Source organism: Phascolarctos cinereus, unplaced genomic scaffold (genome assembly GCF_003287225.1).
Source record: "Phascolarctos cinereus isolate Bilbo 61053 unplaced genomic scaffold, phaCin_HiC Scaffold_726;HRSCAF=1367, whole genome shotgun sequence".
In the NCBI taxonomy this organism is placed as follows: domain Eukaryota; kingdom Metazoa; phylum Chordata; class Mammalia; order Diprotodontia; family Phascolarctidae; genus Phascolarctos; species Phascolarctos cinereus.
This window is the reverse complement of record NW_027556098.1, coordinates 283,720,657-283,967,194: the sequence shown is the minus strand read 5'-3', so window position 1 is coordinate 283,967,194 and position 246,538 is coordinate 283,720,657. Positions and strand designations below refer to the sequence as shown.

Genomic DNA, 246,538 nt, shown 5'->3' with positions numbered 1-246,538 from the left:
CTCTCTCACTCCGTCCTCTCCTCGCTCCATGAGAAGGCAAGCAGTTTGATATATAAATATATATATATATATATTATACATGTGCCGTCATGCAAAACATATTTCTGTATTAGCCGTGTTGCAAAAGAAAACACAGACCACCACCCCCAAAAAAAGAGAAAAAGAAAATTTAAAAAAAATATGCTTTGATCTGCATTCAGACTCCGTCAGTTCTTCCTCTGGAGGTGGATGGCATTCTTCATTATAAGTCCTTTTGAATTGCCTTAGATCCTTGTATTTCTGAGACTAGCTAAGTCATTCACAATTTTATCATCCTGCAGTATTGTTGTTATTGTTTACAATGTTCTAATTCTTTGCCACCATAAAGAGAACTGCCATAAATATTTTTGTACACATACATGATTTTCCTTTTTTTTTTAAATGGCATTGGAATACAAACCTGTTAGTGGTATTGCTGGAGCAAAGGGTATGTACAGTTTGATTACCCTTTGGGCACGGTTGGAAATTGCTCTCCAGAATGGGTAAGTGGGTTGTGAATTCTTCCATATCCCCTCCAACATTTGTCATTTTCCTTTTTTTGTCATATTAGTCAATCTGATAGGTATGAAGTGGAATCTCATAGTTGTTTTAATTTGCATTTCTCTAAGCAATAGTAATATAGAACATTTTTTCATATGATATAGTCATATCTTAATGGGATAGCTTTGATTTCTTTTTCTGAAAACTGCTTGTTCATATCCTTTGACCATTTATCAATTGGGGAATAAATCCTCTTTTAATAAATTTGACTCAGCTCTCTGCATGTTTCAGAAATGAGGCCTTTGTCAGAGAAACTTGCTGTAAACACTTTTTTCTCAGTTTCAGCTATCCTTCTAATCTTGGTTGCCTTGATTTTGTTTGTGCAAAGCCTTTTTTGTTGTCATGTTATAAAAATTATCCATTTTACTTCCTTCAATAATGTCTGTCTCTTGTTTGGTCATAAATTCTTCCTTTATCCATAGATCTAACAGTTAAGATATTCCATGCTCCTCTAATTTGCTTATGATATCATTCTTTATGTCTGCATTATGTATCCATTTGGACTTTTTCTTGGCAAATGGTGTGAGATGTTGGTCTATACCTAGTTTCTGCCAAACTGCTTTCCAGTTTCCCTCACGGTTTTTGTCAAATAGTGAGTTCTTATCCCACAAGCTTAGATCTTTGCATTTATCAAACACTAAATTACAATGATCGTTTACTACTGTATACCTAATGAATTCCATTGATCTACCACTCTATTTCTTAGCCAGTAATAGACTGTTTAGATGATTGCCACTTTATAATACAGTTCAAGATATGGTACTGCTAGGCCACTTTCCATTGATTCCCTTGATATTCTTGCTTTTGTTCTTCCAGATGAATTTTGTAACTATTTTTTCTAGTACGACAGAATAATTTTTGGTAGTTTGATTGGCATGGCATTGAATAAGTAAATTAATTTAAGTAGAATTATGATTTTTATTATATCAGTTTGACCTACCCATAAGCAATTAATATTTTTCCAATTGTTTAGACCTGAATTTATATATATGAAAAGTATTTTCTAATTGTGCTCATATAGTGCCTGGGTTTGTCTTGGTGAATAGACTTCCAAGTATCTTATATTGTCTACAGTTATTTTAAATGGAATTTCTCATTCTATCTCTTGTTGCTGAAATTTGTTGGTGATATATAGAAACGCTGATGATGTGTGTGGGTTTATTTTATATCTTTCAACTTTGCTGAAGTTGTTAATTATTTTAACCAAATTTTTAGTTGATTCTCTAGAATTCTCCAAGTATATCATCATATCATTTGCAAAGGGTAATAATAGTTTTGTTCCCTCTAATTCCTTCAATTTTTTTTCTTCTTTTATTGCTATAGCTAGCATTTCTAGTAAAATGGACATCCTTGCTTCACCTCTGATCTTATAAGAGAGGCTTCCAACTTATCCTCGTTACAAATAATGCTTGCTGATGGTTTTATATAGATACTACTTATCATTTAATAGAAAACCCCATTTATTCTTATGTTTTCTAGTGTTTTTCATAGTAATGAGTGTTGCATTTTGTCAAAAGTTTTTTCTGCATCTTCAGAGATAAATATGATTTTTGTTGATTTTGTTGTTGATATAGTCAATTATGCTGACAGTTTTCCTGAGATTAAACCAGCCTTGCATTCCTGGTATAAATTCCACATAGCCTTTTTTTGTTTTTATGTTTTTTGTTTTTTGCTAGGCAGTGAGGTTAAATGACTTGCCCAGGGTCACACAGCTAGTAAGTGTCAAGTGTCTGAGGCCAGATTTGAACAAAGGTCCTCCTGACTCCAAGGCCAGTGCTCTATCCGCTGTGCCACCTAGCTGCCCCCAAAACCAATGTGACTACACAGGGAGCTCAGTTTTTGTTTTTGGTTTTTTTTGGTGAGGTAATCAGGAGTTAAGTGACTTGTCCAGGGTCACACAGCTAGTAAGTATCAAGTGTCTGAAGCTGGATTTGAACTCAGTTCTTCTTGACTCCAGAGCTGGTGCTCTATCCACTGCACCATCTAGCTGCCACCTGTGGTCTTTTATCTTTGTGATATACTGGTATAATCTCCTTGCTAGTGTTTTATTTAAATATTTTTGCATCATTATTTATTAGGAAAATTGGTCTATAGTTTTCTTTCTCTGTTTTTGCTCATTCTAGTTTAGGTATAAGCACCATAGTTGTGTCATAAAAAGGAATTTGGTGGTAGAACTCCTTTGCCTATTTTTCCAAATAGTTTATGTAGTATTGAAATTAATTGTTCTTTGAATGCTTGCTAGAATTCACTTGTGAATCCATCTGGTCCTAGGGATTTTTTCTTAGGGAGTTCATTTATGTCTTTTTCAATTTTTTTTTCTAAGATAGGGTTATCTAAGCACATTTTATTTCCTCTTCTGTTAATCTGGGCAATTTATATTTTTATAAATATTCTTCCATTTCATTTATATTGTTATATTTATTGGCATATAATTGGGCAAAATAGTTCCTAGTAATTGCCTTAATTTCCTCTTTGTTGGTGGTGAATTCACCCTTTTCATTTTTGATACTGGTAATTTGGTTTTCCTCTTTCTTTCTTTTAATCAAATTAATGAATGGTTTATCTGTTTTATTGTTGTTGTGGTTTTTTTTTTTCATAAAACCAGCTCATAGTTTTATTTATTAGTACAATGGTTTTCTTGCTTTCAGTTGTAATAATCTCTCCTTTGATTTTCAGGATTTCCAATTTGGTACTTAATTGAGGATTTTTATTTTGTTATTTTTCTAGTTGTTTTTGTTGCTGTTGTTGCAGCATGCCCAATTTGTTGATCTGCTCTTTCTCTCTTTTGTTATTTATTAAATATTTAGAGTTATAAATTTTCTTCTAATTACTGCTTTGGCCATGTCCCATAAATTTTGGTATGTTGTCTCATTGTTGTTATTCTCTTTAATGAAATTACTGTTTCTGTGATTTGGTTTTTTTTGACCCACTCATTCTTTCACATTAGATTATTTAGTTTTCAATTGACTTTTAATCTGTGATTTCACAGCCATTTATAGATTACATTCTTGTAATTTTTATTGTATTATGATCTGACAGTGATGCATTTAATATTTCTGCTTTTCTGCATTTGGCTGTGAGGTTTTTATGCACTAATTTCCATGGTCAATTTTTCTGAAGGTGCCATGTACTTCTGAAAAAAAAAGGTATATTGCTTTCTATTCTTATCCAATTTTTTCCAGACATCTATCATATCTAACTTTTCCGAAATTCTTTTTATCTCCTTAACTTCTTTTTTGTTAATTTTATGGTTAGATTTATCTAGTTCTGAGAGAGAAAATTGAGGTATCCCCCCTCCCTCTGTGTAGTTTTACTCTCTATTTCTTCCTATAATTTTGCCTTTAAGAATTTGGATGCTGTACCATTTGGTGCATATGTGTTTAGTTATGATTTATTGTCCTTTTAACAAACTGCAGTTACCCTGCTTATCTCTTCTAATTAGATATATTTTTGGTTTTGCTTTGTCTGAGATCATGATTGCTACTCCAGCTTTTTTTACTCCAGCTGAAGCATAATAGATTCTGCTCTAGCCCCTTACCTTTACTCTGTGTGTGTCTCTCCGCTGCAAGTGTGTTTCTTATAAACAACATATTGTAGGATTCTGGTTTTTAATCCTCTCTGCCATCTGTTTCCATTTTATGGGTGAGTTCTTCACATTCACATTCACAGTTGTGATTACTGTGCATGTCCTTCCATCCTATTTTTTTCCCTTGTTTATCCTTCTTTCTCTCTCCTTTCACTCTGTCCATCCTCAAAAGTGTTTTCCTTTTCACCACCATCTCCCCCAATCCATCTTCCCCTCTATTAGCTCCCCTCTCCTTTTATCCCCCTCCTTTCCTACTTCCCTATAGAGTAAGATAGATTTCTGTATCCAACAGAGTGTGTATGTTATTCCCTCTCTGAGACAATTTCGATGAGAATAAGATCCAGGTGTTATGTACCATCTGCCCTCTTCCCCTCCACTTTAAAAGCTCTTCCTTTTACACCTCTTTTACGTGAAATAATTTTCTTCATTCCACCTCTCCCTTCCTCCTTCTTCCAGTTCATCTGTCTTTCTCACCCCTTAATTTTATTTTTATTTCATCCCCTCATAGTTATCTCACACCTTTTTGTGTGTATACTCCTCCTAACTGTCCTAATAATCATAAAGCTCTTAGAAGTTACAAGTATTATCTTCCCATGTAGGAATGTAAACAGTTTAATCTTATCGAGTCCATTATAATTTCTCTTCCATGTTTAACCTTTTTATGCTTCTCTTTAGTCTTGTATTTGAAAGTCAGATTTTCCATTCAGCTCTGGTCTTTTCATCAAGAGTACTTAAAAGTCCTCTATTTCTTTAAATATTCATTCCCCCTGCCCCGAAATATTATCCTAAGTTTCATGGGTAGGTAAGTCTTGGTTATAATCTTAGCTTCTTTGCCCTCTGGAATGTCATATTCCAAGCCCTCCAGTCCTTTAGTGTGTAGAAGCTGCTAAATCTTGTGTAATCCTGACTATGGCTCCATGATATTTGAATTGTTTCTTTCTGGCTGCTTGCATATTTTCTCCTTGACCTGGGAGCTCTAGGATTTGCTATAATATTCCTAGAAGTTTTCAGTTTGGGATCACTTTCAAGAGGTGATCGGTAGATTCTTTCAATTTCTATTTTACCCCTTTGGTTCTAGGATATCAGGGCAGTTTTCCTTAATGGTTTCTTAAAATATGACATCTAGGCTCTTTTTTTGATCATAGTTTTCAGGTAGTCCCATAATTCTTAAGTTATGCCTCCTCAATCTTTTTTCCAGGTCAGTTGTTTTTCCAATGAGATATTACCCATTTTCTTCCATTTTTTCATTCTCTGGGGTTTGTTTTACTGTTTCATGAGGTCTCGTGGAGTCATTAGCTTCCAGTCATCCAATTCTAATTTTTAGGGAACTGTCTCCTTTTCCATTTGGCCAATTCTTTTTGAGGCATTCTTCTCCTCAGTGCATTTTTGTGCCTCCTTTACCAAGTTGTTGACTCTCTTTTCTTTATTTTCTTATATCACTCTCATTTCTTTTGCCAGTTTTTCCTCTAGCTGTCTTGTTTGTTTTTTTAAATCCTTTTTGAGCTCTTCCAGGAATTTCTTTTTTGGGCCTGAGACCAATTCACTTTTTTTTTTTTGGCTAGACAATAGGGTTAAGTGACTTGCCCAGGGTCACATAGCTAGTAAGTATCAAATGTTTGAGGCCAGATTTGGACTCAGGTTCTCCTGACTCCAGGGCCGGTGCTCTATCCACTATGCCACCTAGCTGCCCCAAATTCACATTTTAATTTGAAGCTTCAGATGTGGTTGTTTTGACATTGTTGTCTTCTTCTGAGTTTGCCTTGATCTTCCCTGCTGCCACAGTAATTTTCCATGGTCTGGCTCTTTTTTTGTTGTTGCTTACTCATTTTTCCAGCCTATTTCTTGACTTTTAACTTCATGTTAAAGTTGGGCTCTGCTCCCAGGATGGAGGGAGCACTCTCCCAAGTTTCGGGTTTTTTCTGATGTCATTTTCAAAATTAATTCTGGGGTTTGTAAATTTTCAGTTCTTCCAAGGTGGTATGATCTGAGAGGTGTGGGTCCTACTCTCCTAGCCTGTTTTCTGGTCTGTGAGTTACTACACAGGCTTTTTTGCACCCTGGAACTGTGACCAAGGTCCCTGCTCCCTTACAACAGTGCTCCTTCTCACCCTAGGTCTTTGATCCAGAACTACGTATGGGCAGTGCAACAGAGTGCTCTCCCCAGTGCCAGTAGTGGATCCCCTGTAATCTTTTGACTGTTGTCTGACCCCTCTACTGTCCAGAGCTCTGGAAGCTGCCACTGCCGATTCAGCAGCCCCCAAGGCCTGCTGCTGGCTTGCTGGGGTACAGCGTGTGCCAGAGCTCCACTCTCAGCCCAGTGAGAAAGACCTTTCCTGACAACCTTCTAAGTTATCTTGAGCTAGAAAATTGTTTCACCCTGTATGTCTTTTGGTTCTGATGCTCCAGAATTCATTTTGATGCATTATTTTACAGTTGTTTGGAGGGTAATTTGGGAGAGCTCAGGTGAGTCCCTATCTTTACTCCACCATCTTGGCTCTGTCTTCCATTCTTTCTTTAAGTAGGAATTACAGGCCCCATGAATTGTTTTAAGAAGATAGTTTTCACATATGTAATGAAATTTTTCTGAATGTATAGTTGTGATAAAGGCAAGTTTACTGAAGGTTGGGACAGCAATAGAAGAAGAGAAGGTAAATCATGCTGTGTGTGTTATTCCGTCACCCGTTCACTCCCAACAACTTATATAAATGAATTTATTTTTTAGAAGTAAAAGGAACCTTAGGGAGTGTTAACCTGAAAGTTTGGTTAAAGAAGGCAAACAAGTTAGGTGATACATGATTATATAGTTTATTCCCTTTTAGCTAGCGAATCATGTTAACATGGGAGCCAGATGTGAAATGAGAGAACTTTTATACACTTTGGAGTGATCAGACTCAGGATGTCTGTGTTACAAAAAAAAATATAGTCTCCATATGGTTGTTTAACATAAGAATGCCAAAGTGTCAATAGAAACTCAAGATAAGAAAAATCGCATTATTCAAGAGAGTATCTGGTCCCAGACATTCTGGGCCCAGTGATAACGAACAGCAGGAATGCTGGTCAGTTCCATCTGATCCTGGAATTTGCTGACACAGGAAGGGGTGTTTTTAGTCCACTCAGAGAGAAAAAGGTTAATTCAGGTTTTTGGCCCTTATTGGAGCTCAGTTGATCTTAAATGATTATCAGGAGTCATCTAATACAACTTCCTGATTTAGCAGATGAGGAAGTTGAAATAAAACTCAGATGCCTTGAAAGACCTGAAATTTCATCTGTGAGCATCCTTTCTCTACCCATGTGGGTATCTTTTCACCCCTGTGTAATCCTAAAATGATTTTTGTGCATATTTCCCCAGAAATTCTCTTAAGGGTCTACCTGTAGCATTCAGAGATTCCCCTTACCTGTGGGTCCCCAGAAAGCTACTATAATTTGAGTAAGGAATGAACATATTTACAAAACATGAAAGACCAGTGAATACATATGGGGGCACACCTGTAGAGAAAGTGTATGCCCAGGAAACATATGTGAACAGTACACATGCCAGTAACATGTATGGCCAGGACATGCACATAGAGAGCAGACCTGTAGGGATGCACATGACCAGTGCACATGCATAGCCAAGCCCCTCACACCTCTAACCCTGTGAAGCTGTTGATGTTCTGTGTTGTCCTCACATCGTCCTCTGCTGCTCACTCATGGGTGTTACATACTGTTGTGGCTTCTGTGTTGTTCTCTGCTACCATTTGCTGGTTTCCAGCTGTTCAAAGCTGTCTTTAGACATTTGCTGGAGTGTGACTGGCAGTAAGCTTCTGCTTGGCAAAAAACAAAAACACAAAAACAAACCACCCTCAAACTCCCTTAATGTGCAGTCTAGGGGCTATAAACCACCCAACCAGAAAAAACCAGTAGAATTCCCAGACTATGATTAAATCTGTTCTTTTGATTGCTTTTTTCTTGCTGTCAATTCAAAGTCCCTGACCTCGGTTAACTATCTAATTTAGTGTTATAAAATTCCATTAACTCCTGTCAAATTCCTGATTATCTACATTCCTCAAATCCATTTTGATGATGCCACACAACAAAACCTTAAAGAGTTGTATTCCCAGAGAACTTGAGCAAGTCACTTAACCCTGTTTATCTCAGTTCCTTATGTATAAAATGAGCTAGAGAAGGAAATTGCAAATCACTGCAGTATTTTTTTAATTTATTTTTTCTTTTTATTATTATTCTATTTATTATTAATTCTATTATTATTCCTTGTATTTATTATTTTATATTTCTATTTATTGTTTATTTTATTATTATATTATTATTTATGTTTATTATCCATCTGTTTATTATATTTCATTCCTAATACTCAATTGGTCCTTCTGCAGGGGTTTTTCCCAGTCAATCATAGCTCAGTTATGTCATTTAAGCCACTTCTTGAATTTCAGTTGTTGTTAGTAACATGACATAACCTACTTATAGCCACGTTATATCTTTCCATTGTCTTTTGTGTTATTTTTAGTTTCGATTTATTGTTTCATTAATGTCTTTAAATCCCCAGGACGTGATAGAGTATCTAGAACATAGGTGCTCCTTGATTGACTGATTGATTGAATGAATGAATGAATTCTTCTGAGATCCTTGTGTTCCAGGATTCTCAATTAATTACCAGAATAATCACCAGAATATTTGGACTAAAGAGATGGACTTCTGCAGTGGCAAACAGTTCTGGATTCATGAAAGTGTATGTTCTTTCCCAAATGCAGTAGATGTGAAATCTGTTGGAGATGATGAAACCAAGTGATCTTAAAAGGGAAAAAGAAGGGGTAGGAAGTACCTAAGAAGGGCAGCAATCATCCTGCCAAGCACTTCACGGATTGGCAAGTCTGTGTACATGGTTTAGCAACAGGGAACTGGGCCTCTTCCCTCTTGTAATAGTTCTGGGCTGTTGTTCCATCTAGAGAAAAAGATCATCTGCCCTCCTGTAATTGAAGTCTATCTCTCAAAGTATAAACTCCTATTAGAATATGGGATTCAGAGTCATAAGACCGGAGTTCAAGTTCTGGATTGAGAGCCACAAGCAGTTGGATGTCACACTAGTCACTTAGTAACCCTCAGGGCCTAAATTTCCTCGTCTATAAAATGGAAATAGGAATACTTGTACTACTTGCTGCACAGGATTATAAGAAGATAATTAAGTCATAGATTTATCATGGGGTCTAGCAGAGTTAGTAGTTGGTAAATGCTTTTTCATTCATCCATTTAGAAATGGAAGGCACTCAAGGTTATCAAGTTATGTGTATGTAGAACATAGATTATAATTATAGATCACAGATCTTGAGCTGGAAAGCACCTCATCTAGCCCAACACCCTCATTTTACATATGAAGAAACTAAGACTCATAAAAGTTAAATGATTTACCGGGAGACCCAAGGCTAAGGAGTATGAGAGGTGAGATTTGAAACCAAATCTTCCTGCCTTCAGGTCCACCACTCTACCTCTATGCAAAGTACAACCTCCTCCTTCTACAGATAAAGAAATGGAGGCATGGAAAGTTTAATTGACCTGCCAAAGGTCAATAGTAAAATCCTCTATGGTGGTTCAGGGCTACATTACAGGTCCCTAGGAAATTCAACCACTCTGGTATTTTCTTCAGTAGCCATTAATAAATGCATTTCATTCCAAATGAGCTGTACAGAACTGTGATAAGCTTATGCCAGAATGAGGAGCAAAGGGGAGATAAAATTTGGTCAAGGAACCTCATTTTTTCCTCATATCAAGCTTATATTTTACCCAGGAATGTAAGGGGTTTGCTTATATCTCCAGCCCATCCAATTTACCTTCTTCAGGTTTTAAGTTCCTTTCAACTTGACCTTCTGTTGGTACATTGTCATTCCAATGTGACAATAAAGGTTTAAAAACATGCTTAAGTGTCTCTCTGCAGTCAGGTTTCATTGCCAATCTGTCCAGCACTGTTGTGGAAAATGCATCCCATAAGGCAAAAATAGAAATAATGACTATTTGCAGTCACAACTTTTCCTTCTCCTCTCTGTGGTACATGATGATGATAGGGACATGCATGCAAATCAGCAGAGCCTGGGATGGGAGCAGACAAAGCAGACAGCTGCCTGGTACTCAGAATGCAGTAGAGCTCAATGAAGAATAGATTTTAATATAATTTTTAATAAATACACATATTTTTAGTGCCAGAAAATTCCATTCTCTAGAGTCTGTCGGGGCTTATTTGTTAGAAAAATCACAAAGTCTCAGTGGGAAGGGACTTCTGCAAGCATCCTATCCCTACCTAAATCAAATGAAATAATACTGTTAGAAGTGTTTAGCACTGTTCCTGGTACGTAGTAGCTGATATATAAATGCTTATTTGCTTTTTCTTCCCTTTCCCATCTGCAAAATTAACGAGTTGAACTAGATGAGTGCTAAGGTCTCTTCTACCTCTGAATATATAATCCTGAAAAAAAAAATTCAATTTAGAATTATTTTGTGATAAATTTCACTTTTCATACTGTCATAAAGTATTCTCTGCATTGGGAAAGCTGCTGATAAAAGTCTTTAATTATTAAACTCTGCTGCTCTTTGCTACTACTGACTCCGGAATGCTTGCAAGATGGACAAAATCCACAGGTTTTAAGAATGCATAGTGTTTTAAAACAGAGTTCAGCTCCTAAGGACCCAGTCCAAAATAAGAGGGTTTTTTTTTTTATCATTATTATCTTAGAATGTTTCCTTAAGGCAAATGACCTTGAGGTGATGTAATGTGAATGGAGGATGTCTGGCAAATGAAATCATCTTCTACAGTCGTCCTAATGAAGCCCAGGCTTTGTACAGGAATCACAGAATTTTAAGTTGTAATTGACCTTGGAAGCTCTACTTGAAAAAGAATCCCTACTATTATATACCCAGCAAGTGGTCGTCTAGCCTCTGAAGAGGTGAACCCACTACTTCCAAGACAGCCCTTTCCATTTATAAACTGGTCTAATTATTAGAAAGTTTTTCTGGATATTAAGTCTAAGTTCGCCTCTTTGTAGCTTCCACTATCGTTCTTGGTTCTACGTTCTGGGAGCAAACAAAAATGAATCTAATCCACTCCTTTATAGGAGGGCCCTTCAGATATTTGGAAACAAGAATCATGCCTCCTCTCCTCAACACACATTCCTCCCATCTTCTCTAATTATTCTCTTATTGTTCTCATTTCCAGGCTCTTAACAAGGGCTTCCCAGAGTCAATAACAGAGAGCCTGTAGTTAAATTTTCAGTGTGAATATTCTCACTTAGAATCAATATTAGGGCTTTTTATTGATTGCCTGGACTTAAGAAAGTAAAGGTGAAAAATGCTAAAACCCTAGTAATGCAGATTAGACTTTAAAGTGTGTCTGGTCCACCTCCTTCCCCCTCCCCTGTTGCTTGTAAACATTTACCTGCCCTGCCGGTCACCCATTCTTCACAGAGTTGCCAAACTCACCTTCTTAAGGCACAAATCTAACTATGTAACTCCCTTGCTCAAAAACTTTCTGTGGTATAATGAATGAAGTGCAAAATCCTTAACCTGGAATTTAAATAAAGACTTCCCCAATGTGCCATTCCAGGCTTATTCCATACCACTTCCCTTCTGAAAAATGAACTCTAAATTCCAGGCTAATTGAACTCCAAGTTCATATCCCACCCCCAAGTATCTGCATAAGCTGTCCTTCCTGCCTGAAATACACTCTGTGTTCACCTCTGGTTTTCAGAAGCCTGGTCTTAAGCTCTTGAGTTCAAGTGCTGCCTCCTCCTTGAAGCCTTCCCTGATCTCCTTGCCCTGCCCCAATCCCAATCATCAGTGCTCTCTTCCTCTTGAATCTTCCTTTTATGAAACTTATTTGTTTGTGTATACTTGTATTCCACTCTCCCCCTTCAAGATAGAATGTACACTCCTTGAGGGTAGGAACTGTCTCCCATTTTTATCCATCTCCAGAGTTTAGCGTAGGACCTTTACACATAGTAGTTTCTTAAATATTTGTTAAACTGAATTAAATCCGGGTCGCCCCACCCCAGATGCAGGCACTTTCCACAGAAACAAGATCGTTAGCCCTGTGGTTGAGAGCTTCACACTTGACCTGTTCCCCAGAGGTTTTTAATCCTTTTTTTTAGAACCACAGTGCTTCCTCCTAGGTGCTACATAATGAAGACCCACATGTACAGACACGTCCCTATTAGGTAGCGTGTTTTGTGTGGCATCTCTGGTACTGGCTGCTACAAAATTAATTCCCTAGATACGTGTGAGAATGGATGAAGCATCTGTGAACTCTGTGATTCAGTCACATTCATGTCTTCAGGGCTTCCATCAGTGCGGACTTGCTGCCTTGAGTTTGACCGTCTTCATTGCAAACTGTAAATGAGTGAAATCTTAGAAAAGGGAGAGGGAAATTGCAAACTGTCCATCATCATGTTCAGAGAAAACTAAAGTTGACCTTTGGTGACATTTCTGGCTCACATGCTCAATGTAGAAATGTGCAATTACCTAAGTAGAGTGTCAAATTGTGAAAGCTTCAGGATCATCTCAGATATAGGAAGTTAATTCCTTTGGGTTGTTGTTTTTTTTAGCAAGACTTTCTAATATGTGAAACTTTTCTCATAGAAAATGTTAGCACTGAAAAGAACCTTAAAGATGTTCTCAATAAATTCCCCCCTTAAGGAGGAGGAAGCTGAGCGCTAGAGGGGTTTAGTGACCTGTTCAAGATCACACAGCTAAATTCTGGCAGATCTAGAACCAGACCTTACGGCTTCTGATGCCCAGGTCATTGGTCTTTCCACCAGTTGCTAAGGTTCATGGGAGCCAATACGGAAGAGCATAAAGACACTGGCTTACCAAACCACTGGGCCTGAGTAAATGGCCTGCAACTAGTTCTATGACCTTAGGTCAGTTACTTTTTAACTGAGATTAAGCTGATTAATTTTGTTATTTGTTGAGAACTCAGTTTTCTCATCTGTAAAAATGAGGGGGTTAGATTAAAAGATACGGCAGCTAGATGGTGCAATGGAGAGAATGTGGGCCTGGCGTCAGGAAGATTCATCTTCCTGAGTTCAAATATGGCCCCAGATGCTTAGCTGTGTGATCCTGGACAAGTCACTTACCCTTGTTTGCCTCAGTTTCCTCATCTGTAAAATGAGTTGGAGAAAGAAATGGCAAACTACTCCAGTATCCTTGCCAAGAAAACCCCAAATGTGATCACAAAGAGTTGAACATGACTAAAACAACTAAATAACAACAAAGATTAGAAGATTTCTGACATTCCTTCTAGCTCTGACACTTGTGAAGGAATGATGAGGAGCAGAGCTGAGCTGTGGAATTCTTAGACCCACTCACCCTACCCCACTCCCTGTTTGCTGAAAAACTGAGGGATACATTGTAATCTGCAGTTAGATGTTGAGTAGAAGGGGTACTTGAATGGGAAATTGGGAAATTGGGAAAAGGGTTATTGTGAAGATCAAATGAAATATTTGTAAAGTGCTTACTTAGCACACAATGCCTGGCACATAGTAGGCACAATATAAAAGCTAGTTTTGTTATTATGAGTGATATGAAATATTAGGAGTGTGGGGAAACTATCAAATGGTTTTTAAATTGAAAACCTCTGTGGTAATAATACTAACCGGAATTTGTGTAGTGTTTTACAGCACTCAAGGTAATTTACAGGCATTATCTCATTTGATCCTTACACTAACCATAATCCCTATTTGACAAATGAGAAAAATCTGAGAGGTATTTGCCTGGGATCGTATACCTAGGACGGTCTGAGGTGGGATTTGAACCAGGGTTTTTCTGACACTGAAGTCTAACACTGCACCCACTCTACCGTGCCTGGGTTCTTGGATATTCTTCCTCTAACTGGCTCTGTGGCCTAGAGCCATGACACCATTTGAGAATTTTATATTAAGGGAACTAGTCAGGAAGACCTGGGTTCAAATTTGGCCTCAGATACTAGCTATGTGACCCTGGGCAAGTCACTTAACCCTATTTGCCTTAGTTTCTTCTCTGTGAAATGAGCTGGAGAAGGAAATGGCAAACTACTCCAGTATCTTTGCCAAGAAAACCCCAATGGGGTCACAAAGAATCAAACATGACTGAAAAAACTCAAAAACAACCACCAAGCTCTAGCAATGGTTACAGGGCATACAAAAAGATTTCACTAGAGAGGTGATATTTACCTGAGCCCTGAACATCCTGAAATAGGAAAATGTTTCAGTATAATTGCTGGTCCTGACTTAGGTAAGACCTTTAACTTTCAAAGTCTGTTCTATGTACAAAGTCTTGGATTTAGCACTGGAGAGACATGAGGATGAGTAGGACACACCCTTCCCTACCTTCAGGCAATGTATGATTTAGTAGAAGATGGGTAAAATATATAAATACATAGGATAAGTACCATAAATGAGGAGCAAAGAATATACAAAAGTGATTTAGAGGTATTAATTCATTTGTATGAGAACCTTGCCTCATATTTTACAGAAAACAGTTGAAGCTGTTCACCATGAACTGCCTCTTCTCCCTTCTTCTTATCTCCTATCACTCAGATGCCTTCTGCCACTCTCTCCTACTTCACCTCCGGCTTACTTGATGAAGTGGTTTTATTCCTTACCAAGGCTAACCCCTCTACTTGTTTAAACAATCCCATTCCATCCTTTCTTCTCCAACAGATTGCCCCCTCTATTATCTCTACTTTTTCACTTATTTTCAATCTTTTCCTCTCTATTGGTTCATTCCCTACTGCCTACAAACATGCCCACATCTCCTCCATCCTCAAAAAAACCCCCAAACCCTCATCTGTTCCTTCCATCCCTGCTATCTAATATCTTGTGTCTCTTCTGCCCTTTGTATCCTCAAAAAGATCATCCTCAATAGATGCCTCCACTTTCTTTCCTCCCTCTCTCTCTTTTTTTTTTTTGGTGAGGTAATCAGGGTTAAGTGACTTGCAGAGGGTCACACAACTAGTAAGTGTCAGGTTTCTGAGGCTGGGTTTGAACTCATGTCCTCCTGACTCCAATGCCAGAGCTCTATCCACTGCGCCCCTAGCTGCCCCTTTTCAGTCTCTTCTTAATCCCTTATAGTCTGGTTTCCCACCTTATCATTCCACTGAAATTTCTCTCTCCAAAGTTACTAATGACCTCTTAGTTGTCAAATCCAGTGACCTTTTGTCCTCATTCTCCTTGACCGCTCTGCAGCCTTCCTGGAGTCAGGAAGACCTGGGTTCAGATTTGGCCTCAGACACTTACTAGTTGATCATTCTCTCTTCTTTGATGCTGTCTTCTTTCTGTGTTTTCAGGACACCACTCTCTCCTCATTTTCCTCCTACTTCTCTGACTGCTCCTTCCTTCTCTATTTCTTCTGCTGGATCCTCTTCCAGAGCATATCTTCTAACCATAGGTGTCCCTCAGAGTTCTCTCCTAGGCCATCTTCTCTTTTCCTGTCGTACCAAGAAATCAGTGAGCGAGACCCAGACGTAATTTAAAATGTGGATTTATTACCGCACGGCTGCAAGGGGTATGCACATCCAAATCAAGCAGCCACGATCAGGGGTCAAACTAGGGTTTATATGGAAAAGAGCATGGGAAAGAAATGCCAGGAACACTGATGAGGTAATCCAAAGGTGCAGGTATCTTTTGGGGCTATGGATGGGAAAGTACAGGGAGTATACCGGACAGGGAGGAGGATGGATCTTTGGAGTCTGGCAGGAGGAAGAGTCCTTGGGCTGGCCAAGGACACCCCTCTCCCTCTGTCTTGATGAAAGAATGCTCTGCAACAAGGGAAAGCTTTCTCACAACACAGGAACTTACTAAGGAATTGGGAAGCTTCCAGAGACATGATCTGAGGGCTGGGGCCTCAGCAGCCCAGCTCTGTGTAGCTGTACCAGGGAGAGAGATAAGGGTCATGCTGAGGCCCATGCATGAATAACTGCTAGGCACAGTGTCCTTGGGCTGGGGAGTGGTTGTCAGAGACAGTGTCTCTGAGACTAGGGAGAAATTGGGGTGCGAGTACAAGCACAAGCACCCGAGCACCCCATCATTATAGATCAGGGATCACACAAACCAGACCAGGTGTCCTGGTCTCTAGTATAAACATAATTATCTAAAGCAATTATGTTGCAAGTTTTCTTATCCATTTGCATTGGAGGTACAGGCTATGCTGAGCTATGCAAGAATACATTTCACTATTGTTTAGATTTAGGAGGAAGGAGGTCTGGGGCAAGATTAAGCAGTAATTTCTGCTTTCCATGGCTTAAAGGGCCCTACTACCTAAATGGCAAAATATTGTTCTGCATTACATTCCCCACTTCTTTTGTGTACCACGTCAAACCCTTGACGTGGCGGGGGCTGCGTCATCATAGGGTGCAAAGGAGGCGGACGCCAGGGGCTGATAGTGGGGATCTCTGACTAACAGTAACTTAAATGAATTAATACAGGATCTAACAAAGTTAGGGAGTCAATTAACTAGACAAGGGCCAAGAATTAGGGCTATAGTAAGGAGGAGGAGAGGCCTGGCCAAGGCAGAAATAAGAGTGGTTAACCACAGGGAAGTCCAAAACAGGCTGTGGTACCAACTTTCGTTCCTTTCTCGTTCCCTCTGCCTGTCTGCAATATTTTCCGTACTAGGGAAAGGCTCTCCTGAACTACACCTGAGTTATTGGCATAGAAACAGCAGGCCTCCCCCAGGGCAGCACAAAGGCCGCCTTGCCTCAGAAACAATAAGTCCAGACACCCCACCCCCCGTTCTGCAGAACCATCTCTGCCAAGGAGTTGACCTGTCTCTCCAGTCGGGATACAGAGTGCTCCAGATGACTGAGGTCTATGTCAACCTGAGCATTAAGTTCCTGGTAACTGGCCTCTCCTTGGACTAGGGCAGCGGTACCTACAGCAGTTGATCCCACTAACCCCAACCCCACGAGGATAGGGATGAGGAGGGGAATGGCTCGCTTGCTTCGGTAGGACACACTGCCCTCATGAGTGAAGTATTCCCAACCCTCCCGGCCCTGGAGAAGGGAGACCCAGGGAATAATGGAGACTAATATACGTGGAGGCTCAGATTCTTTTAGGAACACCGCAGCAGAGACACACTGTGTGATCCCATCCAGACAGGCCCACCAAGTGCCGGATGGCGCTGAATAAAAAGAGGAGGATTGTGGAACAACCACAGTACTATTACAGACAGGAGAGCAAGGAGAAGTTTTCAGGGATGTGGTGGATGAGGTAAGACAGGTACCTTTTCCTTGGACATCCCCGAGGGTCAACTTAGGTTGTTCCCACTGACAATTCTCCAAGTCTGGGCTATGGCAAACAGAACCATTAACTGCCACTCCCACATAGTGTGGGGGTTGTGCATCCATACACAGCCAGCAGCTAGGTCCTAGGTCAGGCTGGGTGGAGTTGACAATGATATGGATGGCTTTGGAGCATTCTCATAATCGAGGGGTGAGGGGGATCAGCCTGAGGGGTCCTACTAGGAGCCAGAGGATTGGGAAGAATCTTAGGTGGCTGAGGGGTGCTGAGCTGGTCGGAGGGGATCGTAGTGGGGGTTGGAGGATTGGGAAGAATTTTAGGTGGGCGGGCCAGTCCTCCTAGGGGACCGATGGGCAAAGGACACCTCTTGGGGACCTGTTTATACACAGTGAGGAGCACTCCTTCTTATCCCCCCTTACAGTCATACAAACCCCAGGTCTGGGGTGTGAGACACTGGAGGGACTGTTGATTAGGGATAACAAGAGTCACAGGAGTAGAGTTTGCCATGAGGGTAAAAGATACTGTCGGGTCAAAGTACTCAGGAGGCTGACATACCTTTAACCCCGGGCAGAGAAAGGGTTTGGAAAGGATGCCGGAGCATGGTGATTTTGGAACACTGAAGAGGGCACCAGGGCCATGGGGTCCAGGCAGGCAGTCAGACAGAGTGAGGGTGTATTCGGGGTTAGCCCCCCTGGATTTGAGGACCCACTTAGGTTTTGGCAAAGGAGCATGGGGATTAGGATGTCCAATGCAAGGGATTAAAAAAACAAAGGAAAAGGTTAGGAAGGGGATGTTCAGGAGTGATGCAACTTGAGGGGATCTGGACCAGGTATCGTTTCCCATTTCTCAGGACTGGTAGATGAAGCGGCTGCCTTTACTCATGAATGATGAAGCCAGACAGGAATAGAGTCCACCTTTATGGCTATTGGAGTGATCAGGATCATGGTGTAGGGACCTTTCCACTTAGGTTCCAGGCCAGAGGCAGTGTACTTCTTGACCAAGACTGGGTCTTCTGGGCTGAAAGCAGGTACAGGCTGAGAGGTAGAGACTGGTAGGCATCCCAGACAGATTTTGGGAGAGTGCTCTGTGTTTTCTTTCTGGAGTCCCTGCAGGAACTTGGTTAAGGAAGAATTAGTGCCATGTGCCCTGAGTTCCTACTCCCCCTTTTAGTTTTTGGCAAAGGAATCATCCAAGGAAGAGGACCACCTTAAGAGCCGGACCCATACTGCCAACCCCCCACTAAATAGTAAACAAGAGCAAACAACAATATGCATACCTTACATTAATCCACAGGCCCCAATACATACATAGATATATGAAAGAATCTATTTTAACACAGTGCATATAGGATCTTAAATGTTTCAGTCATGCCATGTTTCTCTGATGACATGGACAAGATAAACCACAAGCCATTTTCCTTTTAACATTATTAATTGTAACAAAACTTTAAACAAGTATGATATTACCCAAATAACAAAATAACATTCTCACAAACCCCTGACCTAATTGTAAAGAACCTTAACTCATATGGGAACACACACAGGAACACAAGTCCCAGTTCTATAGTACCCTAAGATGTTACATAACCTCACATTGCCTAAGGAACATTTCCAAAATGAGCCCTAAAAAGCTTGCATGCATTTCCACTCTTGTTCATAAAACCTCACTAAATTGGTGCAAAAGTTCTTAAATAACACAAATTCCAGAGTAGTATTAAGGAAACTGAATTCCTAAGTATTACAGAATCCCTCATAAGTCTTTAGTTAAAGGCACATAGAGATGGTTTAGTTTTCCCAGTCACACAGGACTACTTTCAAACACTACAACAAAGGTTTCTCATAAGTCGCAAAAGTGCTTAATTGCATTAAGTCAGTTACAGATTAAATTAATCAGAGAGCTCACAATACACTAGTGTGGAAAAGAGAGGTTTACATGTAATCAAGATAACAAAGAAAACCTTAGACATGAACCATACAAATCAATACAATCAGTATTACCTATATTAACTAACATTAAGTTCCTTGCTCATGTACAATCGGTTTAATTCATAGGCAGTTCAAAAAGGGAGCTCTGCTTCTCTGGCTTAGTGTAAAAATCCAAAACTGTGATCTTCCTACCTAAACATGCTTAAAGCTTGGATTGCCATGATAGATATATCTTGGAAGCCAATCATATCAGTCTAATCCTGCTGCTTTTCTCAAAATTTGCTATCCTATTTAATTAGACATCTATCACATTACACCTTTGTCTTATTATTGTGTGTAAACATTTCCTCCTTGGGAGGATGTTATCCCTATATTATTATTATTTGGCCATGAATGTACTTGCATCCTATTATGGTAATGCAGAGATGTTCCAGAGGGACAGGGTCATATACCATATCAGAGGGAAAGAACTTCATTAGCTCTATTTGATTCCAGGCATGAGTCATATCTGATAGGCAATCATGCCGTCACTGGATGTTAAAAGCAGGGCTTGGGATAAATCAGGTGGGGATTTTCCTGTTCAGAAAGGAAATAGCACAATTGGGAAATAGAGTCAGGAAGATCCTATCTAGGCTGTGTCCAAGGTCGTCCTCAAAAGTCTTCCCAGGCACAGACTTCCACCCTTATCAGTTATCAGCCTGCAGCACATGCCATTCTACTACTGGCTGCATGACAACTCAGACAATTATCCTGGTAATCAAAGCTCAAAACAATAGTAAATCTCTGTCCCACACAATCACATACCCTAGATAATAAAAATTTAATCTCAAATTGGTAACAGTAAGAGACTGACCATAGACAAATACTACTGCTCTCATAATCCCTTTAAACAATGGGAACATCTTGAGGTGAGTCTCCAGAAGTTTGTATAAATTTCTGTACATGTTCTAATTCCAGATTAAAAATAATATTAGATTTCCCATTAATTTAACACAAAAGAGCCCTTACTACTCTTCACTAACATAACTATGCTGGAATCCTATTCCTTAAACAAAACAAAGAGGTTACTAACTTCAACCTCACAAGTTGATGGATTTACGTCCTTGTTCACAAGCTCGTTTATTCTTCTCTAATTATACTTTCAGAAATTGAATCTTTTACATATGATAAATTCAAACACTGATTGTATACTTAGGCTATGGGATAACTACAAATTCAGATCAAAACAGCAAGATCTCACATACTTATATTGTGCTGATATTTTTTACTGACCACTTGCTCTGGTCAGAGAAATCTACTATAAAAGGAAAAAGGCAGGGACATGTGACATCCAAATATGCCAGGATAGAAAATCCTTAGCTCTGTTTGAATTCAGGTAACAGTTACAGTTCTCCAACCATGCAATATCAATTCCACATCATAGCCAGACTCAGGAATAGTCAGGTGGGAAACATTCCTTCTCAAAGGAACACAATGGGGAAACTGAGTCAGGAGGATCCCATCCTAGATTGAGGCTAAGCTTGTCCTCACAGCTTTTTCCCAGATGCAGACCTCTACCCATTAGTAGCTTGTGGCATTTCTCTCAGATACCCTATTCAAACTCAAAACAAAATTAGTTATAGTCCCAAGAGCCTTTTACCTCAAACAGCAAGTTTCACTAACCATAGCTTAAAGCCAGATACAATTAATATATTCCCATGGAGTTGCAATAAGCAATAAAGATTTACCAGGACTCACATACATAAGAGATTGCATTTAACATCTTTCCTTCTCAAATTTAAACTTGTCCTGGTGTAAAAGCCAATCATTAGAAATCATTTCTATCTACCGTACATAAACTTGTAACTTCTCAGCAAGCCAAGTTCATTGTTAGAAATTCCAAACTAGTTTTTTTTTTCTCAGAGCAGATGACCTTGCTCAGATTTTTTTTTTTCAGGGATGGGGGCAAGTTTACAAAGGGGAATTGCCTTATACCCCAGGAAAGGGCTAATCCTGGTACCCTTGCCTGCCGACTTCTTTATCCCAAGGAGGACTGTTTTGAATGGGCAGAACCAATCTGGATAAGGCTTTTACCCAATTCCCTCCTTTTCCCACAGCAATCAATTAACAATTCTAGGTTGTAACATTAAAACAGTAACTTCAGATAACTTAGTTAACAATCTTATAACTTTCAGAAGTGATAGTCAAATTGTTTTAACTATAAGCCCTTCTTTAAAAACAGATTAAAATTTATCCTGATGTTAAGAATAATCACTAAACTTTTATGAAGAACATTTGTTAGAAATGTTTAAAGTGATAGATATCTTTCCTTTCTACCTTAAAGTAAAAATAAACCTTTAAAAATGGAATTCATTAAAACTAACTTGGTGTAAAATGTCCTCAAGTAACATAAATAACTTCCCAAAGTAACAGAATTCCTAGACATCACAAAGTTCCTTAGTCAAAAATGGGAGGAAAAAATTCAGTTTTTATAATACGTGAAGAACATTACCACAATAACAAATATTATCAAACCTTTAAAAATTTACTCAGTTTTTATCTCAAGGATTCTCATTTACTCAGGAATTTCACAACACAGGAAACGTTTACACAGATTTGATAAGAATTATAGGTGAAACTTCCTCTTAAAAGCAAATAAAACTTGGAAGTTTATTCTAACCCATTCATTCTCCCCTATTCATTTATTTAGTTTTGGAGGGGTAGACAAAAATATATTCCCAAATGCAATACCCTTGTTAAGCTTAGAAATGTACTGGACCAGTATTCTGATTGCGTTTTCTTTCCCATAATGACCAATCTTTAAAAGAACCCACCTGGGGATCTAGCCTGAAAGGTGGGTGGACATAATTCCTTCCATCTCTCTTCAAACTGCCCTTACTATGCACTCAAAACAATCCACTCGTCTGAGTTTCCTTCAATGTACTTAAGTGCAAAACAGTGTAACAAGTTCTGAAATTGAAAACATCACATTTTTACCAATCTGGATGAGCTGGGGCTGGTGGGGAAACATCAACTAAACCCAGCAAGCCACAGCCCTCAGCACATATACAGTTGTCTATGTTCTCGTACACAAGACCTTTTCTCTTTGTCTCCATGCTCAAACGTGGCCAGCGTTAGAATGCAGAGAGAGAGAAACTATTACTCATGCAAAAGTCCCAAAACCTTCTCACTTCCAAAACCTCCAGCCTCCCCATTCAGCCATTAAAGTGATTTTCCTAAAGTACAGATCTGATAGTGTTAGCCCTCTATCCAGCAGACTCTAGTGACTCCCTATTGCCTCCAGGATCAAATGCAGAATTCTGTGTTTGGACTTCAAAGTTGTTCTTTATAACCTAACCCCCTCCAGTCTTCTTATGTGTTACTCCCCACCATATACTCTGCGATCTAGTGACACTGACTTTCTGATTGTTCTATGAACAAGACACTCCGTCTCTCAGGTGTGAGTATTTTCTCTAGCTGTCCTCCATGCCTGGAATGTTCTCCCTCCTTTGCTCTACCTACTGACCTCCCTGGCTTCCTTTAAGTCCCAACCAAAATCCTACTTGCTGCTTAGAGTCTTCTTAATCCCTTCTAATCCTTTTCTAACCCTCTTTATTCTTTCTAACAGTACCTCCCCTCTGTTAATTAGTTCCTAGTTGTTCTGTATATAGCTTGCTTTGTATATGAGAGTAGGGATTTTGCCTTTTGCCTATTTTTGTTTGCCCAGCTATTAGCACAGTGTCTGACACAAGTAGGCACTTAAATGTTTATTGACTGTTTGATTGATTGACATATGCAAAGATAAATACGTCATTTTCTTGTGTTCAAGATTTTAGAAGCACAAAGGTCAGATTCTCTTTGGTACAGTAACAGAAAAGTCATGCTTAAGATTTCAGCTTAATTTATAAATTACATCTAATTCTAGCAGAAATATATATTAACAATTATAGAAGCTATCACCTACTCATAACTCAATTAATAAACCTGTAACAGAATTTTAGAGATCTATGTGAAGCTCAGAGATGTGCCTGTGGCCTTACAACGAGATGTTACAATGGATAGTGTTGGAGTTGGAACCTGAATTCTAATACTGCACTACATGCATCACCCTGGGCAACTCATATATACCCTCTTTCAATCTCAATCACTTTATCTGTAAAAGATAATAACAGCATGTACCTCATGAGATTGTTGGAAAAATAAAATGAGATAATTGATGTGAACCACTTTCTAAATCTTAAAGCATTGTGTAAATGCTAGTTATTATTATTATTATTATTTTATTACTGTTAATTAGTTTCAAAGGCAGGTATTGAACCTACTTCTTCCTGCCTCAGTATCCAACACTGTCCATTTCAATCAGTCAGTCAATAAGCATTTCACTGAAGGAATTGAGGAGATTGGGACAGGAAGGGGTTAATTATAGGAATTGAGTGAATCACAGGGACTCCATCTTGTGACTCAGTTCTGGAGCTAGCTTAATTCTCTTTCTATTCAATTATGGGTCTAGTCCAACTTCTGTCTTGGAAGAAAACTTTATTCAGTTGTGAGAATTGGAAGAAAACCTTATTGCCTTGTTTGAACTTAGCCATGCTTAGTCTAGGAAGCTACACCATCTCTACCTGCTGCTTAGACACCCTTAACCAAGAACCTGGGTTATACCAAACAGAAATCCAGTCAGATCCAAAGATTGATGCAAGTTTTCTCACAGTTGTACATTTCAAGTAACCCATGTGGCTTATTGTTTCCATGTTCTTTGATTGTTTACAGACACTTCGTGGGGAGTGAGATACTTTTTTTTCTGAATTCAGGGTATAGTACCTGTTTGCTCTCCCCATCCCAACTTGGAAAGTCCCTAAGCTTTCCTTCAGTTAGAAATCACATTGTCAAATATTTTGTTGTTTCCTTTTAACTTATTGGCCTTATTTGATTGTTTTTAATGTGTAAAAACCTGTCTTCCCCTGGATTTGGGGTCCAGGCCTAACCTGAGGACTGGACTAGTTTGCTGGGCAATTGCCGTGCATTGCTTAATATATCAATATGCTCAGAAGCTCAAATCTTTGTTTCCTCAGTCATTTCATCTTTCACCTGCTGTATCACCACAATGCATCATGCACACTTTTTAATTCTTGGAAATCCTAAAGATTTCTAAGGCGAATTGGGTTGGGGAGAGGAGATGAAGAAATGTGTGTGATATTTTGGTGCCCCAGTATAGTATTTCAACTATGAAATGAAGATCATAAGACCTGCCTATCTATTCACTGGGTTATTGGGGGGCCCAAATAAAATAAGAAAAATGCAGAGTTCTTGGACAACACGAAGGTAAGTTCCTTTTATTAAGAGTCAGCAGAAGGGACAGTCTATCTGACCGTCCACCATGCCTGCCTGGAATGTTCTCCCTCTTCCACTCTGACCACTGACTTCCCTGGCTTCCTTTAAGTCTCACATACAGGAAGCTTTCCCCAACCCTTCTTAATTTTAGTGCCTTCCTTCTTTAATTGTTTCCTAGTTATCCTTTACATAGCTTGCTTTCTATACATTTGTTTGCATATTATCCCCCTCATTAGATTGTAAGCTCCTTGAGGGTTTATTGTTCAGTCGTTTCAGTCATGTCTGACTCTTTATGACCCCATTTGGGGTTTTTTGGGGCAAGTACTGGAGTGGTTTGCCATTTTCTTCTCCAGCTCACTTTACAGATGAGGAAACTGAGGCAAACAGGATTAAGTGTTGCCCACAACCAGATAGTACATCGAACGGAAAGACATGAAATAAGACATGAAGAAGTGGACCAGGCGGAACAGAAAAACTGACTCAGTTTATTTTTCTGAGGGTACAGGATATATAGAGAAAATCCATCCTAACTTCAAAGAGTCCTCCCGGTGAGACACTCCTGAAACATCTGCTAAGGATGTGATAACATACATTTCCTCCTTATCAGAGTTCCTTAGATAGAGTTTTAAATTCCAAGGCTTTTTCCTGGCACCTGTATAGAGGAGTGAATATGTAAATCTAAGGTTCAAAGAGTGAAAAGGAATGTCTCAGGAACCTCCTAACAGGGAGAGATTGGAGAGCAGTGCTTCTTAATTTTTAAGCCCTTTGGGTGAAAGCCTGGGCAAAGGTCAAACTCTGTCCTGGATCTTAAACCCATTATCAGACTCTTAAGATGGCCCTCTACAATTAAGTAAGTGATTTGCTCAGGATCACATAGCTAGTAAGGGCCTAAGGCCAGATTTGAACTCAGGTCTTCCTGCTAACATCTTGAGGATAGAGATTGTCTTTTGCCTCTTTTTGAATCCCCAGTGCTTAGCCTGGCACATAGTCAGTACTTAATAAATGTTTATTGATTGCTTCTTGAATAATTTAATAATAATTAATTGAATAACGCTATATAGTGATATACAGCCCTTCACAGTTTTCAAATCTCTTCCACTATCTCATTTCATCTTCCCACAAACCATGGGAAATAAGCAGGCCAGATATTCTTTTCCACATTTTATAGAAGAGGAAATTGAAGTTCAGGCACTTAACTACTCTCTCATCTTAGCAGCTGTTATAGCAATTTGAAGATCTCCAAAAAGAAAAACTAACAGTGGTTAGGGATATGAGTTTTGGGGTTGTAAAGGGGAACTCATCTTTGCCCCCAACCCATATGCAGGAACACTTCCCCAGTCCTCCCTTTAGGCTGCCATGTAGACATGACTTTTGCCTTAGTCAACCCCCTCATTGGGCCTCTGGAGGATCGAGGGTCGGAGTGCAGAATGGAGCTCTTTAACCTGTCCCTCTATAATTTGGGTAATAGGAAGACAACTACAGGAAAGTGGTCTGAAGCCTTGGCCTCAGACAGCTTTTCTAGAGATATCAAAGTATACTAGAATTATAAAAGAAAAGCCAGTAGGCTCTGTAGGCTATTGTGACAGTATTTGCTGCAAAGGCCTTTTGAATTTCCTTATAGGTTTTTAGTTATGTGTGGAATAATGAGAGCTGTCAAAAGTCTGACCTCTCAACCAACTGGAACAATTCAGAATCTGTGGATATAAAGGGACTTTGAGAAATCACAGGATCTCAAGAATTGTGAGATGCAAAGAAATCATCTTGTCCAGTGCATCCCTAAGGACAGGCTCACTACTAATATACACTGGTGAGGGAGTTGTGAATTAGTCCAACCATTCTGGAGAGCAATTGGAACTGTACTTCCCAAAAAATCATGTAACTATGTAAACCCTTTAACCTGTCTCGACCTGAAAGTTGGTTAAAAAGACAAGCTAGGTGATAAGTAAATTCACATTGTTTATTCCCTTAAGTTAGTGACATGTTATGTACATGGAGTCAGAGCTTGAACTCTGACTGACTCAAGCAATTTTTGGAGGACATTTAAGCCCCGACTCAGGATGTCTGTGTTACTCAGTTTTGTTGTGGTCTCCATATGTTTAACCAGAGCCTGAGAAAGGAAATTTAAATAAGATGGGCAAATGTCAGATCCAGGATATCCGTGTTTCCTTTACCACCATCAAGGTAGTGTCTGGGTTAAATGCACCTTTAGTGGTCATAAATATAAGAATGCTCTTGGTCAGTTTCAGCTGTTGACACAGGAAAGGGCATTCTTAGCTCACTCAGGAAGAATAGATTAATTCAGGTTTTTGACCTTATTGGGGTTCAGTTGATCTTAAATGATTATCACCTGGTAAAACCACTACTGAGCATATAGTAGATAAAGGTCAAAAACAGAGGGAAAGGACTAGCTAGTATGTACAAAAATATTTATAGCAGCACTTTGTGTATTGTAGCAAGCCATAGAAATAAGATAGGTTACCATCAAGTAGGGAATGGATGAATAAATTAAGGTATATGAATGTAATGGAATATTATTGTGCTATAAGAAATAAATACTGAGAGCAGAACCAGGAGAACGTTGTACACAGTAACAGTCACGTTGTGTGATGACTAATGTTGATAGACTTAGCTCTTTTCAGCACTGCAAGGATCTAAGACATCTCCAAAGGTCTCATGATGGTAAATGCTATCCACATCCAAAGAAAGAACTATGGAGTTGGAATGCAGATCGAAGCACACTAATTGCTCTTTTTTTCTTCTGTTTTGTTTTGTTTCTTCTTTCTTGTGGTTCCTCCTACTGGTTCTAATTCTTCCTTGCAACATGACTAATATGAAAATATGTTTAATAGGAATGTATATGCAGAACCTATATCAGATTGCACTCCATCTTGGGGAGGGAGGCAGGAAGGGTGGGGAGAAAATTTAAAACTCAAAAGCTTGTGGAAGTGAATGTTGAAAACTAAAAATAAATAAATTAAAAAAAAAAAGAAATACTGAGAGGCAGCATGGTATGGGATATAGAGAGCCAGCTTTCAAACCAGGAAGACCTAGGTTCAAGTCCTGTCTCAGGGCTCTAGGCAACTCTTTGACACTAATAGTTGGGGGGCAGCTAGGTGGCGCAGTAGATAGAGCAGTTGACCAAACAGTTGACATTTACTAGCTGTGTGACCCTGGGCAAATCACTTAACCTCAGTTGCCTGAAAATTTAAAAAAAAAAAGAGACTAATAGTTGCAGAGGAGGTGCTGTTCTGCATAAGTGGGGGTAAGCTCTTCAATGAGATTATCTTGTACCAATAAAATCACAGGTACAGTACCTATTCTTATAACTTTTTTAAAAATGCTAAATATGAGAGATTTAGAAAACCTAAGATTTGTATGAACTGATTCAAAGTGAACAGAAGAACAATTTATACTATGACCAAAATAATGTAAAACAAATTAACTCCAAAAGACTTTAGAGTTCTGATCAATTCAGTGACCAATCATGACCTCAGAAAATAGATGATGAAGAATGCTTTCCACCTCTTGGCACAGAGGGAATGAACTAGATGAGGGGGCAGGGAACCTTTCACCTCGAGGCTAGGTCCTCAAGTGAGGTGCTTTGATTGAATCCAGAATTCACAGAACAAATCCCCTTAATAAAAGGATTTGTTCCATAAAACTTGGACTCAATCAAAAGGCCATACCCAAGGATATAAAAGGCTGCATATGGCCTCAAGGAAACTGAGATATAAGGATTTGTTCTGTGAAATTTGGATTCAGTCAAAGGGCCGCACTTGAGGACCTAGAGGGCCACATGTGGCTCTGAGACCACAGGTTCCACCCTCCTATAGATGATAGACTAGAAGTTTTCATAGATAGGTCTGTTTACTACACTTTGAATCAGTTCCTATAAATTTTTCCCCATTTCTCTGTATTTACAATATTCTTTATGATATTTATCATTTAGTACCATTCTATTACATTCATATGCCACAATTTGTTTAGCCATTTCCACAACTGAAGGGCATCAATGGGTTTCCAGTTCTTTCAAGATTGTTACAAAATCCCATTTTAAATAATGATACTGGGCAGCTAGGTGGTGCAATGGATAGAGTATTGGGCCTAGAGTCAGGAAGGCTTTTCTTCATGAGTTCAAATCCAGCCTCAGACACTTACTAGTTGTGTGACCCTGGACAGGTCACTAAACCCTGTTTACCTTAGTTTCCTCTTCTGTAAAATGAGCTTGAGAAGGAAATGGCAAATCACTCCAGTGTCTTTGCTAAGAAAACCCCAAATGGGGTTATGAAGAGTCAAACATGACTAAATAACTCACCAGTAACAACTGGAAATTGGTCTACTATGTGCAAGGTATTCCATTTATGTGTGACCTCAGGGTGATTACATTCTTAGCCAACTTTTAGCTAAGAAGGGCATCAGAGATGAGAATCCCTAGGTAAAAACAGGTATAGAAAGAAACATACATTTATAGACATAATCAATGTATTGATTTATTTTATTTGACTATTCTTAGTGATTGTAAGGGGGAGTTTCCATTGGAGGGAAGAGGGAGCTGGCTGGTATTATGGGCCAGTCTTGATTTTGGCTAGTAGTTCAGGTTCAAGATTGAAGCCAGCCAATCAATCAACAAGCCTTTATTAACTGTTCACTATGTGACAGATGCCATGCTAAATGCTGAAGATACAAAGAAAAATAAAAAACAATCCCTCCCCTTGAGGAGTTTACATTCTAATGGGGGAGATGACATATGTAAATCAGTCCATACAATATAAATACAGAGTAGGTGGAAGGTGACCTTAAAGGAGATGGCAGTAGCAATTGAGGAGATAAAGAAGGGCCTCCTGGAGGAGGTAGTAATTGATCTGAATCTGAAATGAGAGCTAGGGATTCTGATAATTAGAGGTTGGGACTGAGAACGTTCCAGGTATGAGAAACAGCTAGCACAAGAACACAGAGAGAGGCAGGAGGCAAGTAGGCTGGTATTGCTGGACAGTAGAGGGGATAGAATGGAAGAGAGCTAGAAAAATTAGAAGGGAACAGGTTGTGAAGGGCTTTAAATGCCAGTAAAGGACCTTTCTGTTTGATTCTGGAGATAATAGTTTACTGACTAGGGCAGGTGACGTGGTAAGACCTAAGCTTTAGGAAAATCACTTTGGTAGCCATATGGAGGGTAGATTAGAGTAGGGAGAGACTTAAGACAAGGAGACCAGTTAGAAGGCCGTTGTAATAGTCTAGGTAAGAGGTGGTAAAGGCCTGATTTAGGGTGACTGCATACGTGGAAAGAAGGAGACATATGTGAGAGATGCAATAGAGAAATAAATTATAAGATTTGACAACTGATTAGATATGGAGAGAGACAGAGAGAGAAAGAGAAAGATGACATTGAAGTTGTGAACCTGGGTCACAAAGGATGATGGTACCCAGAGTAGTTATAGAGAAGTTGAGAAGAGGGGAGGGTTTGGGGTAAAAGATAATGAATTCTGTTTTAGACATGTTGATGTTAAGATGTGTGTGGGACATCCAGTTCAAGATACACTTGGATATAGATTGGTATCATCTGCATAGACATGATAATTGAACCCTCGGGAGCTGATGAGATAATTAAGTTCTAGAGAAGAAAGAGAAAAAAGAAGATGGCATAAAGACCCAGCAAAAGAGACTGAGGAGTGAACAGACTGGATGTAAGCCAGAGAGAGAACAGTATCACAAAAAGCCAGAGAGGAGAAGGTACCCAGGAAGAAAAGGCAATGGAAAGTGAAAAAGCCCTTAGCTTTAGAAATTGAGATCATTGGTAACTTTGGAAAGAGCAGTTTCAGTTGACTAATGAGGTCAGAAACCAGATTGCAGAGAGTTAGGAATAGTGTAAAAGAGAAGAAAGTGGAGGCACAAATTGTATATGGCTGTTTCAAGAAGTTTGGAGAGGAGAGGTGGAAAGGTATGGGACAATAGCTGCATGTTTTTTGTTTTTTAAGAATGATAGAGGCATGAGTATGTTTGTTGGCAGCACAGAAGGACCCAGTAGATAAAAGAGATTGAAAATTAGAGAAAGAGTGGAGAATGGTAGTAGGAACAGTCTGTTAAAAAAGACAGAGGGATATGGAACCAGTTATATAGAAAGGGGTTGAGAAGGGTTCCTTCATAATTAGAGACAGAAGTGAAGGAGTAGATGGTGGAAGATAATGTCTGAGGGATGTGAGATGAGGAGAAGATCTCTCAGAGAATGGCCTCAATGTTTTCAGTAAAGTATAAGGAAGGCAAGGTCCTCAGCAGAATAGGTGGCAATAGGGAGGGGCATGAGGAGTTTGAGATTAGAAAGGTTTGAAACAGCTGTTTTGGTGAGTGACATAGGGATTGCAATTAGGGAGGGACAGCAGTATTGCCTTGCTGCAGTGAAGACCCGGGTTAGATTAGCTTTGGATTACCTGTTTAGCATGACTCTGAGATTTCATCTAGTTCCATTCAGTAGTATGTGAATAAGAGGGAAGGAGAAAGATGGTGGAAGTAATATAGGCTTAGGGTGGGGCAAGGCATGAATACCAGTAAGACAGAGAGGCAAAGGATTTAGAAGTAGAGGATAGTATGGAGATGTACTGGTTCCCTAAGGGGTTAGAACTGGGCAGAAAACACAGAACACAGTTGATAACCTAAGGAATACTATCTAGGTCATGGTGAGGAGATCATGGTGAAGTCATGGTGATGAGTAGGTTTTGGAGACACAGAAAGAGAAAAGATTATGATCAGGTAAAGAAAATGCAGTGTTCTTGAACATGTGTAACTCTTGTGCATGATAGCAAAATCTAGGGTATGATCATCTCTGTGTTTTACAGAAATAGAATGTAGGAGCAGGTCGTGGGAGTTAAGCAGAGGAACTCTTAAACTGAGGTCTCCTAGAATGAGAGAAGGAATGAAGGTGAAGAGAAAGACTATAATCCAGGTACTGAACTCCTCAAGAAAGGAGAAGGAAGACCTTACAGATCAGCAGACAGTAGCTACTAGAATCTGGATTGGGTGATAAATTTGGTTAGAACGAACCCCAGAGAATGAAAGGTTGCTGAGTTATGGTGATAGAGGGAAATTCTGGAAATGGCACTAGGACATAAAGAGTATTCTGACTTTACCATCACAACCAGTGACAGCACAGGTAAGAAAGGGAGATATGAGTGAAAGTGCAATTAGTATTAGAAAAGATAGGCAAACTTTTGGTGGAGCTGTGAACTGATGCAGCCATTCTGGAGAGCAATTTGAAACTATGCCCAAAGGACTATAAAACTGTGCATATTCTTTGATCCCGCAATACCACTACTAGGTCTATATCTCAAAGACATCCAAAAAAAGGGAAAAGGAACTATTTGTACAAAAATATTTATAGCAGCTAACTTTGTGGTAGCTAAAAATTGGAAATCAATGCTGTCCACATCCAGAAAAAGAACTATGGAGTCTGAATGCAGATTGAAGCATATTATTTGCTCTCTCTCTTTTTTTTTCTTTTTTTGTTTGTTTCTTTTTTCTCGTGGTTTTTCCCATTGGTTCTAATTCTTCTTTGAAATATGACTAATGTGCAAATAGGTTTAACATGAATGTATAAGTAGAGCTTATATCAAATTGCTCACCATCTTGGGGTGAGGGGAGAGGAGAGATGGGAAGGAAATTTGGAACTAAAAATCTTATGGAAGTGAATGTTGAAAACTAAATATAAATAAATAAATTTTTTAAAAAGAATTGGAAATAAAATAAATGCCCACCAGTCAGGGAATGGCTGAACAAGCTGTGGTGTATGATTGTAGAATATTATTGCAGTATAAGAAATGACAAGCAGACTGATTTTCAGAAAAACCTGGGAACTTACGCGAACTGATGCAAAGTGAAGTGAACAGAACCAAGAGAACATTGTACACAGTAACAGCAACATTGTGCTATGAAGAATTGTGAGTGACTTAGCTATTCTTAGCAATTTGATGATCCAAGACAAGCCCAAAGGACTACTAATGACGCATACTATCCACCTCCAGAGAAAAAAACTGATACTGTTTAAATATAGACTGAAGCATGCTATTCTTCGCTTTCTTTCATTCTTTTTTCTTTTGAGTCTTCTTGTAGAAATGACTAATATGGAAATAAGTTATATGATTATATATGTATAACCTATATCTGATTGCTTACCATCTCAGGGAGGACTCAGGAGAGTCTTTTCTTTTAATGTCTTTGGGATATGCTGGATAAAGGGTATGAACAGTTTTATAGCCCTTTGGGCATAGTTCCAGATTGCTCTCCAGAATGGTTGGACCAGTTCACAGCTCCACCAACAGTGTGGCTATCTTATCTGATATTAATTACACTTTCACCCATATCTCCCTTTCCTACCTGTGCCATCAGTTGTTGTTGTAGAGAAGTCAAAATATTCTTTGTATCCCATTGCCATTTTCAAAATTTCCCTCTGTCACCATAACTCTATTTCCAGCTCTCATTCTTTGGGGTTTGTTCTAACCAAATTTATCACCCTAATCAAAACTTTAAAAAAAAGTCAAAAATTGTTTTAATGTGGAGGAGATGAAAAGAAAGAAAAGTGAGTCAGTGAAACATTTTTTGAAAAAGATACAAGAAGTTCAGAAGGGAACACACAGGACAATTAGGTTACTATCTTGTTAAATCCGATATATGTTAAAAAAAAAAAACAACAACTCAAGTCAATTCATTTAAGTCAAGCATTTATTAAGCATTTGCTGTGTGTCAGGCACTGCGCTAAATGCTGGTAATAAAAATACAAGCAGAATGAAAGAGAGTCCGTGTCCTCAAGGAGCTTATATCTAATGGGAAAAGATATCACATAAAAAACAAGTAGAAGAAGGAAGGGATAACTTATCAGGAGCATAGTAGGGGCAGCTAGGTGGCACAGTGGATACAGCACTGGTTTTGGAGTCAGGAGGACCTCAGTTCAAATCTGGCTTCAGGGGCAGCTAGGTGGCACAGTGGATACAGCACTGGTTTTGGAGTCAGGAGGACCTCAGTTCAAATCTGGCTTCAGACACTTGACACTTGCTAACTGTGTGACCCTGGGCAAGTCACTTAACCCCATTGCATGGGGTTAGCATGGTAGAGAAAGCAAGGAGTGCAGACTGGAGAGGAATGAATACATGGTTGACCTGGGAGTTGTCCATAAGGAATCAGCCAATTAGAGGAAGAGGCTGAAGGGTAGAAGATACTTCTAGTGTAAAAAGTCCAAGGGGTAAGAAATGAATTTTTAGAGTGGAGAAGTTTCAGGGTAAAGAAAGTCTGGAGAGTCAGGAGGACAACCTGGAGTGGAATAACATACAGAAGCTTACAGTCTTGTACACAGTCCTCTTTTCTGTTCTTCTTTGTTTATTGAAATGGTCATGTTCTTTGATTTTTGTTAAGATCACAATGAGAAGATTTTCTCACTTATAAAAAGTGAGGAGGTTAGATTAGAAGATGGGGCAGCTAGGTGGCACAGTGGATAGAGAGCTGGGCCTGGAGTCAGGAAGGCTTATCTTCATGAGTTCAAATCTGGCCTCAGTTACTGACTAGCTATGTGACTCTGGGCAAGTCACTTAACCTTGTTTGCCTTAGTTCCTCATCTGTAAAATGAGCTGGGGGAAGAAATGGCAAAGCACTCCAGTATTTTTGCCAAGAAAACCCCAGATGGGGTTATGGAGAGTCAGACACAACTGAAAACAACTCAACAACAATGTCATAATAGAAGAAAAATTTTGAAAAATAGATCCTTCTGCACAACATAACCTGACAAATGGTCACCTCACCTTTGCTTAAAGCCCTGCAGTGAACCAGAGCCCACCACCTCTTAAGATAGACTATTCCATTTTGGATAGCTCTAATTGTTTGGTAGTTTCTTCTTATATCAAATCTAAATTTACTTTTCACAGTTTTCATCCATTTATCCTATCTCTGCCCTCTGGAGCAAAATGATCTAGTCAGTCTCTTATTCTGAATAAACAATAGCTAAAGTCTTCCAGAAGTGAGGAGAACCAGGAGAACATTGTACACAGTAACAGCCATGTTCTAAGATGAGTAACATTGATAGACTTAACCCTTCTCAGCAGTACAAGGATCTAAGACATCTCCAAAGGCCTCATGATGGAAAATGCTATCCACATCAAAACAAAGAACTGTGGAGTTTGAATGCAGATTGAAGCGTGCTATTTGCTTTTTTTTTTCTTCTGTTGTGTTTTGTTTGCTCTTTCTGGTGGTTCCTCCTATTAGTTCTAATTCTTACTTTCAGCATTACTAATGTGGAAATATGTTTAATAGGAATGTATATGTATAACCTATGTCATATTGCTTGCTGTCTTGGGGAGGGAGGTGGAAGGGAGGGAGAGAAAAATTTAAAACTCAGAAACTTATGGAAGTGATTGTTGATAAATCAGAATAAATTAATAAAAAAAAAAGTCTTCCAGAGAATGAAATTCTGTAGGCTCTTCCCTTTACATTCTGGCACAACATCTTGCATATAGTAGAGTTTAACAAATGTTTGCATAGCTTGAATTGGATTGAACTCATATTTAACTCTCTTTTACTTCCCTCTTTCACCCTTTTTGCACCCTTTTCATTCCCCCACCCCAGTCATTTCCAAACCATGCTCCTTGTTGTCTGGCCTTCTCTCACCAGAGGTAAGACTTCAACCCCAAGAAGGTTGGGTTCTGATAGGCGAGCTTTCACCTTATCGAGCTAAGGTCCCAGTTTATTACCAATTTTTCATTCATTCCCAAATTGTACTTTCATCCTTCCTCCCTTGCACTTTTGCATCTTTAGCTCCTCTTTGTGTGCTATCTTCCCAGGGATGCACTGGAGTCAGCTCAAACAGAATCTTAATAAACCAGTTGATACATTTTCGTGTGAGCATTTATATCTCATAAATTGGCAAACATTATAAATCAGGGTTTAACTTACTGTTGATTGCCTAGACTTAAGAAAGTGGTGGAGAAAATGGGTAGTTATGCAGATTAAAATTATAAGTCTGTCCTGCATACAGTTGTTGGGTTTGGTTTAGCTTATTTTTCTGGAGAGTTGATTGTTACTAGCACACCCCTAAATCTTCCTCTTTTATAATATAAGGTCTTTGAGGGCAGCAGCTGTCTTACTTGTTATTTGTTCTTTTATCTCCTGACTTAGTATAATCCCTGGCTGGACCAGGTATTATTGTCATAAGACTTAGCTACTGTGAGCAATACAATGCTCCACAACAATTCCAGAGGACTCATGATGAAAGATACCATGCAGCAGGAGAACTGAATGAAGCACATTTTTTTTCACTTTCTTTATTTTTCTTGCTTTTTTTCTTTTTGGCAATATGGCTAATATGGAAATGTGTTTTGCATGACTTCACATGTATAATGGATATCATATTGTTTGCCTTCTCAGTGGATGGGGGACGGGCTAGAGGATGGGAGGGAATTTGGAACTCAGTACAAAAAAAGTATAAAAAAGGAAAAAAACAAAATGTCTTTCATAATAATAGCTGACAGAGGTATATCACCACTTAGCTTTTCAAATACTTTAAAATGCATTATCTTATTTGATCCTCACAAGAAGTAAAAAGCATGAAGAAGTAAAAAGTATTATATGGGGAGAGAGAAGGTCATCGAAGTTTTGATTACTGGTGGTAGGAAGCAGAGCAAAGGTCATCAGCCTTTTTAAAATTTTCTGCACTCCAGCCTGTCAGCTGTGGTTTGCACGAGATCTGGAGTGGCAAGATCAGGGTGAGGGAGAGATAGAAAGATTCATCTCATCACAGCTTCATCCAGCTCCTTTGCAGGTTTGCTGAGAGCCCCTTCTGAGAATGGTTTGCATAGACCAAAAGGATGGAAAGAAATAAAAGGAAGTTTCTAACCATAAACAAGTAAAAGAATTAGACTAAGCAAGCACAAAAGAAGAAAGGAAATAAATATTTATTAATCACCTACTATATTCCAGGCATTATAACAAAGCACTTTAAAGTGTGATCTCATTGGTCCTCATAACAACCCTGTGAGGTAGGTGCTATTATTATCCCCATTTTACAAATTAGGAAACTGAGTCAGACAGGTCAAGTGACTTGCCCAGGATCACCCAGCTAATAAGTATATGAGGCTATATTTGAACTCAGGTTTCCCTGACTCCGGGTTCAGCACTATACACTATGCCACCTGTCTGCCTCTGTTGTTGTTTGTTCTTCATTCTCAAAGAGGACCGTGACATTAGGAAGTGATGCCATGACATGCAAATGAAGTGGATTTAAATGAGGGAGGGCTGTGCAAAGTCAACAGCCTCACTTTCTCCTCTGGAGCTATCTGGATCTGGTGGCAAGATATAGATTAGGACAACTGGAGATGGCCCAGCATGCAGTGGGAGACCTTGGCCTTTTTAAGCTAAGGTCTTTAACAGGTCTCTGACGAAGGCCACACCCATTCAGTTATTAAGGCTAGGTAAGATAAGAGGCAGAGAATGGCCTCTAAGGAGAGGGGAAAGAGTCTGTTCAAAAAAAAAAAGATCCTCAGAAATGTCTATGGGCTTTTCCAACTATCTGGTTGGTATGACTGCAATACAGAAGAACTCTAAAGGTGGTCACTTGGGACTATCAAGCTAAAAATCCTGAATCCTTGTTATGGTAGAAGAGGGAGCATAATAGTTCAAGACCAGCAGATGGTAGCAGAAAGTAGTAACAGTAAGATGCCCAGTAGAAAACAACAGAATCAATAGCATAGCCTCCCAGTACAAGGAGCAGCAGAGTAGTACCCCAGCTCACCAAAGAAAGCAGCTCTCTGCAATGTCAGAGGCATAAGTAACCTTAGGAAAAAAATATGTGCCCAGGCCACCTGTGTTCCCTAAATGTGTGTCCTGAAATATGCATATTCCCTGGTCACAGGTGTTTTTCATACATGTTCCTTCCCCTTACCTGGGTTATCACTGCTGCACAGTAATCTATTAATGACTTTCTAATTGACTGCCTATCACATTTCTTTTAGTAGTGTTCCAAATCCTCTCCTTTTTTTAACCCATCAACTTAATTCCCATCTCCTCATTTTCTCAGCAGATAACCTCACCTCCTACTTTACTGAGAAGATGGAGGCCATCCCAAGCCCCTTTATTTCTCATCAAATACTCACCTTAAAACCTCTCTTTGCTCCAGTTTTAGAAGATGAAACTATCCTTTTCACTGCCAAAGCTGACCTCTCCATGTATAGCGCTTTCCCCATCCATTCTTGTCTTCTTCTTGACCTGTCTACACTGTATCTTTCCTTTTCTAGTTAGTGATTCAACCTCTATCTGGTGGCTCTTTCTCCCCTGGCTATGAATGTGTTTAAGTTTCCCCTATTCTTAGAAAAATATTCCCTGATTCTATAAATTCCTCAAATTATAGGCTTTATATGTCTTCGTCAGTTCACTGCCAAACTCCTGGGAAAAAATTATCTCCACTCACCTCCTTTCCTGGAATGCTGGGCCTCCTTATCTCTGTTTCTTAGAATACATACCTTTCTTTAAGACTGAGGTCAGTAGATATCCCATCCGTGAAGCCTTCCCTAATCTCCACCAGCGGCAAGTGTCTTTTCCCTCCTGGAATTTTCTTAGATTGCTTTTCTTGGATTTCAACTTTGCCCTCATCATTACTTAATATGTTATATACATATATATGTATGTGCATCTATATCTATATCTATACACATATATGTATATACACACACACATACATATATGTATGCATATGTGTGTGGTATTGTCCTGAGTAGAATGTAATCTTCCTGAGGGCATGCACAATGGCACATATGTAATATGCTAATCCATGTAAAATGCCTTATAACAATATTAAAAGAACTAGCTCAAAGTAGGTACCTATCAACTGGAAAATGACCAAATGAACTGTGGTATATGAAGTGATAGAATATTATTGTGCTAAAAGAAGTGATAAACATAACAAATGTAGGGAAATATGGAAAGACTTAAAGGGACTGATGTTAAATACAGTAACCAGGATAAGGAAAATAATATACACAGTAACTTAACAATATAAATGGAAAGAATAGTAAAATTGTTAAAAACAGGATGCTGAGAAATTATGACCACTCGACCTCAAAAAAGAGATATAAGAGTATACAACATCCTGCTTTGAAAAGGTGGGGGACCATGGGTATAGAACACTGCATCTAATCATAATGGCTAACATTTATAGATAGTTTTTAAGGTTTGAAAAAAACACTTTACATGTGTTATCTTTTTGATCTCCATATCAATTCTGTAAAGTAGTGCTATCAATATCACCATTTTACAAATAAGGAAATTGGAATTTAAAGGTTAAATGACAAAGTGCTTCAGTGGATAGAGCTCTGGGCCTGAAAGCAGGAAGACCTGAGTTAAAATGCAGACACTCACCCCCCTCCTAGCTGTGTGAAGCTAGGTAAGACAATAGACCTCTGTCCCAGATTTCTTATCTGTAAAATGGAGAGAGCATAATAGCATCTGACTCACGGAGGTTTTTAGGAGTATCAAATGAGACAATATTTGTAAAGCAGTTAATACAGTTCCTGGCACATCATAGCTAATATATGTTAGCTATAGTAATATTGTACTTTGTTGATATGCTGGTTAAATTTTCTCTAAGTTGTTTTTTTTTCCTTTCTTTTTCTGCTTCTTTATAAAGGGTGTTTCTACAAGAGAAGAGAAAGTATGTTGGGAAATGTAGATTAAAATAAATTAAAGAGAATTTTTGGTAGAGCACTAACTATATATATATATTTTTTAAAATTGTTAAATCTCTTAGTATAACCTTTCACAATGCATGAAGAGCAATAATAAATGGCCCTTGAGGCCTAAGCCTTTCCCTGTAGGACTCATATTCTAATATTATCATCATTTTTGACAAATGGCTCAATGAGTAAATTTTTTTTAAAAATGGAAGTAAAATAGTCAAATGTTTTAGAGTATCTGTGATTCACTAGTGTGGTTACTCCTCACACCAGTGCAAATGTAAACATCTCTATGGTTTAGTCTGTAGTTACCCCCCTTTCCCCAACCAGGTAACACAAATCCCCTTCAGCCCCGGAGATGACAGCCGTGGAGAGATGATGGCAAAACTTGGCTTTAAAGATGACAACAGCCGGGGGCAAGAACACCAAGAGTAACTAGACCCCAAATTTCTGAACTCAACTGTGGAAGACAGTAGCAAAAAAATCTTAGCCAGGAAATGGCAGCCTTATATAGGGGAGCCCAACTGGTCAGATGGTAAGAGTTCCCTCATTCTAGACTTCTGAAGGAATGATAAGAATTTCTGGCCCAAAAATGGAATGTGTGGTAGCTGAGGTGGAAATGGAAGGAACAACAATATGGAAGAACAAAACCTGGATTTTGCTTTCTTTGCCATAGTGAATTATTTGGATAATGAGAGTTTAGAATGGAATTGACTCTTTAGCAATATCAAGGGATGACCTAACCACCTGAAGTAGTACTATAAGGCTAAGAAAGTCCATAAGGTGGAAAATAAAACCAGATAGAAGGAGAATTGTATCATTTCTTTATGCACAAATTCGAATCCTTTCTGGTTTTCATTTTCTTTTTAAAAAATGAATTTTTATTGATTTATTTGCATCACCTACATTTCTCATTGTATGCCTTCTCAACTTCCTTCCCTTCCAGATATTTACGTCTTAAAACAAAGAGTAAAAGAGGGGAGAAATGTAGCAAAACTAACTGCTGTATTAAAAAAAATATATATTGATGTTACATGCAGTGTTCCACATCCATAGTTCCCTGCAAAGAAGCTGAGGGAGTTATCTAATCATCATCTCTTCTTTCGCGGCCAAGTTTGGTCATTAGAATTTCATTGCGTACTTCTGGTTGGGTGGTGCATGCGCCCATGAGGTGAAGTGGTCTGAGCGAGGTGGCGGCGGCCCCGGTAACGGACGTGACTCCTTCTACGGCCTCGCTCGCCCCTGCCGGCGTGATCTGATCAAGTCATGGACCTGCGACAGTTTCTGATGTGCCTTTCTCTATGTACAGCCTGTGCCTTGAGCAAGCCCACAGAGAAGAAGGAAAGAGTACACCATGAGCCTCAGCTCAGTGATAAACCTCATGATGATGCCCAGAATTTTGACTATGACCGTGATGCATTCTTGGGGGCAGAAGAGGCAAAGACCTTTGATCAGCTGACACCAGAGGAGAGCAAGGAGCGACTTGGAAAGATTGTAAGTAAAATAGATGGCGACAAGGACGGGTTTGTCACTGTGGATGAGCTCAAAGACTGGATTAAATTTGCACAAAAGCGCTGGATTTATGAGGATGTAGAGCAACAGTGGAAGGGGCATGACCTCAATGAGGAATATAAAAATGCCACCTACGGCTACATATTAGATGATCCAGACCCTGATGATGGGTTTAACTGTAAACAGATGATGATGACAGATGAGCGGAGGTTCGAAATGGCTGACAAGGATGGAGATCTCATTGCCACAAAGGAAGAGTTCACAGCTTTTCTTCACCCTGAAGAATATGACTACATGAAAGATATAGTTGTTCAGGAAACAATGGAGGACATAGGTAAAAATACTGATGGTTTTATTGATCTGGAAGAATACATTGGTGACATGTATAGCCATGATGGAAATGCTGATGAGCCAGAGTGGGTGAAGACTGAGCGTGAGCAATTTGTGGAATTCCGAGATAAAAACCGTGATGGGAAGATGGATAAAGAGGAAACCAAAGACTGGATCCTGCCATCTGACTATGATCATGCAGAAGCTGAGGCCAGGCATCTGGTTGATGAATCAGACCAGAACAAGGGTGGCAGACTTTCTAAGGAGGAGAACATTGACAAGTACGATTTGTTTCTGGGCAGCCAGGCCACAGATTTCGGCGACGCCTTAGTACAACATGATGAATTCTGAATTGTTGACAGACAAAACCCATTTTTCTTCAAAAGTAATTTATTTTTTACAGCTTCTGGTTTCACACAAAAATCGTTTTCGCTACTGAGACCGTTATTACAAACTTTAAAGCAGTGAAAAAACACAACAGCAAAACATATCCCATCCCCTTTCCTCTTCCCAAAGGGACTGGAGGGACATTCTCTGCTTCTGTTGAGAAACTGAAATTATGACACTTGTGTTTTTTTAGATTTACACTTTGTTTTATATATAACAAGTTGTTTATTTTTTATTTGTTTTCTGGTTGGGAGTATGAAATGAAGGATGCCCATCCTCACCTCACGATCATGTTAGTTTATCACTATCCCCAACCCTTTCTATATTTTTTTTGTACTTTTTGCTTAGCTAACTAATTTTGTAAAGCCTAAGATTAACAAGGAGAAGTCCAGGGGAGGGAAAAAGAAAAAAGTACCCAGTATTTCATATCAAAGAGACAGCATCGTGGCATTGTCTGCTAAAATATGACATTTCCAACTGTTGGTTGTGACCAGTTAACTCTCCAGCACCTGACCCTCCTCCTCATGTCCCCGGCAAGGAAGGATTCTTACTTGTAAATCTGGGCCAGGCTTGCCCTGATGCAGTTTTTCTGCTGCGAGAGCTGCATTTACTCATTCTGACAGGCACAGCTGGTTGAAAAGGGTTAGGACCAGTGACTTGAAAATCAGTCATGTTGTGGGTGTGATCTGTCCTTTCACAAAGCTATCACTAGGGACAACTGGAGAACTGAAGGAAAAGTAAACGAGTTTCTTCACTCTCAGGTCTGTGTGGATTTACTCGTTGAAATACCCAGGGCAGGCTTGTATGACAGTTGTTGAAATCATCTTTACTGTCTGCTGAGTTGCCAGCCAGACAGCAGAGGCGGATGGGTGACAGACCGACCCCCTGCCTTATGCTCTCCAGGCCAACCTGGTAGCACTGGGCAGTGACTCCTGCTTCAAAAAGTTATAGTTTACTGCTTTTCAGTCATGTCATTGAAGTGCCATTACCTGCCAAGAGAAATGATCAGTGAAGGCATTTCTTTTATGGAACCTCAAGGTAAAATGTGCTCAAATGGAATGTGGTTTGGAGCAGAGAAACTCCGGTAGATCCCATCATATGAAAGCTGCTGCGCTTGGAAATGCCCTAGGTGGGATAGGGTATTCTTATTTCCCTCTTACAGTATTAGTAAAAATCTCAGTTGCAGTGTTCTTTATATCCTCGTGGGCTGGTTTCCTAAAAAACCACATGCTACCCAATATACCAGGGATCCTCTTACCTCAAAATGCAAACCACTTATTCCCACTTTCTCTTGGATGAAAATTGCCCAGGCCTCGGTTGGTGTCAGCTAGGAAAACTCCATGGCTCAAGTCTAGAGGAGATGGAAATACCACCAATAGATAGATGGCTTTCCTGGCAGGGGTCCTATGGTTTGAGTGCCATTGCCCACACCCACCCCCCAAAATAAAACTTTACATGGCTAAGCAGGCTGTCAACCCTTCTTAGAGGAGAAGGGGAATTTGGAAAAGGCTTTATATTTTCCAGTTAAGTATGGTCAAAGAAATGGCTCTTTTTCAGCTCCCGCAGACTCCCTTCCTCCCTGCTTCACACACTAACTATATCTTTTGAGGGACCTTAATTGTAGGTAGACCTCTTATGAAAACACATTTTGTGTTCCAAGTAAGCAGTTTTGGGGTCACTAAGACATATGTGTATATATATATATCCTTTATTACTTCATATATTTCTTTATAGAGAATACCCTTTGATATAACTTGATAGCATCAGGTGGAACTGGTTGAATACTCTAAACAAGGTCAGGACTTTGATCTTCTAAGGACCATGTTGTGAAAGACTGGTTAGTGTGGGTGACTCTTAATCCATTAGGTGCAGCACCTGATTTGAGGTCCTATGCCCTACTGGATCCCCGGTTTCAGTGCCAAATGGCTGAAGATGCCTAGTGGTCCATACCCTAGCCTCAGCTTACTTAATGCAATTCAGTCATGGGTTGTGTGGGGAGGGTTCACACAACAGTGCACAGAGCCCAGCTCTAGTTTTTGAATCACCCACCCAAAGAGTGAATCTTAGCATATTACAGCAGCAGCAATTTCTGCATGCTGGGTGCTCAGCAGCGTGCGTTTTACTGAAATCCCTCATGAAGTCCCTGGGTTCTTTTTGGTTTCAAGAAAGCATGAAGCTGATGAGCAAACAGGCCTCGCACCTCCCCAGTGCATGGCCTGTGAATGCTGGTTCTCTTCTTGATTTGGGTGTTTCGTTTTTTATGGAGTGTGAACCAAGTTTTATATTCTGTAATGCAAACAGGTTCCTGTCTGTTTCTCAATAAAACTGTTTACATTCATTGTATAAAAAAAATTTCATTGCATTCAATTTTGATTATTCTGTTGTTTTTTCTATTTACTTTGTTCTAATTGTTTGTGTATATATGTATATATATATAACTGATTTTGCCTTGCTCTGTATTATTTTATATGTCTTATGATGCTTCTCTGCATTCATCATATTCATTGTTTCTTGGCATTGTAATATTTCATTATATTCAGGTGTCACAACTTATTTAGCCATTCTTTGATCTATGAGTATCTGTTTTGTGTCTGGTTCTTTGCTATTATAAAAATGACTACTGTATGGAGTCTTTTTTTTTTTTTGGTCATTGACCTTGGGGCATAAACATAGGTATTCTCTATCTTGTGCCTATGGGCCAACTGAGCCAATTGTTTTTCTTTTTTAATTAATTAATTAATTTTTACTTTTCAATATTCACTTTTATAAGATTTTGAGTTTCAAATTTCCCTCCTTCTCTACTCCCTTCCCAAGATGGTATGCAATCCAATATAGGCTGTACATGGTATAATCATATTAAACATATTTCCATATTAAGTCATGTTATAAAAGAAGAATCCAAATGAAGGGAAAAACAAGAAAGGAAAAAAAAGAGGAAATAGTATGCTTCAATCTTTATTCAGACTCTGTAGTTCTTTCTCTGGATTTGCATAGCAAATTTGAAGCACTGCTGCTCTTCTGGTTAATTGTGTGGTACAATAACTGTGCCAAGTGACATGTAACAACCCAGAATTCCTGTACCCAAAAGGTTATATTGGGTCCTTCAATAATTATATTTATTATTATTGTTGTTGTTGCTCACATTAATAAAGTGTTTATGGTTTACAAAGTGCTTTCAAAATGATTAATGGTTATATTGTAGTATAATGGAAAAAGTGAGAGGATTTGGGCTGAAATTCCACCTCTACTGTTTGCCACTTGGAGACCTTAGGCAAGTCATTTCACCTCTCTCAATCTCAGATTCCTCATCTGTAAAATGACAGGATTAGACTAAATGTACCCTAATATCCTTTTGAGCTCTAACTCTATGATCTGTGGTGGGGCTGTGGGGGAATAAAAGGCAAAAGCCTGGAGATACTTTGCAAATTAAGAATCAAAGGTCCAAGTTGCATGTATTACAGTAAATTAGTTAGCTTAACATCAGTCAGTGGATAAAAATTTATTAAGCACCTATTATAGTCAGGCACTGTCTATATATATGTATGTATGTATGTATGTGTGTGTGTGTGAGTAGTAATAAATAGGAAATAATTAAGAGGAGAAAGGAACTAGAATTAAAAGGAGTTGGGAAAAGCTTCTTGTAGAAGATGGGATTGTAATTGGGGAAGCCAGGAGGGGCAGATGAAGAGGGAACATTCCAGGCATGGAGGACAGCCAAAAAAAAAAGTCCGAAGTGGAGAGATGGAGTGTCTTGTTCATGAAACAGCAGGAAACCAGTGTCACTGGATCAAAGAGTACATTGCAGGGAGTAAACTATAAGAGACTTTGAGCACCAAACAAAGCATTTTTTATTTGTTCCTGAAGGTGATAGGGAGCCACTGAAATTTATTGAATGGGGGGTGACATTATACCAAAAGGGAGGAAAAAAGAAACCCAAAACCTCTTAGTAAACAAACAGCTTTATTTCACACACCCAGCCCAAAAAGTGGCCTCAGTGTCTCGACTCAACACACTGATGTTTGTACAAACTCTGGGTTAATGCCAGCTTCAGTTGGTGGTGCCTTGGTCATTCTGGGCTCCTGGTCAGAAGTATGAAGGAACTATTTCTGGAACAATAAACAAGAGGTAGATGCAGTATGAGGATTTCAGATCTTTAAAAAAAAAAAAAAAGGAGAGAGTCAGGAGGAGATTTGACTTATTTGTGTAAATGGTAACAACAGAATCTTCATTTCTTCTCTCTGCAAGCTCTAAAAGGTCTGAATGCAGGGAACTTGAATGGGTCGTAGTTAAATAAATTAAATCTTACCTCCAGCAGAGTTTCTCAAAGAGCACTGTCTTTAAATGTGAACTCAGAGGTTGGGAAGGTGGGACTGGTTCTGTATTTCTTGGAAACAGTATTCAATATTCATTATCAGAAATCTTGGAGATATAACCTTGCTATCCAGTACTCCATGTTAAAGAAAAAAGGAAAGTATGCAAGCAGAGTTAGGAGAGAAAAGGATATTCTAATGGTTGGTTTCTCATACAACTTTAAAGAGCCTCTTTTAAATATGAGCATACTTAAGAACACTTTACTTTATGGTTAATGGATATGGGGCAGAGGTAGGCGATTAACTCATATCTCTTGCTCCCCTTCCTGTGGAAGTAGAATTGTAGTATAATGTGGATGAAGTGGCTTATAGGCACAAAATTTCAGTTGGCTCAAAGAAGTCCTCAGCTTTGAAGCCAAAAAGAAGAGAAAAATCCAAAGGTTTGGGTCACATCTTTATGTTTACATGAAATTCCGGCCAGTTAAGGAACTCTTTGTCCTCTCCTGTTTTAAGCCCTTGATTCATCAGCTTTTCCAGTTGAGCAGGCAAATTAGGATGATCACCCAGTACAAGCTTCTCAGTCACATGTGGCCTAAAGTTGTCCCCTTCCAAACTCCTTCTCTCGAGTAGAACCAGGCAAAGAATATATGGGCATGCTCCACGTGAGTTCACTAGAAGCTAGTCTACCCATGTTACAATACTAATGGTACAGCTACAGTGAGGAACTACAAAAAGTTTTGATATTATCACACTAAAAAAAAAAGTAGAAATCATTGGACTAGACAATTTTTAAGGGCCCTTCCAGTTCTAAATTATATGCATTGATTAGAGTAGAACATGAGACCAGATAGGATGGGGGCTGGTTGGTTCTAGCACTCATATCTACCTGTACCTTGGAATCCAACTCCTCAGTCCAGCTTCCAGATAGGTCAGCTCTGAGCTTTCACAAGAATCCACCTGATAAGAACCCATTAACTTGCTTCAGGTGATATTGTAAAAGACTGCCCTGTAAAAAGATAGTAACAGTCCTTTGCACACTTACCTTTTAAAGTGAAGTAGATGACCAAAAAATGCCCTTGTCCAGTGTCAGCTTACTGCCGGAAGTGGGTGGCAGTTTGACAGTGCAGTGGAATAGCAAGTCAGTCTGACCCTTCAGGAAATGAGCAGGAACGGGAGCCAGAGAAATGAGGTGATTGCCTCCATCGCCATTAACCATAAAGTGGCCTCCAATATGTTCACATTTAAATGAGCCTCTTTAAATTTGTGTGAGAAACCAACCCAGCAAAATATCCTTTTCTCTCTCAGCTGTCCCGTATTTTCCACTCATAAAGCCACCACCCTAGTTTAGGAGTTCATTACCTCATGCCTAGACTATTGTAGTAGTCTTAGGAGTTTTTTTAATTTATTTTTTTTTCAGTCAACAAAAATCTGCCTTCTTTTTCTCCCTTCATCATTTTTTACAGCATAATAGTATTCTGTCACATGTGTGTACTGTAAAGTGTTCAGCCAGAAATTCCCAAGTGGAGGGGCACCCACTAAGTTTCTGGTTCTTTGTCATTGCAAAAAGAAGTATAGATATTTTTGTACATTCTTATTTAGTTGGGTTTTTTTTTTTGTTTTGCTCAGGACTGATTTTTCTATTACTCCACCCTCTTGATAATTGTCCCTTCTCTCTTCTTTCCTTTCCCTTCTATTTCCCTATCGAATAAAATGTATTTCTGTACCCACCTTTATGTGTGTGTATTCTTCCTTCCTTTGACAAGTTCAGAAGAGTGGGTGTTTCAAGCATCTAACACTCCTCCTACCCCTTTCCTCCCTGTTTGTATAGATGTCTACTTGCATATGCTAATTAAACCAATTAAACTCCTTTCATGACCCCTGATCTGAGGGGATACATTTTAGAAAGTAAGCACTTTATCCTTGTTTAATCTCTTATGATTGTTTATTCATGTTTACTTTTTTACATCTTTCTTGATTTATGTGTTTGCACATCAAAGTTTCTACACTATTCTGACCTTTTCATCAGAAGTGTTTGGAAGTCTGCTATTTCATGAAATGTCTATTTTTTCCCCCTGGAGGATTATCCTGAATTTTGCTAGGTAAGTTGTTCTTGATCGTAAACCTATATTCTTTGCCTTCTGGAATAGCTCTTCAATCCTTTATAGTTTTGTTGTTTGCTGTTCAGTTGTTTGAGTCATGTACAACTCTTCATGATGCCATTTGGGGTTTTCTTGGCAAAGATGCTGAAGTAGTTTGTCATTTCCTTCTCCAGCTCATTTTACAAATGAGGTAAATAGGGTTAAGTGACTTGCCCAGGGTCCCACTGCTAATGTCTGAGGACAGATTTTAACTCAGGAAAAGAAGTATTCCTGACTCCTTTACAATGGTAACTCTCAAATCATGCATAATCCTGACTATAGCTCTTTGGGACTTAAATTCTTTCTGGCTGCTCATATTTGATCTGGAAGCAATTGGTTTTGGCTATAATGTTCCTGAAATTTTTGTTTCATGATTTCTTTCAGGTGGTAACTGATGGATTCTTTCTATTTCCATTTTGTCCTCTGGTTCTAAAAGATCTAGGCAATTTTTAAAAAAAATTTTCTGAAATGCAATGTCTAAGCTCTTTTTTTTTGGTCATGACTTTCAGGTAGTTTAATAATTCTTCATTTGTTTTCTCAGTCTATTTTTCAGGTCAGTCTTCTTTGCTGTGTGATACCTTATGTTATCTTTTTTTTTTTTTCAGTGTCTTTTTTTTTTAATATTTCCTGCTATTTCATAGGATCATTGGCTTCTGTTTGGTCCATTTTAGTTTTTAGGGAGTTTGTTGCTTGGCCAAGGTTTTGTACCTCTTGTGCCAAGCTGTTAATTCCCTTTCTAATTTTTTCTTCCATAGATCTCATTTCTTTTACAATTTTTTCCTCAAGTACTCTCGTTTCACTCAAACATTTTAAAGTCTTTTTATTTTTAAACTCTTGCTTCCTTTCTTCTATGAATTCTAGTTTATTTTGAGCCCAAGCTGTGTTTTGCTTTGAGGTTTTGCTTATAGATGTTTTGGCGTCATTCTCTTCTGGATTTATATTTTGAATGTCCCTGTCACCATAATAGCTTTCTACGGAGGAATTTTGTTTGTTGTTTGCTCATTCTTCCAGCTTACTTCCTTACTTAGGACTCTGTGTTAGGGTCAAGCTCCATGTGCTTCTGAAGGGAATGTTTGGACTGGCCTTTTGTTGCTTTTTAGGGGTACCAAGTGCTGTCCAGGCTTTCAGGGCCAGCTCAGACTTGAGATCTGCAAGTTTTCAGCACTCCCAAAGTGGTCTGATCCAGGGCAAAAACTGCTTGCTGTTCCCATGGCATAAGGTCTGCAAGTTCCTGACCTGTGTTTGGGTCTGAGCAGTAGGTCTGTGGACTTGCCCAGTTGGCATTTGGATAGGCTGCTGTCAGACTCAGTCACTGTCAGCCAGCGGGAAAGCTCTGCTAGTTCAAAGCCATAGAGCTGCAGGCTTCCCTTTCTCTGGTCTGGGGTTCCTGCTCTGACTATTTCATTGCAGGCTTCAGACTAGGGTAGAAGCTGGAACTAAGACTCTATTTTGCTCCCAGGATCAGTACCATATAACTGCTGTTTGTTTTTAAACTTGTTCATTGCAAAGAACACATCACTGCTAGGTGCCAGTGTACTTCCTCAGTCTGGATCTGTGATCTGGAACTGGGTAGAGAGTTCCAGTGCACTGTCAGCTGCTGCCTGCCCCTGCACTGTGAACAAATTTAGACCCCTCTATGCTGGGTCTAGGAGGTCTTCTTACCTGGGGGCATAGCCTCTCCCTGCACTGGAATGCTTTGTCCTGTGCACTCCTGGCCAGACCTCATTCCAACTGCCCACAGATCTCTGCTGGCTTCCTTGTGCTGACCTGAGCCACTCACTGTGATTTTTTTAAAATTAGATTTGCAGTTAAGATTCAGTCTAGTTTGTTTTCTAGATCTTGTTAAAGTTGTTGGGGTTTTTTGGAGGGGAGGGAGGTGGGTTGGAGTCAGGAAGAAAGCTCGCCCTGCATCTTCCTGCTACTTCAACATCTTGGTACTGCCTTCATAAATAACTGAATTGTTCTCCCCCCTTTCTCTTCCTTCTCCAATATATCCCCTGCACAGCTATGACACTGATGTTTCTGACAGCTGGGGGGCACATAGGTATATATGTACTCCAGTGCTCCCTGAACCTGGACTCAGGAAGACCTGAATTCATATTTGGCCTCAGACATTTACTGTGCTGTTGTTGCTGTCTTTTTCAGTCATGTCTGACTCTTCATAACCCCATGTGGGGCTTTCTTGGCAAAGATGGAGCAATTTGCCATTTCCTTCTCCAGGTCATTTTACCGATGAGGCAACTCAGGCAAACGGTTAACTTGCCCAGGGTCACAAGGCTAGAAAGTGTCTGAGGCCAGATTCAAATTCAGGAAGAGGAGTCTTTCTGACTTCAGGCCTACTACTCTATCCACTGCTCCACTTAGTTGTGTGAAGCTGAGCAAATCACTTAACCTCTGTCAGACTCAGTTTCCTCATCTGTAAAATGGAAGTAATAAAAGCTCCTATCCTCGTGAGTTGTGAGAATAAAATGAGGTAATACTTATAAAGCACTTTGCAAAAGTTAAAATGTTCTATAAATGTTAGCTGTTATCATTAACCCTGACCATGTTCTTTACCTGCCCAAGAAGCTTCTTAGTCCCTTAATCCCTCTAAGATAAAATATAAACTGTCTTGTTTGGCGTTTCACTGACTTCACACTATTTCCCCTCCTGCACTCCTTGTCCTAGCTACAAACTCTGCTATTTGTTCCTTGATTGCAGTATTCTAATCTCTTACCACCGTGCCTTTGCACAGGCTGTCTCCTTCCTGTGCCTGGAATGCTCTACTTCCTTACCTACTTCTTTTTTTTTAATTATTTCCTTTTATTTCTTTTTTACTTTTAGGCAGTTGGGGTTAAGTGACTTGCCCAGGGTCACACTAGCTAGTAAGTGTCAGGTGTTTGGTCTGAGGCCAGATTTGAACTCAGGTCCTCCGGACTCCAGGGCTGGTGCTCTATCCACTGCACCACCGAGCTGCCCCCCCTTCTTTAGCTCCCTTTGAAGCACTGCTCAAATGCCTCCTAGTATACAGTGACTTAGGGACAGCTGATTGATGCAGTGGATATAGTGTCAGTCCCGTAGTCTGGAAAGACACCTTTTCCTGAGTTCAAATCTGGCCTCAGACACTTAATAGCTGTATGACCCTGGGCAAGTCACTTAACCCTGTTTGTCTCAATTCCTCATCTGTATAATGAACTGAAGAAGGAAATAGCAAGTCACTCTACTATCTTTGTCAAGAAAACTCCAAATGGGGTCACGAAGAGTCAGACACAGCTGAACAAGATAGAAGAACTTTCCTGACCCTCCTGTCACTTGAAGTGTTCTCTTCCCCTCTCAGAAACTATTGTATTTACTTTGTATTTATTTATGTGTGTACATTTCATTTCCTTCCAGAAGAACAAAAGCTCCTTAAGGTCAAGAATTACATCATTTTTCATATTTTCATCCTCAGCAACTAACACAGTGCCTGACACATAGTAGACACTGTATAAGTGCTGGTTGAATTGAACTGAATTAGTATCCACTGAATTATAAATTATATGACAAAAAGCTACTATGAATTTTGTGGTCTTCAAATAAATTTGTGTTATGCTAGTCATGACAAAACTCTCATACAGTTGAAAAACAGTAACACGTATATGTGTGACACCTTTACTCAGTCTAAAGAAGGTATGTTTATTTATTGTAGAAGCTGAAGTAACCCCTGGAGTCCCCAGAACTACCTCAAGTTCCGGCTAGTCTGTGATTTCTTATCTCCAAAACAGAGCTCAGGAACCACAATCAATGTGTATACTTAATAATTATATATTTTCTTTAGTTAGACAAAGGACACCATTCAAAGCACAGGTAATAAGAAAGGTAGAAACGAAACACTACTTCCACAAGTACAAATCAATTAAACAATAAACATTAAGTGCCTACTATGTGCCAGTTGAAACTGAGCCTTCGAGAGTAATTTTGATGCCATTTGGAGGTACTCTGAAGGTGAATAGCATTATTTTAAACTTGTCTCAGTGTTTTCTAATCCCTATCTTGAGGTCCTAATATCTGAACCCTGGAGAATATAGGAGGAAGAGTATCCTCTGAAATTACCATTGCTTTTTAGGTCAGACCTTGGATAATGCCTTAAAATTTTTTCCCCCAGTTCTTATTTCTTCATTGTCTTATGCTATACTTCTTATTTTTAAAACAGGGACTTCCATCTATATACAGTGTCAAGCTACAAGTACCTTACTCAATGTTTTTAAAAGTTAGTAAGTATTGTCCAGTACAGGAGTCAGGACTGCTTCTCTTTTCAGTATACTTTTAACACACCATGGCAAATCACTTAGTCTTTGTGCCTCATTTCCCCATCTTTAAAATAAGAATGTTTCCTGCTTCCTGCCTCACAGGAAAATTGTAAGGGTTTGCACATGAAATGGATTTAAGTGAGGCAGAGCTGGAAATGACTTCATGCCCATAACACTTTAAGTTCTTGGTGAAAAGTAATGTTTGTTTGTTTGTTTATAAAATAGCTATTAGTAATTGTAGGGGGCATCTAGGGGCACAGTGGATAAGAGTATCTGGCCTGAAGTCAGGAAGATTCATCCTCTTAAGTTCAAATCAGGCTTCAGACACTTACTAGCTGTGTGACCCAGAGCAAGTCACTTAACTCTGTTTGCTGCAGTTTCCTCATGTAAAGTGAGTTGGAGAAGGAAATGGCAAACCACTATAGTATCTTTGCCAAGAAAACACCAAATAAGGTCACAAAGAGTCAGACACAACTGAAAAAGACTGGACAACAACAACAATAATGTGTGCCACGGGGCAGCGAGGTGGCGCAGTGGATAGAGCACTGGCCCTGAAGTCAGGAGGACCTGAGTTCAAATCCGGCCTCAGACCAAATACTTGACACTTACTAGCTGTGTGACCCCGGGCAAGTCACTTAATCCCAAGTGTCAAAAAAACAAAAACATGTGCCAGGTACGATATACCCCTTCAGTAAGGAGATCAGCTGTGTATGAGGGGCACATGCATAAAGAACACAGGGCATTTTTGTGGAGGGTTAACTCATGTCTCCAACACTGTATGATCACCGATGCTTTCTGGCAATCTTGTCATATTGTTCTGCTGGTCCCCTGGCATGATGACTGTCAGTGACCCCTAGGTATGCAGCCTTAGCTTGTTGCTCTTCTGCTGATCTTCAGTGGTCCTATGGTAGACACTGGGCAGGTAGTATTTGTTGGGTGTTGATCTTTGTTACAGGTTTCTGGACTTCATCTCTTTGGCACCATGTGTCAATTATTTCAACTGGATTTTGTTAGTTTATAGTGTCACTGATAAGGGCAGGGTGATAATTTTAGTCAAAAGCATCACATCTATCCAAAAAAACTTACCAGAATGCACCGAGACTAAGATTAAGGCTTTCTTCCTCCCACATACCTATATCTGAGAAGGACTGCAGCCCTCTGTTTCAGATCATTATCTCACTTTGAGTTAGACATTCTTAAGATTCCCTATGGTTTAGCCTACAAATGAATTTGAGCCAGAACAAAAGCAGAAGAAAGTCACTTTACTTTCTCTGCCTTGCCCACATACCTGTTTTTATTAGTCAGCAGCAAAAGACTATTTCTTTGGAGCGTGATTTTGGCTAAACCTCACTCTCTTCCTACATTTCTATGAGTTATGCTGCCTATTTTATTGGAACAAATAAAGATCAGATTAACTATTGATATTCATATAGGCCTATTGTTGTAACACCAGTCTTATTCACAAGATGGGAACCATTAATCTAGTCCAACTCCATTTTAAAGGTTAAAAAAAAAGTGAGGCTCTGACATGTTAAGTAATTTTCCCAAGGCCACATGTATAACCTTGTAAGTAAATAGTAATAGTAAGAAGAAACCTTATTCATGAAGTCCTCCCTTTGTCTCTCCACCAAGGGATGACTGGGTTAGGTTCTGGGGGATCCTAATCATTTAAAAAAGGGTCTGACTCCTCAAACTCTTTGGCTCATTATATCACCAGCCTGATATCCTATGAAACATTTTTTTGTACTTTAGGTTTATCTTATGTCTAGGGTATTCCCAAAGAAGTGAGCAAAAAGTATTCAGTGTAAAATATGAATCAGGTATGGGACAGCTATTTATTTCCCCCAGTAAAAGAAATGTTTTATATACATAAGACCCAAAAGCAAACTTTGATAGAAATATTTCAAATAGGATACAGTAATTTATAACTACTGGGAGTATTCATGGATGTTTTTCAAGTTCAGAATAAAAAAAAAAGCAAATGATTGAACAAATTCATATAAAAATTGAATGACTAATAGTACCCCCCTGTCTTCTAGATATAAGGTTTAGAGGAGGTTAAATAACCCTCAAAATAGTATTTTTAAAAGAAGGTACCTCTTTATCCATATCAGTGGAGCTTCAGTCAGTATGAGAAAGAATTTTGTGTGTATGTGTGTGTGTGTTGAAGGGGTACTGTATAGGAAAAGAGGGAGAGCCCAGGTATGAATCCTTCTGCTTATAGGAATCTCAGTGTTTTAAGATGGTACTTAAAAATGTTTCCTGCCCTATTTATTCCCCCTTTTTTCTTGCCTTATCCAACCCTTGACAGATCTGACAATCTCAGCTCTTCTCCATCTCCAGGCCCAGTTTTCTCCCCATTCCTTTATGCTCCAGAAATCTGTGCTCTCCCAGTCTTGTGCAGGGTAAAACTTTTGGGATTCAAACCTAGGAAAGCCATCTTAGATGAGACTCATCAATATAGAGGCTCATGGAAATGAAATGAGACCAGAACATTCAGGTTTTTGGACTCTCTGGGACACCCAGAAACCTGCATTACAATTACAGGCACAGAGGAGAATAGAAGGGAAGAAAATTTTAGAGAATGAAACAGTGAGTTGGGGGAACACTGAGTTTTGTTGCCTCCCTGGGTAATGCTGAAATAACTAAGCAAATGGAATGTTCTGGTTCAATTTGACAATGTTTTATAGACCCAGCTTTGGACGTAGAAAGAATCAATGATCAGTGAACCAGCATCAAATTAAATTCTGTCCTTTCCATATCAGGAAAAGAAGAGGATGATCAAACCTGTTTTGAGCCTAGCATTTGGAAGAGAAAAAGGAGGAGACCTAGAAAAAGGAAGGAAAAGGAGGGGCAGGGGCACAGGATAAGTTGAATATGAAGGGATGATATCTAAAAAATAAAATCAAGTGGTGAGAAAGGATTGTACTGGGAGAAGGAGATAGGGAGAGGTAGAATGGGGTATAATTACCTCACATAAAAGAGGCAAGAAAAAGCTCTTACAGTGAAGGAGAAAAGGGGGAAGGTAAGAGGGAATGAGTGAATCTTACTCTCATCAGATGTGGCTTAAGGAAGGAATAATATACACACTCAACTGGGTATGGAAATCTATCTTACCCTACAGGAAAATAGGGGGGGAAGGAATAAGAAAGTGGGGAATGATAGAAGGGAGGGCAGATTGAAGGAGGGGGTAATCAGAAGCAAATATTTTTGAAGAGGGACAGGGTCAAAGGAGAGAACAGAATAAATGGGGTTCAGGATAGGATAGAGGGCAATATAGTCTTTCACAGCATGATAATTATGGAAGTGTTTTACATGACTACACATGTATAACCTATATGGAATTGCTTGCCTTCTCAATGAGGGTGGGTGGGGAGGGAGGAAGGAAGAGAATTTGGAACTCAAAGTTTTAAAAACAAATGTTAAAATTGGTTTTTACATGCAACTGGGAAGTAAGATATATAGGCAATGGGGTATAGAAATCTGTCCTACCCTACAGGAAAATAGAAAGGAAAGGGGATAAGGGGGGGGGCAGTGATAGAAGGGAAGGCAGATTGGGGAGAGAGGGTATTCAAAATGCACAAAGTCTTGGGATGGGAGGGGATGTTGTGGTCTGAGAGGTTGAGACCCCTCAAAGACTGGAGCACAGAATGGGGTCGTTTGGAATGAATTCACAGACTCAAGCATTCTTTAAGTCAAGGTGGCAAAGATTTATTGTTATACTTTTCAGCAGGCAAGGACTCTTTTTTTTATTATTATTTTTATTATTTTTTATTTTTAGGCAATTGGGGTTAAGTGACTTGTCCAGGGTCACACAGCTAGTAAGTGTCAAGTGTTTGGTCTGAGGCCAGATTTGAACTCAGGTCCTCCCGACTTCAGGGCTGGTTCCACCTAGCTGCCCCTGGGCAAGGATTCTTAAAGAGCCTGTGAGAGACCGGTGATGGAGCCAGGGTTTATATGGAAAAGGGCATGGGAAAGGAATGCCAGGGATACTGATTAGGTAATCTAAAGGTCCAGGTGGCTTTGGGAGCTATGGATGGTAAAGAACAGGGAGTATACTAGACAGAGAGGGAGATGACAGAGGTATGGATCTTGGGAGTCTGGCAGGAGGAAGAGTCCCTGGGCCAGCCAAGGACAAAACGCCTTGGGCTGGCCAAGGTACCCCTCTCTCTCTGTCTTGATGAGAGAATGCTCTGCAACAAGGGAAAACTTTCTCACAAGACACGAACTTACTAAGGAATTGGTAGGCTTCCAGAGACATGATCTGAGGGCTAGGGCCTGAGCAGCCTAACACTCTCTCCATCCAGCTTTGTGTAGCTGCACCAGGGAGGTAGATAAGGGTCTTGCTAGGGCCCACACATGAATAATTGCTAGGCACAGTGTCCTTGGACTGGGGAGTGATTATCAGAGACAGTGTTTCTAAGACTAGGGAGAAATTGGGGTCCAAGCACAAGCACCCAAGCACCCCATCAGGGAGAAATGAGAAGAGTTTGGAACTCAAAATCTTGTGAAAGTAAATGTTGAAAACTAAAAATAAATTAATTAGTAATTAAAAAAAAAGAAATGGAGGTAGTGGGGAGAAGAGGGAAGAATTAAGTCAATTGCATTTGAGAGAACAACTCAAAGCCAAAGACAGGAATTTAATGCTTATTTTTGGCATACAGGGCTCCTTAGAAATATTTCTCTTCAGTTTAATAAGTTGTTGTATTATACAAGGTAATTAATGTAAATGATAAATGAAAAAAATTCGTCTTATATAGTATGAAGAGTAAAGCAAATGATATAGACTTGTTATCAAGCTTTTATTATTAAAGTAGCATTGAAAAATCACTATAATAATTGCATAGTTTAGTAATTGCTATAATCATTGCATAGTGATGTGTATGCTGTAGTTAATTCTTTTTGTCAAATAAACCAAAATTTTTTTAAGAAAACTAATTCTAAAACAAGGGCGCCTTGGGGTTGATTCATGTGCAATACAAATGCTCTTGATGGGGGTTGGGAGAATAGTGTGTACACCTGTTCTGATTCTCTACATTTCCATGAACAGGGAAGTATATTAATTTTACGTGCCAATAATAAAATCTTATCCAAAAAAGGGGGATTTGTTGGACTGCTTCCCACATTTCTCTCTGAAGAGCTCTTCATTCTACTGATTCTATCTGGGATAAAGAATGGGAGAAAGACTTGTATAAAGACATGGAACTAGGAGGTAGATTGTCATATGTGAGGAACACCAAGATCAGATTTCCTGAATTACAGAGTATATAGAGAGTGTTGTGCACAACTAATTCAGCTCACCACTAGAGCAAGGATCCTATACTAATTTGAAGGGATAAGACCAGCTTAACCTTCTGTCTCCAATGCGCATTGATGAGGCAGGAGACAAGATGGAAGCAACTCAGTTTTATTTTTACAAAGCATCCCCTTAAGTAGTAAAGTAACAGGAACTTCTTATCCAGTTACAATGATGTAGAGCTCATCCTGTGCTAAGGACAGTGTATGCACTTACTGTGCACTTATCTGTCTCCAATCCCAGAATAGGCTGCTAATGACCATACAATAACTAGGGGAGTTAAAGATTGTTAAAGATCCATAGAATGGAGCACCGGAACCAGGCGACCTTTGCTCATAGATCAGTCACCCAAGAGGGGCCTCCGCCCATCAGTGAGACCTCATGAACAGCCTGTGGCCCTCTACATCCTTACAGATCCCCAACAGAGAGGAGTCAAATACGAGCAGTAGAAAGAGCACTGGGTCTGGAATCAGGAATACCTGAGTTCAAATACCACCGTAGACATTTACTAACTGTGTGACCCTGGACAAATCACTTAATCCTTTTTGCCTCAGTTCCTCATCTGTAAAAATGAGCTGGAGAAGGAAATCACAAACCACTCCAGTATCTTTGCCAAGAAAATACTAAATGAGGTTACAAAGAGTCAGGTATGACTGAAACAGCTGAACAACAACAACAACAACAACAAAGTATAAGAAAACTTGTGAAGTTATAAACAAATAAAACCCTTAGCTGGAAGAGGGGAGAGGAAGTATCTAATATCATTTCAAAGTTATAAACACTGTACATTGGATGTTACAGATACAAATAGTGAAGTCAGAAAGAGAAAGGTTAGTGGAAAAGATAATGGGCTTAGTTTTGGACATGTAGCTTTTGAAATAGACATCTACGGGGAGATAGACTGTAGTCAGTGGGAGACATGGCCCTGGATCTCAGAAGAGAGTTCAAGGCTAAGGATAATAGATATCAATCAACAAGCACCTGTTCTGTGCCAAGCACTGTGCTAAGCGCTGAGGTTACAAAGAACAGCAAAAAATACTGTCCCTGCTCTCGAGGAGCTGACAGTCTAATGGGAGAGATGACATGCAAACAACCATGTACGAGCAAGACATATACAGGACAAATTGGAGATAATCAACACAGGGAAGGCAGTGCATTAAGGGAAATTAGGGAAAGCTTCTTGTAGAACATGGGATTCTAGGCAGGATTTGAAGGAAGCAAGGGATGCTGGGAGGCAGAGATGAGGAAGGAAAGCATTCCAGACATGGGGGACAGCCGGCATAAACGCCCCACATTGAGAGATGGAGTATTGTGTACAGGGAATAGCAAGGAGGCAAGTATCACTAGATTGTAGAGAACATGGATGTGTTTAAGGTGTAAGAAGACTGGAAAAGTGGAAGGAATAATAAGGCTGTTAAGGGCTTTAAATGTCAGAGGATTTTATACTCGATCCTGGAGGTTATAGGGAACCATTTGGAGTTTATTGAATAGAAGGATGACATGGTCAGACCTGTGAATTAGAAAAATCAGTTTGACAGCGGAGTAGAAGATAGACTGGCATGAGGAGAGATTTGAGGCAGTGAAATCAACCTGTTTTATTAATCCTGGCATAAAGCAATGAGGGTCTTTCACCAACCGGTGTCAGAGGAGAAATCTCTTATACCAAGGATGTTATGAAAGACAGGATTGGATAACTGATTGGATATTGTGGGATTAGATACAGTGAGGAGTTAAAGATGATTCCTAGATTGTGAGTCTGAGTAATGAGGACAGTGGTACTTTCAACAGTAGTAGGGAAGATAGGAAGAGGGTAAGGTTTTGGGGCAAAGATAATAATTTAGTTGTGGACATGTTATATTTAAGATATTTATGGGCCATCCAGTTCGCAATGTTCATTTGGCAGCTGGAAAAGTGAGACTGGAGGTCAGGAGAGTGATTAAGAACTAGATAAATAGATCTGAGAATCATTTGTATAGAGAATTGGATTTATGGAATCTTATGAAATCAAATTAAATAGCACAGAAGCAGAAGAGACAGAGCTCTGAGAGACACCTAGGCACCATTAGCAGGCATGATCTAAATGCAGATAAAGTAAAGAAGGCTGATAAGGAGTAGTTAGACAGGTAGGACTAAAGAACCAGTTGAAGGCAAATGTAGAGAAAAAAAGAATATCAAAGGGAAAAGGGGAATCAATAGTTTCAAAAGCTAAAGAGAGATCAAGAAGAATGAGAATGAGGACTGAGAAAAGGCCACCCAAATTTAGTGATTAAGAATCCATTGGTAACTTTGGGGAAAACAGTTTCAGTTGAATTATTTTTGAGGCTGGAAGTCAAATTGTAGAGAATTAAGAAGAGAATGAGAGAAAAGGGAGTGGAAGCACCCATTGTAGATGGCCTTCTCAAGGAGTTTAGCCATAAAATGGAAGAGATATGTGGGACAATAGCTAGCAGGGAATAAATTGGTCAAGTGAGGGTTTTTTGAGGAAAGAAGAGACATGGGCATGTTGGTAGGCAGGGAAACAGCCAGCAGACAATGAGAAATTAAAGATCAATAAGCGTGTGAACATATAGAAGGGGCAGTCTGCTAGAGAAGACAGGATGGTCTGGGATCACTTGTAAATATAGAGGAGTTTGCCTTGGCAAGAAGAAAAGCCATCTCTTTATGTGAGATGGAGTGAAGGAGGAGATAATTGCAGAAAACATCTGAGAAATATGAGATGAGTAGAAGGAGTGTCATATTCATGGAGCTGGTAGTTGGAGCCCTGGGAATGAATAACATTGCTAAGAGAGATGTTACAGAGAAAAGAGGACCAACAACAGATCCTGAGAAGTATCTACTTTAACAATTGGGAAAGAGGCTGAAAAATAAAAGCAGTTGAGTTAGAAGGAAAACTAGTAAAATCTCTGAAGCCAAAGGGGATTCGAATATCTGATGGGAGAGAGCAATAATGTCAAAAGTTGTAAAAAGGTCAAGGAAAATGAGGACAGAAAAAAAATATATTGCATTTAGCAGTTAGGAAGGTATTGGTGATATTGGAGAGAACAGTTTCAGTGGAATAGTGGAAGTAGAATTCAGATTGCAAGGCAGTGAGAGAGTAGAGACACTGGGTATAGACACCTTTTTAAAGCAGTTTGACAGAGGACAAAAGGAAGATGAAATGGTAGCTGGATTCTTCCCTTTCTTCTCCTTCCTTTTCCTCTGGTCATATTCTTCCACCCCTGAACCTCCTGCCAGAGGTTGGGGTTTCCCTCTGAGGCTCATTCATATTGTTCCTTTCTGTTCTCTACTTGAAACATTTCATTTCTTACAGGGAACATTCATTCTTTGTTGTTGTTGTTGTTCGTGCCTTGTTCTTGAAGAGGACCAATGACATCAGGAGGGTGATGTCTTGACTTGAGGGAACTGGATTTAAGTGAGGCAGGGCTGTGCAGAGTTGTCAGGGACTAGGTTTTGTTTTGTTTTGTTTGTCTGTTTTTCTCTGTTAAACTATAGAAGAAAAGAGGCAATTCTTCAGTCCTTTGACTTCTCCATTAGTAGGGAAAATGAGTCACATTTTGTGCAGAACCTAGTAGTTAACTGGCACTGGAAGAAACACAAAGTGTAATCTCCACTGATCACTAGAATATTCCCTATATTTTTCATATTTGCGTAACTGAGATTCCAGTTCTGTGACATTCTTACTGCTAATTGAAGGCCTACTTGTGTGGCAGACTTCTATGTCTTAGTCTCCTTAACTTTTTCTAGGACTTTGCCACATATAAATGTAAAAGAAAACAAGTTATATTTTGCCATTTTTTTGTGATTGCCATTTATGTGTCCAACAGCCTAATAAGATTTTTGAAGATACTGTGTATGCATATCCATGGATACATGGATACTTACTAATAGGGATAGGGATAGGAATTGGACCTGAGTTTCTTTTGATCTAATGAAATGCCAAATGAAGAAATTCCCTCTAAAACTACAGGTGGAGACCTATTAATATTTATGACACAACTTAAATAGATTTAAAATATGGTATAAAATCTCAGAATTTTTATTGGAGTTTTATGACAGAGGAACAAAAGGAATTAATGATTCAAGTTTTCTCCAGGCTTCAGAATGTCAGACTTACACAAGATAAGGAAAAGAAAACGTTAAAGGTTATTAATTAGTAGGAACTTGTTGATTATTAATCATTCACATCTGAGCAAAATAGGGTCATCTAATGGAGGAAAACAAACTTGGTGAAAGAGGGATGGAGTGGGCTTAAGAGCCTAGACCCCAGGGCTAACAGAACCTGGGGCTCATCCTTATAGCTGTATGGCAGCTTGCTAACATAAGCCCCCACAAGTAATTGAGAGTTGGATAGTAAAGCCAACGACTGCCAGCAAATCATTTAATCAACATATATTTATTAAATGTCTGCAATGTGCCAGGCACTATTCTAGCTTCTGGGGACATGAGACAAATATTGAAGACTCCCTGTTCTTAAGGAGCTTATATTCTATAGGGGAGACAACATATATAAATACATATGTGTATTAATTAGAAGGTAAATTTTTGGGGGGGACACTAAGAGTTGGGGGATCAGGAAAAGCTTCATGTAGTAGGGAGCTCTTGAGTTGAGTCTTAAAGAAATTAAAGAGTCTAAAGTAAGGACAGAGGAGAGAGTAAATTCCACTCTTGGGAAAAACCAGGGCAAAGGCATAAAAGGAGAAGCAATACTATGTATGAGGGATAGTAGGAAGGCCAGTATGGCTGAATTATAGAGGCTTTGAAGGAGGCTAATGTGTGATAAGTCTGGAAGGACTTGTAGCCTGGGGTGAAGTTGTAAAGAGTTGTAATTACCAAAGAGGAATTTATATTTTATCCATTTCCCAACCCCTCTTAATTCTAGTGCCTTCTCTTTGTTAATTTGTTATTCAGTCATTTTTCAGCCACTTCCGACTTTTTGTAACCTTACTTGGAGTTTTCTTAGTCGAGATACAGGAGTGACTTGCCATTTCCTTCTCATTTTACAGAGGAGGAAACTGAGGCAAACAAGACTAAGTGACTTGCCCAGGGTCACACAGCTAGTAAGTGTCTAAAGCTGGATTTGAACTCAGGAAAAATCTTCCCGACTCCAGGTCCAGCACTCTATCCCTTGTGCCACGTAACTGCTCTATTAATTATTTCCTAAAAATTTATCCTGTATGTAGCTTGTTTGTACATATTTGTTTATTGTCTCCCCCATTAGACTGTGGGTGCCTTGAGGGCAGGAACTGTCTTTTATCTCCTTTTGTGCTTAGCATAATGCCTGGCTCTTACTAGGCAGTTAATAAATGTATAGTTACTGACTTTTAGCTCTACAACTATGATTCGATTTGATTCTGTTCTGTTTTGTTTTATTCTATTGTCCCAGTAGCTGATTTATGGTTCAATAAGTCAGGAATCAATCACCGATCCAGAGGGGCTCCTGCCTGGTAGAAGCCTTGGGGGTCCAACTTTTTCTATCTTTGGCCTGAGTTGTAACTTCCAAGACTGGTCCTCAGTTTATGTTGGAGATAACAGGAATCTGTTCCAGCTCATTTGTACAAAAATTGTGTGAACAAATCAGGGCATGAGCAAGCTTTCTCAGGTCACAGAAGAAACCAGCCTGGGATACATCTTGGCCCTAGGCTCTGTTAATTAGTGTTTGTTTAATAAAAGGTACCACGCTTTCCCTGATATAACCATAAGGGACAATACCAAACTTGGCAGGCTTTTAATAACACCTGCAGATAAGATTATGGCATGTTTTTGTTACTTTAATTGGCAGCAATGTATATACTAATTGCAAACTAGACTCCTTTCTAGAGAAGGTAAAAAGGGCGGATTTTACCAAGAAAAAAGATTGCCAAAACAGTTGCCAAAGTAGAAATGACAGGAAACATGGGAGACAATACCATGCCATCTCTGAATTCATGCTAGATAAGGAGGGGAATACTGAACATCATCCGATGTTACCCTAAATTTTGGAATATTGGATTTCAAAGACATCAAATAATCCAGAGAAAAAACAGATAATATCCCAAGGGAATGGAAGAGTGTCAGCAATGATATCCTGACTACACAGTCAAAATGACTGGTGAGGAAGAAGAGGATGAACCATCTAAAGAGACTGGTATGATTGTAAGAGAAATTCATGGAAACACTCAGATTTGAAAAGGAAATATATACATACATACATAAACATATGTATGTATGTATATATATATATATATATGTATGTATGTATGTATATAAAAATCAAGGACAGGTAACTGGGAATCAATGAATTGATTAACAAGCTCTTTTTTTAAGTGATTACTGTGTGCCAGGCATCGTGTTAGGTCCTGAACATAAAAATGAAACAGTTCCTGCCCTCAAGGAGCTTACATGCCACAGAATAAACAATGTATATATAAAAACATATGCAAAATAGATACAAAATAAATACAAGGTAATTTATATTTTTGAGGGGAGGAAATATCAACTGTGGGCATAAGGAACGTTTCATGTAAAAGGTGGTGTTTGAACTGAGTTTTTAAGGAAACTAGGTAATTAATGTGCAGAGGTAAGAAGGAAGTGTATTCTAGGCATGGGAGAGGGACTGTGCAAAGACTCGAAAATGAATGATGGAACATCTTGTTCAAGGACAACTAGCAAGAGGCTAAACTGGCGGGACTATAGAAATGGGATGGGGAAATAATGTATGGTAAGGGAACAAATACAAAAAGTGGCACAGTCCATCATGAATAGTCAGGAACATAAAGTCCAGTATGAGTTGAAGCTTGCAAGAATTATTCAGATTCTCGTGTTGATCAGTAGTCAATCAGTCAGTAACCAATCAATAAACATTTATTAAGTGCCTACTGTGTACCAAGCACAGAAGGAGGCAAAGACAATCCCAGTCCTCAAGGAGTTTACAATCTAAGGGGGGAGACAACATGTAATAAATGTATACAAAACAAGCTATCTACATGATAAATAGCAAAGAATTAAGAGAAGGAAGGCACTAAAATTAAGAGGGATTGGGAAAGGCTGGAGAATCTGCCCCACGAGTAGCCCCAGGGCTGTTAGGTGGCACAGTGGATAGAATGCCTGGCCCTGGAGCAGGAGGGCCTGAGTTCAAATCCAGCTTCAGACTCTTATTAGGCATGTGACCCTAGGCAAGTCACTTTACCTCATTTGCTTCAGTTTCCCCATCTATAAAATTAGCTAGAGAAGGAAGTGGCAAACCACTCCAGTATCTTAGCCAAGAAAACCCCAAATGGGGTTATGAAAAGTCAGACATACCTAATTGAATAAACAAGTGAATAGCTCTTGCACTTCTGGCCTAGGAGAGATAGGGAGACCAGTATTTAAAGAAAAAAACAAATTAATGCTCTCACTAAGGATTAAATGTGCTACCCATGTCCTGAATGAGAGATGAGGGACTCTGAGTACAGAGTATGTATGTACATATGTATGTATACACACATATATGCACACACATACATACCCACACATACATACAACATGGCAAGGCTAGAATTTGTTTTGCCTGACTATGCATATTTATTACAAGGGTTTTCTTTACTTTCTTTTTCAGTGGGAGGAGGGGAGTCATGAGAGAGGGAGAGAAAATAGACTTTTAATGGAAAAAATTTAATGGAAAAAAATTAAATTATATTCAAGGAATTAATGATCAACAAAAGTGAAATGTGCTGCCCTAATGGGTAATGATATCATTGGAAATCTTCTAGGAGAGGCTGTATGAAACCTGGTCAGGAATGCTGTGAATGAAGGGGGTTTCATGCTTGAAGCAGGGACTACATGACATCTAAGGTCCCTTCTAGCCCGAAGGTTCTATGACTCACTGAAATTACAGTCAAAACTACTGTAGTTTTCAGCGAGTTTTAAAAAAATTGTGCTTAATCTCTTACAACTTTCTTTCTTTCCTTCTCCTCTTTTCTTTAAAGCTGAAATTTATTGGTGTTATCTGGCTATTTGAAAACAACAGCCACCACCAGATTTTCTAAAAACAGAAGTCAAGTACCCCAAAGGGCAAGGAGAAAAAAAATTAGCAGTGAGTCTTTGTTGTTTTTACTCTCAGATGAAAAAGCAGCATACATGAGTATTAGATGGTCCTAATGAATCAAGGAAGTTTCTCATTTCAGCTGAAATGCTAGTTCTTGCTTTGTCAGAGTCCTGATTTTCACAGGAATTCTGTGAATTCACAAATTTGTTCACTTTTGTCTTGGACATTTCAAACTTCAAATTGGAATAATGAAGCTTTCAAAAAAACAGTCTAGAACAGATTCATAAATCGTACCCCTTAAAATATATTCCCTCATTCTGTCACTTTCATGTCTCCTTTATTCTTCCTTTTTTTTTCTTCCTTCTATTTGTTCCTCATATTTCCTTTTTCTACTCTCCTTTTCTTCTGGCCTCTCGTCTCTTTTTCTCTTCAGGACACCCATCCCTTTCACCCAACATTTTCCCCTTCTCTTCATTCCTCCTTTACTACTTTTTTTCTTGTTTCTCATTCCTTATTGAGTATCTCATGTGCCTCCCTCACAGTTTTCTCCTCTATAAAATATTCTTAAAGGTTAGTAGGTGAATGAGGCAGGGTAGGGAGAGAACTTTTCAGACTCCCTGTTCTTCCCTTAAGGTTCGGTGCCAGATGGCAGCAGTATTCGTGCTCAAATGAAATGTCCTGTTCTCTCTCCCTTTCACAAATAATAAAAGGTAAAGATATATATATATATATCAATATATATCTATAGATATCTATAGATATCTATAGATATATATATCAGCCAAGTACTTAAGGAAATAGAAAAACAGGCTTCCAAAGATATAGCACCACTCTTTCTGCCTTGTGAGAGAAACTACTGGGTTTTATTCAATTCAGTAAGCATTTATCATGAATCAAAAAGGGTGTGCAGTGCAGGAGCCAGCTCCCGTTTATTGTTAAACTTTCCATGTGAGCATTTGTATTCAGGGAATCACCAAATGGTTCTAATCGAATCAGGGCTTTATTTGTTGTTTTGATTATTTAGACTTTAGAGAGTGATGGAGAAAATGTTAATAATGCAGGTTAAATTTAGAAATGTATCCTGGGTACCTTTTTTTGGGGGGGGAGGGGGAGCTAGTTGTTAAAATATTTACCAGTATACTGCTGGACCTACATACAGAGCACTGTGCTAGATTCAGGGTTACAAGGGCAAAAATGAAAACCTACTCTTAAAGAGTTTACAATCTTATTAAGCGATGTAAACAGTTAAGCACAGCATAATATGAAAACCAGACAAACATCAACAGCTAAGGGCTCTGGAAGGCCTTTTGGAAGGGAGCACTTAAGCCCTGAAGCCAGAGATAGTAACTTAGGGTCTGCAAACTTATCTTTTTTATATTTTAATAAATGTATTTCAGTATAATCGGTTTCCTTTGTAATGTTATGTGTTTTAAGTATTTAGAAGCTTTATTCTGATCAGGGGAACAAAGACTTCAATAGACATAGGGGCAGCTGTCTGGTACAATGAATGGAGCCCTGGACTTGGGAGTCAGGAGGACTGAAGTCTAAATCTGGCCTCAGACACTTACTGGCTACATGACCCTGGGCAAATCACTTAACTTGTGTCTGCTTCAGTTTACTCGTCTTTAAAATGGGATTAAAAACTAGCACCTGCTTCCTAGGATTGTTGTGAGGATAAAAATGAGATATGACATATAGTAGGTGCTTAATAAATGCTTATTAACAGACTGCTAAAGGAGGCCATGACACAAACAAAAGGTTAAGAATCTCTACTTTAAAGGATGGCAAGAACTCCAAGAGAAGGTTTAAGAAAGAGCAAATCCAGGCAAAGGAGACAGCAAAAGGCCCAGAGACAGAAGATAGAATTCTGATTTCTTAGCTCTGGAAACAGCAAATACATCCATGAGTTTGGCTGGGACAGTACATGAAGGAGAGTAACTATGAATTATGGCAATTATTAGCTAGCATTTACTAAAGCACCTGCCAACAGCCAGAAACTGTACTAAGTATGGAGATACAATGGAGAAAATCTTAGTTCTGTCAAGCAGTTCTATCACTACCAAAGTGCTATAAGGAAAATTTGACAGGTTAAAAGAATCAAGAGTGAATGAAACAACCTCTAAGTCAGAGAGCTTATTTTGGGGTAGGAATGATGGAAGTCAGAATACAGTATAAATACAAAGAGGCTCATTTTACTTTCATCATTTTATTGTCATAATTAATCTGAATAAAAGCAATCAAGTCCACAGTTTGATATGAGTCTTGGTATAAAATTCCCTGAGACAATCCAAGAATTGCATGTACTTTATTTACCCTACTCATTACCAAGGAAACATGTCATTTTCTTGATCATTTAAAAAGATGTCAAATACTTTTTAAAAAAATTAAATCATATTTACCCAGGGCCTGATTTCTAAAACTGATTTGGTGTCACTGCTGTTACATAATAACTGGTACCTCATCCACAGGCAAGAAGGAACTGAGGGAATTCACTTGGGGATCTGGAGAAAGAACATTTGCATTCAAAGATAGGAGAATTCTAGACCAAGTAAGTAAGGATCCAGGAAGTGGATTCTGGAAAGCTGAAATACATACAGCTTAGCTTAGTCTAACTGAGCCATATTATCTAGCTTAAGTTGCTAAACATCACAGGCCTGCCTCTGGGACAAGATTTGGTGGAGGGTGGCTGGGGTAGCAGAGGAGGGCAGTCACATAGAAGATGACTACGACAGAGCCTTGTGACTATGCCTACTAGGCTGGGAAGAACCATACTGACCTATTCCCATTAGCTTTCCCATTATCCTCCCACCATCCTTTTAAAATACTGAAAGAAAGTAGATGTATTATTTTGGAGCATGGAGGGAAAGAAAAGTGCTGTATTCTCTCTGTGAAATAGGATTTGAAGAATCCAGTAAAAAAAAAAGGGGGGGGATATTGGGTAGTGAGTTCCTATAAATGAAGTAGCAGCTAGGCTAACAGATGCCTAGACATAGGAATTAAGTAAGGCCCTAACAACTCACTACTAGACAATGCCCTGGGAGAAAAAAAGATTAAAATACAATACAATCAGCTTGATTTTGCCACCGTTTTCCTGCTATAAGCCTCAATCCAGGTGTAAGTAGTACTTATTGTCACCAAGTAAGAATACATATTTTAAATATATTCCCAAAATTATATTTGTAAGAGTTATATTGAGCAAAAGATTGCATAGGCCATTTCTAACTATGAAAACAAGAGACTTTCATCACATAATACTAGATTTATAAATGATGTTTCAACTTTGCCCACTTCAACGTGGCATATGAAAGTGAAATGATAAAATGGTCAGCTATGATTTAATCTATTTGTACTTAGAGGAAAAGAAAATAAGAATTCCAAGCCCATTTTGTTTTTCAAGTATTTTAAACATGTAAGAAAACTATTACAAAGAAAACCACTAAGGCCTTTATATTCTTTAATAATAGTGTCAGTTATTACTGTCTTGTGTAAATGAGTGATCAATTCCACATAAATGAAAGGGTGGCCGCAGTGTAACAGCAGAGAAGTCACCGAGACTTTGTAGTTTAAACTCACAGAAGCTTTGTCAAAAATGTTTCAACACAAGGGTTTGGCTTTGGGACATTCTAGGTCCCCTCATCAGAAAAAGAGCCTAGGGGCAGCTAGGTGGTGCAGTGGACAGAGCTCTGGCCTTGGAGTCAGGAGGACCTGAGTTCAAATTCAGCCTCAGACACTTAACACTAGTTGTGTGACCCTGGGCAAGTCACTTAACCCCACTGCCTTACCAAAATGCCAAAAAAGAAAAAGAAAAAGAGCCTAGACACTTTTAAAACTGCCTTTTATTCATTCAGATGACTGTTTAATCTGTAAGAGAACTTGGTTTTCCTGTTCGGTGTAGACTACATTACCAAAGTCCCATAAACAATCACTTTTAAGAATAAACTTTCCTTCCTTTAAAACCCATGTTTTAAAATACTTTAGAGAACATTTTATCCCCAGATCGTATTTTTTCAAAATTAATATCCTTATTTGGTTAAAAAAAAAAAAGAGGGTGCTAGTAGTGGAAACAAGGCACTTAAAAATGAAGTCAACTAACAAATCTGTAACAAATTCAAATAGAGCCAAATCTTCCTGTCTTATGATTTAGCTAGGGACTATTGTACTTGTGTAGTCTATGAAGTACTCAGAATAATGAACTGTGGTATATACATTTCAAAAACTGGATTTTGCTATATGATGGCATTAGTATGGAGTAGAATTTGAGGTAAATTCAATTAATCTTGGACCCCCCAAGCCATTAGTGAAAGAAACAAAAAGACAGTTACAGAAGGAAGACTGGAAATCAGTTGTTTTGTATCTACTGATAAATAGCAAGACTTCGAAATCTGCTTTGGCTGATGTGCACTAATTTTAGTTGAAGTGCACTGCTTTCTTTAAGGTTTACATAAAGTATAAGTTCCAAGAGGGCAGGAGTCCTTATACATCTTTATATTTCTCTCACCCATAACTTTCCTACATAGAGTATGAATGAATGTTAGTTCTTTTAGAAATTCTTAAACTGAATATAGGTGTTTAATAATAAAGTGAGTTCCTATGACAAAGGCTCAAAGAGTAGTATTATTAGTAGGTCAGGGTACATTTTTAAAACAGAAAATAAATGCAAACCCACTTACTAACTAGAAGACACAAGATCTTGTTCCAGTAAAGGGTTTAGCAGCAAAACTGGAGTAGTAAATGACTGTAGGCACCAAGTAATCCTGGGTAAATTAACTTTTTCCAAACAAACACATGGGAGAACTACACACTTGGGTAATTTACAAATAACATACAAAAATAAAAAAAAAATTTTAATTTAACAAACAATAAAATCTTTTCCCCCTTTTCTACATAATTTCTTAATTCCCCACAATCAAATGGGATCATATGTAAAGCACTTTGCAAATGCTAAAGTGCTATATAAATGCTAGTATGATGAAGCTTTGTGGGTGAAGCAATCTTTAAGAAAGACATAGCAAGCCCCACAGGAAGAATGAAATTCTAAAATTTAAATATACTAAAACACGAAATAAATATTTATGGAGAGACTGCCAACAAGGTTTTCTTCTCTTTCCTTCTGATGAATATTTCTGCATAAGAACTTTTGTAAACGGTTACTTGGGGGAAGAGGGAAACAGGCTTGTTTCACTACTTTTCCTCAAGTCTGCTTTCAGAAAATTAAATATACAGGAAAAAAATTCTGTATTCACAAGATATCTCAGGTCATTTTTCGCATTGTAAAGGGATATTCACCACAGAGTTCTTTTAGTGCACACTTATGAATTAGTTCACACATAACTTTTACTATATTTTTTCCCTACTCTCCTCCCTCTCTTCTAGTTTCCCTCTATTTAGAGGACAGGACACAATAGCTGATGGCTAAATCACTAATAGCTTCTTCAGGAAGGTCATCTTGACTTTCAGGAAGCATGACTCAGAATTGGAAGGAACCTCAGGAGTTCAAACCATGCCTGAACCCAAATCCTCTTTGCAATGGAACCATTCAACCTTGGTTTGAAGACCTCCTGGAAGGGAGAACTCACCAGTCCATCAGAGGTGGCCTGTTTCCACTGTTATACAGCTCTAATTTTCACTGTTAGGCATTTTCCCATAGATCAAGTTTAAGTTTGTCTTGGTAACTTCTACCCACAGCTCCTTGCTCTATCCTGTGGGGTCACTAAGAACAAGTTTAATCCCTCTACCAGATAAACTCTTCAAATACTTAAATTAACTGTCAAGTTCCTCTTAAGACATCTCCCGTCCATAATAAACATTCTCAGTTTCTTCAACAATACTCATAGGACATGAAATGAAGGAGCTTCACTATTCAGCTAGAAGCTTTAAGGCACCTAATGAAGATGTGGCTTTCCATTGTAATAAGGCACTTTGTGACCACTTTTAACTTGCCCCAAGTTAAAAGAGGAGCTGCTGAGGGGTCAGTGAGCTAGCTGCATTGCTTAACCTATACAGATCACATACAGTCAATTTGGGCTACTGGCAAGACACAAGTTTCTCCTTACCCTTACACGTTTTAAAAGAGCTCAACCGCTCCACTCTAAAACACCAGTGTGGAAGCTGGGCAGCAAGTACCTGATCTGAGAACTTCAGAGTCTTCCTGTTATAAACAGTACCGTTTGCAGAAGATTGTTAACCCATGTAATACCCTCTGCAGAATACCCCGGACCCTGGCCTAGTGAAGTCTCATCTCCGAAACCAGGCAGCTAAGTTGTTAATTTTCTTATGTTGGTCTCCAGCAATCTGTAAAGCCTGGCAGGCCCGACACCAGGGCTCGTCCCAGAAGGACAAGACGTGCACAGCATAACGCCGGCGCCAGTCAAAATAGCGCTTGTACTGGTTCTGGTTTCGATCCAGGAAGCGAAGGTAAGAGGCCAGAGCAGCAACATTAGGAAAGTCGTCCACGTGGATGAAGGCATTTCGAGGCACAAAGCGCTCATAGTTGGCCCGGCTGGGCCCCAGCACCACTGGCACCGCCCCAGCCAGAAAGGCATTTCGCCACAGTTTCTCCGTGATGTAGTCCAGGTGCTGGGAGTTCTCGAAAGCCAGGTAAAATTTGTAGCGGCCCACCGTGTGCAGAAGCCCAGAGTCCGGCACTGGCTGTCCAGGACCACCTTTGCCATACACGTCCACCTTCAGGTATTGGCGCAGCTTGTGGTAGTATCTGACCCGAGCCTGGCTCTCACTCCAGTGGCTGACCACCCAGGCCACCAACCGCTGTTTTTGGGCCAGCGATGGGTACAGCCCAGAAGGCTGGTCCTGCGGGCTGCTCCTAGGGTATAGATACCCGTAGGGCACAAAGATATCTGAGTCGGCCCGGTAGGACAGCGTCCAGTTGAAGAGGCTGCTGTCGAAACTCCCTAGTCTTATGGAGTTTGAAGGGGACTCGAAGTTCATCCACACCCAGCGCTGTCCAGGGGGCCTGGTCAGGTGGCCGTATACTGCTTGAGGTGCTGTTGTGTTCAGCTTCAACTTGTCTCCACGCTCAATCCGTGGCGGGGGCCAGTCCTGGGACCGCACAAGGTCCCAGTGGTGGAAGAGAACTGCCTGGGCTTCCCAATAGCGTATCCTGTCAGTTACCAGGCGGCAGCCGCTCAGGTTAAATAGGAGCTGGCAGTTTGGGCCTGGACTGTGGGATCTGTACTTTGAGAAGAAAGGCTTCCACCACATCAGGACGGTGACCTGGTGTGGCGGGGCTGGTGGCCGCAGGTATGCCCAGGGCAGCGGAGGCAGCTGGATCAAGGAGAAGTAGACGGCCAGCGCCGAGAACGTCAGGAACCAGGCTATGATCAGAAGCCAGGCTCTCCTCGACAGCCCCACGCCCCCGCGCCAGCCCTGCGGCGGGCCTTTCCACGGCACACACATGGGCGGAGGAGGCTGAGCTCGGGCTGCTGCAGCTGCTGCGCGCCCCAGGTCCAAAGACTGAGAGGATGCGTAGCGGCTTTCATACTGCTGCAGCTCTGCCCGCCGCCGGGCTCTCCGTGGCAACTCACCCTCGAGGGCTTGACTGGCCTGTGGTGGGAGGGGACAATGTTCGGATTCCAGGCACCACACCCCCGGCTCTCCACCTCCAGGGCCTCTAGCTAGGGAGAGGTGAGCTTCCCTCCCAACGCTGGCTCCGCCCCGAAGCTTCCCTGAGGGACTCCGAGCTCTCCACATGCTGCCCGCCCAACCTCAGGAGAGTTCCCCCTTTCGTGTTCCTCCTCGGCCTTCCCCAGCCCCCTTTCCTTACGTCTCGGACACGTTCCTTCCTCTCCCCCTCCCCCTACCCTTTCTCCAGCCACTATGTAGAGTATGGCTTCTCTTCCACCTCCAGCTCTTCCCAGCTGGACTTTCCGTCTTTTCTTCCGGGAGCTCCTCCCCTATAGCCCTTGATTCCCTCCTGATGTTGCCCAGCTGCTATCTCGCCTTGGTCGGTCCCGCATCTCTAGAGGGTAGGGGAGGATCGCTCCAGATTTGGTCCTGGGTAAAGCCTGGAGAGATAGGAAATCCAAAAAGCCTTAGACGTGAGAAAATGCTAGCCTAGGGCTGCCAGGGGGAAGGAGGGACTGTGTCCTCAAAGTCAAGGAACTTTTACACTTCCTTCCGTTTAGCTCCTGTCAGAGTCGACACTATAGGGAAAAAAAAAAGGACCACAAGGGGAAGATCTGTGTGCCGAAAGGACATGGGGTGTGTGTGGGTGTGTGTGGGAGGTTCTCCTTGTCCACGTAGCACCAAGAGACGCGCTAAAGGAAGTCGGTAGAGCTGCTGCCTAGAATTATAGCTATGAATGGGGCTGCTTTCTAACTAGGCCACTTTGCAGAATCCCTACAGACCCAAGCAACTGTGAAGAGGACAGAGAGAACAGACTTGTAGAACTGCCAAGAGAAAAATAAGAACATCAGATACTCATTTTAGGAGTTTGGGTTGGGTTTTTTCCCCCATTTTTTATTTAAAGTTTTTGAGTTCCAAATTCTACCCCTCCTTCTCTCCTCTCCCCGAGACTGTAAGCATTCAGATATAGGTGTACATGTGCAATTATGTAAAAGTGATGTCATTTTGTACAAGAAGATTTGGATAAAAGAAAAAGAATGAAAAAGTCGGTATTCAATCATCAGTTCTTTCTCTGGAGGCAGATAGTATACTTCATTATTAGTCCTTCGGGATTGATTGTTTTGGATCCTTGTATTGCTGAGAATAGTTATCGTTCATAGTTCTTCATCAAACAATATTACTGTGTACAACGTTCTGGTTCTGTTCACTATGCATCATTTCATGTAAGTTTTTCCAGGTTTTTCTGAAATCTTGCTTGTCATTTCTTACAGCACAATAATATTCCATCACAATCATGTAACACAGCTTATTCAGCCTTTCCCCATTTGATGGACATCCCTTTGATTTCCAATTGTTAGCAACCACAAAAAGAGCTGCTATAAACATTTTTGCACCAGTAGGTCCTTTTCCCTTTTTTTAAATGTCTTTGGGATATAGACCTAGCAGTGTTATTGCTGAATCAAAGGATATTAACAGTTTTATAGCCCTTTGGGCATAGTTCCAAATTGCTCTCCAGAATGATTGGATCTCCAACACAGCTCCACCAACAGTTTGGCTGCCCTTTCTAATACTAATTGCACTTTGACTCACATCTCCTTTGTCACTGGTGCTCTCACTGGTTGTGGTAGGGAAGTCAGAACCTTTTGTCCAGGCGTGGGAAATTTAGAAAAGGTCCCAGACACTATTGGTGGTTCCTCTTTCCCAAGGCACCTTACTGGAGAGGCAGCTGGGCCTTGTCCCTGGTTGTTTCCTCTTTCTATTGTAGTTTCAAAGTCCTGTAGTGCTCCCTGGAGCATTTCCAATCCAGGTGAGCCTGCTCCCTGTCCCCCTGGTACAGACATGGCTTTGGGTTCTTACCCAAAGTCAGTCTGATAGTGAATGGCAGAGCTAGGATTCTGGAACCCAAATCCTCTGATTTCCAAACCAGTACTTTCTCCAAAGATGTTTGGTTCAATTCTTTATTTTCATTTCTGTTGTTTAACTTATAATCATTGCAGAACAATTAGAAACAAACAATTGAATCAGACTAAGTATGGTTATTGGTGTAGATGTTATTTATAGCACTTAATCTGTAGAACCCCAGTAATATTACAGAATATATGGAAGAAAAAGTTAGAACACAATCTAATTAGACTTGTCTAATTCTTTTCTGGCTTCTCTTTTGCACTAATTTAAAGAATTCTAGCTTTTTTTTGTCTCCTTTGCTATTTCTTTTTACTCCTAGCCTCTCAGGGTGACTGTTCCTCCTTGTCTGGTGCAAAGGATCACTCAGAATATGAGGGTTCAAACAAGCAGTGCATTTAATAAGAATATATTTAAATGTACCTATAAAAGCAGTTCCCTCCGAAGTTAAGAAGTGAAAAAGGACAGGAAGTTCCCAGAGATCCCCAACATTGTCTTAAAAACTTTATAGTCTTGCCCAAAAGGTTTACAGCTGAGTTCCAAGGTCAATCTACCTGAGAGCCAAGTTAACCCCACCTGCCTACCTAGTGTGTGCACCACTGCTTCTTTGCTCACAATAACCCCAGCTGTAGTTGGGGAGTGGGGAGGAGAGAGAAAAGAGATTAGAGTTGGCTAACTCATACCTCTCCACTTCCATTAGTATCCTAGTCTGCAACATCAATCACCCTCTGCCCAAAATGTGATATCCACCCCAGCTGTGGACCCAGTTCTCTTTTTCTCTAGACTTTTTCCCTCCGTTGGTAATCTCATCCATTTTGATGTCTGCAGTTATCACTGCTATGCTGTTAACTCCCAAATTTCTATGTTCAGCCCCAATCTCTCGACTGAATTCTAGTCCTATGTTTCCAATTGCCAGCTTTACATATCTACCTAGCTTTTGGACTGATGCTTTAAAGTCATCTTTGCACATTTTTCTCCACCCTCCAGCCCCCCAAATCATTCTTCTTCCTTACTTCCCTATTTATGTTACCTGGACTCAAAATCTCAGGATCACCTCTTAATCTTCCTTCTCCTTGACTCTCTGCATCCAATTAGTTGCCAAGTTATGGCATGATCTACTTCCACAATATTTTTAATATCCCCCTCCTCTCTTCTAATTATACTTCCACCACCCCAATCATTTCTTACTTGTACTATTTAATAGCGTCCTGACTGTATTTCCTACTTCCACTCTCTCCCAGATTCATACAATCCTTCCTTCACCCAGCTTTTCAAATAGTCTTTCTAATGTTTAGGTCTTACTAGGTTCCCCAACTCTATTATTTCCCTCTCTCCACCTCACCCCATATTAAAACAAATCCGCCTTCAGTGGCTTTTCATTGCCTCTAAAATAAACACAATTGTGTCTTTCCAGTCTTATTTTATTCTGCTCACTTTGACATACTCTGTGTTCCTTACAGACTCTAAAAGTAACCAGGTAATGTGATATGGTGGAAAGGATGATGTATTTGGAGTCAGGACATTGGTTCAAATCCTAGATGTGCTAGGATAGTGTAATCTTGGGCAAGTCACAGCCACTCTGGGCTTGAATTTTCTGATACCTAAAAAAAGATTGAACTAGATGGCCTAGGAGGTCTCTTCTAGCTCTCAATCTATTATCTTAAACTATTTCCTACTGCCACCCCACTGTGTCCTGACACTGTGCATTGGTGTAGATCATGCCCCATGCCAGAAATGCCCTCACTCATCGTTTTTTGCCTTTTTCTTTCTTCTAACATCATTCTCCATTCTCTCCTATGTTTTGGTCTCAGAGGACAAATGTGGGTTATTCTTGGGAAGATCAACCTTTTTATGTTTGTCCTTGATCCCAGGCCCTTCTGTCTTTTCAGTCATTCCCCTTTGTTCATCCTCTTTGTCTTTCTAAGCTTCATTTTCATTTTATTCATTGGCTCTTTTCCATAGGCCTACAAAGGTAGTCAGGTATTCCTACCCCTAAAGAAGACTGACTAGATTGTGCCTTCTCTTCAAGCTATTATAATAGGATCAGAGGATCATAAATCTCTTATAGCCAAAATCCTATAAACACCTGCTTCAGATGCTATCTTCGAGGCCCTAGACAAATCATTTACTTTTCTCAGATTCAGTTTTCTTATCTTTAAAATGGCAATAAAAATAGCACCGACCACGCAGGGTTTTATCAGGATCAAATGGCATAGCATGTCAAGCAATTACAGACCTTAAAGCGCTATATCAATGTTATTGTTGTTATTGTAAAAGAAGGCTTTCTCCATTCCTGGCTTCTGCTTCTTCATAGCCCCTATGCCTGGAATTCTCTTTCTTCTTGTCTCTGCCTTCTGGCTTCCCGGCCTGACTTCTTCAAGTTCTACTTTGCAATCTTACCTTCTACAAGAAGCCTTTCCTGATTCCTCTTCACTAATACCTTCGTTTTGTTGATTATCTCCAGTTTGTCCTGTATAAATCTTGTTTGTATGTAGTTGTTCGCACGTTGTCTCTTCCATTAGACTGTGAACTGCTTGAGAGCAGGGATTGGTTTCTCCCTTTTATTGTATCCCTAGTATTTAGCACAGTGCTTGGCACGTATGAGGCATTCAATAAATGCTTGTTGAGTGACTGACACCCTGCTCTTTTCTTAGCTCCTTGTAGTGTGGTTTCAGACCCCACTGCTCAACTGAAAATGCTCTGCTCCACGTTACCATTGGACCTCTTCGTTGCTAAATCTTGGTTTAGTCCTCCTCCTTTTTGAATTCTCTGTAGTGTTTGATACTGTCAACATTCCCCCTGGATCTTTACTTCTTCCTTGGTTTTCAAAACACTGCCCTCTCCTAGATCTTCTCTTAGTGCCTGACCACTCCTCAGACTTCTTCAATTGAGGAACCATCCACATCCTATTGACTAACTGGGGTGAGCCCTCTGCCTGGAGCCATCTTCTCTCCATTGTCTTTTAGTGATCTAATCAGCTGGCGTGGATTAAATTGCCATTTCTACTCAGATGATTCCCAAATCTGTATGTTCACTCCTAATTTCTTTTCAGGGCTGCACATCTCCATTTGAGTTTTCTCTAGGCGTTGCAAACTCAGCATGTCCAAAATAGAAATTATGTCTGCCCAGAAAGCCACTCTTTCTTCCTGACTTTTTTTTTCAATGATGAAACTACCATCCTTCTAGTCTTCCTACTTCCCAGTCTTAGAGTTATCCTTGATTTTTCTCTCTTCTTCATGCCCCTACACCCAGGCTGTGACTCAATCTGGTAGATTTTATGTCCACGATATTGTTCATATCTGTTCCCATCTCTCCACTCCTACAGATGCTGCTACCTTAGCTCAGAACTGCATAGCCACTTGCCTGAACTATTGCAATAGTCTAGTCTGATGGGGTGTGGCCCAAGCCAAGGTCTTTGCCCCTTGTACCAAAGGGAATCTGGCTCCCCTTTGTCTATGGGTCCCAGCCCCTCATCTCCCTTTGAAAGCCTTAGCCTACTTTTTAATCTCAATCAGATACCTTTCAGTTCCTTCATTATCTATTCCCATTGTCTATTCAATCTCTTAGACATTCCAATCTCTGGGAATTCTCACCCAGACCATTTTCCCAGACCCTTTTCCTAGACCCTTCCCTGGTCACCCAAAGTATATAAGATCTACCCAGGCCCACATTTGGGGCTGGGAATCTCAAGCCCAAACGGCTGAGACTTTCTCATGCCCACTTGTCCTTACGGGTGTCACCTGGCCTATGTGTTTTATCACTAATAAACTTTTCCTCTGGCTGAAGAAGATTTGAGTCGAATTCTTTCAGGCAGGGCCCGGCACTGGGATCTTGGGGTTCCAGCAGCATCCCAAAAGTCCTAGACCTCTTCATAGTCCATCCTCAAAGCTGTGGAATTGATATTCCTTAAGCACCAACCAATTTAATCATGCCATTCTCCAGCCCGAGAAACCTCCGTGACCCCAGCCTTGAGCATAAAATACAAACTCTTCTGTTTGGCATTCAAATTCATTCACAATCTGGCTCCACCTTATTTTTCTTTATTGTTATTTAGTTGTCCACTGATTCTTCTTGATCTATGGACCATAGCACGCCGAGGTTTTTTTGGTAAAGATAGTGGAGTGGTTTGCCATTTCCTCTTCCAGTGGACCACCTTCTGTCAGAATTCTCCAGTAACCTTAAGCGGCTTAGCTCATAGTTTAATTGAGCTACGCTAGCCCTTCTGCCATGATAAAGCAGTTATCCAGGAGGGGACCATCAGTCACTACACCTGGTCAGATGCTAATTCCTGTTTGGTCCCCTTACATACAGTATTCCAGCAAAACTGGTCTACCTGCTGTTATCTATATATGCCATTCCATTTCCTGGCTCCATGACTTGGCACACTTTTCCTCCTCACCTGTCTGGAAAATTACAGCTTCTCTCCAGTCGGAACCAGTATAATCGAGACCCTGTAGTTCCAGATAAAATATTGCTGGGAACTTGGAACATAACCCAATACCCCTTCTTTCCAGTAACACTGGGGGTCTTTTGTCCAGTACAGCATAATCTAGTCATTGCGGGAGATCTGGGAAGGGTCAGCTTTTCTGTCAGTACTGCCCTATGCATAGCCTAGAAAAGCTAGCTCTGTGCTGCATCTATGCTAATTCAGACCCTGCACCAAATTTTCCCACTTAGTACCAAGGCTGTTGGGTGTGTTAGTACAGTCAAGGCAGACAAATTATCCCCACTTTAGGGGTTTTATCTTGGGATCAACACAGTTCAGGAAACCCCATTCCTAGCTGGCCAGATCTAGTAATTATGCTGTTAAGTATAGAAATGACGACAACAAATGCCAATTAAACATTTACTAAGTACCAGGCTTTAAGCTAAGAGCTGGAGATACCAACAAGAAAAAGAAAAAAGTCCTTCCCTCAAACTGTTTACATTGTGATGTAGAAAGACAACACTCAAAGGATGGGAAGTGTTGGGGGTGTTGCGGCAGGACAAGCTGTGGGGGGAAGGTCATTTAAATCTCTAGTGTTGAAGGAATGAAGGTACCTGGCACATAGGCATCATTTTGAAGTCTGAGAAATTGAGAATAGGTCCAGGAGGGGAATGAAGTCTGGCCATCCTGGGACCCTGCACAAAATGGAGGCCCCAGGAGGTTTTCATGAGTGAGAGAAAGGGGATGGGATTTGGGGAGAGATAATCCAAAATGAGAAGGCTTCCAAGAACTAAGTGAAGTTTCAGTATGAAGGGCAGAAGCAAAATTCTTTAATTTTCATTCAGTCCTCACTACAACCCTGTGAGGTAAAAAGTACAGGCATTATTATCCCTGTTTTATAGATGAGGCAATTGGTGTTTCAGACAGGTTAAGGAACTTTTTTTCAACAGAGGAATGAACGGAGGTCTTTTCTGATTCCAAGGTAGCACTCTGTTACTTCTTGCCCATGCCATAGTGGCCCTGCTGAAGTTTGGGGGCAATAATGAAAAGAAGAGGTTCACTTGGCTCTTAGCCACTTGATTCCTTTATCCTTCAATTCAACAAGCCTTTATTAAATGCTTATTATGTACCTCCTTGGGATTCAGTTTCCCAAAATAGTGGGGTTGGGCTGGATGGTCTAAGGTCCCTTCCATTTCTACATTTATGATCTTAAGAGATTTGGTGCAAAGATCTAGGCAGGGCACCATAGATAAAAATGTAATGAGGGGAGGAGGGAAGGGTTGGCCTCCCGACTTCAAGGGCTTGGTTGATAAAGTTACTCTAAGTTAAGGGCAGATAAAGGAGGTAATGTGGTACTATATTAACCAAGTAAGTAGTATTGCTATTGAAATTAGGATACATATGTATATTTATTTCTCTTGAAGCTTGTCGAACATGCACATAGAGAGAGATACATATGGGACTCATCTTAAGACAATGAACCCAAAGATGGACAGACAAAGAGGATTTTTATATCTTCAGAGCAATTCTCTCTCACCCCTCCCTCCTTTCCTGGCTCAGGATGCCTATGTCAGCCAACATTACAGTCTCCAAATGTGTTAACCATAACATGAGAAAGGAATTTCTTTTTCTTTCTTTCTTTCTTTGGTGATGCAGTCAGGGTTAGGTGACTTGCCCAGGGTCACATAGCTAGTGTCAGGTGTCTGAGGTGGGATCTGAACTCAGGTACTCCTGACTCCAGAGCCAGTGCTCTACATAGTACGCCACCTAGCTGCCCCTAAGGAAGGAATGTCTTAAGTGAATATTGTAAATACAGTAAGATAGGAGAATGTCAAAGTATCAGTTGAATGTCTTTGTTTAACATACCATATATCCATAAAATACTATGGTAAGAAAAGTCCCATTATTCAAGATAGTGTCTGAGTCAAGGTGCCTTGTCCTTGTCCTTGGTAGTCATCAACAGAGCATGCTCCTGATCAGCCTCAGCTGCTGAGACAGGAAGGGGCATTTTGAGTTCACTCAGAGAGCAAAGCAAAGCATGTCTATTATGCCAGAGCGTGCAAAGCATTCTGGTAGATTAAGCCCAGAGTGAGCTGAAATGTCTCTCCTGATTGGCCAATCCAAGTTTTAGGCCTATCTCAACTGTTGGGGATTTAAAATGGTTTGAGGAGGTCTACACTACCTGTATTCCCTTTATAGAAATGTGAAAAGGTTTCCCTTGTTGAAGTGGAAGGAGAGCTAGGCATTGACTCTCTTCCCTTCCTCATCCACAAGTTTAGGGTCCCCTCCAAAGACACCATCAAAGGCCATGTAGCCATGTAGATATTTAGTCCCCAGGTAAAGTCTGAAATCTCCTGGGATCTTAGATGGCCTCCACCTATCTCCCTTTGCTTCCTTCCAAGCCCTTTTTGTGAATTGCCAAAAGGTTGACTATACAAAGACAAAAAAAAAAAACCCAAAACAAAACCGTACCATAGTCCCTACCTTTATGAAATTCTCATTCTACTGGGAGATACAACATTCAATAAATAAATATAATAAAATTTGAGGAGGGAGAATACATTCAGAACTAGAAATGATCGTTGCCTATATTGGTATCCCCAGTGCCTACCGGTATGCCCAAAACATAGTAGGCACTTAATAACTATTTGTTGATTGATTGATTGACAGTAAAAATTATGACAGGCAGGGGCAACTAGGTATTGCAGTGGACAGAGCACTGGCCCTGGAGTCAGGAGGACCTGAGGTCAAATCTGGCCTCAGATTTTTATTAGCTGTGTGACCCTGGGCAAGTCATTTAACCCAGAATTGCCTCTGAAAAAAAAAAAGATTATGACAGGCTGAAATGAAAAGGAAGCATGGTACAGAAGTGGAGAACAGCTTCTGCAGGAAGGAATAATTGTAATGATGAATTCTGGGAATAGTAATGTAGCATTGCCTGTAATATCAGAGTATCCTTTTCTTATCTGCTCATGTCAGTGTTTCTCTTTTGAATTTGTCCAAGGGCAATGTACTTTAGGAGAGTGGGGGGCCTGGGTCAGGATCCTGTTTACCTGTCTCCTTATGAGTACTTGGAGGGAATTTGGATGTTATCCTTGTTCAGTCCACTTAAGAAGGAAAGTTCTCAGAGATAAGAATTAACCCCAGATTATGCTATTTGGCTTTATGCCTAAGAGTACAGCTCTGAAACCCTGAGTTTATCGGTAGAGCAGCTAGAGAATGAGTCAGTGTCCTCTCACTGTTGTGGTCAGGAATACTTGGCACTAAAGTTCATGTCCTGCATAGGCATTCCTGATCCCAAGTTTTGGGCTGCCTTATTGGTGTTTGTTATTTCTGCTTTTATATGAATAGGCATTGATCCCTCAATGGACTTGTCCAGATTTGGAGTCCTCATGAATTTGAAAGGTTCAGAGATATTGGGTCCTTCGGTTGGAGCTGACTGGTAGGAGGCAGGTATCGAATCTTAGACAACTATTCTGCAGAAGGTGACCAGTAGCAGAAGGATGAATCTGATCCCTTCCCTGGTCTGCCAGAGGACATGTGCCATGAGGGAGACAGTGCAAAGCTTAAGTGAAATGTAGAATGCCTGTTCTTTTCTTTTTTTTCTTTGGCTAGGCAATGGGGTTGAGTGACTTGCCCAGGGTCACACAGCTAGTGAGTGTTTTGTGTCTAAGGTCAGATTTGAACTCAGGTCCTCCTGACTCCAGGGCTGGTGCTCTATCCACTGTGCCACCTAGCTACCCCTGGAATGCCTGTTCTACAGAAGGAATCGTTCTGTTTCAAAAATTGCTGCAAGTTCTGATGTTTATGACTCTGTGTCCCATCAAATTGAAAGATTAGCTGTTTGTTTAAAACTTTTAATCTTTTGTGTCTTTCCTATTTCTTTTGTGTGTAGGAAATAAATACCTGTCCCATACCTGAATCATAATTGTACATTGAGTAACTTTCTACATTGTCCTTTCTTTTTTCTCTTCTACTTTTTTTCTCTTAATTTATTTACTTTTGGTTTTCAACATTCACTTCTGCAAGGTTTTGAGTTCCAAATTTTCTCCCTTCCTCCCTCCCCACCTACCCTCATTGAGAAGGCAAGCAGCTTCTACATTGACAATCTGCGTTGTACTTTGGGGATATTCTGATCATGAGCCAAAATCTAAGTGTTGTAGCTGCAGTTCTAATGCCTGGACCCTCTTAGTTCAGGTTCAATATTGAGACAAAATGAGGTACTCCACAAGTTACTGAACATTTACAAAAAGAGATTTACTTTGCCCTAACATAGCAAAGACATGCAACAAGAATATAACTACACTTAACTTTTCGGAATGCAGCCCCCTTCTTCTCTATCTGGAAATGCAGCTATCTGGTCAGTGGTTTATCAGAGTATGGTAATTCATGTAAGCTTAAACACTCACCCAGTCCAGGCTGGAGCCCCAGACTCCACTTGACTGGGACTTTTTATGCTCCAAGATGACCAGGAAGCTGAGTGAGGGAAGCAGGTGCCAATCTGGTCCTGGGGCACCTTTCAGGTAAAACCTCCCCATATTGCAGGTGGGAAGAAAGAACTTGTATCAGTGAAATGCTGGTCTTATCACACTAAGCTTTGAGTAACTTTTCTCAAGGGCACTGGGGTGGAGGACATAAGAAGCCAAAATGAGAAAAGGGAACCTAACCCTTTTCATTAGAGTCCAGGCACCTCCAGGACTGAACATTGTCTAGACCATATGTGAGGGTCCAGAGAAAGGCCCTTTCCTGGAAATGGGAGAGGGGTGAGTTCCTCAGACCACGTAATTCCCAGTAGCAGTTAGTTATTAATGTTAGACAGAAATTAGCTTTATCCAAATAAAAGAGAGTCACTAAATATAAAGACATCCCCTTACTTTTTTAATGTGAGAATTCAAAATCTACAAATATAGCTCCTGAAGATAAACCTGAACCCTAAATTTTTCCTGAGGTCACTGCAAGTTTGAGACTAAGAAGTACACACCAAAAACTTTTCTCCACTCTGACTGTTTCTGTTCACATGGGGCTCTATCCTATTATCGACCAGTTAACTTCATTTTGCTTCATGATCCTAACTTACTATCTTGGTAACGTGTTCCATTGCCCTCAAAGGGCACTGGTTAGAAAGTAGATGGATCAATGGAAGCCCATCGCCACTATTGGAGAAACAACTAAAGATGTTTCATTAACTTAATTCCCTGTACAAAAAAAAGTTATTTTTTGGACATTCCAAGAGAACAGTAAAACTAAAAATATTCTTTACAATGAAGGGTAAATAGTAGTGAAAAGACTAGGAATCAGGAATAGCCCTGGCTCTGTTACTACCTACCAGAGCACTCCAGAGAAATCACTGAACTTAATGACTTAGCTTTGCTGTCAGTAAAATGAAGAAGTTAGTCTAGAGGATCCTCTTAAGTGACTTTAGCTCTAAAAATTCTAGGATATAACACTTTTTACATACTTGAAGACTTCTGAGTCTCCGCCAAAAACTGAAATAAAGGAAATAAATTTAAATTTTATTACAGGCTTGGGCAGCTAGGTGATAGAGTGCCAGGCCTGGAGTCAGGAAGACTCATCTTTCTGAGTTCAAATCCAGCCTCTGACACATAACTAGCTGTGTGACCCTGGGCAAATCATTTAACCCTGTTTGCCTCAGTTCCTTATCTGTAAAATGAGTTGGAGGAGGAAATGGGAAACCACTCCAATATCTTTGCCAAGAAAACCCCAAATGGGGTCACAGAGAGTCAGAGATGACTGAACAAAAGACTGAGCATCAAAAACAACAGGCATTTCCAACACCTTAGCTATAAGGAAGAATTATAGATTAAACTATGATGTAGAACTGAGGATTAAGCTATAGTGAATGATAAAATAGAGTTAAGTGGAATAATGAGCAACATGGGACCCACTGTTTCAAGTTGAATGACTATTTAGCTCACTGCTTGTCTAATACTGTTCTATTTCCAGACAAAAACAATGAATTTATGCTAATGAGGACCAAGGAATTCTCTCCTGTCAGTAGACTCCTTAGGTCATTAATCAGTCAGTCAACAAGCACTTACTAAGTTTTTAGTATGTGACAGGAACTATAGGGGTACAAAGAAAGGCAGAAATGGCCTTTGCCTTCAAGGAGCTTAGTTGGGAGGTTAGGATATTAGGTGCTAGAAGATAAGCAGCTAGGTGAATAGTGTGCTGGGCCTGAAGTCAGGAAGACTCATCTTCTTGAGTTCAAATCTGATCTTGGACACTTACTAGCTCTGTGACCCTGGGCAAGTCACTTAACCCTGTTTACCTCAGTTTCCTCATCTGTAAAATGAGCTGGAGAAGGAAATGGCAAACTACTCCAGTGTAACTGCCAAGAAAATCCCAAATGGGGTCATGAAGAGGCAGACATGACTGAAATGACTGAAAAGATTTAAGATGGAAGAATCATTGAAGGATGTCTAATAACTAGTTCAAGTCCTGCAATTGACTATTCACTCTGACTTCCTGGTTCTGGTCTTTCTTTTTCTGTCCAGTTCCCCAGTCTGCCTTTGAAGGTTTTGAAGGCCTAGTCAAAGAATCTAGCCCAGGTACACACTGCTGGATATGAATCAATTAGAATAGTAATATTCTGTCAATGGGACACTCAGGACAGGACAAGAAGTCACATCTTACCAAAGAATTAATCTTGTCAGGGGAATTTCATGCTTTATCAGAGACTTCATCATGGATTTGGAGTGAGAGGTTCTGAGTTGAAATTCTGACTCTACTACTTCTTTTCTGTGTGAATTTTGGTAAGTAATTTAACCACTCTGAGCCTCAACTATAGAATGAGGGGATTGGATTAGATAACCTCTAAGTTTTGCTGGACCCTTCAAAGCTCTACATCTAGGGTCCTATCATCTTTTTGATCAATGCCAGAAAAAGTCCTCATTCCTGTGGAAAATGAGAACTTTTAGACTTTGTATGCCGAATTTCATGCATAGAACCAGGACAGTGCTTGCAGTTATCCACCACACAAATTTCTCATAAAGGAGCATTTCAATTATGTGAAATATTCAACTTGTGCTATATCAGTATTATTGTTAGAATGCTCATTTTTACATATAACTCTGTGAGGTTATGGGCCATGTCTGAATTATTTTTCTGTCTTCCCACCTGCCTTGGGGCTCAGTGCATAGTTAGTACTCTAAATGAATTAATTTAAATAGGCACATTTTTATTATCTTTTTTACATTTAAATGGGCACAGGATAAAAGTCAAAGAACATTTGAAAAAATTAAATCTTTCATAAAGTTTACTTAAGATGGTTTGAACTATAAAGCCATAAGAAATGTCTATGTGTTATACTCAAGTATATATAAATATAAGATTACATTTATAATGATAAACAATTTATAAAGTGTTTTATATAAACTATAATCATGCATAAATATTTTATACATCATAATTATGTTTTATGTAAATATAAATATGATGCTCCAAAGAATCTGTGACCTCAATTCAGGTGCTTCCTCTCTACATGCTGGAGGTCTTCATCCTTTTCCCTCGATATAATGAAGTTAACCTCACAGTCTCGTGCTCCCGTGACAGGTATAGCACATCTTCTCTTTTTGTTATCTAATATTTTGATGACAGCCTTCATTTCTGTTCCTCTTACAATGCCAAGAGCATCATTAGTTCTTCCTCTGTTATCCCTCACCCCTCCCCATACTTTGGTAATAGCAACCTCCAACCAAAGCAGACTGTAACCCGCTTTGGGGGCATCCCGTGCCCTCAGGGGAGGCAGCCAGGCTTTGGCCCTAGTTGTTTCCTGCCACTTCTGCAGTTTTAGTGCCTAGATAAGCCTACTCCCATTCCCCATTTACCTGGCACAGTTTCTGTTCTGCTTGCCCAAGGTCACCCAGATAATAAAAGGTAGAGCTAGCTCTGACCTCCAAACCAGGACCTTTCCCAAATATATTCGGTTCAATTCTTAATTTTTTTCTACTTAATAGTATAGTTTTCAACATTCACTTTTATAAGATTTTGAGTTTCAGGTTTTTTTCTCCTTCCCTCCTTTCCCCTCCTCCCCTCCCTAAGACTACAAGCAATTTGATAAAGGCTATACATGTACAATCATATTAAATATATTTCCACATCAGTCATGTTGTGAAAGAAGAATCAGAACAAAAGGGGAAAACCATGAGAAAGAAAAAAAACAAAAAAAGAGAGAGAAAATAGTATGCTTTGATCTGCATTCAGACTCTATAGTTCTTTCTGAATGTGGATAGCATTTTCCATCATGAGTCTTTTGGAATTGTCTTAAATCCTTGTATTGCTGAGAAGAGCTAAGTGTATCAAAGTCAGTCATCACTCAATGTGGCTGTTACTGTGTACAGTGTTATCCTTCACTTCACTCAGCATCAGTTCATATAAGTCCTAGGTTTTTCTGAAATCTGCCTGCTCATCATTTCTTATAGCACAATAGTATTCGATTATATTCATATACCACAACTTGTTCAGCCATTCTCCAATTGATGGGCATCCCCTCAATTTCCAGTTCTTTGCTACCACTACAAAAAGAGCTGATATAAATGTTCTTTTACAGGTAGATTCTTTTCCCATTTTTATGATCCCTTTGGGTTATAGACCTAGTACTGGTATTGCTGGATCAAAGGGTATACACAGTTTGGTTGCCCTTTGGGCATAGTTCCAAATGGTTGGATCAGTTCACAACGCTACCAGCAATGCATTAGTGTTCCAGTTTTCCCACATCTTCTCTAACATTTATCATTTTCCTTTTATTAAGCCATGCTGACCCTGTCTTACAGCTAAAACAATTTTGGCTCTCACTTATGAAAATTGTAAGATTGTTAACTAAATTATTTGACATTATTATAATGTTAAAACCTAAAATTGATCCCACAGCAGATCTAAGAGTAGACAGGATAGACATTCCCTACTCCCCTCCTTTAGGAAGATGATCAAGGTGGCCTCCAATGTAGGCCTATAGGGTGTGACAGGGGGCCACATGTGCCAGGATCCTAAAAGTAAAATATAGGAACCCAAAAGGCATCCTTGCAAGAAAAAGAAAAATCAGTCAGGGCAAAACAAATTAAATTAAGATTAAAAATAGGGGACTTGCCATGCAGAAAGTATGTGGTTTTCATCAGTCCGGAAGAAGAATGTCATAGAGTGGATAGGCAGCCCCTTCTTTGGGGTCCCTGTCAATACCCTTTATTTGTAAACTTGCCAAATGCCCAGAAACCATCTGGTGGGCAAGGTCATCTTCTGATGACCCAAGAAAAAAATAAAAGCTTGTTTGATTTATGGAGTTCCTAAACAATGAACTTGGCTTACTGAGAAATTGCAAGCTTATGTATAATATAGAAATGATTTCTAATTATTTGTCTTTACACCAGAGTAAATTTAAATGTGAAAAAAAAAAAGCAAGTGAAAGATGTTAAGTGGAATCTCTTATATATGTAAGTTATGGTAAATTTTTATTGCTTACTGGAACTCCCTAAAAATAAAAATAACTGTATCTAGCCCTAAGCTGTGATTGGTGCAACTTGCCATTTGAAGTAAAAGCCCTTGGGATAGTAACTAATTTTATTTTGAGTTTGAATTTAGATATAGTTGCCTGTATTAAATCAGCTATCTGAGAGAAATGCCACAAGCTACTCAGAGGGAATGTGATCCTGCTACAGGTGGAGGTTTGCTTGATTTTAGCCTCAGTCTAATATTGGACCCTCCTGGCTCAGTTTCCCCATTGTCTTCCTTTGAAAAGCAATGTTTCCCACCTGGCTATTCCTGAGTCTGGCTAGGAGGTGAAATTGCTAACTATGACTTTTATCTGACTTCAAACAGAGGTAAGGATGTTTTATCCTGTCATATCTGGCATGTCCCTGCTTTTTCCTTTTATAGCAAATTTCTGTAATTAGAGCAAGTGGTCAGCAGAAATCCTCCTGTTTTCAATCTGAATGGGTAGTCATTCCATATGCCAAACAACTGGGTAAATTTGTTTTGTACTCAGGCTTGTCGTTTGCCTGCCTGTGTAGTCAAGTGAAAGATTAAATTCCTGAAATAGAACATTCTTTCTGAATGATATGGGAATAATTAGACAAAGGAAAAGAAGTTTGTGAAACAATGTTAGCCATTATCCCATAGTCTAAGACTGGGATACATCTGAGCTACTATAATAAAATGTGTGTTAGATCTGAGCTATTCAGCCTAAAATTATATTCTTTTCTGTAGCCTAAATAATTTAGTAAATGGGTATTTGGCCTAGTCATTTGCCTGTTACTAGATATATATGCCTGTATGAAATAAGGTCCTTAAATGATTCAAAATGATGTAAAATGTCCTCCCAACTCTTTTATTATAATTGCAGTAAAGTTGACCTCTTATAAACAAATTCATTTGTATATTTATTAAACCCAGGGGTAGAAAGCTTCTACCTGCAAAAGTATTGTTACTTATACTTCCTCAATAGCATCTGATTCTCCTAAAGGAATTGGAGTCAGAGCAGAAACTTTTGGGAAAGTCAAAAGTAAATAGTACCATCATGGGGCTCTTGGTTTCTTTCTCCTTATATCTGGGGCCCTGCACCTTGAACTTGCTTGTCAGATTTGTGTCTACCAGACTACAGGCCAATTCACCTACAGTTGGCAGGAAACAGTGGATATCAGCTCATAGTCACCCATCATCCCCTGGATGTGGCCTATGCTCAGTTCCAGTCAACCTCTTCCCTGTGACCCATGGAGGCAAGGACACCTCTATGGCGAGACCTTTGTCCCTTTTCCCAAATGAATTTGGGCAACAGCTCTTTGAGAGAGGAATGATGGAACCCTAATCCTAATAAAGTTGCCCCCAGCCCCGATACTCTAATTTCCTTATAGGCCCCACTGAAGAGCAGGTCCACTGCCCCTACCTAGCCACTCCCCCCCACTCAATATCCTTACTTCTTCATATATGCCTCACTGCTCACTAGAACAATAGGTGTGTCCATAAACTTGTATTTCTCACAGAAACAGCAGGTGTGTCCATGTGATGGGATCCCAGCCACTGCCTCTACCTAACCACTGCCCCCAGGCCCATTCCTCATATTTCCCACAGAAACAGCTGATGTGTCCATGCACTCAACTACAACCACATCCGGCAGGACCACAATACTCAGGCAGTCAGAAAGCACCACCAAACAGGATGTGGACCCCAAAACAGTAAAAGGGAGTTTCCCTAAGTAGGTACCTGCTTAGTAACAGCAGAAGCTGCCCTGTAGATGAATTTATGATGTAGAGAGGCTTATTATAATATCATTATCATACATACATACATACCACCCAAGTAGGCTTTTCTGTATGTGTTGTGGGTAATCACATGCCACTGCAGCTAGGACCCCTCCCCTATTACCTAATCCCTTAACAAACCCCTTCTACCTTTTTAATATTCCTAATTTCTGTTTTGTAATTGCATCTTTACTCTATAAAAATCCATCTTGCTTTCTCTGAAGTTGCTGGTTCCTCCTTGCTGGTTCCTCTTGGAACTTAGCAGGAATCATGAGAGATATCTATCTCAATAAATGCCTATGCTTAGAGTAGAGGTGGTCTGACTCTGAATTCTTTTAGACAGTTCCACCACAACACATCATGAAACAGCAACACCCTCTATCAAATTTATAAGCCTTTGCACAAATTGAATCACTGTTAAGTAAATTAAATGAAAAAAGTCATCATATAGCTTCCCTTTGATGACTAAACTTCTGGAGAAAATCACCTGTAATCAGTTTCTCCATTTCTTCTCATCTTTTTTTCTAAATCCTTTATCATCTGATTTCTAATGTTATCATTCAACTGAAACTGCTGTATCCAAAGTTACTAATGATTTTTTAGCTGCCAAATCTAATAGTCTTTTCTCAGTCCTCATCTTGACTTCTCTACAACCTATGACACAGTTGATAATTTACTTGTCCTGGATACTCTCTCCTCTCTAGATTTTTGTGATAAGCCTGTCTCCTAGTTCTCCTACACTTCTCCTCACTCTCCTTTGATGTACTGTAACTAATGAGGTGTGGGCCCAAGCCGAGATCATTGTCCCTCACCCCAAAAAGAATTTGGGTACCATTTCTCTAAGGACTCTCCTTGAACTCTCCCGGCTTGGTCAAGGAAGTCTCTGGTGGTTGCCTGAAGCTATAGTCCTTTCAACTGGCCTTTCCTTATCTCCTATGCCCAATCTCCCAGTTGTTTGTTACCCTTAATTTAGCCCATCTCCCTATAGTCTGTTACCTACCACTTCTCACCCTTAATCCTATCTAGGCTCCATTCCCCTTGGCCACGTGGTCAAGGTCCCTGACATTCTGTTCTCACAGTCACCCCAGCTTACTGGTCACTCCCTTTCAGATCCTCCTTAGTCATCCCTCCAGTCACCCCAAACTACTTGGCCATTCCTAGATCCCTCCCACAGTCTTTCTGTATATAAGGTCCATCTTGTCCCTATTAAGGTGCTCAGATTCCTTAAGAACCTTAGCCAAGGGCTGAGATTCTTATAATCTTGCCAATAGCTCACGAATGTTTGGATTCTTTAAGAGTCTGACCAATATGGCGGATCTTTAATAAACCTTGTCTTTGAAAGAAGGCTTGGATCGAATTCATTTGGACAGGAACTGTGTGTTGTGATTTTGGGGTCCCAGCATCCCTGAACCTCAATTCATCATGGAGATTTCTCCTGGCATTGATATTAAATCATAATTATGAATATTAGCTACCAAAAAATTCAGTCTTTAATTTATTGTAATTTTTTTCTAGCAATACTCTTTTGCTTAAGCAATTATGAAAGCACCTACTATTAGGCTGGGATAACACTGTGATGCTCCAATTGAATGAAGCTTTTAAAAAAAATGTTAAGTAACAATCTTTTACACTGAGTTGAACTAAAATCCAATGGATTGTGAAAATGTGACACATTTTTGCCTTAGTTAAGATATATGACACAGGATTAAGTGGATCACAAAAACAGACAAAATTAATTCATTTCTTTTAAAGGGAATGAGAGATTAAAGATTAAACTGGTTGGTTATTTTAAAATCATGAAAAAAAGAAATTTTCCCTATTTTCTTATCACTGTATTATCATCAAGTAAGAGCCTAAAAATTTTTAAAAAGGGTTTTTTGTCTTATAGGCACCCATCATCTTGAAACAGCTCTTTGGGGCTTCCTGATTCTAGTCTTCTTTAGCAACGAATCTCAATGATTGGGAGGGATGAAGGAAGAAGCCGAGTGCAATAAACATTTATTTAACACTTACTATGTGGCAGGCACTGGGCTAAGCTATAGGGATACAAAGAGAGGCAATTCTTCCATTCATGTGGTCCACATTTGCAATTGCCACCACCACAGGATAACAGATTTGAAGGAAACTTCAATTCTTCCGCCTCCCCATGTAACAGGAAGTTGAGGCCCAGGGAAATTAAGTGATTTGCCCAAGGCCCCCACAAGAGGTAGGATTTGAATACAGATTCCCTGATTCCAGAAACAATTATCTTTTCACTGCATCTTGTGGCCTCCCTAAAACAAGGATCCTCTTCTGAGCTGAAAGGGAACTTTTGGACCTACCCTTTTATTGTTTAGTTGAGGGGTGAGTGACTTGCCTGAGGTCACCCAAGTAGTTAAGTACCAGAATTAGAATTTGAACCCTTATCTTCTGGGGATGGGGGAGTGGAAGAGGAGGAGAGGGGCAGGGCAGGGTGTGACTTCCTTTGGGCCGTACTGCTTCCATAATACTGATGGGGTGATGGGAACTGGACCCCTAAAAGGAAAAGTCCATGTCTTTGAAAGCAACCCAGTCCTAGAATTTTCCCATACATTTCCGTAGCCCAGGTCACTTAATTAACTTACTTGACAGACCTTTCACTGTGGCTCTCCGACCACTTAACTCCTTTCATTGTCTGCACCTGGCCCACCCTAGGCTATTTACCATGCCTTAATTCCATCCCGATCTTTTCACTGTCTTTTTTTGTATATAAACACTAATCTCACTCCCATCGAAGGCAGATTTACTAGGAATCTGCCCCATACTGGTATTACAATAAACCTTGCTACTTTGACTGAAAAAAGGCTTGAGTGCTCAAAATCTTTCCAGGCAGACTTGCCCTGTACCCTTATATTTTAGGGTTCTCAGCACCCCATACTGCATTAATATCATGAATTCCTTAAATTTTGACTTCCATTTGCAGAATTTCCTGGCATATTTGTTGAGTGACTGGGTGTTCTAGTGACTGAAAAGGAAAGTTGGCAATGTAGGGGACTGGGAAGAGTTTCATATGCTTTTTGAACACTGAAGTACCCTCAGAAATCTTCAAAACAGGGACCCATGACTGTCACACCCCACTTAATTTAAATTGTTTCAGAGAAACTTCCTGCCTGAAGAGCCTAAATATTCATCTCAGAGTCTTCAGGTATCAATGCCTTTGCTCACAGCACCCACCCATCCTTTTGTACAAAATGTCCTACTCTATTAATCAAAGCTGTCAAAATAGTAGTGGTCAGGAGTCATTGCTAAACTTCGGCATCTTTCCAGATTTTACAACCACAGGGTCTTCACACGCACTCAAAACCGGGTTTGACTGGGTAGTCAAGGAGGTTTTTCCTGTTAAAGGAGAGCAATTTTCCTTTGGGTGGGGTGAGGTTTGGTTAAAAACCAAAAGGTTTACAGGGCCCTGTGCTGAGTTAGAAAGTCTTAGAAAGTGGAATGGCCAACGATGAAGCAGTTCACCCCACTGCCTCCAAACTGAGTTACAATTATACCGTTTAGAAAAGTGACTGATTATCATTTGTAGTGATCTCCAGGAAAGGGACTTTCATAAACTTCAGCTTATGACATGAGTAAGTACTTGTTTTTTTTCATTAGAATTGGCTGGTTCCTGCCGTCAATATTTCCTAACTGATGTTAAGACATGAGTTATCTTCCCAATTTGGGCCTCTAACAACAACAACAACAACAACAACACAAAACACCTTGTAATTTGTAAAATTGTCAATTTTGTAAAAAATGTGTAAATTGTAAAATAATGTAATTTCTAGCCAGAGATTGACAATGGAGTCCCACAGATAAAATATTGGCCTGAAGTGGCTTGCAAGTACATGAAGATAAGGCTTTCCTTTACTAGCTTAACTATATAATAATTTTCACATAAATTCTGGAGAACCTAGGGTTAGGAATGGAGATAATATAGATCTTTTACAAGGGAAGGCAAACGAGCATTTATTTAGCACTTACCACTGTGCCAGACATCTTACAAATATTATTTCCTTTGATCCTCACAACAGCAATACCTCTGAGGTAGGTATTATGATCCCCATTTCACAGTTGAGAAAACTGAAGCAGATAGAAGGTAAGTGACTTTTCCAGGATCACACAGTGTTAGATTTGAAACTTGAACTGTGCCCAGGGCTCTATCCGCTCTACCACTTAGCTGACATTTTTACAGGATGTATCTAGCCACTATACTAGGTGTCTCAGTAGATAGAGTGCTGGGCCTGGACAGGAAGACCTGAGTTCAAATCCAGCCTTGGATATTTACTAGCAGGGTGACCCTGGGCAAGTCACTTAACCCTGTTTGCCTCAGTTCCTCACAACGTAAAATGAGATGGAGAAGAAAGTGGCAAACCACTCCAGTATCTTTGCCAAGAAAACCCTGAAGGGGGTCATGAAGAGTCAAATAAGATTGAACAGCAACTAGCCAGTACATATGGGTTTACTTGACTTAATATATTGAAGGCTGTGTAATGAATTTGGTAATGTAATGCAGAACATTATTTTACCATTTAGGTAGCAGGGCCCTTTAGACCATGGAAAGCAGAAGTTGCTGCTTAATCTTGCCCCAGACCTCTTTCCTCCTAAATCTAAACAATAGTGAAATGTACTCTTGCATAGCTTAGCATAGCCCATACCTCCAGCGCAAATGGATAAGAAAGCTTGCAGTATAATTACATTTATACCAGAGACCAGGACACCTGGTCTGGTTTGTGTGATCCCTGACCTATAATGATGGGGTGCTCGGGTGCTTGTGCTTATACTTGTGCCCCAAATGTCTCCCTAGTCTCAGAAACACTGTCTCTGACAACCACTCCCCAGCCCAAGGACACTGTGCCTAGCAGTTATTCATGCATGGGCCTCAGCACAACCTTTATCTGGCTGCTCAGGCCCCAGCCCTCAGATCATGTCTCTGGAAGCCTCCCAATTTCTTAGTTGTGAGAAAGCTTTCCTTTGTTGCAGAGTATTCTTTCATCAAGACAGAGGAAGAGGGGTGTCCTTGACCAGCCCAAGAACTCTTCCTCCTGCCAGACTTCAAAGATCCATTCCCTTCCCTGTCCAGTATACTCCCTGTACTTTCCCATCCACAGCCCCCAAAGACACCGGCATCTTTGGATTACCTCATCAGTGTTCCTGGCATATCTTTCCCATGCTCTCTTCCATATAAACCCTAGCTCAAGCCCTGATAGGGGCTGCTTGATTTGAATGTGCATACCCCTTGCAGCTGGGCTAATAAATCCACATTTTAAATTATGTCTGGGTCTTGCTTGCTGATTTCTCGGTACAACAGCAACATGGGATTGAATGTATTTTAGCTATGTTTATTCAGCAAAGGAAGAAATTGTAAAAATTTAGACAGAAAAGGAATGACTAGAAAATTGAAAAGAAAGTAGATAGTGTGATGCTGTGAAAAAAGTATTTGTTTTGGAGCCAAAGGATTTAGTCAAGTCACCTAATTCCCTGGGCTTTAGTTTTCTCAGCTGTACAATGAAAGGATTGATCTGATGGTCTCTGAGGACCCTTCCAACTTTATTTCTATGATGCTTTATAGGGAAGGTAAGTGTAAAAATACAGAAATATGGGATTTATGCTTTATGTAAGGGCTAGATGGATGATCTCAGGGTCCCCACAAACTGAAAGTTTTATCCTATTCAAAAATTTATTTCCTAAGTATCTTAAAACATTGCTGTCCCTTGAGATCACTCAAGTGGAAATAATAGCCCAAAGATGCTGTATCACAATGCTGTCACCACTGTTAATGAAAGTATCTCCTCTTCCTCCTCCCGTCCTCACAGGCTGACTCCACACTATCCAAGGAACACTTTCTTCTCTTTCCTTTTTTTTTTAAATAAACTTTTTGTTGATAATTTTTGTTTTTACATCACCTAAATTTTCCCCTTTATCTCTCATCCTCCACCTCCCAGAAAGCTGTTCCATGTAACAAATAATTTTCTAGGAAAAGGAAACAAGAAAAAAAAGTCATCAAAACTGAAAAAAAAAAAAAAAAGGAAAATATAAGCAGTATTTTTGGGGAAGAGGTGTTTTCTCATCTCTCTTTTTTTGTTCTTTGTAATCATGCACCATTAATTTTCATTTCTGTATAAATGGTGGTAGCTATTGTATATATTATTTTCTTGGTTCTGCTTACTTCACTTTGCATTAGTTCATATAAGTCTTTCCATGCTTCCCTGTATTCATCATATTCATTGTTTCTTACAGCAAAAGAACATTCCATCACATTCTTGTACCACAGTTGGCTTAGCTATTCCCCAATTGATGGGCATCTACTTTGTTTCTAATTCTTTGCTACTACAAAAAGTGCTGCTATATATATTTTGATAGATCTAGGGACTTTGTCTTTGAGGCTAAATGCCTACTAGTAGAATCTCTGGGTAAAAAGGTATGGACAGTTTGGTCATTTTATTTAAATCATTCAAACTGCCTTCCAGATTAGTAATACATACATGTCTTTTCATAACCCCTCCAACATTGACTATTCCCACCTTTGGTCATCTCTGACATTTGCAGGTTGTGAAGTGATACCTCAGGGTTATTTTGACTAAAACTTCTCTTACTAGCGATTTGTACCATTCTCTTTATATGGTTGTTAATAATAACATGCAGTCCTTTAGAGAGAGAGAGAGCTGTTTGATCACATAAGAACACTTTCTTTAGTTTTTCAGAGCCCCTCACTCCAACAGCCTTGGGGAAAGGGAAATTACCTGGCCGTTCCACACCTTACTGGGCAGGTTCTTGGTTAGGAACTGGTGGCTTTTACTGAAGGATCCCTGTGCTAGGCACCTTCCTCTCCCCGTAACTGCACATAGCCCAAGAATGTGGAGATGGAGGACTCAGCAATTAAAGATGGTGCCTCTGGGAGTGGTGCTGGTAGTTAGCTGTTTGATATAGTCTTTTTTGCTGTCCAAATGGTTTTCTTTACACCTTGCCAAGGCAGTAAAATTGTCATTGGTTCAGAATGACAGAAACACCCAGAGGCTCATGAGTGCAAACCTAAGATGATAAGAAAGGACTTGAGGGTTACCCAGCTGAATACCACTCACCAGTTGTTGTCAGCCTTGTGTGATTCTTTGTGACCCATATGGGGCTTTCTTGGCAAAGATACTGGAATGGTTTGCCATTTCCTTCTCCAGTGGTTAAGGCAGACAGAAGTTAAGTGACTTGTCCCGGGTCATGCAGGTCATAAGTGCTGGTGGCTGGATTTCCACTTAGGTCTTCCTGACTCCAGGCCCAGCACTCTTATCCACTGAGCCATCTAGCTGCCTCATTCACCAATTAGTAACTATGATAAGGCCACAGGCTCTCAACTGGCCGAACTTAAATGGTCTCACATAGTTGGACCGGAGCTGATTACTGGCTATTGCTCCTGCCTAGGTTAACTAAGTTTATATTAGGTATCATCAAGGAAGAAACTGTTGCTAGGGATCTGATTATCTTTTTCCTCCCCTTCTTCCAGAAGGGCTAGGCTTGGAATCAAGAAGACTTGAGTTCAAATGCAGACTCATACACTTGCTAGCAGTTTGATCCTGGGTACATACATACCAACAGCCCTCAACATTGAGGCACTATTTGCTTCAGTTTCCTCAACTGTAAAATAGGGATAATAATTATAGCACCTATCTCCCTAAGTTGCTGTTGAGAATCAAATGAGATGATATTTGTAAAGTGCTTAGTAGGGTCCCTGACATATTACAGGCACTGTATAAATGCTTATTCCCCATAGTGCACCGTAAAATGTTTGGAGGGGCACTGAGAAATTGTGCATCTAGAATATTTGCCCATGATTTAAACAACCCAGGGTGTTCTAGTTTGTGTCCCTATTCCTTCCTCAGCCATCTCTTTGTGTGCCTCTTGTGACAGGACCTACCACAGTGGTACAAGGGAGATGTACGTGTCCTGTCCTTCTTGTGTTCCTGGTGGAACAGAGAAGCTAGTCAGAGTGGGTGGGCAGCTAACCATTTTCTTTTTGGAGCTGATGCACTGAACTGAGTTGGTTGTAGTGAGAACTGGGTTTAGACCACATTAACCAAGCTCCTTCCTTCCTTCCTGAGAGTGTGGCTCCTGGGCTCTTGTGTCTTCACCAGGAAGGGTGAAAGTCTCAAAAATTGTTTGTTGTGATGGGGAGATCTGCATGAGAAAGGCCTTCCAGTTAGTGATGTATCACTTTTTAACTTACCCCTCTGGCTCAGATAATGGTTAGCATTTTTTAGCAATAAAGTATTTTTAAATTAAGGTATGTATATTGTTTTCTTAGACATAATACCATTGCACACTTCATAGACTACAGTGTAGTGTAAACAAATTCTTTATATCCTGGGAAACAAAACAATTCATGTGACTTGCTTTATTACAATATTCCTTTTATTTCAGTAGTCTGGAACCAAATGTGCAATAGTTCTGAAGTATGCCTATAAAGCAAAATGACACTGTGGAAAAAGTTCTGGAGTAACGGTCGGGAAACACTCGAAATTCTAGCACCATTTTTGTTTCATCTTGGACAAATGGTTTCTCTGCTAGGCTTCTGTTTCCTCATTTTTTTTATTAGATGAACAATAACATCTGGCATTTATATTCCACTTTAAAGTTTGCCAGGTGCTGTACGTACACAATCTCATTTGAGCCCCATAGTGATTACAGGCATTATTATAGCCCTCATTTAACAGATGAGGAAACTGAGGCAGACAAATTAAGTGGCTCACCCTTGGTTACACGCCTAGTTAAGTGTCAGAGGCAGGATCTGAGCTCAGATCTTCATGATTCCAAGGGCAAAACTGCTTTTAAAACTAACCCTGGGAAAAGGACCCACATGTATAAAAATATTCATAGCAGCTCTTTCTGTGGTGGCAAAGAATTGGAAACTGAGGGGATGCCCATCAATTGGGAAATGGCTGAGCAAGTTGTGGTATATGAATGTAATGGAATACTATTGTGCTATAAGAAATGATGAGCAAGCAGACTTCAGAAAAACCTGGAAAGACTTGTATAGTCTGATGCTGAGTGAAGTGAGCAGAACCAGGAGAACGTTGTGCAATGACTAACTTTGATAGACTTCTCAGCAGTGCAAGGATCTAAGACATCTCCAAAAGTCTCATGATGGAAAATGCTATCCACATCCAGAGAAAGAACTACAGAATTTGAATGCAGATTAAAGCATACTGTTTGTTTTTTTTTTCTCTTCTGTTTTGTTTCCTCTTTCTTGTGGTTCCTCCTATTGGTTGTAATTCTTCTTTACAACATGACTAATGTGAAAATATGTTTAACAGGAATGTATATGTAGAGTCTATATCAGATTGCATGCCGTCTTGGGGAGCATGGAGGAGAAAATTTAAAATTCAGAAGCTTATGGAAGTGAATGTTAAAAACTAAAAATAAATTAATAAAAAACAAAGTAGCCCTGATTCTGTATCTTAAGTGCAGTTTTTATATCACTGAATATTCATTTATATTTTATGAACAGAAGTCTTATTTTCACTATCAATTTGTAAACTTCATGTGATAATCTGTGTGCAAAGGCTAATGAATAAATGCATAATGTCTACCAATCATGACCTAAATTCAAATGGAACTAATGTTTCCTCCACCAAAGTCCTCCTACAGTTCCTCATCATGATGGAGCCAAGGTGAGTTCCTTTCAGGAAACTGGAACATTTACAGGCAAGACAGAAATGACTGCCAACAAAAAAAAATATAGACTAAAACATTTTATTTTATTTTTTGTTTTTGTTTTTTTTAAATAGATTGGGTATGTACCTAGATTTCTTCTTAGCTCCTGGGACATCAAAAGAAGTGACTTCTCAATAGAGGAGACTTACTTATCCTAGAGGAAAGAAACATGAATAAATAAGTAAATATATTGCTTGGAGAGATGCACCAGATTTTGCTCCATCATATTTTGAGGCAATTCTTATTTTATTATGAACAAATGAAAACTCATTTGATAAGAGTCAGACTATAGGAACCATGTTCAATGAGCAGTGTTACTACCTTATGAATTACACTGCCTATAATAAAAAAGGCATAATAATAAAAGCCAAGTAAGTAAGTTTTTTGATTTGAATAAGTAGTTTTCATTTGATAATCTAATTATACACTGGTTTTAAATTATTATTTTTAAGAAACAAGGTGTATAATGAATGTTGCAAGAAGCAAATCACTTTTTTTTATTGGTGCAAAAGGACAAACAATAGAACAGGTGAGCAGCAGAAAGATAAGATCCCAAGAAAAGTTAGTTTTCTGGGTATCTAAACTTCAGCATATAAGCTTAATAACCAGTGCCTTTTTAGCTACCAGCTAAAGATATGAAATCTAAGCAAAATCTCAAACATGATGGCAGCAGGGAAAAAACCTCACTTTAATTGCCAAGGTTCTACATATGAAAGACTTCTGATTATTCTGTTTAGGGCTCAGTTAGCAGCATCTGAGTACCCCATTTGGATTCATTTCCTAGTTGCAGATGTACTTTCTGGCCTCACATCTCCAAGTGGCCAGCCCTAGGTTCACAGACCCTTTCTGCCTGTGTTCCCAGCACATGTAGAATGCAGTCCTTTGCCTGACCCTATAGTTGTGCTTGGATTATAAATTCCGGCTGTTGCTCTTTGGCTTCTCCTACAGCCACTTGAACTTTGGCTATGAGAGTCAGGAATGACTAAGGCACTGCTCCTAACTTCACTGCCAGAGGAAGGGCTCTACACTTTGTCCAGCAGTCTCCACGCTTGCCTGACTGCCATCACCACAGCGCAGTGCATTACCTGGCCTTTTATGGTACAACAGTGTTTATTTGTAATAAGAGTAGGGCAATCTCTGCCTCTATTACTTCCTACACTGTACTTTGTGTCCCTGTTCCCACTGGGTTGTATGATCATAGGTATGTAGCCAGCTGGAGAAAAGCAAATATGGGAGAATCTTCCTCTGTTAGGGCGCTGATGATAACTCTGTTCCTGAAAACCCATTTGAAAGAAAATAATGAGTATAATTTAGTATAAATGTCTGTTGCATCAAGATGTGAAACAGGTAAACTGTGCCACATTTTGAACACCAAGTTAAAGTAGATATCACTAAACACTTTCTAATGAATGGAAACTGTAAAAGGAAAAAAAATTGATTCAAAGCTGTCCTAATACATTATATCACATTAGTTCATAATCAAACATGCTTTCTTTCTTCTGAGCTACAAGATCGTGTGTATCTTACTTCTTATTCCTCCATGTCTGGAATAGTATTTAGGTGGTGGAAGTAAACTGTTTTTATTCTGTGATCCTGGCTTCAAGTTTCCCACGGAGAAATTCCTTTTAATGCTCCAGATCCCTTCCAGAGCCACTGTCAATATTTTTAAAAACAATAAAATGAGTTGTTATTCAGCTTGTTTTGCTTTCTAGCCTAAATAATGAAAAAAAACCCAACCTTTTAACTGTTTTTAGATGATTCTTTAGTTTGTTACTAAATTAATTGGTTTCCTTGTTAAATCAAGCAAATAAGATTATTTTCATTAACAAGCTCTTATTAAGTATTTTCAAAATTTTTAGTTAATTTCACTTGCCTGTAAATAAATCTGGATAAAAATCAGAGTAAAAAACATACAGGATAAAACTTGGTGATAAATATAATGAAGTGGCAGGCAGTACAGAATAGTGGTTAGTGGAAAGCAAACAGCTGTAAGAGTCAGGAATGCTCAGGTTCCAGGCCTGCCCCTGAGACATACTGCTTTGTGCCCTGGGCATGACACAACTCCTTGGTGTTCTGGATAGCTCTCTAGGAGCAGAGTTTCTCATCTGCTTTGATGAAGGGAGTTTCCTCACTAGAAGTTCCTTCCACCAACAAAATTATAGTTCTGGACCAATAAATATGTAGAGCTAACTGGTGTACCTAACATTACTAAATTGTATTAAGTGAAACCTCCGGCAGAGTATCATGTGTTCACAGAATTCCCCTAAGATTCAAATTTCTGTGACCTTCATCTAACTTTAGCATAGAATTCTAGGAAATAATTTTTGGAATTATTTCATGCCATCAACCTTCTCTGACTCTCATTTAATTCCTGGAAGCAGGATTTACAAAATGATAATTTGCAAAAATGAGTGATCTGACCAAATGTGACCATGCCCAGTTCTCCAATGAATCCAAGAATCTTCACCAATCCTTAAATTGAGAGAAGTAAAGAAAACTCTAGATCTTATGGATGGATCTCGGCCTATGCTTCAAAATAATTGTAGCAAGCATTTCTGAGAAGCAGTACCTATGATATATGCAGATACAAGGACAAATTAATATGTAAAACTCACAGGCCGAGAGCTGCAATTCAATAAATATAATTTAATAATCTGCTCATGGAGCTGGCATTAACTCCCAAGGAGTAGCTGTCTTAAAAGTCTTAAAGTCAAGGGCAGGTAGGTGGTGCAGTGGATAGAGCACCAGCCCTGGAGTCAGGAGGACCTGAGTTCAAATCCAGCCTTAAACATATAACACTTACTAGCTGTGTGGCCCTGGGCAAGTCATTTAACCCCATTGCCTAGCCAAAATAAAAAAAGTCTTAAAGTCAAAAAGGACTTATGGGGAGTCCAGAACACTTCACCCCTGTGGAAAGCAGGGAGTAATGGACATATCCAAAGAAACAGGAGGAATTGTTTGTCTTGTTTCTGGGGCTAATAACTACAGTACTAAATAAATAAATATTCTTCATTGGGCCAAGGCAGCAACCATGCTCTGCATGGTTTCTAAAATGTCTTTATGTTGCCAAGAATGTTTCATCAATCAATCGTTATTAAGAACCTCCTATGGGGCCAGCCTAGGGGTGGGGAACCTGTGGCCTGCAAGGCCACACGTGGCCCTCTAGATCCTCAAGTGCAGCCCTTTGACTTTTGAGGGGATTTGTTCTTCGTTGAAGTGTGGATTCAGTCAAAGGGTCACCCTTGAGAACCTAGAGGGCCACATGTGGCCTTGAGGCGGAAGGTTCCCCATCCCTGGGCTAGACATCATGGTGCTGGGTAATACAAAGACAATAAAGAAACTGTCCCTGGCTGCAGGAGCTTACATCGTTGTTGCAGCAGACTGCATGGGCATATATAAGTATATATAAAAGTGTACAAGGTAATGGGGAGGGTGAAGGTGCTGGCAGTTGGGGGATCCAGAAGAGCTGATGTAGGAGATGGCATCTGAGCTGAGCTTCGAAGGGAACTAAGGATTCTAGGAGGCAGTAGTGAGGAGGGAAATGCATCTTGGGCATGGGCACTCAGCGATGCATGGGAAACAAGGCAGGAGGGGTGTTGTGAGTGAAGAACAGAAAGGCCAGTTTGGCAGTCCGTGGGGGGGGTGAAGGAGAGTAATCTGTAGCACAGCTAGAAAAGTAGAATGGAGACCAGGTGTGAGGGCCAAATAAAGGGGTTTCTATTTGATTCTAGAGGTAATAGGGAGCCACTGGGGTTAAACTAAAGTTCAGAGTTCCCTTACATAATACATCACTTTCTAGCTATGGACTCTGAGCCCCAGTTGTAAAATGAAGATAATAATAGTTACAGCTATTGTCTGTCTCACAGGGTTGTGAGGAAAATAATGTTAAGCTGTAAACACTGACATATCATCCAGTCTCATTGACATCCCTCATTCACTTAGACATTAAGTGGCAGTGTGTTGTTTTTGCAAAACTGAACTCCTTGCATTTTTCATCCACTCCCTGATTGGTGAATGGAGTATCTGCAAACAGAATCCTGCCTTAGCCATCTAACAAGGCAGGCTTTTATTCTTTTCTTAAAACAACTTCAAGGAAAGTGACTCCACAGCCTCCTTCTGTAAAAATCTTACAATGTGTAAGTAGTTCCTTATATCTAACCTAAATCTCTTTCTGCAATTCAAACCAATTTCCTTTTCTCCTATCCTGCCAGGAGGTAGAAAATTGCTGATCACCACCCTTCATATAATGGCCTCCCTATTCAGCCAATCAGTCCACAAACATTTATTAAGGGCCCGTTGTAGTAGGCACCTGTCCAGAGTAACAAAGGAAATTAGATTCAGGTTAAAGTGTGAAGCTAGCCTAGAAATTATATAGTACCTACATTTGATCTTCACAGCAATCCTGGAAGGTAGGTTTATTATCATCCTTATTTTGTAGTTGAGGAAACTGAGGCAAACAGGAGTTAAGTGACTTGCCCAGCATCACGAAATTAGTAAGTGTCTGAGGCCAGATTTGAACTTGTTGTACCGAGAAATCAGCAAGCAAGACCCAGACATAATTTAAAATGTGGATTTATTAGTGCCCAGCTGCAAGGGGTATGCACATTCAAATCAAGCAGCCCCTATCAGGGCTTGAGCTAGGGTTTATATGGAAGAGAGCATGGGAAAGAAATGCCAGGAACACTGATGAGGTAATCCAAAGATGCAGGTGTCTTTGGGGGCTGTGGATGGGAAAGTACAGGGAGTATACTGGACAGGGAAGGGAATGGATCTTTGAAGTCTGGCAGGAGGAAGAGTTCTTGGGCTGGTCAAGGACACCCCTCTTCCTCTGTCTTGATGAAAGAATACTCTGCAACAAAGGAAAGCTTTCTCACAACTAAGAAATTGGGAGGCTTCCAGAGACATGATCTGAGGGCTGGGGCCTGAGCAGCCAGATAAGGGTTGTGCTGAGGCCCATGCATGAATAACTGCTAGGCACAGTGTCCTTGGGCTGGGGAGTGGTTGTCAGAGACAGTGTTTCTGAGACTAGGGAGACATTTGGGGCACAAGTATAAGCACAAGCACCCGAGCACCCCATCATTATAGGTCAGGGATCACACAAACCAGACCAGGTGTCCTGGTCTCTGGTATAAATGTAATTATACTGCAAGCTTTCTTATCCATTTGCGCTGGAGGTATGGGCTATGCTAAGCTATGCAAGAGTACATTTCACTATTGTTTAGATTTAGGAGGAAAGAGGTCTGGGGCAAGATTAAGCAGCAACTTCTGCTTTCCATGGCCCAAAGGGCCCTACTACCTAAATGGTAAAATAATGTTCTGTATTACAAACGCAGGAAGATAAGTCTTCCTGAGTCCAAGCCAAGCACTCTATCTACTGGGTCACCTAGCTTACTAAGTTGTTTGAGTCATGTCCAACTCTTTATAAGCCCATTTGGGGTTTTCTTGGCAAAAATACTGGAGTGATTTGCCATTTCCTTCTCCAGCTCATTTTATAGATGAGGAAACTGAGGCAAACAGGGTTAAGTGGCTTGCCCAAGGTCACAAGTTAGTATCTAAGGGTGGATTCCAACTCAGGTCTCCCTGACTCTAAGACCATGGCTCTACCTATTGTGTCATCTAGCTTCCTAATGCTGGGAATAATGAAATAGATTCAGGTTAGCCCTACACTTTGTGAAGGAATGTAGTGTCAGTTTAAAAAGTATAGGACAGAACTATGTATGCAACTTTGTACAAGAGAAACGGCATCAATTGGGGGGCAGCTAGGTAGCGCAATGGATAGAGCACTGGCCCTGAAGTCAGGAGGACCTGAGTTCAAATCCGACCTCAGACCAACCGCTTGACACTTACTAGCTGTGTGACCCTGGGCAAGTCACTTAACCCCAATTGCCTAAAAGAAAGGAAAAAAAAAAGGGCATCAATCCTGGAGTCAAGGGAATCCGAGTTCAAATTCTACCTCTGACACTATTTGTATAATATTGGGGAACTTGATGGGTCTTGGTTTCCTGATCTATAAAACCACGGATTCAGACTAGATGGCCTTTGAGGCCCCTTTAACTCCAAATGGATAGAACTGTGCCTGAGCTTCAGTAAGCAGTGGCTATTTTCATCCCTGTATCTCCCCGGAAGTAAGCAAGGTATTTTTGCACAAGGTAGGTTAAAGTGCATTAGACAGAACATATCTGCAGTCCAGTTTAATTCATTTGTGCTCTTTTAGATTCAGTTACCATAGCTGCCTCTGAATACATTCTAAGTATAATGAGTACAATTGCAAATGAAAATGCACAGGGATGCACAAAACAAATAATGTAACTGCAGATATGAATTGATAGATATGGTGCCCTTCTTGTTCTGTGTTTAGGGAATGGACAGTTCTGACACAAGAAAACTCATGTAGCTTGTGTGCTTTTGATAAAGTTCGCTGTGAAAGATGTTCCTTTGTATCTGGGCAGGCTGAAAGGGGACAGTAGGTTCACTCTTTGTGGCAGCTGTTTCTTTTGCTGGCGAGCACGCACAACTCTTCCAGTCCAAAAGGAAAGCATCAGGGACACAGTGAGGAAGAGAGAGGTGGGCCAAATATAAGGGTTCATCAATAGCAATGACAGCACATGTATTGTTTTATGGTCTACAAAGCACTTTGCTTCCAATAATACATCAAGGCAGGTAATCCAAATATTATTGTTACTTCCATTTTACAGATGAGTAAGTGGAAAATTACAGAGATTCTGGAGAGCAGAGAGATTAAAAGATTTGCCTCTACAGCTATCTGCAGCTAATAAGTGGCAGAAATAGTTCTTCTGACCCAACTTCAGGCCTCTTTCCACTGTGAATTCAAGAAGAGCTGGAGCAAGGAAGGACAACAAGCATGAGAAGAAAGTTAAGGGTCAGGAATCAGACACTTGTACTGAGTCTTGGCATCAAATGTTATTCTTATCTTTTTGTTCTGCTTGTGTTTCTTCCATATCCTGAACTGCTTGAGTCACCAACCCCAATATTTCTTCCTGAGATTCCTAGAAAGTGTACCTGATTTTTATAAAAAAAAAAAAAAAGACAAGTATAATCATAGATTCATATTCATATTTTGGTTCCTGCATGTCATCTCTGGACTGTGAAAACTGACTTATGTAGAAGAAAGTTTAGAATGGTATACTATATACTTCCGTAATATAAATGTGGTCTATTAGTTAATTTCTGTAACCATTTTTGTTTTGGTTTTTGTTTTTTAGGCAGTTGGGGTTAAGTGACTTGCCCAGGGTCACACAGTAAGTGTCAAGTGTTTGGTCTGAGGCCACATTTGAACTCAGGTCCTCCTGACTTCAAGGCTGGTGCTTTATCCACTGCTCCACCTAGCTGCCCCAATTTTTGTAATCATTTAAAAAAATAATAAAAATAATATAAATTATCATTAGACTTTTTGGCTTGACAGTTATATTGATATAACTATATATTTTGATGAATAGCACTCTTAATTTTTCTCAAGTTGCACAAAGAAGGATATTGGAGTATTAAATTTAAGAAGTATGTCTTTTCTTTTAGGTACTCAAGTATTAAATTCACTCATTCCTTTATTTCACTTGTTTGTACATTCAACAAATGTTTGTCAGGTGCCTGCTATGTCCCTGAGGTTGGGTGGGGGATAGAGTTTATATAGACAATCTCTGCCCTAGGGCAGGCCTAGGAAGGGCAGGAGAAGATACCAATGTGATAAGTGCCTTAGAGAAAAGTCTTCTGGTAGGGAGAGGGTTAGTAGGAGGGAAAAGGAGGACAGCGAGCTGGCCTCTCTCTAAATGTGACTGGTGGGAATTGAGTGCAGACACCCCCCTCTATCAGCTGGCATTCAGGGCAGGTACCAGCCTGGCTACCATTAGCTGGTCAGCCACCTTCCCAGTGTCAGTGGTTCAGCACAACACCAAGCTTGTCATGTTCAGTAGTAAGGGTTTTCCTTCTTGTCCTTTGCTCGAAGGAATGGTTTGTTTTTATGGTCATTCCAATTATTTCCTCTGTCCCTTTGTACACTAAAGTCAGTCACTTGATAAGCATTTATTAAACACCTACTACATGCCATATACTGTGCTAAGCACTGAAGCTACAAAGGGAAAAGACAGATCTTGCCCTCAAGGATCTCACAGTCTAATGGGAGAGACAGCATGCAAAAAAAATGTACAAAAATATGACTATATTGGATAAAAAGGAAATACTCTACAGAGGGAAGGAACTAGAAGAGAGATTAGGAAAGGCCTTCTGTAGAGGTGGGATTTTTAGCTGGGGTTTGAAGGAAGACAGGGAAACCTAGAGGCAGAAATGAGGAAGGAAAGAATTCCAGGCATGGGGGACAGTCAGTGAAAATGCCTGGAGTCGGGAGATAAAGTATTTTTGTTTGTGGAGGAACATGGGGGTGGGATTGGGGGTGGGGGGTGTCAGTGTCCTGGGATGGCAGAGTATGAGTAGGAGTGGGGGAAAGGTAAAGTGTAAGCAGACTGGAAAAGTAGTGGGTGGAGGAGGGGGCCTTAGGTTATGAAGGACTTTGAATGTCAAACAGAAGATTTTGTATTTGAGCATTCCAGCAGAAGTGCTGGTCCCTGTACCACCTTTTCTCTAAGGCCTTCCAATCTGGGGCAGAAATGTGAAGTTAAAAGTCTTGTCTAGGAGATTATTCTCACCCTTATAAGCAAAGTCCCTACACTGCTTTGCTGACAAGGAAGAGAATGTTACTTGGCTCTTCTCCTGGGAGAACCAGGATGCAAGGCCCTAGACCGGTATATTGAGGTCATAGGTTGAAGGTTAACATTATGCCTGTGAGCGAGATGCTTCTACAGAGGCAGGGTCCTGATGCCTTCATCTTTGTAACCTAAATACTAACTCAGATCACTCCTCACACTGCCAGGTCTGAGCAACCCCCTGCTTGCCAGGGGAGCTGCAATGGTTTTCTGTTATACCAGACCTTCTCCCAGTAGTTTCTCTTGTTGAATGGGAGACGTTTAACAGTTCATTGATTTAGTAAAACCTTTTCAAATTCATTGCAAAAGGTACCAAGGTCCCAGATATGTTGTGAACAAGAGAAATACTTTGTCATTTGCTTATTCTCTTCACTGATACATACTGCAGTTGCTCAATGACTTGATAGTTGATCTTTGAGAAGTGTTATGGCCAAACACTACCACCTTGTACTCTACCTGGTGATGAACCTCTCCAAGCTGTTAGACTAGAGTTTGATTGATAAACGTAAAGACTGTCAGGAGCCCATACCTAAGACCTTTCCAGCATGGCAGAATCTGCCAGACCTTGTGGTCCACTGGCATAGCCTTTGAGAACCCAGACTCCATGCCAAAATAAGGCAATGAAGGAAGACTTAAACATAGAACAAGAGAAAAACCAGTCTACAACTATGGAAAATGAGAATTTTTAAGCCCCCTTTTTTCAAAGCATTCACTAGTTTCATAACAGTTAACTTTGCAGGACTTAGCTGGGGGAAAAGCTTACATACTCTTAAGATTTTGAAAGCATAAGACTCCTAAGTTATAGACGAGTTGCCAATCTGCTCTGATGGGGAATTTCCATAAAGGAAATCCCCCACTTCAAATCATACATTAGGAACAAAAAAAAAAGAGAGATTTAGAAAAGTGAATAAGTATAACCCTAAATTTGAATATAGAAATTTAGAAGCTTAGACAGTGTCTCAGTCAGTAGTGAAGAATCTTTTGATTCCAAAGTGAAAGTCTAATATTATCTCTATGCCACTGAGACAAAGAGTTCTGGAAGGAAGAACTTCAGGAAGTTACTAGGAATACTGAAATCTACTGAATTCTTCCTTGTTCTTGGAATCCCACATATTTTTCTGGTTCCAATTTTCATTTCTTTTATCTGATCATATGATTGCATTTGTTTATCAGGATGATGAAACTTACCATTACAAATCAATGTTTTTTCTTTATTATGAATGGATGCATAGCACAGCCTTGCATTATCTCCATTCACATCTTGTCAAATTGCAATTCCATCTAACCTCCATTATCTCTGCCTACTCTTTTCCAGTATTCAAACTAGCGAACTGACCCACCACAAATTTGCATTGTTTTATAGTGTTCACTGAAGCACAATAATCCCTTTATTCTTCCAAATTAACTCTCCACTATACTCCCCACAGCTGCTCTTCCAAATCTTCCTTTTTTAAAATTTTTTATTTTTTATTTTTATTTTTTTGGTGAACTGAACTTTTTTTTATATAAATTTATTTATTTGTAGTTTTCAACATTCATTTCCACAAGTTTTTGAGTTCCAAATTTTCACCCTGTCTCACCCTTCCCCCACCCCAAGATGGCATGCATTCTGAATATCCCTTCCCCTAGTCTGCCCTCTTTTCTTTCTTTCCCCCCTTCTCTTATCCCCTCCCGCTTCTATTTTCCTGTAGGGCAGGATAGACTTCTGTACCCCATTTCCTGTATTTCTTATTTCCTGATAGCATCTGAAAACTTTTTTAAAATATGTTTTTAAAACTTTAGGTTTCAGATTTTCTCTCTTCCTCCCTCCCCACCTACCCTCATTGAAAAGGCAAGCAATTCAATATAGGTTGTACACGTGCAGTTATGCAAAACACTTCCATAGTAGACATGTTGTGAAAAACTAACTCTATTTCCCTTAATCCTATCCTGCCCTCCCATTTATTCTATTCTTTTTTTGACCCAGTTCCTCCTCAGAAGTACTTACTTCTGATTACACCCTTTTCCAGTCTGCACTTCCTCTCTATCATCCCCCTACTCTCTTGTCCTCTTCTCCCCCTATTTTCTTGTAGGGTAAGACAAATTTCCATACCCAATTGAATGTGTATGTTATTCCCTCCTTAAGCCAAATCCTATGAGAATAAGATTTACTCATTCCCTCTCACCTTCCCCTGCTTCCCCTCCACTGTAAGAGACTTTTCTGTTTTTTTTTGTGAGATAATTTACCCCATTCTACCTCTCCCTTTCTTCTTCTCTGAGTATAATCCTCCTCATCCCTTAATTTTATTCTCCAGATATGACCCCTTAATCTTCAACTCACCCTGTGCCTTCTATCTATCTATCTATCTATCTATCTATCTATCTATCTATCTATCTATCTATCTATCTATCTGTCTATACATACATATAATTTTTCCTCCAACTACCCTAATACTGACAAAGGTCTCATGAGTTATAAATATCATCTTTCCATGCAGGAATGTAAACAGTTCAATCTTAATAAGTCTCTTATGATTTCTCTTTCCTGTTTACCTCTTCATGTTCCACTTGAGTCCTGTATTTGAAAGTCAAATTTTCTATTCAGCTCTGGTCTTTTCATCAGGAATGCTTGAAAGTCCTCTATTTCACTGAATGACCATTTTTTCCCCTGAAGGATTATACTCAGTTTTGCTGGGTAGGTGATTCTTGGTTGTAATCCTATCTCCTTTGCCCTCTGGAATATTATATTCCATGCCCTGCGGTCCTTTAATGTAGAAGCTGCTAAATCTTGTGTTATCCTGATTGTGTTTCCACAGTACTTGAATTGTTTCCTTCTGGCAGCTTGTAATATTTTCTCCTTGACCTGGGAACTCTGGAATTTGGCTACAATATTCCTAGGAGTTTTCCTTTGGGGATCTCTTTCAGGAGGAGATCTGTGGATTCTTTCAATTTCTATTTTGCCCTCTGGTTCTACTATATCAGGGCAGTTTTCCTTGATAATTTCTTGAAAGATGATGTCTAGGCTTTTTTTTGATCATGGCTTTCAGATAGTCCAATAATTTTTAAATTCTCTCTCCTGGATCTATTTTCCAGGTCAGTTGTTTTTCCAATGAGATATTTCACATTGTTTTCTAATTTTTCATTCTTTTGGATTTGTTTTACAGTGTCTTGATTTCTCATAAAGTCACTGTCTTCCAATTGCTCTATTCTAATTTTTAAGGAAGTATTTTCTTCAGTAGTCTTTTGGACTTCCTTTTCCATTTGGCCAATTTTTCTTTTTAGGGCATTTTTCTCCTCATTGGCTTTTTGGACCTCTTTTGCCATTTGGGTTAGGCTATTTTTTAAGGTGTTAATTTCTTCAGTATTTTTTGGGTCTCCTTTAGCAAGCTGTTGACTTGTTTTTCATGATTTTCTTGCATCACTCTCATTTCTCTTCCCAGTTTTTCCTCTGCTTCCCTTACTTCTCAAAATCCCTTTTGAGCTCTTCCAAGGCCTGGGACTGATTCATATTTTTCTTGGAGGCTTTGGATGTAGGAGCTTTGACTTTGTTGTCTTCTTCTGGTTGTATATTTTGATCTTCTTTGTCACCAAAGTAAGATAATATAGTCTGACTCTTTTTGTGCTGCTTGCTCATGATCCCGGCCAATTACTTAAGTTTTAAACTCTTTGTTAAGGTAAGAGTCTGCTTCCAATGTGGAGAATGTACTGTCCCAAGGTTCAGGGGTTTGTACAGCTGTTTTCAGAGATACTTGTAGGTACCTGTAAATTTTCAGTTCTTGCAAGGTGGTATGATAAGGGGCAAGGTGTTTACTCCTTTCCTGGCCTGTGACCACAAGTATTCCTTTCTGTCCTGTAACTGTGAGGAGGGGTTCCTCTCCACAGCCCCTACAAGCTCCACCACACCAGCGTTCCTTCTCACAAACACGGGCAAAGCAAGAGATTCCTGCCTCAGCACTGGCCAAGAGATCCCTGCAATCCCTCTCTGATCAGCCACTGGATTCCCCCTCGGTCTGTCGGCCAGAAGCTCGGGAAGCAGCTGACCCCCCCAGGACCATGCTTTTGGGGAATGAAGCTGAGACCCCGCCTTCCTTTCTCAGCACCAACAGAAACAGACTTTTCCCACTGACCTTCTAAGTTGTCTTTGGCATTAATGGGTTGAGGAGTCTGGAAACCTCCACAGCTGCCCGTGACTCACTCCTCTGAGGCCTGCTCCAGGTCCCCTGCGGCCTGCGCTCCCACTATACGCTGTGCTCCCAGCGTGATACACCTTTCTGATCAATCATCTAGGTTGTCTTGGGCTGGAAATTTGTTTCACTCTGTCTTTTTGTGGGTTCTGCTGCTTCAGAATTTGTTTAGAGCCATTTTTTATGAGTATTTAGAGGGGTTTGTGGGAGAGCTTAAGCAAGTCACTGCTTTCACTCTGCTGTCTTGGCTCCGCCCCAAAATTTTTTATTTTTAAAAAAAGTTTTTTTAAATCTTCCTTTTTTTAGCTTTCTTTAATCCTCCCCCCCCACTTTTTGCTGGACTATCCTCCATGTTTGTCCTTCTAGTGGCATATCTCCCCAGAAGTTCTGTCCTAGGCCTTCTTTTCTTCCCCCTCTGTGCCCTTTCTCTCTCTGATTTCATCAGCTCCTATGGGTTCAGTTATCATGTCTATGCAAAATGACTTGACAATCTAAATATCTAATTCCAGTCTCTAGTCCCACATCACTAGCTGCTGGTTGGATAATGCTCAGCTGGAAATCCTCCCAGTCATCACAAACTTTACATGTCCGAAATGGAACTCATTATCTTTCTCATTCGTTACCCCTTCTTCTTCCTCCAGAAATGCCTGTCTCTTTGGAGAGTACCACAATCCTTCCAGTCAGAGGTTGGAGTCATCTTCAACTCTTCTTTATCCCTGACTGCCAATCCAATCAATTGTTAAATCTGGTAGATTATTCCTTCACAATTTATCTGGCATCTATCCCCTTTTTTATTTGCATGGCTACCACCCAAATTCAGACCCTTATCTTAGTCCATTTGCATGGACTATTACAACAGCCTTCAAATTGGACTCCTAGCTTCTAAACTCTCCCCGCTCCAGTTCATCTACCACACAATCACCAAAATAACCAAAAAACACATTTGACTATGTCATTCCCTTCCCAAGAACCTTTGGGACTCCTTATTTCCTCTAGAATAAAATATAAGCTTCTTAGCTTGACTCAAGCCTATCTTTCAGGCTTATTTCATGTTAGTCCCCTTCTATGCCTAGTACTAACTAGCCTCCTTACTGTTCTTCAAATTCAGCTTGCCATATCAGATGTTGGGGCCTTTCCCTAGCCTTCCTCCAGGCTTGGAAGGGAATCACTTTGTAAACCCCTTAGATGTTCATCAGTGTGGGACAGTGGAAAGAGCTCTAGATGTGAAAGCAAATGGACTTGCATTCACATTGCCACCTGTTCACTATCTGTGGGACCTTAAGAGTCACTGGCTTTCCATTCCTTCACGTGTATAATGAAGATGGTTGAACTGGATGACCTCTAAAATTTCCTTCCAGCTCTAAATCCATGATCCCGTGTCTAACTCAGCCATTTAAATGTTGTATTGTCCAGGAGGATTCCCGTTTTTCATTTTGTCTTTGTATTCAAAAGACAAAGTGTACATGTTACACACTTAACAAATATTTGTGAGATTAACTTGGATTGGACTGGAGGCAGATATAAACCTCTGCTTTTTCACATAACTAACATTCTACCTAGATAATTTACAAAATCATTTATATACTGGATCACCATTCAACTAATGGAAAAGATACAAGTACCTGGTGCTCCTTTTGAAGTGGGGCATCTAGGGGCACAGTTGATAAGAGTGCCGGGCCTGGGGTCAGGAAGATTCATCTTCCTGGGTTCAAATTTGGCCTTAGACACTTACCAGTTGTGTGACCCTGGGCAAGTCACCTAACCCTGGTTGCCTTAGTTTCCTCATCTGTAAAATGAGCTAGAGAAGGAAATGGAAAACCACTCAAGTACTTCTGCCAAGAAAATCCCAAATGGGGTCATGCAGAGTCAGACACAACTGAACCACAACAATAGCAGCAGCAACAACTTAGCTCCAATGTGATTACTATTAGCTTTCATAGTTCATTCCTGCCTTGGACCATTTGAGTCCTAAGCCTGTCTCTTGTCTTGCCTTCTTTGCCTTGTTATGGCTCCTGTCTTGCATTTTCACTCCAATTTCTCCCCATATTCTGGCCCCCATAAACCAGTGGAGAAAGGGTTTGTGCTTTCAGTAACCTGTCTTAGTAAACCTAACTAAATAAAGTAAACAAATCAACTGCTTTGAAAACATATTTTGTGCGACCTCTAGTGGGTGTTAACAAGTAAATATACAGCATATAGTATGCTTAGTTAATAACTAAGCATACAGTATATAGGAATGCCTTACTTCACTGATAGATGAATTCTTGAAAAATGTGTGCAAACTGAGATTTTGTATATTGAATAATATTGCTCCACTGACATACGTGATAATTTGAGAGCTGTTTTTCTATTAAAATTTTGGACTCCCAAGACATAAATAAACTTTTTAACATCACATATAAAACAGAAAAATAACTTTCCTAACAAAACTAACAATAACATTGTAAATCAAAGACTATACTGAATACTTAGCAGTGGAGAACAATGTAAAAGCAGGTGTTCAAATAATAGCAATGTTTCAATATAACATCTATGGATGGTCATCTGAAGAACCATCAATAAGATTTATCAATCAGATTCAATTAAAACATATAAACATGTGAGTGTGTGTATAGAATGTCACTGACCAATCTAGATGATGCAAATTCTTTATACTATTATGTTCATAGTCACACTCATTAAAAGATAGCAAAATATGTTATATTTTCCATTTAATTGAAAAACTGCTCTAAATGATCATTAAAGTTTTTGAAATGAAAGGGAAAAAGTATTACCACTTAACAGACTTTTTTAAATACAAAAACTTAATTGATCATTTTTAAACACAAAGGCTTTTATTTGGTTATTTAAACTTAATTATTGTGGGAGATTATAATTCCTCAGGAAAAACAAAACAAAACAAAAACCCTTTCCCCACACAGCAAAAATGCTATTTTCAAATAGCCAGTTTAGTTTTCATTTCCTAAATACATGCTTAGTATTAGGCATAGACTTTACCTGTAGATGGATTTTTGATGTGGCATTCATCTCTCTGAATAAAAAGTTCTTCTTCGAGAACTTCCTTAATTCTCTTATGTGGCTCACAATATAGGAATTTTTTCCCTATTAAGACATTAACAAAATGGGTTATTTACTATTAAAAACAAAAAAATGGCTACAGCTTAACTGTCTAGTAATTATACATATTCATGCAATACAAAATTGTTTTAAAAGCTATGTCACCTGCATATAAATAACGAATGATTTATCCTAGAGTCTCAAGTTTGGTATACATTTCTTGCATTGTAATTGAATCACAGAGGCACTTATTTTCATTATAGTTAACATTACATGCAGCCTTAACTTGCTGCTGTATATTTAATGCACCAAGACTCCTACCTACTTCTTTCAGCATTCTGAGAGAATAATAGCAAAGGAGTGGAGCTGGGGTTGTGCAAGTTGTATTTTGGGGCAGAAAACTCCAGTTTGTCTGAAGCCTAGAGGTTATGGAAGGAAGAAATATGACATAAGGCTGGAATGGTGGGTGGAAACGGAGTGTGAAGGACTAAGAATGCCACACAAAGGAGTCTGAACTTTGTGTGAGATACCTTCTTCTCTGTGGCCAGAGGGAAAGAAAGAGAAAGTGAAGGAGGGTGTTGATAAATTTTGAGGAATTAAGTTGGGAAAGTGAGGGAATTGGTTTTGGAAAACCTGAATCTTTTCAAAGAAGTTGGAGGCAAAGTCATCTGTTGTAAATGTGGGTTCTGTGATGCGGTTGGCTGTTAAAGGAAAGAAGAATAGGTTTGGAACAATCTCTGTTGGGGAATAAGATAGGATTTGATCAGGATAGAGAGCAAAGATTGTTAAGTAGCATCTGTTAATGTACTGTTAGTTTTTAGAGGATGTAATCAGATCTCTTTTCAGTTGCTCAGGAAATGTATTGTGAGAAAGAAGAGGATTAAAGAAAAGGTAATACCTTGGCTCAAGAAGGGTTGGAAGATGATAATGGAGGGTGGAGAGAAGGCAGAGTTACACGTTTAATTTGCTTCTATTTTTTAATCTGCCAAGAAAAATGATCTTTGAATCCTGATCAAATCTCTATCTCATTCTCCAGAAATATTGTTCTAAACTTTTTTTACTAATCCTCATCCATACCCCCAAGCCCAGACTTATAGTAGATGGTCTCACTTTTTACTTAAGTGAAAGTGCTTTGAAATCTCCAGATTCCAAGCTTACAAACCAATAGTTTGCAGGCTTCATTTTCTTCCCTCATTTGAAAACTGGGTCATTTGCGTTACTCCAGTTCTGTAGTACTTCTCCTGTTTCCAAGATCTTTCAAAGCTCACTAACAATGGTCCAGCAGTCATATCTGCTGATTCTTTCAGTGTCCTAGGATGCAGTTCATCTAGGCCTGATGACCTGAAGTCATCAAGGGCAGCTAGATGCTGTCTTATTATCTCTCTGCTAATCGTGAATATCAGCTTCTTAATGACCATTTTAGGTCCTTCTCAGTTCAAAGTTCACTCTTGTCAGAGAAAATAGAGGCAAAATAAGTGTTAACCAATTCTGTCTTCTCTCTACTCTCCATTAACATCTTCCAATTTACTTTGAACAATTATGCTTTCTTTTTTCTTACACTTCATCTCCTAAGTAAAATCTTCATGTTGGGATGAAAATACAGATGGACAAAAGAAAAAGGGTGATCACTTAGGGCCAGCATAAGTTCCTCAAGATCAAGTAATAGAAAACTAACCATATTTTCTTGCCAAGATTACTAGATACACCAATCATTTTGGAGAGCAATTTGGAACTATGCCCAAAGAGCTGTAAAAATGTGCATACCCTTTGACTCAGCAATAGCACTTCTAGGGCTGTATCCCAAAGAGATCATAAAAATGGGAAAAGGACTGACATGTACAAAAATATTTATAGCAGCTCTTTCTGTGGTGGCAAATTATTGGAAACTGAGGGGATGCCCATCAGTTGGGGAATGGCTGAACAAACTGTAGTATCTGAATGTAATGGAATATTTTTGTGCTAGAAGAAATGATGAGCAGGCAGACTTCAAAAAACCGGGAAAGACTTGTATCAACAGATGCCAAGTGAAATAAACAGAACCAGGAGAACATTGTACACAGTAGCAGCCACATTGTGTGATGACTAACTTTGATAGACTTAGCCCTTCTTAGCAATGCAAGGCTCTAAGACATCTCCAAAAGTCTTATGATGGAAAATGCTATCCATATCCAGAGAAAGAATTATGGAGTTTGAATGCAGATCGAAGCATACTATTTGCTCTTTTTTTCCTTCTGTTTTGTTTTGTTTCTTCTTGCTTGTGGTTCCTCCTATTGGTTCTAATTCTTCCTTATCACCTGACTAATGTGAAAATATGTTTAATAGGAATGTACATGTAGAGCCTATATCAGATTGCATGCTGTCTTGGGGAGGGAGGGGTAGAAAAATTTAAAACTCCAAAGCTTATGGAAGTGAATGTTGAAAACTCAAAATAAAAAAAAAAGATTACTAGATCCAGGGAATGCCACAGACATAAATAATTTTAATTTTGGTTTCTATTTTTTATTTTAATTTTATTTTAAATTTAACTTTAATTTCCTATATCTCTACTCATGGACAGGATGGAGAAACATAGACTTGATAATAGTACACTTAGGTGAATTTGTAGCTGACTGAACAAATTTGACCAAAGTATGTAGATTTATGAATATCAATTAATGGTTGATTGGGGAATACATCTTTTTTTTTTTTTGGTGAGGCAATTGAGGTTAAGTGACTTGCCCAGCTAGTAAGTATTAAGTGTCTGGTCTGAGACCTGGTTTGAGCTCAGGTCCTCCCAACTCCAGGGCCAGTGCTCTATCTATTGCCCTACCTAGCTGGGTTGGGAGGTGGGTATCAATATCACCATCAGCAATGCTGATGGATTCTGAAATGGCCCCAATTCTAGATATTTTTAGGCAGTTGGGGTTAAGTGACTTGCCCAGAGTCACACAGCTGTTAAGTGTCAAGTGTTTGGTCTGAGGCTGGATTTGAACTCGGGTCCTCTTGACTTCAGGGCTGGTGCTTTATCCACTGTACCACCTAACTGCCCCAGTGGCCCCAATTCTGTTCAACTTTTTGTAAATCAATGACTTGGATAAAGAGAAAACTTACTTATAAAATTAACCAAAAATTTCTTTAAAAAATTTGCAGAAAGAATAGCTAATATGATAGCCAATATAATCAAGATTCAAAAGAGTCTTGACAGATTGGAATGATGGGCTGAGACTAACAAGGTAAAATACAGTGGAGATTAATATAAAGGCTTGCACTTTGGGCCAAAAAATCAACTATAAGAGTATAGTATGGGAATCCTGATTTAGCAAGAATCCATATGAAAGGGACCTACTGGTTTTATTTAAAGGAGAGCTCCATATAAGTGAGCAATGTACAATAGCTGCCAAGAAAAAAAACCAAAACCCAAATGTAATCTTGGGCTCCATTAACTATAGTATAGAGTATACAGTTCATGGTTTGATGATTTGATCTGTACAAGTAGTTGGATACAGAACTGAATAGGCAAAAAAGAGCAGGCTGGATTAGAGTTGGAAAATTGTGTGATGTTTTAAACCAGAGTCTTTGAGTGCCAGAGCCACATTAAAATGTAATTGGGAAATATTTAACAAGAGGAAAAAAAAAGTACAGTAGACCACAGATAATGTTAATATGTGATTTTCTAAGCCAATATGTGTGGCTTGGAGGGATCCTTATCTATAGTGTAGTGCCCTCATCTTTATTTGAACTTTACACCACTGCTTTCAACAATTCTGAGTTCCTTCCTGGCACAAATGTCCATTTTTAATGCAAATTTTCTGTAAGTATGCTGTCTAGTACAATTTTGGTGTAACATAATCCCTTAGAATGAAAGTTTCAGTTGATTGGAAGGTCGATAGGGAGGCCCATGGCAGGTACCAGTAGGCATAGCATATTTTCAATGATAATCTATGCATAAGAAGTGAAATAAGGCATACCAGGAAATATGTGATCGGAAGAAGTGGCTGAGTCATGTATTAGTAATCAGGGATAACAGGATGACAAGACTGAGTGTAAACCGAAATTCTAAATTTATAGAGTCCTAGAAAAATATTGGCAGCTAGGTGGCACAGTGGTAGAGTGCAGGCTGGAGTCAGGAAAACTTATCTTAGTGAGTTCAAATATATCCTCAGACACTTATAGCTGTGTGTGACCCTGGGCGAGTCACCTAACCCTGTTTGCCTGAATTTCCTCATCTGTAAAATGAGCTGGCAAATCACCCAAATATCCTTCCCAAGAAAACCCCAAATAGGGTTAGGTAGAATTGGGCATGACTGAAAAATTATCCAACAACCATGGGAAAAAAAGATCTTTAGCACCTTGTATTTGGGGATCTGTGGAAAAACATGAAAAGGAATTGTTCATAATGAGAAGGCATGTATGGATGGAATGGTGAACTGTGCCTTCGGTGGGATAGCAATGTCAATGAGATTATAGCTCCACTGAATGACTGAAATATTAATTGGGGAGATGCATAGTAAGGGGAGATGCAATAGGAAGAACCATGGACAGGCAGGTGATGTAGGTTCTAGTTCAGGCTCTGTCACTAACTACTGTGACACTAGAAAAGCCACTTAACTTCTCTGGTTGAACATGATGGTTTCTAAATGTAATTGTTAGGGTCCCTAGAATTCTAATATTCTATGCTTCTGTGACGTCCACTGTACTTTACACTAGACTCTCATCTAGTTAACTAGAGTATTACGTTTAGTTTTGAGTCAACAGAGGCAATATGGTATAATGGAAAAATAAAAAAATAATAAATTCTTTGTCATCTGGAAGAATTCAGGCAGTGGATGGATCATCACCTCTCCAGGGTAATGCATCTAGAATGGCAAGGGTCTTCAAAACAGTACTATTCAGAACATCAGTGAAAAGAGCTAGAGATGTTTACCCCCAAGAAGAAAATGTGATCACATATTTTTCAAGGGTTATCCTGTTTAAGAGGGACTAATCTTGTTCTGTTTAACCTCACAGGGGTAAATTAAAATCATTGGTTAGAAATTAAACAGGATGATTTTGACTTGATATAAGGAAACCAATTCCTAACAATTATTATAGGGCCATCGCTTTAAAGTCTCTTCTGGTTCTAGAGGATCTCCCCTTCATTTCACAGACGGGAAATTGAATGGCCTGCTTGATTAAGAAGGTGCATGTTCCCAATTACTGGATATTTTCAAGAAGAGACTAAAATACTAGATGATCAGTCACTGGTGTGTGATATTGGCAGGACTTGGGAGATAGAGCAGATGACATCTTAAGTCCCTTTGGCAATCCCCTCCAACTCTAGTCTTAAGATTCCAAGTGGTATTGGCATTGAGTGGGTGGGTGAAGTAGGTGACCTCTAACCTAAAGTAATTTCTGACTGTAAGGTTCTGTGATTCTAAGAGCAAAGAATACAGCTATAAGTAGGTGGATTTCAGGACTGCTTTTGCAGGTGAGTATCACCACTTACAAAGCAGTTTTCTTCTAGACCTCTTACAATGGAATAATTGCAATTATTCATGAAGTGCATTCAATTTAATTCAACAGGCATTTCATTAAACAGCTGCTATGTGCAAGGCACCTGTTTTAGGTACTGAGGATACAAAGACAAATTGAAACTTTTGGTCCATTGTGTCATAAGAGAGACACTGAAGTTAAACATGAAAATACTTTCATTTTCATTTCATTTTTGTCAGTCCTAGAGGCTCGGAAGAACATTTACTTTTTCTGTCTGTTTGAAGAAATATGCTGAAAACCATTTTTCATCAAATGTCATCTATTTTTTATAGACTGTCATAATTGAATACCTGATTTGATTTATGGAATACACATAACATCTACTAAAATGTGAAGGGAGAAAGGGTTTTTTTTTTTAAGTTTAAGGAGAAAGTTAATGGAAAATGAATTGGCTTCAACTCCCATGGAAAATAATCTCAATAATAATATTGTTCTTGGAATTAATAATATTTCTTTTGAAGTACCTTCATAAGTCTATATTATATTAATTCATTTTACTGTAAGTACTATCCTACGAGGCAGCTGGAGTGCTTCTATAAATACAGAAAAGTTCAGTGACTTTTTCCAAGATCATATATCTAGTTGCAAAGTCACAGACAACAGGCCAAATCTTCTGGTTTGTAAATCTAAGAGTTCCTACCACTAGACCCTGCTAACTGTCCAACAGTTAAGAAAATTTAAACATTTATATTCCTTCTAAGGACTTATGGTATTGTATGATAATTTTAGAAAATAAAACTATTTAACAATTTGAAGAAATTTTTAAGTGACACAAGTGTATAATATTTTTCACTTGTATCTAATTAGATGGACCAAACTCTATCTAATAAGGTAGTTTAATAGCAGGACCACTATTAGGCTTAATTGGGCTAGCAAGTAAAGCGATGTGCCTTTCATGATTACCCAGTGATTTGTTCTGCCTCTCTGATGAAGTCTCAGGAGGGTATGTGGTCTGCCATCAAGGCAGAGTGGTTGCAGAAGTGCTGGATGCAGAGGGAGAAAGATTCTCTAGAGGGGCAATCAAGCAGAGTATTTAGAAAACCTGGAAACCTATTGTGTTCCTCTTTGGACTATTGCTTCACTATTATCATCCCTAAGCATGCGTTGATTGCCTGTAGAGAAGTAGGTGCTGCAAAATAACTGTAAGATCAAGAAACAATATGTTCTTATAGGTCCAAATTGGATTGGGGCCAAATCCTTCAAGGTGGGAAGCAAACCTCTTGGTTTGTGACAGCAGACAACCTTGCTAGGATAGGGTGAAGGCTGAAAGTTAACACTTCATCAAATCAGAGTACCGACAATATTAACACAAGGGTAGGGTTCTGACAAGGCTATGTTACAAATGCCAAAAATCTGCAGGGTTGGGGAAATGGGAGTCTGACTTTCGTGTCATTTAGACCCAAGCAGGAAGTCCTGGCTCGGTCACTTCTTAACTATGCTATCTTGAGCAAACCACTTCCCTTTCATGCTGGGGAAGGCAGGGAAGGTTAAATACTTTATGGGATTAGAGCTGGATTAGGATCTTGCAGACTAACTAGTTCAATTCCCTCATTTTACAAATAAAGAAACCGAGGTTCAGAGGTGACATTTGACTTGTCCAGGGTAAGAGAGTACTGGATTTGAAGCCAGAGAATCTGGGTTAGATTTTTGGCTCTGCCACTTACTAGCTGTGTGACCCTGGATAAGTCCCTTCACCTCCCCTGGGTCTCAGTTTCCTCATCTATAAAATGAGGGATTTAGACTAGCACCTTTCAGATCTAAATCTATGATCCTTTGAGCCTGCAATAGGCAGGCAAAGCCACTTGATCTAGTTCCCACCTCCCAAGGATTCGGACTCCAAACCCAGTACTTTCATTACACTGCATCAGGCTGCCTCAGTTTCCTCTTCAGTACAGTAAGGGGTCGGTGGAGATGCTCTCCAGGGATCCTTCCAGCTTCCTACATTCCGTGATCCCAGGATGTCCTGGCAGAACGCCAGAGCTGATTAAGCACGGCCCTCGGATTTCGGGGGACGGGAGGGCCCCCTCCCTCGCTCCAGTCTGGCCAGGGGCGCCCCGGCTGGGGAGGGTCCCTACTCACAGGGTTTAACGCGGGCCGGGTTACACCCACTGCTAAGCTCTCCACAGACGGCACACGCGACCCCGACCGGCGGTGGTGGCTGTGGCTGCTGCTCCCTCTCCTCCTCCTCGTCCTCGTCTTCGTCCTCGTCTCGCATCGCGGTGGCCGCCGCCACCGCGGCCTCCGCTCCCCTCATGTCGCCGAGGGTCCTCACCTCCGCCGCGCCTGAACTATTCTCGCAGCACCGCTCTGGCCTAGCTAAGCGGGAGGCGTCCCGGCTGCCATGGAGACGGCGGAATCCTCCCCGCCCCGCTGGTTGCCATGGGAATGAAGCGCCTTAACGGCTGGGAGCGCGGGCCCCAGAGCGCAAAAGGAACAGAGCACAGGGGCTTCCAGGGTGGGAGGGGGAAGAGGGGAGCAGAGGGCGAGTCACGTGATCCAGCGCGTGCTTGGGGCCAGCCTGGAAGCTCTGGGAATCCACCCGGGAGCGGGGCTGGACGGGCATGGTATGTAGTTGGCTTTGGCTGCTTTGCCAGAAGTGTTGGCATTGTGCTCTATGTGGTTGTTCTTCCTGCCGGTGGTGTACTCATTGGGCAAACTCAGAAGATCTCAGCTTCATAGAAGACCACTCCAAAAAGTTGTCACCCTGCCCGGGGTGGGGAACATTCGGCCTCGAGGCCACATGTGACCTTCTAGGTCCTTGGGTTCGGCCTTCTGACTGAACCTAAGTTTTAAAGAACAAATCCTTTTATTAAGGGGATTTGTTCTGTGAAGTTTGGATTCAGTCAAAGGGCCACACTTGAGGACCCAGAGGGCCACATGTGGCCTGGAGGCCAAGGTTCCCCACCCCTGCTCCCTTTACTCAATTCTTGTTCCCCGTGACTTCCAAGAGAAAACCCAAGGGAGGGTGTCTGCTCCAGGAATTGCTTATTTGTTAACTGTCAGACTTTTATAAAGCATGTCCCAAAGATTCACAACTCTTCATCATCACCACCTTCTCTGGGGACTTTAGGTTTTCATGGACACAACCACACACAATCCCCAAATGGGAAAGCTGGAAGGGACCTTAAAAATCACCTAATACAATGTTTTACACATTAAGACTATGGGACATAAAGAAATGAAGTGACTTGCAGAAAGTCACACTGAATCAATTAGCTTGGAGTCAGGTCAAGGTCATGGAGATGGATGAATTCCAAAATGTAAAGGACTTATAAAAAGGGTTATGGACCTTTGCCAAGTGTCTATCTCTTCATACTTCATGGAGCCTGGACCAGTTCCAGTTTAGATACAGGACAACAAGCCTGATCCAGAGCAATGAAGAATATCAACTCAAGCTATGGATTAGCTGGGGGATTCAGAGAAACATCTCTAGGCTACATCAATCCAGGGGCCCATCCTAGTGATTAGTGAAAACACAGATTTAACTGTGGAGCTTCCTTGGGTTTCTAGGAGTGCTGTGTGTGCAGATAAATTATGTTGGAATTCGTGGGTTTGGATTGAAATTTCTCTATTCCCCCAGGTTTTTCCCAGGGGTCAGGAAGGAGATATAGACTATAGAGGAAATGACCAGCATCTGGATCCCATTCTCCTAAAGCCAACATCACCAAACTGGAGAACCTATCAAAGCTGAGATCATGTCAGATAACAGGAAAGTCCTTTGTCCTATTGCATTTCCTGAGCACCTGTCTGCTTGATGCTTTTGAACACTTTGGTGGCATACGTTGGTTTGGCCATTCACTGAGAGCAGCAGTACATTTGTTTGTGGACCTGAGGACAGCTTGAGACCATGAAGTAGCTGACTCCTGAAGAAATGGTAGACTGTTTCAACAAGCCTACAAGTGCATAAAAGAAAGAGCTGCACAAGGTGGAAGCTGAAGGCAAAGAGGTTGCAACAGATGATTCAGGCTTGAGGGGTCCCAGGAAATGGAACCTGCAAGTTGAGAGAGAGACAGCTGGAGGCATGACAGGTAGACACAAAGTATATTTGACCCTTGAATCACTGAGGTCTGATATGGGTGTGTTATACCGAGAAATTAGCGAGTTGACCACCCAGGCTAATTTTAAATTGTGGACTTTATTATTAGCGCGTAGCTGCCAGGGATATTCACATCCAAATCAAGCAGCCCCCATCAGGGGTCGAGCTAGGGTTTATATAGGGAGTATACAGGACAGGGAGGGGGATGGATCTTTGAAGTCTGGCAAGAGGAAGAGGTTTTTTTGGGGGCTGGTCAAGGACACCCTTCTCCCTCTGTGTAGATATGATAATGCTCTGCAAACTTTCTCACAATGGAGGCTTCCAGAGATATGATCTGAGGGCTGTGGCCTGAGCAGCCAGATAAGGGTCTTGCTAAGGAATTTGGAGTTTCCATGGCCTAAAGGGTTCTACTACCTAAATGGCAAAATAATGTTCTGCATTACAGGTGGGGGTCCTTAGTAGTATCTCCTAAGATGGCAAAACATTATGGAAAAAATGATTATGTCATTAACTCAAGTAAGCTCACATTTTAAAGATAAATTTCTTATAGTATAATTTCCAAATCCTAAGGTTCACTGCTGTGTGGATATGAGAAGAGAGTGAAAAGATGAAAAAGATCATAAACATGGTTCTTTTCCAGCCAAGTTTAAGGTTGGATAATCAGTTATTGGGGATGTCATATATGGGGTTCTGGCTCAGGTAGTGACTAGAGTAGATGCCCTGTAAGCTTCCCTCCAGCTTTGAGAGTCTGTGATTCTGAAATGTAGATTTACTTCCAGTATTGTGACATAACTAAATCCTCCAGTCTATCTAATACTGGGCCACATTGGCTTGCTGGTTTGCTGTGGTATCCCCTGAAAGTTTGATAAGCATTCCTTCATGTCTTCAACCAAGTCATTAATAAAAATGTTAAATAGGCCAGGTCCAAGGACAGATCCCAGGGGCAGTCCATTAACACCTTCTGTTCAAGTTCATCTCAATTTTTTGATGACTGTTTTTAGTTTCCATCTCCCCATCTGCTCCACGATCAACCGGGCAAGTAAGCAACATGACTTTATAAACTCTAACTAGGTTCAAGGCACAGAGGCAGGTGTTAGGTGCTAGGGATGCAAGCACAAAGAATGAAACAATCTTTCTGAAAGAGTTTACATTCCAAGGAGAGAGATACAACTACGTATATGTGTATGTGCAGAGTAAATACCAATAAATACAGATCAGTTTGGGAAGAAGGGCACTAGGAGTTGGTGATCAGAAAAGGCTTTCTGTAGAAGATGGTGCCTGAAATTGTGTCTTAAAGGAAGTGGATTTTCTGAGCTGTAGAAAAGAGGGGAGTACATTCTATGCATGAAGGCTCACCACTGCAAAGGTGTGGAGATGAAAGATGGAGTATCACGAGTGAGGAGCAGAGAGAAGTGCTGGCTGGCCAAATTGTAGAGTGCAGGAAGAAGAGTGAGGCAAAATGAAGCTGGAAAGATGCTGAGAAAAGCAGACTAGCCCCTTGCCCCTGCCCGCTCTTTTATAAATACTAAGAAAGCATTGAAAAATATGCTTATGTGAAATTTTTGTACTCATCTGAAAGGAAAACTTTGTCAGTTTTCACTACAGAGTCTGAAAAAAATGTCTTATACATGAAATCAGTCTCCATCCTTGTCAAGAAAGTTCTAACTAATTTCTGACATACCCCAGGTCCCTTTCTCTTCATCCATCCAAGAAAGGGCTCCTCCTGAAATAAGTGGAATGGTGACCAAACAAGAGCAAGTGACCACTTGCTAAAGAGCACAGCCCTTCTTCTCCATTTTTTTTACTAGATTAAGATAATAATAATAGCTAGCATTTGTATAGCATTTTAAGATTTGCAAAGCACTTTAAAGATATTATCTCACTTGATCCTCACAATCAGCCTGGGAGGTAGATGCTGCTATTACTCCCCATTTTGCAAATGAGGAAACTGAAGAAGACAGATGTTAAGGGACTTGCCCAGGATCACACAAGCTAGTAAGTCTCAGAGGCCATATTTGAACTCAGGTCTTCCTGACTCCAGCACTCTATCCGCTGGGCCACTTAGCTGCCTAAGTAATGATCAGAGAAGAGAAAGAAGACATCTTTGATTACTGAAGTGAATGGAAGTATCTCTTGAGTTCAGCTAGAAAGAAGAATCCTTGAAGGGAATGGTCAAAGAGGACTTGAATGATTTTTAGCAAATGATTCCCCACAGGTGTGCTGAAAGTTAAGTGACTGTTTGATGAAGCAAAATGTTAACTCAGCCAGTCAATAAACATTTATTAATTTGTGCCCAAACTGGTAGAACATTCCGAGCTCATATTGGTCTGAGCAGCCACAGTTGGATACACTGAAACTTGACTCTAGCATAGTGATATCACCAAGTGACTACCAACTGCCAGGCACTATGCTAAGCACTGGGGATACCCGGAAAAAAAAAAAGGAAAAGACAGCCCCTGCCCTCAAGGAGTTTATAATCTAATGGGAGAATACAACTCACAAAAGGTAAGTTGAAAAGGGGGGGGGCCTAATGGAGAAGTCCCAAGGAATGCAGCTGGGTGGCGAAAAGCTCAGTAACCAAGTTTTTATCTCGTTGTGGATGTTTAGGATTAATTCCATTGTCAGCTTGTTGAGAGCAGGAAGTGTCTTTTGCCTTTCTTGTATTCCCATAGCTTAGCAGAGTGCTTGGTACGTAGATACCTGGTGCTTCATCAGTGGTTATTGATTGACTGACTGCGTTTGTCTATCGTTTGAGAATATCATAAACTTTAGCTCAGAAATGGCCTGTGAGAAAAGAGATTTTCAGAGCCATGAGGTAAGGCTGTCTTCACCTTGGTCCTTTTTCTGAGCAGAAATGTTTCAATTAGAATAATCTGAATTGATTTAAAAAAAATTTCTGGTGGGCTTATCCTAAAACAAAGAGTAAGGAATTTTCTTCCACAGTTCAAAAGGTTGTGAAGGGCTTTAAAAGCTAAACAGAAGTGTTTATATTTGATCCTGTAGGCAATAAGGAATCACTGAAGTTTATTGAGTGATGTGGTTAGATCTGTGCTGAAGAAAAATCACTTTGATATCAGCGTGGAGAAAAGACTGGACTGGGGAGATAATTAAGGCAGGGAGAGCAATTAGCAGGCTGTTCCAGTAATCAAGCTGAGAGGCGATGCTTTGTCAAATGTTTTACTAAAATCTAGGTAAATTACATCTACAGCAGTCTAGTAACCTGACCAAAAAAGGGGGGAGGGGGAGTAGATTAGATTAGCATGCCCTGTTCTTGATAAAACCATGCAAACACTTTGTGGACACGTTTTTCTCAACTCAGTACTTCCACATTCATATAAACAAATTTATGTATTTTGTGAAAGTTAAAGTTTATTAAAACTAAATAAAACAAACTGTTTAAGTAAAAGATTCTCAGTGTGACACATGCTTATTTATAGTTTGCTGGCATTTCATGTGAAAATTAAAAAGGTAAACCATCATGCTTATGTGCAGCTTTAGAAAAATTATCATTCGCTCTTAATTGTTATAGAAATTTCATTGCTTTTGAAGCTCTACTGAGATCCTAAGTTACATGTCAACATTGTACATACAGTCACTCTCCTCAAAATGCAAAAAGAGCAAAAAAAAAAAAGCCAGCAGAATGGCAGGCAGCTGGCTAAAATGTCCTATTTTCAATGTCTAATTCTGACAAAATACAGCAGTATCTGTAGACAGCCTGTATTTCACCTGATGGAATCTAATGAATCAACAGATTCATTGTGGGATATATTGGGTAATAAGGGTATCTCATGGGCTTAAACCCAGTCCCAGTTTAGCTGAGAAAATCCAAAATCACCCAAACTCAATTGCATATTGCTAGCAAATCAGATAAGGAATGAATTGAGATAAAAAATTTAATCAGTAAGAATTGAAATGCAAAGTAATAATAAAACATCTCAATTCCCATTCCCAGATGAATGCAGATGCATTCCTGATTCCCACTAGAGTTGTATGGGAAAATAGCAGCTCAGAGACTCAAGACTCCAAAATAGGGAAAAGGTCTCATTCTTTTTCTGGAAGCAAAACAGGGATTTGCATCTCCTAGCATCAGCTACTTCTGGCTTACTTCTCTGCTTTTACTAGCACTTTCTGCTTACTTCATGGAGTCTTAGGAGAATGCAAATACAGTTGGACTCGCAGATACCACATTTACACTTTCCTCTCCTTAGGTTCCTCAGAAATATCTCTCACTAATTAGTGTCTGTATCTTATGACATAGTCTTCCTATACCACAGGTCGAAAGTCTCATGGGAAGTGGAATACTGGGAATTTCTGTTGAGTGATCCTTCTCTGGGCCTAGGCATCATGGGAAATGTAGTGCCTTCACATTGGGAAATGTAGGCTTGCCTTCATCCCATCCCTATTACATATATACCTACTTATATAGATGGCAGTACAGTGGGGGCAGCTAGATGACTCAGTGGATAGAGTGCTGGGCATGGAGTCAGAAAGAACTGAATTCAAGTTCAGCCTCAGACACTTACTGTTTGTGTGACCTTAGCAAGTCACTTAACCTCTATTTGTCTTAATTCACTGGAGAGGGAAATGGCAAGCCACTTCAGTATCTTTGCCAAGTAAACTCCATGGACAGTATGATCCACAGGGTCACGAAGAGCTGGACAAGACTGAACAACAATAGTGGAAAGAACACTGATTCTAGAGTCAGAGGACCTGGATTCAAATCCTACTTTCAATGCTTATTTATTACCTATGTTACTTGGGAAAGTCACTTCATTTCCTTGGCTCTCAGTTTCATCATCTGTGATGAGGGGTTTGGACTTAGATGGCCTCTGAGGTCTCTTTCAGCTCTATGCTTTTTTTTTTTTTGCTTTTTGCTAGGAAATTAGGGTTAAGTGACTTACCCAGGGACACACAGCTACGAAGTGTCAAGTGTATTGAATGCACTTAAAAAAAAAAAGCTGAAAGAAACGAGAATATCTTCTTGTTATAAAATATTTGTCCACTAGAGGGAGGCAAAATCTAGGACTCCTTTTGTTTGTTTAATCCTTTTCAGCTGTTGGACTCTTATGACCCCATTTGGAGTTTTCTTGGCAAAGGTACTGGACTGGTTTGCCATTTCTTCTACAGCTCATTTTACAGATGGGGAAACTGAAGCTAACAGGGTTACTTGCCCAGGGTCACACAGCTAGTGTCTGACGCTGGATTTGAACTCAGGTCTCCCTGACTCTAGGCCCAGTACCCTTATCTACTAAGCTATCTAAAAGTGAAAAATCATCAAATACAAAAATCTCAAAGGTGGGAAGATAAATTGTTTAGTCATTATCAGCTGTGTATCATTATCTAGAAGTACATACGAATGACATTGACCATAAGCGAAGTGTCAACTTTGGGAGTGGGTAATGGTAGCAGTGTGGCATAATCACTAGTAGGTGCTTGCTAAAGATTTCCCAATGGATTTATTATACTTCTTCCTAAAGTTGATTGGTCCTGTGAATGGTCAATGTGATTTAAAATTCAGATTGTTAGATGTTGCAGCAACTGGAGAAATTTATCTTCCTCTAGCAGATCTGTAGCCAGAGGATAAGGGTTTGAATCTCGACTGCCACTTTATATCTCATGCAAGTTATTTAATTCTCTGTAAGGCTGAGTTTCCTCCAAAATGAGAAATTGCACTAAATTCTAAGATCTCTTCCAGCCTTAAGTTTTATAACCCAATATTATTAATAGTATATCATAATTTAGTACCTGTCATTTTACTTATATTATCCTTATTATATCAGTTTATATATAGAAGGCATTTTACATATTTAGTATGTCATCTACTCTAACCACTTCATTCTACAAATCAGGAAACTGAGGCCTAGAAAGGTAAAAAGACTTATTGAAGGTCACACAGGTAGGTGGTAGTGAAACCAAGTAGATTGTAATGAATTTATAACATATATGTGTGTGTATTTATATATAGTGTTTGAATTTTTTAATTAATTTTTAGTTTTCAACATTGACTTCCATAAGCTTTTGAGTTTTAAATTTTCTCCTCCTCTCTCCCTACCTCCCTCCCCAAGATGGCGTGTAATCTGATATAGGCTCTACATATACATTCCTATTAAACTTATTTTCCCATTAGTCATGTTGTAAAGAAGAATTAGAACCAATAGGAGGAGTCACAAGAAAGAAGAAACAAAACAAAACAGAAGAAAAAAAAAGAACAAATAGTATGCTTCGATCTGCATTCAGACTCCATAGTTCTTTCTCTGGATGTGGATAGCATTTTCCATTATGAGACTTTTGGAGGTGTATTAGATCTTTGCATTGCTGAGAAGGGCTAAGTCTATCAAAGTCAGTCATCGAACAATGTGGGAGTGTACAGCGTTCTCCTGGTTCTGCTCACTTCACTCAGCATCAGTCCATACAAGTCTTTCCAGGTTTTTCTGAAGTCTGCTTGCTCATCATTTCTTACAGCACAGTAGTATTCCATTACATTCATATACCACAACTTGTTCAATCATTCCCCAATTGATGGGTATCCCCTCAATTTCCAATTCTTTGCCACCACAGGAAGAGCTAGTATTTGAAGTTTTACAAAGAGCTTTCCTCCCAGCAACCCTGGGAGGTGGGGAATGAAGTATCACTATTTTATAAATGAGGAAACTGAGAGATACAGTGACTTATCCAGCATCAGTCATACTATTAGTAAGTGTTAGAGCAGGGCATTAAACTTAGGGCTTTTTACTTCTCTGAGTCCAGCACTATATCGTGCTGCCCCTTCTAAGCTCCTCTTTTGCATCTTCTATAGGAATGCTCAATAAATACTTTTTGATCGATTAATTACTAAACCAAGAGGCAGGATGGTACAGTGGATAGAGAGATGAACTAGCCGCCATTAAAGTATCACCTCTGACATATAACAGCGTTGTAACCAAGGGGAATCATTGAACCCTTCAGTACTTTTAGCAACTGGAGAAGGAAATGGCAAACCACTCCAGTACCTCTGCCAAGAAAACCCCAAATGGGGTCATGGACACGACTGAAATGAATGAACAAAACTTTTGGCAACTCTCTAAGACAACAACAAAAACAACAACAATAATGATAGCCAGTATTTATGTTGTTTTAAGTTTTGCTAAGTGCTTTACAAATATTATTTCACTTGATTCTCACAATAGCTTTGGGGGATAAGTGTTGTTGTTACCTTCTTTTTTACAGTTGAGGAAAGGAGAAGTCAAGTGACTTGCCCAGGTTACATAGTGAATAAGTTTCCTAGGCAGAATTTGAACTTGGGTCTTCATGATCCCAAGTTCAATAGTTTTGACCTGCCTTGATAGGAAATTTCTTCAACCCTATAGTATATAGTCAGTCAGGCAGTAAGCATTTATTAAGTGCTAATATGTGTCAAGCACTATGCTAGGTGCTAGAGAAAGACAGACAAAACAGTCTCTGCCTCAGAGGACCTCATAGTCCTCTATCATAATCTCATAGGAGAGACAACATGCAAAAAATTATATGCAAACTAGCTACTTACAGGATAAATTGGAAATAATTAACAGAGAGAAGGCAATAGAATAAGAGAGATAGGCAAAGGCTTCCTGTAGAAGGTGAGATTTTAGCTGAGACTTGAAGGGTGGGGGAAGTCTAGAGTCTACACTAATCAAATCACAGGTCCAGTACCAGGTATGAATGGTGGATAGTTAAAAGGTATGCAAACAACCTGTGTGCACTGTGAAGAAATATATAGCTGCAGCCCTGGTCCAGACTTCTCCCTCAACTATATATACGTAGCCCTTTTACTTGGGAGACAAAAGTTACGTTCTATAAATGTAGAGACCAGACAGATGGAATGAAGAACAAACTGCAACCTTTTTTGTTGCAGGTGGGGAGGGGGCAGGAGTAGGGTAGAAGAAGTAGGACAAAGATAACTCTGGGCTCCACCCACCTTCCCAGCCCAGTCCTAGTGAATAGAATGCAAGGCCTTGAGAGAAGGGGTGGTGAAAGCCACCTCCCAACATTGTTAAGTGGTTGTTGTTTAGTTGTTTCAGACATGTCTGATGGACTCTCCATGAACCCATTTGGGGTTTTCTTGGGAAAGATACTGGAGTGGGTTTCCCATGTCTTTCTCCAGCTCATTTTACAGATGAGGAAACTGAGGCAAGAAGGGTTCAGCGACTTGCCCAGGGTCACACAGCTAGTAAGTATCTGAGGCCAGACTAGAACTGTCTTCCTGACTTCAGGCTGGGCAGTCTATGCACTATGCTATCCAACTCTTACTGAATTGTGGAATTAAGTGGAGGCTTGGGAAATGATAAGAAATAACTTTCTGAACTATAACTTGGATAGAAGACTGAGTGAATCTGAAGGAACTGTGGTGGTCTGTTAAGTAGACATTTGAAGATACTTGAGCTTCTTTGCAGGCTAGCTGGGTATAGTTGGCTGGTTCTATGTAACCAAAGGGCTGGACAGCTGATGAGCCTTGTTATTTGTCCTTCATTCTTAAAGAGCACCATGATGTAGGGAAGGTGATGTCATTGAGACTTGCAAGTGAATTGGATTTAAGTGAGGGAAGGCTATGCAAAGTCACCAGCCTCACTCCTCCTGAGCCATCTAGGTTCGGTGGCAAGATATAGATTAGGATGACTGGAGACAGTCCCCATGCTGTGGGAGTCCTTGGCCTTTTTATGCTAGGCTATTTCCCAGGTGTTAGTTTGTCTGAGGCAATGCCCATTCAGTGATTAAGACTAGGTAAGAAATGAGGCAAAAAATAGCCTCTTTTACCTGCTCAAAAAAAAAAATCAATCTGGGAAGGGAAAACTCTCTGGGTTTCTGGCCAAAATGAAAACAAACTGCTATTTACATTCACTGTGAGCCATCAGAACTCAAACAATGACTGTATTAGAAGACTGCCCCTCAGAGAATATTCCTAAAACCTTGAGAGACCAGTTGTCAGCCATTCTCTGGGGATGAACCTGACAGTGTTAGTGAGAGTTGTGGCAATGGCCCCAAAGGGGGTGCTACATAAGCAGTTAAAGAGAGATATCACAACCAGTCATGGCCTTGGTGTAAACCATTTTAGTTGATTAGCATTGACTATAGATTGGAGTCCCTTGACTATCCTGATTGCCCTCCTTTGGACACTCTCCACCTTACATGACTGCCTTTTCTAAACTGCTTTGATACCCAAAACTAAACATATATTCCAGAAATGATCTAACTAGGGCAGAGTACAGCAGAACTATTACTTCTTTATTCCTGGACACTGCTCAGGCTCTTAGTACAGCTTGGAATGTTGAGCTGGGAGTACATTAAAATCTTGAGACTATTTTCAGACAAACTGCTGTTTAACCACGTCTTTCCCATCTTGTATTTGTGAAGGCAATTTCTTGAACCCAAATATATGTTCCAATTAAATTTCATTTTATTCATTTCAGCTCAGTGTTCTAACTTGTAAGAATCTTTTTGCGTACTGACTTTCTCATCCTTGCTTTGCAGGGAGATCTGCCTTAGTTCCTGGCTTCCCCTTCACTTGCTGGTTGCTCTGCTCTCACTGATCCTCTCATTTCTCTTCATGCCCTGTTTACATTTACCACAACTCAAGCCCAAAGGGTGAGTGAAGCCTTACTATTAAAATCTTGAAAGGGATTGTAGAGCAATAAGCAGGCTGACTCCTTGCTGATTGATATCTTGTTTCTTTTTGTCTGTCTTTTAAGTCACCCATCCTGTGGTGCTTTTTGTCATTGACTAAACTCCAAAGTTTGGTGGATTAAGACCAGAGCCAAGATTACTTCGATTGCTTCTTGAGACCACTTGTCCACATCTCTCCAGTTGGCTAAATTTTACAATTTTCTAACTCCCATCCAGTCAGTTGAGGGAGGATACAGACGTTCCCAAACATACTCCTTTAATGTTTCCCCACACCCTAAAACCCAACTGAATCTTGCCAAGAAAAACTGGTAGTGTCAGAAAGTTTACATATGTAATGGTAATAACTAGAAACCATCTGGTCTACATTTATATTTTAATTGATTGATTCAGAGAGTTTTTAGAAGTGTTAAATAATTTCATATTAATAAAATCATATTCTGGTTAGGACAAATTAAAGATTATTTTTTATGTCATATACATATTTGGACTGAATAACAACTGTAATCAAGTGTGCCCTCCCAACCCCCTTTAAAGTTGTGGTCTATAAAATTGTCTCGTACCTTAATATAAATGTACAAGCAAGTTCTGTCTGTGCTGAGAAAGACTGTGGTGTCCTTAGCTAAAGGTTTTAAAAAATAAACCATTGACTATTATCATTTATTATCAATAAAATGATTAATTATGACCATATCATTAATAAATGTTGTATTAATGCCTTTTGTATTTACATCACAGTTATTTCTGGAAAAAGGCATCTCCCTTTCTCCAGATTGAAGCTTCTATGTAACAAAGGAAAAAATTTAGTTAAAAAACCCAAACAAACCCTAATCCAGTGATCCCATCTGATAATGTATAGTACTCCAGCTCTCTGCCCAAAAGAGAGGGAGGTATGTTTCACTGTCTATTCTTCAGAACTTTCATTGGTCTTTCCATTACTTGGAGCTGACCCTGCTTTTAGGAAATCTTTTTTAACAATACATTCTTTTTGTCTTTACAATGCAGGCATTTCAACCCCCTCCAAACTGAAACCTCCTTTATGACAGAGAATATATACAATATTCTGTCCTATTAGTTTCTGCTGTAAGGAGGAAGATATGTGTCATTATCTGTTTTCTAGAACCTTCATTGGTTTTTCAGTTACTCAAGAACCCACTTTTCTTTGGTGATCATTTAACTAATGTTAAAATAGCCATTGTGCATACTGTTTTTTAGTTCTCCTTATTTTGTTCTATTGGTTTGTATATTTATACATGTTGCTTTATACACATCTTTCTGTGTTCTGAATTCCTTAAACTTACCATTTCTTATGACAAAATAATGTTTCATTCAGTTAGTCAACAAGCATTTATTAAGTACTTACTGTATGCTAGGCATTACGCTACATGCTGGGGATATAAAGGAAGGCAAAAAAAAAAAACAGACTCTGTTTTCAAGGAGCTAATAATATAATAAGGAAGATAACAAGTAAATATCCAGGTACATACAAGACATTTACAGAGTATATGAAGGCAATGTGAAAGACCTTAGCATCTGGGGGGATCAGGGAAGGCCTCTTGTAGAAAATAGGATTTGAGCTCTGTCTTGAAGGAAGCCAGGCAAACTTAAGAGGCTTAGTGTTTTGTTTTTTTTTTTCTTTTAGCCATTCCTCAAATGATGGGTTCACACTGTTTCCACTTCTTTGCTACCACAAAGAATGATATGAATATTTTGACATATATTGAACCTTTCTTTCTGTCTTTGGCATTTTTGGAGGTATAGGCCTAGTCATAAGATTGCTAAGTCAAAGGGCAGTTTAGTTACTTTTTCTTATAATTCCAAATTAATAACCAGAACAGTTGGATCAGTTCATAGCTCTACCAACAATTTTTTAGTGTACCTATCTTCTCACAGTCCCAAACAATGAACATTACTGTTTTGTCATCTTTGCCAATTTTTAGGGTATGATGTGAAAATTCAGAGTTATTTTAATTTTTATTTCTCTTAGTGATTTGGAACATGTTTTCATGTGGTCATTTATGGCTTACAAATATTCTTTTCAAAATCACTGATATCCTTTGACAAATTATCTATTGGGAAATGACTTTTAATGTCATATATGTTTGTGCCAGTTCACTATTTACCTTGGAGATAGGATTTTATCTGTGATATTTGATGAAATTATTTTCCCATCCAAAGTCTCTCTTCTGATTGTATTTTCATTGATTCTAGTTGTGTGAAAGATTTTTAATTCTATGTAATTGAAAATGTCTATTTTGTCTTTTATGAACTCCTCAATCTCTTATTTGGTTAAGAATTCTCCCCCTACCTGATCTTTCTTTTAATGTTTTTATGTTGAGATCTTTTATATTCAGGTTGCATATTTATTTTCAGTTTTGAGGATTTAGAGCTGTGAGGGACCTTATTGTTATCCAGTGCAACCCTCTCATTTTTACAGATATGGAAACTGAGGCCCAGAGAGATTAAGTGTCTTGTCTAACATTTCACATATAGTAAGTAGCAAAGCTGATAAATCCAAGTCCTTTGACAATTCTAGCACCCTGGTATATGGTATAAGACAGAAGAGTGTTATCAATACTCCTGAGTTTGGGGGAACCAAATTAAAATGTAATTACAAAATATTTAGCAAAATATTTAATATAATAGAACACAGATAATGTTAATATGTGGTTTTCTAAGTCAATATAGTGCCCATAGGATCTTTATATATGGGTTGGTGACCTCTGTTTCTATTTGAGTTTGACAACATTGGTTTAAGATATTGGTTAAGACATACTTTTTGCCAAACTGTTTTCCAAATTTCCTTGCAGTTCTTTTCAAAATGTGAGTTTTCTCCTCAGCAATTCAAATTCTAGGATTTACCAGATCTTGGCTACTGTTTCTTATTGCTTCAGTTTCTTATCTAGTCTGTTCTAAACTTCGCTGTTTTTCAACCAATATCAAGTAGTGTTGATGACTACAGATATATAATATTGTTTGGGGAATAGTAGTACTATGTCTCTTTTATTTGTACTTTCCTTATTTTCCCTGAGATTAAAAACTTTTTGTTTGAGTTTTGTCATTGTTTTGTCTAGTTCTATAAAGTGCCTTTTGGTAATTTGATTGGTATAGCACTAAATTTGTATATTAGTTTGGGGAGTATAGGCATTTTCATTCTATTGGCATGACCCAACCATGAACAACTAATTTCTCTGTGATTGTCTTTCTTTCTTTTTTTTTTTTTTGGTTTTTTGGCTAGGCAATGGGGTTAAGTGACTTGCCCAGGTTCACACAGCTAGTAAGTGTTATGTGTCTGAGGCCGGGTTTGAACTCAGATCCTTCTGAATTCAGGGCCGGTGCTCTATCCATTGCGCTACCTAGCTGCCCTATTTGTCTTTATTTCTAAAAAAAAGTATTTTAGCAATCTTGCTTATATGTTTGGAAATAAGTTCCAGATATTTTATACATTTTATAGTTATTTTGAATGAGATTTCTCTTGTTACTTCTTCCTGGTTTTTGTTAGTACTTAATAGAAATGCTAATTATTTTTATAGATTTATTTTGTACTGTGCTACTTTACTGAAGCCATTTCCCTCAATTAGTTTCTTTACTGATTCTGTGGGGCTTTCTAAGTACAACACTATATGTATACATTGGGATAATATTCTCTTCTTCACTGATGCCTATACCTTACATCTTGTTCTCTTGTCTAATTATTATAACTAATATTTCCAAAACTATGTCAAGTAATAGTAGGGATAGGGAGTATCTTTGCATTATCCTTGTTTGTCTAGGAGAGCTTATAGTCTTTTTCCATTGCAAATAAGCCATCTATTGGTTTTAGATATACACTTTTGATCATATTAAAAAAGAGCCCTTCTATGTCTATGCTTCTAATTAAGGTGTTTTTTTTAAACATAAATGGATATATTTTGTCAAAGCCTTTTCTTTCATCTGTTAAAATAATCATAGTTTTTTTATATGATTAATTATATTAGTTGCTTTCCTAATGTTGAATCATCCTTGTATCACTATTATGTCTAACTCGGTCACAATAAATTATTTTCTGAATATGTTACCTAGTCTGCTTCTGAAGAGCTCGTTGAAAATTTTTGCATCATTAGTAAAATTGGTCAATAGTTCTTTCTCAACTCCCTGGTTTGACTATCAGACCTCTTAACCTCCAGCAATCTTTCTCCCACTCTAGCTCCAGTCTTCCACAGTTGCCTCTTTTTTCCTTTACTTTAAGTAGGTTTGGTCTGATTCATAGGCTTCAACCAGCATGGGAGGAGTGACCTTTATGGGACATTGACACTGCAAATTTAGAGCCTAATTCTGTAGGTGTAATAAAACGTTTGGGGATATCCTTTGCCATTGGGTCAGGGAATTGTCTATGTGTACAAAGATGGTTACAACAGATGGTAGAGTAGTCTTCAGTAATTTTTTTTTGTTAGGAATTATTTTGTAATACGTTCTTTTAATTTTTCTTTTCTTGTCATTGTATTTGTTCCAGTTTGTGGCATCTTTGTGGTTTATTTGGGTGGTAGAGGGTAAGATGGGCAGCTAGATGGTGCAATGGATAGAATGCCAAGCTTAGAGTCAGGAAAACTCATCTTCCTGAGTTCAAATCCAGTCTTACTAGCTATGTGATCCTGGGCAAGTCACTTAACCCTGTTTACCTCAGTGTTCTCATTTATAAAATGAGCTGGGGAAGAAAATGGCAAATCACTCCAGTATCTTTGTCAAGAAAACCCCAAATGGGGTCACAAAGAATCAGACATGACTGAAAACGACTGAACAATAGAGAGGGAGATGGACCATAGATTACCTACTTCTCATTCCAACATCTTTCTAGGAGCCCCCCTATAAAATTTTAAATGCACAAAGTTATTTTGCAGAAATAGAGGTAATTCAAAAGTTGATTAAAAGCATTGGTTTAGAAATTCTTTTGAAGTTCTTTTTTTCTCCATATTGCAGGATGGACTCAAAGCTGACCTTTGTCAGCTACCTGCAAGTATAAAAGACCAGGAATGCAGGTAGGAAGAGGAAAGAAGATGATATTGGCTTTTGGGTTTAATTTTATTCCTTTGCTTTACCCCTTCCTACACATTTGTATGGGAGAACAAAAGAGTTTTGGAATTGGAAAAACTGAGGGACTTAGGATTCCAAGGCTGTTAAAAGTTTGTTTTCTTGAACCATAACCTCTAAAAGGATGCAGACTAGTTATACTTTAGCCATCAGAACATTAACAGGGAATTTCATGGGTTTTCTAACCCTGTCAGACAACTTCCTAATAGAGACATGGCTCTTGTTGACCAGAAAATACAGGCAAAACCAAACAGATTTAAATCTATAGGTGCTAGCTAGCTGGGGCAATTGAATCTCCTTCTGGAGTATTCAGTATATGTTTTTACTTCAGCATTACAAAACTGTTCTAAGACTTTAGTATCTGTATTATGAACTCCACTGCTTATCCTATTCTAATGATCATGCCAAATGTGCTATTAACTAACATTATTTCATCACTTTATTATTTTGGTTTATATGTATAGTTAATGGCTGCTGAACATACTATATAGTAGGAAAGGAGGCAGAAAATGAAACCATGTAGATTATGGCTTAATTTTAGATTTTTTTGGGATGTTTTTACTTTCATTATATGACTTCCTGTGCTGTTGGCATCAGAGGATCATGTGGAGGATGTAATTATGCTGATAAATTCAAAGTAAGGATGATTAAATGCACCTGAGGTTCTAGTGGATCATTAAAGACATGATCCCAAAACAAACAATGCTGTTTATTTAATATGAACTGACAGGAGATCTTCTACTAGGATGAGGAGAATTTAACAATTGACAGATATTAAGGAATTGCACTTGGTATGTTGGATCTACAAAATAAGGAGTTTGTGCACATTCTCCCTGGAAAATAAGTATTTCTAATAATTCTCATTTTATTAATACCCTGGCAGTTTATGAACTCAAAGCCTTCATTCACTTCAAAGGAAGCTGCTTTCACAGAATGAGCTTTATATTTTGTAGGTTCTTTGACAGTTTAGTGACCTATGGAAGGACAGTGGGATGGGTCATTTTACAACAATCAGTTGTATCCTGACAACTGAAAATCAGAAGGAAAGGCATAGCTAGGTGTGAATGGATATTAAAAACCTCCTTTTTAGTTTCTCTAGAAATGTTAAGAAATAATATTTCTCTGCTCTAAAAAGGCTTTTCTGAAATCCTGGGAAAAATCTTTTGGAAAGGTGGATTAGATAGGTTGAGGACAATTTCCTTAGGAAAATGGCTTAAGAGTAGTAGCTTCTTTTGAATTAAGTATGTAACTCTTGCTTCATATACATCTTAAGCCTACCAGCCACCTGAAGTGATTAGCAGTAGGAACCATTCTTTCCCTGGGAGAAAGGATTAAGATATCCATGGAAGGGAGGAGGTTCCTTTGTTTGTGATTGTAGTGATCCTAGAGGGAATGAGAGGGTACTTGGTTACTCAACTGTTCTTGAATATTTACTCAAGGTATATTTCTACATATTTTAACGTATCTTTCCTGTTCTTGTTCAAGATTTCTATGAATGTTACCTAAAATCATCTTAAGGTAGAGAGCATGGTTTAGACATCTCTTTTTCCTAGCTAGAAATATTTGGAATAGATTGATGTTTAATTATATTTTTTTTTCTGGCAAACGTGCCTAAAAACAGAGTACAGTATCAGTAATTTTTATTTGGCAGTTCAATAGTAGTTTTATTTCTTAGATTCCTACACTTAATAGGAGCTGACATGGGCCTTAGACTGCTTCTCTTTAAAGGACTTTCATGGCCAACTAAATAGAGGTAAGGAACCATTTAAAACCATATAAGAGTTTTTAGGAGTAGAGTTGCCTTGCAGACTTAAGCTTTGCTGATGTAGGCTCACGTAATCTGATTTTTGGAAAGGACAACTTTGTCAGACGCAGTAAGTAGTATTTGTGAATATCTGTTCATGTCTGTGTTGGTGGCCACCTTGTATATTATATATGATAAGCTTTATGTTATGCCAGAGTAAAACATTTCCTTTAGCAGCTTTAAATCATGTAAGGAAGGCTGTGGGCCTTACTAGAAGGCTAGAGATCTTACAAGGGAAAAGATCAAAAGGATAGCATGGAAGATTGGCCCTAGAGAAGGACATGGCAAACCATTCCAGTATCTTTGCCAAGAAAACCCCATGGACAGCATGATCCATGGGATCACAAGGAGTCAGACATAACTGAACAACTGAACAATAACAACAAAGTCATGTAGGAGGGCATTGGGAACTATGTCAGTTAGGCATTTCTTTCTCCAAGCCAGAAATATTTTGGATATGAGAGTACAGCATTAGTAATGCTTTTTTTTTTTCTTTCTCAGAGGGCATACTTCATTCCAGAGCAGCTCCAAAAGTCACTGAAACTACTGGTGGCAAAAGGGCTAGATTTGGGGGTAGAGGACCTGGATTTAAATCCTGCTCTGTGTTTTTTCTATCATGTGACCTATGCAAGTAATTTCACTTGTCTGGGCCTCAGTCTCTAATCTTTAAAATAAGGGCCACTAAGGTCTTTTCCAGTTCTACATCTATGATTCTATCATCTCTGTGCAAGGGAGGCAGAAAAGGAAGATTGGGCAGGCATATAGTATAGGAACTGGAGTTGTCCTAGGAAGCTCATTCTGAGTTTATACAAGAACAACTACTTCAGAATAACTGTGTGTTCTCTGGACTTTTCTTAAATCAATTTAACAAGTATTTATGAAATACCTTCCATAGGCCAGGCACTGTGTTAGGTATTAAGGATATAAAGACAAACAAGAAAGTCAGTGTTCTCAAGGAATTAACATTCTAATGGGGGAGCAGAAGAAATAATATACACAGACAAGGAGGCTACACGGTAGAGAGTGTGATAAGTTAAAGGACAAAGGGTACTTTCTCCTACTGGAGATAAAGGAAAACTACAAAGAAGAACTAGAACCTGAGTTGAGCCTCGAAGAAGATAACAGCCCTGAAGAAGTAGATCAAGAGGACATGCATTATTGGTTATTTTTGGCAAAGAAGGTAGGAGATGGCAATGTCAAGTTTGGGGAGCAGCTAGTAATAGTTTGGCTGGAAAACACGTTGCACTGAGTAGGCTAATATGAAGTGAGTCTGGGTTGGACCCAGATTATGTAAATATCAGGCTAAGAAGACATTTTATCCCAGAGGAAACAGGGGTCTCCTGAAGATTTTTGACCAGGAAAGCTCATTTCATTTTCTCTTCTGGGAAGCCTTTTCTTTTTCCCAATTCTTAGTGTTCTCCCCCTGCTGAAATATTTCATATTAAAATACATGTATATATATTGCACATACGCAGTAGATAAAATTCACTGAGATCAGTGACTGTTATTTTTGCTTCTGTATCTCCACTGCTTTACACAGTGGTAGGTACTTGATAAATATTTGTTTAATTGAAGTCTAATGCTCCTTCCATACCACACTGCAATGATTTTGTAACAACCATAGGATCTCACAGAGGGACGAGTATTTCAAATTTTATCTGGACAGAATTAGGCTAACAGGCTTTAAATATAAAACTCAACATACTAAATAGTGAATAAAGACCCAGGATATGGGATGTTTTAAAAAGCATTTTATTTGGTTTAACACCCAAAATGACACATTTTAATATGACACTTGAAGTACAGAAAGTACAGGTAAGCTAGTTATGTTTGACCATATCACAAAATTACCACATAGACATAAATAGTAGAAAACCCCTCAGCCCTTTCATATACACTTTGACAGTGAATCTGTCTATCACCTGGAATAAATACTATTGAATGTTTTCAAAATATCTTCTTAGAATTAAATTTCATATTCTGGAATGTTTTTATATTTCATCCAAAGGAGTTGTAGCTACTCAGAAACTGATTAAAGTTATCAGAATGTTTAAGACTCCAGTTTAGAATTTGTGCAACCTTCTACGATTTCAAAGAGGTAGTGGTAGATACTGGTCCTTCTGGCAATATCAAATGCTGTTTCTTCCAAGTTATTTTTTAGGCCTGGTTTGATGTAACGATTCATCAGAAGGAGTTCTAGGGTGTCTTTGCCATCTCTATTTCCTGCAGCAAGATGCAAGGGGGTCAACAGGCCATTTGTTTGAGCATTGATATCTGCATCATGCTGAAGTAAGAAAGATGCCACCTTGGTATTGTTCCATTTACAGGCACTATGTAGGGGAGTCCAGCCATCTACTGTCACTGCATGAACGTCTGCCCCTTGGGCAATCAGCTCTCGGACAACATCTAAGTGCCCACTATACGAAGCTCGATGGAGAGGTGTGTACTCATCTTCATCTCTGGTATTTACTTGAGTGGCCTTTTCAGAAAGCAGCCTTCGTACTGTGGCAAGCTAGAAGGAAGTACAAGAAAGCTTTAAAATAACCATTTCCTAATTTACTAAAGAGTCCTTACTATACTTTGGACACTGTTTGGAATTCAACCTAGAGCTCTGGTTTTTTGTTTGTTGCTAGGCAATGGGGTTATGTGACTTGCCCAGGGTCATACAGCTAGTAAGTGTTATGTGTCTGAGGCAGGATTTGAACTCAGGTCCTCCTGACTCCGGGGCTGGTGCTCTATCTACTGTGCCACCTAGCTGCCCCTTAACCCAGAGCTTTAAAAAAAAAAAGGATTTCTGGAAGATCTTGTAAACACCATTCTTCAAAATGCAAATTAAGATATTTTCCTGGCAATGACAATAATGAATTAACATAAAACATATTTTGATTTTTCTAATTATGAGAGTATCTAAATAATAAACTGTGCATTTAATTCTATTCCATAAATGTGTTACACAGAAGCACCATTCCTGGCCTGTAAGCTGTGACTTTACACCTGTGAAGCAATACATAATTTAATTGATTTTAGTGTTCTCTACAGATTCTTATTATGTCAGAGGTGATGTTGGGTTCTTAAACATATGCCAGCAATGAATGGAAGCTCATTTGGTTTCCTCCTGAGGTGTAAAGGCCTTCAGTATGGACTCAGCTATGGACTGTGTATCTAGCAACCCAGGATCAGCTTACCTAAGTTCAGAAATGCTTGTCATCTAAAGATTGGCCACTAGGTTATACAATTTTTGGCCATAGCAACTCATGAAACTGTTTATTAAAACAAAATTCTACAACATATTAAAGAGATTATTAGCACGTATCTAGAAAAGAAAGCTGTGATCCTAAGAAACCAACAGCTCCTTAGCATGAAACAGGTTGTACCAGACTAACTTATCTCCCTTTTTGATAGTTGCAAAAGGGTAGATCCCAAGAAATGGTATGAATATAGTTTCCCTAGATTTTAACAAAGCATTTGATAAGGTACATAGCATGTGCTTTTTGTGGAATAGATGGAGAGACATGAGCAAGATGCTAGAACAATCAGATGGATTTGGAAGTGGTAGAATTGTCACTCAAAGACTTTTTGAGGCCTTGGTTTGATGTCACCTTGCAATGAGATCTCTATTGGAATGCCCTAGGGATCTGTGTTTGGTCTTATGCTGTTTCATATTTTTAATCAATGAACTGGTAAAGGCACTGATAGTATTCATCTCAAATCTGCACTCATAAAGCTAGAAGAGCTAGCAAACACACCAGAGGACAGATCCAGGATCCTTAATAATTTTAACACTTGGCTGAACATAATAAAATTGTCTTTGTCCTTATTAAATTTCAAGTCTGTAGCTAAGATAAAAAAATAACTTTAAGCACAAATTAAGAAAGGTATGGTTAGATAGCAATCTGTCTGAAAATGGTCTGGGGGAGGGGTTTAGTGGACCATAAGCTCAATATAAGCCAAAATTATGGCATGGTGAAGAAAAAAAACCAAAAAACAAAACTACACAATGTTAGGCTGCATTAAGTTAGGTACAGTGTCCAAGATTAAAGAGGTGATACTTTGTATCAGATTACACCTGGAGTATTGTCTTTAGCTCTGGGCAAAACAGTTTAAGATTGTTGTTGTTGTTGTTTGTCCTGCGTTCTAGAAGAGGGCCATGACATCAGGAAAGTGATGCCATGACTTTCAAGTGAATTGGATTTAAGTGAGTGAGGGCTGTGCAAAGTCACCTGCCTCACTTTCTCCTCCCGACCCATCTGGGTCCACTGGCAAGATATAGATCAGGATGACTGGAGATTGCCACGCCTCCCCCCCCCAGTTTAAGAAAGACACTGCTGGAGGGGCAGCTAGATGGTACAGTGGATAGAACACCTGAATTGTGGATAGTGGATAGAGCTTAGGAAGACCTAAATTCAAATCTGGCTTTAGATACTTACTAGCTTTGAAACCCTGGGTAAGTCACTTAATCCCAACTGCCTCCAAAACAAACAAACAAAAATAGAAAGACAGTGCTGGAGAGTGTTCAGAGTAGGATAATCAGGATAGTGAACCTCCTTGATATAATGCTCTCTGAAGAACAGTAGAAGGAAGTGGGAATGTTCAGCCTGGAGAAGACTTAGGGATTCATGATAGTTGTCTTCAAGTACTTGAAAGGTTGTCATTTGGAAGAGGGATTATACTTGTTACATTTGGTTCTAGAGGGTAAAACCAAGCTCAATGGGTAGAAGTTACAAAAGAGGCAAATTTAGGTTTTCTGTAAGGAAAAAATCCTTTATAGTGAGAACTATCCAAAATTGGAATGGCCTATTTTGGGAGGTAGTGGGTTCTCCTTCAAAGGAAATCTTCAAGCAAAGGGGGGATGATTGTAGTGGTGTATTGTAGTGGAGATTTTTTAGGGCTCTGGGAGCCAAGATGGTGGAGTAAGTTGCTCTCACCCTCCCTTACTGATCTTTGACAGCCCATAAAATATTGACCCAGGAAAAATCCTGAGCCAGCAAAACGACAGGGCACTGCAGTCTTGTAGCCCAGGAACTTTGGGGGATTAATGGGAAAGGCATAGCTCTAGCTCTGGGGGAGGGGGAAGCAATACATGTTGGGAGGTGTCCCAGCAAGCCAGTGGCAAGCCCCACCTCAGCATACCAGGGGAAGATACTGAGACCCAGGTTGGTTGAGCAGGCAAGTGCCAACACCAGGACCCCACGAGAGTCTCAATACAGGCAGGGGAACCAGTAGACATCAGCTTGGAAAACCACCACGGGTGACGGTGTTCTCCAGCAGCCAAATCACCTGGTGCCTCAACACAACTCCAGGAAGCACAACTCCAGGAGGCAAAACTCCAGGCCGAGAGACATTCACCAGCAGCAAAACATCCCTGTGCAAGGCCTGGGTGAGCAGGAGCCAGACATTCAAGCACAAGGCCCTGGTGAGCAGGAAAAGAAGCTTGGGTAAGTGCCCCCTTCACTCCAGCAGGAGAGCTCAACTTTTTTTTTTTAAGTCAGGAAATAGGCAAAGTAGAAATGGACAATGACCATAGATTCTTATTATGGGGAAAGGGAAGATCAAGGCACAAATTCAAAAGAGGACAACATTATCAATATACCCACATCTAAAACCTCAAAGGGGAATATGAACTGGTCTTAAGCCCAAAAAGCCTTCTTGAAAGAGCTCAGGAAGGATTTAAAAAGTGAAATAAAAGAGGTAGAAGAAAAGTTGGGAAAAGAAATTAGAGGTGTGCAAGAAAGAGTCAATAGCTTGGAAAAGGAAGGACAAAAATTAACTGTAGAAAACAAGTCCTTAAAAAGTAAAATGGGCCAAATGGAAAAGGAAGTACAAAATCCAATATAAGAAAACAGCTCATTAAAAATTAGAATGGGGCAAGTGGGAGCTAATGACTCTATGAGAGAGCAAGAATCAGTCAAACAGAAACAAAAGAATGAAAAAATAGAAGAAAATGTAAAATATCTCATTGATTAAACAACTGGCCTGGAAAACAGATCCAGGAGAGACAATTTAAAAATTATTGGTCCACTTGAAAACCATGATAGAAAAGAGCCTTGACAAGGTCAAAGAAAACTGCCCTGAGGTCCTAGAACCAGATGGTAAATTAGTCATCAAAAGAATCCACTGATCACCTCCTGAAAGAGATCTAAAATTGAAAACGCCAAGGACTATTGTAGCCAAATTCCAAAATTACTAGATCAAAGAGAAAATAATGCAAGCAGCCAGAAAGAAACAATTTAAATATCATGGAACCACAGTCAGGATTACACAGTACCTTACAGCTTCTACATTAAAAGATTAGAGGATGTGGAATACAATATTCCGTAAGGCAAAGGAGCTTAGAGTACAACCAAGGATCAACTATCCAAATGAGCATAATCTTTCAGGAAGGAGATGGACATTCAACAAAATAGGAGACTTCCAAACCTTACTGTGAAAAGACCACAGCTCAATAGAAAATTTGACCTTCAAATACAAGACTCAACAGAGGCATAAAAACAGGAAAAAAAAAGTTATTAATAAGAGCAAACTGTTTATATCCCTACAAGGGAAGATGACACTTGCAATTCTTGAGAATTGTAATGTTATTATGACATTTAAAAGGGGTATACTTAGAGGGCAAGGGTATAAGTTGACTGATGTGATGGTAAAAAATCTAAGTGGTGAAAAGGAATTGTACTGGGAGAACATGAAAGGAGGAGGTAGACAGGGTAAATTATATCACATGAAAAGGCACAAAAACCTAATACAGCAGAGGGAAAGAAGGGAGGGAGATGAGCATTGTTTGAACCTTACTCTCATCAGATTTGGTTCAAAGAGGGAAAAACATAATCTACAGAAGGTACAGAAATCTAACTTACCCTATAGGAAATAGGAGAGGAAAGAAAAAAGAAAAGGGAGGGGGTGAATAGAAGGGAGGGAAGAAGTACAGAGGGGTAAAGAGGAAGAAAAGAGAGGGGGCTAATAGAAGGGAGGGCAGGCTGAGGAAGGCAGTGGTCGAAAGCAAAACTCTATTGAGGAGAGAAAGGGAGAAAGGAGAGAGAAAAGTATAAATGGGTCAGGGGAGATAGGATGGACAGGAAGGCACAGATAGTAATCATAACTGTGAATGTGAATGGGATGAACTCTCCCATAACATGGAAAAATGGATAGCAGAGTGGATTAAGAACCATAATCCTACAATATGTTGTTTATAAGAAACACATCTGAAGCAGAGGGATACACACAGAGCAAAGGTAAAAGGCTAGAGCAGAATATATTATGCTTAAACTGAAGTAAAAAAAGCAGGGGTAGCAATCCTGATCTCAGTCAAAGCAAAAGCAAAAATAGATCTAATTAAAAGAGATGACTAAGGAAACTACATCCTGGTAAATAGTACCATAGATAATGAAGTAATATCATTACTAAACATATATGCACCAAGTAGTATAGCATCTAAATTCCTAGAGGAGAAGTTAAGAGTGTTACAGGAAAAAATAGACAGCAAAACTATACTAGTGGGGGACCTCAGCCTCCTCCTCTCAGAACTAGATAAATCTAACCACAAAATAAACAAGAAAGAAATTGAGGAGGTGAATAGAATTTTAGAAAAATTAAATGTAGTTGATCTCTGGAGAAAACTGAATGGGGACAGAAAGGAATATACCTTTTTCTCAGTGGTATATGGCGCCTACACAAAAATAGACCATGTACTAGGGCACAAAAACCTCACAATGCAATGCAAAAAGGCAGAAATATTAAATACATCCCTTTCAGATCATGATGAAATAAAAATTACATGTAATAAAAGGCCATAGAAAGACTAAAAAATAACTGAAAAGTAAATAATCTAATCCTAAAGAATGAGTGGGTCAAACAACAAATCATGGAGACAATCACGAACTTCATCCAAGACAAGAATGAGACAACATACCAAAACTTATGGGATGTAGCAAAAACAGTCCTTCGGGAAGCTTTATATCTTTAATTGAACTAATAAATAAAATTAAGAGCTGGTTTTATGAAAACAAAACAAAATAAAACAATAAAACAGATAAATCTTTGGTTAATTTGATTAAAAAAAAAAAAACAAATTACCAGCATCAAAAATACCACCAGTGAAGAGGAAATCAAAACAGTAATTAGGAGCTATTTTGCCCAACTGTATGCCAATAAATTTGATAATCTTAGTGAAATGGATGAATATTTACAGAAATATAAATTGCCCAGATTAATGGAAGAGGAATTAAAACACTTAACATCATTTCAGAAAAAGAAATTGAACAAGCCATCAGTGAACTCCCTAAGAAAAAATCTCCAGGGCCAGATGGATTTACAAGTGAATTCTATAAAAATTTAAAGAACAACTAATTCCAATACTACATAAACTATCTGGGAAAATAGGTGGAGAAGAAGTCTTACCAAATTCGTTTTATGATACAAATATGGTGCTGATACCTAAACCAGGAAGAGCCAAAACAGAGAAAGAAAATTATAGACCAATCTCCCTAATGAATATATTGTAAAAATTTTAAATAAAATATTAGCAAAGAGATTAAAACTTATCTTGAGGATAATACACTATGACCAGGTAGGATTTATATGAGGAATGCAAGACTGGTTCAATATTAGGAAAACTATCAGCATAATTGACCATATCAACAATAAAACAGAAATCATATGATTATCTCAATAGGTGCAGAAAAACATTTGGCAAAATATAACACCCATTCCCATTAAAAACACTAGAGAGAGCACAGGAATAAATGGAGTCTTCCTAAAAATGACAGATAGCACCTATCAAAAACCCTTAGCAAGCATTTTATGTAATGGGGATAAGCTAGAAGCATTTCCAATAATATTGGGGGTGAAACTAGGATTCCATTATCACCACTGTTATTCAATGTACTAGAAATGTTAGCTTTAGCAATAAGAGAAGAAAAAGATAGTGAAGGAATTAGAATAGGCAAAGAAGACACAAAGCTATCACTCTTTGCAGATGATATGATAGTATACTTAGAGAATCCTAGAGAGTCAAGTAAAAAATTACTTGAAATAATAAACAAATTTAGCAAAGTTGCAGGATATAAAATAAACCCATACAAATCACCAGTATTTCTATATATTACTACGTAGTAATATATAGAATATATGTAGTATATATTACTAACAAAGCCCAACAGCAAGAGATAGAAAGAGAAATTCCATTTAAAAGTACTGCACACATTATAAAATATTTGGGAATCTACCTGCCAAAACAAAACCAGGAACTACATGAACATAATTACAAAACACTTTTCACACAAATAAAATCAGATCTAAATAACTGGAAAAATATCAGTTGCTCATGGTTGAGCTAATATAATAAAAATGTCAATTCTACCTAGAGTAATTTACTTATTCAGTGCCATACCAATCAAACTACCAAAAATTATTTTATAGAGCTAGAAAAAACAATAACAGAATTCATCTGGAAGAACAAAAGGTCCAGAATATAAAGGGAACTAATGAAAAGAAATGCAAGGGAAGGTGGCCTACCTGTACCAGATCTTAAATTGTATTATAAAGCATCAATCAACAAAACCACTTGGTACTGGCTGAGAAATTGAGTGGTGGATCAGTGGAATAGGTTAGGTATGCAAGATACAACAGTCTTACTAGATTACTTACAGATTAGTATAGTAATCTACTGTTTAATGAACCCAAAGATTTCAGCTTCTGGGATGAGAAATCACTATTTAACAAAAACTGCTGGGAAAACTGGAAAATAGTATGGCAGAAACTGGGCATAGACCAACATCTTATACCCTATACCAAGATAAAGTCAAAATGGGTAGAGGATTTAGATATAAAGGCTGATACTATAAGCAAACTAATAGAGTAAGGAATAGTTTACCTTTCAGTCTGTAGAGAAGGGAAGAATTTATGACCCAACAAGAGATAGAGAACATTATGACATACAAAATGGATAACTTTGATTACATTAAATTGAAAAGTTTTTGCACAAAGCCAGTGCAACCAACATTAGAAGGAAAGAGAAAATTGGGAAAGAATTTTTATAACTAGTGACTCTGATAAGGGCCTCATTTCTAAAATATATAGAGAATTAAGTCAGATTTATAAGAATACAAGTCATTCCCCAATTGATAAATGGTCAAAGGATATGAACAGGCAGTTCTCAGGTGAGTCAAATTTATAAGAATACAAATCATTCCCCAGTTGATAAATGGTCAAAGGATATGAACAGGCAGTTTTCAGAGGATGAAATTAAAGCTATCCACAGTTATATGAAAAAATGTTCTAAATCACTATTCATCAGAGAAATGCAAATCAAAATGACTCTGAGGTACTACATCACACCTATCAGATTGGCTAACATGACAAAACAGGAAAATTATAAATGTTGGAGAAGATGTGGGAAAATTAGAACAGTAATGCATTGTTGGTGGAGTTGTGAAATGATCCAACAATTTTGGAGAGCAATTTGGAACTGTGCCCAAAGGGTTATAGAACTATGCCTACTCTTTGACCCAGCAATACCACTTCTAGGTCTATATCCCAAAGAGATCATAAAAACGGGAAAAGGATCCCATATGTATAAAAATATTTATAGCAGCTCTTTCTGTGGTGGCAAAGAATTGGAAATTGAGGGGATGCCCATCAACTGGGGAATGGTTGAACAAGTTGTGGTATATGAATGTAATGGAATACTATTGTGCTATAAGAAATGATGAGCAGGCAGACTTCGGAAAAACCTGGAAAGACTTACATGAATTGATGCTGAGTAAAGTGAGCAGAACAAGGACGACATTGTACACAGTAACAGCCACGCTGTGTGATGACTGACTTTAATAGGCCAGGCTCTTCTCAGCAATGCAAGGATCTAAGACAACTCCAAAACACTCATGATGGGAAATGCTACCCACATCTAGAGAAAGAATTATGAAATCTGAATGCAGATGGAAGCATACTGTTTGCTCTCCTTTTCCTTTGTTGTTTTATTGCTTCATTCTAGTGGTTGATTCCTCCCATTAGTTCTAATTGTTCGTTACATCATGACTAATGGGAAAATATGCTTATTGTGAATATATAAGTAGAGCCTATATCAGATTACATGCTGTCTTGGGAGAAAATTTAAAACTCAAAATCTTATGGAAGTGAATGCTGAAAACTAAAAATAAATTATTTTTAAAAAAAGATTTTTTAGGGTATGGATTGGATTAGATGGCCCCCTAGTTCACATCTAACTCTGAAATTCTCTGTTCATACAACATTCAGTTAGTGGAGAGAGACAAGGGTATCTGGATTAGTAGTGGTGGCAGAAGTATTCATGTCAATGAACTTACATATCTTATAATTACAGAAGATTTTAGTGTATTGGGGTCAACATATACTTTATTTTGAACTGAGTTTAAGCAGATTTCCTTTTTCTGAAAATGTACTGGGCTAAGAAGCAAAACAAAGTTTCAAAGTCTTCATTTTACTTTGTAGGTCTCTCGATGGTAGGGCTTTTGTCTTCGTATTCTCTGTACCTGTCAGAGTACTTGGCACACAGTAGGTGCTTAATATCTCTGTTGACTGATTTAATTGTAAGGTGTTAGGTGAAACCTTATGGTTGTTAGAATTTATATTCTTAGTGATGTGGAAAACATTTTCATGTGATGATTCATAATTTGTTTATATCCTTTGATTATTTATCTGAGAAGTAGCTCAATATGATAGGTTTACTATTTTCTCTAACCCATCCTGTAGGTTAGGCTTATTCTTTCCTTCAAAGGCAAGGAAGCTATACTTTCTGTAATAATTTTGAATGGATTTCTGTTTATCCTGGGTTTTGTTGGAAATAAACAGAAAGGCTGATGATTTGTATGGGCTTGTTTTATATTTTACTACTTTGCTGAATTTATTCTTTGTTTAAATTAATTTTTAGTTGACTCTAGGTTTCTCTAAGCATATGATCTGGAAAAGGAATAATTTTCTTTTTTGTTTATGCATATTTCCTCAGTTTCTTTCTACTGTCTGTTATAACTACCCTTGAACTTAATGGAAAAACCTCTAGTTTATATCTTTTATGTGTAATTTAAGCTCTTGATTGTAGATAGATACTATTTGTCATATTAAAGGGTGATTTATTCCAATGACTTGCATTATTTTTCACAAATGACTATTTTGTTTTTTCCTATATCTCTACTGATAGTCACTTTTGTTGTTCTTGTTATTAACACAACCTATTATATTTACAATCTTCCTAGTTATAATTGAACCAATCCTGCATTCTTGGTTTAAGTCTAACCTGGTCATCTTTGCTCATATTTTAATTAAAATTTTAGTATTGATATTCATTGGGGATAGTGGTCTAGTTTTCTTTTTCTGAGTTTTCTTTCCCTGGTTTAGATTATCAAACTCTTATTTGTATCACAGAAAGAATTTGGTAGGATCCCTTCATTTAATATTTTTGCAAAGTTTATGGAATAATGGAATTAACTACTTTTTATATTACTGATAGAATTCATTTGAAAGTCCATCTGACCTGGAAGTTTTTCCCTTTGGCAATGCATTTATAGCTTGTCCACTTTTTTTGCTAAGATTGGGCTAGCATCTCTTTTCTGTTTTTAAAATTTGTTTTTGTAACTACTTATCAATTTTAATTCTCAAGTTTGGTGGAATATAATTGTCATAAGATTCAGAATTCTTTCATTCTCTCTGCTGTAAATTTTTATTGTTGTAACTTAATTTTCCTTTGTCCTTTTCTTGATCAGCTTGGATAATGGTTTATTAGTCATGTAACTCTAAAAATATTAATTTTATTGTATTATGGTCTATTAAGGGTGTGTTTTACCTATTTATATTTATGAATTCTTCATGCCCAGTACACATAATACGTTTTTATAAAGGTACTTTGGGATTCTGAGACATTTGTTCTTTAATGTCCTTCTCCTACCAACTTGGAATTTGCCACAAGCCAGTTTAACAATTCATTCAGTTCTATGTTTTCCTAACTGTTTATCTGCCTTTGAGAAAGGAATATTAGAGCATTTTGCTATTATTTCTGTATCAATGCCATCTTGTAATTTGCCTGGATCTTCTTTTAAGAACTTAGCTACTATACCATTTGGCACACACACATTTAATTTGATTATTTTTGATCGACTGTGGTACCTTTAAGGATAAGGTGGTTCCCTTTGGCTTTATCAATTTTCATTGTTGTCTTACCTGTGATTTTTATTGTAACTCCCATTTTTTGAATTTCCTGAAGCACATAAAATTTTGTTCCATCGCCTTATTTTTACCTGGTATGTACCTATGTGCAACAAACTACAGGATATTATTTTCTTACTCATTCCCTCTCCACTCTATCCTCCCCCCTTTCAAATTGGAGAGTTTAATTCATTCACATTTAGGGTTACAGATGTGAATAAGTTTGTGTTTCCTTCTATATTCATTATCTTCTTAGTGGGTTGCCTGAAACACTAATAAGTTAAGTAGGCCAAAGTATCTATAGGAAGTCAAGGAAGCCAGCAGACAGAGATGAGAAGAGAATTCCAGGAGTGAGAGATAATCAGTTAAAATGCACTAAGTTGGGAAACAGAGTGTTATAAGGAATAGCAAGGGGGCCAGTGTCATTAGATTACAGAGTGGCATAATGAACTGACTAAAAAGGTAGAAATAGGCCTGCTTTTGAAGGGCTTTAAATGCCAGATGCAGTTTATTAAAGGGGGGGAATTGGGGACTGAGAGAGTGACATGGTCAGATCTGCACTTTAAGAAGATAAATTTAACAGCTGAGCTAAGGATGGATTAGAATGGGAAGAGACGTGAAACAGTGAGACCAATCGGCAGGCTATTGTAACAGTTCAGGTGTGAGGTGATGAGGATCTGCATGAGGGTGGTGGAAATTTCATAGGAGAGTTAGGAGGCTGATATGAAAGATGTTGAGATGGAATCAATAATACTGAACATCAGCCTGGACATGGGGTAGTGAAAGAGAAGAGCGAATTGAAGATGGCATCTAGATTGAGAGTTTGAGTGACTGGGAGAAATGGTGATACTTTTGACAGTAATAGGTTAGTTAGGAAGGGAGCAGTTATTTTGAGAGGAGAGGAAATAATGAATCCACTTTTGGGTTTAATATGTTTATGGGATGTCTAGTTTTAAGCAGGTGAATAGGTGACAGTGGATGACAGCAGAGGTTGGGCTAGACAAACAGATTTGCGAATCATCAGCATAGAAATGATCCTTGAATCTGTGGGTGATGATGAGATCATTAAGTGAAATATTAGAGTGGGAGAGGGGGCCCAGGACAGAGCCTTGCAAAATGCCCAAGGTTAGTAAGTACGGCTTGAAGATCCAGCAAAAAGACTGAGGAGTAGTCAGAGAGGTAGGATAAGAACAAGAAAAAAGTATCATGAAAACCTAGAGTGAAGGGAATATCGAGAACAGGTTGACTGACAGTGTCAAAGGTTAAAGAGAGGTCAAAAAGTTATGAAGATTGAGAAAAGGTTATTAAGTTTGTCAGCTAAGAAATCATTGATAACTTTGGAGTTATTTCAGCTGAATAATGAAGTTGGATGCCAGACTGTAGAGAGTTAAGAACAGAGTGAGAAGAAAGGCACTGACAACACCACCTGCAGGTTGCCTTCTGAAGGAGTTTAACCATAAAAGAAGAGATAGATGAATAAGAGTGAGGGGGAATAAATGGATCAAGCAAACATTTTCTGAGTATGGGGGAAGACAGGGAACTATGTGGCAGGGTTCTAAGCATGGAGGTTTGGGAGAGGGAGTGCCACAGGAGACTTGAGGAAGAGTGAAAAGGTTTGGAATAGCTGGCATGGTGAATGGGACAGTGAGGAATGACTTAGGGAGGTGCAGACTAAGGAGGTATATTGAGGCCCCAGATATAGTCAGCAGGGTTTTGTGATTTTCTGTAGCTTTGTTCAGCAGCACTCTCTCCTCATCTCTGATTCCTGTCCTGTGTGGCTTCTTTCAAATATCTAGACAACTGAAGTCATGCTTTCTGCAAGAAGCCTTTGTCAGTCCTTCTTATCTTAGTGCCTTCCTCTAAGACTACTCCCAATTTATTTTGTAAATATCTTGTTTGCACATAGTTGTTAGTCTGCTGTCTCCGCTGCTGGACTGTGAACTTGTTGGGAGCAAGGACTGGTTTTTGCCTTCCCTTGGATCCCTACTGCTTAGTCCAGTGCCTAGTACATAGGAGGGTGCTGAATAAATGCAGCACTTAATAAATGCTAAATGTGGTGGCTAATCAATGACTGACTGGTTCACCAAGGGGTCAAGATGTAGAAGGTAAGAGAGTGTAGCCAATATAGGGGTTATGGGCTAGTAAACTTAGGGGTAGAGGGATTGGAGGTCACAAAAGATTAAGAACAGGGTTAAGAGTTGCAAGATACAGGAACTGGTAGAATAACAATTATGACTGTTAAATGATATGATTATGATTAGATAAAGGAATTTCAGAGTTCCTGAACACAGAAGTAGAAGCTGTTTGTTTAAGCTTGCTGTTTTGTTCCTTAAGATCTCTAATTTCTGTCCTTAAATCTATTTTGGTTTAATTCTTTAATTCTTCTTTTAAACCATTCTGGAGGTTCCTGGAGTTAGTTGCTTTAATGTTATCTTAATTTCCACTGAATTAAACTTTTCTTTGAATCCATTTCTACTCCTTAGTCAGTTTTTGTCTGTCTTAATCATTCTGCTGATTTTTCTGTGGTGTCCTTGTTAAAAATATCCTTTTTGTCAACTTTTTTCCTTTACATGGTCTGGTACTGTTACGCCTCCTCTCTCTTCCTCCTTCCTATCTATTTCCTCTTCTCTCAGATTTTCAGAGTTGAGTATGGTGTTATTTCCTGCAAAGGGTGGGATTGGCAGTTCGAACCCTGATGCTGGGAGGCTCTAGTCTGTAGTAGAGAATAGTACTTGGAGAATAGTAGGGTCTGTTCTCCAAGTTTACAACAATCTCTGATCTGATCTGAATTTCTCTGTTCTTTCTGTAGCTGGCTTTCTTTAGTCCCCAGATATGCCTTTGTTGGGCTTGTGAAGGGTTTGGGGGAGGGTCCCCCAAGGCAGTCCTGTGAGGGATGCTTTGAGAAGCCTTGCAATTGGGTTTCTTAATCCTTTTTTTTTTTTTTTGCTGTTTGGTGAGGCAGTTGGGGTTAAGTGACTTGCCCAGGGTCACACAGCTAGTAAGTGTCAAGTATCTGAGGCCATATTTGAATTCAGGTCCTCCTGACTCCAAGGCCAGAGCTCTAACCACTGCACCATCTAGCTGCCCCAACAGTTGAACTTTCTTGAATCCCTTACAATTTCACTTTCATGTTTACTTTTTTATGTTTCTCTTTTGTTGGTTTTTTTTTGAAAGGCAGTTGGGGTTAAGTGACTTTGCTAGGATTACACAGCTAGTAAAGGTCTAAGGCCAGAATTGAACTCAGGTTGTCCTGATTCCAGGGCCAGTCTATCCATTGCACTATCTAGCTGCCCCTTAATCCTTCTTTTGCTCCTTCTGTCTGTTTCCTCTTGGGCTAAATTACTTCCCTTTAATTACAGGGATAGTCTTTGTTTGCTTCTTCCACCATTTTCTTGGCCCATAGGCTCCTTATTGCTTCATAGTCATCTCCTTTCCTTCTTCTTGGCCTTAGGGCCTCCTGACTCCAAGGCCGATCCACTGCCACCTAGCTGCCCCTCCATTGTGTTTTTAATGTGGGGGTGGAGGAGCTGCCTCCAGGAAAGCTCTTACTCTGCCAGCTACCCATTATTCTCTTCTATTAAGTGAAAATGAGAAAGTTAAGCTATCTATACCTTCAATCAGATCAGCAATAAAAATGGGAAATAGTATAGGCCAATACCCAATTCCTAGTATACTATCCTAGTGACCTCTTTTAAGTTGGCAAGAATCCATGAATGACTAAATCCCTGGGGTATGGACGTTCAGCCAGTTTTGAATTCATCTAACCAAATTTTCATCTAGTCCATAGTTTTCCAAATAAGAAGAAATATCTTGCTTAAGTCTTGTAATTATATTTACACAATTCCCTTGATTTATCAATCTAATAATTAGTGTGGCATGAACTATTCTTGATAAAGCTATGCTGGCTTTTAGTGATCATCATTTTTCTTTCTCTCTCTTTTTCATTTCAAAAAGCATGTATTAAGCATCTACAACTATGTACTAAGCTCCCAAGGAAACTTGAAAAAACCGCACAATTCTTGTCCTCAAATAGCTTACAATCCATCTTAAGGGAATATGACATGCATATAAATAGGTATGATGCAAGATAAATATCACTTCTCTTTCTAAATGCTCAGAAACCATCTTTTAGGTAATATGTTCTCCAATATCCTACTTGTAAGGGATACTATGCAGGAGTCCTTGTTCAGGAACAGCTAAACTATTTAACCACTGTGATCCTATGAAAAGGTATCCAAAGGAGGTTTGGCAAAGGAAGTATCTAGTTATAAGCCGTTGCCATCCCCTTTTCTAAAAATGCCTTTCAAAATACACAGAGAGCAGAAAAGTGCCATGAAGTCTAACAGTTCTGCATATACAGGAAGTGGAAAAATTTCTCTAACATTTGTGAAGCAGTAGAAGAATGGTAAAAATGTTTCTTTATAGCAATTCAATCTACTCCTAATGTAGGATAAAACTAGACTAAATGGGAGGCTATTTTCCTCTTTGTAAATATTAACTAAGACATCTTGCTCAATACATAACTGAATACTAAATTCAATTTAGAGGACCTTCATACCCCAAAGGTCAAATTAGAATGCATTATCATAAAAGCAATGGAAATAATGAAAGGGTTGAAGATTTGATTAATTTACAAGTTTCAGTCTCACTCCTACCCCCAATCTGAGATCTACCTTTTGATTTGTATTGAAGTAGGCTTGTATTAGGAATGAAAAAATAAGGAAGAATTTTTGAAATGTGATGGAACAGAGAATAAAAAAAAAGATAAAAAGACTGTTTTATGTTGTTGAGAAAGGCAAATAAAGACAAGAAATAACAGTTTTGCCTTTATTATGTTTTGTTTTAAAATAACAATGAGCTAAAGATAAATGAGGACAAGAGGCAAATAAAGGGGAAATATGTACATCTGGAATTTAGTGAAAGAGGATAGGTTAAATTCCTACTGAATAGAAGAAAAACAATTAAAAAGTTAAGGTGGGGGCAGCTAGGTGGTGCAGTGGATAGAGCACCGGCCCTGAAGTCAGGAGGACCTGAGTTCAAATCCGGAATCAGACCAAACACTTGACACTTACTAGCTGCTGTGTGACCCTGGGCAAGTCACTTAACCCCAGTTGCCTAAAAGCAAAAAAAAAAAAAAGGTTAAGGTAGAATTCTCAAAGTAGAAAAAATTTTATTTAAGAATACTATATTGTACTACTAAAATTTAAAAATAATATATTCAGTCTTCCTTCATTAAAGTTCCAAGTCTAATATCTGACCTTGCATAGAAGTGATCCTAGATTCTTCAGTAGTGTTACAGCAGAACACTATCTTTGGCAGATCCTACCCAGATGAAAAAACTTCAACTATAGATCTAATGACATTTCTTTTCTAAGTATTAGCCTAGTTAAGAATCTCATCAGCAGAAAGTTGACCAAAACAAGAATTTTTTTGGTCAAAGTAGTTCATGAAGATAATTTATTAAGGTGTAGATGGGCTATGATTTAGTTTAGTTGAGGAAATGATGCAGTTTTACAATGGTTCTATGATCTCATCAATGTGGGTAACTTCCTTCGAAAAATGGAGACTACAATCCATCCATGACCACTTGTATTGGAGAATTTTTTTTATACTGACCTGTAAATCTACACCATTGCCCCAAAGTGGGTGTTCACTGCATTCTCTTGACATCCTATGGAAACCAGTGGAGCAAGTAGGCTATCCATTGGATATTCCTTGTGTTTCTTTATGAACAGCCTCTTTTTTCTGGTCATCCAGTTTTTTGATAACATCCTTTATACCACATCTACCATATGATATAATGTGTTACAACCTTCCGTGTCTACCACACATACGATGGACAATTCATTGAGCTCATCCATCACTATATAGGTCTTGGACAGACTTTGCAAATAAATAATGAATTTGTCCCAGAATCAAACAGGAAGAGGTCATCAGGCTGGAATAGCTTCAGGGAATTACACAAGTCTTTTAATGACCCCAAATTTCTCCTTGAAATAAAAGTCCATATCCTTCCGGTGATTTTATCTGTGAGTGATTTATGAGTAGTAGAATACTATAGTTGCTGAAAGGTTTACTTAAAGGAGGAAGCAGCTACTCATAAAATCAGAGTTTTTGAAGAATTACCCAGACTTATTTTGTGATAGATGAGTAAGGTTTGTTCTCTGTTAAAAAGCAAAATGCTTACTAATTCAAAATAAATTCTTTCTGCATTTTGAATTATTTTATGGGGGGGAGCTACTAAAAAGTTGGGTAATACAGATGAGGAACCTGGATCTCAGAGAGGTAAAATGTGCCATCTGTACTCATGAAGGTAGTGTCAGAGATGAGATTTGAATCATTCTCTCCTGACTTTATGCCTAATACTCTTCTCCCCCCCCCATACCCTTCTTATCATACCATGTTGTCTCTTGCCTCTTTGCTGTTTTTTTTTTTTTTAAAGGCATCTGACTTGGTAAAGCAAAATACAGCCTCAAAGAGTGTCTTCAAAAAAAGTATGCAAATATTGAATCATACAAAATTCTGTGACAGATGTATACAGCCACATAAATAATTTTAATGATATTCTGATTATGTCATGTGAGGAATAAAACAAGAAGACATAAAAAATGTATACCAGGGTCATGGTGCATATTCTGAGAAAAATCCAAAAGGAAGAGGAATTCCCTATAAATGATTCTCTGGAATATTTACATTTGCACAAAACACTGGGTGATTATATCTAGTTGTACAGAATTGCAGATTAGTAGCTTGAAACACTATGCTATTGAAAAAAGTGAGATACAGAAATTGCCTCTTTTACCGGAAGATTTTTTTTCTCAATTTCTGTGACAGCATGTGTAACCTCAGGAGGAGTACATAGCTGTCGTTCCATAAGGGATGTTTATGACCATCTAGAAATCTAAAGGGCTGCTGTATGTGGCTTTGGATGTAATTTTGAGGGATGATAGCTGGCTTAGGTGCCTGGGGTGCAGCATCACAGAAGTTACTGGCTGCAGTGAATGTGTTAAAGGTGTGTGTTCAGAGTGACATCAATTGAATGGGGAACCTCAATTCTCAGGTTTGTTGGTGTATGAATAATCAGAATATTATTCTTAAGAGCATCCAACCTCTTAGAGATAACTTTGTATGATTTTATGCTTAGGGATTCTTGCTTCACTTATCAGTTGTGAGACCTTGAACAAGTTACTCCATCTATTTGGGACTGATTCTCCTCATCCATTGTTTAAGTAATCCTAGATGACCTCTGAGGTCTTTTCCAGCTCTAAGATCCTATTAAGTATCAATCAACCAGCATTTATTAAGTGCTTACACGTACCAGGCACTGTGCTAAAAGGCAAAAAAGTCCATGCTGGCAAGGAGATTACGTTCTAGTAATTAAAGGATTAAATGGACAACATATTCTTCAGGGCCGCTGTACACATAGGATAATATTATTTTGGGAGTATACAAATCCTGACAAGAGAATGAGGTCTTAACAAAATTACACTAAGTAGTGTGCAAAAATATATCAGTAATCATATTAAATTGTTGCATGGTGGGGAACTGAAGAACAAATGTAGCCAAACAAACTTAATATCATTTCAGTCATGCCACTCAGTGGAGATTTGATTTGTTCCATGTACTGTACATACAATGACATAGATACTGATTTCTGGAAACTTTTATTTTAATGGAATGATAAGGAGTTTTGGCAGACAAATAGCCTAGATTTCTTTAAGATGAACCATTCAGCTACCTTATTTTAATACTTTAAAATCTATAATTTCACTGGTGTGGATGAAACTGTCAATACCACAGCTTGAAAGCCTCATAATAGATGGTTTCATGAGTTGCTGTTGCCAGAAACATTTATTACATATTAGCTAATTTACTAGTGACAAGTTTCTCCATCTATGTTGGTCCTAGGGTGGGGGTATATTGCTAGGTTTAATCAAAGACTTTTTAGCTTTAGGACCTATTTTCTAGAGCTTCATGTGATGAAAGAGTAGGATAGGATACTAGTAGAGGTAAAAGAGATTAATTTATCTACAATATACATATTCTAGTCAATTTATTATACTATTGGATGCCTACACAGAGAATAATACTTTGGTCGTATATACAGTTAGTAAACACTATTTGATAGTGTTTTCAGGATGCTATTAATGTCTTGAACTATAGTCTTGACAGAAAAATGTAGATGGTTTCTAATATCTTTTATAGATAGAAATTTGAAGTTAATAAAAAATAGAAATTTTCTTCTTACCCGATTTTTTTCGGCAGCCCAAAGAAGCAATTTGTTTGGCTCCTTTTCTAGTTTTTGTTCTTGCATTTGATACCACTCCTCGGTTTCTTCATCCTGCTCTTCTTCTTCATCAGTATCATCAACCCAGAGGCTCTGAGTTCCAAGGGGAATTAGGTGTCTATGAGTTTCCAACAATTCCAATTGGTTAAAGTATTCAGAAAAGTCCAGTGTCTTCTCTGGGTCAGATTTTCCATCATCATCTGATTTTTCTTTTTCATTCTCAGTGTTTTCCATTTTTATTGTCAGTCTCTTTGAACATCTAGAGCTTGGGCCTATTTCTTTCTTTCTGTGATGAACTGTGTCTTCTCTATTTTATTCATCATTAGAACCTGACGACACAGGTGCAAAAATTATTAGTAAATGATAATGGAATCACTTTTGAACACAACAGTGTCACACAAATATGAACAACATTAGCAGAGTACTGGATAAAAATCCCTTGAGAGCCATTCTTTCCATAATTAGACACTAACATTTCAATTACCCCTACATACGATGATTACTAGTATGAACTCTAGTATGGTAGGATTTTTCTAACATATAGTCAACATCTACATAGTATTTTAAAGCTATTATGATATATGCTAAGAATTAGAAATTGTGACTGTTGTAAAAGTGATATGCCAAGTACCAAATACACCAGAAAAAAAAAAGTACCTTGTACCAAGGTACCAAGCACCTTGGATGGTGAAATTTTAAAAGAACTTCAAGGTAATGTAAACACCACTGTACCACTATACTACCTGTCATTTATAACAGCAGCTCACATTTATAAGGTGATTCAAGGTTTACAAAACACTTTCCCCACAATAACTATGTAATGTAGATAGTACATGTATTATTATTCCTATTTTATAGATGAGGAAACTGAAGCTCAGAGAGGTTAAGTGACTAGTCCATGGCCACACAGATAATACTGGAGCTGGGGTTTGAACTAAAATTTTCGTACTCCAAGATTATTTCCACAATACTACGCTGTGTCTTATGGCTACCACAAGTGGCAATCACCATCATTTTGATCATAGCTGTTACTTTTATCTAAGGTTTTATAAATCTAGGTTTGCTGTTATCCTTCCTTCTTGAAGAGGACCAAAATGACATCAGTATGTTGGGGTCAAGGTACAGGTACAGTGTATCCAACTGTGGCTGATCAGACTAATACAAACTCAGAAGGCTCTACCACAGGTCAGGCACAGGTAGTCCACATGAACATTTGGAGTGGAGATGTCTCTTAATCTGTGCATCTTGTGTTACATGTCACTCTATGTCTCCTTTGGTTTGACTGTCTCACTCATGCAAATATATCAGGTGGTTGGTAGCTGTGACTGAACAATGTGGCAACTGGGTATTTATGTAAATTAGACAAAGAGAAAATATAATCCATATGCAAACAAAAGCTAAACTACTTCCTAGAGTTTTAGAGAATCCTTTTTACCACAACCGTAGCAGATAGTAATCTAATCTCTGACTAAATAATTCCAATGGTGGTAAGCTAACCACTTCACTTAGCAGCACCACCACACTGTTGAACACCTTTAATTGTTAGAATACTCTTATATTGAGTCAAAATTTGCTTCCCTGTAATTTCTTTGAAGTGCTATATTTAAATCTTAGTAGTAGACCAAATTAGTTAGTAAATGAAATTTAAAAATACTCAGACTATATTATATAAAGTATATGAAAAGTATTACAGAGTAACATGAATCTCACATATTTTTACAACGTTTTATAGGTAACAGCTTTGTTAATCAGAAATGTCTGTCAACTATTAAGAACTCTACATGACCTGACAAGATAGTGAAACCTTTCAGAGTTAGCAGTATTCCTAATATTCTGATTTTTTTTTCATTTTAGTAAAAGTATGTTAAACTAAGTAGGGATGAGAATTACATTTTGGGGGGGGTTAAATTATCAGCTTAGAGTTGTTCTTAGTCTTCCTTGTTTCATTTCATACTGTTTTCAGAAACTATAGTCAACTTATCTTCCCCTCAGTGTTAGATTCACTCACTAACACAGGAATGGTTTCCCGAGTTAAAACTTCTTAATCAACTTTGGCATACTCAGATCCTCCACAAAAATCTTTCTCTGATGCTTCATAGTGGAATGGATGTGATCCCAGGTTTTTTAAGACTATGCCACCAAAATATGTATGTTCTGATAGATTCTACCAACCTAGAAAGGATTACTATGGTCTCAGTGATAGACTAGTTAATGAGGTGGCTCATTACCAAACGATGGACACAAGATGATGAATTCTTTGTCCACAGCAACAAATGAAACAAAGAAAAATACAAAATTATACTCAGCTTTCTGAAGTCCTTTTTATTTATGCAGTAACTAGTGGCTAAGAATTGCAGTTTTTTAGATCAAATAAAAAAGATTAACTTAAGTGTTGATGCTTTAAATATATGCTCCATATCCAATGCTTAACAAGTCAATCAATTACTGGAAGAACTGAACTTATCAGTATTGACATCATATATGAATGAATGAAACTAGAAGATGTAAAGATATTCCACATTTTGCTTAGAGAATAGAGGAATTGGTGAAGTTGCTTTCATCACATGAAAAAGGAAACATCATTTCATGGAACACTGTGATATCTTGCCTACAGCATTAACACTGAACATAAACAAAAAGACCACTATGGAGATAACTGCAACTTATAAATTATCATCTGTTGCAGAAGACAAAGAGAGAGTCAGTCGGGATTAAGTGACTCCTGACTCCAAGGCCAGAGCTCTATCCACTGCACCACCTACCTGCTTCAGAGAGAGAAATTCTACAAAGAACTCTGCAAGATCTTCCAGACCAAGTCATTTTAGACACTGATTCTTGGAGATGGACATGGCAAGTACTGTACCTCATAGAAACTCAGATTTACTATTTAAGAAACAGGATATAATTGATGAGGAATTATGGGAATTATTCTTATTATGTCAATCGGATCATCAACTAGTTTCTTTTTCTTTTGGCTTTTTGGTGAGGCAGTCAGGGTTAAGTGACTTACCCAGGGCCACACAGCTAGTGTCAAGTGTCTGAGGCTGGATTTGAACTCAGGTCCTCTAGGGCTGGAGCTCTATTCACCATCTAGCTGTCCCCCATCAACTAGTTAAATCAATATATAACTAGAATAGAGATGAGAAGACCACACTTATGACAATTACAACTACTCTATGATATGAACTACCTTGTAAAATAGTAAATAAAAAGAGGAAAACATTGTTGCTGTCTATTTTTATTTCCAACAGAAGTTTAACTGCAAAAAAGTAATCACTATAGAGAATAGTCCAAAAGAACCCAGAAACTGCCTATTCCAGTAAAATTTCTAGACAAGGAGGTCAGGGTAGCAAAAAGCAATGCTAATCTACTATATAAGTCCATATATTAAAAAGTTATAGAGAACAGTGGAAGATTAAAAATTATATTGCCTCAGAAAGTGGGGAATAGTAGTAGGAAAAATGAGTCTTCGGAAAGCTCGGTAACAGATTACTGCATGGAAACAAGTCAGATGATTGCAAGAAAATTTATAAATGAAACTGCAAGAATAGAAAAAAAACCTGGTAGCATTTCTGCATTATTCCATTTTCATCTTCTGAGTGTAACCACACATTTGAATTCATAACATAACATTTAAGAAAATGAAGTCAAGAACAATTAGGCTAGACCAAATCAACAAAAATATGTAACTAAAAGTCAGTCACCTAGCTTTTATTAAGAGCTTGCTACTGCCAGGCACAGACTGTGTTGAGCACCAGAGTATAAGTAGTATGGTGTAGTGGAAATATCACTGATTTTTTTTTTGTTTTTTGGTGAGGCAGCCAGAGTTAAGTGACTTGCCCAGGGTCACACAGTTGGTAAGTGTCAAGTGTCTGAGGCGTATATGAACTCAGGTATTCCTGATTCCAAGGCCAGAGCTCTGTCCACTGTGCCACCTAGCTGCCCTGAAATATCACTGAGCTTGAAGAGCTCTGTTTCAGTCTTACCTCAGACCCAAATTGTGTGAACAGGGGTAACTAACTTAAGGCCTATGAGCTTGTTTCTTCATTTGTAAAATGGGGGTGATAATAATACCTGTAAGTACCTACTGTGAGGGGTTTTGAGGCTCTAATGAGAGCAGGTACATAAAGGGCTTTGCAAACCTTTAAGTGTTATGTAACTATCAGCTGTAATACTTATTACCAACCCACTCTGCTACTTTCTCAGCTCCATAAAGTCTTTATGAGAACACTCTTCATACATATAGAGGGCACTGTTGTAGAAAATGAGAAGGGAATAGACAGGCTTCCACAAATGATCTTCTACAGAAGGCTGCATCCTCAGTTATACAACTGATTAAAAGGTGATAAAAGAACCCAAGACCCTGCTCCTTGTTGATTATGAAAGACTTAGAATAAAATGTAGCCTTAAAGGCTCTCATGCAACAAAGTGTCACATGTGTACAATAATATCAGCTAAGATGTCTAAGTAGAGGATCTTGAGATACAACCACAGAGGTAATTTTTTTTCAGTGATTCCCCTATCAATATTTATTGAGGTATAAAATAGGAGATATATGCTAACCAAAGCTGTTTTGCCTCTGATATGGACAAAGCCTAAATGGAAGAGGTATTGATGCTCTCGTTTGAAAATAATATCACAGCCCAGAATACTTTATGACCTCCCCACTCAAATGACATTCAAAAGAGATCAGTTCAACAATATATTCAGGAAAAAAAATGATAAAGCATACCTATTGCTCAAACTATGATATACAAGTGGATAGGTAGTCCATTCAGTTAGATCAAGAGTAAATATATCTTGAATGGGTATGAAGATTGATGGTAAGCTGGTCCAGAACTGAATCGGAGGAAAAAAACTGGCTGGACAGCATTTGGGAAATTGCCAGTGCTTTTCATGATCTGGATTTCAAGCTATCACCTCACATAGAAATTTATCTTCAGTACAAATAGATCTGTAACCACTTAAAAGAATTTAGGCTAGTAATCCACACAGGAAAAACCAAATGGATGAGTATGGATATAGTAACTAACTACCCATACTATATGCAGTTAAATGGACAATTTACAGCACTTGTCCATCAGTTTATGTCTAGGATTGACAAATGAACAAATGAAATGAGTTTCTACAGCAAACTACATCCTCAGTTATACAATTGTTAAAAGGTGATACAGAAAACAAGACCCTGATGTTTGTTGATTATGAAAGACTTAGAATAAAATGTAGCCTTAAAGGCTCTCCTGCAAGAAAGTGTTAGGCTGGGCCTAGCTGGGCTGAGAACTACACAGCAAAAAGAGGGCTAGACTGCTTTCAAGAAACTGAAGCAACCACTTGCCTTTTAAAAAATATCGATGTTCTGCTCATGTTGTTGCATAGATACACATCATGGAGCACTGCAGTTTGCAAAGAATTCAAAATGAGCATTGCACAGAAGGCAAGGAAGAGGTGCACAGTTGATGAGAATTTGTAACAAATGAGGTACTTTGTAGAGATGGAGTAAAGGATGTTATAGGTAAATGTGTGAACAAAAAAGACTGACTTCTCCTTGTGAAGGAACACTGCCAGACTGTCCCAGTGCTCCACTGTAATCCTGTCCATCAAGAAAAAGTGAGGAAAGCTCCCACCATGACGTGGAATGCCTCTATAGTGGTTATGGGCAACATGGACAAAAATAGCACAGGAAAGTCAAGCATGGATAGATTGCAATTTACATTGTTGGAAGAACATCTAAATCGATGAAGTTACAGATCCATATGAGTTATATCAGATACATAGTTGCAAGTCATGAATACCATACTTTCTGAAAAACCATAATTGCAGGTGATTCAAACAACAACAGAGATGCATGGTAGGAGTAAATAGGCTATAGTATATTACTTATGGCGACTAATATACAAGAACTAACATAAAAGGCATACCTAGAAAGGTACAACCAGATGAGGTAGGCCAGTTATGTTGTAAGAAGGGAAAACAGATGAGCAGCCTGAGTGACATGTAGGTGTCCACTGAATCTTAAAAGACCTAGAAAAAAGATACTGTATGGAGAATTTATTGGAGGACACAGAAAAAATTTGCCTAGGATGAAAAAGCATGGATGAACTTTGCTTTGCACTACTGGAGGGAATACCTACTGCTGAAATCTCAGATCCACTGAAGTACATTTAGCTAAGTATAATGGCATATTTCTGAGACCTGGTCAGAACTGCTTTATCAGTCTTCTGGTCTTCCACTCATATCAGGATTCCCCCTTTTTTACTCAAAGCCTTAATTGGACATATGACAGAAGTGCATTCTTAATGGTCACATCCTTTATACATTTAGCAAAAGACACTTAAAACATATATACAGAAAATCATAGTTTTATCCAGGTATCTTACCACCTCCTTGGTTCATATTCTTCCTTTGGGCTGAGTGATGTTATGGTTGTACAGTCATTTTGTTTGTTACACTGTCCCCTCTTCAAAGTTAGGAATTTGCAGGTCAGGAGTCAACTACTGCCTAACCCTCATCTAAGGCTTACCTGAGTGGATTTTTTTTTCTTTTAAAAAGATAAATACTGGTATGTCTCTTTCTGTAATGTACTTTAATTTGTCAGTACCCCAAGATAATTTGAGGGAGAGGTAGTAGTGGTTTTGAAATTAATTTAAAGAAACAGGTTTGGTTTGAGAGTTGGGTAACATGAGGCAAACATTCGACTGCAAGCAGCTACAAAGACAAAGAAGGCCTGGGTTCGAATCCCAGCTCTGCCCCCTACTACTGGTATAGCCTCAGGCAAATCCCTTCCCTTCTCTAAGCCTCAGTTTACTAATTTGTAAAATGAGGAGGGATTGGGCTAGACGATCTCTACAGGGTCCCTTCCAACTCTAAACCCTATGACACTAGGATAGGAAGGGAATGAGGGTTGATGACCTGGAGAGGCGGAATTCCCAAGACCTGGGGAGGCCATGACAAGGCCCTCCGGAGAGGGCCAGTCACCTCACAAGGCTGGCATCGGGGATCTCTGTCCTCCAACAACAAACGGGCGGCTCGGCCAAGGTCCCAGGTGGGAAGAGAGGAGGCGGAAAAGCCGCTGCTTCGCGGTCCGGCTCGATCTTGTCTTGCTGGGTGAGCGGACGCAGCCACGTCTCAACCACCAGCAAGTTCGTTAGGCGCAGAAGAGCTCCGACGGTGCGGGGCAGAGGCGGAGAGCGAACCCACCACTCCCTTCCACGCACTTCCGGGTCCTGTCACCGACTCTTCTCCAAAGCCGACCCAATTGGCTCTCGTCAAAGGGGCGGGGACTCGTTCCCAAGGACCTAACCACGCGCCCTATACCGCAGCCAACGAGAGCAGAAGAATCCGGGAGGTTCTCGCGCGAGCAAGGAAGCATCGCGAGAGGATGAGGTGGTTCTCCTTCCCCGCCCCCTTCCCCCTTCTTCCTTTTCCCGCCTGTTCTCGTCTGTGGAAGGGCAGGAGGCGTCGGCTTCGGTTTGAACTGTCCTCGCGGCCCCCTTCTCCTGCACCCCGGGTAAAAGCAGCCTGGATTTGCCCCCGTTGCCCTGTCACCTGCTCACCGCGGCAGGGCAGTCTTTGGAGGGCGAGAACTCTGTAGGACGTGTTCCCAGCCCGGATCCTGGTCGGGAAGGATGGGTTGCCCCCAGCCTTCCAGCCCCGCCCCCAACCCGGCCGGGGTTCCGGGACTCTTTGGGCTTCCGGCCAGTGCGATGATCCCTGGGCCAGCGAGGACCGGGCCTTGGAGGGGGAAACTTGTGGTCATTTTTGTTAGCTCAGCCCCTGCCATTCGCGTTGGCATCCATTGCCTGTCCCGGATCTCCCTTCCCCTCACGGTTTTCTAGGGTCTGCCTGCGGGCACCTGTTGTCTCTGTAGACCACGTGTGTTGTTATTTACTGAGACTTTAAGCTTGAATCCATTTGTTTGCGAAGGGTAAATTTCCTATTAAATAGAAGGATGACTTTAAGAATTAGATAATTGCTATCATGAACGCAATGCAGTCCTTGCCTTTCAAGAAAAAATCAGTTATATATATATTGTGGGAACCCTTCTTCCTTCAGTATTTGAAGACAGGGATTTCCCTCTCTCAGCTCCCCAAGGAAATGGGAAAGCTCATTGGAAAAAGATCCTCATTGTAAAGAGACCAACCTAATAATGGGTCTTGAGTGACATTGAAAGTGTACTTTTTGCTCTGTTTTTACAGTATATTAGTTTTTTAAGTTATATAAAATTGTGTATTCTATATAAATAAACAAGGGGCAGCTGTTTTAGTGGGATATATAACATTACATTTTATAGTTAAAGTTATATAATTTAAATAATGTGATATAATTATGTGTTGCATCATATTCGCATATACACACGTATATACAAGAGGCTAGTGTGATTTTTACATATTGTATGTATCATGTACACATGTGTACATATAGCATGCACACAAAAGACAGCTAATTTAATGAGATTGCAATCAGGCCCCTGAGTTAGAAAGGTCATAGGTGACTGGGCAAGTTACTTAACTTTTAAGTGCTTCAAGCACCAAAGAGTTGTAGAATTTAACACATTTTAAATATGGGTAATTAATTTTTTTGTTTATAAAATATGTTGTGTAAATATGTAAATGCTCTGCAAATGCATTTTTAAAAATCATTTTGTTTTTTAGAACTGGCTTGGAGAATTTGAAATCCACAATAAATTTCCTGACCAGAAGGACCTTAGGCAATATTAGAAGCTATTTGGTGAGAGTGCTGGCCCCTAGCAACTGGGTTGAAGGTAGAAGAAATGAATTCTGCAGATACACTGTAAGCCTGAGTTCCTTCCAGAATCTTTGGGGTTTTTTCTCTCCCAAGACTTTTCGTTTTGCTTATGTAAGGAAGAATTGCTTATGTGTATCGATTGTATGTATTTTGCTTATGAATTCAAATTTTAGGGTATTAAACACATTTATTTCACTTTTCAAAAAGCTCATGGAGTCTTTAATTTCTAATGCATGCAAAAATAGGGAAAGGGTATATGTATTTAATTGTTAGGTGTGGATTGTTAAGTGTGAAGCAGCGTGGTGTAATGGCTCTTTAGCCAGCCTTGAAGCCAGAAAAGTTTAAGATTGTAAGTTACAGACAATGTGCCAACCTGCATTAATAGAGAAATTTTTTCCTAAGAGTTCTTATACCAGTGAACTCATGGATCCTATCCCCCTAATGTACTATGTAAAAACTTCCAATTTTTTCCAGCATTTAAAAATAGTATTGAGGTCAGTAAATTTTTGATTAATTCTTGCTGTGTGAGCACTGGTGTGAGTGCTGGGGAAGATGTGAGGTTTAGGTAAGACATTGCCCCTGTCCTCATACAGCCCCTCTAATAACTCAGTTCTGAAGCATTTTAAAGTTTGCAAAGTGCTTTCCAGACATTTCCTATGATCCTCACAACAACCCTGTGAGATACCTACTACAAATATTGTTACTCACATTTTACAAGTGAGGAAATTATAACACAAAATATTGCATAAGTGCATAACAAAGTTATGTAAGGTGTAAGGCCTTTGATGATTTGAAGGTCATTATCTTGGGGTAGGGAGCAGGATGAATCAGGGAATGATTTCTTGAGAAGTTGGTATTTAAATTGGGCTCTCAGTAGACAGGAGGTAGTAGAAAGGACATTCCCGATAAGTAAAAATGTGAACAAAGACAGTAGGAAATTATAGGATGTGTACAGGGGTGGTGCCTAGTCTAATTGGGTTGGCATTTCAGGTGTATGAAAAGAATATGCATTAAAACTGGAAAGTTTGAGGAGGACCAGATTGTGCAGGGGCACGAATGCCAGGCCAAGGAGCTTGAACTTTACCTGCTAGGAAATAGGATTTTGAGCAAGGGAGTGATATGTGATAGTGATAGTCTAGCAGTTGTCCGAAGGAAGAATGAGGAGAGCTGAAGTTGAAATAGTAGTGAGGAGATTTTTTACAATTGAGGTTAATGGTAATGACAGTGATGATACAGAGTGATATGTGATGATATAATATGATATGATACAGTGGTGGTGGCATTGGGAAGAGGTGGAAAAAGATATGAGAGGCTGCAGAGGAAAAAGTGACAAGATTTAGCAATTGGTTGTACATGAGAGATGAGAAAGAGGAACCAGAGATAAATTAAAGTTATGTTCATGAGAGACTTGGTAAATAATAGTGCCATTAACAGAAGTAATGAAGTAAGATGGTGTAGTGTTTTTGGGAAAGATAATAGGCTGGGTTTAGTACATAGATGCTGACAAGACATCTGTAGAGATGTGTCTTATAGGTAGTGTTGAACTAACATTTTTGAATGTTATTTTCAGACTAACAGTTAGCCAGTAAGTCTGATAAAAGGTAAACTCTTAGAGTGGTAAATAGCAGTTTTGTTGGAAAATGGAGTTTAATTAATTTCATGAGGGATAACTACACTTGCAAGTGTTACTAAGACTTACCTGTGTACACAGCAAGCAAGCTACTTGGTCATCATTGCACAAATATTTCGGAAGAGAACCTTTTCTTGTGGCTGCATATTTTATTTGGGATATTCCATATATTCAGTTCAGTTCAGCATTTATTTAAGAGCATAATTTCCCCCTTTTTATTCATTTCTGTAGCATCTACTGTGTGCTAGAAACTGCTGAGTGCTTTATAACTTAACTCATTTGACATGTACTAATGACTTGAGATTTTTTTAAAGTATGAAAGTAGTGTGCTAAAAATCTCTTCTAAAAATTTGTGAATTACTTTTTATTAAATTCTTTTCTTTCCAATACAGTGATGATGAAGATACTTTTAAAATTTTGGTTGCAACAGACATTCATCTTGGATTTATGGAGAAAGATGCGGTCCGAGGAAATGATACATTTGTAACATTAGATGAAATTTTGAGACTTGCCCAGGAAAATGAAGTAAGTTAATGTATATCTTTGGTGGAATTTCTGCTCTATTGCCATTAACCAAAGGATTATTCCCTCTGCTCCATGATATTCAAAGAGTTTACCTATGTGTTCAGCTGGCCTGTGAATGTTGTCAATGTGATTATAGAGCTAGTTCAATTAAACACTTTAGAAATGGAGTTTACTATGTTTTAAAAAAATCTTTATAAGCTGTATATAGTAGAACTGTATTTGCAGGTGCTAGTGACAAAAATACCTCTACTCATACACACACACACACACACACACACACTTTTTTTTTATCACAGCTTAGTTGAAATCTCCCATTTCTTTGGGGGTTTTTTTGTCCTTAATTGGGACAATTAAGAATCTAATATTGTCCTTTTTATTTTGGACTGATTACACTTTAGTATGAATACTTTTTACTTAATTGGCATGTGTATTTTGGTTTTTTTATTTCTGATTGTAGAGGAAAAAGCTGTGTTTTCTAAAAGATTTCAGGCATCTGTCAGCAAGCAGGTGATATTTTTGGGGGATGAGGAAGGTGGGTCAGCGAGATCCTGGAATTACACAAAACTTACTTGTTAAGTTGGCCCTAAAGATAAACTTGATTGGGTCTTTTTAGATTGTAGTGGTCGGAGGTGAGGGACAGTGACAGTGTTATCTTCTTGTAGGATTCCCTATTCTGGAGAGGATATCAGCCTCTGTTGTAGCTTTTCATGGAAGCCCATTGTCTATTGAAAATAGAAGAGGCAATATTCTTTATCTCCAGCTTATTCTAGGACCTAGTGCCTACCTTAACCTAGCATAGAACAATAGGCTAGACCTTCCCTCTGGGTAATTGTCCTTTTCCCCTCTGCCATACACGCAAAAGTATTCCTGCCTGAGCATTAGGTTAGTATCCATTTTCTCCAAGCTTTTTCCAACTCTGACGTCTGTCCCAAGATTCCTGGATGCTTCATTTTATTTTGGGTTGCATATCTTGGGCTTTCTGTTAAGAGATGTTTCTGTTAAGAAACAGTGTCCAGAATGAGGGAGGTAATAGTGCTACTATATTCTGGTCTAGTCAACACATTTGGAGTTGTATATTCAGTTTTGGTACCATATTGAGAAGGACACTGATAAATTAGAGAGTCTCCAGGAGATCATTTGAGTTAATGAGAAGACTGGAAATCTTGGCATATGAAGATAGGTTGGAGACACTGAAATTGATTAACCTAGAGAAGAGAAGACAACAAGGGTTAGGATAACTGTTCTTGAGTAACTGAGAGGCCTTCATTTGGAAGAGGGGTTAGACTTGTTCTCCTTGGCAGAACTACAAACAATGGATGGAAGTTACACAGAGCAGATTTTAGCTTGATATGAAGAAAAACTAAAAGGACTATCTAGAAGGAAAATGGGCAGCTTTGGGAGATTATGAGTTCCCCATCATTGAACCTCTGAAGTGGATGCTTGTTTGGGACTGTTGGAGTGGAAGTTCCTTCTCAGCTGTTTATTGGACGAAATCGTTTCCAAGATTTTTTGATTGTTGTGTGTCAGTAAAACTCTTAAAAGTTTTTTAACTTTCTCAGTGTCATTACTTATCTATTGACTTTCAGTCAATTTTAATAATAGAAAAGTAGAATTGTTGAGGCTTGATGTCCTTGGATGGTGGATTTGTAGAATAAAATGAGAAAGTGCTTTGAGTAATTATAAAAAAGCAGGTTCTTATAGTTATTTACTATATAAAACAGTTTAGGACTGTAAATTTCCACATTTATTCAGAATTTCTAGCTGGAAATTTAAGTTTTAGATAATAAACAATTCATTGTAGTAGCATGAAATATATTGACTCTAAGATAATTATTTTCTAGGTGGATTTTATTTTGTTAGGTGGTGATCTTTTTCATGAAAACAAACCCTCAAGAAAAACATTGCATACTTGTCTGGAATTATTAAGAAAATACTGTATGGGTGATCGTCCAGTACAATTTGAAATTCTCAGTGATCAGTCAGTCAACTTTGGTTTTAGTAAGTAAGTATGTTGAAATGATTGAAATATCTAACTTAATTGTGTATACAATAAATTAATTGTATACAATAAAAATATGTTAATATTAACTACTTAAGTTTCATTGCAATCAAATTACACTTTTTGAAAAATGTTGACTTTTAATATTCTTACTGTATCAAGAATCTTCTACAGTTTCAAACCAAATTTACATATATATATACATATATATATATATATATACATATATATGTATATATACATATATATATGTGTACACACACCACACACACACACACACACACACATGTATTTTTATATATTTGGTAAATTTTGGTAATTATCTTTCAGAATTGCTTTGTTAATTTTTATTATACTATTTTGAATATGTTTTTTTAGACAGCCCTAGTACTGTGACCATATCTGAAAATGTTTCTATAGGAGTGTAGTGTTCTTTTTGTTATGAAGTGCAAAACATTGTCCAAAACACTGCGTGTAATATATACTACATGCAGTTAATGTTTTGTATCTTTATTTAACTTTTATATCTTTATTTAACTTATCAGAGTCAAGTCCCTAGGCTTTTTCCCCCAAGAAATTAAGGGTAGAGACACTTAGTTTTCATGGCATCATTTTTTATTTAACACATTTGTTGACATTTACTTGAGTTCTTGTTCACCGTCTCCCTCTTCAGCTCCCTTACTGTGCTTACTACATTGTTTTGCACTTAATAGGCACTTCATAAATATTGGTTGAAGTTGAAGAATGGGCAGGGGGCTACAAGGATGGAGGTTGAGATTTTCCTTCCACATGGTTGTTACCAAGGAAGGGCCTTTAAACCAATTTTTAACTGTCCTTGAGCTCATCGGAAAGTCGTGAATTAGACTGACAGGAAATTTAGAGAAAACCTATTGGGTTGAAGGTATGTGGAAACCTGAGAAAAGAATAATCACATTCTTTTTTTCAAAGGAATGTAAAAAGAAGGAAATTTGGGAAACATCACTACTTGTCTTATAGTATGGCTTTTTTTGTTTGAAGGTTTATGAATTCTCATAATACCAGATATATCTTAATATACTTCTCTTAATGCTAATCCCAAAGAGCATTTAAAAATTGAATATGAATGATTTTTGGATTATTCCTACTGATATTTCCTTCCATCAGCATATAGAGTAATTTTTTATCTACTATTCAGCTTCCATCTTTTAGTTTGTAATCACAACTATTATCATTTAATAATTATATACATTTCAAATTTGTGCTCTTATTATTTAGTAATTACATAAATTTCAGTGGCTGATATTTGCAGACAATAGCTTTTGTCCTCTAAACATTTTATTTTATTAACACCTTCTTTATGTTTAGGTTTCCATGGGTGAACTACCAAGATGGCAATCTCAACATTTCTATTCCAGTTTTTAGTGTTCACGGCAATCATGATGATCCCACAGGGGTAATTATCATATTCTGGAGTTTGAGGTTGTAGAAATAGCCAATTCTGTTTTACCTTGGGAGTAGGTTATTTTAAAAAAAATTTATGCTATGTTTAAGTGAAATATTACAAGACCCAGAGGAAATTTCTGAGTGTAGCTTCTTTAGCCTCTTCTACTGACTTGTAAATGATTTATAACTGGAATAAGAATTGGATGACTGGGTTTTTATTCCTTTTGTGGTGTTAAAGGTAGGTAGAGACTCATCTAGAGGAAAAAATGATTATTCCACAAATAGTTTCAAACCTTAACTAAGTATCTTGAGAGAAGCTAAAGGTCTACATCTCAGAGTATTTGCTTTGATTTAAATTCTTTAGGCTATTAATATTCTAAATCATTCTTTATCTATAATTTTTGTTTTTCACTGTTTAGTTTACAAAATGCTTATTTCATGACTAATTGTGCTTTAAAATGGCTATGGTATATATTCATTATATCCAGTTTCTAAGACATTTTAACTGTACTTAGCATGTGATTAGAGTAGGATATATCATTTATATTGTATTATTATATCATATTAAGGCAACTTGGTGGTGTAGTGAATAGAGTGTTGGGGCCGAAGTCAGGAAAACCTGAGGTCAAATCCAACATCACACACTTACTAGCTGTGACCCTCGGCAAGTCGCTTAATCTCTATTTGCCTCAGTTTCCTCTGCTGTAAAATGGGGATAATAATAGCAACATCAAAGGATTGTTTTGAGGATAATAATTATAAAGTGCTTAACACAATGTCTGGCACATAGTGTTATATAAATGCTTATCCCCACACCAGCCCTGTTACCTTTTATAATGCCAAAAAAGACCTCATTTCAGAGTGAAATAGAAGTTGGCCATTTTTATCATATACCTTGTTTAACCATCAAACGTAAGTGTTCTGAACTATGTTGTTACACATCTGTGTGGTAAACTTTTATTATTTCATAATATGTGATGATGTGGAGATTTCTTTCCTTCCTCAAGTTTCCCAGGAACACTTTGTTATGCTCTCTCCTTTGCCTCCATCACTCATTATTTTGTATTATAATTCTATCTGTATATATTGTATCCCTTCTAGGAGAATTTAAACTTCTTGAATACAGGAAAGATATTCAATTACTTAACAAACATTCTTTAAGATTTACTGTGCACTCTGTTCAGTAGGGATACAAAGACAAAAGGGAGGCAAGGCAGTCTGTACCCTCAAGGAGCTTATATTCTACAAAGGGGGATAATGGTCTTCAGGGATAAATACAGAATATTTGCAAATAAAACTACATAGTGATGAGAGGAAGCTCACAACTGGGAGAATAAAGAAAGAACTCTTGAAGAGGGGCACATGAGCTATGCTTTGAAGGGAGCAGGGGGTTCAAAGAAGAAAATGTTAGGAAGAAGAGCATTCTAGCCATGTGGGAGAGTCTGTGTAAAGATACCCAGATAGCAGATGGAATGATATGTATAGGGAACAGCAATTATACCAGTTTGGCTGATCCTACATAAAGAAGGTAAGGGGAAGTAATGTATAAATCATTTTGGAAAGATAGGCTGGTTCCAGATTGTAAAGGTTGTTAAATGTCGAAAAGAGGAGTTTAAAAAGCCATTGAAGCTTGTTGAACAAGGGTGTTATATATCAAATGTGTTCTTTAGGAATATTGCTTTAGCAGGCTCTATGGATGATGGATTAAGGAAAAGAGAGGCCTGAGGTAGGGTGATTATTTGGGAGGCTATTTAATAATTTGGGTGGACCTTGACTAATGTGACTTTATGTTTAGACAGAAGGGGGTGAGTGCAAGATATAATGAGGAAGTAGGGGGCAGCTAGGTGGCACAATGGATAGAGTACTGGCCCTGAAGTCAGGAGGACCTGAGTTCAAATCTGGCCTCAGACAAAACACTTGACACTAGCTGTGTGACCCTGGGCGAGTCATTTATCCCCAATTGCCTTAAAAAAAAAAGAGATGTAATGAGGAAGTAAACTTGGCAGGTAAATCAAAGCAGAGTTTAGGATGACATAGATTGTGAACCTGGGTGACTGGAAGAATATTGATGCCTTCAACAGAAAGGATAAGAGTGGGGTAGCTAGGTGGCACAGTGGATAGAGCACTGGCACTGAAGTCAGGAGGACCAGAGTTCAAATCCAGTCTCAGACCAAACACTTGACACTTACTAGCTTTGTGACCCTGGGCAAGTCACTTAACCCCAATTACCTAAAAACAAACAAACAAACAAAGAATAAGAGTTACGGGTTTAGGGAGAAAGACAATGAGTTCTATTTTGAATGTGCAGAATTTGAGATGTATACAAAATATCCAAGTGGGGATGCAAGTAGGAAATTGGAGATTTGGGACTGGAACTCAGCAAAGACATGATGACTGGGTATAGAGATTTGGTAGTCTTCTGTATAATATGATAGTTGAATAAGGGCAACTGATGTGATTGCCCTGAGAGAGTATAGAGAGAGGAAAGGGCCAGGCTAGAGTCTTGGGTTAACAACCAGGTTAGAGAATATGATATAGGTGATAAACCTGCAAAAAAGACAGAGAATAATCAGTCTGACTGGTAGGAGGAGATTCACAATGATAGTGTCACAAAAACCCCAAGAGGTGAGAGTATCCAGAAGTAGATTAGTAGTGTCAGTCTTTATAATAGAAGTCAAAAAGTATGACAACTGGGAAAAGGCCATTGAATTGTGTAGTATAGAGCTCAATGGTAATCATGTATAGAGCAGATTCAGTTAAATGCTATGGACAGAAGCCAGATCAAAAGGGGCTCAGGAGTGAGAAAGGAAATGGATTTTTCTAGGGGTTTGGCTTAGAGGGTGGTTGTGGTTGTTTGTCCTTCATTCTCAAAGAGCACCATGACATCAGGAAGGTGATGCTATGACCTGCGTGTGAGTTGGATTTAAGTGAGGGAGGGCTGTGGAAGGTCATTGGCCTTACTTTCTCTTCTGAAGCCATCTAGGTCCAATGGCAAGATCAGGATGACTCCCTTGCAGGGGATGGTAGGGTCCAGTGAAGCACAAATCTTAAAGCATGGTTAAAATGTTGATAGTTAATTGTTATTATCATTAAGAAATGTGGCAGAGTTCTGGACATGATTAAAGGCAAGCAAGGAAGGAGCAAGGGGTGGAGGATACTTTGAAAATTAAGGGGAGAGAGGATGATTGAAGAAAAACTGTTGTGTTCCTGGTGCCATATGGTGCCTTAATGACAACAATAATATCCAATATTTATATCAGAAAGGTTAAAAAATGCTTTACATATGTTATTTCATTTGGTCCCACAATAACCATGAGGTAAGTTCTATTATGATGCTCATTTTATAGATGAGGAAAGTGAGGCTGAAGTGGAGAATGGTTTAGTGATTCAAGGTAAGGTCACACAGTAAAGCTTTGAATTTAAGCATTCCTAAGGTTCGCTGTGCCACCGAGGACAGTGTGAGGCAATTGGAGTTAAGGGATTTGCCCAGGGTCACATAGCTAGTAAGTGTCTGAAGCCATATTTCAACTCAGGTCCTCCTGACTTCAGGGTTGGTGCTCTCTCTGCTGTGCTAGCTAGCTACCTCACCATGTACTCTTAATGTTTGTTTACACATAAGACACTTAATAAATGGTTGTTGAATGAATGAAACAAACATTGATTTGTATCTAACATTTTTATAGGCAGATGCTCTCTGCGCATTGGATATTTTGAGTTGTGCAGGATTGGTGAATCACTTTGGACGTTCAATGTCTGTAGAAAAGATAGACATTAGTCCTATTTTGCTTCGAAAAGGCAGCACAAAAATTGCTCTCTATGGGTTAGGTAAGGTTCTTTTATTTTATTGCTGACGACATACATTTTGTCATTTGTTCAGTTGGTTAAGAATAATGTAAATGAATGTTTAAGTATCTGGAGATAAAAGAAGGAGGTTGCCGTGGGAAAAAAAAAAGATTAGTAACTTTTTTCTTTATTATCAGCTATAAAATTGATGTTTAAGTGAGGTAAACTTTTTTACTACTAGGGTTGTACTAATAACCTTAATATACTTTTAAAAAATAGCTTTGATGAAGAAACATTTTTTCATCTACTTAGTGATTAATATTTAGAGTTAATGAAATGTCTTAGTCCATGAAGAAGACTTAGTAAATGGAAAAACCACATAGCTATTTAAAAAATTTAGAATCAGGCTGACCTAAATAATGGCACTTGGAAAACTTACTTTGATCACATTCACCATCATTATCTTACACTTATTGACTGAAAATTATTTTACCAAGCTTTAGTTTGTGCAAATGCAAGATTATGAGGGCTTCTAAAACCAAATTTTAAATGGTGTAGTTAGACTTATTTGTTAGTCTTTTTTTTATCTTTAAAGTACTTTTTGGTCAGGAATAATTCTCTAGATTGAAGAATCAGCCAGGGAGCATTGTAACTTACAACCCAAAATTTGAATTCTTATTTTTCTTAGATGTTATATAGAGTATATGTACTATTGCCATGTACTCTAGTTACTGAGAATATGTGATATTTAGTAGTTTCTGCTCTATGAAGTTAGTAACATTTGTTTCTGAAATAAAATTCTTTGAAGATATGTTAAATGTTCTTTTCTATTAACTTATCCTTGTATATAATCACTTTTGGTCAACCATTTCCTGTAGATTAAATTCATCTTGATATTTTAGTCATCATTTTTGTGGCCTCGTCTTTTTTTTTTAAATCTGAGCAGTTTATTTTAATAACAGAAAATATCTTACAATCCCTTGTTGACATTAGTACTTATTTACCACATATTTTATGAAAGACTTCTAACATTATATTTATGTAATTACTTTTTCCAAGGAACTTAATGTCTTTTACATTGATCAGTGCCTATAATTACCTTTTGAAAACTAATAACAACTTATATTTCCATAGCAATTTAATGTTTATAAAGGGATTTCCTTACAACAGCCTTGTGATGTAAGTGAAAGGGAAGATGATGTTATAAAAATATGAAAGTAGGGCATAGATCACATGAGTAATTCTGTATTTTGTATACTGGTATAGCTGGGAGGGAGATACACTTTTGCTTCATGAACGTAATGTTATTATTCACTACATATTATCATTGCTCATTTATTTAAAATTTCTTTTAAATTATGTTAACCAATTCAAAAATCAGAAATAAATGTATTTCTGATTTAGAATTATTTGACATAATTAACAGGAATTTTAGGTGCAAATGACATTTTTATTCACTTATCAAGTATATGAAAGAATAGTGTCAGATGGCTTTTGGGGAGAATTGGTAGGTTTTTGTCAGTTCGATTGTTCCATTTAAGAAGTTCATCCTTGGCTTTGGAGTTACCACCTGATATCTTTGTAACCCTAGGCATTTCCACTATAGCTTGTAAACCAAAGATAGGAGAACACAACTCATAAAAAGTATTCTTTTTAATTATTGTCACAAGTAGAATAAAATGTTTTGTGAAATACATTTATTGTGTAAATACAGGACTGATGCCTTGTTTGTTACATAATAAGTTTAAAAAATAATATTGTCCTTTTCAGGATCTATTCCAGATGAAAGGTTGTATCGAATGTTTGTCAATAAACAAGTAACAATGTTGAGACCAAAGGAAGAAGAGAATAGTTGGTTTAACTTGTTTGTGATTCATCAAAACAGGTAAAAAGCATTTGACTGAATTTTGTTATACAACAAGCATATAAATCCACTGTTTTCTCTTTCATGCCATCCTCTTCATTTTCAGGTTGACCTATCTTCTCATTTCTCTAAAATTTCTCTATTTTAAGGGTTCTGTAAAGTTTAGAAATTTTTGCCTTAGAATCAGAATAAGCCTCTGTATTTAAAGCTTCCAACATCATAGGATCATAGATTTAGAGATGACCTTTTTTTTTTCTATTCATCTAGTTCTGCCTTTTACACATTAGGAAACTGAAACCCAAAGAAGTTAAGTGAATTGCCCAAGGTCACACAGATAGTAAGAGGTAGAGCTAGGATTCAAACCACCATTTCTGACTTCAAACCTAATATTGCTTGTCCTTAATGTCCTTTCCCATCAGCTCCCTATCACTGATTGAAACACTGATTTTAAGTTTCTGAGGAGGGAAAGAGAGAATATAATATTTTGAGTCATACTGTTCATAGTTAAAACTGGCTTCTTGAGTATTGGTAGAAGACAGTCTTTTCAACAAATATTTAATAAACATATGCAGTATCTAGTACTGGACCCTATGTTTCTGATCTCATTAGGTAGATAAAATGTTCATACTTGAAATAAAGCAAGATAAGAAGTGTTAGAAACTCTTCTTGTGAGGACTATAGTATTGTCAACTATTTAAATGCTCATGTTTATTACTCTAGGTCACTTTTTGCAGCCCCAGTTGTCCTTTTTTTTTTTCTGTGTTGTGACTAATAGAGAATGCAAAACTGTGCCTATGTCTACCAAGGTTTCATCTTCGCAGTTTCCAAAATGCTATTATTTCTGTAATCTTTCAGAATCAGTTGTTTGAACCAAACACTGATTCTGAATCAGTTGTTTGAACCAAACACTGATTCTCTATGTTCCGTGTGTTTAAACTGTATTCTAAACTTACACTAAATACTCTGGCCAGCACTAATTAGCTTACCCAAGATATTACCAACACCAGGGTTATCTCCTGATAGTCTCTTCTAGTCTTGGGGTAAGAGAGGGTATAATCATTCATTATTAGCAAATTATACCTCAGCACACAGTTACCATCTCTTCCAAATGTATCACATTGTGCCAGTATAAACAGTAGCAAAAAATAAAATAATTATTTAACTACATTCTCTAAGCTCCCAAGTCATGGTCCTTTTCAGATGCTCAAAGAGTTCATTCCTGTTATAAGAAATGCATTTTCTCAGTGATATCTCAGTTGCCAAATCTAAAGGCCTTTTTTCCAGTTCTCATCCTTCTTGACTTTGCTTCAGTCTTTGACACTATCGGTCACTCTCTTCTTTTAGATACTCCTTTCTCTCTAGGATTTTGAGACACTATTCCTCCTGGTTTTCCTCCTTTGTGTAGTATTCCTACTCCTTCTCAATCTTCATGGGATCTTCAGCCTTGGGTGTTTTCCCAAGACTTTATCCTGGGCCCTTTTTTCTTCAATCTTTATGTTATTTCATTTCATGATCTTATCAACTGCCTTGTATTCAATTATCATCTCTATGCTGATGATTCTCAGTCTTCTTTATTCAACCCTAATGTCTCTCCTGTCAAACCCTTTCTTCTTCCTAACTTTCCTATTGTTGTTGAGTGTACCACTAGACTCCTAGCTACCCAGGCTTGATAATAACTTGAGAGATTTTGCAAGATGTTAATTGATTGTCATGTGAGTGGTGTAGATGTAAATGTTGTGTGTTTATAGAAGGGGAATTACTGTTTGAGTGGTCAAGGAAGGTTTCATTTATGAGGTGAAACTTGCTCTAGGCTTTGAGAGATGCTTGTTTTTGATAAATTTACCTGAAATAAAATATTTGTTAAAGATGTTCAAAATGCTAAAAAAACATTCTGCAAATATGAAAACTACATTAGATGATCAAGTATACCTCCCTTTGGTATAACATTTTTTAAAGGCTGCTCTTTAGAGTTTAAAAATATTCTAAAAGATTTTCCCTGTGAGTGTGGTGAATATTTCTTTAGTTTTCTGTCATCTGCTTTTCACAGTCTGGATCAATCAATATGCTTATTGATCAGTTGTATTCAGCCTACCTCTCCAGCTTAATCTTAACATAACTCTCCTTTGTATGATGTAGTGGTCAAACTTTGCATACTGTAAGTCAAACTGGACTACTCTCTATCTCCATTCTTGTCCTGCCTCTGTGCCTTTAATCATTGCATCCCTGATTTCCTTTGTCTGTTGAAATTTCTTTTTCTAAGGCCCATTTCAGGAGTCATTTCCTCCATGAAGCCTTTTCTGATCTTCTCTAGCTCCATCTCCTTCTGCAATTTTTTCTTAGCATTTTGAACCTTTCTTTAGTATATTTTGTAAGGTTATTTTATATTACAATTATTAGTCTATATTATCTCTTTTTGATTACAAACTTTTTGAGGACAAAATTTTGTCTTATTTCATTTTTGTAATGCCATGGCCCAACAGTTCCTTTCACATAGTAGGTACTTATTTGCTGAATTGAATTTCTTATCCTGAAGCCTAAATTATATTCTGAAGCCTAAATTAAGTTTACTTGTGGGGAAGCTTTCTCATGATGAATTTTAATAACTCATTTTTTCATTACTTCTCATTATCTCTTCAGACTTATCTTAGTTATTTCTTCATGTGTACTTGTGATATTTTATTCATTCTGTCATTCTGCTTGATTATATAGAATCATAAATGTGCCTAACAGGCATGTGACAGTCAGATATCTATTACTTGCATTATTATGCAGGGACTTGTTCTAAGCTTTGAATGCTCTCTAATAATACTGTCAAAAAGCCTCAAAATTCCTATCAGGGTGAATGTGATATCATTTTACGGATGATAAGATTGAGGCTACCCTAAGATCATTCAGCAAGGAAACAGGTTCTAGCACCATGGATCTCTTTTTACTGTTATTAGATCAATTTATATTCATTTAAAGGTGGGGAAAAAAGTTCCTTGTGGTTTTTTATACTTAGAGATGATGATAGGAATTTCAAAAGGAGTTGGAAAGATTTTTAGCTTTGTGTTTTATAAAGAGCAAATGGAAATTATTTTAAACTAAAAATGACCTATGAGGTTTGTTTGTTGTTTTTTTTTTTGATGTATATTCAAATAATCTTCTAGGATTATTTTGGATATGAATTTTTTTGTGTTCCATTTGAAATTTTTTTCAATCCTGGAAATCTATACTATGTTTATTTTTGCCTTTATCTTGCAATAGAAGTAAACATGGAGCCTCGAACTACATTCCAGAACAGTTTTTGGATGACTTCATCGATCTTGTTATTTGGGGTCATGAACACGAGTGTAAATAGCACCAACCAAAAACGAGCAGCAGCTCTTCTATGTTTCACAGCCTGGAAGTTCAGTGGTTACTTCCCTTTCCCCAGGAGAGGCTGTGAAAAAGTAAGTTCTTTTTAGGTTTTGGCAATTTGTATAAATTTCTTTTAAAATTGTTTTGTTAGTTTATAGGCTAAAACTAAATTATTCCTTATGCCCAAACACAGTTTTTTAATGAATCAGCCTGTCTTTTATCTATTTTTAAAGCACCATTGATGGGGCAACTAGGTGGCTCAGCGGATAGAGCACTGGTCCTGAATTCAGGAGGACCTGAGTTCAAATCCAGCCTCAGACACATAACACTTGCTAGCTGTGTGACCCTGGGCAAGTCACTTAACCCCATTGCCTAGCCAAAAAAAAAAAGGCACCATTCATCTCATAGATTCAAATTATATATGATTTTGCTATAATAGAATATTATGATATTTAACTTTTCTACTCTCTGATTTTGTATTTCCAAGTTTTTAGTCATTGTTATCTGAACAGGAAAAGAGTCTACTAGTGATGATATCTTATGATCCTATTTATGTTTATAATTAAATTCTCCTAACACTGCAGTTTTCCTTTACTAAGTTTTGTATTAGTGTCACAAGAATTATCAGTAATTCTTTTTCTAAATATATTCATTTAGCAAAGTATAATATATAGCATAATATACACTAAATATAGTCACAATTAGAAAGATTATTTGAAGTTTTTCATGTTAGAAAGGTATCTTATGGCATACCTTGTTTTACTACTTTGATTAATGTTTGATTATAAAATGATTACCTGTGATTAAAATTATACACAGTTCAAAGAAATTTTATTTTGTCTCAAGAAGTTTACCTATTCATGATGGTACTGTTTCTTGTTGTATCAGATGTTGTGTCCCTTTATGTAATTATAGAATAGTTTTTGAGAATTTGAAATAATCAAGCAAGCTAAGTTTTCTTCTTAACTGTACTCTTCACTTATTGTTGTGGTAAATCATTTTATCACTATACTTTGACATCTAATTGATACTATCTTTGGAAAAACAATAAATTTTTCTGTAAGAAATTTTTTATTGTTGTTGTAAAGTTGCAATTATCTTAGACTTAAATTGTAAAATCGTTGGTTTTTTTTCTTTTTTCTTTTTTTTTTTTACTTTTGGTTAGGCAGTAGGGGTTAATTCACTTGCCCAGGGTCACACAGGTAGTATGTGTCAGGTGTCTGAGGCTGGATTTTAACTCAGGTCCTCCTGACTTCAAGGCCAGAGCTCTATCCACTGCACCACCTAGCTGCCCCCAAAATCTCTATTTTTTAAGTGAGTAATTTTGTAAAGCTATTTAAGATATTTGTAGGAGGTGCGTTAGATATACAACAGTTTCTTTATAAAAATTCAGAAGACTTTGTTCTCAGATATGCCTTTTTCCTTCATTTTTAGACATGTTGGTTTACTGCGCATTAAGGGGAGAAAGATGAATATGCAAAAAATTCCTTTAAAGACAGTACGACAGTTTTTCATAGAGGATATAGTACTTGCTGATCATCCAAATATTTTTAATCCAAATAGTCTTAAAGTAACTCAAGCAATACAAAATTTTTGTTTGGAGAAGGTAAATATTTTAATTTTTAAAAATCATTGGAGAGGGTGGGGAAACAAGAATATTTTTGATTTTGAAGTTACTCCATATTGTTTAAGTTAATTTTAATAATAATTTAAAATACACAGCAAGTAGAATAATTTAAAATTAGCAGAAATCTTTAGAAAGAGAGAGGAAAGAACATATTGAGATGTATCTTGTGTAGGGATGATTTGGGGCATTGAATGGTTATTTTATTAAGGCATTTGATGAAAGAAGTTAGAAATGGTATAGATGGGGGCATATTTTATGATAGCTAATACTTAATGAAAGAATTGTCATCATGAAATAGGAAAAAACATGAGTTTTTAAATAATATGGGGCTGCGTACTTATAGTAGGGAGGAGGTAATACCAAAATAAAATTAGATGAAAATAATTTCTGCTTGCTAATTTTTTTGTTTTTATGTTGAGGTTGAAGAAATGCTTGAAAATGCTGAAAGAGAACGTCTGGGAAATCCCCGGCAGCCTGAAAAACCTCTCATAAGATTAAGAGTATGATCTGTTTATATAAAATAAGCATTAGTTTATATACTGTTAATAAGTTTGTAATATAGATTTGAAACCCATTTACTTTAATGTATTGTAATAATGTTTTATTAGTAACTGAAATCTATCTTTAGTTAATTTTTTTTATTAGGTTCTTAAAATATACAGGAAAGAGATATTTCCAACTGGTAATGGGGGCATATGCTTATTTATTATCACAGCTGCTGGGAGAAGCTGAGGTTGGTGGATTGCTTTAGGTCTGGAGTTCTGAGCTGTAGTAGGGATAATGCCAGTGGGGTAGCCACACTAAGTCCATCACCAATATGGTGAACCCTTAGGAATGTAGGACCACCCTGCTGCGTTGGGAGAAGTGGAATTTTCAATTTCCCAGGCTTGAAAATTGAAGGAGGTTGAAGTTTTCATACCAGTCAGCTTATGGATTAGGTCCATGAATATCCCCTACTTCCAGCTTAGGTAAGAATATAGGCACAGAATATTTGATATGCTACTCTTCTTGCCTTTGGTTGACACTTAATACCTTTATTCCTATGCTTATTTCTCTCAACCCATTCAAATCAATACCCATCTCTGATTCCTTAAGAAAACTCTCAAATGATTATTGTAATCCTTTAAATCCTACATTGATCTCTTTCAGTCCACTTAGATCTATGCCATCTCTGACTTCTTAAACCTCTCTGATGATTGAACTTTATAACATTTAAAAAAAACTGTCTTAACCAAGGCACATAGAAAAGTGCACACAGGTAAGCCCATCAGTAGAGGCTGGAGACATCTATATTTAGATATAGATGCATATTATAACTAGGAAATGGCATATCCTTTCACATGCACACACATCGTTGGAGAGAAAGAACCTAAAGCTGTTTTGTGAATATTGAGCAAAGAAGATGATTGACTGGTGTAGACTTGTGTATTGGTTTTAATCTATAGTATTAGAGTAGGTAACAGCCAGTGACTTTAGTAGCTAGCTTCTTCCATTGCTAATATGGCAGCTACTGTAGGGGCAATGATAATATTTTACATTTGTATTATGTTTTTCAGTTTTCAAAGTACTTTCATATATGTATATTATCTTATTTTTAAAAGATAACCATTAATGTATGAGTTACATATTAGTCTGATTGACAACCAGGAAGTAGATAGTAGAATTTTACCTCCTTTAGTATAGAGAGAAGTGATTTTCAAACTTTATTAAATTTTAGACCTCTTTAACAGGGCAAAAGTCCCTGTGGAATCTTACCCCTTTTTTTGCTCATGAGTCCTCAAAATAATGCAACAGCATTAATGAGAATAATAGCATTGCTTTTGATGAAACACAAATAAGATTAGGATTCAAGTGTTATATTGGAAAAAGCCCTTGGAATCAGATGCCATAAGCCTTGTGGACTTGGGGAACTGATCTTCAGATTACTTATCTGTAGAATAAAGATAAAAATACTTGTACTACCAACCTAATAGAGCTATGTGTGCTCTGTTAATGTGAAGGCAGCATTTATTAAATATTATAGTAAGTAATTAATTTTTGCCAGAAAAAAATAAATGTAGAAATGTTCATGCCACAAATTATTATTCCATGGATTGAGAACCACGGGTAAAAGAAAACTATGTTTCTTGTGGATATGTCCATTTGTGAAAAGGTTTTTTTTTTCACTAATGGGTAATAGGAGTTAGAAATGAATTAATAAAATTATCAAGATTCTGCTCCTCCTTTTACAGATGAAGAAATTGAGGCCTAGAGAAGTGTGACCACCACCTTAGCCCTTTGTCCATTAACACCTTCAAGAGCTAGCCCATAGTCTGGCCTTTGACTGGCACTGGCTCTTTCCTTTTATATTTTTTTGTGTGTGGCAATCAGTGTTGAGTGACTTGCCCAGGGTCACACAGCTAGCAAGTGTCAAGTGTCTGAGGCCAGCTTTGAACTTGGGTCCTCCTGATTCCAGGGCTGGTGCTCTATCCACTGTGCCACCTAGCTGCCCCTTCTTTTCCTCTTAACGGAAGATAGCAACCTGGAAGAACAGTTATTGTTTTGGATCACTGCTTTGATTAAGAAAAAAGCTGCAGTGAAAGAGATTGTTAGCTTTCAAAGCAAAATTCTGCTAAATAGATTTGCCCTGTATTTGCTTTCTCCTTTCTAGTTATAAACATCCTTCTGAAAATGCTTACTTATATTGTTAAACAGTTTTGACCAGAACTCTGGTTATTTTGTTGTCTTATTTTAAATTTTTAAGAAAAATTTGACTTTTACTTTTTAATTAGGAACTTAAAAATAACATTTCAGTAAAGAACTTAAAAGATTATATGTGAAACTGTGAACTGCATATTTTTTGACTGTTTCATTGATAATCTTTTTTTTGCATTGTTCTCATTCATCAACTTCTCTTTCTTCCTTTCCCCTCCCACCTCTTTTGAAGCCCTTGTGACAAGTAAGTGTAGTTAAGCAAAACGAATCAATTGGATTTTCTTCTAAAATTAATATATTTTCTCAGTTTTAGATCAAATGTAAAAAACTCTGCTTTTTTGATGTCCTATTAACTTAGGGTTTGGGTTTTTTTTTTTAAGGCAATTGGGGTTAAGTGACTTGCCCAGGGTCACACAGCTAGTAAGTGTCAAGTGTTTGGTCTGAGGCCAGATTTGAACTCGGGTCCTCCTGACTTCAGGGCCAGTGCTCTATCCATTGCACCACCTAGCTGCCCCTATTAACTTAGGTTTTGAAGTAAATGCTTGACACATGTAGCCATTATTGTATTTCCTTAGCCTCAACCATATTACTGATTTGATTGGCTAAACAGATTTGTTCCAGACTTAAATCTTTTTAGCTTTAGTGTCTTGACAGGAAATGGTGCTATAACCATATTACATATCTTACAAAGATGCAGTGAGCATTGTGTTAATTTTAAAATCTTGTACAACAGGAACTAAATACATAATTTTTAACACTTTTTTTTAGATAAAAAAACCTGTTAATCCTAGGGCTTTTAAAATGATTTGTTTTCTGTTCTTTATAGCATGTCCTATATTTATAGGTTGACTATGCAGGAGGATTTGAACCTTTCAGTGTTGTCCGCTTCAGCCAGAAGTTTGTGGATCGGATAGCTAATCCAAAAGATGTTATTCATTTTTTCAGACATAGAGAGCAAAAGGAAAAAACAGGTAATGTAAATATTTTTATAAGTTAAGAAAATGAATATTCAATGTTCGTGTAATCAGTCATTAATGAAAGATATAGAGAACGACAAGAAGGATGGTTGCATTCTTCTTTCTCCCCTGATATAGGGAAATGAACTACTAATGCTATAAATAAATCATTTGCCTTCCGAAAAAATAGATTAGCACTATAATTTTGATTTTTATGAATGTTAAATTTCACTAAAGAAATGGAAGACTTCATCTACTGATATGAGGTATACATAAATTTTAAAAATGCTACTGAATATTTTCTATAAAAGTTTTTTTTCCCCCATTGAGGAGGTAAGAGGAAGAGAAAATACATTTTTTTTGTCAATGAAAAAAATTAAAAATACTGCTGGTAATATATTTTGAATATTTTAGAAATTTGACACTTTTACATATAAAAATTTTATCAAATCTACGTAAATATTTCTTGCATAGTTGATCTAAGTTTTTGCATTGCTGTTTTAAAGTTTTGTAACCTGAATCATTTTCAGAATAATCAAATTTCCTATATCTTCATATTTCAGTTATTCAGATAATTAGTTTTCATATGTACTAACTTTAATGTTCATTAATGATTTCATTAATGTTTCCTCATAAGAAATATTTCTTTTGTTAAATAGCTATGTACTTTTAGTAAACAAAAAATTTTTATATTACAAAGTGAAGAGCCTAGATTTTCATTACTGAGGAATCCATGTCTAATAGATATATCTTTTTTATTATAAAACCAAGATTAGAGGAACTTATACTGTATAAGTCCATTTGCATTTCAAAATATAACTCATTTTCTGTTATAAAAAAACTTCCAGTTTTTGAAAATTTGCTTTAAAGTTATCTTAAACTTAATAACCATTTTCAAGCACAAGCATTCAAGTAGACAGGAATCAAGAATAATTGTATATAAAACCGTAAGTTTGCCTTATTCACAGAACAAAAGAATGTGTAATAACTTTAACAAGATAATTAACAAGATAATAACTAAATCATCTTGTTTACTTCAGTGCCTCCTTCTGAACTTTTTTTCTCTGCGTTTCTTCTTCTGGATTTGGTTGCTTTATGTTGTTTAGTCGTTTTTCACTTAAGTCTGACTCTTCATGACCCCATGTGGAGTTTTTTTGGGAAGATACTGGATCAGTTTGCTATTTCCTTCTCCAGCTCATTTTACAGATAAGGAAATTGAGGCAAACAGGGTAACACAGCTAGTAAGTGTCTAAGGCCAGATTTGAGCTCACGAAGATGAATCTTCCTGACAACAGGTGTGGCATTTTGTCCACCGCATCACCTAGATGCCCTGCTTTTATATACACAATAATTATTATAGTGGTTGTATTCAGCTTGTATAGTACTATTTTCATTCTACTTCTTAGATTGCATCATTATTTCTTTGTATCATTCATACTTGTCTTTTCTTATGAAGCAGTAACATTCTATTTCCTAGTTTTTCCAGCCATTCTTTAATATTTTCACATGAATTATTTTCATTTTTTTTTTGGCCATTAGGAATGCTGTTCTTGAATATTTCTATGTAGGTATGTCTTTATTTCCCAGTCAGCATCCTTAGGAAGTATAATTCTAGTAGTGGGAACACTTGATGAAAGGATTTTTATCTCCTTTTGTACAATATTATATTATTTTCTCAAAATATTGCAGCAATTCACCGTGCTAATAGTATTGTAATAGTTCTGTATCTCCATAGCCTTACCATCATTTAGTTTATTTTTAATACTGTTGCCAATTTCAGGGGTATAAGATTGTTTTAATTTATGTTCCTGTACTTAGTCTCTCAGGTGACTATTGTTGACCAGAGAAGGTTTAATTTTCATTTCTAGAATTATTAGAGAGTTTATTCTTTCAAGTGGTCATTGATCTTTGTATTTCTTCATCTAAAACTACCAGTTGTATGCATCCCTTAGCCACTCACCTATTGGGATATAGATTTTTTTAAACTAATGTTAGTTCACTATGGATTTTGAATGTCAGACTTTTTGTTAGAAATGTTTGTAGCAAAGATATACCCCCCCATTCTTTTCTTTCTCTTTTAATCTGTATGGGTTGATTTTTTTTGTATATAAGACCTTGTTTTTATATATCTCTCTAGTTCATCATATAGACTGTCTTATATTTGTTGAAGAATTTACTACTTCTTCATGTTTGTGATAAATACCACATTGTGTTATTTTTTAATGTTTATATGATTTTAAAAATTAAATAATCCATTTGGGATTTTTTTTGGTTATGTGTTGTGTGAAATGTAGATCTAATTTTACCTTTTCCATATTTCTATCCAGTTTTCCCAACAGTTTTTCTTGAGTAATTACACCTCCAGTGTTTTTTTGGTTTTAGATTTATTTATTTTTTTTTAAAAAATTTTATTTTTTGTGAACAGCAGAACATAAGAGAGGATTCAAAATATACAGCAATAAATTTTCATTAAAAAAATATATAGTAAATAGTACACATTGTGTCCTGAGCTGTCCATCTTTGCTTCCTTCTAAGTTTTCTTTTGTTCTCCGCTGTGCACTTTTTACTTTGTTCTCCTCCTCCTCCCCCCTTTCCCACTCCCCCAAGAAGGCTACAATTAAGCTTGGATATATTTGTGTGTGTATGTGTGTATACACACACATATACATATCCACATGTATACACACAAAAATATATATGTACTTATACACATACTTACACATACATATATTTAGATATGTATACTCATATTCATGTATCTGTATCTATCTATATCCATCTGTCTGTCTATCTATCTACACACACACACACACACACACATTCATATGCATCTATATAAGACCATACTATACTTGTTCATCCTCTGTTTCTCTGAGAGTGGATAACACCTTCTTTCATAGGTCCAAATATTTCTCTGTTTTTCTAAGCCCACCAACTCATCATTTCCTCTATCACAGCAGTAGTCTGACCATATACTGTATAGTTATTTTAAACAGTCTAAAGCAATATTGATTAATATGGCTGATGTATAGTGTAGTTTTCCTATTTTTCCTCTTCCGATTAAGTCTATTTCAGTTTTAACTTTATGTGAGATCTTGGTTTTAGATTAAACTGATGCTAGTAGATCTAGTCACTTAGGCAGCTGGGTAGTACAGTGGATAGAGCACTGGATCTGTTGTCAGGAAGATTTGAGTTCACATCCAGCTTCTCAGACACTTACTAGCTGTGTGATCCTGGGCAAATCACTTAACCTCTGTCTGCCTCAGTTTCCACATCTGTAAAATGGAGATTAGTAATCATACCTACTTCCCAGGGTTGTGAGAATCAATTGAGATAACATTTGTAAAGTACTTTGCCAGCCTTAAAATGCTAGCTATTATTTTATTGTTGTATGCCATTTGGTTCTAGTTCTAATGACATTTTGCTTTTTATTTAATTAATTTAACATAACCAGTTGTTTTTTAACAGTGTGTTGCCTTGACTATCAACAAATCAATAAAACAATTTTTAAGTCCTTCCACTGTGTCAAGCATAGACTAGGCAGTGGGATAGAAATACAAAGAATGAAGCAATCCATATTAGTAAAAAAACTTGTAATAGAGAAGACAAGTATATTTATAAGCATTTAAAGAAATATAAATTGAATAAATACAGATAAATACAAAGCAGTTAAATACAAGATAGTTTGAGAGGGAGGATATGAGTAGCTAGAAAAGCCTGATGAAAAAGAAGAGTTATAATGGTGAGCTTTTTTTGGATAATTTTTTCCACCCCTTATTTTTTTTATGGCTTGTGGTAAAAGGATAGGCCTGAAAGTTAGGAGACTTCTAGTCCTAGCTGTGCCATTAACTTCATTTTTGTCCTTGTACAAATCACTTCAGATCTTTGGGCTTCAGTTTCCTCAGCTGAAAAATGAATGTAGGAAATGTTTCATTAGTTAGCTACTTATAAGATTTTTTTTTCTTTGTTCCAGTAGAACAAACTCCTTAAGGGTAGGGACTATTTACTTTTTATATATGCATTCTTAGCTTATAACATATTGCCTTGTTTGTAGTGGGTGGTTAGTATATTTCTGATGAATTGATTTTAGTTTTGCAACATAGCAGAACAGTGTAGAATATAATGAATATTGTGTCATCATAGGACTTAGAGCTAGAAAGACTCTTGAGGTCATCTAGTCCTAACTCTACTATTTTGCAGATGAGGCAGCTGAAGCCCAGAAAAGATTTTTTCCACAGTTGTGTAGGTAGTAAGATTTAGAGCTGAGTTTTAAATCCAGGTCCTTTGACTCTAAATTCAGCTTTCTTTCCACTAGATCATACAAATCAAGGCCAAGCTTGTTGGTGATGGGGACTAAAGTATAGGAAATGATAACAAAAATTATTGCTATTCATTTTATAACATGGACTTCAAATGGATTTTTTTCCTTATAGATTTTCCATAAAGACCCCTACTTTTTCATTTTCTTACTGTAATACTTGAAGGAATTATTCTTTTATTAATTCAAATTGTAACCTCTTTGCAGCTTAGTAGGTATTCTTTTATATCTACTATGGCTGAATTAATCACCAGTGGTGATGAGCATTTTAAAAATTAGTTAGTTTAGATTTAGGCTAGTAGACATAAATGTATAGCACCAAGACTGAACCCCAAACCTTTCCATCCTGATGAAAGGCCTTCTGTATGTTCTTTGCATAGCCTGAGAGCCCAGGGTCACCCCTACACTCCCACTATGATTTTACAAGAGGAGACTCCTTTAAAAACAAACAAACAAAAAATCCGGAACAAATCTAAAATATTTTTTCAAGAAAGCTTTGAGAGCTGCTTTTATCAGTTGCTGCATTTGTTAGTATTTGGGGGCAATAGTTATGCTTTAGAAACTTTCAAGGTTGTAATATTTTTATTACTTATTGGAATATATAGGACTTCTATAATCTGCAGAGAGATAATCTTGCCCAACATCAAACTATAATTTCAATTCTTCACTTGTCTGAGAAATTCATTACTTTTTATAATTATATGACAAGTTTAATTACAGTTAAAAAATTTTCTTTTTATCATCAGGCATGCAGGTAGTATAGTTCATTCAGTGGTGAATTTTGTTTTTCCTCTTTTGTTTTGTAGACATGTGTATTATTTTAAAAATGTGTTGTAAAGTGGACAGGGTGGTACAGGCCTGTAATTCCTGCTGTTAGGGAGACTGTGGCTGGTGGGTTACTTGAGTTCAGGAATTCTGAGCCACAGTAGAGATAAAGCTGATAGAATATCTGCATTGAAACTGTCCCTTGAGAGTGGAGGGCCACTGGGCTACTTCAGGAGGGATGAAGTGGCCCAGATCTGAAAAAAAGGTTGAAGCGTCTTAAATAGGTTAAAGTTTCCATGTTGTTGTTGTTGTTGTTGTTATTTAGTCATTTTCAGTAATGTCTGACTTTTCATGACCCCTTTTGGGGTTTTTTCAGCAAAGATCCTGGAGTGGTTTGCCATTTCTTTCCTCAGTTCATTTTACAGATGAGAAAACTGAAGCAAACGGTTAAGTGACTTTCCCAGGGTCCCACAGCTAGTAAGTGTCTGAGGGTGGATTTGAACACCTGATTCCAGCATTCTTTCCACTGAACCATCTAGCTGCCCCTAAAGCTTCCATACTGATCTATATTGGAATTGGACCTTTGAGTGGCTGCTGTGCTTCTAGCCTGGGCAAGATAGGGAGACTCAGTTAAAAAAATGAAAACAAAATAAATTTTAAAATAAAATTTAATATAATTGGAAAGAATACAGCCAGGTCCCCATTAATGTGAAATGGTTGCCTGTATTCACTATTCAGAGTTATAATTATGCAAAATATGGTAGTTGGTTCTTATATGACCACTTCATGGAATTCATTATTTGCACTAATCAGACTGGGCTGTAACTTCTTAATTTTAATGAAGGGAGTATCCAGGGGTGATTTAGGGAGGCCCTTAATGACATATATTCTAATAACTGGGACCAGAGAGGATTCAATTTTCAATTCAGTAAACATTTAGTAAGTGCTTGCTCTGTGCCAGGCAGTGTGCTAAGTGCTGGAATACAAGTAAGAAAAAGGACAGCCTTCCTGCCCTCAAGGAGCTTACTGTGTAACAGGGGAAGACAGCACACAAAAGGAAGCTGAAAAAGGGGTGGGTTGGGGAAACCAGGATGTATCTGGCATGGAGGCATCTTGTTCTGTGGAATTGAAACAAAACAGAGTTGTGGTAGAAAGTGGAGAGGAAGCTGGAAAGTCCAGGTCCTGCCCTTTAATAAAGTAAAGCTGAAGAGGAGTGAAGGAGTTTTCTTTCTGTACCCTCCCTCCCCCCACCCCCTAGTGCTCTAGTTAGAGAGGAGAGAAGGCTGAGAGAGGTGGAAAGGGGTTGAGTGTCCAAGGCTGAGTTAGCAGCATTGTAATGAGATTTAAAGTGATCAGCTTCAGAGTGATCAAAGAGAAGGCAGCATCATGGTAGTTAAAAGGAACTAGATACTTTTTTGAGTTTTGTCACCTCTTTATTTTTCCATTTCCTCATATGCAAAATGAGAAGATTGGATTAGTTGAACTTCAAAGTTTTTCCAAGGTCTGCAGTTTTTTAATATAAAAAAAATGTTCTACTGTTTTCCAGATTGTAGCAGAGGTTTATTTTATTTTTTTGTCATAGGACAAATGACTAGACTACCTCTAGTCATTTATCTGCTTTTCTTTTATCCTTTCATTTGTATGCTCCCATTTTTCTATATGTACATATTTGCACATTTATTTTTCTTGCTTTCAGATGGGTTTCCCTAAATCCTCTCATCAGGTACATAAAATTAAGTCATTGTTTTTCTATATAGCCTATAAGTATGGTGGTACTGACATCATACCTTTACATATAAAATAGGTTGATGAAAAATTTTTTGTGGCTAGATGCTCGTATACTTTTAATTTATGTGGAAGAGGTATCAGATTTGTTTAATTTGACCCCAGATAGCAGAATTTGGACCATAAGCTGATTTCAATTCAATATAAGAAAAATTTCAGAAACAGAAGTATCTAATATTTAAGTGGGTTTTTGGAATTTGGGGTGTGGGAATGGGGTTTCTTTAAGCAGTGTCTGTATGAATATTTTCCAGGGATTCATACTTCAGGAGACATTTACATTAATTACATTACGTTACGTTATGTTACATTACGTTACGTTACGTTACGTTACATTACATTACATGTCTTCCAAAGTCTGTATGATTATCTGATTCATAATGATACAGAGAATTTTTACAGATGGGGAGAAACTATGGCTGGTAACAGTAAAATCTTGCTGCTGCCATTAAATTTGTCTGTACTAGTAAGATAGCATTTAATGGAGTTGCATTTCTCCTGCCCTCTAGCATATCACTTGTGATTAGTGAACCATAGTTTTGGTACATTTAACATTATATAAATAATCCAAAAAGTGAGCTGGTTTTAATGTACATTTCTTTCCTAGGAGAAGAAATCAACTTTGGGGAGCTTATCACAAAACCGCCTTCAGAAGGACCTACTATAAGGGTAGAAGATCTTGTGAAACAGTATTTTCAGACTGCAGAGAAAGTAATTATTTATATTTATTGTAATTTTAAATGACAAGTTGTGAATTGTGAGACATTGAATTGAAATTGTTGTCTTTTTATAAAGAAGAATTCTGATTTAGTCCATGTATAATATGATATATATTTGAACAATGGATTCTCAGAATTTCCCTGAAAAACATATGTATAAGTAACTCCATTTCTAATTATTCAGTTCAACAGTTAATTCAGTAAACATTTTTGAAAACCTGAGTGTAATCCATCATGGCAGATTCTGAGCTAAATACAAAGTTTAGAATTCAGGGGTGGGGAACCTGTGGCCTCGAGGCCACATGGGCTCCTCTAGGTCCTCAAGCATAGCCCTTTGAATCTATACTTCATAGGACAAATCTTAATAAAAGGATTTGTTCCTTAAAACTTGCGCTCAGTCAAAAGGCTGTACCCAAAGACCTAGAAGGCCACATGTGGCCTCAAGGCCCCAGGTTCATGACTCCTGGTTTAGATAAACCATGGTCCCACATTCAGGAACTTGTCTTTGAGAGAGGAGACAAGTGTAACACATACACAAATATCTGTAATGTGTGAAAGTTTGAACTTCACAATTGAACGGTTCATCTAATATAATTAAGTATCTACTATCTTCAGATTCCTGTGGGAGGCACTGGTCTTCAAAGATAAAAAAAAAATAACAAACCTTCAAGGATCAAGATATCTAATAGAAACAGTACATATAGAGGGAATGGTAATTACATGAAAGATCTGAGCAAAAAACGTTCAGAGGTAGATGAAGTTATTAACAATTTAGGATTAGGGAAAACGCCACAGAGAAGGTGGTATTTAAGTCAGGTTTAAAAAGGTATTTAGAGTGGAGTTGGGAAGGTAAGATGAGGGTATTATAGTCATTAATTAGCACAAGCAAAGATGGAGACATACATAGCTAGGCAGTACATATATAGAGAATGGCCAGGACAGTTTGGGTAGAATATAGAATACTTGAAGGTGAGTAGTAGAGATAAGGCTGGAAAGTTAGAATGTTACCACTTTGTAAAGAAAGGGCTTTGCGAACCAGCCAGTAATGAGCTATTAAATGGTTTCTAGAAGAGGGATTACATAACCATATCTTTGCATCAGGAGAATGCCTTAGAGAGGTAGCTGGAGTGGGTAATATGAGAAGAGAAGGGGGTGACCTGTTAGGTATCTCTTGAAATACTCTTGTACAAGAGTGGTGGCAGTGGGAATAGAAAGAAGAGAAGGATAAGAAAGATACTGCAGAGATAGAAGAACTTCGATCCTGATGGGTTGTGAAAAGAGAGGGAAGTATTAAGATTATAGTGAGATTTCAAACACAGTATACAGAATGAATGGTGGTGGCACTGACAGAAGTAATGAATAGGCTTGAGGGGAAAGATGATAAGTTTATAGAGAAGTCTGTGAGGTTGGCAGCACAGTCAGATATTCAGTAGGCATTTGGAAATACGCATCTCAGACTTGGAAGAAAGGTCTTTACGTATACATTTGATAAGGCTGTAGTTATAAAGGAAATTGTTGTGGGAGAGCTTAGAGATAAAAGAGAAGCTTAGGAAAAAATCTTGGGGAATTGCTACCTTATGGGGTTGAGAAAAGTTTGAGGATCTAGGGAGGGAAATAGAAAGGCAAGAAGGTACTACACCAGTAGAGTGTAGTGTCACTGAGGCCATGGGAGGACTAGTACCCAGGTGAGGAAGTGGATATTCAGCAGTATCACATTCTGTAGAGAGGTCAGGGATGGTAAGTGTTGAAAAAATCTGTTGGATTTCATGCTTAGGACATTATTGGTAATCTTTGAGAAAATGATTTCTATAGAGTAGCGAAGCCAGAATGTAAGAGACTGAAGAGTGAGCAGGTACTGAGGATATGGAGGCATCAGGTATGAACAATTTAAATTTGACATTGAAGAAGAGGAGAGATGGGGTGGTAATTGTTGATGTTAGAAGACTTTTTTACAGCTTATTTATAAGTAGATGAGAAGAAAGGAAAGAGGAGGAGAGAGAGGAAATAATCCAGGTCCTAGAAGAGTACTCTGTTTATGAAGTCATTCTCCCAAATACTTCATGTCTCCCCTGGATCCCCCAGTATTATTTTGCAATTCTTATCAATTGTGATTATTCCTGTTTTGTTTAAATAGATTTTTTTTCCCCTTCCATAATGACTTTTTTTTTTATCTCTATAGAAACTGCAACTTTCCCTTCTAACAGAGCGGGGGATGGGTGAAGCAGTGCAAGAGTTTGTGGACAAAGAAGAGAAGGATGCCATAGAGGAACTGGTAAAATATCAGTTGGAAAAAACACAGAGATTTCTTAAAGAACGTCACATTGATGCAGCTGAAGATAAAATTGATGAAGAGGTTAGTAAGGAATTGTTTTGGGCCCCACTTATTGTACTTTGGCCCATGAGAGACTGTGAACCTAATGTATCACAGCCTTACCAAGAAGGGGAAGTTTCTGGTCCTTTTAGCAAAATGTAGGTTTGAGGAGGAGAAAAAGAGAAAAGGGAAAAAGAATGGGAAAACAAAGATGGAAAAAGATTTGAAGAGAAGGGAGGAAAAGGATGGGGAAAAAAGGAGGCAGAAAGAATATAGAGAAAAGGACAGGATCCGTGAACTGTCTCTTGTGGAGAGCTCCCAGACTGTAGGACATGTATGGTTGAAGTCTCTAGAGATCCCCAGGAGTCCCTCACAATGTCTGTTCTCAAGGAGCTGTTGTGTTTTTCTGTTCCTCCTGGTTCCAGTGGCGAAGTCCTCCAGTGAACTGATGGCAGGGACTGATGCTGTGGCATGTTGTGCAGGCACCTTATTTCTTTAGGCATTGATCATATCTTTGCCATTTGTGACATTTAGCAAAACAGTAGGGGATATGAGATGGTGTAGTATAGTGAAAAGGGCAAGGGACTAAGAATTGAGACCCTTGCATTTGAGTTCTGGCTCTGTCATTAGCTGGCACTATGGCTTTAGGTAAGTGATTTAATAACCTGTAGATTTCTTAGGTGTCATCCATATTCTGCTGTCTCCTCATGCTGCCATTTTAATCATAGATGTCATAGGAGTTGGAAAAGACCTTTCAAGTTACCTATTTTAGCCCCTCTCTTTTTACAGGTGAGGACCCAAGCCCCAAACAGATGAAGGGACTTGTCCCAGGTCATATGAGTTCTAAGAGACAGGACCAGGGTCTGAACCGAGATTCTGGGACTCCAGATTGAGTGCCTTTTCCATTGTACTACACTGCCACTTTCCAACTCCTAATTTTACAAATGAGGAAACTTAACTGCTCAGGAGTCTGCAGGATTTTCCCATTGCCTACCATATCAAGTTCAAACTCTCCTGTTTGGATTTCAAGGCCCTTCATAGTCTAACACCCATCCTTCCTGTCCAGCTTTTTTCCCATCACTTCCTAAGAGATTCACCTGCTATAGTTAGACCAGTCTCTTTATTATCTTCCATATACACTATGCTAATTGCTTTCCTACTTTAGAATGCTTCTATGCATTTCCAGATCTTTCCTATTCTTAACTCATACCTTCTTATGCAATATTTCTTTGCAATTCAAAACCTACTCATTTCTCATCTCTTTCCTTTTTCTGACTTCTTATTTGTTACTTCATAACATACAGAGTGGTGCCAGGTTGTCTTATTACCTTTATTTTTTTTTTATATGTAGCCAACCCCATTTTTTTTTTGGGTGAAGCGACTAGGGGTAAGTGACTTGCCCAGAGTCACACAGCTAGTGAATGTTATATGTCTGAGGCCGGATTTCTACTCGGGTCCTCCTGACTCCAGGGCCGGTGCTTTATTCACTGCGCTCCTAGCTGCCCCAGCCAGCCCCATTTTAAACTCCTTAAGAGATCATTTCTTTTACTTCCTTTGAGTTTGTATGGTGAAGTATCCCTCTGTAGTGATAAAAAAGCAATAGTGGATTTTTCTCAATGGCTTATTGACTTATTCGTGCTTTTAAGAAACAAGGACATTTTGACAACAAGCAGTATTATTTTGCTTAAAGTCAAATCCTTTCCCCTAGAAACATATAGTGACATTTTCATGTGAGCTAATGGGAAAGTGTACTTAATTTTATGAACAATATTTTAAGGATGTGTGTATTTTGTTCTAAGGAGCATCCATATTTAAATGATCAAGTAATATGTTATATTTTAAAGCATTCCATAAACAATTTGTGACTACTCATTTTATTTTGTGCACAAATTATACTTTTTGCTGATGAATAATTACATTACCTAACATCTGTATAATTTAATATAGGTACGTCATTTCAGAGAGAGCAGAAAAAAGAATACTACTGAGGAGGAGGAAGAGGTTCGAGAGGTAAGTATTTAATGAACATTTAGCTTGTACCTTCAATTGAATCATTTTACTTTAATGTAAAAATAATTTAAATCAATTGTTTAAATAAAATAAATAGTTTTATCAGTTTATCAGTTAAACCAGAATAGATAATTTATCATGTTATGAGGCAGGAATGAGTCCAGAGGTGCTGTTTTATTTGACTGAGTGGGTGTATGGGCTGCAACTGTTCTATTTTACTGACTTTGTCTTGCCTTCCTGGTTTTACCTATCCTGTTAATAAAGCTTGAATCAAAGATCAGACTTTAAGGGCTTTCTTCCTGTGTTTCAGTCCAAGGAACTCAGCCTTTGACTAGATCTCTTTAGAAAGCTTCATTCAAGGTCTAGAATTAGTTTTATAAGTAAACTGTGACCTTGGCATGGTTTATTTAATACTTGGAGCTCCCAGCCTCTTCTAACTTTTGTTTTGTTTTGTTTTTTTTTTGTTTTTGCTAGGCAATGGGATAAGTGACTTGCCCAGGGTCACACAGCTAGTAAGTGTTATGTGTCTGAGGCTGGATTTGAACTCAGGTCCTCCTGAATCCAGGGCTGGTGCTCTATCCACTGCTCCACCTAGCTGCCCCTTAACTTTTTTTTTTGTCATGAATACTTTTGGCAGTTAAGTGTAACTTAATATCATTGTGGTTTGTTGCCTACATTCTTAATTAAAAGAAATGCTACATTTAATTAGAGTTCAGTGAAAATGAAGATATACATCTTTTCCGTCTAAGTTCATAGACCCTCTAAAATCTATCCGTGGAGCAAAAGTTCTGTGGACTCCATTAAGAACACCTCTTTTAAGTCCTTATTTAGTTTGAGTTGAATCTTAGGGTTGTATAGTCTTTTTTGGATACCTGACTAATAAAATAATATATGCCAAATATCCAGTATTTAATCTAGGTGAGAAAAAAAGGCCAGATTAATTGTTATTCTCTGCCCCCAAGCATCTTAAAATTTGTACATTCTTTAGAACAAAATAGATATAAATAATTCAGCATCAGTAAAAAATTATTGAAGAAGCTTGAGAGCAAAATCAGAGAAGCCAGGAAGAAGGAGGATGCAGTTAGTCTATTCTCACTGATCCTTCTCTTCAATGCCACATTTTTCACAAGAAGTTCAGTGTAACAAAAATGCAAGGTGGATCACATTAAAGACAGATAGCTTGTACATAATTAAATGTAATGAACAACAGAACACCTGTGTCAAAGGATATGACTGAAACTCGGGTTTCTTTGCAATATTAGAGAGTAGTGTTGACATAAAATATAATTAGTAAATCAAATGCTTCATAGTAGCACATAAATAATAAGTATTTTTAGCACATAAATTATTAGGAAAACAGTTTATAAACTTCACTCAAATGCAAGCCTGATTTCATCTTTCTTAGTTGAAGGCATCATGTAACTATTAAGAAAAGAATAAGAATAAATGAATAATAAGTAAATTTATAGAACAATAGTAATAATTATAGTAATGTAATAATAAAAATAAGAAATAATAAGAATAGTGACCCCCTACAATTTAGGCTAATTATGTGTATGTACTTTAATACAAGATATTCACAGCTTATATCACTAAAAATATCTATACATGATTATAAAATGACATCATATTGATTACAGTGTAATAAGGGGTTATCAAAAAGGGCCCGAAATATAAAGAGCAACTCTGTCAATGTAGTCATTGTTGAACAAGGGACCCCCAAAGTACTATAGTACTTATATTGTTTTTATTATCATAGAGTTTTTTACTTAATTGTGTAGTCATGGCTTATTCAGGTACTTTAAAAATAGAAAATAAATCTTAGTATAGGGAAAATGCTGAAGTATATTATGTCCATATGAAAAAGTGTTTTTTACATAGAACATTTGTTTTTATTACCACTGAAATGATGTCAGAAACAATTGAAGAAGTAGTAATCTCAAAGGGAATAATTTTTAAAAGTCAAAATGAAGAGTGGCTAGCAGTACCTGATCTCAAACAATACTGCAAGGTGGCAATTCTCAAAACAGTTTGTTATTGGAGATATTCATCAGTGGAATAGATTGCATATAGAGGCAAAGGAACCTAGTAGACTAGTATTTGATAAACAGAAAGAACCCAGCTATTGGAACTGAACCATTATCACAGATAATTGTTGCCCACAATTTTGCTCGAACATAACATTGATCCATAAAAATTTAAGAACAGTGTTTAAAATCAATGTTGCCGTTCGTGTTTATCATATCCAAGCTACATAGAACAAAATGCTTTTAAAGTATAAAGATTTAGCAGAAGAAATGAGTCTTCAAAAGATGATGTTAAAGCCCAATATTTTTATTCTTTTACAAAAATTATTCATTTTATCTAACTGTAATAGTCCAAAAAATACAAATATAAAAGAACAGCATGGTGACTTTTCTTAGGACTTTTGTATCTGAACTCTATTGAGAACAAAAAGGTAATAATAGTAGTTGATATTTATATAGACTGTCAGGTTTGCAAAACACTTGTACATCATCTAATTTGATTTCGTTTTAAGGAATAATACCATCATTAGGTCTCTTTGTGAAAACAGACTTGAATCTCTTAGAAATTGCCAATATTGCCTAAATTACAACAAAGATTTAATCTAGGACCAGGGTAAAGAGAATGGGAAAGCTGACTCCAAATTAATGCTTCATTCTCATCACATTGATTTTGCAACCTTCTGAGGCTATGATCCAGCCAAACTGGCCTTCTCTTTGTTCCTTATTCCCAACACTTTATTTCCCATCTCTGTGGGTTTGCATTGGCCTTCCCCCTCCCCCTTGTCTGGAATGAATCTTCCTATCTCTGCCTCACAGTGTCCCTGTCTTCCTTTAAGAAATAACTCAAGCTTGATCTTCTGCATGAAAACCCTACTGATCCCCACAGTTGCTAGTACCTTTCCCCTTGGGCTTGCTTTCTTTATTTTTTTATATAATTGTATTTATTAACTTTATCTTTATTCTGTGTATATTTTATATATACTTGCTTCCCAATTAGAATGTAAGCATATTGTGAATATGAATTATTTTATTCAGTGTACTTGTTTTTATTTATTTTCTTTTATCTTTTATTATTTTTTATTAAAAAAATTTTTTTAATCATCCAAGATCCATCTTCTCACTCCCCCTCCCCCAAATGAGAGCACAAGATAAACAAAATCCATTATAAGCATGTATAGTCATTCAAAACAAATTTCTGCAAATTTGTCTAATTTTGCATGCTGAGCCCTTTACTCCTTTATCAGAAGGTGGGTAACATGTTTCATATTTAGTCCTTTAGAATCCTAGTTGGTCATTACACTGATAAGAGTTCAGCACATTAATATTCTATAATATTTATATACCAAAACTTGTTCATTCATTTCCCCAGTTATGGGTACTTTTTCAGATTCTTATGCTTTGCGGCCTCAAAAAGCTATAAATGTTTTTGTACATCCTTAGAATTTGTTTTGCTTTCATTTAAGGAGAGATCTCAATTTAAAACATCTCTTCCTATCTTACCAGGCTGTATTACTTTGGGATTTCTCTGACTTCTCTACCATGCCCCCACATTGGGTACTTCTTTAATCCCCTCCCCTACTTTTCAGCTTCTTTTTGTGTGTTGTCTTCCCCTATTAGATTGTAAGCTCCTTGAGAACAGGGACTGTCTTTCTTCTATTTGTATCCCCAGTGCTTAGCACAGTGCCTGGCACATCATTGGCACTTAACAAATGTTTATTTACAAACTGACTGACCAATCTCTCCCTTAATTTGCCCTTCCTCTAATTTCCCCTCCTCCTTGTTTGTATACATGTCTGCTTGTGTGCTCTGATGATGTGAAAGAATTTTCCTAATTTTCCTTTCTCTCCCTTGTTTAGTCCTTTATCATTGTTTATTCATGTTTACTTTTTTTATGTTGCTCTTCACTCCCATTCTTGAACTTCAAAGTTTTTCTACAGCTCTGGTATTTTAATCATAAATGCTTGGAAGGCCCTCTAAAGGTTCATTTTTTTACACCTGTGTCATTTTACTTAATTTTCCTGTTTGTTACTCTTGATTATAAGCCCATTTCCTATACTTTCTGAAATACTGTATTTCACGTTCTTTGTTCCTTCATAGTATCAGCTGCTAAATCATGTGATATTGTCTGTGGTACCTTAGTATTTGACTTCTTTCTTTCTGACTGCTTACGGTATTTTTTCTTTGACCTGGAAGCTTCAGATTTTAGCTATGATATTCCTGGGAGTTTTCACTTTGGGGTTTCTTTCAGAAGATGACCAGTGAGTTCTTTCAATTTCTACTTTGCTTTTTGATTCTAAGAGATCTGGGCAGTTTTCTTTTAAGATTTCTTGAAATGTATTATGTAGGCTTTTTTCCCCTCATGCTTTTCAGTAGTTCAATGATTTTTCCTAACTCTATAAAATGATTTTTGGTAATTTAATTGGTATGGCACTGAATAAGTAACAAGTCAGTTGTTTTTCCTATAAGATCTTTTCACATTTTCTTCTATTTTTTCAGATTTTAAATTTCATTTTATTATTTATTGATGGCTTATTAGTTTCCATTTGGTTATTTCATTTTTTAAAAATTATTTTCATTTACTTCATGGAATATTTTTCCCAGTTACATGTAAAAAATTTTAGCAATCATTTTAAAAAAATTTTGAGTTTCAAGTTCTCTCCCTTTCTTTCACTTTTTCCCCCTCCTTGAGAGGGCAAGCACTTTGATTTTGATTGTACACGTGAAGTCATGCCAAACATTTTCATATTAGTAGCCATGTTGCAAAAGAGAACTCAAAAAGAAAATAATAACAATAAAGAAAGTAAAAAAAAGTATGCTTTAATCTGCATTCAGAGTTCATCAGTTCTCTCCCTGGAGGTGGATAGCATTTTTCATCATGAATCCATAGTCTTGATCAAAGTAGCTAAGTCTTTTTTTTTTTTTGCAAGGCAATCGGGGTTAAGTGATTTGCCCACAGTCACACAGCTGGTGAGTGTTATGTGTCTCAGGCCAGATTTGAACTCAGGTCCTCCTGACTCCAGGGCCGGTGCACTCTATCCATTGTGCCATGTAGCTGCCGCTGAGTAGCTAAGTCTTTTACAGTTGATCATCCTTACACGACTGCTGTTATTGTGTACATTGTTTTCCTGGTTCTGCTCACTTCACTTTGCATGAGTTCATGTAAGTCTTCCCAAGTTTTACTAAAATCATCCTGCCTGTCATTTGTTATGGCACAATAGTATTCCATCACAATCATATACTACGGCTTATTCAGCCATTCTGCAATTGGTGGACATCCCCTTTATTTCCAATTTTGCCACCAGAAAAAGAGCTGCTATAAATATTTTTGTACAAATAGGTCCTTTCCCCTTTTTTTTGATCTCTTTGGGATACTGACCTAGTAGTGGTATTGCTAGGTCAACAGGTATGCACAGTTTTATAGCCCTTTGGGCAGAGTTCCAGGTTGTTCTCTAGTATGGTTAGACTACTTTACAACTCCACCAACAGTGCATTTGTATCCTAATTTTTCTACATCTCCTCCCACAGTTGTCATTTTCCTTTTCTGTCATGTTAGCCAAATCTGATAGGTGTGAGTTAGTAACTCAGAGTTGTTTTAATTTGTATTTCTTTAATCAGTAATGATTTAGAACATTTTTTTCATGTGATTGAGATTAATAGTTTTGATTTCTTCTGAAAACTGCCTGTTGGTATCCTTTGATCATTTATCAACTGGGGAATAGCTCTTATTTTTATAAATTTGGCTCAGTTCCCTACATATTTGAGAAATGAGGCCTTTATCAGACAAACATGATGCAAATTTTTTTCCAGTTTCCTGTTTTCCTTCTAATTTTGGCTGCATTAATTTTGTTTGTGCAAAAGCCTTTTAATTTCTTGTCGTTGAAATTGTCTGTTTTGCTTCCTGTAATGTCCTCTATTTCTTCTCTGGTCATAAACTCTTCCCTTACCCCTAGGTCTGACAGGTACATTTTTCCATGCTCCCCCAATTTCCTTATGAGATATCATCCTTTATGTCTAAATGATTTATCCATTTTGATGTTATCTTGGCATATGGTGTGAGATGTTGATCTGTGCCTAGTTTCTGCCAATCTGCTTTCTAGTTTTCCCAGAAATTTCTGTCAAATGTTAATTTTTACACCCAAAGCTTGGATCTTTGGGTTTGTCAAACACTAGATTACTATGGTCATTTGCTACAGTATATTGTGTACCCAAGCTATTCCACTGATCTACCACTCTATTTTTTAGCCAGTACCAAATTGTTCTGGTGATCACTGCTTTGTATAGTTTGAAATCTGGAACTGCTAGTCTACTTTTAGCATTTTTTAAAAAAATTATTCCTTTGGTTCTTGACCTTTTGATCTTCCAGATGAATTTTGTTATTATTTTTCCTAACTCTATAAAATGATTTTTGGTAATTTAATTGGTATGGCACTGAATAAGTAAATTAACTTAGGTAGAATTGTCATTTTTATTATATTGGCTAGACCTCATGGGCAATTACATTTCTCTGGTTGTTTAGATCTGTCTTTATTTGTGTGAAAAGTGTTTTGTAATTGTGTTTATACAATCTCTGGGTTTTTCTTGGCAGGTAGCCTCCCAAGTATTTCATTTTGAACACAGTTATTTTAAATGGAATTTCTCTTTCTACCTCTTGCTCCTGGGTTTTATTGGTAGTATTGAGAAATGCCAATGATTTATGTGGGTTTATTTTATATCCTGCAACTTTGCTGAAGTTTTTAATTGTTTCAGCTAGTTTTTTAGTTCGATTCTCTAAGTATACCATTATACCATCTGCAAAGAGTGATAGTTTTGTTTCCTTATTGCCTATTCTAATTCCTTCATTTTCTTTTTTCTTCTCTTACTGCTATAGCTAGCATCTCTAGTATAGTATTGAATAATAATGGTAATGATGGACATCCTTGCTTCACTCCTGATCTTATTGGGAAGGCTTTTTTATCCCCATTACAGATAATGCTTGTTCTTAATTTTAGATAGATATTACTTGCCATTTTAAGTAAGGTTCCATTGATTCTAATGCTTTCTAGTGTTTTTAATAGGAGTGGTATTGTATTTTGTCAGAGGCCTTTTCTGAAACTATTGATGTAATCTTATGACTTTTGTTTTTATTATTGATATTGTCAATTATGCTTATAGTTTTCCTAATATTGAACCAGCTCTGCATTCCTGGCATAAATCCCACCTGGTCATAGCATATGGTCTTTGTGGTATATTGCTGTAATCTCTCTGCTAGTGTTTTATTTTAAAAATTGGCATCAATATTCATTAGGGAAATTGGTTTATAATTGTTTTTCTCAGTTTTCAGTCTTCCTGGTTTAGATATCAGCACCATATTTATGTCATAAAAGGAATGGTAGGACTACTTCTATATGGATTTTCTTCATTTTTTTTTTCAAAAGGGAAGAGAGGCACCAAGGAGCAGTATCAATGGCAACCCCAATGTTTCTGGGACTCTTTCTGGGTAGGGACCAGAGTGTGGACAAAAAGCAATGCCCACACCACTTTGGAAGCACTGAAAACTTCCAAATCTCAGAACTACTTCTGAAAACAGCAGTACAAAACAACCTGAAGTTTGATCCCTGCCTCCCTACCCTAGGCCCTACCCCCAGCCAAAATTCCCACACTGGGAACAGAGCCCAACATTAACATAAAGTTCCAAATCAAGAAGTAGAGTGGAAAGATAAGCAAAGAACAACAACAAGAAGAACCTTACCAAAAAAGCTGCTATAGTGATAGGAAAGATCAAGACACAAACTCAGAAGACAATTAAGTCAAAATAGCTACAAGCAGGGCCTCAAAGAAAAATGTGAATTGGATACAAGCCCAATAAGAATTCCCAGAAGTGCGTTAAAAGTGATTTTTTTTTTTTGTGAGGCAGTCAGGGTTAAGTGACTTGCCCAAGGTCACACAGAAAAAGTGATTTTCAAAAACGTATAAAAATGATAGGGGGAAAATTAGGTAACAAAATGAAAGCAGAAGAAGAAATTATGAAAAGATAACATCTTGGTGAAAGAGGCACAAAAAATACCGAGGAAAACAACAGATTTGACCAAATGGAAAAAGAGGTACAAAAATTCATTCATGAAAAAATTCCTTAAAAATTAGAATTGGCCAAATTAAAAAAGAGGTACAACAACTCACTGAAGAAAATAATTCCTTAAAAAGTAGAATTGGACAACTGGGAGCTAATTACTACTCAAGATATCAAGAAACAATAAAACAAAGTCAAAAGACTGAGAATATAGAAGAAAATGTGAAATATCTCATCAGAAAACTGACCTGGGAAATAGATTGAGGAGAGGTAATTTAAGAATTGCTGGATTACCTGAAAGTCATGATCAAAGAAAAAGGCTAGACGTATTTCAAGAAATGGTCAGGTTCTTTTTTTGTTATTTGCTTATTTCTCTTTCCTACTTCTTGATTTGGAACTTTATGTTAATTTTGGATTCTGTTCTCAGTTTGGGGAGATTCTTTCTCAAACTACAGGCTTTTTTGCCCTACTATTTCCAGAGAGTTCTGGGATTTTGGAAATTTTTGATGCTTTCAAAGTGATGTGGTCTGGGCAGAGGTGTCATCATTGCACTCTTTGTCTGCAGTCTAGTCCTTACCCATAAAAGACCTCTCATCCCTTGGGACTGCCATCAGTATTGCTCATCAAGGCCCCTCTTCCCTTAGGTGCAGATATGATACTGTTCCTCAGGATCCCTGATCCTTTGGGGCTGGAAATGATATTTCCCCTTAGGGCTTCCACTCCATCTTCACCAAAAGTGCTCCTCTCCTGCCCTTGAACTATTACCCAGAGGTGGGGATAAGTAATGGAGATGCCAAAGAGTTGCCCTTCAGGGCTCCCTGTCCCTCTTGACTGAAAGTGCTCCTTTCTGCCCTTGAGCTATGCCTCAGAAGTGGGTGTAAGCAGTGAAGTTGCCAAATAGCATCTGGTCTTGAATTTATTGCTAGCACAGTGATACCCTGTAATCTCTTCCTGACCAGTTGTCAGGTCCCTTCTACTATCTCTTGCTTGAGAGATCCCAAAGTTGCTGTTGCTCCTGTCACTATCTCCTGGTCCTACCACTGGTGTTTCAAATGCAAGGACTTCAGGCCATCCGCCATCTCTGTGTCCCAGATCTCTCTGACTTTCTAAGTTGTTTTGGGCTGGAAGAATGTCTCACTCTGACTGTTTGTTGGCTCTGCCATACCAGAATTCAGTCTGAGGCATTATTTTAAAGTTGTTTGGAGGGGAATGTTGGGAGAACTCAGCCAAGTGCTTCCTCTACTCTGCCATCTTGGTTCCCATTTGGCCAATTCTATTTTCCAAGGAGTTGTTTTGTTCCATTTCTTTTCTTTTTAAATCTTTATTCCCTAGCTCTTGCTTCTTTTCACATACTTTCCTCTCTCATTTCTTTTTAAAATAATTTTTTAGCTCTTTTTAACTTTTACAGCATTTTCTTTGAGATTTTGCTCATGTAGATGTTTTCAAGTTATTGTTTTCTTCTGTGTTTGTGTCACCTTACTGTTCCATGTCCCAACTCTAAGCTTTTTCCACTGGCTTTCCCACATGCTTGGAATGTTCTTTCTACTCAGTCTCTGCCACCTAGTTTCCTTGGCTTGCAAGTCTCAGTTAAAGTTCCACCTTCTGCTAGAATCCTTTCCTAGTATTCTTTCTTAGTTTTAGTGCCTTCCCTTTGAAACTGCCTCCAAGTTATCCTATATATATATATATATATATATATATGTATATCTTGCTTGTAGCTAGTTGTTTGCATGTTGTCTCCCCCATTAGACCATCAACTCTTTGAGATCAGGTGCCTTTCTTTGTATCCAGCAGGCTTAGCACAGTGCCTGGGGCATATAACAGGTCCTTAATAAATGCTAATGACTTTTTTCATCTTTTTAAAATGACCAAAATATGCATTGTTTACATAATTATAAGCTCATGCATTTCCTAGCATGCATTGGAATTACTTCTTCTAGAAATTTGTTTTTCCTGGTGAATTTTATGACAAGGCTGAAAACCAAAGGTAAAATTGAGCAGACCAATTAAAGAAATTCACTCTGTTTTTTTTCTTTTCTGACTTGGTAATATGGAACAAAAAAAATAATATTTGGCTTAAAATTTTATTGTAGGTAGTACAATTATAATATTACCTATCTGAGTAGCCCAGTGAATTTCAACTGTGTATTTTCAGGTTGTTGGATTTTATGGTGAATAGTAGTAACTCCTTTATATCATTTCTCAAAGGCAATGAGTAGGGCCAGAGCCCACAGAGCCCAGTCAGAAGACTTATCTTCAGAATTTAGTGTTGATGACCTTGCAAGCATAGATATGGCAGAACAAATGGCCAATGATTCAGATGGCAGTATCTCAGCAACATCCAACAAAGGAAGAGGCCGAGGGAGAGGTCGAAGAGGTGGAAGAGGACAGAATTCAGCAGCAAGAGGGGGTGCTCGCAGAGGAAGAGGTTAGTACCTTGTATAATTTTTTTTCGCAAAGTAGGTAGTGGTTGTTGACAGAGTAGGGAATATAATACATTATTATAATAGATAAAGTTGAGTTCAGAACTTTATTATTAACATAAAATCTTTTATAAAGTTCTTTTAAAATTTGTTGAACCTTTAACAGTATTTATAGGATACAGAAGAAATTTCACAAAAGAATTATTCAGAAAAGCAATAGACCTTTTGTGAAGGGATATTTTAACTAACAAGGGCTTGCTCATAGACTAAAATGAAAAGCCAAGGGTCAGGAGTGAGCTTAGGAAGAGAGGGGGGTGATAGGTCGAGATGGATTAAAAAACCATCAGGCTTGGCAATTGAGAGATCATTGGTAACTTTGAAGAGCAGTTTCAGTTGTGTGATGAGGTCAGAAGCCAGGTTGCAAAGGGTTACGGAGTGAGTGAGGAAAAGATGTATCAATGAGGCTAGTAGGTGGTTCAGTGGATATAGTGCTGGACCTGGATTCAGAGAGACTTGATTCTAAATCCTGCATGAGACACTTTCTAGCTGTGTAGCTGTGAGCAAGTCATTTATTCTCTCATCCTCAGTTTCCTCATTTATAAAATAGGGATAATAATAACACCTACTCCAAAGGGTTGTTGTGAAGATCAGAAAACATGTTGTTAAAGCACTTTGAAAATCTTAAAGCACTCTATAAAACTAGGTATAACTATCATAATTGGGAAGTAGAGACAAGTATAGGCAGTTTTTTCAAGGTGTTTAGCTGAGAAAGCTAGAAGAGATGGGTCAGTAGCTTGAGGGGATAGTAGTAAAGGTTTTTAAAACTGGTAGAGGCTTGGGCTTGTTTAAAGGCAGTAGGTGGAATGGGATGAAGTGTACAAATAGAGTGGCAGGCTTTGGCTAGGAGAAAAGCCACCTCATTTTCAGAGAAAAGGGAAAGAAAAGAAGGGGAAGGAATAAGCATGTAAGTAGTACCTATTATGTGCCAGGCACTGTGCTAAGCATTTTTATTATGTTTTATTTTTTTACCAATATTATCTCACTTGATAATTTGATTTGAATGAGGGAAAGAGCAGGAGCTAATGTCCGGTGGTATTGAAATGAAAAGAATGGGGAAAGAGAGAGCCCATGTTGGCTTGCCTCAGTTTTCTCAGTCTGAAGAAGCAAATCCTCAATTGAGAGAGGGAAGGTAGGAAGAAGTGTGACAGATTTAAGGAGGGAAGAAAAGGTTTTGATTTTGCTTCTGTGGGGAGTGAGTTAGATTATCAGTTAAGGGAAATAAAAGGACTGTTTTGCTACACAGAGGACCAGTTGAAGTTAGATAATGTGAATTTACAGTGTACCCGTTCTTCATGGTTGTGTAACTTCCTCTAGCTGTGTTCAGTAAGAGCTAAGGAGGAGTCACCCAAGACTGAGGTTTGGCAGGAGAGGAATGATGATAGAAAAAGGAATAAGTAGTTAGAGAGCAGAGAACAAAGTGAGTTGAAATAGCTAACTATTACATTGAAATTAGAGAAGGAGGAAAATGAAGTCAGAACAGACAAATGGCCTCAGAAAGTACGAAGGGATGGGGGAATTAAGGTCTCAGTAAAGGCAAAGAGTAGAGGTAGGAGTGATGGGACACAGAAAGTAGTGAAATAATTGGAGGTTATAGTCAAATAGGGAAGTAGAACACCTATGGGTAATGGTGAAATTCTGGTTTGTTACCATTCCTATGTGTAAGTGAAGTGGAATATGGGAATAGGTCATAGATTTAAGGAGGCTGAGAAATTGAGTGGTTAGAGAGTTTGGGAGAATCCAAGTGAATATCAAGGTCCCCTATCATAAGGGCAAGAGTTGGAGAGGAGAAAGTAACTCATGAAAACCTAAATACTTATTAATTATGTATGAAAACAGTTTTGGGGGAAATACCTTTCAATTTTTTTTTAAAGGCAATTGGGGTTAAGTGACTTGCCCAGGGTCACACAGCTAGTAAGTGTCAAGTGTTTGGTCTGAGGCCAGATTTGAACTCAGGTCGTCCTGACTTCAGGGCCGGTTACCTTTCAATTTTTTTAAACGAAAAAATGATGCCACTATTTAGCTGTGAATCCAACCCTCTGTTATTAAGTACACTATATATTTGATAATAATGAAGTTAATATGAATTGTGAAAGAAAATATGGTGGCCTTTAGCATGGAAAAGGAGAACTCAGAAGGTAATTAGACTACTGTAGATTTTTTTCTTTTTGCTCTGAGAGTGAACATTTGCACAAAGTATAATCAAATAAAATTTTATTTCCTGATTTCCATATCTCCTTACTATTGAGAGGGGGGGAAAAAAACCTCAAACCAAAAAACTTAGCATTTCTTCTATTCATAGAACCTCAGCATTGAAAGGGACCTCAGAAGCCATTTCGTTCAGCCCATGCCTGAAAAAAAGAATCCATACTCACCTAAGAAATGGTTATACAATCTTTGTTCAACTTTTAGTGAGGTGGAGCTCACTGTCTTGAGGCAGTCCGTCAGTTAGGATTTATTAAGCACCTATGTGCCAGGCATGGTACAGTGGGGATACAGTGAAAAGCAGGAGACAGTCCCTGCCCTTGAGCCCACAATCTAATAGGATAGATGAAATGCAAGCCACTATGTGTAAACAAAATATGTGCAGAACAAATTGGAGATAATCAATAGAAGGAAGACATTAGCATTAAGGGACATCAGGAAGGGCTTTTCAAAGAAGATGGAATTTTAGTTGGGACTTGAAAGAAGATAGAAAAGCCAGGACGTGAAGATAAACAGGGGCAAGAACTTGGGGAACAGCCAGTGAAAATGTGCAGTTTGAAGATGGCATGTCTTCTGTGAAAAGCAAGGAGGCCAGTGTCACTGGATCACAAAGTATAGGAGTAAGAGGTAGGAAAACTGGTGTTGGAAAAGGCTTTGAATGCCAAACAGGATTTTATATTTGATCTTGCAGGTAAAAGGGAACCATTGGAGTTTATTGACTACTTATCCAGCCCTAATCTCTGGGGCTTGACATGATCATATTTGTACTTTAGGCAGGTTAATTTGACAGTTGACTGAAAGATGGACTGGAGTGGGGAGAGATTTGAAGGAGGGAGACCAATTAGCAGGTTACTGAAATTGTGCAACACGAGGTGATAAGGGCTTGCACCAAGGTTGTGGCAGGGTCAGAGGAGAGAAGTGAGAAAGTGCAAACAATGTTTTAAAAGTAAAATCAACAGGACTTAGCAAAAGATTGCATATGGGGGAGTGAGAGAGTGAGGAGTTCCAAGCCTCTTGGTTGTAAACCTGAGTGGCTGGGAGGATGGTAGTACCTTTGACCATAATAAAGAAGTTTAGAAGTGGGGAGGGATTGAGGAGAAAAATAAAGAGTTTAGTTTTGACTTTAAAAATGACTTTAAATATCTATGGGCCATCCAGTTTGAGGTGTCTAATAGGTAGTTGGAGATTTGAATTTGACTTTAAGTGAGAGGTTAGAACTTGATAAGATATGAGAATCATTGGCATAGAGATGATAACTGAAATTATGGGAGCTGATGAGATTATCAGATAGTATAGAGCTAGAAGAGAAAATGGCATTCACCTGTGGAACACTTACAGTAGGCATGACCTACGTGAAGATTCTGCAGAGGAGACTGAAAATGAGAGATCAGACAGCTAGGAGGAGAACCAGGATAGAATAGTGTCATGGAATCTAGCAAGAAGAGGGTATTAAATAGTAAGAGTGATTGACAGTGTCAGAGGCTGCAGAGAGCTCAAGAAGGATGAGGATTGAGAAAAGGCCATTAGATTTGGCAATTAAGAGGTCATTGGTAACTTTGGAGAGAACAGTTTTGGCTGAATGATGAGGTTGGAATCCAAACTATCAAGAATTAAAAAGAGAGAGGAAGGGAAGTGGAGACTTTGATTATATTGCTTCCTCAAGGAGTTTAGCCACAAAAGGGAGGAGAGATATGGAACAATAGCTAATAGGATGGATAGATGAAGTGAGGTTTTCTGGTAATGAGAACAACAAGGGCATGTTTTCCGATTGTAGGGAAGCATCCAGTAGATAGAGATTATTGAAGATATGTGAGAGGAGAGATGACAAAGTCAAAAATCTGCTGGAGAGTGGTGGAATGAGATCACTTGTTCAGGTAGAGCACTTTACTTTGGCAAGGTGGGCCACTTCTTTATGTGACTCTGGGGTGAAGGAGGAGATAGTGGCGAAAGGCAGCTATGAGGGAGGTGTGAATTGAGAAGAAGAGAAAGCTGTCAGTAAATGGCCTCCATTTTTTCAGTGTAATATGAGGCAAGGTTCCTAGCTGAGAACATGGGGACATGGAAAGCTATGGAAGGTTTGATGAGGGATGAAAAGGTTTAGAAAGGCTACTCTGGTTAGTGGGTAGTGAGTTAATTAGGGAAGTGTAAATGTGGGTCTAATTGAGATTATATAACGTGAATTTGTAGTTGACCCAGTCTGTGCAATTTCATGATTTTCTTTCAGTTTGGGAAAAAACTGGGCAGTTGAAGGCATGGAAGTCATGGTGAGGATGAAGAGCAGCCCATTATACTCTTAGATAACCATAATTGTTAGGAAGTTTTTCCTTACATCAAGTCTAACCGTGTCTCTACGATTTTGACCCATTGTTCCTAATTCTCTCTGGGCCAAAGCAGAACAACTCATAATTCTTTTGTCACATGATACCTTTCAAATGCTTGACAACTGGTGTGTCATACCTAAGTCTACTTCATGTTAAAATCGCTCAGTTTCTTCAACTAATCCTTATTTGATATGTTCTCAGAGACTGCATTTAGCTTCCTCCCCAAACCTATGCCTTTTCTGTATTTCCCTATTTCTGACAAGGGTGCTGCCATCCTTCTAGTAATCCAAGTTTAAAATCTCAGAATCATATGCAACTCATCTTTTCCCCTCACTCTTCATATTTAATAAGTTGCAGAGTCTTAACGATTCTCCTTCCACATCATCTTTTCCCTTCCATTGCCTTTTCTTTACTCAAATGGCTACCATCCTCTTTCAGGCCTTGATTACCTCTTGTCTAGACCATTTCGATAGCTTCTTGATAGGAAACCTCTGCTTTTTCTAATCTTTCCTTTACAAAGCTGCCAGTGATTTTTTAAAGTGCAGATGTGATTGTCATGTACTCTCCTACTCAGTAAGTTCCAATAACTCACTGTTGCTTCTAGAGTCACATATTAGCTCCTCTGTTTTGTTTTTGTTTTTTGGGTTTTTTGCTCTGTGTAGCCTTTTACAGTCTGGCTGTTACTTACTTTTTTAACCTTATTGCCCATTATTCAACTTCCAATGGGGCAGCCAGGTGGTATAGAGGATAGATTTCTGGGCCTGATTCCTTAGTTCAATGTGACCTGAGAAACTTACTAGCTATGTGACCCTGGGCAAGTCACTTAACCCTGTTTGCCTCAGTTTCCTCTTCTGTAAAATGAGTTGGAGAAGGAAATGACAAACTGCTCTAATATCTTTGCCAAGAAAACCCCATATGGGGTCACGAAGAGTCAGATACAACTGAAATGCCACAATAATAGCAACGGCTTCCCATATTACATAATATGGCCTTTGTGCTTTTCTGTACAAGTAACATTTCCTTTCTCTTCTCTATACTTTTGTCTGAACCTAATTTTGCTATTTCACAACTAGAAAACCTGAGAAGCATAGAGTACTGAATATTAACTGTGCTTTTTCTTACAGGGAGCACTCAGGAGATATTTGTTAGAAGCCGGGGTTCTAAAGCCTTTTTATCTTCACCAGCAAAAAACATGTCTATCATTGATGGTATGTATAAAATATAAATGTTTATCTGTTAATTGGCTGGTGATCAAGGGGAGACAAACTAGAGATCCCTATTAGAAAAAAAACAAAACATATATTCATAGCCTTTCTTGGGTTTTTTAGGCAATGCTGAGATATTGGAACATGAGGACTCTCTATGGTTGTCTTTTGCTCTTATTATGTGACTAGTCTTCTCTTTTCCCTCCAATTTTATTGTTTTTTGATGACATTCTTCATACCTTTTCTTCTCCATAATTCTATATTTCTACTTATGTTGCAGCCTGCTTATACCAACCGTGTGCCTCTCTGTCAGTGTTTCACAAACTGTAGTATTGCATGACCCATTGGCATTTAATGTCACTAGACACTAGAAGATATGCTTTTATTTTAAAAATATATTACTTAAAAGTATGTTTTATTTTGTCTTTCTATCACAGTCATTTCACTATAATTGAACTATTCCTTGTGATTTAGCAAAAATAACTGTTATGGTAATAATATCTAACAATATGTATGTTTACAATATACGTTTCTCACCTCACAAGAGAGGAAGAGGACTATAGGACAAAATAACAAAGTATTTGTATCAATTCTACAAGGAAACTGAGGCAAACAGAGGTTAAGTGTCTTGCCTAGGGTCACACAACTAGTAAATGTCTGAAGCTGTATCTGAGCTCAGGGCTTCCTGACTTCAGGTCCAGAACTTTATGTACCATGCCACCTAACTGCTGCTTCTTCAAGTTTGAGAAGCACGTGCATAGAAACAGTAATTAAATCCGTGGAAACTAAGGAGGTCACCAAGTGGGCATAGAGAGCAAAAATAAGGCCCTGGGTGTATACCTAAGTTAGGGGCTATGAAAAGGATGATAATCCAGATCAGGAGACTGAGGAGTGGCAGACAAGGAGGAAGAGAACCAAGAGAGATTAGTGTTACAAAAACTGGAGAGAAGAAAATATCCAGGAGGATGTAGTCAGCATTGTTAGATTTAGATGCTATAGAGATCAAGGAGGATGAGGATTGGCAATCAACAGGTCATTGGTGACTCTCGAGAGAATGGTTGTAGTTGAGCAATCATTTGAGAAACCATTCCATGTCACTGGCAAGCCTCAGAATTGTCTTTTCAAGGAGAAATAAGAAAAGAAAGGAAAAATAAAACAGAAGGCTGAGGAGTGGATAGTGAATAGAGGTACACAAAGGCAAGGTTAGGATCTGGAGGCAAAGCACCTGCATTTGAATCTGTACTCTGCTAATTCTTTACCTGAGCAATCTACTTCCACTCCCTGGGCTTGTGTTTCCTTAACTATAAAAGGAAGGAATTGGACTAAATGATCTCTAACCTGTCTTTAAGCTCTAAATTCTATAATCCTGTAATAAATATATGGGTAGGCATGGGTGCTATAAGTTGTCTATCTCTGCTATAGTTATTTTCTTTGTATTCTTAGTTGTTTTTTTATATATCTAATTGTAAGTATCATACAGTCATACAACTCACAGAGCCTTACCTTAACATACAGTGCATCAAATAAGCATATAGACAGATGTGTTCAGGTTATTGCACTTATTCAGTAAGGTCCAAACCAGTCGATTATAATGGTGTTGTTTGTCCCATTTTACGGATGAGGAAACTGAATTTCAGCGAGATTATATGACTTGCATGAGGACTGGCAGCTAATTGGTATAGTAAAAAATTTTAGGGGTATAGAGGGCACTGGACAAGTTAGTGTTAATGGCTCATTATAATTTATAACCATTACTGAAAGTGCCTATGTTATGTGCCTTGTCTTCCCAAGTAGATTGTGAGCTCCTTGAAGTCAGGAATCATATCTTATATTTTGATTTCCCTCTCACACTTTGTATATGAAAATGAAGTTTTTCCTAGTATCAACTCTACTTTAAGATTTGATATCAGGAAAAAAAACAACCATAACAATTAGAACTATCCAAAAATATGATGAGCTGCCTCAGGAGGTAGTGGGTTCCCTTTCATAAGAGGTCTTCAAGGAGAGAGTCTGGATGACAATTTATTTGCTGTGTTGTAGTGAGGATCTTTTTTTATATGTGGACTAGATGGTCACTGCAGTCCCTTCCAATTATGAAATTCTGTGATTGTGATTTGCTGTCAGACTGAATAAATAGTATAGCATTGTTATCAAAGATTCTATGCAACATGAAGTTCATTTGATGGAATTAATTTGACCAGCCTAATTAAAATATAAATCAGTAAGATAGATTGGCATTTTTAACACCAGGTGAAAATGTATTTGCATTTAACATTACTGGTAATGCTTGGTGTTTTCTGGATTTGGAAACTCATCCATGGAGAATTACATTAGGAATTAGGTGACCCAGATTCTAATCCCAATTCTGCCACTAACTCATTTGTGTGACCTTGGTCAAATCATTTAACTTATCTGGACATCAGTTTTCTAATTCTTAAAATGAACATAACCCTACATGATCTCTGATTTTTATGTTTGCAATTTTCCCTTTATGCCTGGAAAGAGAAGGGACCTGTATTTTGTTCCTTTTAAGATATTAACAGTATTGCTCACATTCTGTTGTTGAATCATTTCAGAATCTGACTAGTATGCCAATGAGATTTTCAGAGAAACTCCTCAGTGAATACTGCCATGTCACCAAGTTATAACGTAAACAAAGCTTGTATTTTTCATAGAGGATATACAGAGCCAAGAGACTAATTACATTGTCACAAAAAGTGTCACAAATTGGCACAGCTAATCATTAAAAAGAGAGATGACATTCTTTTGGGAAGAGTCTGATGACAATTTATTTGCTGTGTTGTAGTGAGGATCTTTTTTTATATGTGGACTAGATGGTCACTGAAGTAGCTAAAGCAACTTAATATGGAATTTGATCTTCATTGAGTTTTAGGTTTATTGATAGTGTTTGCAGTAATTATGAAAATTAATGTTTCATTAATTTGTAGTTTAAATTGGAAATACCAGTATGCTTTTGTCTTTTCCTTTTTATCCATATGATTAAATTTGGTGGTATTGATAATTTAACTTATTCTCTCTGATATTGGATGATGGCTCTTTGAAAAATGTGTTTTAATTAGATAAGAGTTCATTTCAGAATGAAATTCAGTGAATTTTAAATCTTTTTGTAATTATAATTGTGGTGCACTAAGTGCACTCTTGCCTTAAGCAAAGGATAACCCTACTTTAAAAGCACATCTTCTGAAATATGTGTTCTAAGTGAGGAAGAAGTGGTATGGGTCAAATAAAGAAATTGTTAGTAAATTGCTGTCTTTCTGTTGAAGCTACCATGAAGAGGATAGTGAATTAGCAAGCAAAAAGAAGTGTCCTTATAGAATACTGTGGAAAGGAGAGAGAAAATTCAGGAACAAATTGTCTTGCATTTTCATGGAAGTGGTTCATTGTGTTAGTGATGCAGAATCACACTTGTACCATTTTCCTTTCTTTTTTCCAAACTACTTTGTTCTTTCTTCTCTGCCTCTCTTTTGCTGCCTTTGCTTTTTTGCCTTTGTCAAAAGAAGGAGAAGATTGGCTTTTGATTTAGGTTTAGGAGCACATCATACTTATATGAAACTGCTAGAAAATGATTTTAAGGCAGCTCTTTTTTTTTAAATTACATTTTTTTTCAATTAACAAATATTTATTTTTTCATCCTCCCATATACCCCTCTCCCACTGAGGGGAAAAAAAAAGAAAAACAAAAATCTTGTAACAAATATTCAGTAGTCGGGGGCAGCTAGGTGGCACAGTGGATAGAGCACTGGCCTTGGATTCAGGAGGACCTGAGTTCAAATTCGGCCTCAGACACATAACGCTTACTAGCTGTGTGACCCTGGGCAAGTCACTTAACCAACCATTGCCTAGCCAGGAAAAAAAAACAAACAAACCAAATATTCAGTAGTCAAACCAAAAACCTTACATTAACTATGTGCAAAAATATATTGCATATTTAGTCTATTACCTATCTTTTAAAGGAGTTGGTAGCATTTTTCATCATCACTGCTCTGTAGTCATGATTGGTCATTATATTGATCAGAGTTCCTAAGTCTTTCAAAGTCATTCATTTTTACATTGTTGTTGTTTTAGTGTAAGTTGTTTTCCTGGTTCTGCTCACTTCATTCTTCATCAGTACCTACAAGTCTTCCCATATTTCTCTGAAACTGTCCATTTTGTTATTTCTTACAGCCTAGTAATATTCCGTTCTAATCATATAATATATTTTGTTAACAGATTCCCCAATTGATAGGCATCCCCTAATTTTCCTGTTGGTTGCCGCCATAAAAATTGTTTGTACAAGTGTGTGTGTGTGTGTGTGTGTGTGTGTGTGTGTGTGTGTGTGTGTGTCGTATGTATATGTGGATTAAGCACTACTTTCACAGAATTTAAGATTTAGAAAGTGCTTTTCTGGCCACCTACTACAACCGATACCTGAAAAATGATCTCTTGTACAACATACTCATGTCTGATGGTATATTCCCTGTCCTTCATTCCTCACCTCTTTACTGAGAATAGGCAGGTATGGCATAGCTTCAGTTCTTAGGGATAGGAAATTAATCATTACAGTTAATCAAGAGTTTTTGGCTGCCTTTTAGTATTGTTTTTATTTGTATTGTTCTAGTAATTGAGTATATTATTTGCCTAGTTCTGCTTACTTTGCATTGCCTGAAGTCTTCCGTGTTTCTCTGAATTCCTTATATTTATTGCTTCTTATGATACAATAATTCATTACATTCCTCTACCACAATTTGTTCAGCCATTTCCTAATTGATGGGCCATTCTTCTTGTTTTGTTACAACAACAAAAAACATAACTTTGAATATTTTGACAAATATAGGATATTTTTGTCTTTCACCTTTTTGATGGTCTTGTTGATAGCTCAGTAGTGGGATTATTGAGTTGTTTCAGTTGTATCTGATTTTCTCCCCATGTAGGAATGTAAACAGTTCAACTTTAATAAGTCCCTTATGATTTCTACGTCCTGTTTACCTTTTCATGCTTTTCTTGAGTCTTGTATTTGGAAGTCAGATTTTCTATTCAGCTTTGGTCTTTCATCAAGAATACTTGAAAGTCCTCTATTACATTGAATATAAATTTTTTCCTCTGAAGGATTATACTCAGCTTTGCTGGGTGGGTGATTCTTGGTTTTAACCCTAGCTCCTTTGACCTCCAGAATATCATATTCCAAGCCCTCCAGTCCCCTACTGTAGAAGCTGCTAAATCTTGTGTTATCCTGATTGTGTTTCCACAATACTTGAATTGTTTCTTTCTGACTGCTTGCAACATTTTCTCCTTGACCTGAGAAGTCTGGAATTTGGATATATTCCTAGGAGTTTTCCTTTTGGGATCTCTTTCAGGAGGTGATCAGTGTATTCTTTCCATTTCTATTTTACCCTCTGGTTCTAGACTATCAGGGCAGTTTTCCTTGATAATTTCTTGAAAGATGATGTCTAGGCTCTTTTTTTGATCATGGCTTTCAGGAACTGCAGTAATTTTTAAATTATCTCTCCTGGATCTATTTTGCACATCAGTTGTTTTTCCAATAAGATACTTCACATTGTCTTCTATTTTTTCATTCTTTTGGTTTTGTTTTATAATTTCTTGATTTCTCATAGAGTCATTAACTTCCATTTGCTCCATTTTAGTTGTTAAGGAATTATTTTCCTTAGTGAGCTTTTGGACCTTCTTTTCTATTTGGCCAGTTCTGCTTTTTAAGGCATTCTTCTCCTTGTTGGCTTTTTGGACCTCTTTTGCCATTTGGGTTAGTCAATTTTTTAAGGTGTTATTTTCTTCAGTATTTTTTGGGCCTCTTTTAACAAGCTGTTGACTCGTTTTTTGTGATTTTCTTGCATCATTCTCATTTCTCTTTCCAATTTTTCCTCTACTTCTCTTACTTGCTTTTCAGAATCCTTTTTCAGCTCTTCCATGGCCTGAGACCAATTCATACTTTTGGAGGCTTTGGATGTAGGAGCTTTAACTTTGTTTTCTTCTTCTGGTTGTATGTTTTGATCTTTTTTGTCACCCAAATAAGATTCTGTAGTCTGAGTTTTTTTATGCTGTTTGTTCATGTTTCTAGTCAGTTACTTGACTTTAAACTCTTTTTTAAGGTAGGGGTCTGCTTCCAGTGTGGAAGGTGTGCTGTCCCAAGCTTTAGGGATTTTGTGCAGCTGTTTTCAGAGATACTTCTAGGGACCTGTAAGGTTTCAGTTCTTCCAAGGTGGTATGATCAAAGGCAGGGTGTTTACTCCTTTCCTGGCCTGTGCTCTGGTCTATGAGTGACCACAAGCACTCTTTTCTACTTTGGAACTGTGAGGAGGATTCCTTCTGCACTGTTGCCACAAGCTCTGCCATGCCAGCATTCCTTTTCACCCCAAGACTGCCACCCAGGACTGGACCAAGATATAAGCAGGGGCAAAGCAAGAAAATCCTGCCTCAGTGCCAGCAAAGAGATCCCTGCAATCCCCTTCTGATCAGCTGCTTGATCCCCACATCATCTGTGGGCTAACAGCTCCGGAAGCAGCTGTAGCCCTGGGGCTGTGCCAGGGCTAGAGCCAGACTTCTCTCCTGTCTCATCCAACTCCAACAGACCTTTCCTACTGACCTTCTAAGATGCCTTTGGCGTTTGTGGGTTGAGAAGTCTCGAACATGCCACAGCTTCCTGTGATTCAGTCCCCTGGGGTCTGTTCCAGGTTCACTGAGGCCTGGTCTTTGCCTGCAGGGCCCATGCTGAACTGCGCTCATCTCACATCTGGCACAGCAGACCTTTACTATCAACCATCCAGGTTGTTTTGAGCTGGAAATTTGTTTCCCTCTGTCTTTTTGTGGGTTTTGCTGCTCTAGAATTTGTTTACAGCCATTTTTTTATAGGCATTTGTAAGGATTTGGGGGAGAGCTCAAGCAAGTTACTGCTTTTACTCCAGCATCTTGGCTCCACCCCCGTGTCTGACTCTTCATGACCCGTTTTGGGGTTTTCTTGGCAAAGATACTGGAGTGGTTTGCCATTTCCTTCTCCTTTATAGATGAGGAAACTAAGGCAAACAGGATTAAGTGACTTGCCCAGGGTCACACAACTAGTGTCTGAGGCTGAATTTGAATTCAAGTCTTTCTTACTCCAGGACAGGCACTTTAGCCACTGTGCCACCTAGCTGGCCCCAGTAGTGGGATTACTGTGTATGAAAAGACTTTTCTTGCATAATTCCAAATTGTTTTCCAGAACAGTTGGGCTAGTTCATTCAGTTCCCACAGCTCACTATTCAAAGTTATAAGGACAGAGTCAGGTTTAAACCCAGGTTCCTGGACTCTAAATCCAGGACTCTTTCCACTGTACTACTATATGTTTAAGTTAGTGAAATAACACTGTAAGGTAGAAAGATGGTAAAAAAAATATTCTCCAACACTTACTCTGCTTCCTTAGGGAAAATTTTGTATTTTTCTAGTTCCAGAATTTTAAACTAGCCTTTATCCTCAAGCTTTCAAAGTGTATCATGAATAAATTTGATCTTTTATTTAGACCAATATGTAATGAGATTAGCAAGTCTTTGAGAAGAGACAAAGATAGAGATACTAACAATGTAATTAGATATGTGCTATAAATTTTTTAAAAAGACTCTTTTTAAAAATAATATTCACTCCCCAGTATATTCTCCAAAACTTCTTAACTTTTTCTTGGATAAAAGAGAGGGGAAAGCCACTGACATAATAATGTTGAACATTCATTATCTCTAATTACCATCTATCCACCAAGAAAAGGGAATTGTATTTTGTTATGTGTACACTGGTACCAGGATTGTTCATTGCATTTAATTTGGATTCTGCTGGCTTATATTTGCATTATTGTAGTTATTATGTATCTTGTTCTCTTGGTTCTGCTAAATCTTCTCATGTGTTTTTCCAAATTCCTCATATTTATCATTTTTTACAGTGCAATAATATTCTGTTACATTTATATGTTACAGTTTGTTCAGCCATGCTTTAGTCAGTGGGCATTTGCTTTACTTCCATTTTTTGTTACTGCAAAGCATGGTTTTGTATATATAAGATCTTTTTTCTATCATTAATTTCCTAAGTGAGATCATTATATGGTCAAAAGGTAAGAACAGTTTATTAAATTCTTTTGCATAATTTCACATTGTTTTCTGGGACAGTTGGACCAATCCACAGCTTTACCAGTAGTGTTTTAGTGCATTTTTCTATTACAAGGCAGGATTCATTTTGGGGCAGTGGCAGATAATTTAGAGGTATAACCATGGTATAAAAATAAAAGGAACCAATACAATTTTATTCTAAAGCAAAACAAAATTTTATCAGGGCCTATTTTCTCATAGCCTCTCTAGTACTGGTTAGTTTTGTCTTTATCATCTTTTCCAATTTGATTGATATGGATTGAAATCTCAGAGTTGTTTAATTTGTGTTTGTTGTTATTAGTGATTTGGAAGTGGAATAATGTATAATGAGGCTAGGTGGGAGCCAGGTGGTGAAGGCTTTAAAAGCCAGAGGAGTTTATATTTTATCGTAGAGGCAATAAGCAGCCACTGGAGCATTCTAGGTCATAATATGTATCAAAAGAAGACATTTTCTGTTGGGCCATATTTTTCAATATTTTCCAGAAAAATCAGTGTTAATTTGATGAAGAGAGAAATATAGAGGCTGGCAACATCTGTGCTGCTTCTGTTGAGCTAAGAAGATGGATAGAAACGCCTGTACCAAGCCTGTTTTTAGGTTTCTCTAGCAGAATATTTCATGGTTTTTCTAGTTAACACCTTTATTAGATGTTCAAGTTCAGTTTTAAGTGTGTTACAATTACAGGATAGAACAATTCATAAAAACTGCTACAATTATATCTGAATAAACTGTGGCTTAATTTTACTCGAGAACATCAGCTAGGGACTCAACTCTTCAGATTAAAAGACAGATTCAGATACAAATGGTTTTGAAATTATTCATAATGGATACTTGCAAACAAGGCTTGGAAAATCACCAAGCATAAAATATGCAAACTGTTATTTTAAGAAAAAATATACATTTTGTGTTTCATCTTTTTTATTTTAGCCTTTAAATCTGCACAACAACCCACCCGTAGTGCCACAACTAAGAATTACTCAGAGGTAAGAAATGTTGCTTTTTTACTTATGCAATTTATGTACTCAACATTGTGATGTACTAAATCTGAGCTCTGCGAGTAGATTAAAAAGTAACAAAGACTACATAACAAAAATATGGCATCTTGTGCTTTCCATATTACCTGTTTGGTAACTATTAAGTAACATGTATTTTGTCTTTATGTGTATTGTTTATATTCTGTGCATTTAGTGCAAAGTAAATATGTGGTGATCCTTCCCCTTATAAAGTATAAAACTCAGCATAGACAAGCTGGACCAATGAGGGTATATTATGGGAACTTGGAATATTTCATTAGAAGAGAATTTTTATTTTATAGTGGGGACCCTGATTACCTTGTACAAATGTGTTCTATACTGAGAGGATTTTTAAATTACATTTCTGTCATGGTAATGGATTTATACTGCACTACCCAACTTATACTTTCAGCCTGTCTCCTTTATAGTCAATAGCATTTATTTGTGAAATAGTAATAACAGTAGCTTAGGTTTATATAATACATTACATTTACAGAATAAATCCTCAAGCAGCCCTCTAAAGTAAATAGTGTTAAATATTTTACAGATAAAGGAATAGTAACTCAGAAGAGGTTAAGCATTTTGCTCCTAGTCATACAAGCTAGTAAGTGGCAGAACTGGACTTGAACTAGGGGCTTGTGTTTATATAATGGAATAATCCGAGATTGGGATTTAGAAGAACTAGTCGTTGGTCTTGGCTCTTAGACTTACCATATGTCCTTGTATGATCTCTAAAATTAAGAGGTTACATGGAACCTTCCTGTTCTAAGTACTGATTGAATGATTCTTACTCTAAGTCTTCCTTTGTCTACTGTACCAAGCTGCCTCCTGTTGGCCAGGGTTAAGATGCAGTCTGTAGCCATCTGTTAGCAAAGCTGACAAGCCCTTATAGAAACCAAAACTCATTAGCACCAAGTTTTAACTATTGGCAGTAGTTGGTCACAGTTCCTCCTTCTAAAGATAGGATCTAAAGAGTCTGCCAGGTTAATTGAAGAGAACCAGCCTTGGAGTTAGTAAGATGTAGGTTAAAGTTTTGCCTTTGCTATACTGACTGTTTGGCTCTGAGTAAGTCTCAGCCTCCCACTACCCCCAGGCAACTCCTATAAGTTGCACTGGTAGAGGGAGTTTCCATATTGAGAGTTCTCCACATTGATGAAATATCACAGGTCTGGACTTCAGACAGGAAGGAATTTTGTATCTTACTTTCAGTTATTAGTTTGGGGATTACTCATTGATTAATTGGCAAACTCCCAAGAAAGTAGCATATAGGGTGAACACCTGCACACTCCAACGAATATTTTTAGTTATTTTTTTACCTAGGTGGTGTAGGTGACCTGTTTTAGGTCAGGGAGGGAAGTAGTGTGGATGACTATTTTTTCTTTTTATTGCAGAATAGCATTGGAGGAGGATCAGAAGTGAGATAGTTCTTATGAGCATCATGCTACTGACATGATACCTCTCTAGGATTTGCTCACAAGCAATATGTTTTTGTTTAGAAAAAAATCTAAAATTCAGTAATATAGTTAGTTTTTATTCAAGCAAACTAGTTTTATGAGAGAGTCTTTGATGTTTCTTTCCTTCAGGTTATTGAAGATGATGATTCTGACATGGAAGATGACTTTTTCCCCACTACTTCCAAAGTAGATAAAAAGTAAGTGCTATGACATTTTTGAATGAGACATTTGAAAACCTAAACACACACACACACACACACACACACACACACACACACACGCACGCACACACGCATGTGCGCGCACACATATACACACACAAGAAACTTTCATCTGTATTTTTTTTCTGCCATAGAGAGGCTGTTGATACTTAGATTATTTTAACCATATCATATAGAGACATAAATAGTAAAAATAGATTCTAATGTCATTTCATTGGTTATTGAGTAAAGGAACTAAGTCTATAATAAACTCTTGCTCCAGTGCCCCACCATGACATGAAGACGTAACCCTGGGATCTGGAAAAGCATTGAATGCAGGCCCGGTGGTAGACACTTGAGCTATACCTTGAAGAGAGCTAGGATTCTGTGAGACACAGAGATGAAGACGTAGTGTTTTCTACACATGGGGAACCACTTGTGCAAAGGCATGGTGGTAGGAGATGCCAGGTGCTGCTGATTTTACCTCTCATCTCTCTCCTGCATCTGCCCTTTCCCTTTTCCATTAAATTGCTACCATCCTAGTTCAGGTTTTTATTTTTCTTTCCCCTGGGCAATAGTAATAATGTCTCCTTGCTTAAGGTTTGTCTTTTTCCCAGTCCATCTTTTACTAGACATCAGGATAATCTTCCTAATGCACACGGGTTTGGCTACATCACTACCTTACTCAGAAATATTCAGTAGCTTCTCATTGCCTATGTATCTTTAGCCAAGTCACTTAAACCACTCCACTCCAACTTACCTCTCCAGCTTTATTTTGTATTACTTTCCCTTCTCTACATTCCTTTCAAAGTAGAACACTGTTTCCTAATCTTGTCTTACACTCCCCTGCCTCTATAACATTTCCAAAAGTTATATCCCTTGTGTGTGATAATCTCTCTCTACTTTGTGCCTATTGAAATTCTTTCTTCCTTCATGGCTCATGTGGCTTCTGTCACCCCCTCCATGAAACTTTTTTTGATCAGCCCCCACCGACCACACACCTTTGTGTTCCCAGAACTCAGAGTACCTTTTATGTTATGAATTTAATTAATATTTGTTTAATTTAATTAAGTGTGGTATTTAATCAACAATCATAGATGAAGGGAATTGTACTGACTACTTTTACTTCAATATACTTTAAAGGCTCTGTAATGACATCCATGTTGATATTCCTTCCAGTGATGCAGATTGCAACCTATTCATGCCTGCTCATTCTCTATATCTGTATCCTCTATTAAATTCATTACAGTGAATCTAACCAGTGTATTGGGAGTCTTTCTCAAGTTCCCCTAACATTGTAAGGTCATCAGTGGAATATGATATTTGTCAATTGTTTATGCCTAACTTTCACCTTGTGAGCAGCTCATTTTTTTATTTTTATATTTCTTTGAGAACATTTTTTATAATGCTTCTCTTTTATATTGTGTTGCAACCTGCTTGTGCCTACCATGTGCCTCTCTGTTTCTTTTTGGCAATTACACATTTTCAGAGATTGTAGTGTCCCATGGTTAATAGGCATATAGCATCACCAGAAAAATGCTGGTATTAAAAATATGGAATTTTATTTCATGGAAAAGTCTGAGATTATTAAAGTAAATTTAGAGTTTCCAAAAGTTAGTCTAGCTCACTTACCTTCTCCTGTTCAATTCTGAGACCAGCTCATTTATCTAATTGCTGTGTTTATTCAAGAAATATACTTATGGCCAGTTCTATAAGTTGCTTACAAAATTACATATTGTTGATTGGACAACAAGCATTCTTTATCCATTTGGTTTTTCTTGTGTAGATCATAAGGTCAGATTCCTTTAAGTGATTATGGAACTCATTTAGGAGTCTCTGCTATCTTCCAGTGCAGCACAATTCGTTTAGGCTAATGTCGTCTGCAGACAGGAGCATCTGAAGGACCTCACTGACTATAAAGAAATATTTCTGCCGTTTCATGATTAGTGACCAGATCTCTATGACAGTGGCGTACACCTTTTGAGAGCGTACTTCTTTCTAGTTGTTGTTTTGCTTGATATTAAAGATTCAGAGGGCCACTGGATAATATTTTATCTCTGTTGTTAAATCTGTTGCAGAATCTTGACATGTGCATAGAAGTTACCTTATGTTGAAGGAGAGCCTTTAAGGCAGTGTTTTGCTGTACTGAATCAAATATTTTTTATACTCAACAGACAATAGGCACAGTGGGTTCTTTTATTCTCTGCATCTTTCAGTCAGTTATGTGTTGGATGAAGATGTGATCTTCTTTAAGTATGCCTTACAAGAGCAACCCCTCCAGAATTGAATGTTGCCATTTTTTTTTGTCATTCTTGCCAGTTTGCAGGTTGTTTTAATTTTGCATTTATTGTTATGATTTGGAGCTTGTTTTCATGTGGTTGTGAATACTCTGCAATTCTTTTGAGAACTGTTTGTTCATATCTTTTGATGACTTGTTGGGGAATGACTATCAGTGTTACACATTATTTATAAAAATTATTTCTTTATTGTTTTTATATCTTGAATACCAAGCCTCTATCAGAGAAATTTGATACAAAGATTTTTTTCCCACTTGGTTTTCTTATCCTAGGTCCATTCCTCAGTTACTTTTAAAGCCCAGCTCAAATGCCACTTCCTTGAGTCCTTTCTTGATCCCTTAACTGTTAGTTCCCCCGTTCTCATTACTTTATATTTATTCTGCTTAATTTTATATGTGTTCATGTTCTCCTGTCCCCACCCACCCATAGCATATAAGTTAATAAGAATATAATATAAGTACTAAACTGTTTTGCAAAATTCTTCAAGGAATTCTCTTGATGAATTCCATCTCTTCTAATGTTTAAGGTTCTCAAGCATTACATCTAGCAGAAAAAGTTCCCAGAGCCAGACAGCTAAAGGAGTTGATTTTGAATCAGATGAGGTAAGTTACCATTGTTGTTACAGCTTTGATTCTGTTTGTACAATTAACAAATTCCAAATACATTTCTGTAATCTTTACTAAAAGAAATCACCAAATAAATCTTTTATTCTACTGACATTATTCATGATGTTTGTGTGTGTTTAAAGTATATGAGTAACTTCCTTTCTTCCTTCCTTTCTTCCTTCCTTCCTTCCTTCCTTCCTTCCTTCCTTCCTTCCTTCCTTCTCTCTGTCTTTCCCTCTCTCCCTCTTTTTGGCTCATTTGTGAATATGAATAAGCTCATAGTGAATAAGAAGAGTAGGGATGGTGGAGAGAAAGTTTGAACAAGGACCTCAGAGAAGAATTACCTGCTGTGTGGGAGGATAGTCATGTTAGTGAGCATTGGTTAAATGCCTGTTATGTGCCAGGCACTGTGCTGGGCATACAAAGAAAGTCAGAAAACAGCCCTTGCTCTAAAGAAACTGACAGTGCAGTGGAGTAGACAGTATGTAAATAACGATGTACAAACCAGATACATACAGGATCTGTTGGAGACAGTCACAAAAGGAAGACACCTGCAGTGCAGGAGATCCAGAAAAGCTTCTTGTAGAGGTGAGATTTTAGGTGGGACTTAATGGAAGTAAAAGAGAAGAGAATGGAAGCAGCTTGGGTTCACATTTACTTCTAGCCTATGACTGAGTCCCCAGTTTTTTTCATTAGTATATTTGAGCATGTTTAGTTGGCACCAGTCTGTGTTTTTCTTGCCCCTTTTGTCTTGGGTACTTATCTTTAGATCCTATGATGGTGTGCCCTCTGATTTTAATCAGATAGGGTAATCAGCATTTCTCTCTCTGTGTCTCTCTCACTGTCTGTCTTTCTTTTTTTTTTGCGAGGCAATTGGGGTTAAGTGACTTGCATAGAGTCACACAGCTAGTTAGTGTCAGCTGTCTGGTCTGAGTCTGGATTTGAACTCAGGTCCTCCTGATTCTAGGGCCTGTGCTCTATCCACTGCGCCACCTAGCTGCCCCAAGCATCTCTCATTCTTTGGAAAGTCCCCCAATGTATTTTTCTACCTCTGGACCACTCTTTCTTGTCCATCATGAGCAGACGACCATCTTATGACCACTTAGTCAATAGAGATGCCTGTGTAGCAGCCTTTGGCAAATCATTTCACCTCAGTTTAGCCTTCTGTAAAATCCTCCTCTGTAAAGATCACATGGGATCATAGATATAAAATTGTTTAGTAAGTGCTATCTCTAGTAAAATGCTATGTTTTAAATATATAGTGGTATTGATAATATTGTTATTGGTTAGATTGTATGTAAGTATATGTCATAGTTGAAAACTGACCATTACTTAAAAGTTCACAGAATGAGAGGACCAATTAGCAAATTAATTCTGTTTTGGTTTAAGACAATTTTTGTTAATCGTAACTGTGAAAGTATTTGTATTTTCATCCTTCAAGGAGTCATGATTTCTTCAGTGTGAATATTTTATCTGTCAATGCAGATTGCAACCCATCAAGACCTTTGTAGACAATCTTTTTTAGTTGCTGAAGCTGAAAAAAATTAATTCTATTGACATGCCTTTCGAGATTTTACTAGGCCCAACATTACATGAAGATATTCATCCCCCTCGCTGATCCATATTGTATGTTTATGAGCCAAATCATTTAATATCATAGAGTCAGACTTAGCCAACACTTTTATTTTCTAGAAAGCACTTCAGAACAATGTCTTACTTAAATAATTTGCCTGAATTAAAAGAAAAAGAAATAATGAATTATGGAATTTTATAATTACATTTCCACTTTTTGTGACCCTTAGCTATATTATGCATTCTGAATTAACTTCTAGGTTTCTATAGTATGGTTATCTACATTGGACTAATGTAAAAAAAATCTTTCTTTTAGGTTTATTGACAGTCATTTAATTGTCTTACTTAGATGATGTCTAGTACTCGTGTTATCTTTATTTGGCTTTAACTGTATTGCTCCAAAAGGAAAGCTTTTGAATTAAAATACCATAGCAATGCCCCTGTTCCAGAAGTTATTAAGGAGGGTAGATTTACTGGCTTATTGCTTTTCTGTAGTCGAAGATATTAGCTGTTTTATTTCCAGCCTAGATTATGTTACAAGGAGATCATGGATCATGGCATCATAGAGCTGAAAAGAACTCTAGAGATGTTAAACATGAGCACAAGAGAAGGAAACTGGACAACATCATAGTTCCTGAGTTAGGTCTTCTCTGTAATGTAATTATTTTATTGAATGTAGATTCCCAGAACAGTTATATCTTTATTTGAATATAAGGACATAAAGAGCAGATAAATCCTTAAAGCCCAAAGGCTTTGCAATATGTCAATATTGCAAAGTCATCCACACCTATCATCTTTTTGATTAGTTTGACTAGTGGAGTATTAATATATTACTACATATAGCTGTTTAGGCGTATGCATATATGGATATATATGTAAAATAGTATGTATGCATACCTATATGCTTGTGTGTAAATGTGTATATTACATACATATATGTGTGTGTGTGTGTGTGTGTGTGTGTGTGTGTGTGTATGTATATGTATATGAAGAGAGAGAAACTTTTGAAGTCCTAAAACTCATTTTGTGCCCATATATGGTTAGAAAGCAGTTTATGTACCTTATAAATCTCTCACTATGTATGTTTGTGTAAGTCTTCTTCTTTGTGTGGTCTCAGATTAAAAAAAAAACCAAGTAAAGTCTTTTTAAAGGAATGATAAAAAGCTATTTTATCATCTGAGTGTTTCTTGCTATAGCCTCTTATTCATTTTTTTTTGAGAGGAGGAATTGAAAATAAAGGCCTCATTCGTCTGTGATCGGGGAGAGTCTTAGAGCTAGGAGAATGAGACTGTTATGTACAGGGGAAAGAACATGAGAATCCTGGTGCTTTGTTCCTTGTAAGCTATTCTACCTCTTTACCTTAAAAGAAGTATGAACAGCTTTCCAATACAGTAATACTTGTCTGTCATTTCAGGATGATGACGATCCCTTTATGAACATGAATGCATCCAGAAGAAATAGAAGATAATTTCTGTTAGCTCTTTGAATTTAATGACATTCTGAAATGCTCAGGATTCATGAAACAATCAGAAAACGTTGCAGAGATTTTACAGTTGAATATATTAAGAGCAACTTGTTTTGTTAAACGCTTTCTTTTAAAATTGCCTGTGTTGCAGTCGACAGCAGTGGAATATCTTGAAGTAAAAGAGTGATTATTAATTAAGGAGACTAGGGTATAGGAGTCTACGTTTTTGAGTATTTCCTGATTATGGTTCAGAGATTTTAATTTATCAGACTTTACAAACCTTTTGTTGCAGCTCCAGAATACACTTAATAGCATTTTTTTTAATGTTATCAGGATGTTACTACTCTCTGGTAATGCAGTAACTCGTTATAAAAGATATGATAACATTTACTACACACACACACACATACATATACATGTGTGTATGTATGTGTATAAAAGCATATGGATTGATGTATTAGAGAATAGCTTTACTTTCTTCTTGGAATGTTGGTTGAGAGAAAGAAGAATAAAATATCTGTCAATTTGCATTGCTACTCTGTGAAGCAATAAAAAAAATTATGTTACAATTACCAGATGTAACTACAGTCTGAGGAAACTAGTTGATAAGATTTGTTTTCATAATCCAAATTAGATTAGTTTCTCGATCTCCTGCTAGTAAAATTAAATAGGCCAAAAAAGCAAACAGACAATAAAAACCAAGGTCCAGTCTCCATTTATATTTTGTATTGTTTTTATTTTCTTTTCCTCATTACACTCTTTCACCACTTAGTGTTAATTGATGTTTTTCACATAATTTCAGTTCAATTCAACCAAGATTTATTTAGCATTTATTTTGTACAGCACTATCCAGGCTGCTAGGACACAAGCAATTTAAACAATCTCTTCCTTCATGAAATTTGCATGCAGGCTTTGTGCCACAAAGTAACATTTAAAGGATCAGTGATTCCATCAGAGTAGGTACCTCTTGTCCCCAGTGCAAATTGCCACCCTTCTAAACCTCAGCTGATGGCCTTCATGAGTAGTTATGATAGGTATTTATCATTTGATCTTCACCATGCCTTCTGGTGATGAGCCTCTCTGACATGCTATCAGTAACTGGACTCATAATTGGAACTTTTTCAGCTTGGTAGAAGCTGCCAGAGTTTGTGCTCCATTGGTAGAACATAAGGTCACCTCCACAACATGAGGCATTGGAATAGGACTTTAGTGGAAGACACATGACTATAATGCAAAATATGTAAGTCCATCATAGAAGTGCAAACTAAGTAAGGATGGAGGGAGGAAAGATGAAGGATTAAATCTAAATGTTGACACTAGAATATGCAACAAACTTACTGTCGTAATTGTGTAGGGAATTTGCTATTTGCTTCCGTAGTAAAAATCTTAAAAATACCCACTGAGTATTAATAATTCTTTACATTTCCTCTTGTTCTTATTGCTAATGATTTTTTTTCTGATGTATCATGCATTTGATGTATATTTCTAGGAGAAAAATAAAAGGTTTTTAAAGAAAATTAAAAATGTAAGGTCAAAATATTTTGTGTTTGCCAGACAGTTACAGTTCACTTGAGCTATTTGTTATTGAAATATTAAAGTATAACTTATGTTTTGTAAAGTGTCTTCTTTTCCTTAAAATTGGTTTATATTTTGTTTGAATGGAAATTACCTGTGACTTGTATTGAAGTGGTCTGTTTTTGCTTTTTACAGTTTTCTCTTCATATTGTGAAGGAGATAAATATATGACCTCATATAATGTGTTATACAATCTCATTCTCCTGCTTAAACTTAGTGAGAGGCTGTGTATTTTTAAGACAAAACTGCCAGATATGTGTATTCACATCATGTAAGCATAATGAAGCTGAAAATTCTTACATTCCTATTCTGTCGGTTGAAGTAAAATATCATCTATCTCACCCAAGGAAGAGTTAGGAGATTATTTCATAGCACAGTCTATTATCAGGCAGCTCATTTTCAAGATTCTCTAGGACATCTGTTGATTGTGGTTTTTAGTATTATAGGTTGAAATATAATACAGTAAATAGTTAAATGAACACTGTTGTGACAGTATCTTCTGAAAGACTCACATGTTGAAAATGCCTATGTGAAAAATAATTCATTTGGTCCCCTACTCTATTCCGATCAGTATTAATCAGTTTGATATTTTACATAAATCATATGGGGATAATTAGATAAGATAGGTTTTTATAGTAGGCCTTTATAATGGGCCTAAAACTTTAATATACTTGTTTATCAAGTTATGAGGCTCACTTGTACAGCCATAAGAATGCTGACAAAGATATCTCCATCTTGTTTTGCTCAAATTCCATGTCCAAACCCAACATGGGCGGGATGCCTTGATTCTTTGGAAAGTCCCCTAACTTATTTTTGTACTTCCAGACCACTCTGTCTTGTCCAACATGAGCAGGTGACCATCTTATGATAACTTAGTGGAGATGCCCCATGCTTCACCCAACCTGTGACCATCCCATCCCCCATTCCCCCCAAAACTGATATATCATTTTTGGCCCTCAAAAGCAAGATCTATCAACCAATGAGATTCTGTATTTTACCATGCCTATTGGGTATCAAACCCTATAAAAACAAGGTCCTGGGGACCAAGGCATCTCAAAAATTGAGAAGGATCTGAAATATGCTTCATTAGAGGGGATCAATGACCCTTTAATAAAGTGCCATTGATTCAGAGCTCTGCCTCACTGGTTTTTCTTACAGATTAGACAGTTATAATCCCCACACTTAAAAGGAACAGAACATATAGATATTAGCCATTCAGGACCCATCTTTGCATTGTTGTACCTGTGAAATAGCCCAAATAAAAAATTTCTAAGAGCCTTTTTTAGGTTTCTTATAAAATGATCTGTGATTTAATAGCATGTGGATTATTTCATTGCAACCCAGTAATTGAACCGGAGGAAAAAGTCATCCTGAAGATGTTTCTCAGACACTACCATCTTAACCTTAGCCTTTGCAGGAATGCATCCACCATCATCGAATGCATCCACCATCATCAATTGCCAGCCATAAAGGCAGAGTTAAGATCAGGGTATCTCTTTTATTGCCTTTCATCTGTTGATTCCCCTAACTTGCAGCTTGTCTGGTTTGATGTTGTTTTTAACTATGTGCACATTAGCCAGAAGCTTGAGTTGTACCCAGCATTTTGCCTGCCTGTCAGGTGCACCCAGATGAATATAGTAATGAGAAAAATGTTTACTGAACTAGCTTGATTGATTTTTCCTGTGAAGAAGAGATGGGACAGCTAAATTTTAAGTCAGTATGATGCCGAAGTCTCCCCCATCCTTGAGTCTTCAATTGACCCTGCTATCCACTCAGTCTGTTAGTAGTTATATACACGTATATAATTATATATAATAGCTATGCCATTCTTCCCTTTCAGAGGAAAAATTTTATTAAAAACTGTCTATATTGTACTCACTTCCAATCCCTTACAGTATGGCTTCTTACCCTACCACTCAACTAACTCTCCAAGATTACTAATGATCTCATTAGTTGTTAAGTCCAATGACCTTTTCTTAATCTTAATCTCCCTCTCTTTTTTTAACCTCTGTGCAGCATTTGCCAGTACTGGCTACTACTCTTTTCCTGGATCCTTTCTTCCTCCATTTAAAAATTTTTATTTATTTATTTTTTCCTTTTTGGTGAGGCAATCAGGGTTAAGTGACTTGCCCAGGGTCACACAGCTAGTAAATGTCCTATGTCTGAGACTGGATTTGAATTCAGGTCCTCCTGACTCCAAGAGCAGAGCTCTATCCACTGTGCCAGCTAGCTGCCCCCTTCCAGTTTTGCTGTTTTTTTTTTCCTGTTCATCTATCTGACCACATCTGCATATGGTAGATCATCATACATGTCCAATTTCCTAACTGTAGTGTTCTCTAATTCTTTATTAGCCTTCCTCCTTAATCCAGCTTCGTTGTCTTCTCCCTCATTATCTCCCAATGGTTCTGTTATCTCCATGCGAAACACTTCTCTATTTTGATTTTAAGCTGTGGCGTGCCAATCCTGTATCACCACTGCCTGTCCCACAGGCATCTCACTCATGCCAAATATCTTGGCCCCCTAAACCTCCCCACCCTCCTAATTCATCCTGTTTTGAAGGCATCAACCCTAACACTGACCCAAGTTTACAACTTTGGTGAATCACCCTTAACTCTTCCCTTTCACTCCCTCATGTCCATTAGTTTTCAGTCTTGATACTCCATAATCTACTGTATTTTACATAGGTTCCCTTTCTTTCTTTCTTTCTTTCTTTCTTTCTTTCTTTCTTTCTTTCTTTCTTTCTTTCTTTCTTTCTTTCTTCTTTCTTTCTTTCTTTCTTTCTCTCTCTCTCTCTCTCTCTCTCTCTCTTTCTTTTTCTTCCTTTCTTTCTTTTCCTTCCTTCCTTCCTTCCTTCCTTCCTTCCTTCCTTCCTTCCTTCCTTCCTTCCTTCCTTCCTTCCTTCCTTCCTTCCTTCCTTCCTTCCTTCCTTCCTTCCTTCCTTCCTTCCTTCCTTCCTTCCTTCCTTCCTCCCTCCCTCCCTCCCTCCCTCCCTTCCTTCCTTCCTTGACGCAATTGGGGTTAAGTGACTTGCCCAGAGTCACACAGCTATTGAGTGTTGTGTGTCTGAGGCCAGGTTTGAACTTGTCATCTTTACTCCAGGGCCGGCGCTTTATCCATTGTGCCACCTAGCTGCCCCATTGGTCCCTTTTCTTTACTCACATGGTCACTATCTCTCACTGGGTCTATTGCAATGGCCTCCTAATTGGATTTAAGATTTCCTGTTTCCCCCCAACCAATCTTCCAAATAGCTGCCAAAATAATCTTTCAGAAGCACAAGCCTGACCGTGTAACTAACCTGTTCAATGGCTCCCTACTATATCAGGTAAAATCCAGAGTTTCTTAGTTGTCATTTACAGCCCTTCACAATACAGCTCCAGATTTGTTTCATATAATTCCGCATTTTGCAAAGATGATTCACCTTTGCACAGGCTATTAGCTGGGACTGGGATGCTTTTCTTCCTTCACTTCTTAGATTCAAGGACTCCCTTAGTGACCTCCTTTTGGGATCCTTATCCAATCATCCTGTTTATTAGTATTCTTTCCCTCCTCAAATTATTATGTTTACACTTCTGTATACACATAGAATGTAAACTCCCTGACAGCAGGGGCTTTTCTTTTTGTCTCTGTATCCTCCATGCCTGCAAAAGTTTGTATACAGGAGGTGCTTAAAAATACTTATTCAATGGTAGTATAAAATGGTTGAAATTTTATAGTCATTTTTTACCTCCCTGCCCCATCATCCCAGTGGTTACCAAGTTATATCAATTCTACTGTAGTGTCTCTTCTGTCTCCTGCCTCGTTTACATTCTTCCTACAAAGGGCCTAGTCCATGCCTCATTACTAGTGACTTTTGACCCACCTACCCTGGCATGCCCTGTGAGGTGGTGGTTATAACAGCCTAGTGTCTTTGCTAGGACTCTTTCCCTGCAGTCTTTTTTTTTCCAAGAAAGGTATATCAGAAGATTTAATAACGCATTGTTCTCTTCACACAGATTGCTAAAGTGACTTAAACAAACCACAGGTCAGGTATACTACAAAATGTAGAGGGAGTGAGGCTGGGTGGATGCCATATATAAGACACACACATACACACAGGCCTTTTTTTTTTCTTTTTTAATCACAGGTGTCCCCGTAAACAATAAACCTGCAATTGATTGAAACAAGATTGAATGATGATCTGCCATTAAAGTAACACCCTCTTCCCCTCACATGAAGTCATTCAGTCCCAAGAGAAGCCAGTACCACCAGCCAAGTGTCTTCAGAGTTCTGTTTAGATGATAGAGTAAAAACAGGAACCCAAGTGCCCTTCACTGTGTTGTTTTGCTTTTCTTGTCTCTTCTTTAGTCCATCCATATTGGCTCTCAGCAAGTTAGAATAGGCCATCTGAAATTTATTCATTTCTTTAGTGCTCATCACAGTGCTGCTCTTCCTTTTCCCATCAGTAGCTCTTGGTTCAAAGCCTTCCCCAGACCCTGTCCGTGGAATGAGTTTAGTCCTACCATCCTACTTCTTCAGGGTGATGAACATGCTCTCTGAAGACCAGCACTTCTGGAAGAGCCTGGTCAGCTCTGTTAGGAACTGCCCACTTTCCAGCAGAACCACCACTGCCTCTGTCGGGTAAAGTTGCTCAGTCACAACCAGCCAGGGAGCCAGAGCCTGGTTGTGCTGCTTAAGTAGCATTTCAGGGACCTGAGCCCCATGCCCACTTATCATCAATCTCTAGTAACCCCTCTGACCAGGAACCATCCTGGACTGTAGGGGCTGATTCAGTAACAGGCGCTGACCATGACCAATTCCCTGACCAAGGGACAGGAAAGAGGGGACTGTCCTAACTCCGTTTTAGCTCCTCTCAATTCTTTCTGTATGGCCAGGTTTCTGGCACCACTTTACCCAAGGATGAACCTTGGTTTCATAGTGCTCCTTCCCTTTCCTGAACTATTCCTGTTTCTACATGCAGAATAAACTTGCTTGCTTTACTCATATATTACCTCTATGATTCTTGCAGAGCTGTCCCTAGAGATATTTCTTAAGTATCCCACAGGAATTTCCCTGTGCATGCCCAGTCTCAAGGAACTGCATTAGTATACCCTAAGCTTATAAATCCTTGTGGTCAGGGGTCTAACCTCCCAGCAGGCACATCTGTCTCTCAAGATTCATCTTGGGGAACCTATGGAGCAAAGGCTAGAAATGAGAACCCAGGGTTCAAAGGGAGACTCCTTTTCTAGAGTCTTGCCCTGAACCTCATGTCCTTCTGTTCTATCCCCCTCGACCTCATAAGTAGAACCAGTAGGAGAGGGACAACTTAACAATTATAATAGCCTACCATAGCCTCCCTTTCTTCTCCATACTGTCTTTCGCACTTCTCCCAAATTAAGATGCTTGATGTTTTGCTTATCATTCTCAAAACCCTCCAAGAAATTGTCAGTGGGCCAATCTGTCTTTGTATCTATAACATGGTGCAGTGGAAATGGCATGGTATTAAGAGCTGGAGGACCTGGGTTTGAATCCTGGCTCTATCACTTATTATTTGTAGCTTAACCTCTCTAAACCTCAATTTACTTGTCTGTCATAGGAAGGATTTGCACTTGACCTATAAATCCATTTGAACTGTAGATCTATGATTCTATGATCCTTCTCTCACACTATTCCTTCATGTGCTTCATGTTCCATTCCAAGCGGACTGCTTGCCCCATGTTTTTATCTTCTCTTCTCCCGTATGTGTGCTTTCGTTCATCTAATCTTATTTGTAATTCCCTTCCCAAGACTTAACTCAGGTGCCCACCTCTTCCATGAGGAGGAGTTAGATGGTGCAGTGGGCCTGGAGTCAGAAAGACCTGAGTTCAAATCCAGACTCAAACAACTTACTGGCTGCATGACCCTTGGCAAGTTACTTAACCTGTTTGCCTTGACTTCTTACACTATAAAAATGGGGATAATAACAGCACCTGTCTTGCAGGGTTGTTTTGAGGATTAAGTGAGATAATGATTGTAAAGCACTTAGCATAGTGCCTGACATATATATTTATTTTATTTCTTTTACCTTCCGTGATCCTGATCCTACAGTCTTCATGGTTCAGTGGAAGAGCGTTGGATTGGAAGACTTGGATTCTAATCCTGTGTGACATCAGAGAGGTCACTTGGCTTTTCTGGGCCTCAGTTCTATCTGTAAAATAAGTTCAACTAGATGACCTCTAAAGTAACTTCCAGGTCAAAAGCTAAGATTCTCTAAGTTCTCCAAGCACTTTTTCTTGATCTCTCCTTTGCACTTAACATGTGTGGGAGTAACATTAGGCACCGTCAATCCTTCTAGATCCTTTCTCCTCTCTAGACTTTTGTGACCTGCCATCTGCCATCTGACCCCCCCCTTGGAGAACCTTTACTAGTTCCATGTCATGCTTTCCAACTGTGGGTATCCCCCCAAGGCTCTGCACTTGGCCACCTCCTCTTCACTCTTTATTTTGTCACTTTGTGAGTTGTAAAATGAAGGAGGGGTGTTTTCACCTGTGTGTGCATGCATGCGTGTGTTGGTGAGTGTGTGTGTGTGTGTGTGTGTGTGTGTGTGTGTTGGGCGGTGGAGTGGCTGGATTAAATGATTTATGAGTTTTCTGGCTCTGGAACTATGATCTATGTATAGTTGCTGAACCATGGGAATATCAATACTAGAATATACTTTCACATAAGTAAAAGGAAAACCAATTTGGCTTTAAAAAAATTTGTTATATGAATAAACATACCATAAATTTCAGTCATATTGTCTATATGCAGGAAAAGACCTGCTTGTGAAAACCTGCTTACACTAATAGGAATCTGGAGTCCTTGACAGTGGATTTTCAGCTATAGATCTGAGAAGTTCTGAAAGCGGTGCTCTGGCCATAACAGAGGTCCCTACAAGGCGGTGCTGAGGAGCAGGATTGTAGACATCCTGAGCACTTATTTGGTGACCTTAGTTTTCATTTTGAGAATTTTATTTCAAGAAAACATGAAGTGATTCATTTTTATCTATTTCTTAAAAAGAAACCTAATGCCTTTAATCTGTATTTCATTAAACAACTTGGAATGCAAATTAATAACACAGTCCTCTGGAAAATGCTATGGATACTTAGACAAGTAGTCTGGAGAACAGATGAGATTCACTCTTATTTTTTGTCACAAGGTGGTGCTGTCTACCATTGAATGTAGTTGGAATTATGTCAACTTCAGTCTGAGATTATGCTATTAGTTTCCTAATACATCTGAAGTTGCGCATTGTATATTACTGTGAGATATGTTCACTTTATGAGCATTATTTGGATTCAAGAACCACAGAATTTTTGAGGCAGAAGTAACTTGGAAACTCCCTAGTCAATCCGTACCAGAAAAAGAATCCCGCAATACCAATATCCAACAAGTGGTTACCTGGCCTCTGTTTAAATATCTCTTATGAGGGGGAATCAACTAGCTTCCACAGCAACACATTCCAATTATGGATAGCTCTAATTGTTAGAAAAATATGTAAGTTAAGGAAAAATGATGGCATTAATTAACCAAAGGCATAACAATTTTCTTCAAAAATAAGCGAAGTGAAAATATCATCTCTTAGA

The 246,538-nt window shown here is 38.2% G+C and overlaps 4 protein-coding genes and 1 pseudogene across 11 annotated transcripts; 2 read left to right on the top strand and 3 right to left on the bottom strand.

The window, feature by feature from the left end:
* Positions 1-40,585: 40,585 nt before the first annotated feature.
* On the top strand, positions 40,586-42,669 carry LOC110218150 (calumenin pseudogene; annotated as a pseudogene).
* Positions 42,670-45,405: 2,736 nt separating this feature from the next.
* Positions 45,406-124,370, bottom strand: CUNH11orf97 (chromosome unknown C11orf97 homolog). Of its 4 annotated transcripts, XM_021000708.2 has the most exons (4): positions 123,973-124,348; positions 116,323-116,427; positions 101,976-102,101; positions 100,472-100,602 (listed from the first exon to the last, which is right to left on the bottom strand). In XM_021000708.2, the coding sequence occupies exons 1-4, from the start codon at positions 124,145-124,147 to the stop codon at positions 100,598-100,600; spliced, it is 411 nt and encodes a 136-aa protein (XP_020856367.1). In that variant the 5' UTR covers positions 124,148-124,348; the 3' UTR covers positions 100,472-100,597. The 4 variants fall into 4 exon arrangements, with proteins under 4 accessions (XP_020856369.1, XP_020856367.1, XP_078003279.1 ...); XM_021000710.2 differs by lacking the exons at positions 100,472-100,602; positions 101,976-102,101 and adding an exon at positions 45,406-45,680 and having other exon boundaries at positions 123,973-124,368; XM_078147153.1 differs by lacking the exons at positions 100,472-100,602; positions 101,976-102,101 and adding an exon at positions 105,005-105,297 and having other exon boundaries at positions 123,973-124,370.
* FUT4 (fucosyltransferase 4) lies at positions 69,407-73,764 on the bottom strand. The gene has a single exon (XM_021000707.2). The coding sequence runs from the start codon at positions 73,293-73,295 to the stop codon at positions 71,823-71,825; it is 1,473 nt and encodes a 490-aa protein (XP_020856366.1). The 5' UTR covers positions 73,296-73,764; the 3' UTR covers positions 69,407-71,822.
* Positions 124,371-144,169: 19,799 nt separating the features above from the next.
* Positions 144,170-171,282, bottom strand: ANKRD49 (ankyrin repeat domain 49). Of its 5 annotated transcripts, none has more exons than XM_078147152.1 (4): positions 169,806-171,282; positions 166,898-167,015; positions 163,849-164,216; positions 144,170-144,945 (listed from the first exon to the last, which is right to left on the bottom strand). In XM_078147152.1, the coding sequence occupies exons 3-4, from the start codon at positions 164,119-164,121 to the stop codon at positions 144,484-144,486; spliced, it is 735 nt and encodes a 244-aa protein (XP_078003278.1). In that variant the 5' UTR covers positions 164,122-164,216; positions 166,898-167,015; positions 169,806-171,282; the 3' UTR covers positions 144,170-144,483. The 5 variants fall into 5 exon arrangements, with proteins under 5 accessions (XP_078003278.1, XP_020856228.1, XP_020856230.1 ...); XM_021000569.2 differs by lacking the exon at positions 166,898-167,015 and having other exon boundaries at positions 169,806-169,908; positions 170,265-171,282; XM_021000571.2 differs by lacking the exon at positions 166,898-167,015 and having other exon boundaries at positions 169,806-169,908; positions 170,797-171,282.
* A 9-nt stretch (positions 171,283-171,291) lies between these two features.
* On the top strand, positions 171,292-239,001 carry MRE11 (MRE11 double strand break repair nuclease). The gene is given in 21 exon segments (XM_021000568.2): positions 171,292-171,394; positions 172,539-172,677; positions 174,655-174,787; positions 176,629-176,789; positions 178,131-178,218; positions 181,892-182,033; positions 183,762-183,876; positions 187,102-187,190; positions 187,193-187,286; positions 188,629-188,800; positions 189,241-189,321; positions 192,360-192,486; positions 199,944-200,047; positions 202,235-202,408; positions 204,314-204,376; positions 214,658-214,877; positions 220,580-220,663; positions 229,705-229,760; positions 231,374-231,441; positions 234,268-234,343; positions 237,333-239,001. Coding segments are annotated over 20 exon segments (2,121 nt in total). The 5' UTR covers positions 171,292-171,394; positions 172,539-172,657; the 3' UTR covers positions 237,387-239,001.
* The last annotated feature ends 7,537 nt before the right edge of the window (positions 239,002-246,538 follow it).

Bases quoted from the DNA above. Each gene is read 5' to 3' on its own strand.
- FUT4 (XM_021000707.2), bottom strand. From the start codon at position 73,295: ATGTGGAGAGCTCGGAGTCCCTCAGGGAAGCTTCGGGGCGGAGCCAGC.
- CUNH11orf97 (XM_021000708.2), bottom strand. From the start codon at position 124,147: ATGAGGGGAGCGGAGGCCGCGGTGGCGGCGGCCACCGCGATGCGAGAC. The intron at 116,428-123,972 runs GTGAGTAGGGAC...ATGTCTTAATAG, and splicing joins CCCGGCCCGCGTTAAACCCT to GGAAAAAATTCCTATATTGT. The intron at 102,102-116,322 runs GTAAAGTCTATG...AAATATTGACAG, and splicing joins CATCAAAAATCCATCTACAG to TGGCTCTGGAAGGGATCTGG.
- ANKRD49 (XM_078147152.1), bottom strand. From the start codon at position 164,121: ATGGAAAACACTGAGAATGAAAAAGAAAAATCAGATGATGATGGAAAA. The intron at 144,946-163,848 runs GTAAGAAGAAAA...ACTTCCTTCTAG, and splicing joins GGGCTGCCGAAAAAAATCGG to CTTGCCACAGTACGAAGGCT.